Below are 222,468 nucleotides of genomic sequence, written 5' to 3' on the forward strand. Positions count from 1 at the left end.
TCATGCAACGAGAGATGTTTGGAGAATCCTCCAGCTTCCTGGAAAATACATTTACTACTCTGTCAGGTGAATATATGATTTATGATAGACCAGACCAGATCATTATTTTTCAGCTATTGTGTGCTGGCTGGGAATGTAACATTCAAGACAGGGCCTCTGGCAGTTTCTTACTCATACCAATTGAATTTTGGCTTTTATTATAGAAAAAGGAACTCAGTTGAGTAGAAATCCTAAGCATCTATTTTGAAAGTTGAAAGATCTGTTGGAATGATGTAAGCAAATATGCGGGAGCTTTTACGCAATAGGGCTATATCTTTTCATGCAGTTTCTGGGATATTCTTCGCATTTTTGAGAATGGGAAAATAATTGCTAATAAAAACATCTAAACATTCTGAATCACTGATATTAAAACAGCAATCTGAAGAGTTAAATGAAGCATATGTAACATACATCATTTCTTTTATTGTTATTTTTTAATCTTTGTAAATCATTAACAATATGTATCACAATACTAGGTGTGCATTACACAAAGAATTCAACAATACAATCTGCATATTTCTACAGTGTTAAAATTCCACTGACTGAAGTATACATCATACACATTAAATATGCTTGAAAGTTGTAATATTTGAAATTCCCAGCTATTCCTAATCTCCCCATAATGTCACACAAATGTTCTGCAAATACAATTCAGGAAAAACGGCCTCTTTTCAAATTATCACAAAGTTGGAAGAGGCCACTCAGAATATCTAGTCCAACCCTATGCCATATAGGAATACACAAAGCATTGCTGACGGATAGCCATCCAGTCTCTATTTAAAAACCCCCAAAGAAGGCAAAACTACCTCACTCCATGGCAGCATATTCCACTGCTGATCAGCTCTTACCATCCAAACATTTAAGGGGAATTTCTTTTCCTATAGATGAAATCTGTTTTTACCCGTCCTAGACTCTGGAGCAGCAGAAAACAAGTTTGCTCCCCTAGAATTTAGGGGTGCACCTACACTATAAAATTAATTGAGCTTAACACCATTTTAACCATCATGACTTAATGCTATTGGAATATGGGTTTTACAGTTTGATTAGGCACCAGCACTCTTTTGCAGGGAAGGCTAAAGACTACAACTCCCATGGTTCCATAGCAGTTAAAATTGTGTAAAATTATATTAATTCTACAATGTAAATACACCCTAGCACATGGAAGAACAGATTCAAGGAAATCTCCATCTATACTATTTATGGACTAGAAGGAAATCTGTAAATGGAATCCTGTGCTATGTGCCTGGGTCCCTTTATAATGTAGGACCTTTTCATCAACTGCTCCCAGAGAGTGGAATGACCTTCCAGAAGAGACTCAACAGCTAATTGAGCATTTAAGACTGAATGAATACATATCTTTTCCAGAAGGTCTACCAGTCAATTTAAATGGTGAATTTTAAATTTACATTCTATTTGTAGCTTGCACTATATATTTTAACATATGTATTTTGTGGTGGTGTTTTTAGATGTATGAGTTTTATGATATGTATTTTATGGTGATGTGTTTTAGCTGTGTTATACCTTGCCCCTGGTGGCACAGTGTGTTAAAACGCTGAGCTGCTGAACTTGCGGACCAAAAGGTCCCAGGTTCAAATCCCAGGAGCGGAATGAGCGCCCGCTGTTAGCCCCAGCTCCTGCCAACCTAGCAGTTCGAAAAGATGCAAATGTGAGTAGATCAATAGGCACTGCTCCGGTGGGAAGGTAACAGCGCTCCATGCAGTCATGCCGGCCACATCACCTTGGAGGTGTCTATGGACAACGCCGGCTCTTTGGCTTAGAAATGGAGATGAGCACCAACCCCCCAGAGTCGGACACAACTGGACTTAACGTCAGGGGAAACCTTTACCTTTACCCTACCTTGCTTCGAGCCAAGAGGAGAGGCAGGTGACAAACATTTGTTGTTATTATTATTATTATTATTATTATTATTATTATTATTATTATTATTATTATTATCATTATGAGGAGAAGATCCAAGTGCATATTTAACAGGTTCTCTTTTATGAATGGACCCTGCCCTACCAACATAGTGGAAAGTGGAAGAGGTTGATGTGAGTGTGTGCCCCATCCTTCTCCCATTTTTCTATCAGGAGAGAATAACTGAATAAGGTTATCGTCATCCATTTACATCATGTGAATTTGATTATTTGTGGATTTGATTTAAAATGTTCACTCCAGGAATTTCCAGCTCATCCAGCATGACTCTGGGGACAACCTCCTCCAATCATGGTGAGGGAGCTGATGATTTCAATAGAGAACACAAAAAAGAGGAATCTCTAGGTTCTCCAGCCAGGCCTGTAGCCGGAGGGGGGGGGGGGGTTTAAGGGTTCACCCCCCTCCCTCTAAAATTTTTCAAGTTAAAAAAAAAACCTGGTTTACTCATGAATTTTAACTGGTTAACCAAATCCCCATGCTAAGTCTATGAGACGCAAAAAATTAAGAGTCCCTCCAGGCATTATCTCAAGCAGATATTGACAGGTCTAAACTCAGGGGGCGGGTGGGTCTGGGGGTTCAACCCCCCCCCCCCTGAAATTTTCAAAACTCCTCCCGAAATTTTTTTCTGGAGGCCCTGTCTCCAGCAAATTCTATGTTCTGCTTCCAGACTGATGCTGGAAACCCTAGAAACTCCTGGGCAGGCATTCTGTCTGGTGATTGCTTTATTTTTGGCTTTTCACTTTCATTGGGGCCCTGTGCCCCTAACCTCAGTGAAAGTGGAGGGCTGGCTGTACTGTGCTGTCTTAATGCAGTGCAAAGTGGTGTTCGTACATATTTTAAATTGTTTTAATGATTTTGACTGCTTATTTTTAATACTTTCAGGGTTTAATCCTATTTTATTGTTTGTATGTGTCAGGTTTTAATTCACACATTGTTATGGTTTTTATTGTAAGCCGCGTTGAATCTCCTTTGGCAGAAAAAACTGCCAATACTAATAATAAAGTGTTGAGTGGGGCGAGGGAGTTTGTAATTTCAGAATAATAATAAAAAAGAAAATGTCTACATTGAAATTAACCAAACAGGTTCTGTGACCAAACAATTCATTAGAGGTAATGTCTTTTATGCAAAGAACAAAGTGAAGATGATAGTTCTGAGAATTTTCCTGGATGAGTAAAACTGCTTGTTTGCTTGTTTTCGCTTAGTATTTGAGATCAAATCCCTGTTATTGAACAGGAATGCAATCATGCCAATTTGCTTTTCTCGACAGAATATATGTGTGCTTTGAAAAGGAGCAGAGCAAACAGGGCAAGTCTTTCCATTTTTAATTTTTAATGCACAGGAAAAACTGCTATGGTGGAATTTCAGTATACGGGTTCAATTATGAAATGTAGAGTTACTTTGTCAGGAAAGCAATAGCAACCCTGTAATGACCCGTGCCTGTTTATCAGTTTAAGTGTGTAAGTGTGTGTTGTGCATGCATTTACATACACACACATACACGTGCAATTCTGGAGTAAAGGGAGAAAACTGGAATCTGAGCCTGCATATAAATACCTGGCATAGAAACGCTACGCTGCCAATACACACAAGCCTTGATAAAAATAAGAACATTACTTAACACACTTCCCGGTTTGTTGCTAAGAAACTGCTGCTTCATAGTTTCATTCTTGTCATCTGCAGAAACATTTCTGGTTGTTCTCTTGTATCCCAATGTCTACTCGATATAAAAAGTATAATTAGAATGCGTGTGAAGTCAAAGAACAGGCCATGCAATTTAATCTCTCCCCCCAAATACTTTGGAGAGAAATCAGTTGCTTCAGCTTTTCTTGTTCTGCAGCAAGTGCTCTTCCAGAGTATGACATGAAGGCAAAAAAGAGGAACAAAGGAGGAAATGCTCCTTGAGAAAAACTGTTCTACTGCTGCTATTGCAGCTGCCATATGCCCAGAGAAATATTTCAATAGGGCTTTCAGCAAAAGCAGGATGGTTAGAGTTTTGCAGCCTTGGGCTTCAATCCAATACCTATTTGCATAAGGCTACATTTGCTTAGATCAGTCCTATCCTATAGCACTTTCCATACAAAAGCTGAGAGCATTCCATCTCTACGTCAGACTTTGTATACATGTTTTCAAATGTTATTCTTCAGCAACAGCTTTCACATTATGCCAAGGACAATTCTGATTTTCTCTGTACCTGGTAAATAACTTCAGCTGCATCTACACTGTAGAATTAATGCAGTTCAACACCACCATGAACTGCCATCTCTCAATGTCATGGAATCCTGGGTTTGTAGTTTGGAGAGGAACCAGCATGCTATGGCAGAAAAAGCTAAAGACCTTGTAAAACTAAAAGTCCATGATTCCATAGCATTGAGCCATGACAGTTAAAAGTGGTATAGTTAAAGCAATAGTTTCCCCATAGTAATCTATGGATGCGAGAGCTGGACCATAAGGAAGGGTAAACGAAGGAAGATAGAAGCTTTTGAACTGTGATGTTGGAGGAAAATTCTGACATTATGGGGAAATTGGGTTCTGATCTCAAACAAGGCTTGGAAAAGTTATTATTTCAGACAACACCCACTGGCAATGCTGGCTGGGAAGTTTTGGGAATGCAGTGCTAAAAAAGTAATTTCTCCAAACCTTGACCTTAAATCATCTTTACAGTAGTCTAGTCATGTTCTGCTCTTTTCCACCCAATTTTAAAATTGTCATTCCTTTGGCAGCATCCGTCTGGATCCAAACTGCAAGAAATCAATAAACAAATTTTTTGAATAGGTCTCGTTATAACCCTGTCTATGACTATGGCTTGGGAGAAAGATCCCATAATTGACTGTATCTTCTAACAAACCATCTCCTAACCAAAGGTCTCCAAAAAGAAGATCTTTAAAATAAGACATTAAAGCACTGCAGTGTGTTCACATATATGTTACATTTATTATTAACATCTGATAATTATGACATGGTTTATAATATCACCCATGCCTTTTCATCATATGCCTTCCGTGACTGTTTGATCCAATGTATCTTGGACTTTAAAAAAATGGTTGCTGGGAATAAAAAATTACAATAAAATAATTTATCCAGGATAGAAAAATATTTGGAGCCAGAATCACAGCTATAAATATTGAAATTTCCAGCAACATTCATCTTGCCCTTGGTCGGCCATCTCTTCCTTTTTCCTTCCATTTTCCCCAGCATCATTATCTTCTCCAAGCTTTCCTGTCTTCTCATTATGTGTCCAAAGTACTTCATCTTTGCCTCTAATATCCTTCCCTCCAGTGAGCAGTCGGGCATTATTTCCTGGAGTATGGACTGGTTGGATCTTCTTGCGGTCCAAGGCACTCTCTGATTTTTTTCTCCAATACCACAGTTCAAAAGCATCTATCTTCCTTCACTCAGCCTTCCTTATGGTCCACCCAAGCCCGTAGCCAGGATTTTGATGGGGGGGGGGGGGGGGCTAAGTCTGAGTGAGAGAGGATCTACCCTAGCAAACCTTTTGTATCATTATCCCAATACCCCCAAGTATATGGGATATATTTAGCATGGTGATCAGATCATGATATGAATAAACATAACAATTTAAATAATAAATATTATTTATTTACTTTCATTAACAAAATGTTTACAATACTTTTTGGTCTGTGGTGCAGCGGCATCTTCTTTGGTGCCTGGGCTGTCGGCGCACTCCCCTTCCTCTCCCGGCACTGAAGGCTGAAACCAGGGGCACCAAAAAGGAAAGAGAGTGTGCTGAGGGCCCAGGCGCGGACAAGGATGCCACCGTGCCATGTACCACTAAGGCCTTCTTGCAGACCACCCTGAGAATTTGGGGGGGGGGGGGGGGGGCTGAAGCCCCTTAACATCCATAGGTTACTATGGTTAATACAATTGCTTTAACTATGCAGACCTTCGTTGCCAGTGTGATGTCTCTACTCTTCACTATTTTATCGAGATTGGTCATTGCTCTCCTCCCAAGAAGTAAACGTCTTCTAATTTCCTGGCTGCAGTCTGCTTCCGCAGTAATCTTTGCGCCTAGAAATACAAAGTCTATCACTGCCTGTGCTTTCTCCCTCTATTTGCCAGTTATCAATCAGTTTGGTTGCCATCATCATGTTTTCTTGTTGTTGTTCTTTAACTGCAACCACCCGTTTTTGCACGTTCTTCTTTCACCTTGGTTAGAAGGCTCCTCAGCTCCTCCTCGCTTTCAGCCATTAATGTGGTATCATCTGCATACCTAAGGTTGTTAATGTTTCTTCCAGCAATTTTAACTCCAGCCTTGAAGTTATCTGCTTTGAACTGGGTTATATGGGAGTGTGGTCTCAAATAACCCAGTTCAAAGCAGATACTGTTGATTGTTGTTGTTTATTTGTTCAGTCGCTTCGGACTCTTCATGACCTCATGGACCTGCCCATGCCAGAGCTCCCTGTCGGCAGTCGCCACTCCCAGCTCCTTCAAGGGCAACCCAGTCACTTCAAGGATTTTCTTCTAACGCCACAGTTCAAATCGTGGATGATCTGCCTTGATAGCCAGGGTTATATGGCTGTGTGGAAGGGCCCTGATTCCATATTGTCATATATCCCAGTTCAAAGCAGATCATGCGGGATTTTATTCAGCCGTGTGGAAGGGGCCTGGGTGACCTTGGGCGAAACACGCATTCAGTCTAACGGGAGAGGAAAGAGCAGGAGCCGGCTCGCCCCCACTCGGAGGCGTTAGGCTATTGGCGCGTTCGGGCGGCCCTTTTTGCCCCGCCGAGGCCGCCGTAGCGGCTCGTTACCTTGGCGACAGGCTCCGCGCGGCCACTACTCTCCCATTCCCTTCCTCTGTCTCTGTCTCTCTCTCTGCGGAGGCGAAGGCGGGCGCCGACTCCCTCGTCCCTCGCTCGGCTTCGGGGCCCTTAAGTCGCGGGGGTGTCAGGGAGGGAGGCGAGGAAGGAGGGAGTGGCCCGGCTGAGGCGCCGGCGGGAGGCTGGTTCGCTCCGTGTCCCCCGCTTTGGGCCTATGAAGCCCGCTCCCTTCTGAAGTGGGGAGCCCCCGTTGCCACGGCAACCACCGCGGGGCGCCAAGATTTGACCCTCTCTCTCTCTGCCCCCTCCCGCCTCAGAGCCTGGCCCTCCTCCTCAGCCTTCTTCCTCAAGGCAGAGCGGAGGAAGGGGATTCGCTCCAGGGGAAGGATCCAAAAAAAGAGGAAAACAATAAGGAAAAAGAAAGAAAGAAAAGAAGGAAACAAAACCCAACCACCACACTCTGTACTGAAATCATTGAAAATCTTCCCGGACCGGATCCAACCTCAGCTCTGTCCTTTCTGCTCGTTCTTTGGACTCCTTTACCTCTGCCTTTAGATTATTCTGGTCTCTGTTGAATTGCACTCCTCGCCTTAAGCCAAAACATAGCTGCCTTACACAGACCACCCTGGGAAGGAAAGGGTCAAGTCAGCCGCTCTCCTTCCTGGTTTTCACCTGCTCTTCCCTTCCTGGGACCTGAAACCTGCTTGGGCCAAAGGAAAGAAGGGACGCCTCCCAAGGACCCCCAAAACAACGAGTCTTCCAATCTGGGTGAAAAGGAAAAAAGAGAAAAGGTTGTGTTTAAAAGCCCCCAAAACACAAGTGAAAGAGTCTCTCCCCCATCCATTTCTCAAAGGAGGGCATAGGTTGTCTTTAAGAACCCTAAACTCCAAGCTAAAGGGTCTCTCCCCATCCATTTCTCAAAGGAGGGAATAGGGTGTCTTTAGGCGCCCTAAAACCCAAGCTAAAGAGTTTTTTCCCCTTCCATTTTTCAAAGGAGGGAATAGGTTGTCTTTAGGAGCCCTGAAACCCAAGTTAAAGAGCCTCCCCCCTCCCATCCATTTCTCAAAGGGGGAAGCAGGTTGTGTTTAAAAGCCCCAAAACACAAGTTAAAAGAGTTCTTTCTTCCTCTTTGTGTCTCCCCCCCCCTTCCCGGGCTCAACCCGCTTCAAAAGAGACAGGGAAGGAAGGGCGTGTGGATGGAAGAGAAGGAGGAGGGGGAAATGTTGGTGTCTGCTTCTCCCTGGAAACGCTGGAGGGACTGAGGCGAAAGTGAAGCAGCGGGGGAGAAACTTTCCTGGCCAGAGCCTGGGCTTGAGAAGCGAGGGATGCTCCTGAATCACCACCACCAGCAGCAGCATCAACAGCAGTGGAGGGCTTTGCTGGTGCCGCATTGTGTTTGCTGAGGCTCCTCCCGGGCGGTGGGGGCTCTGGAAGCGTCCTACGAGGAGGAGGAGGAGGGAGGAGGAGGAGGAAGGCGTCAAGAGCAGCGGCGGCAGCAGCAGTCTCTCTCTTCCTCGCCCACCTCTTTCTTGCCCGGCGCAGCTAGAGGGTGTTGCGTCCTCCGACTCTTCCTCTCCGGCCTGAGTGCGATGTGAAAGCTTTTGCACACATAACCCTGCTTTGCCAAGGATTGGGAGCCTCAGCCTAGTACATGCATCCGATAATCATCTTCTCCTACAAAATGGATTTTAGCCAGAACAATCTCTTTGGGTACATAGAAGACCTACAAGAACTTACTATAATCGAAAGGCCGGTCCGCAGGAGCTTAAAGGTATCTTTGCTTATTTAATTTTTTTTCCAGCCATCTCAGGGCTTCCCGATCCAACTGCAGCTATTTGGGATCGGAAGCTGTTAAGCAAAGGATCTGTTCTGAATGCTTTATTTAAATGGAAAAGATGGTTTGCTCAGATAAGGTGTTGAATTCCTCAGGGCAATGTAGCATAATGGTTTCAGAAATGGACATTTCAATGTGGAGAGAGAGGAGAAAAATCCTAGATATCAACTCTGACTTTAACAAGGTTTAATGGTTATATAATTTGGGATCTTTCTCTTCTTTGGCTGTAAAAATATGAAGTATATTTTTGTGGGGAAAAAGCTGTTGCAGATTAAAGCGAGTGCAGATTAAAATCATTTCAAATATAATATTTGAAATGTTGTGAGAGATGTCAAGGATAAAAGCCAAAGGCCTTGAGTCAAAACCATCAAACCTGGAGGAGTTCATGGACCTCCAGGAGACTGTTCCAGAGAAAGTGACTTTAAAATTATAGCCTGTCATTCTGATTCAGAAAAGGAGGAAGGGGGCAGTGGAAAAGGACTTGCTTTGCATGCACAGATTCCCAGCTTCAGTCCTTGCAATCCCCTTTAGTTAAGTCAGAAAGAAGCCTTTTATGAGGCCCTTTCCACACAGTTGAATAAAATCCCACATTATCTGCTTTGAACTGGAATATATGGCAGTGTGGACTCAGATAACCCAGTTCAAAGCAGATATTGTGGGATTTTCTGCCTTGATATTCTGGATTTTATGGCTTTGTGGAAGGGCCCTGAGATTTTAGAGAGCTGCTGCTAGTTGGTATAGAAATAGATAGTTCTGGGCTAAATGGATCAATGGTCTGACTCATATAAAGCAGCTTCCTAGCCAATTAAGCAGGAACACTTCCATTCATTTCCCATCTTTAATTTTACCTACTCTGGTTTTAACTTACTAGTCTTATGCGCTGTAATACATCAGTATCACAGTTCCAAGCACACTTACTCTGGAGCAAATTGCACTCATCCTGATGCCTAACAGTGTTATCTTACTCACTGGTTGGATCCAGATTAATCATACTTAGAATGAACCTATTGATAATAGTATGAACAATTAGTTAGAAATAACTTGATCTTTTTTCATTTAATTGGACTGATTTAAGCATGGTTAAATCTAATTTTAGCAGGTATACAGCATAATAACCTTGTGCTACGTAAATCCCTTTGAGTTCAGTATGCAAAGGGATCTTTCAAGTACCCATTCTGTCAATGAGCTCAGTAAGGCTTCCTCCTACGTAATTGTTTGGGGGAAGTGCACCCTAAATAACTTGATGATTTGAGCTGTAGAACTGTAGGGTATAGGCAATGGTAAAAATCCCAAACTTTGATTCCTAAACAATATTCATTTGTGTTTCTCACTTGACAGACACCAGAAGAAATAGAAAGACTGACAGTTGATGAAGAACTCAATGATATTGAAAGGGCCGTTTATCTGCTCAGGTATTCCTTTAGAAACTGTTGTGGAGTTGGGGTTTTTTTTTTGGGTGGGGAGTAGTATACTTTAAAATTTAAGTGTTTTCATTCCCACATTCCCACGTATTTTCATTTTTGTGTTGGAATACCAACACAGAAGGAAGACTGGAATAGTACGTGATAGTAACAGTTCTTGAAACTTTCACGCAGACCGTAGAAAAGATGTACTCTTGTACAACAACATCTGCTTGACTACATTGGCTGCTACAGTACAAATGAATGGTGGTATCAAAATCACTAATAATTAAGTAATTTCATATTCGTAATACAATTTGCACTGTGATCATTCAGTATTTGAGGTAACCTCAGGAAATATAAAGTGATAAACTATTAAGAAAATTTGTTTATTAAGACCCAAGAGATTCAAAGCTGCAGATAGCATTGACACTCAATAATGCCCAGCTTTTAAAAATCACGTACCCTTCTTCTCATTTGCTTTTTACTGCGAAGTGAAATGCTTTTACTTAGCAGATGTAGAACATTAATTATCCAATAATAGATTTTTTTATTTTCATGTAGATGTTGTCTTTGGAGGAGTTACACTGCTGAAGGATTTTGATTTAAATTTGCACTTTTATACAATGCCCATTAATTGAAGTGCCAGCTCTAAGGTTTCTTTGAATAGCTTTCAGTTTGAAAGGCTGTTTATAGAATACTTAAGATCTACATTTATCTTTTTCTTTTAAATGTAGTTTGCACTACATTTGCACTACATTTGGGTCAGCCCTGTTAGCAGATAGTTATCTTTTTAAAAGGCTATTGAACTTGCTGTAAATAAAATACAAAGCATTTAATCAAAATAATAAACTGCCCACTTGCAGGGTAGGAGCCTTCTTCCCTGTGTACATTTCTTGAGGTATGATAGGGGTATATATCTTCATTGGGGAGGTACTTTCTGCATGTAGTTAATATTTTACTGGAGTTCCCAGGTATCCCATTATCTATGGCAGTGATTCCCAAAGTGGGCGCTGCAGCGATCCAGGGGGGCAGTGATGGCACCTATTAGACACGGGGGCGGGGCCTCTTCCCAAGTGCCGGAGACAGGGCTGAGCACCTGAGGCGCCTGTTAGGACAGGGGGGGGGGCGGAGCTAGAGGAGAGGCCTCAGGAGGCATTTGTTGGGACACAGAGGGCGGAGCTAGGAAAGGGGGCGGGGCCTCCTTCCAAGAGCCTGAGACAGGATTGAGCCTCTATACCTCTCCTGAGAGGACTTTTAGGACTAAAGGGTGGGGCTAGGGGCAGGGCCACTTCCCAAAAGCGCAAGACAGGGCGGAGCCTCTGTATACCTCCCCTGAGGTGCTTGTTAGAACACGGGGGCAGGGTATAGAGGTTCAGGCACTTGGAAAGAGGCCCCGCCCCCTCCTCTAGCCCCGCCCCCTGTGTCCTGGCGGGTGCCACAGGACAAGGATAGAAGCTCAGCCCTGCCTCAGAGCTTGTAACTCCACCCATCCCAGTCTTGGCCGCCCATTTGGGGCCCCGCCCCCTCCCCCTTCCAGCCCTGCATCTTGGACTAGGGGAGAGGCTCAGCCCCGCCCTCTTGAGCAGGAGCCACGCCCACCCCCTCTAAGCCACGACCCCCTTTCCAGGAGACGCTGAGTAATATTTTTTCTGGAAAGGGGGCGGTAGGCCAAATAAGTTTGGGAACCACTGATCTATGGGATGTTCTGTGTATGTGTGTGTGTGTGTGTGTGTGTGTGGGGGGGGGGTTAGGTTCAGTCCCAAATCCTGTTTTTCTTGATTTGTTGAGAATACATATCAGCCATGTTACCAAGAGACTAATTCCTAAGCATTTGGTATTTAGCAAAATGATTTCATATCATGTTTGTCATGAGCATGACTAGAGCCTGCTTTCTGACTTCCAGTGCTAAGACTGGAGCACATGGGCCAGGCCTCTATAAGGTCTGCCTCAAGCCTCATGAAAGAAAGGCTTCTCACTAGGGTTCTGGGCTCCTGTGAGATCTCAAATCTCATGGTTACCTGGAAACCTTGTTAGATTTGAAGTGGACTTTATATAGGTCTGCTTCCAGTGTCCTAATCAATCTTGAGCTTACTAGGGAAATGGAGAAGGTTAATAAAACATTAACCTTAACTGTTACAAAAATAATGTGTAAAAATCCATTTTCGTTTTCTCATTGAGTTGTTTGCAATAAGTATTATGGCCTAAATCAGAGACTGGAGATTACAGTCTTACACATGTTGATGAACTGCAACTTCCAGTATCCCCCACTGTTGGTGGGTTAGCTAGGGCTGTTAAGAGTGGCATTCATAGCAACACCTGGTAGGTCACATTGCTCTAATCCCTTGTTTAACGCACTGTTAATCCCAGCTAGAGTAGATACAGTAAATATCTGACACATCCACATTTTTATTTATTTATTTATTTATGACATTTATATCCCGCTCTTCTGAGGGGACTCATAGCGGTTTACACGAGTGGCATTATTCCATGCCTGAACAACAACAAAAATTAAAAGCAATTATACAACAGTTTAAAACAATATTAAAACAATATATGTAAACATTAGACAACTATTGTGTATAGATCTGTTGATTCAGTTGGTCTAATCTAGTTACAGTTCAAAAACATGCAAATGGTTTTGATCAATAGGTACTGCTCTGGCGGGAAGGTAACGGTGTTCCATGCAGTCATGCTGGCCACATGACCTTGGAGGTGTCTATGGAAAACGCCGGCCCTTCAGCTTAGAAATGGAGACGAGTACCAACCCTCAGAGTCAGACACAACTAGACTTAATGTCAGGGGAAAACCTTTACCTTTACTAATCTAGTTGGAGCTACCAATTGGATTTAGGTCCCATGTAAATGAAGGATAGGTGTCACATCCTTGAAGAGCTTGTTGTGGTTGTTATCATCATTCCACATCTTCCTTGGTTTGGGACTAAGTGGCTTAGAGCATATAAAACAAACATAGTTACCAATGAACATATTAGTATTGTTCTAATTTAAATATTATTTTTATGTGCACTACCAGACCTTATCCTGTCATTAATTCATCTGTGTGTTTCAATAGACTCATTTTGTTTATGTTTTGCTGAAACCTTTTATTTTCTATTAGTTTGCCAATACCCAGTGGAACATCTGTTGTCACATATCCAGTTGAATATCACCAGCATGCTGTTGGCTTGGTTGACTCGTTCGCTTTACGATTTTATACATGTTGCACCTGGATCCTCTTACTATTTTTACATTCTTTTTGTTTTTGTAGTTATGGACTGTGTCACACTGTGGCCCCAAACACAAGTTATACTTGCAGTATATATCAAGCAGACTCAGTGGTGACATGATAGCATTCTTTAAATATCACAGTCACAGAAAAATGAGGGCAGATCTGTTCTCTGCTGCCCCAGATGGTAGACCCAGTCTAATAATCTCAGTTACAGGAGAGTAGATTTCAATTGAATATTAGAAAGAACTTCTTGACAGTAAGAGCAATTTAGCAATAGAACCAATTGCCTAGAGAGGTAGTGGAACCTTCTATTTTGGATGTCCTTAACAAGAGGCTGAACAGCTTCTTGCTGGGGTTGCTGCATTGAGCAAGGGACTGGACTAGATGCCACATCAAGCTCTTTGCAACTTTATGTTTCTACTAGCTGTGCCCGGCCATGCGTTGCTGTGGAGAAGTATGGTGGTATGGGAAATAAAGTATTGAGGAATTGTTGGTAGTTAAGGTAAAGGGTAAAGGTTTTCCCCTGACATTAAGTCTTGTCATGTCTGACTCTGGGGGTTGGTGCTTATCTCCATTTCTAAGCCGAAAAGCTGGCATTGTCCATAGACTCCTCCAAGGTCATGTGGCATGACTGCATGGAGCACCGTTATGTTCCTACCAGAGCAGTACCTATTGATATACTTATACTTGCATGTTTTCGAACTTCAGGGTTGGCAGAAGCTGGGGCTAACAGTGGGGGCTCTCTCCACTCCCCCAATTCAAACCTGCGACCTTTCGGTCCAGAAGTTCAGCAGATCAGTGCTTTAACACGCTGCGCCATCAGGGGATATTATTTGCTAAAGCTTGTGAATATACAATATTTCTGATTGTTCTTTTTTTCTTTTTGTCTGTTGGAGGCAAGTATGAATGCTGTAATTAGGCGAAATGATTAGCATGTATTGGCCTTGCAGCTTTAAAGTCTGGCTGATTCCTCCCTGAGGGAATTTTTTGTTGGGAGGTGTTAGCTGGCCCTGATTGTTTCCTTTCTGGAATTCCCTTGTTTTCAGAGTGGCGTTCTTTGCGATATTTTATGTGCTTCCACTGTCTGTGTAGATGAAGAAGTACCCATATGCAGTGCTTGAGCGCACACAGTCCCCCCCCCCCCCCCAAAAGTCTGTGGCCCTGAGAAAACAGAGGATTTGCCAGACTTTGGTGATGGGAATACTTTTTTGGGAGGTGTTAGCTGGCCCTGATTGTGTCCTGTCTGGAATTCCCCTGTTTTCAGAGTGTTGTTCTTTATTTAGTGTTCTGATTTTAGAGATTGTATTGTTCTGTTTTATTATACCACAGTAATTTTTATATATTCTGATTTTAGTGTTTTTGAATACTTGGAGCCAAATTGTATTCATTTTCACAGTTCACAGCAACACAACAACAACAATAATAATAGTAATGATAGTAATAATAGTGACTTTGGTAATACACACTGCTTCACTCTCTTCTCAGTTTCCTTTCTGGAAGAATTCTTTCTTGGGAGGTGTTAGCTGGCCCTGATTGTTTCCTTTGTGGAATTCCCAATTTCCCAGCTTTCATAGTGTTGCTCTTTATTCACTGTCCTGGTTTTAGAGATCATATTGTTCTGTATTATTATACCACAGTAATTATTTCATATTACATATTAATCTCACTTATCGAACATTCACTTATCCAGTGTTCTGGATTATCCAACGCAGTCTGCCTTTTAGTAGTCAATATTTTTGTAGTCAGTGTTTTAAATTCATTGTGATGTTTCGGTGCTAACTGTCACGCCCTGGGCAACGGAGCACTAAGAACCGAACACAGAGGCCAATAACCTTATTAAGGAAATATATAAGAATAATAAAACAAGTAGGAAATATAGTCCAACAAAAGACCTTTCAGGAAAGGTCAGAAATAGTCCAAAATTATATTGTCCAATATTTTATATTAGAGTCCAAAGTTGTAGATCCAAACCGAAACACACTCTATTTGCAAGCAATAGAGTGGGGAAACGTCCAAATTCTTTCCAAGGTTCAAAGTAAGACCACAGCAAGGGTAGAAACAAAGCTTGATGCTAGATGCAAGGTCCAAGGCTGGAAACAGGGCAAGATTTTTCTTGAATACTTGGCTAGACAAGGCAAGGCAAGGAACTGGAGTTGCGGACTTTATGAAGTCCACACTAGGCTGGAAACACGAAATCACTCCTGAAGCTGCTCTGTTGACTCCACACGGAACCTACCGTGCCAGGCACATTTAACTGGGTCTCGTTTTCCTGCAAAGCAGGTGTCCAGCGTTCTCTTTCCCTAGGGAACAGGAAACGAAACACAGCTCTCTCCAGATGTGAGACTCCCTAGATTTTCCCAGGGGAACATGGCTAATCAGTGTCTTGTTTAGCTGCAAGTCTCAAACTCCTCCGAATCTGCTCCTTCTCTCCCCTGCCCGCAGCAAAGGACTATCTCCTAGCAAAAGGGGGTGAGAGCTGCTCAAGGTCTGTTTTGATGGGTTCTTGGGCAAAAACGTCAACATCAGGCATCTGGAAAAATTCCGACTCTTGCTGAGCCAGCGAAAACCCCATGTTTTCATCTTCATCAGCCACGGTGGCACTGGGAGCAGGACTACAAGGCCCATGAGGCATTACACTAAATTTGTAAATACAGTATTTACTACATAGCATTACTGCACATTGAACTACATTTTCTGTCAAATTTGTTGTATAACATGATGTTTTGGTGCTTAATTTGTAGAATGATTACCTAATTTGATGTTTAATCGGCTTTTCCAGAATCCCTTCTTATTATCCAACATATTCACTTGTCCAGCGTTCTGCCGGCCTGTTTATGTTGGATAAGTGAGACTCTACTGTATATTGATAATCTTATATTATCTGCTTAGAACTGGATTATATGAGGCCCCTTCTACACAGCTGTATAAAATGCACACTAAAGTGGATTATATGGCAGTGTGGAGTCAAGATAATGCAGTTCAAAGCAGATAATATAAAATTATAAATGGGTTATATAGCTGCGTGGAAGGGCCTTGAGTGTACACTGCCATATAATCCAGTGCAAATTAGATAATCTGTGGAAGAGACCTAAGTGAGGCCTAACTCTGCCTGTCCCCTGGGCTGAGCGGGTTGCTAGGAGACCAAGTGGGTGGAGCTTAGCCTTCTAACTGGCAGCAATTGGATAAAAACAATTATTCCTCTCCCTCTAATTAGGACTTTATTTTTTCTTTTCTTTTTGTTGTTGGAACCTAGGGGCAAGGATGGTGAATTGTGCTGCCAAATTTCTAGGTTCTGGGGCTTGTACTTTTGTTGTTTAGCGGGAGGAACGGACACCATTACTCTTTTATATATATAGATGACTAAAATTACCTCTAAGGTGGAAGGCTACTGTGCACATGGACTGTTTAGAATGAATTCAGACTTACTCATTTATTGGTGTATGGAAGTAGGTATGGTGCATGGGAACTGTTTGCTACTTTTTCTACCTGCATATAAATCTTTCACACCTAAGACTTGCTGCTTTACTTCAAACCTATTCATGCAGAGCTTACACTGGAGTGTGCAGTGTGCTCTGTCCACCACTGTCCACCACTTTCAGACTGTGATCTGAGTGGATTGGACTCATCCAGTAGCAGAATGAGGAATTAAACAGTAGAGCTTTATTAGCAGAGACGGTTCAACCACCAGGCCAACTAGGCAGTTGCCTGTGGCGCCATCTTGTTGGGGGTGCCATTGAGGCAACTCCTGTCTCCTGCGGCCTGCCTCCACAAGGTATTGAACTGCTTTTTCTGTTGATTTGTTGTAAAACATGATGTTTTAGTGCTTAATTTGCAAAATCTTAATGTAATTTGATGTTTAATAGGCTTTTCCTTAATCCCTCCTTATTATCCAACATTTTCGCTTATCCAATGCTTTTATTTTTCAGCGTTTTTTTGGGGGGGGGGGGCGCCAAAATTCTGTTTGCCTACACTTGAAAAATACCTAGGGCCGTCTCTGTTTATTAGCAATTGTACTTATTTTTCTAGAAAAATATGATCTGACTCACTTCATGATTTATCTTTTATTTTGAAACACCAAATACTTTAGCATGAAATGTGTAAAAAATCATAATCTTTCTAAATTGCAGGGAAACATATATGTGAATGCAATATTTTATTTTGTAGCTCCCATGGGTTGCTTGATTGAATTATGTATCTTTTGTGTTCCTTCTGTTACTCTGATTAAATGTTTTTCTAAAGCTAGATAGGAATGCCATTAGTTTACTGAAAGAAAGTTTTCTAGTATTCCATTCTTGACCAAGGCTAGAAGATATCATTTTGAAAGCATTTTAATGCTGATGAGTATTATGTAGCTTTTTGATCATTTTCATATAGTCCTTTCTATTGTTATTGCAATTTATCTGTAGTTTATTTTCACAATAAAATGTTATATACAATAGCTTTCAACAATCTATTATTAATGCTTAGATATCTTATAATTAAATAACTGTAAATTAACCAGTGCTTAAAGTGAAACAAAGAGCCTGCATTGTGTAGTAGTTTGAGTGTTGGATTAGGAACCTGGGAGGCCTGCATTCAAATCTCTGCTTGACCATGGAAACCCAGTGGATGATTTTAGGTAAATCACATTCTCTCAGTCTAACAGAAAGTTAGAGGCAAACATCCTTTAAATGAATCTTGCCAAGAAAAATCTGGGATAGAGTTGTCATAAACAAGAGCTGAAGGTATTTTGCACGTTATATTGTGTTATGATTTGCTGTTTATTTTGTTATATTGTATGGTGTCTGGGCATGGCCCCATGTAAGCCGCCCCGAGTCCCCATTGGGGAGATGGTGGCGGGGTATAAATAAAGTTTTTTATTATTATTATTATTATTATTATTATTATTATTATTATTATTATTTTATTATTATTATAAGGTACACAACAGCAGAGTAAATGTAGTGTTATAAGCACCTTTTCACACTGCTACCGGTATGTTTAAAATTGTTATGTTATAAGGACCACATGTGTGACCAAAAGTGACAACTAAGTACTGCCTTCAAGGGTCTCGGTTGGCAAGGAAACTGCAAATCTTTCTCCCATTAGTAGTGTGTTTAGGGCTTTTTAGAGGGAAAGGGAGAGCAGCTTTTTACCATACAAAAGCAGATAATAAAAAGCACTGTGCACACTCGTAAAGCATTTGCAAGATGTCAATCTGAACTTTTTTCTTGAGAATTCTTATTTCAAAACTTGGCAAATTTCCCTCATTTTTCACTGTCTCTCCTCCCTGTACCTTTAAGATCATGTACTATCTTACTATATTGTGTTGTTTTAGATCCCATGTGGAGAGAAAGGGGTCCAATTAAATAAATAAGTATGCTGGCAAGGAGACAGCATAGGTAATTTCTACCCCTGAAATGAGTTCTAAGGGATGGGGAACAGCAATAAAGAACCATAGATGAACTCACCAGAAGAAAACTGTTCTCCTGCTCTGGATGATTTAAGATGACAGAATTTTGGAAATGGTAGAACATCCCTCAACTACCATTCTCCCTTCCCTTAAGTACTGTTAGTCAGTAGGCTACGGAAGTGCTGTAGCATATTAACTTTAGCTTGCAGTTTGCTCCTTAAGAATAGTAGTTGGAACTACAGCTTGTATTCCCCTATGCCATCTAACCCTTAATGAAAGCGAAGATTATAAGGTGAAATTATAATAAAAGAATGTTCTACAAACAATTTGTTAAGGCATTCTTATAGGACAAAGTACATAGTCTATGAGATTTCCTATTCTTCTGTGATTTGACTTTCATAGCTTTCACCTTGTTATTAACAGCCTGTTCCATATGTATTTTGAAGAGCCAATTTAGCTGCTCAGACCGCCTAATTGGAATACATGCCCTAATAAAGCTTTCCCTTTGGGACTTACCTGCTGATTTGGGAGAGCCTCAGTGGATTTTTTTCTTACTAAAGACAACTACCTTTTCTTCTGTTCCTCAGGCTTAAATTCAACAAAAAAGACTTCATTCTTTTAAAGTTTAAAATAACCTTCATTTGGAAAGAAGCTCTTGGGACGGATGGTTTGTCTTATTAAAGGTGGTGAACAAGAAACTGTTTACTGTTCATTTATTCTGTGAGAAGTCATTAGAAATGTCACTCAAAATAACAAGGAGGTAATCTAAAAAGGATATTTATTTATTCATTTATGACCCAGGATCATGTCATGAATATTGTGCTTCAAATAATCCATATTTATAAGCAAGCTTATCATATTTTCCCCTGCTTTGCTCTTGTAACAGGAGTGGACAATTCTTATGCATTGTGGCTTTTTAGTTCAAAAAGGGAAAGTGATTAATAGTGAAGGAGTTTACAAAGAACAAAGTATGGCAGAGAGAGTGACAAAACAATATTATTTGCTCTTTCTGACAAAGGTGTCATCTTATGAAAGGCAATATTTTTCTAACTGTGCATAAATGTAGATGAAATTCATCCAGTTTTCCACAGCTTCAAGGATTGGAGATACTGTGATTCAGTTTTACGGAGTAGAGAGATGTAGATCAGTAGAAATCCATAACTATAATGAGGCTATGTATGGTCCTTTGTCTAATTCAGTGATTCCCAAAATTTAGTCCTGCAGGTATTTTGGACTTCAGCTTATCTCAACTGACTTGGCCAATGATCAGGGATTCTAGGAACTGAAGTCCAAATTCTTGGAAGACCAGAGTTTAGGGAATACATTAAATTAGTGGTTTTCAATCTGTGCTCCAAGGAACCCTAAGGCCTCTGTGACTGCTCCAAGTAAATAAAATAAATAAAAATGGAATAAATCTAAAGAATAAGAAACAAAACGTAGAATAGAAAAAAACTAGAAATTACATTCTGAATGGAAATTTGTCAAGTTGAATTTGCCACTGTGCCAAAATAATTCAACCACAGGTGTCTCATTAAATGTTATACATTATTTTATGTTACTGTATGTCTTAATTTAGGCCTACTGTTGCACTACAGTGCACTCTAGTTCTCTTATTACACACATGATTTGATTTATTGAATTTTGCAATAATGTTTCTATATGGTGAAGTTTATCATATGTATTGGTGGTAGTTAAGAATAAATTGCTATACTATGGTAAATGTCAAAGTTTTTAAAATACAATTTAATTGCATGGATATTGCTCAATTGTTTAGATATCTCTTTACATTCCCTTACTATTGGTCCCCTCTTCCTCTCCCTGTAAGACTACTCCTAAACACCATTAATTTGTAAGACATAGGCTAGGTCTAAAGGGCTCCACCATAGAAACCTCTCTCTCTCTCTCTCTCTCTCTCTCTCTCTCTCTCTCTCTCTCTATATATATATATATATATATATATATATATATATATATATATATGATGTGCATAATTAGGACCGAGTTAACAACAAAACCACTGAGCCAAATCACACCAAATATGGCCACAATACACCAACATATCCAAGGTATGTCCTTCACTCAACGCCCCCCCCCCCCAAAAAAAACCAGATTGGACTATATCTATTTTTCAATTCCCCCCTCCCTTTTCGGCCTGAATGGTATGCTCCCCTCTTTTCCCTTCACTCTTCGCACTTGCCCTAAGGGGGGTGACTGTGTTTACAGCTGATGGGGGAGCCCAGCATGTGGAGAAGAGCAGGTAGAGACAGAGCCAGCTGCCAAGGCTGTTCTTCTTGAAGGGGCTTCCCTCCCCCCTTGCACACACAGGAACACATAGACATCCAATTAGAAAGTGTGTGTGTGTGTGGGGGGGGTGGGGGGTGGAAGGACGAGGAGTCGTTCTCCCCCTGTCTGCCAGTCAGAAGAGTAGTTCCTGCCCCCTTTAGGCCCCACCCCCTTTGTGTCATAGCAACCCCCTCAGCCACAATGACACCCAGGGGACAGGCAGGGTTCACTTAGGCCTTTTTCACACTGCATATAAAATGCTAATTATCTGATTTGAACTGGATTCAAGGCCCTTCCACACAGCTATATAACCTAGAATGCCAGGGCACATAATCCACAGTATCTGCTTTGACCTGGGTTATCTTAAGACCACACTGCTATATAGTCTAGTTCAGTGTGGATTTTACACAGCTGTGTAGAAGGGGCCTCATATAATCCAGTTCTAAGCAGATAATATAAGATTATATATATATATAATATATATAAGAATTACTGTGCTATAATAATACAGAACAATATAAAATCAGGACAGTAAATAAAGAGTGACCCTCTGAAAATAGGGAAATTCCAGAAAGGAAACAATCAGGGCCAGCTAACACCTCCCAACAAAGGATTCCCCCAGGGAGGAAGCAGACAGGCTTTGAAGCTGCAAGGCCATTAAATGCCAATCAAGGTGACTAATTGCAGCATTCATACTTGTCGTTCCAAGACTATTCATTGCTAATCAACCTGGCCAACCAAGGATTCCACAAGTTAGACAGTGGCCAGGCTTGCAAACAGCAAGGCTATTCAGTGCACGATATTCCTGCAAATAAGGTAGTAAAATGTGGGCTAGAAAATTGTGTTTTTTAGATAGATTTCTTATTAGCTGATCAGCTGAACCCAAAGGCCGACCAACAACGGCTCCTCTTTATTCTGGAATGGGGTGACTAGTGGGGTGTTGCAAGGTTCTGTCCTGGCCCCAGTCTATTCAATATCGTTGTGAATGACTTTGATAATGGGATAGAGATCATGCTTATCAAATTTGCAGAGGACACCAAATAAGGAGGGGTAGCAAATAACCCTAAAGAACAGGATCAGAATATAAAATGACAGATTAGAAAGCTGGGCCAGAAGTAGCAAAATGGATTTCAACAGAAAAAAAATGCAACGTACTATGTTTGGGCAAAAAATTAAAATTACAAATGCAGACATATAGGATGGGTGACACCTGGCTTGACAGTGGTTTGTGTGAACAGGTTTTAAGAGTCTAAGGGCTCTTCCGGATAGGCCCAAAATTCAGTACTTGTCTCGCTTTTACCTGTGGCGTTCAAATGACTTCCGTAGTCCCGGGGGGTCAATCCCCACAGTTAACCTGGTTCTTCGGACTCCTGAAGCCCGAAGGAGCAAGAGGGCACCCATCCTCTCCCCTCCAGCCCCCCCCCCCCCATTTCCCCCAAAAATCTTACCATTGGGGTTGTTGTGTGTTTTCCGGACAGTATGGCCATGTTCCATAAGTAATCGCTCCTGATGTTTTGCCCACAACTTCACAACTTCCGAGGATGCCTGCCATAGATGTGGGCGAAACGTCAGGAGAGAATACTTCTGGAACATGGCCATACTGCCCGGAAAACACACAAAAACCCTGTGATCCCGGCCATGAAAGCCTTCGAAAACACAATCTTACCAGTGCATAAAAATGGCGTGTCGGGGATGGGGGTGGGTGGGAGGAGCACCCGGTATGGCATCTAGCCACCCCTCAAGGGAAAGCCTGGGGTTTGGGTTGGGGGTAAGGACAGAAACCTGTGAGGAAGCGGTTTTGTTTTTTTTAACCAGCTTCCTCCTGGGTTTCTGCGATGTCTGGAAGGGCTCTTAGTGGACCATGAATTGAATTTGAGTCAATAATGTGATGTGAAAGCTAAAAAAGCCAAGAATACCACAGTTCAGAAAAGATATTAACAAGCTGGAACATGTCCAGAGAAGGGTGACCAAAATGATTAGAAGTTTGGCAGCCATGCTTTTTCAGGAATGGCTTAAGGAGCCTGGTATGTTTAGCCTGGAGAAGAGAGGTGTAAGAGGCAAGAGCTGTTTGACAGTGGAATATGCTGCCTTGGAGTGTTGTTGAATCTCCTACTCTGAAGGTTTTTAATTCAGTTGGGTGGCCATTTATTGGGAATGCTTTGCTTATGTTTTCCTGCATGTTAGGAGGTTGGACTGGGTCTTTTCTAGCTCTGATTTTGTGATGCCAAGGGTGTGATGAGCCTGGGACGGATTAAGATTTGAAATAGCCACTAGATAATAAAAAGGGCAATGTAAGGAAAGATATATTATATATATTGCTAGCAAAATTATAATTATCACTTTTCATCTGAAGAAAAACTAATTATCACTTCAGAATAAATACTTTTGAACTAAGCAAGGAGGAGGAGGAGTGAAGGGCTCATATGTGTATATAGTGTGCAGGCACTGAAAGTATTAGTAATGTTGTCATGCCAGCATAAAGATGAGGCAGTTGGCTTTTTAAAGAAGCTCAAAGAAGAGGCTTCTAGTACTTATGCAGCTGAGCTTTTGGATCACGAAGCTTTATACTTATGTCAAGCAATGGATGAGTCACCGGCTCAGTTGCTTGTCCTGAAATTCTACTGTAATTGTAAACAGTAGAATTCTTACAATTGTTTTGCTTAAGTATCTGTTTCAAGATTAGTGGATATACTATGTTTCTACTTCTTAGTGTGAGTGCTATTTAAAATGTATGTACACAAAAATTGATGTGTATGCATGCATGGACAAACAAATACAAAGTATGTATGCATACTTATACCCTATGCAGAGGTGTCAAACTCATTTTCACCAAGTACCACATCATTCTTATGGTTGCTTTCAAAAGGATGGCTGTAATTGTAAGACTGTATAAATGAAACTATGTTGCCCTGGCATTGAAAGCCTCGCAGGCCACATAAAATGACGTGGCGGGCTGACTAGGCCCACGGGCCTTGCATTTGACATATGTGCCTTTTTGGATCCTGTATAGGAGTCTAGCCTGCCAATCAGCTGTCTCCATTACCAGGGTACTCTATTTTATTTCTCTTGTCTCCTACCATCCAAGATTCAGTATTCTATAGCCACTGAGAATGCTTTATTTCCTGTTGGCTGCTTTTGCCCCCACTCAGTTTTTTTTTTTTTTAGTTCTGAAGACTCTAGAATATTCTCAGGCTTGATGATAATGGTCTGTTGTATATGGATAGTGCTCTTCTGGTTACATTATACAGGTTAAATATCTCTTATCTGAGGTGCTTGGAAACAGTAGTTCTTTAATTTTGTTTTAATTGTTGGAATATTTGCATAAACATAATAGGTAAAGAGGCAGTACAGGAAATGTCTAGCTACTATAAATGAATTCAGGTCTCCAAGGCAGATGAATTACACACAAAGGTATTCGAAGAACTGGTAGACATAATCTCAGAATCACTGGCAATAACGTTTGTAAATTCCTAGAGAAGTCGAACAGACTGGAGGAGGAAAAATGTTGTCTATCATTAAAAAGGGGAAAAAGAGGACTCAAACAATTACCTCCTGGTCAGCCTGACATCAATACCAGGAAAGATTCTAGAGCAGATAATTAAACAGACAGTTTATAACCACTTCAAAACAAATGCTGTCATAACAAAAAAGCAACGTGGGTTTCTCAAAAACGAGTCATGATGGACTAATCTTTTTTTGATAGAGTTATAGGCTTGGTAGATAAAAGAATGCTGTACTTGCAGCATACCTTGATTTCAGTAAGGCTTCAAGAAGTTCTTCCATGATTTATTTATTTATTTATTTATTTATAACGGAGACTACAGTTATAATGTACAAAAAACTACAAAGTTAAAAATTTGGCCTTCGTTGCACCTCAGCAGTTCACCTTGCCCTCAACACCAACCAGGAAACCAAAAGTAATAGTAAAACAGTTTATTGATTACATATATATATATATATATATATATAGAGAGAGAGAGAGAGAGAGAGAGAGAGAGAGGGAAAACAATAGGAAATAGGAAAGGCAAAATCCAAGAGATAATGAGGAAAAATAGTCATACAAAAGCAATAAGTCAGACCAAACTGGCAGGAGGAAAACAATCCAAAGGTAATAATCCAAACAGTGCAAAGCTATTTCAGGAAACAAGGTACAGAAATTTCAAAACCCAACATGAGAGTAAATCCAGAGAAACAAGGACCAAAACATGAGCATGAATCCAAAAGACAGACTATAAAAACTTCTTATACTATGCATCTAAACTCCTCAGATCTTGAATTAGGACATGAACTGTAAATAAGACTTGAGATTCTCACTTGTTCAGCGACATTGCCTGATCTGCCTTTAATGAAAACACACTTTTTATTTAAGGACTACAAGACATGAAATCATGCAGTTGGCATCTGCATTGACGCTTCAAGGTCTTTTCATGAATTTGATTTGACCTCCGGAGCTTCGCTCCCTCCCCTCTAGAATTGAGCTTCAAACTCCTACCATCACTAACAGATGTGTTCCCAGGGGAACCTTCCCTCTCATGAGAAGCTTCACTCTCTTGCAGTTCCTTATCTTGCGTTACTAAGGAACGATTAGGGCAAAGGATCTCTGTAGAGAAGTTATGTGTTAAACAAAGATTATTGATATGATTTTATTTATTTGTTTGTTAAGGGAAAAGGGAGTTATATATTAGCAAGGAAAAGCCTAACATGGAAACTAGCTGGAAGCAGCGTTTGGTAGGTTGCCATGGTAACACAGCTTCCCTTGGGAGAAAAGGGGCGTGGCTAAGATGACAGTTGGAGCACATTCCCTTTTAAAAGTTGAGTGGCTGTGAGGGTTTAAAAAGGACAGTTGCGGTTAGGTTTTGGAAAGATTAGGAGCTGTGGAAATCAGCTAAGGACGGCAGCTTATGGTCACTCAGGGGAAAGGCTGGGAATATAAGTTGACCGGGAGTTTAGTATACTGTTTTGAAGAGAAGTTATTTAAGAAATATCCATTCAAACAAGACGGCATTGTAACTTAAGATCCTGAAATGTTTATGTATTGGAACCATACGCTTATGTACAAATAAACTTGAATTTTGTTATTGTTCATAAAGATAAGTCTCCTTGCCTCTCTGTAAGCCTGTTACCTCACGTTGGTGGCAGTTACCGTACCTATCTATATAAGTTACCGTAATTTCCTATATAAGTTACCATCTCTACTCATTTAAACCCATCAGTTCTGTTATCCTTCCTTATCCCTAAATCCTCCCTGTCATACACTCACACATCCTCCATCCCTCCCTCTCACACGCGCACACATCTCCTCAATTGGAGGCAGCGGTGGGATTTAGAAAAAGGATTTCCCCTGCCCGAGTTGAGTACCACAAATTGGGTTCTCTTCCAATCTCCTTATCATCCGGCTCAGAAGCTGCTTCCCTCTATGGTCCCTTTCCACAGGCAGAATCCTGCTCTAAAATCCCCTCATTTCCCTCACTAGAAAACCCATCAGTTCTCACAACCATCCCTTCATCATCAGCATCTGGCTGAACTACAACAGCATTATAAAAAAATTCCTTTGACTATAATCTGGCCATTTCGAGTACCTCTGGTGTCGCTGTAAGAAGGTCCTCCATTGTGCATGTGGCAGGGCTGAGACTGCATTGTAGTAAGTGATCTGTGGTTTGCTCTCCTCCACACTTGCATGTCATGGACTCCACTTTGTAGACACATTTCTTAAGATTGGCTCTGCATCCCGTGGTACCATAGCACAATCTATTCAGCACCTTCCAAGTCGCCCAGTCTTCTGTGTGCCCAGGAGGGAGTTTCTCATCTGATATCAACCACTGATTGAGATTTTAGGATTTAACTGGCTACTTTTGGACTCTTGCTTGCTGAAGTGCCCCTGCAAGTATCTCTGTAGATTTTAGAACGCTATTTCATGATTTAAGGCGTTGGCATGCTGGTTGATATCCATACAGAGGATGGGCCGGAAATGTGAATGCCTTGGTCCTTTCATTGTTGGCTGCTACTTTCCAACAGATATCAGGTAGTGCAATACTGGCTGAACAGTATTATTTCTCCAGCAGTGTAGGGCGTAGACACCCTGTGATAATGCGGCATGTCTCATTAAGAGCCACATCCACTGTTTTAACGTAGTGAGATGTATCCTACACTGGGCATGCATATTCAGCAGCAGAGTAGCAATGTGCAAGGGCAGATGTCTTCACTGTATCTGGTTGTGATCCCCAGGTTGTGCCAGTCAGCTTTTGTATGATATTTTTTTTAGCACTCACATTTTGCTTGATAATCAAGCACTGCTTCTTGTAAATCAGAGCACGGTCCAGAGTGACTCCCAAGTATTTTGGTGTGCTGCAATGTTTCAGTGGGATTCCTTCCCAGGTAATACACAAGAATACCAGCCCATAGAGGCAAAGGTGAAAATCACCTCCCCCATCTACTCTCAGACATCAATCAGATCACATTTCTTTTGTGAGAGGTATAGGGCACCTGGTTCAAGATACACTCCTCCCACCAAAGATCCATAGAAAATGGGCTCCCAAAGTTATATAGTGTAGAAGCAAATGCATAAATGTGATCCTCTCCCCTCTCCACTCCTACGCTTATGAGAACTGTCGAAGATGGAACAAAGGAGAAACATCCACTTCCCTGTCCCTTCACATCTCTTCTTTAAAAATTATTTTTATTATTTTATTATATAAAACAGAAAAGAAAAAATCAGTACATTTGTAATACATTTATAATACAGTAGACACAGAGTATCTGTATTTTTAGAATATCTGTATAGGTATTTTTCAAGTGTAGGCGAACAGAATTTTGGCACCCCCCCCCCAAACCAATCACTGAAAAATAAAAGCGTTGGATAAGCGAAAATGTTGGATAATAAGGAAGGATTAAGGAAAAACCTATTAAACATCAAATTACATTAAGATTTTACAAATTAAGCACCAAAACATCATGTTTTACAAGAAATCAACAGAAAAAGCAGTCTCGACTGCGCCCCCATATGTTTTGCGCCCCAAGCGAACGCTTAATTCGCCTCATTGTTGGACCGGCTCTGATTAGACATATAATTTCCTTTAATATCTAATATAAATTTTGTTCTTGTCTATATTTCTATCATTCATCTTAGTGCCCTCCTCCCCCTGAGCCACTTTTTAAAAATCTCCTCTGTCCAAAATTTCATTTCCACTTGTGGATGTATTACTCCTAGCAGGGGGTTGGACTTGAATGTCCCTTATGGTCATTTTCAACTTTGATTCCAAACATATTTCTTACTCAGTACTACTTCTGAAGTAGTGAGCTTATATCCATTAAAGCTCATGTAAAATTTGAGTTAGATGATTAGATGAATTTGACAGGTTTTCTCTGGGAATGAAATATTCTGAGGTGATTTTACTAGTGTCTTCCTCTGAAATGTAGCCCACAGCACTAGTATTTGTAGGCAGTCTCCCAAGTACTAACAAGGTTTGACCCAGCATGTTATATTTTTGTTACATTCTTTTATAGGATCTCCATATGTCAACAACTGTATATATTTAATGCTTCTATTGTTTATGTTATGTGCTCTGGAGTGCTTTTGTGAGCTGCCTGGAGTCCCTTCGGGGAGATGGTGGTGGGTTTTAAATAAAGATTATTATTATTATTATTATTATTATTATTATTATTATTATTTATGTCAAAATTGTCTTGACTGCAATTTACAACCATTATTTCAAAAAAGGATTTACAAAACTATTTGTTTCTGGCACTTCCCACAAACTTCTGACCTCATATTGTCTCACTCCAGTTAAAACTACATCTATTTATGTCAGTGTCATCAATAGGTTTGGTTTCACCTAGTGCAGAAAAGAGTGGTTAGGAAATCAGCCCCTGCTGCTGCTCCATGAAGCCAAACTAGGAGGATGCTGACCCCCCCTGCCCTAAAACAGCCTTGTGACACGTTGGCTGGGTGCTACCAGTGCTATGTTAGCAGGAGTAAAGGCCTGAATTGAAGTACTTTCTTCACTCAGTGTCATCCCAGGTGCAGGCTGCCTCCCTTCACAGGATTTTGTTTGAAAATAACAGTGGTGTTAGGCTGGTGCCTCATCTGACACATGATGCTGTGGGAGTAAAGGAGACTATGGCTGAGGGGGTCTATGTTTGCTGAGGAGAAGAATAGGAGAGGAGGGGGACCTCCCTCACTGTGTGTTCTTGCCACCTGGAACAGTTAGAGACTGGGAGGATACTTCCTCTAGGAGAAACAGTAATTTTGGTGTACCCTTTCTGATGGTATCACCTAGTGTAGTGCATTCACCCCCTTGCGCTGTGATGACTCATGGGCCTTGTAGTCCTGTTCCTAGTACTATTGTGGCAGACGAAGAGGAAAACATGGGGTTTTCGCCGGTTCAGCAAGAGCCGGAGTCTCTTCACCTGCAGGATGTTGATGTTTGCCCTCAAGAATTCAGCCAAACAGGTCTTGGGCAGAACTCCCCCCCGTTTCCCAGGAGGGAAAATTATTCTAAAGATAGGGGAGTCAGGGAGGCTAATCGGAGAAGCCTGAGAATCGCTGCCAAACAAATGGCTGATTAGGTCTGCTTCCCTTGGGAAATTCTAAGGAGTCATGCATCTGGACAGAGTTGGGTTTCGCTTCTCGTTCTCTAGGGAAAGAGTTCTGTTGGCAGGAAAACGAGACCCAATATAGGTGTTTGGCGCGAGGGATTCTTTGCGGAGTCAATTGATCAGCTTGAGGAGAGAGATCGTGTGTGGACTTCGTAATCCCAGTTCCTTGCTTCCCGGATCAAGCTTCAAGCCTTGCCCTGTCTCACGGTTTTACCACAGACTCTGTTTCATGCTTCATGTTTGCCTCGTCTTCAGTCACGGATCTAGCCAAGAATCAAGTTTATTTCCAGCCTTGTTGTCAAGCTTCATTGGACTTTAAAGACTCTGTTATTTCCTCACACTATTGCTTGGCAAAGTGTGTGTTTCGGTCAAGTGGATTAAAACTTTGAACTCTAATATTTTATATTGGACAATACATTTCTGGACTATATTTGACCTCATCTGAAAGGTCTGCTTCTGAACTATATTCTTCACTTGTTTTTATTGATTTTATATATTTCTTTAATAAAGATATTAGATAGAGACTGGCCTCGGTGTAAGGTTATTGGTGCTCTGCAGCCAGGGTCCTGACATGCGCCCATTTAGTGATGCCACTGGTGACTGCTAAAACTTTAATAACTTATTTGACTTTGTTTAAAATTGTGCAAAGTCCTGTTAATTTCTGTTATCAAAACTGAAAAAGACATAAATTACTGTAGTAAAAGATGCAGCCAAACTTTAATTAAAACAGAGATCTTGAATTCTTAGTTTTAGAAATGATGGTTAAATGAAGGGTAACTGCTTTAGAGAGAAAACATGAGAACAATACGGATTAATATAAAATAATATGCAGAGTTGATTAAAATAAATGGTACTGTTCCATTTTCCGGGTGGAGGCCAAAGGGGGTGCTAGAGAGAAGGATAGTCCATTTTACGGGGGTGGAGGGTGGCTTGGAGGAAAACCATTTCATAGAATCATAGAGTTGGAAGAGACCTCGTGGGCCATCCAGTCCAATCTCCTGCCAAGAAGCAGGAAAATCGCATTCAAAGCACCCCCGACAGATGGTCATCCAGCTTCTGTTTAAAAGCCTCCAAAGGAGGAGCCTCCACCACACTTCGGAGCACTGCTGAACAGCTCTCACAGTTAGGAAGTTCTTTCTAATGTTCAGGTGGAATCTCTTTCCTGTAATTTGAAGCCATTGTTCCGCATCCTAGTTTATAGGGTAGCAGAAACAAACTTGGAAAAAAGTAATAGGTTACCATCGTACACTCACTTTGTCACTGTCTCAAGGCAGCCATTTCTCTGAAATACTCCATTCCTGTTGGCAGGTCTTCAGTCATAAAACAAAAGAGTAGGAAACTTGTATTGAGCAAGCTGATCTCAGTAAACATTGTTACCATGATACATAGCTACGGTAGCATGCAGACAGTTCTTGCTTTTATTTAATCATATTTAAACAACAGTGGGCTAATCTTGTTGCTTATCTAAGGGTAAATTAAACAAATCGTTGAAATGTAAGGACTCCCTTCTTTAAAACTGAAAGAGTAGGAAACCATTGTAAAACCAAGCATTAAATAATTCAGATACAAGCTTTGTAGAAGCAAAGGGCAGTTTGTAACTAGATATCTTAATGAGAACAACTGCAAGTTAAGCTCAATAAAGGGCAATTGTTTTGGTTTAGGCGACCTGAGATTCATAGTGTAAATAAAGAAGGTAAAATCAAGCATTCATAGTGAGAAGCTGACATGTTTTTATAACGATCGTGGAGAGCTTGTTGGCTTGTTTTTTTTAAAATACTTACAAATTTGAGGTTTTTAGAAGTGATATCCTTGAAAAAAAATTAAAACATTTAACACAGCACATACAGAAAGCAAATAAACAGCAGTAACTATGTTGCCATTGCCAGCAATATAAAAGCCTGAATTCCCAAAGGCAGGTAGGATAAAGCAATCTTTTCACCTGTCTTTAAAGTAGACAAGTGAGGTAGACAGATTGGTCTCCCAGGTGAAGGCATTCTACACTGCTGAGGCCACCCCAGTGAAAGGAGATTGTTTTTTTGACCTCCCTCAATGATTGCCTTGAGGCCAAGTCGAACATATGGAAATAGCAATATGATGGGGTCCTTCCCTGACAGTAGCACACCAGGCATATTATTTTTATGATAGCACTATCAGTGTACATGACATTTTGCAGGGTACCGCAAACAAATAGACAGAGTCATGCTCTTGTGTGAAACATACCCTTTAACTGAAGGAGTGACAGTAGAGTGGGGCTCAGATTTCTGTTAATGCAATTAAAAATACTAAAAATATTAAAAGCATGCTCATTACAACATAAGCTCTACTAAATGCAGCAGGACCTATATCTAAGTAAATATCCTGGATTGTTTTGATGAGCAATTTCCATAATGTGATATATTGTCACGACCCAGGCTGCAGAGCACCAATAACCATACACAGAGGCCAAAATCTATCTAATATCTTTATTGTAGGAATATATAAAGTTAATAAAAACAAGTGTAGAAAATAGTCCAGAATTAGACCTTTCAGGAAAGGTCAGAATTAGTCCAAAAAAACAATGTCCAATAAGAAATATTAAGGTCCAAAGTTGTAATCCAATAACCGAAACACTCACTTTGCCAAGCAAAGTGAGGGGAGATGACAAGGTCCTTTAGTCCATGAAACTTGAGCGAGGCTAGGAAATAACTTGATACTTGAAACAAGGCTTGAACGTGGAACAAGGTAACTAAGAACAAGAACAAGGTCCGTGGAATAACTTGATAAATCCGTGGAACAAGGCAAGGATTGATCCTGGGAAACAAGGCAAAGTCCGTAGATAAACAAAGGCTGGGAAGCAAGGCGAAGGCTGGATAGCTAGGCAAGGCTTGAGCAGGAGCGAGGCTTGAATCGGAGCGCGCTGTCCAGACACAACTCGCTCCGTAGGCTGACGAATTGACTCCGCGAAGTTACTACGCGGGTAAAACACCTAAATAGAGTCTAGCTTCCCGCCGAAGCAGTTCTCTGGGAATCAGAACCGAAAGCTAACTCTGAGACCAGATGTGAGACTCCCCAAAGATTCTCACGAGAAGCAGTCTTAATTGGCCACATTCTTAGCTGCAATCCTCGCACTCCTGCGCGAAGCTGAATCCAAACTTCTCTGTTGTTTACAAAACTCCCGGCGCAAGAATACGGGAGAAGTAGGCTCTGGGCTTGTTTGACATACTTCTGGGAGACAACTTTCTTGCAGGTGCAAGGTTCCCAGATCTGCCTGGGAAAGATCTGGCAGAGAGGAATCCAGTTCAGACTGGGAAGGTAAAAAACCCAAGTTTTCATCTTCATCAGGAATTACAATGTCCTGAGCAGGACTACAAGGCCCATGGGTCATCACACTATCCCCCTCCTCAAGGCCCCTCCCAAACTGGGGCCCTCTCCCCGAGGCGCGAGGTCGCGGTTTGGTGGGATAGGTTTGATGAAAGCGACGGGTTAGATCAGGAGCATGGACTGTGGAGGCGTCTTCCCAAGAGCGTTCCTCAGGGCCAAAACCCACCCAGTCAATGAGATATTGTAGGCGGCGGCGGTGAAAGCGAGAATCCAAAATGTCCTCAACCTCGAACTCCTCCTCCCCATTCATCAAAACAGGAGGGGGGGCCGGTTGGTCTGTATCAGGTCGCACACCATCCGCCGGAAGGAGCAGGGAACGGTGAAACACTGGGTGAATGCGCATTGAACGCGGAAGTTGGAGTTTGAAAGTCACGGGGTTTAATTGCGCCACCACTGGATAGGGACCAATGAAACGGGCATCTAACTTCCGGCAAGGGCGGTGGGAGGGCAGAAAGCGAGTGGACAGGAAAACCCGATCTCCTACCTTGATTTCGGGGCCCGGCTGGCGATGTTTGTCAGCGTGGCGTTTATAGTCCTCCTTGGCTTGGTCCAGTTGCTGGAGCAAAAGTTGTTGCACCGCTGTGAGTTCCTGCAGCCAATCCTCTGCTGCGGGAACCTCTGAAGTTTCAATGACAGGGGGAAAGAAACGTGGATGGAAGCCGTAGTTTGCAAAGAACGGCGTTTCTTTTGTAGAAGCTTGAATTCCATTGTTGTAGGCAAACTCAGACAGTGGTAACAGAGAAGCCCAATTGTCCTGTTGATAGTTTACATAACAGCGAAGATACTGCTCCAAAGTGGCATTGGTGCGCTCCGTTTGCCCATCTGTTTGGGGATGATGAGCTGAAGATAAGCGAGAGTCTATGCCCAATAGTTTTTGTAGTGCCTTCCAAAAACGAGAGGTGAATTGAGATCCACGGTCTGTGACTAAACTCTTGGGCAATCCATGTAGTCTGAAAACATGTTGAAGAAATAGATCCGCAGTTTCCTTGGCCGTGGGGAGGCCTTCGCAGGGAATGAAATGGGCTAACTTGGTGAATAGGTCCACCACCACTAAGATCGTGGTGAATCCACAGGAAGGTGGTAGGTCAGTGATGAAATCCGCGGAAATTATTTCCCATGGGCGAGATGGGGTAGGAAGGGGGTGTAAAAGCCCTGAGGGCTTCTCCCTTCGTATCTTGGAGCGCTGGCATACTGGGCAGGTGTTGACATATTTTTCCACATCCTTGCGGATCTTGGGCCACCAAAAATCCCTTAGGATCAAATGCATAGTTTTAAATAGTCCGAAGTGTCCTGCTGGTTTGCAGTCATGACACAGACGAAGCGCTTTTTCCCTGCCCGGTCCGGGTGGGATATAAACATGATTTCTATAGCAGAGCAGCCCATCTTTAAGCGAAAAGGGGAAATGCAGACCTTGGCGAAGTTGGTCCTGCGCCCAGGCATCTGCTTGCTGACTAGCCCTGATTTCTTGAGCACAGATGGGTCCTGGAGTAGGGGAAGTTGAACCAATGGGAATGGATTTGGTGTTCCCCACCGTGAGCGTGGCAAAGTTCTCAGGTTGTAGCAGTTGGGATTCAAAGGTCTCCTTGCGTCCTGCAGCGTATTCCGGTTTACGTGACAGGGCGTCTGCTTGCTTGGTTTGGGCTGGGGTCACATAATGGATCTGGAAGTTGAAACGTTCAAAGAATAAAGCCCAACGTTGCTGTCTCTGATTTAGTTTGCGGGCAGTTCTTAGATGTTCTAGATTACGATGATCAGTGTGGACTTCAATGGGAAATTTGGCCCCTTCTAGCCAATGTCTCCAAGTTTCAAAGGCTGCCTTTATGGCCAGTAGTTCTTTTTCCCAAATGGTGTAATTCCTCTCTGGTGTGGTTAGTTGACGAGAATAAAAGGCACAGGGGTGGAGGTGATCTCCCACCGGTTGTAAGAGTACAGCCCCAATTGCCACATCAGAGGCGTCCGCTTGCACCACAAAAGGGGTTCCAGGATTTGGGTGCTGTAGAATTGGCTGGGAGGTGAATAGTTTCTTTAGTTGCTGGAACCCTTTCTCTGCTTGATCAGTCCAGCGGAAAGGCTGCTTTCCACGGATGCAGCTAGTGATGGGGTCGGACCAGCGGGCAAAATCTGGAATGAACTTGCGGTAGTAGTTCGCGAACCCCAAGAAACGCTGCACCTCTTTCTTGTTAGTTGGCGCCCGCCATTCCAATACTGCTGAAACTTTGGCTGGATCCATGGAAAGCCCTAGAGGCGAGATGCGGTAACCAAGGAAATCTACCTCTTGTAGATCAAAAGCGCATTTTTCCAGCTTGGCATAAAGTCCATGATCCCGCAATCGTTGTAACACCATTTTGACGTGGTTCTCATGTTCTGATTGTGATCTGGAAAACACCAAAAAATCGTCCAGGTAGATTATCAAGAACCTGTCTAGATAGTCCTGAAAAATGTCATTGACAAAATGCTGGAACGTTGCGGGGGCTCCGCATAAACCGAAATTCATAACTCGGGACTCAAATAATCCGAATTTGGTCTGGAAGGCGGTCTTCCACTCGTCCCCTTCCCTGATGCGAACTAAGTTGTAAGCCCCCCGAAGATCCAGCTTGGTGTAAACCTTGGCTCCTCGAAGCCGATCCAGTAGATCCGAGATTAAGGGCAGGGGATAGCTGTTCCGCTTGGTGATATTGTTCAATGCTCTGTAGTCCACCACCAAGCGTAGTTCCCCTGACTTCTTCTTCACAAACATCACTGGGGAGGCGGCTGGGGATTGAGAGGGTCTGATGAATCCCTTGCGAAGGTTTGTCTCTAGGAATTCCCTGAGAGCTTCTTGCTCTGGTTCAGTCAGGGAGTAGAGATGCCCTCGCGGGATCGGGGCCCCCTCCACCAAGTCAATGGCACAGTCATAAGGTCTATGTGGGGGTAATTTTTCGGCTTCTTTCTCATTGAATACATCCCAATACTCGGAGTACTTCTTTGGCAAGGTGATGATGGGCTCGGTGTCTGTGGCATGGCATACCTTGGCTACGAGGCAATGGTTTTGGCAGTACGGTGAAGCAAACTGCAGTTCTCTGTTGGACCAGGAGATGTTAGGGTCGTGGAGAGTCAGCCATGGAATTCCCAAAATCACAGGGAAATGGGGGACCTCGGTAACAAAGAAGGAAATCTCTTCCATATGTTCCCTTATCCACATCCTGGTGGGTTCCGACCACTGACTTACGGGGCCCGTCTTGAGGGGGCGGCCGTCTATGGCTTGCACCACACGGGCATTCTTGAAATCATGATATTGTAATCCCAGAGAGTCGGCATACTCTCTATCGATGAAATTGTTGGTAGCTCCAGAGTCTATCATGGCGTGGATCATGACGGGTCCCCTTTTTGCTGACCATAATGTGACCACGAGAAGGAACAGGACCCCGGTTGGCGGCTCTTGGATGGATTTTTTGACCGGGTTGGCGAGCCTCTCTACACCCGGTCGTTGGCTTCCCCCGCCGGCTGTGTGCCAGTCGGCTCAGACGTCTTCGTCTCCGTGGAGGACGCCGCCGCAAGACGGGCGGCAGGCTTCCCTTTGGCTGGGCACTCTCTGGCGAAGTGGCCCCCGTTCCCGCAGTACCAGCAGAGGTTTAAGCGTTGACGACGGGCCTTCTCGGCGGCATCTAGTCTGGGACGCACATTGCCCAACTGCATCGGCACCTCCTCGCCTCCTCTGGGGTATGGGGTTGGCGGTGGGGGTCTCCACACCGGACGTGGCTGAACGCTGGCGGGAGCGGGGGATTTTGCCCCGGCTCTACTGCCCTGGCCTCGAACCCACTGTTTCCTGTTGGCAATCATGACTTCAGCCCGTAAACATTGATCAATGAGTGCCTCGAGGGTCTGGGGAGGATCCACCTTGGAGATTTCTTCCAGCATTTCAATGTTGAGACCCTCCCGGAATTGTCCCCTGAGGGCTACATCGTTCCAGCCGGTGTTGTGGGCCAGCACTCGGAACTCGGCTATATACTGAGACATAGGTCTGTCTCCTTGGAAAAGGCGACGGAGTTTGTGACCGGCTGCCTCCAAATTGTCCTCGATTCCCCAAGTCTCCTTGAGGTGGTCCAAGAAGTGTTGCGCTGATCTTAGGTGTGGAGAGGCTTGGTCGAACAGTGCCGTCGCCCAGCTGGCCGCTGGCCCGTCTAGAAGACTGTAAACCCATGCCACTTTGATGTCTTCTTGGGGAAACTCGGCAGCACGGGCCTCCAGATAAGCTTGACATTGGCGACGGAAGACATGAACCTTAGAAGCTTCTCCAGTAAACTTGGTTGGCAACGCCATGGCCGGAAGACGAACACCGCGTTCCTTCAAACCCCTTATTTCTCCATCCTGTGCATTGAGCTTATCACGGATTCGGTCCACCTCTTCCTTGTCGATGGTGTAGGTAATCGGCTGGCCGCTCGGCCCAGGTACGACTCCGGTAGACATTCTGGCCGAGGTTAATTGGTGCTTAGGGTGGCGGAGTCAAACTATCACGACCCAGGCTGCAGAGCACCAATAACCATACACAGAGGCCAGAATCTATCTAATATCTTTATTGTAGGAATATATAAAGTTAATAAAAACAAGTGTAGAAAATAGTCCAGAATTAGACCTTTCAGGAAAGGTCAGAATTAGTCCAAAAAAACAATGTCCAATAAGAAATATTAAGGTCCAAAGTTGTAATCCAATAACCGAAACACTCACTTTGCCAAGCAAAGTGAGGGGAGATGACAAGGTCCTTTAGTCCATGAAACTTGAGCGAGGCTAGGAAATAACTTGATACTTGAAACAAGGCTTGAACGTGGAACAAGGTAACTAAGAACAAGAACAAGGTCCGTGGAATAACTTGATAAATCCGTGGAACAAGGCAAGGATTGATCCTGGGAAACAAGGCAAAGTCCGTAGATAAACAAAGGCTGGGAAGCAAGGCGAAGGCTGGATAGCTAGGCAAGGCTTGAGCAGGAGCGAGGCTTGAATCGGAGCGCGCTGTCCAGACACAACTCGCTCCGTAGGCTGACGAATTGACTCCGCGAAGTTACTACGCGGGTAAAACACCTAAATAGAGTCTAGCTTCCCGCCGAAGCAGTTCTCTGGGAATCAGAACCGAAAGCTAACTCTGAGACCAGATGTGAGACTCCCCAAAGATTCTCACGAGAAGCAGTCTTAATTGGCCACATTCTTAGCTGCAATCCTCGCACTCCTGCGCGAAGCTGAATCCAAACTTCTCTGTTGTTTACAAAACTCCCGGCGCAAGAATACGGGAGAAGTAGGCTCTGGGCTTGTTTGACATACTTCTGGGAGACAACTTTCTTGCAGGTGCAAGGTTCCCAGATCTGCCTGGGAAAGATCTGGCAGAGAGGAATCCAGTTCAGACTGGGAAGGTAAAAAACCCAAGTTTTCATCTTCATCAGGAATTACAATGTCCTGAGCAGGACTACAAGGCCCATGGGTCATCACATATATGCAAAATTGGAAGAGCATAAATCTAGGAATTTGGACGTAAGCTCCTCACGGGTTTTAGGAAGCCTTAAAAATGAAACTATCAGTAGGTAGAATACATGAGAAGTTGTCAAGTACAGATTTTTTTTCCAGAGAAATATTAAACAATTTCATGGTTTGCAGCCACCCTCTTTCAATTGTTGCTGCTACTCCTAAAACCTGTCTAAGGACCTCATCACACTAGCTTGGATCCACTTTCAATCCACTTTTAATCCGTTTTAGGGAGGGGGCTTTAAATAGGTCAGCCAGACAGGTCCTGGGCCTCATCAAACTATAAACCCCAGAATTCTGCAGGAGGCAGAAACTGGATTAAAAGTGGATTCATGCTCTAGTGTGATGAGGCAGTAAATCTTGTTTTACCATTTTAAATTTTTTTATTTTAAAAAATGGGAGCACTGGATTGTCCTCTAAAGCAGTGCTTCTTAGCCTATCTAATATAGGGTGACGAACAGAGATCCCCCCCTTCATTGTGTGGTACTGCCTCCATATTTGTATCTATGGACTACAGATTTTCGCTTAGAAATGTCCTGTATACTGGCACAAGTAGCTTGCGGATTTGAGCCAGTCCATAGACTTTGCGTATCACTTCTCTAAATGTGTGCCCTCTCAATTTCTGAAAATGATCTTCTGGTTTCATTGGATGGTCTTGATCTGGAAAAAGGTTCCTCAGAGTTTCCTAATTCCATGTGCTATTTCTACACAATTTGATTCGCTGCCATAGGGTCACAATAATTAAGTATAGCAAAATTTGCATCCATATATATGTGCGGAGTTGTGGTAGTGGTCCATTTCCCAAAGCTTTTTGAGTTCTCAAAATGCTCCTCTCTCTCTCTCTCTCTCTCTCTCTCTCTCTCTCTCTCTCTCTCTCTCTCTCTCTCTCTCTCTCCCCCCCCCCCCCCCCCCCGGTCTTGAAAGTGTAGCCATGTTAGTTTGTAGGAGCAAAAAACAACAGAGTTTTATTGCATCTTGGAGATTTAAAATGCTAGCATTACATTCCATGTACTATAACTACACAGTGCATAAAATGTTGCTCATAATTTTTTATATGCACATTCACACTTAATGCATTTATTGTGAGGGTCAGAGTGGAACTAAATGCAGAATGTTTTGGGAGTGCTAGTCATATCATTGGCCATTTACAAATTAGTAAAGCTAACATAAACCTCCTGGCATACCATAAGAGAATTCATACAAACAGCCATAAAAATAAACCACTGTCCAGATTAAGGCTGAAGAAAGACTAGAGATGCTTTTAAATTACACAGATATAGCAGTAATTCCCACTTTAACTGCTGTGACAACATCCTGTGAAAGCCTCAGATTTGTAGTTTGATGGGGCACTAGAGTGCTCTTGAGAATTCTGTATGCCCTCCCTAAACTATAAATCCCAAGATTCCATAGGATGGAAGCAGATCCATTAGAGTAGAATATAACACTAAAATTATGTGGTATGAAAGGACTTTAGAACTTCTTGATAAATTACAAATCAACAATTTCTCACCTTAACCTCATGTTGGAGTTTATTTGTAGAAAACCCGAGGGACCTACTTAAACTTATTGAAGGAATTTCATTCAGTAATGCAAGAACAAACCTACATACAGTACAGCTGTCTTGACCAGAAGTTATGCCCTGTGATATTGCCCTCAGGCTGAAGCCAAATATGTTAAGAGAATAATATGCTTGTGGACCAATTGCATTTTTTCTTCTGTGAGAAGGCTCAAATCCTTGCTTTCTTTTTACCCCAAGGAAGCTTGACTACAGCAGCATGGATCTTTGTGTTCATTAATTAACAGAGCAGGGCTATTTTCTTCTTTCATCTAGTTAATCGGATCGGGGTTTGAAGCTCCCAGGAAGAGTTGTACTATATTAATGATGCAGGACACCCTAGGGTTGCTTCTAGTCTTAGGCTTTTGATGATGCAGAACACTCTAGGGTTGCTTTTACTCTTAGGCGAGCCTATTTAGAATCCTTGTCGAAAGCCACTTAAAAGACGGTACTGATTCTCATGCTGATTCTTGCTAGCCAAAGCAAACTGGGGCTTAGTAGGATTAGGGGGGATTGTGCATGCAAAACCAGTTATAATTGCACAAATGCCTCATGTTAGTTGGAAAATTTTTCTTTTGGTGCTTTTCTAGTTCTAGTCCTTGGTATATGTGACTAAAAAAACTAGGAAAAGACCAATTTCTAAATCTTCAGATTACCTCTATTATAGTAGACAGGATTGGACCAGATGAACCAGAGCCACTTACGTATATACACATATATGCACACAAAACACCATGTGTTTAATCTGTAGATTCCTTTCTGTGATAAATACAAGTATAATATGATGTGGGAACTATATATTCTTGACAAAATGGTAGCAATGGATTTATATAGTATATTTCTCATATAGTATCTGTTTCTGTACTCTCATTATCAATTTACTGTAAATGCCCTAAAGGTCCTAGATGCCAGGTGACCTTGGAAGTAATGGTTAGTGCTTCAATGGGAGACCACCAACAAATACCAGGTGCTGAAGGCTTAATTTCAGAGGAAAGAACTGGCAAAACCATCTCTGAGTATTTCTTGCCTGAGAAAACTCTATGAAGTTCATAGGATCATCATAACTCAAAAGGTTTTTTTGTGTCATGAGCGGTTTGAGAAACTGCAAGTCGTCCCTGTTGTGAGAGAATTGGCTGTCTGCAAGAACGTTGCCCAAGGGACGCCTGGATGTTTGATGTTTTTACTATAGGAAGGTTTTCTCATGTTCCTGCATGGGAGCTGGATCTGACAGAGGGAGCTCACCCACTCTCCTGGATTCGAAACGCTAACCTGTTGGTCAGCAGTCCTGGTGCACAAGGATTTAACTCAAAAGGTGACATGAATATACACACACACAGCCCACCTTTTATAGCCATGCCCTTAATAAAGCTGCATTGAGTGTCGTGACAGTCCAAGAGTAAGTTGAACAAATGCTAGAAATGCCAACAATGAATAAATCATCTTGTTTGCTAAAAGTGAAATCTATCAAAACATATTTAAATGATTGGGAACATTTTATGTTTCATAGGAAGGAACATTTGATGATACTGGTGTGATTTGAAGATTTATAAGAAATTATTGACATTAGATAAAGGCAAAGGTTTTCCCTCAACTTTAAGTCTAGTCAATTCTGACTCTGGGGGGTGGTACTAATCTCAATTTCTAAGTCGAAGAGCTGGCGTTATCTGTAGATATCTCCTAGGTCATGTGGCTGTCATGACTGCATGGAGCTCTAAATGAATTCAACCGCTCTAAACAAATTCAAGTCTAAACTAATTCAAGACTGCTTTAAACGAATTCAAGTCACCAGGGCCAGATCAACTACATCCAAGAGTACTGAAGGAACTAGCGAAAATTATTTCAGAAACACTGGCAATCATCTTTGAGAGTTCTTGGAGAACAGGAGAAGTCCCAACAGATTGGAGGAGGGCAAATGTGGTCCCTGTCTTCAAGAAGGGAAAAAAGGACGACCCAAACAATTACCATCCAGTCAGCCTCACGTCGATACCAGGCAAGATTCTGGAAAAGATTGCTAAGAAAGTGATCTGCAAACACTTAGAAACAAATGTGGTCATCACTAATAGTCAACACAGATTTATCAAAAACAAGTCATGCCAGACTAATCTGCTATCTTTTTTCGATAGAGTTACGAGCTGGGTAGACGCAGGGAACACTGTGGATGTAGGTTATCTAGATTTCAGTAAGGTCTTTGACAAGGTCCCTCATGACCTCTGGCAAACAAACAAGTCAAATGTGGGCTGTAATTGGCTAAGCAAACGAATCCAAAGAGTGCTCACCAATGCATCTTCTTCATCCTGGAAAGAAGTGTTGAATGGAGTGCCGCAGGGTTCTGTCCTGGGCCCAGTTCTGTTCAACATCTTTATTAATGAATTAGACGAAGGGTTAGAAGGCATGGCCATCAACTCTGCAGACGACACCAAACTGGGAGGGATAGCTAATACTCCAGAAGACAGGAGCAGAATTCAGAATGATCTTAACAGAATAGAGAGATGGTCCAAAACCAGCAAAATGAAATTCAGCAGGGACAAATGCAAGATACTCCACTTAAATATGAACTGTGTGGCTTATTTTTAGATATGGGTGGGTTTATTCAAGTGGATAAGATTTTTAATTTGGACCCAAACCATTTATGGAAGGTTTAGGAGAAATGGAGTGGTCCTCTAGACCAGTGTTTCCCAACCTTTGGTACTCCAGGTGGCTTGAACTTCAACTCCCAGAATTCCTGACAGTTGGACAAGCTGACTGAGTTTCTGGGAGTTGAAATCCAAAACACCTGGAGGATCAACGGTTGGAAACCACTGCTCTAGACATTGAACAGCACCTCCCAGTACCCTCACTAGCATAGGCAAAGGTGAAGAATGCTTGGAGTTGTAATACAATAAGATCCAAAAGGCTTCATAATTTTACACTGGCTAAGGGTGAAGTTAGAAATTTGAACTTAGCCCCCAAATTACATTGATGCAATAGTGGTGTCATGAACTGCTTTGCTTACTTTCACCATTTCTGATCATGATTTATGCTTTAAAATTCCATGGGGCTGTAGTTACGTTTGGTATAACCTCTTGATCTTGTATGGTGAACATTGTTGTTTTAAGGGCACCTGAATTAGAGTAAGTATGTGGTGAAGGAATGATCGATAATATAAATTTATGTTAGCTTGACACCCATGAGAAAACTGACTGAAAGAAATGTGAAATTTAAGTTATTCTTGCTATGTGCATTTTGCAGTCACAAGTGATTGATTTGGCAGTAAGAGATTTCATCATGTTTAATACTTTGTTCATAGGTTTGTGAATTAAATTAAATGTGAAATGCACATTAGAATTCAAAGGCATCTAGTCATCTAAAAACTGTTTTTCATCTAAGCTGCTAAATCATCATTTATAAACTTCAGTCTCAATATACTTCAGGTATTATTATTATTAAGAAGAAGAGAAAACATCCACAACTTGCTGATGTTTTAAAAGCAATCATACATTTTATCTGTACTAAATATCTAGAGAAAATATTTTTATTTAACTAGGATCTGCCTAGTTCCTTTCAGAATGTATTAAAGTCATGTAGGGCTGAACAGAATTGCTAAACAGAATATTGTTGTTCATTTCTGTCAGGTCAACATTTCTGGTGTTTCTAAGAATGAGAGACCCTGACCTACTCAGGTCTTGAAAACTCAGAGCTATGGCTTGCTTGCTTGAGTGTATCCAAGAAAAAGTGACTTAATCTTCTTATGATTGTTGTTCCTATTTCTTGCCTTTAAGGTCATAGGGATCTACATCTCAGTCTCCCTGTTGTATTCATACTCTTTACTGATAGAGATTTGGAGTGCATTCACCAATGTCATCCAAGTCACAGGTCTCCTCCCTACACTTTTTGGACTGATCCTTTTGAAATCCTTTACATTCTCCATCAATATATTCCATGCTACCTCTTTATCCTTGGGAGATCCCTTTGTTATGCCATAGAGAAGACTTAGCCTTAACATCAGTCTCAATTCTCATTTAAACTATGCTGGGAGTGTTGGCAATATTCCACTGTTCGCCATGATCTTGTGCCCACCTATTGACCACGCTGTAAAGATATGATTGTTACTGTAAAGCTAAAGCCCTTGCCAGTGCCATCACATTATATCCATATGTGTAGGCTAGCTCCGTCTGTAGGTCATGCACTGTTTTGCTTCCCATTGTTGAGGCATCCCAGATACTATTTTTTTTGCTCCCAAAGAAAATGGTCAATGGAAGAAGTTGTACTTCAGGGCATGCAAGATGGAAGTGTCTTGGGAGGACTCTTTCTTCTACAATCAGAAGACTACACATTTCTATTTTTCTGTTATTAACAGGTGTAATAGCAAAACTGCAGAATGATCATAGAATCATAGAGTTGGAAGAGACCTCGTGGGCCATCTAGTTCAAGCCCCCTGCCAAAAAGCAGGAAAATCGCATTCGAAGAACTGCATTCTGGTGGCTTTACCTGGTGTAGTTCATGCCTTTTCTTTGGATGGCAGAAAAGTGTTATTGTCACATTTCGTTTTGCCATAACTGACACAATAATATGGATGAGTCAAATACCCAGACTTCCACACATTTGTGTATCACAGCATAGTTTATTTGTCTTACTAAAGATTGCTCACTATGCACTTAACATCTTAGGGTGCTTCCAGATAGCACCTAAATCAGCACCAAAGCTGGTTTTTAAAACCCATTTTGGCACGGATTTGAGCCCCCCTCCCAAAAAAACAGGTTTTTCCAGGATGTGTGTGTGTCTACCCCAAACTCCCCCCAAAAGTCTTAATTTTTTTTAAAGAAAACTTACTGTGCCACCATTAAACTGCTCCATGTTTTAGGATACATGAGCTAACATGTATCCTAAAACACACAGATTTATACTCCACTGGGTGTGGTCCAAACTTACTTGCTGACCTAAATTAGCACCTGCACATAATGATCAACAGTATGAGTCTTTCTTTAACACATACGCGTACATCCTTAGTGTTGGTCCTTTTAGAACTTACCCCGTTTTCAGTATACCCTAACAAACATTAGGTAAAACGGTTTGGACTGGATAGCCCTTGTGATCTTTTCCAACTCTATGATTTCTTATTGAGCTTGTTTGGAAAATAATGTCTGGATGCTTTTTGGAAGGTTTCATGAAGGTTCTAAATGTTTTGCTCACTTATGGAAAAATCTTTTTGCCTTGTCCCATTTCACATATGCATATTATGAGTTTTGAATGAAAGGTTTGCTGAAATACGTTAAACTGCTCTTTTTATTTCTTTGTTTATGGTGCAGGAACCTATCCCTATTCTTTATGTACTTGTCTGCCTCTGGTACCAATTTTTTGTTAAAGAAGGCACGTCCAGGATCACAAATACTTTATCAATTAAAGTATACAGTACCTGTAGTAAATAGACCTCATTCTACCAAAAAAAGGGGATGATATTGAAGTGCCCTTCTGTCCAAAACCAGATTACAGTTTGATCTATTATGAAAGGATTCCATGTATTTTAGAAGAAGAACTGATGATTTCTCATTCAAGACAAAGTCTATTCATATGATCTGCTATAGTGGTAATAATATTCCACTGCCTGTTGTGAATAGCTGTTATTATTCCTACACTAAATAACCAAACAGTTATTTACATAGCTCTGGTGTACACCAAAGGTGAGGAGGAAACCATCTTCCACAATATTGTCACTGGAGAAAATGCGCAGAATTCCTATTTTTATATATTTATAGCCTGACATTTCTGCTTTTTATTTGAACAGTACTAAAATAAAATGTAGTTAAATCCAATTGACTAATCACTCATTATTGTGATATCTTCATTGTCAGTTGCTTTCATGATATTTAAAATTATGAAATGTATAATATTTGTAAAATCGGCTGGTGCTTTCTGAGCTCATTTGTTTCAAAATTTATTTCAGAATTTAGCATTGTACCAGAATACTTGGAAGAGAATTCTATAGAATTTAAATTAGTCTAAACCTAAGATTCATCTTATATTTTCAATTTGGCAAATCAAGGTTTTCTTGGCTATTAACTGAGAACTGTTTTTTAAATATATGCCATGACCTGGAGGGCCACAACTAATGTGCATATTTGAATATATCAGTGATTTGCATTTCCTTCTCATGAATATTTATTTGCCTGTTCTGTGGACATCTTGTACTTAGTCTACTCTTTATAGCTAGTGAAAAGCTTTTAATAACATAGAAAAATTACTCTTTTGGACATAAGCCTCACAATCATGGTGAATGTGTGCTTCCTTTTATATTCTGAACACAGTACTGGATATGTGAAAGTATGTATCTTTGGTTCTATTATTTAGGATATACAGTATTTATGGAAATACATGACTTTCAATTTTCTTTATTAATTCAAATCAGATATTTAAGAATAGGAGTCTTTGGATGCTGTTTACCAATTGAATTTTGGCATTTTGCATAAGTAATGCACAACATGGACTTACTTTCATATTCTACAACTTGTATTTAGTGCTTCTGCAACAAGTGCTAACTCCAAGCTAGCAAGAAAGCCTGCCTTTCATATTTCTTGACCATTATCTCTTTCTTCCCGAGTTGTCTTTTCACAGATAAAACAAGTTGAGTATTGTATTGTGTACTCAAGGATACAAACCTTATAGCATTGTAACAACCATTCCTCAAGTTTCAGTACACACCATATGAAGTTTAAAAACACCAGTAATCTACTACTGTCCAGTCTAAAGACAGGATATAACAGAACGCCTTTAGTGGTCACATACACCTTCTAACAAAAGCCCCATCTACACTGACCAATTAATGCAGTTTAAAGCTAGCTTCAAACTGAAGTGGCTAGACAACAAACTCCCACAAAAAGGGCATGGAAGAAAGCTCTTATGCATACCAGTACTCTGTGGGTGGTGTAATCACCATCTAGCTCTCAAACTGATTCCAGGATTTCCTGTGTAATCATCTACACAGCAAAACCACTTTCTTCCATTTTTTAAAATCTGGCTACCAAAGTTTGAAGCTAAATTTGAACTGTATTAAATAGTAAGTGTAGATGGGACCTGGGGATGTGTCTCCTCTTACACTCTCACATGCAACATTAGTGGCAAATAGAACCTCCTGTTCTCTTAAATTTAACTCCCAGCACATTCAATGGTCAGGAATACTTGAGTTGCTATCCAACCATATCTAGAAAGCTGCCTGATTTTCACCTCTGATCTATAAGGAAGCCTTATGCGGTAGGAGAAGACACCAAACAAACAAACAAACAAACAAAATAAATATTGTGTATGCTTAATGGACATGAAATACTTAGTGACCATTAGGTGAAGGTGAGAATGACTAAAGGAGAGTGGAAGTGGAAATTGTTTTGGAATGGCTGTATTCAGAAATGAATTTATTTTGGGAGCCTTTGCTTGTCCTCTATATGAATTCGAGTTAAAATTGTGATCTGTGGATCAGCGTCAATACACTAGCCATTGGTTGCTGGTCTCTGTTGAGTTTCTGGGGGAAGAAAGAAAACAATTGAGGATAATGGGAACAAATACAGTGCTAGTATCTTGTGTGTTAAAAATATAATGGGGAATTCCTTGCATTAGATAGGCCTGGAATCCCTGCTGTGCATCACAATATCCTCACTGCATAATGGTGGTTCAGAAGAGTTTCTTGGGTTTAATTTAAGGACAGGTTGTACATTACACTGAACATGCTGCAATTCCTTAAGTCAGCGGTTATCAAACCCTTAGGGCTCTGCACAGCATATTCAGGGGCTCAATGGGGCCCCTTTAGGGCTCCCCTGCTCCCCACTGCCTAGGAAGCACATGGCCCGTGGAGCCCCGCTGCTGCCGGCATGGCCTATGAGGCCTCTTAGCCGCCACCAGCTCAGCCCACGGGGCCTCCCTGCCGCCACAACCTACAGGTCCTCCCCACTGCCATGGCCTATAGGTTGTCCTCACCATAACCTATAAGGCCTCTCTGCCACCGCCTCGGTCTATGGGCCTGTCCACTGCTACCAGTATGAACTGCAGTGTCTTCCTTCCACCTCTTTGACTATGCTTTTCTTGCAAGGCAGAAGCTGATTGGACTGAGTTGCTCCTATTACTATCATTATTATCATTATTATTATTTCAAAGGATGTGTTGTCGAAGGCTTTCATGGCCAGGATCACAGGGTTGTTGTGTGTTTTCCGGGTAGTATGGCTGGAAGCATACTACCATACTGGAACATGGCCATACTGCCTGGAAAACACACAACAACCCTATTTCAAAGGATAGATGGACATTTGTTGGGGGTGCTTTTACTATCCTTTTCCTGCAAGGCAGAAGCATATTGGACTGGGTGGCCCCTGGGTTGCTCCTCCTCCTTGTCCTCCTCCTATTATTATTATTATTATTATTATTATTATTATTTCAAAGACTGGGTGGTCATCTGTTGGGGGTGCTTTGATTTGTGCTTTTACTGCATGGCAGAAACATTACTGGCATTATTATTATTATTATTATTATTGCAAGGTCTGGATGGCCCCTGAAGTCTTCCACTGAAATACTGTTAAGTTTATGTTGGTTAACATTGTTCTTCATTTTAAATGTTCTTCCCCCTCTCTCTTTTGCCCTATAAACAAGATATGCGCAGTGTGCATAGGAATTTGTTCATGTTTTTAAAAAAAATTAGTTCGCACAAACATTCTCCATCTCCCACTGGCCCGGCCCATCTGTCAAATTGTAAAATGCAATGTGACCCCTCTGTCTAAAAATTTATTGGGGCTCCACAAGAAACCTTTCTTTCAAAAAGGGATCCACATCTTTAAAGGTTTTTGAATCCCTGCCTTAAGGGAGCAACTACCTTGAAAATATTTTGGTAGTTTTACATTGGTAAAACAACCTGTCTAACCATGGCATGGTAGATCGTCTTTATTCTGAATAATTAAAGAGCAGAGGATCACAAATTCTGGTATTTCAGTAGAAATAAAAGCAGAATCTTCCATAGATGGAAAATTACAGCTGGTGTAGGTGTTGAAAAGCCTCTGCTTCACATTTTAAATAGGCAACAAACCAAGCTTTGGATCCCCTCTCCTTTAAGGAAAGGCCTTGTCCAGGGCCGGCCCAACACGGAGGCCACGTGAGGCTGCCGCCTCGGGCGCAGGCCCGGGGGGGTGCCGTTAGGCGCCCTGGCCCCGCCTCCCACGCTGCGTGAGAGGCGGGGTCAGGGTGAGCTGCACAGGAGGCTCCCGCGCAGCTCAGCCTCGCCGGCCTGGCCGTTTCCAGGGGGCCAGACTGCAGCAAAGGTCCTTGCAGGCCGCGATCGCCTGGCCCCCTGGAAAAGGCCAGAGCACGCTGGAAGGGAGGCAAGGCCCCGTCTGGGCGGAGCCTCGCCTCCCGGCCTGAGCACCCTGGCCCCGCCTCTCACGTTGCGTGAGAGGCGGGGCCAGGATGAGCTGCGAGGGAGGCACGGCCAGGGTTGGCCCCGCCTTCCTCGCAGCTCAGCCTCGCCGGCCTGGCCTTTTCCAGGGGGCCAGACTGCAGCAAAGGCCCTTGCAGGCCTGCAAGGGCCTTTGCTGCAGTCTGGCCCCCTGGAAAAGGCCAGAGCGCGCTGGAAGGGAGGCAAGGCCCCGTCTGGGCGGAGCCTCGCCTCCCGACCTGCGCGCCCTGGCCCCGCCTCTCACGTTGCGTGAGAGGCGGGGCCAGGATGAGCTGCGAGGGAGGCGCGGCCAGGGTTGGCCCCGCCTTCCTCGCAGCTCAGCCTCGCCGGCCTGGCCTTTTCCAGGGGGCCAGACTGCAGCAAAGGCCCTTGCAGGCCGCAATTGCAGCCTGCAAGGACCTTTGCTGCAGTCTGGCACCCTGGAAAAGGCCAGAGCGTGCTGGAAGGGAGGCAGGGCCCCGTCTGGGCGGAGCCTCGCCTCCCGGCCTGCGCGCCCTGGCCCCGCCTCTCACGTTGCGTGAGAGGCGGGGCCAGGATGAGCTGCGAGGGAGGCGCGGCCAGGGTTGGCCCCGCCTTCCTCGCAGCTCAGCCTCGCCGGCCTGGCCTTTTCCAGGGGGCTAGACTGCAGCAAAGGCCCTTGCAGGCCGCAATCGCAGCCTGCAAGGACCTTTGCTGCAGTCTGGCACCCTGGAAAAGGCCAGAGCGTGCTGGAAGGGAGGCAAGGCCCCGTCTGGGCGGAGCCTCGCCTCCCGGCCTGTGCGCCCTGGCCCCGCCTCTCACGTTGCGTGAGAGGCGGGGCCAGGATGAGCTGCGAGGGAGGCGCAGCCAGGGTTGGCCCCGCCTTCCTCGCAGCTCAGCCTCGCCGGCCTGGCCTTTTCCAGGGGGCCAGACTGCAGCAAAGGCCCTTGCAGGCCGCAGTCGCGGCCTGCAAGGACCTTTGCTGCAGTCTGGCCCCCTGGAAAAGGCCAGAGCGCGCTGGAAGGGAGGCAAGGCCCCGTCTGGGCGGAGCCTCGCCTCCCGGCCTGAGCGCCCTGGCCCCGCCTCTCACGCAGCGTGAGAGGCGGGGCCAGGATGAGCTGTGGGGGGGCGGGGCCAGGGTTGGCCCCGCCTCCCGCTCAGCTCAGCTTGCCAGTCTGGCCTGTTCCAGGGGGCCAGACTGCATCAAAGATCCTTGCAGGCCACGATCGCGGCCTGCAAGGATCTTTGATGCAGTCTGGCCCCCTGGAACAGGCCAGACTGGCAAGCTGAGCTGCGCGGGAGGCGGGGCCAACCCTGGCCCCGCCCCCCACGCCCTGGCCCCGCCTCTCATGCTGCGTGAGAGGCGGGGCCAGGGCGCGGGAGGCGGGGCCCGCCGACGGGGCGCAGGAGGCGGGGGGGCGCAATTTCCCCTCCCCGCTTTATATAAAAAAATATGTCCGGCTGGCCCTGGCCTTGTCTTTCGTATTCTAGACTGCTTAATCCACATCACCCGTTTTTCTTCAAGATGCTGTTTACACAAATCTTGCTTCTTCATTGTGCCAAAATAAATGACTGTTTTATCCCTCCCACTACATTTATTGGGTAAATTCAAAGAGTATTTTGGGCCTATGTGTTTTCAGTGTGGTGTACTGAGACACAGATGAGAGACTGCTCAAATTATTATTCTAATGTAAAGAAGGTGTATATTGTATAGAATTGAAAAGTGTCTATAAAGATAAAATTTGGAAGAAATTCAATATTTTGCAATGGATTCACCAATTTACATTAAGTACTTAATATTACCATCATCCTTCCTATAAATATGCATTTATGTGAATTTATTAGCAGATATACAAACATACAAAGCTGCCTTTTGCTGAACGAGATAGCTTTGTAGTCAGTGTTCCAAGGGTCTCAGATAGAGATCTTTCTTGTAAATGCTGTTTGAGTTCCTTTTCTTTGATGATGGCAGGAATGTAATATTTAATATTGTGTGTTTTGAATTATCACAGTTTCTTAATACTAAAAATATTTTCCCCTCCCTTGCTTCAACTGCATTGTGCACAAACTTCATGCGGATACATGAAACCTATTTGATCTTGCTTTACTTCTGTTTGTGGATGTACAACCTAGGCATGGAGATCCAAACATTATATTTGAACATAGGGTTGTGGTTTATGCTTTATTATATCAGACCAAACAAGATCTCAAACCACTTTCTTAAAAAGATTGTTACTGGCTTACAAGTTTTGAGCTGGGCTAGATGACCCACAATTTGGATTCTCACAAAGTTCTATCTGTCTGATTTATTTATCTGTTTGATGAACAACAAAGCAAAGCAATTTTCAGTCTCCTTTGTGGAGAGAAAAAGTGGGATATAAACGAACATCATCATCATCATCATCATCATCATCATCATCATCATCATCATCATCATCATCATCATCATCTGTGTATACTGCACCAATGTGAAGAGACGTGCAAATGCAGCTGGTGATTGCCAAGTTGACAGTTTGGTTTCTTTAATTATTTTTTATATATATCATACAGTTTTTTCACGTCTTCTGACTAAGGGTATTCTGCTGTAGATATGTTCTGCAAATACTGCAGAAAAAAATTCTATTGTGCCGGGAAGAAACTTGTGATTCCTAACTGATAGAGAAATCCTAAGAGTGTATGTGTCTGTTTATGTGTATACACTGTTTCCCCGAAAATAAGACATCTCCGAAAAATAAGACCTAGTAGAAGTTTTGCTGAATTGCTAAATATAAGGCCTCCCCCGAAAGTAAGACCTAGCAAAGTTTTTGTTTGGAAGCATGCCCAGCGCCTGTCAAACAGAACACCAGAGCATGCAGGATTGGTAAATGTACATACCAGTTGCACATGGAAATAATGGTAGTAACAAGAAATTCTTGATAGGATTCACAGTTTTTCTGGTTATGCTGGTTTGTGATGATAACTGTTGGGTTATCTAAGCAATCATGCATGCATTTTCAATGTGGGATGGTTTATGTAGTTAGTTATGTCTGTTGCTTAGTAACCTGAGCCAAGTTGCATTCCAGAGTTGATGACACCATTTAGGGGGTTTTGCATATGAAATGGGAAATGGGTGTATCCTTTCTGGGGACACACAGGAAGTTATGTACAGATGCCTCTTCCTGTCTCTTCCTCTTCGCTCCTGACCATGCCATGCTGATGTTCTTATCTGTTAAGAGATATGTAGTTTCCTGAACTGTTTTTCTTTGGAACTAAGATGTTTTTGCCTGTATGACCATCATCATACAAAATTGTGAGTAAACATATTTTTGCTATTTTATTTGATGTCTCTGATGCTTATTTTATGCGCATGACTTTTTAAAGGGAAAGGGAGGCTGGATATTTTGTCTTACTGTTTAATTTCTTTTTACCTCTGCTCACATAAACCCCTAGTCTTCTGCGTTTTTACTGCTCTGCACGAATGTTTAACCATATTGGAATCATAATCTTAACAGGTTATGAAAATATATTCCTATTAGGTTATGGGCCCAGACACAAAAAGGGGATATATTTTTAAAAGAGCAATTTTAAGAGGTAATATTTTGTTTTGACTCTTTGTTTGGAGAGAAGTTTCAGAGCTTCTACAGTAAAGAGAGCTCACACATTGAGAAGGCATTTCCTGCTTCTTTTGTTCTGGCTGAAACTTGAAGATTGCCTGAAGGCAAAGCCTTTTGTGTTTTAAATTGCCTGGCTGCATGGTCGCCATTTGAATGTTTGCAGGCCTTGCTAGCCACGAGGCTTGACTTTTAAAAGGACACATTTTTTTTCCTCCTCCTTTCTCCTGTGCATGTGCTTATCAGAGAACCATTTTGATTTTTCTTTTTGGCTCATTTTTCATTTTAAGCCAATATTTTGATATTTTGATTTTGATCTTTCACTCTTTTTGGAATTCCTATATTTTTGATTGAAGATTTTTGATTTTTGGAATTCTGTTTGAAAGATGGATGATAGAGAGAGAATGTATTTGTTGAGAGACGATTTGAACAGCCATAATTTTCATTATTGGCATGATAAAGTATTGATACTCCTTGAGTATGAGAGAGTGTTGGATTGTATTGAGAGAACATGTCCAGAGTCTAATGAGGAAGCTATTTCAGATTGGAAAGTGAAGGATGCAAAAGCCAGATATTTGATCACTTCTTCTCTGAAAACTAAGCAAATGATGTATGTAAGAGATTGTGTAACAGCCAAGGATATGCTGGATGCACTAAAACGCACATTTGGCCATATTTCAAAGCTGGCTGCTATTGGATTGTTGAAGAGACTTATGAAAACAGAACTTAATGATAAGAAAGAGTGTGATAAACATTTAGAAAATTTTACAGAAATGCTTGATAAGTTAAAGATGTCTGGTTTTAACATAAGGTTGGATTATTAATTGGCTCTTTGGGCAATATTTTTCACCCATTTTTGTCTTCAATTGAGTCAAATCCAGATATAACTTTTAATTTGGCCATTGCAAGGTTCAGAGACTTCTGCAATGATCAGCATAGAAGTTCACATGTGGATAGCCCCAAAGCAAATGAATCAAGTTACATGGCATCAAGTCGCCACCCTCATAGGGGCAGAGTTTCAAGGGACAGCCCAAAGGGGAGTACATGTTTTAATTGTGGAAAATTTGGTCACATTGCTAGATTTTGTCGCCTACCAAAGAAAGATGGTATGCCATCTGGTGGCAATAAGCAAGTAAAGCAAGAAAATAAAGTTTTTACAAACAAGCCTGCTGGAAACAGACAATCACATAAAGGCTTGATGGCTGCTCATTCTATTTTAACAATTAATGAGAACAAAGACAAAGAAGATGTTTGGATTGTTGATTCAGGTTGTACACAGCATAGCTCAAATAACTGAGAATTTTGTTGAACTGAATCAAGGAGTTAAAGGTGATTTGAGAATAGCTAATGGAGATTTATTAAAAATAAAAGGATCTGGAAAGTGTATTGTGAAATGTAGTTTGCCTGATGAGGTTGCTGTAACTGAGATTTCAGATGTTCTTTACATTGATTCACTTCAATGCAATATGCTAAGTGTTAGTTCCATGGATAAGAAGGGATTTGCAATTCATTTTGAGAATGGTCAATGTGATATTACAAAAGAAGGTGTTTTGTATGCCAAAGCTTTTGAAAAGAATGGAATGTATGAATTGTGTGTTTCATCTGAGCAAGTCAACATGGTTAAGACACATGTTGATGGAAAGAATCTTGAAATTTGGCATAGACGTTTTGGTCATAGAGATGCAAATGCAATTCTGCATTTGCAGAAGGACAATTTGGCTACAAACCTTGAGATAAGCAATACAGCTTTTGATAAATGTGTAGTCTGTGTTCAACAGAAAGCAGTGAGTCCCTCTTTTCCAGTCAACACAGAAAAGAGATCTACTAAGATTCTAGATTTAATTCACAGTGATATCTGTGGTCCCTTTAAGACTTCATTTGGAGGAAATAATTATGCAGTTATTTTCTTAGATGATTTTTCAAAGTTTTGTGTTTCTTATATTCTGAAAGACAAATCTGAAGCTCAAGACATGTTGCAGAGATATGTTGCTATGGTGAAGACTAAGTTTGGATGCACACCAAAAGCTATTCAAACTGACTGTGGTAGTGAGTACACTTCACATCGCACACAAAGGTTCCTGGGAGAGAATGGAATTCAGCATATTAAGAGTGTTCCCTATACTCCTCAGCAAAATGGAGTGGCTGAAAGGAAGCTTAGGTCTCTAGTTGAGATGACAAGGTGTATGTTAAAAGATGTAAATCTTCCAGATTGCCTCTGGGGCGAAGCTTTTGCCACTGCTACTTTTCTTCAGAATCGTGTACCAACGAAAGGTGCTACTAAAACTCCTTTTGAGTTGTGGACTGGTAATGTGCCAAGTATGAAACGCATCAAAAAGTTTGGAAGTATAGCTTATGCTTACATTCCCAAGCAGAAAAGGCACAAGTTGGACTGTAGATCTGAACAAACTATTTTAGTTGGTTATGCACCTGCAAATAAAGGCTATAGAGTCATGAACTTAATGACTGGTGGAGTATCTACACGACATGTAGTGCATTTTGATGAACAGAGCAAAGTCAATCTAAAAGGGACTGTGCTAGATTTTTCAGATGAAGAAGAGAATACTACTTTACAACTTACAGAGTCCATTGATGATGTACCAACAATTTCTTCAATTGACACACTGGAAATGTCACCGGAGTTCATCCAGAGAGGCAAGGAATGCACCACAGACGCTAGAGGCAGTACACAAACAGGAGGGCCAGAAGATGATGCTGGTGAGTTGTGTCCTGGAGTAGATGGATGTGCGGAGGTAGGTTGTCTTCCAGAACAAACTCACAGGTATTCATTGCGTCCTAACAGAGGTGTACCACCCTCGAGATTGTCTTACCTTGCAGAGTCAAAATTATCCAGTGAACCATCTACTATAGAAGAAATTGAGATGCTACCTGCCACAGAAGCTGAACAGTGGAGGAAAGCAGCACAAGAAGAGATTGATGCTCTACACAAGAATGGAACTTGGACACTAACTGAACTTCCACCTGGTAAGAAGCCAATTGGATGCAGATGGGTATTCACATTAAAGAGAGATGCAGAAGGAAGAATTGAGCGCTACAAAGCGAGACTAGTTGCTCATGGATTTTCTCAGAAGTATGGAGTTGATTATGATGAAACTTTTGCACCTGTAGTGAAACACAGCACCATAAGACTACTTCTAAGCATTGCAGCTTCTAAGAAGATGACTGTACGACATCTAGATGTTAAGACTGCATTCCTGCATGGAAAGATTACGGAAAGTCTATTTATGAAACAACCACCTGGTTTTGAGGACAAGAGAAGACCTCACCTTGTTTGTAAACTTCACAAGGGTCTATATGGACTTCGTCAATCAGCGAAAGCCTGGAATAACAAATTAGATGAAATGCTGAAGCAATTGGGATTCAGGCAAGAAGAAGCAGATCAGTGTTTGTACACTAGAACCAAAAATGGACATTGTACTTTTATTCTGACCTATGTAGATGATCTTATTGTATCAACTGAATCAGATGAAGATTACACCGAGGTTGTACAACATTTGAGCAAACAAGTTGAATTGAAAGAACTTGGAGATGCTACGTACTATCTTGGAATACAAATCAAGAGAGAGGAAGATTGTCGCGACCCAGGCTACAGAGCACCAATAACCATACGCAGAGGCCAGATTCTATCTAATATCTTTATTAAGGAAATATATAAAGTTAGTAAAAGCAAATGTAAAAGTTAGTCCAGAAGTAGACCCTTCAGGGAAGGTCAAAATTAGTCCAAAGAAACAATGTCCAATATGAAATATTAAGGTCCAAAGTTGTAATCCAATAACCGAAACACTCACTTTGCCAGGCAAAGTGAGGGGAGATGACAAGGTCCTTTAGTCCATGAACTTGAGCAAGGCTAGGAATTAACTTGATACTTGAAAGCAAGGCTTGAAACGTGGAACAAGGTAACGAGGAACAAGAACAAGGTCCGTGGAATAACTTGGTAAAATCCGTGAAACAAGGCAAGGTTTAGTCCTGGGAAAACAAGGCAAGGTCCGTTGGTAAACAAAGGCTGGGAAACAGGAGCGAAGGCTGGAAACAAGGCAAGGCTTGAGCAGGAACGAGGCTAGAAACGGAGCGCGCTGTCCAGACACAACTCGCTCCGGAGGCTGACGAATTGACTCCGCAAAGTTACTCCGCGGGTAAAACACCTATATAGAGTCTAACTTTCCCGCCGAGAGCAGTTCTCTGGGAACCAGAAACGAAAGCTAATCTCTGAGACCAGATGTTTGACTCCTTAAAGATTCTCATGGAAAGTAGGCTTAATTGGCAAATTCTTAGCAATTATTCTCGCACTCCTGCGCGAGGCTGCTTCCAAGCCTCTCTGTTGTTTACAAAACTCATGGCGAGAAAACACTGGAGATGTAGCCTCAGTATTTGTTTGACATACTTCTGGAACATAATCCTCTTGCAGGTGCAAGGTTCCCAGATCTGGCTGGGAAGAATCTGTCTGGGAAGAATCCAGTTCTGACTGGGAAGGTAAAAAACCCAAGTTTTCTTCTTCATCAGGCATCACAATGTCATGAGCAGGACTACAAGGCCCATGGGTCATCACACTATCCCCCTCCTCAAGCCCCCTCCCAAACTGGGACTCTCTCCCCGAGGCGCGAGGTCGTGGCTTGGCGGGATAGGTCTGATGGAAGCGACGGGTTAGATCAGGAGCGTGAACTGTGGAAGCGTCTTCCCAAGAGCGTTCCTCAGGGCCAAAACCCACCCAGTCAATGAGATATTGCAGGCGGCGGCGGTGAAAGCGAGAATCCAAAATGTCCTGAACCTCGAACTCGTCCTCCCCATCCACCAAAATAGGGACGGGGGCCGGCCGGTCTACATCTGGCCGCACACCATCCGCCGGAAGGAGCAGGGAGCGGTGAAACACTGGGTGAATGCGCATTGAGCGCGGAAGTTGGAGTTTGAAAGTCACGGGGTTAAGTTGCGCCACCACTGGATAGGGGCCAATGAAACGGGCATCTAACTTCCGGCAAGGGCGATGGGAGGGCAAAAAGCGAGTGGACAGAAAAACCCGATCTCCTACCTTGATTTCGGGGCCCGGCTGGCGATGTTTGTCCGCGTGACGTTTATAGTCCTCCTTGGCTTGTTCCAGTTGCTGGAGCAAAAGTTGTTGCACCGCTGTGAGTTCCTGCAGCCAATCTTCTGCTGCGGGAACTTCTGAAGTTTCAATGACAGGGGGAAAGAAACGTGGATGGAAGCCGTAGTTTGCAAAGAACGGCGTTTCTTTTGTAGAAGCCTGGACTCCATTGTTGTAGGCAAATTCCGACAGTGGTAACAGAGAAGCCCAATTGTCCTGTTGGTAGTTTACATAACAGCGAAGGTACTGTTCCAAAGTGGCATTGGTGCGCTCCGTTTGCCCATCCGTTTGGGGATGATGAGCTGAAGATAAACGAGAGTCTATGCCCAATAGTTTTTGTAGTGCCTTCCAGAAACGAGAGGTGAATTGGGATCCACGGTCTGTGACCAAACTCTTGGGCAATCCATGTAGTCTGAAAACATGTTGGAGGAATAAATCTGCAGTCTCTTGGGCTGTGGGAAGACCTTCACAGGGAATGAAATGGGCTAACTTGGTGAAAAGGTCCACCACCACTAGGATCGTGGTGAATCCACAGGAAGGTGGTAAGTCAGTGATAAAATCCGCAGAAATTATTTCCCATGGGCGAGATGGGTTAGGAAGGGGGTGTAGAAGCCCTGAGGGCTTCTCCCTTCTTATCTTGGAGCGCTGGCATACTGGGCAGGTGTTAACATATTTTTCCACATCCTTGCGGATCTTGGGCCACCAGAAATCTCTTAGGATCAAATGCATGGTTTTAAATAGTCCGAAATGCCCTGCTGGTTTGCAGTCATGACACAGACGAAGTGCTTTTTCCCTGCCCGGTCCGGGTGGGATATAAACATGATTTCTATAGCAAAGCAGTCCATCTTTAAGCGAAAAGGGAAAATGCAGACCTTGACGAAGTTGATCCTGCGCCCAGGCATCTGCTTGCTGACTAGCCCTGATTTCTTGAGCACAGATGGGCCCTGGAGTAGAGGGAGTTGAATCAATGGGAGTGGATTTGGTGTTCCCCACTGTGAGCGTGGCAAAGTTCTCGGGTTGTAGTAGTTGGGATTCAAAGGTCTCCTTGCGTCCTGCAGCGTATTCCGGTTTACGTGACAGGGCGTCTGCTTGCTTGGTTTGGGCTGGGGTCACATAATGAATCTGGAAGTTGAAACGTTCAAAGAATAAAGCCCAACGTTGCTGCCTCTGATTTAGCTTGCGGGCAGTTCTTAGATGTTCTAGATTCCGATGATCAGTGTGGACTTCAATGGGAAATTTGGCAGTACTTTTAAGCAAACTGCAATTCTCTGTTGGACCAGGAGATGTTTGGGTCGTGAAGTGTCAGCCATGGAATCCCCAAAATCACAGGGAAATGGGGAACCTCAGTAACAAAGAAGGAAATCTCTTCCATATGTTCCCTTATCCACATCCTGGTGGGTTCCGACCACTGGCTTACGGGGCCCGTCTTGAGAGGGCGGCCATCGATGGCTTGCACCACACGGGCATTCTTGAAGTCATGATATTGTAATCCCAGAGAGTCGGCATACTCTCTATCAATGAAATTGTTGGTAGCTCCTGAGTCTATCATGGCGTGGATCATGACGGGTCCCTTTTTTGCTGACCATAAGGTGACCACTAGAAGGAACAGGACCCCGGTTGGCGGCTCTTGAATGGGTTTCTTGACCGGGTTGGCGAGCCTCTCTACGCCCGGTCGTTGGCTTCCCCCGCCGGCTGTGTGCCAGCCGCCTCAGACGTCTTCGTCTCCGTGGAGGACGCCGCCGCAAGACGGGCGGCGGGCTTCCCTTTGGCTGGGCACTCTCTGGCGAAGTGGCCCCCATTCCCGCAATACCAACAGAGATTTAGGCGTTGGCGGCGGGCCTTCTCGGCGGCATCTAATCTGGGACGCACATTGCCCAACTGCATCGGCACCTCCTCGCTCCCTCTGGGGTATGGGGATGGTGGTGGGGGTCTCCACACTGGACGCGGCTGAACGCTGGCGGGAGCGGGGGGTTTTGCCCCAGCTCTACCGCTCTGGCCTCGTACCCACTGCTTCCTGTTGGCAATCATGACTTCAGCCCGTAAACATTGATCGATGAGTGCTTCCAGCGTTTGGGGAGGATCCACCTTGGAGATTTCCTCCAGCATTTCAATGTTGAGACCCTCCCGAAATTGTCCTCTGAGGGCAACATCGTTCCAGCCGGTGTTGTGGGCCAGCACTCGGAACTCGGCTATGTACTGAGACATGGGTCTGTCTCCTTGGAAGAGGCGGCGGAGTTTGTGCCCGGCTGCCTCCAAATTGTCCTCGATTCCCCAGGTCGCCTTAAGGTGGTCCAAGAAATGTTGCGCTGACCTTAGATGTGGGGAGGCTTGGTCGAACAGAGCCGTCGCCCAGTTAGCCGCTGGCCCGTCTAGGAGACTGTAAATCCACGCCACCTTGATGTCTTCCTGGGGAAACTCGGCATCACGGGCCTCTAGATAAGCTTGGCATTGGCGACGGAAAACATGAACCTTAGAAGCTTCTCCAGTAAACTTGGTTGGCAACGCCATGGCCGGAAGACGGATTCCGCGTTCCTTCAAACCCTTTATTTCTCCATCCTGTGCATTGAGCTTATCACGGATTCGGTCCACCTCATCCTTGTCGATGGTGTAGGTAATCGGCTGGCCGCTCGGCCCAGGTACGACTCCGGTAGACATTCTGGCCGAGGTTAATTGGTGCTTAGGGTGGCGGAGTCAAACTGTCGCGACCCAGGCTACAGAGCACCAATAACCATACGCAGAGGCCAGATTCTATCTAATATCTTTATTAAGGAAATATATAAAGTTAGTAAAAGCAAATGTAAAAGTTAGTCCAGAAGTAGACCCTTCAGGGAAGGTCAAAATTAGTCCAAAGAAACAATGTCCAATATGAAATATTAAGGTCCAAAGTTGTAATCCAATAACCGAAACACTCACTTTGCCAGGCAAAGTGAGGGGAGATGACAAGGTCCTTTAGTCCATGAACTTGAGCAAGGCTAGGAATTAACTTGATACTTGAAAGCAAGGCTTGAAACGTGGAACAAGGTAACGAGGAACAAGAACAAGGTCCGTGGAATAACTTGGTAAAATCCGTGAAACAAGGCAAGGTTTAGTCCTGGGAAAACAAGGCAAGGTCCGTTGGTAAACAAAGGCTGGGAAACAGGAGCGAAGGCTGGAAACAAGGCAAGGCTTGAGCAGGAACGAGGCTAGAAACGGAGCGCGCTGTCCAGACACAACTCGCTCCGGAGGCTGACGAATTGACTCCGCAAAGTTACTCCGCGGGTAAAACACCTATATAGAGTCTAACTTTCCCGCCGAGAGCAGTTCTCTGGGAACCAGAAACGAAAGCTAATCTCTGAGACCAGATGTTTGACTCCTTAAAGATTCTCACGGAAAGTAGGCTTAATTGGCAAATTCTTAGCAATTATTCTCGCACTCCTGCGCGAGGCTGCTTCCAAGCCTCTCTGTTGTTTACAAAACTCATGGCGAGAAAACACTGGAGATGTAGCCTCAGTATTTGTTTGACATACTTCTGGAACATAATCCTCTTGCAGGTGCAAGGTTCCCAGATCTGGCTGGGAAGAATCTGTCTGGGAAGAATCCAGTTCTGACTGGGAAGGTAAAAAACCCAAGTTTTCTTCTTCATCAGGCATCACAATGTCATGAGCAGGACTACAAGGCCCATGGGTCATCACAAAGATGGATCTTTTCTCTTGAGTCAGAAGCAAAAGATTATAGATTTGCTGGAAGTTACTGGACTTCAAGATGCAAAAACAGTAGCTACACCAATGACTACAGATTTCTTGAGAAACAATGAAGAAAGTGAACTTTTGCCAAACAAAACCAGTATAGAACTGCTATAGGAAAGCTCCTATATTTAGCTACCAGTACCAGACCAGATATATCGTCTGCTATTGGAATTCTAAGCAGAAAGGTCAGTGCACCTACTCAGAGAGATTGGATATCTGTCAAGAGAGTTGTAAAATACCTGAAAGGAACAATGGACTTACAATTGAAGTTACCAGCAAGTGACAAACCAAGATTGATTTGTTACTCAGATGCTGACTGGGCTAGTGATTCTTCAGATTGTGAATCAACTAGCGGATATCTGTTTATGTACGGAAATGGTCCTATCGCTTGGGCCAGCCGGAAGCAAGAATTAGTGGCTAAATCCACTACTGAAGCAGAATACATAGCCGTTTCCCTAGCATCAGATGAACTTTTGTGGCCAATATATTCCTATTAATATCTACTGTACAGTATATAATAAATGTTCATTTTTTTGTTCAACAATAAATGTGAATTCTTCTTCATGGAAAAATAAGACATCCCCTGAAAATAAGACCTAGCGCATCTTTGGGAGCAAAAATTAATATAAGACACTGTCTTATTTTTGGGGAAACACGGTATGTGTGGTCAAATTGGCAAATCTGCTACCATAACCAAAGTGAAAGGGAGCTGGAAGGTACGTGAGGATCATTGAAAATCTCCCTTCCTGACCTCAGTGAAGGAAATTAATGAGATTTATGACAACTTCAGGTTATCATAAATCAAGGTCCCGAACTGTGTCTCTCCCAAGGGAACAGAATGAATTTATACTTACTGAGTCCTAAGCTAGCTTTGAGTTCACTGTGTTTAAAGTCTGATGGTTGCAACTGTTGAAAGTTAAATAAATGGGAACAAATTTCACTTGACAAGAAGTTCTTCCCCTGATACATAGTGTACCAACCACCCCACTGCACAACAGTCTCCCTGCCTCAGCTAGCTGGGGTGGTCTCGGGCCTGGCGAGGGTGGCAAATTGTGCTGGGGGAATTCAACCTCCATGCCGAGACCAGCCTGTCAGGAGCAGCTCAGGATTTCATGGCTGCAATGACAACCATGGGGTTGTCCCAAATTATATCTGGGCCCACTCATATAGCTGGGCACATGTTGGACATGGTTTTTAATCCAGGTGTCAATCAATAACTGGTTTTTTGTGCCCCTGCTTTTCTGTTTGTTGCCTTTCTGTTCATCTGGCAAGATGTTTTTTTCTTCAAGATAGTCTTGAATTCTGTCAGCTATGATGCCAGTCAGTAGTTTAAACATGTGGTAATAATGTGGCAGACACGTTATTGGCCTGTAGTTTCCTGGTGCTGCTCCTTTTGCTGGATCCTTTTGTATCAGGTAAGTTCTTCCAGTTGTTAGCCATTCACTGATACTTCCTTTCTGCAGCATTTCATTGAATTGTTTTCCATTTTTCCATGTAAACTAATCAGATGTTTGAGCCAAAATCCATGAAGTTGATCACTACCAGGCGATGTCCAGTTCTTGACTTTTTGCACTCGTTTGCTGATCATTTCAGTTGTTATTTCCATCTGTTCCATTTTGTTCTGTGAGAATTTTCCTTCAAACTCCTTTATACACCCAGCGTTTTTGTTGTAGTTCTTATTATTTTCCCAAAGTTCTTTCCAGAACTTTGTTGTTGCAGTTTTCTCTGGCTGTATGGTTACTGTGTCTGTTGTTTGGTTCAGACTCTGGTAGAACCGTCTTTGATCTGATTGAAACAGATGATGTTGTCTGTACGGGATGATTCTGGCTTCATATCTTTCAATTTTTCTGGCTGTTTCTGTAATTTGTTCTTTCACAATTTCCAAAGCTTCTTCAATTTTTCTGGTGTTCAGCCAGTACTTTTAGATCAGGTATTGCTTGATTTTGTCATTCTTCAGTTTCTTCTCTTTCATATTTTTCAGGTTACTTGCATCTGATTTAAGCTTTTTGATTTTCAGCTCTAGCCTGACCTTCCACTTTGGTTTTCCAGTCGATTTTCTTTGGGGCTGCCTTGGTTGTAGGAGCCCAAGCTCTTCTATTACTATCACTGCTGCACTGAAGGCATACTGGTTTGTTTGTTCAATTGATGTTATTTGGACAGTGGAGTGTACTGTATTCACATCTTTCATGGGAGGCGCCAGGTGTCTCTTGGGCACTGTTTTTAGAGTTGGGAGCTGCTTTCTTATTGCATTTGCTGCAGCATGAGCCATGATCTTATCCTTGAGCTCTTGTTGTCTTGCTGTCAAGGTTCCTGGTGGTTCAACAGGTGTTTCAAGTGCTGGTTCTTCAAATTCTTGCAAAAGCTCCAAACTTTCTTCTGGTTCAATCTGTTCCACCATTCCAATTGTTGCTGGAGTCTCTGCTGCTGTCTGTGCTGTGGTCTGATGGTAATTTGCTTTGCAGATTTTCTGGATTTCTTCGAGTTCAACTTCCCTGAACACTTTGTTTCTGATTATGAATCTTCGTTGGTCAGCCAGTTGGGTTCTGTTATCTGTGAGTCAGGGTACTCTTGTTTCCACAGTTGATGCATCCTTTTTTGATAGCCACACCTTTGAGGTTCAGATTTGTAGTAGCATTTCATAATTGTGTCGTTTTCTGGCATTGTATATTTTTGCCGCTTCTGTGACTGTTCATTTGTATTTTGATTCCGTAGCTCACTTGTCGATGGATGTCCAGAATCAGCAGCATTCACCACGGTCCTTTTTATCCTGGGCAACAACCGAGCCAGTATAGACTTCATTTTGGTTTGATTTTCCAGAATGCTAATGGGTTAGGTGCACTTAGTTCCACTCCTCAACTGAGGCCCCTCTGGCTTGGTTGGACCTGCCGGTAGTTACACTACCGCCAGCACAGCCCTCAGTCATCATTGGAGTGGTTAAGCCCTCCCCCCCCCCCCACGTCAAGGTGGCACCTGCGGGGGGGGGGATTATTATTATTATTATTATTATTATTATTATTATTATTATTATTTTCAAAGGCTGGATGGGCATCCGTTGGGGGTGCTTTGTGCTTTTCCTGCCTGGCAGAAGTGGGTTGGATTGGATGGTCCCTGGGGTCTTCCAGTGAAATAGTACTGTTAAGTTTATGTTGGTTAAAATTCCCTAAAAATCAGTGGATGTGAACATTCTTTCTGAAACTTGGGGGGAATGATGCCTTAGTTATATTGTATAATTGAAAATAGAAATTCAAGGAGATATGTCTTGTAGTTCATCAAAACTTTAAAAAATTACCCAAAATCAGTGGATGTGTGAAATGTTCTGAAACTTGGGGGGGGGGGGGGGTTAACAGTGGTAAATACGTTCTACCACTGTAGCAAATTTCATCCTGATAGCTCTAAAAATGAAGGAGAAAGGAGCCCCAGAAGGTTTCCCACTTGCGCAATTACATAATGAGAAGGTAACTAAAATTTTGTTATATCTTTATAGTTATGATACGGATCCCTTATGATATTTTATAAACACTTTAGAAACGATTCGCTGCTGCCCCCTCCAATTTAGTAATGAGCATTGAAACATTTTTTTCATTGATCTCACGGGCCGAATAGTTAAGATGTGGAATTCAAAGTTATACGAAGTGGGGATGGTTAGTTACTGTCTTGGATCGCTTTGAAAAATGGTTTACGTAGATTAATCAGGGCTGCAACTCCATTGCACTATGGAATCTTCCTGTTGTCATGTTCAGTTGAACATACCAAGAACAATTTTAATATCTTTCTTCAATAGCTCTATGATAGTATCGTTTTCTTCCCATTATAGTACTATTTTTTTTTTGTAAAGGATTGTCTTGTAAAGTATTTGGAAAGCATTTGGCAAGTTACTTGCTGACATAGATGGTTGATGAAGGACACCTATCTTATTTCAAAAGCATGGATCAGTTCGTTTGACTTTAAAGATTGAGTATTGTCTTCTGTGTGATGTCTTCTGTGTAATTCTTTATTTACAGATTACAGTGATCAGTTCTCATAATGCTTGTGGTTTAGACATTGTTTCACAACATACTGTTCTAAAGGCCAGTCAAATTAGAAGTTGCTTGATTCATGATGTAAGAACATTATTTTGCTGCATGTAATTTAAAAACGAAGCCCCCAGTGGCGCAGTGGGGTTAAACTGTTGAGCTGCTGAACTTGCTGACCAAAAGGTAGGTGGTTTGAATCTGGGGAGCAGGTGAGCTCCCACTGTTAGCCCCAGCTTCAGCCAACCTAGCTGTTTGAAAACATGTAAATTTGTGTAGATCAATAATGTACCACTCTGGTGGGAAGGTAACGATGCTCCATGCAGTCTTGCCAGCCACAAGACCTTGGAGGCATCTACGGACAATGCCGGCTCTTCGGCTTAGAAATGCAGATGAGCACCAACCCCCAGAGTCAGACACCAATAGACTTAATGTCAGGGGAAAACCTTTACCTTTGCCTAATTTAAAAACACATAATTTCTTAAAACAATGATCTGAAAATGATGATGTACTGACACTGATTATTGAAAGACTGGAAGTTTCCTTCTGTAGCTGAATATTGCTTCTAAACTGAGAAATTAATTGCAAGGAGGCCTTGAAATATATTGAATGTATTTAAAACATTCCATTAGAACCATAACTGTATGTGCAATTTATTAATTATTTATGTTGCAATGTTTTTTGTATAATTATAAAATATTATTTTAATTATGTAAGGAAAAGGTTTTTGTATAGTTGTGTTTAATATCATTGTTGAAACAGATCTCATTACAAAATATTTCAATTTTTTTAAAACAAGTTCTGGTCAGGATATCCAAGGAACAAGTGTGGTTGCAAGTCTTCCAGTACTGATGCGACAGAATCCTGCAGAGACACTAAGGAGAGTCTTGCCAAAAGTTCGAGTAAGTGTAATATGGTTTTTAACTTTGGTTTTAACTTTGAATATGTTTTAATGGACTTTAACTGTGAATTTTTAAATACTGTTTACATTTAATTCTATTTTAATGTTTGCATATTTGAATATTTTAAATTGTATGCTAATGCTTTTATGTTAAGCTGCTTTGAGTCTCCTTCGGGAGAGATAAAGCGAGGTATAAATATAATAATAATAATAGCATGTCTATCTTGTTTGCTGTGTCATACAATAAAATAATAATAATAATAATAATAAGAAGAAGAAGAAGAAGAAGAAGAAGAAGATGCTTATTTGGAATGCTTTCTTTTGTCTTAAAATAATAATTGATTTGCATATCTTAGTCATCCTAATGAGAAAGCTCTCATTAATTTTAATAGCAGTGAATCAGCCTTTCAATAAGAAAGATAACAAAACAATATACTTTATTCAGGTGAACCTCACTTTCCTGTCTTTACAATTTATATACTGGAAATTTTTCATATTGAATGTGTGTGTGTGTGTGTGTGTGTGTGTGTGTGTGTGTATATATACAGTAGAGTCTCACTTATCCAACACTCGCTTATCCAACGTTCTGGATTATCCAATGCATTTTTGTAGTCAATGTTTTCAATACATCGTAATATTTTGGTGCTAAATTCGTAAATACAGTAATTACTACATAGCATTACTGCGTATTGAACTACTTTTACTGTCAAATTTGTTGTCTAACATGATGTTTTGGTGCTTAATTTGTAAAATCATAACCTAATTTGATGTTTAATAGGCTTTTCCTTAATCCCTCCTTATTATCCAACATATTCGCTTATCCAACCTTCTGCCGGCCTATTTATGTTGGATAAGTGAGACTCTACTGTATATAGGTTTATGTGATTTAACCATATAGGCCAAAGCAAAATTGTTAGTATTCCTGTTAGATACATTCGTATGTTGCATAATACAGTAATAACATTATCTGTCTGATAGTTGTCCCTAGAATATACCATATTTAATTGCATAATAGTCGCCATTGCATCATAGCTGCACTTTCTTTTTTGAGATCCTGGTTAGGGTAATTGTTGCACCGCTGCACTCATGCCTGCCCTGGGTAGCTCCTAAAGGTAGGTGCTTGCTCCAAAGGGTAGACGCTTGGGCAGATGAAGGCATGAGAGCTAAGAGGTTTCCCTCGGCTACCACCAGCTGAGGGAGGCTTCTTAGCTTTGGCTGGAAGTCACGCATGGGCAAGCGAGGTTATGGGACCCTTTTTGGCTATCAGCTGGAGGCCTCAAAAGTTTCACCTTGTAATAGTCACACACCCATTTTTAAAGCAGAAAAAGGGAAAATGTGACTATTGTGTGGTGAAATATGGTAATTTCGCCACTGTCTTATCTTTGTACATATTTAAAGCTTTCTTACCCTATTGAGAAATATTATACACACACCATTTTCATACAAAGACTAAAAGAGTAGCTGTCTGTGCAGTGATGCTGCTCAACAAAAAAGAAATTATTGGTGTCTTGCTTTTTAGGCCTTCTTCTGGGACTATTTGGAGTACTGATTCAGAAAATTGCATTGGATAGAACAGATCACCTCTAGTTTTTTTTAGATATAATTATCATGGTTTTCTATGGGCAAGCAAATGAGTGTGTTCTGTATCTCAAATCCTAGAGCTGATAGGGGAAAACGGGTGCCATTTTTGGAATCAGCAGATCAGATAAATCTAGAAACAGGGGTAATGTTTGAGGCACCAAAATGTTTGTTGGCCAATGTTATAGTCCAATGTGTGTATATGCCCACCTAGAAAACCCTTTGCCAAATAGTAATTACATAAAATTTTACCTGAACCCCTGAGATAAGGTGTTCACATTCACTGATGTCCCTAGTTCTACCTACCCCCAATGAAGCAAAAGCACTAGTTGTTAGTCAAATGCAGCATGCCATCTTTTATCATTCCCTTATAAACACCAAATGTGTATCCAGATTCAGGAACTTTTTGATTCAACTCCTTTCTCTTGCTGAGTACTCAAAAAAATGTTTTATATTATCTTAAAAAGGCAATGTGTGGGTGCTAAGTGAACTATGTGTATAGTCTTGTTGAGGTGACTACATTGAAGCATTGATTCCTTTTTGGCTGGGTGTATTTTGTTCATCAAATGTGATTATGAAGAGTATAAGGGGATGTGAAGTTTTGTTTGGAAGACGCAGGGACATTGTGGACTGTGCCACTAGTAGCACTGTGATGGTGCTCTGGGAACATGTTCCTACGTACACTGGTTCCTTTTGATACAGTTCTTGATTGGTGAGCATTTCTGGAGTTTTCAAAAAAGGCGTGAATTTTATTTTGTTTTAATTTTTTACATGTTATATTTTCTACCATAACCATTGGTGAGGAATGCTGGGAGCTACAGTTCAACAATTATAGAAGGACCGTACCAGTCTCTCTCCTCTCTCCCCTTTCAGATGTACCTTTGATTTCTTCTGTAGAGGAAGCCATAGGAGTTATGTTGATAATTTGCTCCTTTTTAATTGGCTGAATGCATGTGACATTTGAATTTCTGCTGATAGAACTTCTGGAACACTTTGGAACATTTGTTTGCTCTATAGTCCCGAGGGCACATGCGTCCCTGGCGGGGCCTAGGCCGGCACTGCTGAGGTGAGAGAGCGAGTGTGCCATCACCTCCTCCGCCTTCATGGGTGGTTTCTTCCTGGTGCTGAGCCCAAGGCTCCGCTCTGAGGTAAAAATGGGCACAACCGAAGCAACGGGTGTGAATGGGGCCGTGAGGGGAAACTACGGTTGGTGGGAGGAAGGGAGGCGTAGCAGCTAAAACAGGCATGGACCAACTTGGGTCCTCCAGGTGTTTTGGACTTCAACTCCCACAATTCCTAACAGCCTCAGCATGTCTTCCTTGGCGGAGGAGAAGGGAGCAAAGTAAGACATCCCCTGTAAATAAGACCTAGCACATCTTTGGAAGCAAAAATGAATATAAGACACTGTCTTATTTTCGGGGAGACACAATGGTAGTAGTAATGGGGGATTTAAACTATTCCTATATTTGTTGAAAAACAAACTTTGCCAGGAGTACAGTCCAACCAATTCCTCACTTGTCTTGCAGACAATTTTATTATCCAGAAGGTAGATGGAGTTTGTGGTACAAAAGAAGGGTGAAACTTAGAGAAGTCAAACATGCAATCTAGACTTTAGGAGAGCTAACTTTAGGAAATTTAAGGAACTACTAAGTGCGATTCCATGGACAAGAGAAGGGAGTTGATGATGGATGGGAGTTTTTTAAAAGTGAGATACCGAAGGCACAATTGCAAACAGTAGAAGGAAAAATAGAAGTGTAAAACAACTAGAATGGATGTCCAAAGAACTTTTAACTGAGCTAAGATTGAAAAGAGACATACACAAGAAATGAGAAAAAAGGAAAGAGGAGTTCACCAACATATGTAGGGAAAAGGTCCATAAGGCCAATGCACAAAATGAGCTCAGGCTTGCTAGGGAGATTAAAACCAATAAAAAGGGGTTCTTTGGTTATGTCAGTAGAAAAAAGAAGAAAAAGGAAAAGGTAGGGTCTCTGAATGGGAAAGGTAGTGAAATGCTAACAGGAGATAGGGAAAAGGCAAAGCAGCTCAACACCTTCTTTGATTCCTGCCTTTCTCAACCCCGAAGGAGACTTAAGACGGCTTACAGACAGGCAACAATTCAATGTCTTAAAAACAATATACAATTAAAATAACATTTAAAATTAAGATCAAAATTGAAATACATTAAGATGCTTAAAACATTACAATCACAATTTAAAACAACACTATCCACAGTCATAATCGAGGCCATTTTGGTAGTCCATTATGGCCTTACTTACTTAGGCGATCCCTCGTAGTTCGCGGATGGTTGTCTTCCATTTCTGGTGTCTTGGGCTGGGCTGAAGAGATCTATTCTTGATCTGCATGTTCTACCGCAGTGAGGACATCGGTTTCCAGGTGGAAGGCGGTCCCGGTCAGGATTGGCTTGACGGGCCTTCCTCTTGGCATGTTTCTCCCTTAAGCCCCTCCATTCATGCCTCTTCGAACTCCGCAGCACTGCTGGTCACAGCTGACCTCCAATTAGAGCGCTCTTCCATTATGGTCTACCCAGAGCTTGATCCCAGAGACATGTTTTTACTCTTTTTCTGAAGGTCAGGAGGGAGGGGGCTGCCGTTCTTGATATTTCACAAATTTGAGGAAGACATATGTTGGGGCCTATGAAGCCTCTGAGGATATGATTTTCTGGTTGAGCCTGGTGTTTTTGTGGGGGAAAGTGAAAGTGTTTTTCAAGACAATGAGAATTGTCTTGAAATTGTTTTGGGTTGATCTGTTGTCGAGGAAGCAGGCAATGATTCTCATGAGACTAGTCCAGGGATTGACTCTGAAAGGAATGTGGAGGAGACAGGAGGATTACACAAATAACCTAGTGTTTACAGTTCCTATGGGATAGTGCGAAACATAGACAAATATGGTATTCCCAGAGAATAGAAGATAAACAAAGGGAATAAAGGTGTGAGAAAGAGTGATGTGATGGGTTAGAGGGAGTATTCTTAAGGAATAGGAGTCAATGTTGGATTTTCATGTGTCAAGTTGCCTGTCTTGGGAGCTCCAAGTTAGGAGATCTGTTCTTGGATCTGTATCTTGTTTTCTTGTTTAAGTTCCATGTCTCCTGATTGGATTATAAATCTTGTTTCAAGTTTCAAGACTTTGGGATTATAGTCAAATTCAAGTACCAAGCCTTTGGATTATGGCCATGTTCATGTTTTCAAGCCTTTGGATATAATTCTAGTTTAAGTGTAACAAGTCTTGAATTACGGTGTCTTGCTTTTGCCTTAAGTGATTTTGAGATTCCTATTCAGAGTTGGTCCATGTTTTTGGTTAAGCCTTTGGAAATCTAGCTCATGGATGTATTTTGAAACTGTTTTTATATTAAATACTCTTTTCTTACTAAACTTATTATTCTTGTTCATCTGTGTGATGTTTGGGTAAAAAAGGGATCAAGCAGTCGACTGGGCTGCAACAACATACTTGTATTTACCGATCCTTTTCCTTTTGTTCATAGACTTCCTGAACTGTCTTTTCTTGCTTTGTTGACTTGAATTTTTGAAAATGTGTATACTGATTTGTTCTGGAAACTCTAGATGGTTAACAAGCAATTAATTTTATTTTTAAAATCCTGTTAAAATGGAAACCAAAATAGCTTAAAGCAATGCACATCTTGAAACCTCAGATCTTTTTATGCCTTGCTAATGCAAGTAGAACAGCGCTTTTGAAATATTCACCAGTATTTGGAGAGGAATTTTACACTATCTTGAGAAACCATAGTTTGAAATGTTGAGTTTAAATGCAGTTTCAGTCAAACATTTTAAATGTATCATAGAATTAAAAAAGTTTTTACTTTAGCCATGAATTTGTCTGACTATTGGATACTCCTGTATTTTCTTTTTCACATCAGTTAATTAGCTTGTCATCTGCTGTGTAACAACTAGGAAATGGTTCATTCTTAGGCAGCACATTTGGCATTAAAAGTTATGACTAATCGTTCTCCTATTCCTCTGTAAATAGTGCATCATTATTTTATGGCTGTAGCCCTGCTCAGTCCTGGTGTTATTGTACTGCACATCCCACTGCCTAACAGACTCCCTACCCAAGCTCATGGAACTGGTCTCAGAAATGTTGTTGGAGTCACCAAGATGTTTACTTCCGGGTGACTTCACCACAATACTGGAAGTCAGTTTGTCAGGTGCAGCTTAGGAGTTCATGGTGTTCATGACAAATGTGGGCCTATGCCAATTGATTTCTGGATCCACACATTTGGCAGGACATATGTTTGATGCGGTTTTCTGCTTGGAACATACGATTCTGTGGGTGGAGGTAATCAATACCCCCCGAGTTGTTATGGATAGATTACTTTCTGATCAGGGCTAGTATCACAGCTGCAACCCACTCCTGCAGGGGTGGAGGACCTATTAAAAGGAGCTGCCCTTGAGGCCTTAGAGAGTTCTAAGGCTGGCATCACCAACAATCCTGTTGAATACCTGGTCAATAAATGGAATCAAAATCTAACCAGGACTATTGATAGAATTGCTCCCAAACATCTTCTATGACACATTATGAATCAGGCTTCCTGGTATACAGAGATCCTTAGGGAATGAAACAGGAAGGACAATGGCTAGATTCCATTTTATGCAATAAAACACAATATAGAGGACATATTTGCTCCTATAATAATCGGTGACAAAAAGCTTTCTTCTCTGCACATACAGTAGAACCCCGGTACTCCGAGTTAAACTGGAGGACCTCAACTTGGTCAACCGGATAACTCGGATTACCAGGCGGGACGAAGGCTGGAGCGGGAGGCGCTGCAAACGCCTCCCGGTTCATTCCTCGTCCCCATGGAGAGGCCTCTCCATGGGGACGAAGGCTGGAGCGGGAGGCGCTGCAAACGCCTCCCGATCCAGCCCTCTTACCCATGGAGAGGCCTCTCCATGGGGACGAGGACTGAACCGGGAGGCGTTTGCAGCTCACTGGATTTGCTCCCGGGATTTGAACCTGCGACCTTTCAGTCTGCAAGTTCAGCAGCTCAGTGCTTTAACACACTTCGCCACCGGGGCTCCTAGTTTGTGTTGCATTAGCTAATAATTTAGAGTTTCTATTACTATCCTCAAAATACTCTCTATTTAAATAAACCAAATCTCTCTGTGCCTTTTCAATCCCTCTTTTTTCAAGTTCTTTCTTCTTTGCTATTAATTTTGCATAACTCATTCTATCTTGTTCTGTCACATATCTCTTCTCTAGTACCTTAATTTCCATCTCTAATTTTTTTCCTCTGCCTCCTGTTGCTTTTTTCAAAATACTATATTTTTTAATAAAGAGTCCCCTAGCCACTGCTTTCATTGTGTCCCACACTATTGTAACAGGAAATTGATTATTATCATTTATCTCCCAAATTTTCTTTAGTTCTTTTATTATTTTTTCTGTTATTTTTTAATCTTCTAATACTCTGTTATTGACTCTCCATCTTTTAGCTAATCTATAATTTTTTAAAATTTGTATTATAATACTAATTGGTGCATGGTCAGTGGTTTTTATAATCTCTATGTCTGTATCTAAAGTTTTAGAAATTAGGTCTTTTGAAACAAAAAAGTAGTCTATTCTTGAATAATTTTGATGCACTGAGGAATGGAAGGTAAATCTTCTCTCATTACCCTTTATCTATCAGTCCTTCCCTCATCATTACCTTATTAAGTTCTGTTATATTCCTTTCCCCCTTTTCTTATTTTGTGGGATGAGATTTATCTAGTTTTCTACCCATAATTCTGTTAAAGTCCCCTCCTATTATTACATATCCCTTTTTGATTTCTTCTAATTCTTTAAAAATCAGTTCATAAAATTCCTTCTGTTTTGTATTTGGTGCATAAACATTAACCAAAGTATAATCCTCCCCTCCCATAGACCCCTGGATCATCACATATCTTCCCAATTCATCTTTTTTGTTTGTACCATGCTAAATTCACTACTATTCTTAATTATAATTGCTACCCCTTTCAATTTCAAAGTACCCATAGCTTTTTCTTATATAATAGTCCCCTTTAATTTCAGTTCATTTAAGCCTTCTCTTGACTGATGAGTTTCTTGCAAAAAGAAAATGTCCCCTTTGGCTTTCAGAATCTCGTTGGTAATCCTCCTCTTATGGCATGATCCTAGTCTGCGACAGTTCCACAATATCAGCTTAACTCAATCCAGCATCTGTTTGCATTCTTCTGTTTCTTGGTTGGTCTCTGTAAAGAAAGTCACCCCAGTACGTTATCTTCCCCCCTCCCCCCTTTCTCCCCACTCCTTCCCCAAAGTCCCTCCCCCTCCCTTCTTTCCCAGGTATCCCCTCTCCCACTGAGCCCTGTGGCTTTTTATCCAGGGCATGGCTTAATCATAGCCTTTTGGTGGGGGAGGGTCGGATCAATTTTTCTCCTGACCAGCAGCCAAACCACAACCTCCTGAGGATTCTATATTGAATTTGTATTTTCCCCCCTCCAGTTTATTTATTTTTATCTCTAAAATATTACTTATTCAATATAAAGGGTGAACAATCTATTCATATATATGTTGCAATTTTAATTCCCCACCTTATTTATCTCCCCAACTAATCCAATTAACCTTTTATGATTGTTAATTAGGATCACTGTCCAGACAGTACTTACTTTTTTGTCTTGCTGTTTCTTCTTTTCTTCTTTTCTTTATTGCTTCTTTGCTTTATCCTTTTCTGCACTTCCTGCACCTCTTCTTCACTTCACTTCACTTCACTTTATTTCTTAATTAGTCGCTCTCCACCAGAGTGCTCCGAGCGACTTACAATTTAAAATATTATTTCATGATATAAAAACATTCAACATAAAAACATTCAACATAAAAACATTCAACCTAAAAACATTCAACAGTGACTATTTGGCAAATTAGATCTGATTTACTTAAATGCACAACCAAACAGCCAAGACTTGAGCGCTTTTCCAAAAGGTCGCAACTCCAATATTGCTCTAACATATGGAGGCAATGAGTTCCACAGAATTGGAGCATAGGCCGAAAAGGTTCTACGCCTTGTGGCTTCCAGGTGTACCTCCCTAGGGCCCGGTACGTATAGGAGATTTTCCTGGGAGGATCGAGGTGACCACTGATGGAAGAAAGGAATGAGGCGGTCCCTAAGATATAATGGTCCTTGGCCATTTCGAGCTCTAAATGTCAGGACCAGTATCTTGTAAGAGATCCGATGTTCTATTGGTAGCCAGTGCAGTTGTTTCAGAATCGGTGTAATATGGGATCTTATAGATGATCCCGCTAGCAGCCTGGCCGCCGCATTTTGGACCATTTGGATCTTATGGGTTTTTGTCTTCGGAAGGCCGGCGTATAAGGCATTACAATAATCCAACCTGATGGTGACTGTTGCATGGATTACCGTTGCCAATGCTTCTGTCGAAAGGTAGGATGCCAGTTTCCTTGCCTGGCGAAGATGAAAAAAGGCCTGCTTACTTATGGCAGTGATCTGGGCCTCCATTGTCAGCGATGAGTCCAACACAACCCCAAGGCTTTTAACAGTAGCAGACGGAACCAGAACTTCCTCATCAAAATCAGGCAGTGACTGGATTAACTCTGGTGGCTGGCCGGGCCAGAGTATCTTCCTTCTGTATTTCTCAACTTTCCATCCAGAGAGCATTGTAATTCTTCAAATAATGTTTCAAGTAGTTTCATTCCTTGTCCCACTGATGTTATGTTGTAGCTTTTCACTGCGTATTTAAATTTCAGGTAGATAGGGTACCCCCATTTATATGATACACCCTTATCGTGGAGAATTGTAGTTCAAGGGCGCATTGCCCTTCTCCAATTCACTGTCCCTGGGCATAAGTCCTGAAAAATTTGAATTTTACTTTCACAAATTCACTTATTTGTGAAGTGGATTGGTTTCTGGAAGCTTGCATAAATTGATCTTTGTAATAGTAACTTGAGAATCTTATTATAATATTCCTGGGATTAGAAGTTGTTTTCCTAGGTCCAACATGATGGATACGGTCAAACTGAAACTGCTGCCAGTCCTATTTTGTTATTTCCTGGATCCATTTTATAATTGCATCTCTTAGATTTTTAAAAGTTTCATTACGAATTTCTGAGAAGTTCAGGATCCTGACATTCAATCGGCGGTCTCTGTCTGCCATTGAAATAAAGTTTAGATCATGTCTATGAGACACAAATTGAAGCTGATGCAGCTCTTTAGTGTTGGCTACCATCTGCTGCTCAACTGTCTCCACCTTTGATCCCAGGGAATCAGTCTTTCTTTCTAAGGAAGCATTTTTCTCAGCCTGTTCAGCAACTTGTATCTCCAGATTCTTAATACTTGATGTGATTTGTAGTGTGCTTTCCACAATCATGTTTTTTAATTCATCTATTTTTAGGTCAAATTTTGCTGAGAGTTCTAGGTTTGTTGGTTCTCGGGACTCCTGAGTCTGCTTGGGGATCGCTCCCTGCTTTTCCCCCAGTTCTTTTTTTATCTCCCTTGTCATGAGGCTTCACCGCCATCATTAGTCCTTCTCCTCCTCCCTCTCCTTCCTCCCTTTCTCATTGTCTTTCTCTCTCAGAAGCCCTCCATGCCGACAATCTGTCTAAGCTTCGGTCTGAAGGTTTCGTTCTGGCTCTTAAGAAGTATTCCTTAACTTTTGTGCCAGTTAATTTGGATTTATTATCTTTATCTCTTCTAGTCGACATTAATCATTTCTGCTATTGGCTTGCCATGAGCGATCTGAACGGAGAGGTCCAAAAGTGAAAGTAGCTATTGCCGCTTTTAACTCTCACTTTTTTATCAGTTGATTAATGCTTTTCTCAGTTCATCTGGAGATGTCAATTACTCACTGTGGTCCTGTAGTATTTTGTAGTTTTTACTCATTATAATTTCCTCCCACTGGAGCCGGTGAATTTAACTGCTGTTCATCGAGACGTGGCTCCGCCCCCCACCAAAGCCAAAGGGGACATTTTCTTTTACCAAGAAACTCATCAGGGGGTGGACCATTAAGTGTCCTAACCTAGGGATGGAGGTGTGTCAATCAGTTCTGGATGGGTTACACTCCCCCTGAAATACTGTGTTTGTAGCTTGGGAGTGCTCCTGGATCTGTCTCTCCAAATGTCAGCCCAAGTTGATGTGATGGTCGACTGATATGCCAGCTATGCCCCTTCCTAGATTTGGATGACCTAAAAATATGGCAGCTAGTTTGGTTACAGGTACATCCAGGAGTAAGCATATTATACCTATCCTAAAATCACATCACTGGCCGCCAATTAGTTTCTGGGCAAAGTACAAGGTATTGGTTTGGACTTTTAAAGCCCTACATGGTTTGGGTCCAGGTTACCTATAGGATTGCCTTCTCCCATACAATCTGTCCCACACCCTTAGGTCCTTTGAGGGGGGGGGGAGTGTCTACTCCAGCCTGCCCGAACCCGACTGGTAACAGTCACCCAGATGACCTTTTCTTCAGTTGTCTCAAGACTGTGGAATGACCTGCCAAATTTGACAGCTAGATTAGCTGTCGGAATTTAAGGCACAATTGAGACCCATCTTTTCTGGCAGGCCTATCCAGTCAGTTTTAAGTTGTGAATTTCAATCTGTATTTCATCAGTGGCTTTTAACTTGTATTTTAACTCTGTGTATCTTGTATGTCTTTTAATAGTGTTTTATCTCTTGTTTTAATGATGTTGTATTCTGACTTGAGCCACGGGTCGAGGCGGGTAATAAATTAATTATTATTACCAACATCTGTCAAGTCCTCTACATGATTATTAATTAAACAAAAAACAGAATAAGTTATATAATTTATGTGAGCCGCTTTAAGTCCCCTTCGGGGTGAGCGAAAGCAAGAAATAAATATAGTAAATAAATAAATAAAATTTAAAAGTATTTGTTGACTGGCAATTAAAGATATGGTATCAGCCAAACTGTAGCAAAAAGAAAGAGCTCATTCAGCCTTTAGTCCCCATTTTGGTGTGGGAACAGGAGATAAATGATGTAACAAAACTTTTGATCAGATAAGAGTAATGATTTTTAGCCCCAGTTTTGACCCATCATTAAAAAAGCCCCTGTTATCATTGGTCATTTCCACATACTCTGTATCATTTTACAAAAATTGGAAAATGGTGCTATTTATGCCACTCTTGTTTCCTTACCATCTAGCTGAACTTTCAGAAGCAGGAAGCAGAGGGAAAATGTGGAGCAATTGCCAACTTAGAGGGACCATCTCCTAGTACTGGAGCATTAGACAGTGAGGCCATTATGGAATCAGAGTGTGGACATAATGCATTTTAAATCAGATCTGGAACACATTACTTTGAGGAAAGGGTGTAATAAGGAAGTAATCGTTTTCCGTTTCAAAATATGACTGTTAACATTGGTTTTTTTAAAAAAGGCCTTGGGGTGAGATGTGCCTTGATGGGAATTTTAAAGATTCTCCCTGCAGATTTTGGGCCATTTCCTTTTTAAGATTAATTTTTTTTTAGAGAAGGACAAGAATGAGCTAAGTAACTACAAAAAATAACTAGTGGGGTATGGGTTTGTGTTTCACATAGCAGAAAGTTCCCTTTCTTTTTTTAAAAAATACCTATTTTTGGAAAGTAAGTTTCCAAGAACTGCTTGGAACTAACCACTCAATACTCCCTTCATGGTACATGTATGGCAAATGTCATCTTTCTCTAATAGGCAAGCCAACCTTTTTATTCTGAATTCCTTAATATCGCCAGCCAGACAGCTGGCATGTGGGAGAGTATTGGAAGGACATATTTTTAGTGTGCATTAAAACAAGGACATGTAGAGGATTGTTCCCAGGATCTTGCAATTTAAACCTCAGTCTATGAGCTTGACAAAAATGACAAGTATTATGATACGAGGATTTTCAAGCAGAGAAGGAGCTCATTGGAGTATCATGGATTCCTTAATTTATAATATTGAAAGACATTCATATATTTTTTAACCTAAAATGTGTGGTTCTTTGCAAAATACAGATTTAATTTTAGGTTAGATGTATATGATTGATGCAGCAAATCTTGTAAAATACCCAAATGCTAAGGCACCATGTTGACCATAACACAACAGCTCTAGCAGGAATGTTTTCTGATCCTCTTTCCACACATTCTCAGTTCTGCCAGAGTTACTCTACTTCTCAGTTTCTCTCCATTTGCCTTGAGAGCAATACCATAAGGGATGTTCTTCTTTTGAATAGTTTTCTCTTTCCATCTTTTTTTGGACTGTTTCTTTATTGTGTTGCTGTAAGTTTTCCAGACTGTATGGGCATGTTTCAGAAACATTCTCTCCTGACATTTCACCCACATCTATGACAGGCATCCTCAGAGGTTGTGAGATCTTTTTTCTTTATTCTTTATTTATTTATTTACATCATTTCTACCCCGCCATTCTCACCCATAGGGACTCAGGGCGGCTTACAACAGTCAACAATTCCATTGCCCCAAAAACACATTCAATAAACAATGGCAGTTCAATAAAACGATAACAATACCAAAATCAATTAAAATTATATTAACTCCATTAAAACATGAATTATAAAAAATATTATATATTTATATTATATTTATCTTTTTTTCAAAGCAATCTTTTTTCATCAGGTATCCTGCTCATTTTCTTGACATGTTATGGCCTCTGAGCCCTTTTTAAATGCTGCTCTTCCTGTGGAAGGAAAACACCTCTGTCTCATGGGCACACTCAGTGCTTATTTTGCTTAGGTAAAGAATATATTATTCAGTAGTATCACATTTGCTGTAGAATTATTTCACAAGAATCAAGAGGTTTTCCTGCTTCAAGTGATACTGCCAGCATTAGTCATTAAATGTCATGATTAAGCACCTGTCATATAAGACTTCTAGAAGAATGTATTTGGATATGTTGGCTATCCCCCCCTCCCCGGTCCAGCTTTTTAGCCTCTTCTGAAACCATGTTCTTTGATCCTGATGACTGCTAAATGTACTACAGTAGGGGATCATGCGTAGCATTCTTCACCATTTTTTATAGAAACGTTGAGACCTACAGCACTGATATGAACATCCCAATCAAAGAAGATTTCAAAGGAGAAATATCCTTGCTTGGCATCTTCTTCATTGACTATCTCCAAACCAACTCCACCTCTACTACTTTCCGTGTTCATCAGTACCAACTTCTCAGCCATGCCAGGCTGTTTCTTCCCCATAGTCTAGTATTCATAAATGCTAAATTTTGTATTAAGATCCTGAATTTATAACAGTATCTGAAAAAGCAATCAGAATAAACTGTTGTCTAGGACATGGCTTCTTAAACTATGGATCCCGACACTGAAAAATATGGAAGCAGTAAAGGTTTTCTGAACATCACCTAGTGGCTGTTTGAAGACATTTACAAGAATCTGTTGTGCAGTGTTTACAGTGAACTCTGCAGAAGATGCCTCAGCTGTGCTTCATAAAAATAAAAATCGGTCTGTTTAGCAAGCCTTGTTATCAGTAAATGTTTAATTTTTAAAGCTTTTAAAATGTATCTATATACCTGAAGTCATGAGTAGAAGAGTTTAAGAAGCCCTGTTCTAGGATACACGTTCCCTCTCTATCAGTGCACTGATCTTAATTTTAGCAGTGACACTCTTCCAATAGGCTCTCATCTCAGGGCTACTCTCCATCCTGCAGCAATTGTTCTGTTTCATACAGAGAAGGTTCTGAAATATATAATAATCAACTTCATGCTACTTGAAATAAGTATTGCAAGTTGTTATATGGAGGTTCCCAATAATATAATAATCAACTTCATGATCCTTGCAATGAGTGATACATACATTATCTCTGCATCCTGCTATGATTATTGATCCCCTGAGCATTTCTGGCATGAACACTATTTGTCTTTCTATTCATATTCACCTCTCTATTGTACTAGTACCATTAACGGAACTACCACCTGTGGAGAATTGGACTTGCTCACCTCACAGATCAGAACATCTTCCTGCTCCACCTCTGAAGATTACAATGATCATGTTTAGACCTCTGTCTTCACCTCCACAGCAATGGTATCAAGGCCTCTTCAACCCTGAATATAATCTTATCTCCATCTGTAAATACATCATTGATATTCATAGCACTGATCTCAGTCTGTGCAAAGACACTCTTCCTATAGACTCACCTCTGGTCTCATCTTTGGTTCTGCTTGCTTCAGCCTTGATGACACCCTCTTTGAAGATTCAGCACTCTATGATTTTGATGATTCCAGGCATCTCAGTTTTCTCAACTGTAACATTGATGTGTGATTCAGTTCTAGACCAATCCATTGCTTTTTTCTAAATATGACTATGATTCATCACCACCATAATTTCTTTCACCCCAGACAACTTCTCTGAATCTGGTTGTTGAACATGGTTGTTGAACACTGAATTCTGTATCTGGATTTCTTCTCTAAAGGGTAGACTCAGAAGGCCCTACACCAGTGATTCTCAACCTGGGGTCCCAAGATGTTTTTGGCCTTCAACTCCCAGAAATCCTAACAGTTGGTAAACTGGCTGGGATTTCTGGGAGTTGTAGATCAAAAACACCTGGGGACCCCAGGTTGAGAACAACTGCCCTACACCATCTCCGGTTGTCACGACCCAGGCTGCAGAGCACCAATAACCATACACAGAGGCCAGAATCTATCTAATATCTTTATTGTAGGAATATATAAAGTTAATAAAAACAAGTGTAGAAAATAGTCCAGAATTAGACCTTTCAGGAAAGGTCAGAATTAGTCCAAAAAAGCAATGTCCAATAAGAAATATTAAGGTCCAAAGTTGTAATCCAATAACCGAAACACTCACTTTGCCAAGCAAAGTGAGGGGAGATGACAAGGTCCTTTAGTCCATGAAACTTGAGCGAGGCTAGGAAATAACTTGATACTTGAAACAAGGCTTGAACGTGGAACAAGGTAACTAAGAACAAGAACAAGGTCCGTGGAATAACTTGATAAATCCGTGGAACAAGGCAAGGATTGATCCTGGGAAACAAGGCAAAGTCCGTAGATAAACAAAGGCTGGGAAGCAAGGCGAAGGCTGGATAGCAAGGCAAGGCTTGAGCAGGAGCGAGGCTTGAACCGGAGCGCGCTGTCCAGACACAACTCGCTCCGTAGGCTGACGAATTGACTCCGCGAAGTTACTACGCGGGTAAAACACCTAAATAGAGTCTAGCTTCCCGCCGAAGCAGTTCTCTGGGAATCAGAACCGAAAGCTAACTCTGAGACCAGATGTGAGACTCCCCAAAGATTCTCACGAGAAGCAGTCTTAATTGGCCACATTCTTAGCTGCAATCCTCGCACTCCTGCGCGAAGCTGAATCTAAACTTCTCTGTTGTTTACAAAACTCCCGGCGCAAGAATACGGGAGAAGTAGGCTCTGGGCTTGTTTGACATACTTCTGGGAGACAACTTTCTTGCAGGTGCAAGGTTCCCAGATCTGCCTGGGAAAGATCTGGCTGAGAGGAATCCAGTTCAGACTGGGAAGGTAAAAAACCCAAGTTTTCATCTTCATCAGGAATTACAATGTCCTGAGCAGGACTACAAGGCCCATGAGTCATCACACTATCCCCCTCCTCAAGGCCCCTCCCAAACTGGGGCCCTCTCCCCGAGGCGCGAGGTCGCGGCTTGGCGGGATAGGTCTGATGAAAGCGACGGGTTAGATCAGGAGCATGGACTGTGGAGGCGTCTTCCCAAGAGCGTTCTTCAGGGCCAAAACCCACCCAGTCAATGAGATATTGTAGGCGGCGGCGGTGAAAGCGAGAATCCAAAATGTCCTCAACCTCGAACTCCTCCTCCCCATTCATCAAAACAGGAGGGGGGGCCGGTTGGTCTGTATCAGGACGCACACCATCCGCCGGAAGGAGCAGGGAACGGTGAAACACTGGGTGAATGCGCATTGAACGCGGAAGTTGGAGTTTGAAAGTCACGGGGTTTAATTGCGCCACCACTGGATAGGGGCCAATGAAACGGGCATCTAACTTCCGGCAAGGGCGGTGGGAGGGCAGAAAGCGAGTGGACAGGAAAACCCGATCTCCTACCTTGATTTCGGGACCCGGCTGGCGATGTTTGTCAGCGTGGCGTTTATAGTCCTCCTTGGCTTGGTCCAGTTGCTGGAGCAAAAGTTGTTGCACCGCTGTGAGTTCCTGCAGCCAATCCTCTGCTGCGGGAACCTCTGAAGTTTCAATGACAGGGGGAAAGAAACGTGGATGGAAGCCGTAGTTTGCAAAGAACGGCGTTTCTTTTGTAGAAGCTTGAACTCCATTGTTGTAGGCAAACTCAGACAGTGGTAACAGAGAAGCCCAATTGTCCTGTTGATAGTTTACATAACAGCGAAGATACTGCTCCAAAGTGGCATTGGTGCGCTCCGTTTGCCCATCTGTTTGGGGATGATGAGCTGAAGATAAGCGAGAGTCTATGCCCAATAGTTTTTGTAGTGCCTTCCAAAAACGAGAGGTGAATTGAGATCCACGGTCTGTGACTAAACTCTTGGGCAATCCATGTAGTCTGAAAACATGTTGAAGAAATAAATCCGCAGTTTCCTTGGCCGTGGGGAGGCCTTCGCAGGGAATGAAATGGGCTAACTTGGTGAATAGGTCCACCACCACTAAGATCGTGGTGAACCCACAGGAAGGTGGTAGGTCAGTGATGAAATCCGCGGAAATTATTTCCCATGGGCGAGATGGGGTAGGAAGGGGGTGTAAAAGCCCTGAGGGCTTCTCCCTTCGTATCTTGGAGCGCTGGCATACTGGGCAGGTGTTGACATATTTTTCCACATCCTTGCGGATCTTGGGCCACCAAAAATCCCTTAGGATCAGATGCATAGTTTTAAATAGTCCGAAGTGCCCTGCTGGTTTGCAGTCATGACACAGACGAAGCGCCTTTTCCCTGCCCGGTCCGGGTGGGATATAGACATGATTTCTATAGCAGAGCAGCCCATCTTTAAGCGAAAAGGGGAAATGCAGACCTTGGCGAAGTTGGTCCTGCGCCCAGGCATCTGCTTGCTGACTAGCCCTGATTTCTTGAGCACAGATGGGTCCTGGAGTAGGGGAAGTTGAACCAATGGGAATGGATTTGGTGTTCCCCACCGTGAGCGTGGCAAAGTTCTCAGGTTGTAGCAGTTGGGATTCAAAGGTCTCCTTGCGTCCTGCAGCGTATTCCGGTTTACGTGACAGGGCGTCTGCTTGCTTGGTTTGGGCTGGGGTCACATAATGGATCTGGAAGTTGAAACGTTCAAAGAATAAAGCCCAACGTTGCTGCCTCTGATTTAGTTTGCGGGCAGTTCTTAGATGTTCTAGATTACGATGATCAGTGTGGACTTCAATGGGAAATTTGGCCCCTTCTAGCCAATGTCTCCAAGTTTCAAAGGCTGCCTTTATGGCCAGTAGTTCTTTTTCCCAAATGGTGTAATTCCTCTCTGGTGTGGTTAGTTGACGAGAATAAAAGGCACAGGGGTGGAGGTGATCTCCCACCGGTTGTAAGAGTACAGCCCCAATTGCCACATCAGAGGCGTCCGCTTGCACCACAAAAGGGGTTCCAGGATTTGGGTGCTGTAGAATTGGCTGGGAGGTGAATAGTTTCTTTAGTTGCTGGAACCCTTTCTCTGCTTGATCAGTCCAGCGGAAAGGCTGCTTTCCACGGATGCAGCTAGTGATGGGGTCGGACCAGCGGGCAAAATCTGGAATGAACTTGCGGTAGTAGTTCGCGAACCCCAAGAAACGCTGCACCTCTTTCTTGTTAGTTGGCGCCCGCCATTCCAATACTGCTGAAACTTTGGCTGGATCCATGGAAAGCCCTAGAGGCGAGATGCGGTAACCAAGGAAATCTACCTCTTGTAGATCAAAAGCGCATTTTTCCAGCTTGGCATAAAGTCCATGATCCCGCAATCGTTGTAACACCATTTTGACGTGGTTCTCATGTTCTGATTGTGATCTGGAAAACACCAAAAAATCGTCCAGGTAGATTATCAAGAACCTGTCTAGATAGTCCTGAAAAATGTCATTGACAAAATGCTGGAACGTTGCGGGGGCTCCGCATAAACCGAAATTCATAACTCGGGACTCAAATAATCCGAATTTGGTCTGGAAGGCGGTCTTCCACTCGTCCCCTTCCCTGATGCGAATTAAGTTGTAAGCCCCCCGAAGATCCAGCTTGGTGTAAACCTTGGCTCCTCGAAGCCGATCCAGTAGATCCGAGATTAAAGGCAGGGGATAGCTGTTCCGCTTGGTGATATTGTTCAATGCTCTGTAGTCCACCACCAAGCGTAGTTCCCCTGACTTCTTCTTCACAAACATCACTGGGGAGGCGGCTGGGGATTGAGAGGGTCTGATGAATCCCTTGCGAAGGTTTGTCTCTAGGAATTCCCTGAGAGCTTCTTGCTCTGGTTCAGTCAGGGAGTAGAGATGCCCTCGCGGGATCGGGGCCCCCTCCACCAAGTCAATGGCACAGTCATAAGGTCTATGTGGGGGTAATTTTTCGGCTTCTTTCTCATTGAATACATCCCAATACTCGGAGTACTTCTTTGGCAAGGTGATGATGGGCTCGGTGTCTGTGGCATGGCATACCTTGGCTACGAGGCAATGGTTTTGGCAGTACGGTGAAGCAAACTGCAGTTCTCTGTTGGACCAGGAGATGTTACGGTCGTGGAGAGTCAGCCATGGAATTCCCAAAATCACAGGGAAATGGGGAACCTCGGTAACAAAGAAGGAAATCTCTTCCATATGTTCCCTTATCCACATCCTGGTGGGTTCCGACCACTGACTTACGGGGCCCGTCTTGAGGGGACGGCCGTCTATGGCTTGCACCACACGGGCATTCTTGAAATCATGATATTGTAATCCCAGAGAGTCGGCATACTCTCTATCGATGAAATTGTTGGTAGCTCCAGAGTCTATCATGGCGTGGATCATGACGGGTCCCCTTTTTGCTGACCATAATGTGACCACGAGAAGGAACAGGACCCCGGTTGGCGGCTCTTGGATGGATTTTTTGACCGGGTTGGCGAGCCCCTCTACACCCGGTCGTTGGCTTCCCCCGCCGGCTGTGTGCCAGTCGGCTCAGACGCCTTCGTCTCCGTGGAGGACGCCGCCGCAAGACGGGCGGCAGGCTTCCCTTTGGCTGGGCACTCTCTGGCGAAGTGGCCCCCGTTCCCGCAGTACCAGCAGAGGTTTAAGCGTTGACGACGGGCCTTCTCGGCGGCATCTAGTCTGGGACGCACATTGCCCAACTGCATCGGCACCTCCTCGCCTCCTCTGGGGTATGGGGTTGGCGGTGGGGGTCTCCACACCGGACGTGGCTGAACGCTGGCGGGAGCGGGGGGTTTTGCCCCGGCTCTACTGCCCTGGCCTCGAACCCACTGTTTCCTGTTGGCAATCATGACTTCAGCCCGTAAACATTGATCAATGAGTGCCTCGAGGGTCTGGGGAGGATCCACCTTGGAGATTTCTTCCAGCATTTCAATGTTGAGACCCTCCCGGAATTGTCCCCTGAGGGCTACATCGTTCCAGCCGGTGTTGTGGGCCAGCACTCGGAACTCGGCTATATACTGAGACATAGGTCTGTCTCCTTGGAAAAGGCGACGGAGTTTGTGACCGGCTGCCTCCAAATTGTCCTCGATTCCCCAAGTCTCCTTGAGGTGGTCCAAGAAGTGTTGCGCTGATCTTAGGTGTGGAGAGGCTTGGTCGAACAGTGCCGTCGCCCAGCTGGCCGCTGGCCCGTCTAGAAGACTGTAAACCCATGCCACTTTGATGTCTTCTTGGGGAAACTCGGCAGCACGGGCCTCCAGATAAGCTTGACATTGGCGACGGAAGACATGAACCTTAGAAGCTTCTCCAGTAAACTTGGTTGGCAACGCCATGGCCGGAAGACGAACTCCGCGTTCCTTCAAACCCCTTATTTCTCCATCCTGTGCATTGAGCTTATCACGGATTCGGTCCACCTCTTCCTTGTCGATGGTGTAGGTAATCGGCTGGCCGCTCGGCCCAGGTACGGTTCCGGTAGACATTCTGGCCGAGGTTAATTGGTGCTTAGGGTGGCGGAGTCAAACTGTCACGACCCAGGCTGCAGAGCACCAATAACCATACACAGAGGCCAGAATCTATCTAATATCTTTATTGTAGGAATATATAAAGTTAATAAAAACAAGTGTAGAAAATAGTCCAGAATTAGACCTTTCAGGAAAGGTCAGAATTAGTCCAAAAAAGCAATGTCCAATAAGAAATATTAAGGTCCAAAGTTGTAATCCAATAACCGAAACACTCACTTTGCCAAGCAAAGTGAGGGGAGATGACAAGGTCCTTTAGTCCATGAAACTTGAGCGAGGCTAGGAAATAACTTGATACTTGAAACAAGGCTTGAACGTGGAACAAGGTAACTAAGAACAAGAACAAGGTCCGTGGAATAACTTGATAAATCCGTGGAACAAGGCAAGGATTGATCCTGGGAAACAAGGCAAAGTCCGTAGATAAACAAAGGCTGGGAAGCAAGGCGAAGGCTGGATAGCAAGGCAAGGCTTGAGCAGGAGCGAGGCTTGAACCGGAGCGCGCTGTCCAGACACAACTCGCTCCGTAGGCTGACGAATTGACTCCGCGAAGTTACTACGCGGGTAAAACACCTAAATAGAGTCTAGCTTCCCGCCGAAGCAGTTCTCTGGGAATCAGAACCGAAAGCTAACTCTGAGACCAGATGTGAGACTCCCCAAAGATTCTCACGAGAAGCAGTCTTAATTGGCCACATTCTTAGCTGCAATCCTCGCACTCCTGCGCGAAGCTGAATCTAAACTTCTCTGTTGTTTACAAAACTCCCGGCGCAAGAATACGGGAGAAGTAGGCTCTGGGCTTGTTTGACATACTTCTGGGAGACAACTTTCTTGCAGGTGCAAGGTTCCCAGATCTGCCTGGGAAAGATCTGGCTGAGAGGAATCCAGTTCAGACTGGGAAGGTAAAAAACCCAAGTTTTCATCTTCATCAGGAATTACAATGTCCTGAGCAGGACTACAAGGCCCATGAGTCATCACACCGGTGCATCTGCTGCAACTTTTTATCATCATATAACAGTCATGACATAAACCAGTTGACAGTATTAACTACATTCATGATGGCCACAGTAATTCTCAGGAGTTCAGAAAATATAATTTATGCAAATTTGTCACCTACTCTAACTCAAATATAATCCTTATCAAAAATATATTCCTGTAAACTCAGAGAATGCATTTTTGTTTAAAAGAAGTACCATCACATGATTTTCCCTTGAGCATATTTTCCCCCAGAAAAAGTCCTTTTGTGACCTCCAACTTTGGTTGCTACTCTAATGCTGTTATATGACTGTGGAGGAAAATCCAGTTTATTTTAGTGTGGCTCTCTCTCCCAAGTGAATATTAAAGATGGGGAACTGATCTGGATAAGATTCAGCAGAGGACAAAGGTTTAGTGTCACGGCCTCAGAGCAAGGTGCTAATCCGGGCACCTTTCCTAAAGGAAACATCTAGAAACATGAGTTTTGGTGTGCTAATCCTTTCAATTGCAAAGTAGCCAGTATTCTTTGTTAAGAAAATATAATCATGTTGAATTTGTAAAATGGCTGCAGATCCTGTTTTTCCTGTCCCCAAAGTCAAATGATTATATGGATCACAAGATAACCCTTCTTCTTGAGGTTGTTGCAGTCCACTTACTTGCAACAGCCTCTTCTCCCACTAATTTTTCATTTTACATGGTATAATCCCAAAATATTTAATGGAATCCAGAAGCCCAGCCCCTGTAAGCATCCTTTAATGACAAGCAAAGACAGAAGGAATTATAAAGTAATTATTTTACCATTTCCTCTGGTAAGATGCTAAAGATAGTATCAAGGCATGTGGCCAGCTTGGTAAGCACACCCAAACCTTCTTTCTTAAAGGTGAATAATTGTTTTTCCTTACAGTTACATATTCATATGTGTAATTTTGGACTGACATTTTCCTATTCAGCAGTGATAGTGGTTCATCTTGCATGGAGAAAATGATGTGGGTACTTTTAATTCATACAACAGCAAAATCCTTAGCCCATTTTTTTCTTCTGTATTTCAGGTGTTTTGATTTTTTGCCAACGAAATCTACCTAGGCCTAGATCTGTCTAAATAAAATAGTTATCTAAGAATATAGAAACACGTCTTCATCTCTGCTTCTTCTTCCTCTCCCTCCCCCCTTCGTCTTCTATCTCTTTCTGTATGTTTTGAAGAGCTTTACAGCTTTATTGCTGGAGATGTCCCAGAAATAAATGCTTGCTCGGAATTTCATTAACTTACTGTTAATCATTTAAGAAGGCTGTTTTTATTTCCTTTTAAAATGGATAATTGAACAGTATATAAAAATTAGATTAACCCTAACCCTAACCTGTCAATATCTGTACTTTGTAGGGAGAAATGTAGGGGTGGTAACCTTTCCCCTTGCTTGTCCCCTCGGGCGCCCTGAGTCCCCTCGGGTGAGAAGGGCAGGGTATAAATAATTGAAATAAAATAATAATAATTGTCCTTTGTGGGTTTTTTTATTTTAAAAAAATGTTGTGATGCTGTGTCAAAGGTCAGACGCCAACTAAGAGCCAAAATATAGTTTATTAAAGTAATAGTCCAAAAATAGTTCAGTAAATTAACAGAGACTTGAAACACTTAATCTCCAGTGTTATTAGGTAGTCAAAGCAGGAAAAAACACCAAAAGCATTAATTGGCATATAATACGGATTAACCAGAGATATAATCCGGATTTAACATAGAGTACTTGAACTCAGCCCAAAAGCTCAAAACGGGCTTAAAATGGCAAAACAAACAAAAGCAAACAGTTATGAAGCCCCAAAAACTTTCCCAAAACCCAGAAGTACAACAGCGATTCCAAACTGAAACAAGAACCCAAACCGGGCTAAAAAGCTCTTTGCTGTAAGCGACAAAAACAAGCGAAACTGGAAGACACTGAAGAGTTAGCGGCAAACCGCTGCAGAGACAAACGCCGAGCTAGGAGTTAAAGGAGCAGAACGCTGTAATGTAGTCAAGCCGGTCCGAAGTTGGGATAAGGAGAACACGTCAGGGTCGGGAACAAAGCCAGTAGTCAGCAACAGTAGACAGCCACAGAGACGGGAACGATGCCAAGCTGAGTTTGGGAGCAAAGAGATAAGCCGAGTTGAGTTCCAGTCCAAGGTCCAAAGGGTGAAGTCGTCACAAGAAGGTCCACATCATGGAATGGCACAAAGAGCCAAGACAACAAAGGCGAACAGCAGATCTGTTGCAAAGTCCCACGCCAGTCTTCAGAATCACGTACAGGAAACCCAGTGGCACCTAGCAACACCTTGCTACACGCAAAGCATAGTTCCCAAACATCCCCAATTTATTTAGGTTTCCTTGGGCATCCAAACCTCTAACGCCCTAGGATAAGGTGTCCCAAACTCCTCATCAGAATCAAGATCATCCTGCCCAAACCCAACTCTATCTACACCTGTAGAACTACCCTCATTCCTCCAGGCAGACCATGTGGGATCTGCTTCTGAAGCCTCTCCAGCATTTACAGCATCCATAGACCCAGATTCCCCCCCAAGATCCTCCGGAGCCCGTGCCCAATCTATGCCAACTTCCTCCATCACCACTGGTTCCTCAGCATCCATTTCCAGCTCAAGATCCCCTCCCAAGTCCCCACATGAATCTTCCTTGGAAGACTCCTCATCAATCTCCCTGATTCTCTTTCTGTATAAATCTTCCAGGGAGCCCTCCTCGTGAGGGTTCTTTCTTCCTCTCCTGATCCCTCCATTATCACTCACAGCCTCAGAAGACTCATTCACAACATGCTGACCATCAAGGGAAGGGAAGATAAAGCCAAGATCCTATTAACATCGGTGGACTGGCAAGCCACATCACTGTAGTAATATGGAATTGGTGCTGCTTGTGTGGGTGATCCATATTCAGTGAGGTCCTGGATGGATCATTGTGCAACTAGCAAAAATATCAAACTTTTCACACTACAGTTTATTGCATGAAGGGTTGATTCAGTATTTTTATTTATTTATTTGCCATATTTATATCCCGCCTTTCTCTACCCTGTATAAGTGCCATTTGTAAGCCGGGGACTCAAAGCGGCGTACAAACGGCACTTATACAGTACCTTGGGCATAAAATGGAGACATGAAATAGAATTATAAAAATAAAAACGGACATAAAATATAATTAAAATACATTCCAATATGGGGCACATCATCCAAAGGCAAAGTCTAAAGCTGTCCCAAAATTGATTGCATGATTTCCAGGTAAACCTTTTTTTGCACTGCGCTATTTATTAAAGGCCTAGTCCCCAAGCCACATTTCACTCTCTTCCTAATGGTAAAGGAATATCACTATGGGGGGAGTTCCACAGCTGGGGGGCCACCACTGAGAAGGCCCTGTCTCTTGTCCCCACCAATTGCCCCTTCGAGAGAGGTGGAATCGAGAGCAGGGCCTCCCCAGGCGATCTTAAACTTCGAGGTGGTTCATGGGGGAGGTACGTTTGTACAGGTAGACTGGGCCGGAACCATTTAGGGCTTTATAGGCTTAGCCAGCACTTTGAATTGTGTTCGGTAGCAGACTGGCAGCCAGTGGAGCTGATGCAACAGGAGAGTTGTATGCTCCCTGTACGCTGCTCTGGTGAGCAATCTGGCTACCACCTGTTGGACCAATTGAAGCTTCCAAACAGTCTTCAAAGGCAACCCCACGTAGAGTGCATGGCAGCAGAGCCGGCCCTAGGTATTTTTCAAGTATAGGCGAACAAAATTTTGGCACCCCCCCCCCCCCAAACCAATCACTGAAAAATAAAAGCATTGGATAAGTGAAAATGTTGGATAATAAGGAGGGATTAAGGAAAAGCCTATTAAACATCAAATTACATTAAGATTTTACAAATTAAGCACTAAAACATTGTTATGGTTGAGCCTTCTGGCTCCGGTACTGGGAGACGGGGTCGTAAGACTCCTCGAGAGTCAGACTCTTTTGAGGAGCGAGAAAGGAAACGGCTCCGGGACTTATTTGCAGAACCAACAGATGAAGACTCATTTGAGGGTTTTACCGAGGGAATGGAGGAAGAACTGGTTAGCTCAGAGGAAGATGACATGGAATGGACTCGTGTGAGGGAGGATTTGGGTGCCACCGGCAATGTTAGTATGGGAGGCGATTGGCGGGTTGCAGGATCAGACCCATGGACGGGTTGGAGGGATGGAGCGGGATCCACAGCTGGGGATGCTGTGGGGCGTAGTCAAAGGTGTTTTAGCTCTGATGAGGATGATGATGATGAGGCACCTGGAATTAGGATAGCAGCTGACAGCGATGAGGAGTTATGAACTGGGATAAAATGGGGTTTAGGATCAATGGCTAATTGCGTTGGGCAAGGTAATCTGGACGAACGCTTGGGCTCTTGTTGGGGAACTTCCTGAAGACGGGTGTGATTCGTTGCTGGATACGTAAGTTACCAAGGACACTGGGTATAGACGGCGGGAGGAACTGTATGGGGTTTTTCTGTGCAACTTGTGTTTAATCTTGATAGCTTGGACCTCCGTCGTCTTTTTGACGGACATTAATTACCTACTCTGGATTGACGCTGGACTGACTGACTGACTACGACCTTGGACTATCCCTTCTGTGGCTATCGGTGGAACTCGTGGAACCTTAGACGCCCGCACCTGGCTTTCGACCTCGGACTGGACTGGGACCCTGCTGACCGCCGTGATCCTGATTAATGTGCCTGGACCCGGATTTCGCTCGTTGCACGGAGGAGTAACAGCCTGAGTTACTCATCCGTAGCTTTGTGGTAGCAGAGAGGAATCTGCTGTCAGCTTTTGATGTTCATTTTGACCTTTGTTTACCAACTTTTGTTTATTTAAACTGCCAGGCTGAAGTAAGCACTTTTGATTTAGTCCGGATTAAACTCCTGTTTAATCCGGTTTATTCCTTTGAACCGTTTTGGTTCAAACGGAGCTTTTTCTGTTATTTTTCACACTGAAGATAAGTGTTTGCCTAGTCCTTTGTTTCCTACGGGCATTTTTGTGTACTGTAACTTTAATAAACTGTGTTGTACTCTATTTGGTGGCGTTCTGTCTATGACAGATTGCCCAACGCCAGAAAAGAAAGTTTTTCTAGTGAGGTATCCACGTCAAGAAGACGATGGAGGAACTTAAGGCCCGTTTTGACCAGCTACAGGCTGCATTTTACGCTGCACAAGCAGCACAGCCAGCTAAAGGACATGTAATGACTCCTGAACGTTTTGATGGGTCTCGAAACAAATTGCCCACTTTTTTGGCACAAATTGAACTTTATTTTTCTCAGATTAGTGCACAAGCTTTTCCTATGGACACTAGCAAGGTGGCATTTATTTTGAGTCTATTGACCGGTCCTGCGGGACAATGGGCAACTAATTTGATTCTGGGAAATGACCCAGTCAAGGACAATTTAAATGATTTCAAGAAATTATTATCAGACACTTTTGGGGATCCCCTCCGTATGGAAAATGCTAGCTGGGCTCTTTATCGGTTAAAACAGGGAAAAGGGTCTGTTTTGGACTATTTAAATAAGTTTAATTCTTTTCATTATCAATTAGACTGGGGAGAGAACGCGTTTATGCTTTTGTTTACTGCTGGTTTGAATGATTATCTCCAAGATGAACTGGCGCGATTAGAGCCGGCAGAAGACTGGGACGCCTTGGTGGCTAAGGTTTTGCGTCTGGACGCCCGGTTTGAATCTCGTAAACAGTCTAGGGCTATGTATGCGCCATCTGTACCTGCGCCTAGGGCACCTGTGGCAAAGGGGGAGGAGCCTATGGAACTTGGGGTGTTTAGAAAATTGTCAACGGCGGAAAAAGACCGTAGAAGGCAATTGGGATTATGTTTGTATTGTGGGACTGCTGGGCATTTTGCTAGAGATTGTAACGTTAAGCCTTCTCAGCTTTCGGGAAAAGGTCAGCCCTAGTGCGACGTGAGTCCAACGCATTAGGGCTATTAAAGCAGTCACTTGAGGGGAAGAAACATGTTTTTGTACCCATTTCTTTATCTGTTGGGGGAAAAGAACTTGCTTCTACTCTGGCACTGCTGGACTCGGGCTACGGTCTCATATGTGGACGTTGGGTTTGCAAGGAAACATAGGCTTCCTACAGTATGCATGCGACATATGGGTGGAAGGAGCGGATGGGAAACTACTGGAGTCTGGGGTGGTTAATCGTGAAACCGCAGAAATAACGTGGGAGGTACAAGGAGTAACTGGAGAATTTGTATGGGACATTACACGGTTACCAAGATACAATGTAATCCTGGGAATGGATTGGTTAACTTTAGTAAATCCTCAGGTGGATTGGGTGAAGCGTACTATAGCTTTCAAAAGGCAGGGATGTTTTGCGTTAAATACTTCTCAAATTGACATGGAGGGCGTACCTGCTGAATATAGGGAATTTCAAGATGTGTTTTGTAAGAGGGAAGCGGATAAGTTGCTGCCTCATAGACCATACGATTGTGCGATTAGATTGGTAGAAGGCGCTAAGTTACCAGCAGGAAGGTTGTACGCTTTAACGGTACCAGAAAGACAAGCCTTGAGAGAATTTCTTGACGAGAACCTAGCCAAAGGCTTTATTCGCCCATCTAGCTCTCCAACTGCTACGCCTGTGTTCTTTGTGGCTAAAAAGACAGGGGAGCTTAGGTTAGTATGCGACTATCGGGTTCTCAACAAGCACACCATTCGTGATAGATATCCGCTACCTTTGATTTCAGAATTACTATCGAGAGTGCAAGGGGCTAAGATCTTTACTAAGCTTGACCTACGGGGGGCGTATAACTTGATTAGAATACGGGAAGGTGACGAATGGAAGACGGCATTTAACACGTGTTTCGGATGTCACGAGTTCCGTGTGATGCCTTTTGCATTATGCAATGCACCTGCTGTCTTTCAACGATTCATAAATGATGTATTTAGAGATTTAATTGATCAATTTTTGGTGGTTTATTTGGACGATATATTAATTTTCTCTAAAGATGAAAAGGAACATCAGCGGCATGTAAGGCAGGTGTTACAACGTTTACGGGATAATGGGCTTTTTGCTAAAGCCTCCAAATGTGTGTTTCACGTGTCTGAGGTTGAGTTTCTGGGACATGTAGTTTCGGGAAAGGAGCTAAAGATGGACCCGCACAAAGTTGACGCAGTCAACTCTTGGCAGGAACTCAAGTCTAGAAAAGATGTACAGCGGTTCTTTGGGTTTGCTAACTACTATCGGGAGTTTATTCCAAATTTTGCTAAACTTACTGTGCCTTTAACACAACTCTTACGTAAGAAGCAACCGTTTGTGTGGGGATGGGAGGCTCACGATGCGTTTATACAGTTGAAATCTAGTTTCCAAGCTGACAATATACTAAGACATCCAGACATTAATAAACAATTCATAGTAGAAGCAGACGCTTCTAGTTATGCGCTGGGGGCTGTATTATCTCAAAGGGATTCATCAGGGACCTTGCGTCCCTGTGGATTCTACTCCAGACAATTAACACCTTTTGAACAAAACTACACCATCTGGGAGAAAGAATTGTTGGCTATAAAGGTGGCTTTCGAGGTGTGGCGGCACTGGTTAGAGGGCGCACGTCATCAAATTGTGGTCAGATCTGACCACAAGAACTTAGAACATTTACAAACTGCCAAGAAATTGAATCAACGCCAGATTCGGTGGGCCTTGTTTTTCTCTAGGTTCAACTTTAAGGTTCAGTTTGTGGAAGGGAAGGTAAATCTACGCGCGGATGCCTTATCTCGTAAACCTGAGTTTAAAACTTGTGAGCAAGCAGTGCATCAGACAATATTGCCTACCGCTTCTTTATGCGTGGTAGATAATGAGGTTGGTTTACACACTCAAATTCTAGAGGCTCAAAAGGACGACAATTGGACTCAAAAGCAACTCATGTTGCTTTCGGTAGGGACTCGTACTGTGCTGCCTCATTTACAGGACCGGGAGGGAGTATTGGTACGTAATGGGCAAGTTTATGTACCGGCGGGTGCACTCAGGTTGGAAGTCATTAGGGCACATCATGATGAACCGATGGCTGGGCATTTCGGTAGGTTTAAGACGGTACAACTCATTACCAGAAATTATTGGTGGCCTAAAATGCGACAGGACATTCTCCGTTATTGTGATAGCTGTGCAGTATGTCAGCAGAGCAAGACGCCTGTCGGGTGCCCTAGGGGATTGTTATCTTCATTGCCTGTTCCTGAGAGACCATGGCAGATTATTTCTATGGATTTCATTTCTGACTTGCCTAGGTCAGGGGGTTATACATGTATTTGGGTGGTGGTGGATCTATTTTCTAAAATGGCTCATTTTATACCTTGTTCAACGATTCCAGCGGCTCCTACATTGGCTTTACTTTTTACCAAGCATATTTTCCGTTTGCATGGGGCTCCTGAGGTAATTATCTCTGACAGAGCTCCTCAGTTTGTGTCTCGTTTTTGGAGGCATTTCCATGAGTGTTTGGGAACCAACTTGAATGTCTCCTCTGCTTTTCATCCACAAATGGATGGACAATCTGAGAGAGTCAATGGGTTACTGGAGCAGTATTTGCGTTGTTTTTGTCTAGAACCAACCGAGTGCTTGGGTAAAATGGTTGTCGGTGGCTGAGTTTGCTTATAATAACGCTGTGCATACGTCTAGTCAACACACACCATTTGAGTTAACTTATGGCTTCCATCCGCGGGGAGGGGTGGCGCCGTCCTCCAATGTGGTTTCCTCTGATCCGGTGTACCGCTCCTCTGAAATGGCTGCTTTACATGATGTTGCTCGTCGGTTGTTATTAGAAGCTAAGGCAGCGCAGAAGACTCAAGCAGACCGCCATAGACAAGCAGGGGAGGAGTTGGACGAAGGGGATATGGTTTGGTTATCCTCTAAATATATTAAACATACTGGGGGAAAGTTTGCGCCACGGTATTTGGGACCTTTCCCTATTGTTAAGAAGATTTCTTCTGTGGCGTTTAAGTTACGCTTGCCACCTTCTTTTAAGATCCACCCTGTCTTTCATTGCTCTTTATTGAAGTTAGATACTTCTGGGCGCCGTAACGCTGTAGTCGAGGAGGTCACTGCTGTGGCCCCATCTTTGGAGGAGGAGGCCTTTGTGAGAGGGGATAGTGTTATGGTTGAGCCTTCTGGCTCCGGTACTGGGAGACGGGGTCGTAAGACTCCTCGAGAGTCAGACTCTTTTGAGGAGCGAGAAAGGAAACGGCTCCGGGACTTATTTGCAGAACCAACAGATGAAGACTCATTTGAGGGTTTTACCGAGGGAATGGAGGAAGAACTGGTTAGCTCAGAGGAAGATGACATGGAATGGACTCATGTGAGGGAGGATTTGGGTGCCACCGAAAATGTTAGTATGGGAGGCGATTGGCGGGTTGCAGGATCAGACCCATGGACGGGTTGGAGGGATGGAGCGGGATCCACAGCTGGGGATGCTGTGGGGCGTAGTCAAAGGTGTTTTAGCTCTGATGAGGATGATGATGATGAGGCACCTGGAATTAGGATAGCAGCTGACAGCGATGAGGAGTTATGAACTGGGATAAAGTGGGGTTTAGGATCAATGGCTAATTGCGTTGGGCAAGGTAATCTGGACGAACGCTTGGGCTCTTGTTGGGGAACTTCCTGAAGACGGGTGTGATTCGTTGCTGGATACGTAAGTTACCAAGGACACTGGGTATAGACGGCGGGAGGAACTGTATGGGGTTTTTCTGTGCAACTTGTGTTTAATCTTGATAGCTTGGACCTCCGTCGTCTTTTTGACGGACATTAATTACCTACTCTGGATTGACGCTGGACTGACTGACTGACTACGACCTTGGACTATCCCTTCTGTGGCCCGCACCTGGCTTTCGACCTCGGACTGGACTGGGACCCTGCTGACCGCCGTGATCCTGATTGATGTGCCTGGACCCGGATTTCGCTCGTTGCACGGAGGAGTAACAGCCTGAGTTACTCATCCGTAGCTTTGTGGTAGCAGAGAGGAATCTGCTGTCAGCTTTTGATGTTCATTTTGACCTTTGTTTACCAACTTTTGTTTATTTAAACTGCCAGGCTGAAGTAAGCACTTTTGATTTAGTCCGGATTAAACTCCTGTTTAATCCGGTTTATTCCTTTGAACCATTTTGGTTCAAACGGAGCTTTTTCTGTTATTTTTCACACTAAAGATAAGTGTTTGCCTAGTCCTTTGTTTCCTACGGGCATTTTTGTGTACTGTAACTTTAATAAACTGTGTTGTACTCTATTTGGTGGCGTTCTGTCTATGACAAACATCATGTTTTACAACAAATCAACAGAAAAAGCAGTTCAATATCTTCCAGAGGCAGGCCGCAGGAGACAGGAATTGCCTCGATGGTGCCCCCAACAAGATGGCGCCACAGGCAACTGCCTAGTTGGCCTGGTGGTTGAACCGCCTCTGCATGGCAGTAATCTATACAGGATATAACCAGAGCTTGGATAACCGTGGCCAAGTCAGGCTTGTACCAAGGTACAAAATCCATACAAGTTTTAGTTGTGCAAAAGTTCCCCTAACCACTGAAACCTGGGGTTCCGGGCTCAACGATGAGTCCAGGATCACTCCCAAGCTGTGAACTTGCAATTTCAGGGATAATGTAACCCCATCCAACACAGGCTGTATCCCTATGCCCTGTTCGGCCTTCGACTGACCATGAGGACCTAAGTCTTGCCTGGATTCCATTTCAGTTTTTTCGCTCTCATCCAGGCCGTCACAGCTGCCAAGCACCGGTAGGAGCTTGGCCATGTCTGCCAAGATCTGAAATATGCTCCCCCCTTGATCATTATATTTTTTATACATGTTATTTAACTTTCACAGACAAGTTTCAGTTCAAGCATGTCTTTTCTCTAGATGTTGCATTTGCCTCTTGTATGTGTACACCTTTAACAAACACACCATTTTCTTCCTTCCTTCCTTCCTTCCTTCCTTCCTTCCTTCCTTGGTTACACAGGAGGTCTTGCCTGTTGCAGGGGTGGAGATGCAGTTAACAGCTGCTGTTTCACTTTTAACTATTCTACAAGAGGAATCAATATCCATCCATACGTACTCCCACTCCTTCTTGCCCATCATTCTACAGAATTTGGAGCACAGAGATGCAGGTCAGAGAGATGCCATACTGCTGATTCTTTAGCTTTTGATGATTTTCTTTGTTAAGTAATCTATCATTTAAAGCATTCATGTACCAAGGAAAATAAAATAAAATGACAAAGAGTGTGCTCTTGCTAGTTTTCTATAATATAGTATGTAGCTGATTAGCTGTAATTTTCCGTCATGTTCATTAAAAATATATTAGAGCTGGGCAGGCTTTCACTGAAAGCTTTTCATTTGGAATCCCAGAAATATTGACATGGGAGTAAAGTGGAATGTACTTGATGAGTATGGGATTTTACTTGGGGGATGCAATCTTAACTCAAAGATGTGCTATCTGTAGGAAATTGAAAATCAGCAAAAGTGAGGCAGATTTAACTTTATGCTGAAATAGCCACCTTCTGTTGATCTCAGAAATGAACTTCCCTGTTGGTGAAGATTAGCTGACAGCAGACCGGGAGAAGGTATTGTAAGGAAAAAGCTGTGTTAGTTTTGAATTTTTGAATTTCAACTGTCCACAGGGCCCTTCCACACAGCTCTGTATCAAGGCTGTATCAAGAAAATCCCATATTATCTGAGTGTGGACTCAGATAGCCCAGTTCAAAACAGATATTTTGGGATTTTCTGCCTTGATATTCTGGGTTATAGAGCTGTGTGGAAGGGCCCACAAAAACACAGCCATTATACCAGCACAACATTAGACCAGGGCCTGGTTAGTTCTAAGCCATTTCCAATAACCTGCAGTAATAGCAAAGATTCAGCTGTCTGATCTAACAGATTTAACAGATTTAAACCATAGATCACATTTGTTAGAAAAATTGACTATGCCAATCCTGTATCGGAGCCAAATTTCTACCAAGAGTGGAAGTTAATATGTGACACTATTAACAAGCAAAATTATTGAGATTTTAGCTGTAAAACAGGAGTCATTGGGGTGAACGTATTTCACAAGATGAAGCATGAAAATAAGTCAAATCTAATGGATCCGTTTTTTGAAATAGTAAAATTCTGTTAACAAGCACACAACATCATTATATCAGCACATAAGTGTACGAGTGCAGCAATCATAAGTTCAGAATTACAGCTAACAACAATAAATATCATACAGCCTACATGAATAGGAGTTATTTAAATTGCTCACACAGAAGACAAGCCCATTATATTCATTTGGATTTACTACTAGATGAGTGTGAGTAGGAGTGCATACTAATTTTGACATGTTTGCTCAGAAATAAAATTCACAGAGTTTAGTGAGGCATACTCTCAATTCATATAGGATTGGGCCTTTAACTGATCTTTTCGGAGTCCCTCTCTCACATTCTAACCAACAATTTGCCATACAAAATATGTAATGGATACTGGTTATCTAAGAGCATTGCTAATTGAGGTTACAATTTTAAAATATGTTACTAATGCTTGTTACTTAAGATCATTCTTAATTGAAGTTACAGTCTAAAAATATGTTACCAAAGCTTGTTGTTATTAGCATTACTAATTGAGGTCACAATATAAAAGAGCATTATGAAACAATTACCTTGATAGAACATGCATATATATCAACTGACCATTTGTAATTCACAGGTGTCAGCAATGCCTGGCTGGAAACTCTTCTTGCTGCAATAGAAGCTTTGCCAAAAGAAACCATCAGACATGAGGTAATGATGGTTTCACTGAATATGATTTAGGCAGGAGATATATTGTACCCTATAATTTTCTGAAAACTTAGTCTAGTTATGGCTTCACTCAGGATCAAATCATAGATGATTCTTAGATTACTGCCACCATCGTTCTAGGTATGCCAGTCCCTGATTAAATGTGTTCTCACATGGTTGACGAAAAAAGATATATTCTGTCTCTTTACTGTAAAATAGTGAGATATGCAGAATTCTTTAAAATTATTTTCTTGGAGAAAATCTGTGTATTTTATGAATCATTGATTAGTTTTAGTAAAAGGTAAATCCTGGGAAATTTGATAGTTGTTACTCCATAAGAAGTGCTTTGTTGGATCAGACTAAAATCTGTCTACTTCAACATCCTGTTCAGATAGTGGTCAATCAGTTGTCTATGGGGAGCTTGCCAAAATAACATGAGTGCACTTTCCCTCCCATTGTACTCCACACCAGTTGATAGAGGCATACCATCTTTGATACTGGAGGTGACAGAGAACCAGCCTGACTAGAAGCCCAGGCTTTAGGCGCGGTCTGAGCCGCTGGAGAAGTTGTCCCAGGGTGGCCAGGGAGAAGTTGGTGGCACCGAGCCGCTGTCTGCCGGCCGGCCAACTTCTCCCCAGCTGCCCCAGAGCAACTTCTCCAGCGGCTCAGACTGCGCCTCAAGCCTGGGCCACTCTGCGCAGGTGCGGCAGCGGGCGCCTGGTTGGCTGGCCGTGTTGCCTGAAGCCCCGCCCACTGCCGCTTAACCCCTCGCCTGCCAGACCAGGCCCAGGAGACAGCCCGGCAGCGCCGCGTGGCAGGAGAAGGCCACGCCTGGGCGGAGGTGCCTCAACGGTTGCTGAAGGCTCCATCCTCTAGGGGGTGCTGTTGAGGCACCTCCACCCAGGCGTGGCCTTCCTGCGGCCGCCGCAGAGGCAGGCCAGGCCACGGAGGCAGGAGGTGCCTCAATGGCGCCCCCTAGATGATGGCACCTTAAGCAATTGCCTAATTTGCCTTGCAGTTGAACTGCCCCTGATAACAGCTGAATTTTTCTTGTTGCTTTTCGTCAATCAATTGTTACCTGGTATGGCGACATCAATAATCCAAACTTTTTTCTTTTCCACAACTGTGAGGTCTGGTATATTGTGTTCCAAAACTTTGTTAGTCTGGATTTGAAAGTCCCACAGTATTTTTGCGTGTTCATTTTCCACTACCGTTGCAGGTTTATGATTCCCCCAGTTCTTTACCATTGACAGATGGTACTTGTGATATAAATTCCAATGAATCATTTGGGCCATATAGTTGTGCCTCTGTTTGTAGTCCGTCTGTGCAATTTTCTTTCAGCAGCTGAGGATATGATCAATGTTTTCTTCAGCTTCCTTGCACAGTCTGCATTTTAGGTCATTCGCTGATTTTTCGATCTTAGCCTTAATTGCATTTGTTCTGATTGCTTGCTCCTGGGCTGCAAGAATCAGGCCTTCATCATCATCATCATCATCATCATCATCATCATCATCATCATCATCATCATCCCCCCGTTACTGAAGCCTTTTCTGTTGCTGCTGGGTGTTTTTACTGTTTCTAGAAAGGAGACCATTTACTGTCATTTGATTCCAGACAGGTGGAGGTAGCTTTTAGACCAGGTATTTGCAATCTGAAACTATCCAGTTGTGACAAGCCACAGCTGCCATTATTTTCAAACAGTAGGGATACGGGCTATTCTGGCTGGACATGATGGGAGCTATAGTTTAGCACATCTGGAGGGCACTAATATAAGGAAGATTACCTTAGATGTTTTCCCAACTGTAAATGTCTTGGTTAGCGCAGCTGTTAGCACACTTTTTGCAAACAGCATCACCTTGCAACAGTGCTGTCTCTGTGGGAAATACTTATTTAGAATAAGCTGCTCTTAAACAAAGTCTGTTGCACAGCTCAGAAAACATCTAAATGGCATCAGTTGCAAATTCCTGTCCATGTGAATGACAAGTCTAATTTTGGTTGATTGATTATTGCAAAAGAAAACTAATTATTTAAATGACTTTAGGAGTAAATCATACTCACATGGCTTTATCCCTGCACCACCAGCTCGAGGCAGAAGTCTACTTCAATACTGCATTTAAATGGTTGCATTTAAAATAAATCTAAAAGCATTGGATTCAGGAAATACAAAACAGTTCTGTCTAGTGTCCTATGATAAAATTCTACTTAGGGAAAATAATTGACTTCTTTCATTCCCTTCCTGAAACACTGTAAAACAAGATATTAACTTTCATAACTTGCTTTATGTGGAACATAATTGGTGAGATGTTTTTAGCTTTATGACAATATGGCATGTGGGCATGTTCATAATCTAATTAATTAGAATGAGTAAAGCACTCCGAAGGTTTCATTTGCTCTAAATGTCAAGTCTTTCTTTGAAGGTTCATTTCTGATTTCACACTCTTCATTCACAGGGGTTTTGCTGCATGCTACTCAGGAGAAAGATAATAAAATGGGAATAAGTAGTGTGATACATCCAGACCACTATAACCTTTTCAAATGACTTTGTTTTACACAAAATATCATAACCAGTGGTGTTTTTTTCCCTATGCAAATACTTGCATTTCATAGGAGATGTAAAATTTCTGTAATTGTTTCAGACAACAGTCTTATATTTTCCACTATTGTTTTGTGTCCTGCTAATTTATGATCAAAGGAAACCCTCTTTTTTATAAATACCAGATATGTCATCATATATGTGTGTTTTCTTAAAAGCTAGCTACTTCAGTGTCTCAGAATTGGGATGCATCACAGTTCTGCCAACGAGGAGTGAAACTGAAACATATTTATTGTGAACTATACAGATATGTATAGATATTTTGGTTTAGTGTGCAAATGCATAAATGTGATATTTATTAGCAGCCACAGTTGATGGAAGAGGATACATACAGTGATAGATACTGGTCCTGGAAAATATGGGGTATTTTATGTTTTAATTCACATACAGGTAGATAGTATAATTTAATCCCACATAGAATCTTAAAGTTGGAAGAGACCTCGTGGGCCATCAGTCCAATCCCCTGCCAAGAAACTGGAAAATCGCATTGAAAGCACCCCTGACAGATGGCCATCCAGCTTCTGTTTAAAAGCCTCCGAAGAAGGATCCTCCACCACATTCAGGGACAGAGAGTTCCATTGCTGAACAGCTCTCACAGTTCAGGTGGAATCTCCTTTCCTGTAATTTGAAGCCATTCTTCTGCGTCCTAGTCTTCAGGGCAGCAGAAAACAAGCTTGCTTCTTCCTTCCTATGATTTCCCCTCACATATTTATACATAGTCATCATGTTTCCTCTCAACCATCTCTTCTGCAGGCTAAACATGCCCAGCTCTTTAAGCCGCTCCTCATAGCGCTTGTTCTCTAGACCCTTGATCATTTTAGTCACCCTCCTCTAGACACATTACATCTTGTCAACATCTCTGCCCACCCTCCTCCTCTTCCCCCCCCCCCCCCTTCAACTTCAAAATACAGCGACTAGGGAGCTCTGTTCTTGGTACCTCCTCAACACTGAACATATTGCAATGCTCTGCTTTAGACATCCATCTAGTAGTGTGGTAAAGAAATCTATTTCTAAGACTTCTTCACTGAAGACAAACACACCAATACATTAAAGGTCTAGTGACAAGACGAGGAGCTGTGTCTTATCATGAGACTAATGTATATCCAGCTTTAATAACTGGGGTGTCAGCAACAAGGCAGAAAGGGCAAATGCAGTAAATTGTCAGTCATCCAGGGTAATTGGCAGTTACCCAGAGAGCCTGTCTGCCTTCATCACCATCTGTTTTTTAATTTACAATAGCACAGATGCCCAGGTGAGTCTCAACCCTCTTCCATAGTGGCAGGCAAAGATAAATCCCATAATTGATTCCAACTTTATCCTGCTATGTATTCCAGTTGCTATCAGATTGGGAATGGGGGAGGAGACACTAAAATCATTACCCCTTTAAAATGATAGTTTAACATCCTTTACACATTGTTAAAACACTGGTGACTGGGGCATATGTGCTAGGACTGGAAGATTGATCATCATTGTGCAGTTCTAAGGGAGCTAGAATAAAACTGACAGTGAACTGGTAAGATCTCAAGATAGGTGGAGTGTGCAGCATCTTAAGTCTTTTCATCTAAAAAGTTTATCAGACTGAAAAACAAGGTTGTTTAAATCCCTTGAAATGGATGGATCACTAAAAGGCAATACCATTTTCCTGACCAGTTGCTTTAATGGTGATCCCGTGTAATAGAGAGCCCATCAATAACCTCTTCTGTTGCACTGACACAGAGCCCAACATGCTTTGGTTGGCTCCAGAACCCAGAAAATTTTTCCAGTATTAGTAATGAGTCAGAGAGAAGCCCACTGAAATAAAGAGAGTTGGTTTGACTGCATCTTTAAACCCCTAACTTATGAAAGCGAGGAATAGAAATGCTGAGTGGTGTGTGAATGTCGGTGGGTGGGAGAGATCCTCTGTTATGAATTCCCATGGAATAACTAGTTGGAAGTGGTCTTTAGCTTATGTGTTCTTTTTACTGCCTAAATCTTTGAAAATAATGTACAACTTGTTAGTTCCAATTAGCTGACATTCAAGAACAGTGGGAGTAGCAGGCAAGAGGGTATAGAGTTGAATTCATCAAATGATATCATTTGAACTTGATGGTCCTAACGCACAGCTTCTTGGTGTACTGTGAACAGGTTTACATCCTGTAAAGGGCTGGGAAGTGCTAATTTTGTAACATAATTATAAACATATTTGACTCTTGTTCTTTGCAATTAAATAAGATACAGGAGAGCATCTCCTTTACATCTCTTGATCTGTGCCTTAGAATTCTTCACAACAGTTTTGCTAACATGAACCCCCCACAGATTTTTCTCTCTTGGAGAGTCATTTATCTGAATATGACAGCATGTTGTAACACATAATTATTTAAAGCACAATGCAAGTGTTCAATTTGCTTTGCATATTTTTACTGGAAACCTGATACACATAGGCATTTTTGCATTTTGAGTTGTTTTTAATGTGTCTTAATGCATACATTTTTGGCTTTGCTTCTTTTTGACTAACTCTAGATTTGTTTGAATTTCTTCTCTCCTTCCCACTCTCTATAGATCCTGAATCCACTTGTTTCCAAGGCACAGCTTTCCCAAACCCTTCAGTCTCGCTTGGTTAGTTGTAAAATCTTGGGAAAATTAGCTAACAAGTTTGAAGCTCATATGTGAGTAGCTACTGTTTGTTTCACATGTGCAGATGACTAAAACGTCTACATGGTGATATAAAGTGACCTGTTTTTATATCATGAGGAAAAGACAAGAACTTCTAAAGAAACAGATTGGTTGTATGTGGTATAATATGCATAAGACACGCTCAACTGCTGATATTTATCTTCCCCCACTCCATATTAACTATTGGAGAAAAATAGAGCTTCCAGAATTGCACCCCTAATAAATACTGTAATAAATGCTTTCTCACACTAAACTCATGATAGTCCTATTCTATCCTTCAAAAGGCGGTTTGCACTGATAATAAATTTCCAAGGGCATTCCAACTTAGGATCTAATTTCATCTCCATTTCTGTAATTCCCCTAATAACGGTCCTCGGTATTTGGGATTTTTTCTTTTTCTTTTTCTTTTTTTGCTATGAAATAGTTTTCAAACTCACTACCATGTCAGAGATTGTGGACTTGCATGAAATAGTAGTTTTCAATGCTATATGAAGGCTGTTTCACTCATAGAAGAAGGTATATTTTTAAATTGGGTGTACCACCTTGTTTGCTCCTCTCATGGTTTAGAATTTTGTTTTAGATACTTAAATTGTAGGTATCAAGACTTATACAGACAGTCCTTGAATTACAAACACCTGACTTACAAACGACTCATGGTTACCAATATGGGTGAGACAACAGGAAGTGAGAGAAATCTACCACTCAGAAGAGAAATTCACTCCTGGAAGAGTTATCCTGGGGAAAAGGGGTCTCCACTAAAGCTTTCTCACCAATCCTTGTTTCCACAACAAGCCAATTCTCAAAATCCAATTATCACAGGGACAGAAAGTGCGGTGAAATCTTCTGAACATGGGCACAAACAGCAAAACAAACACCACAGGCTGGCCTGTAGCCAGGAGTTTGATTTGGGTGGGGCTGGGATTTTGGTTCCGGGGGGGGGGGGCTGAGTCTGAGTGAGAGGGGATCTGCCCTAGCAAACCTTTCGTATCGTTATCCCAATACGCCCCATGCATATGGGATATATTGAGCATGGTGTTCAGATCATGATATGAATAAACATAACAGTTTAAATAATAAATGTAAGGCCTTCTCGCGGACCACCCTGAGAATTTTTGGGGGGGGGGGGGCTGAAGCCCCTCAACCCCCCCCCAGCTACATGCCTGACCACAGGGATGTTCAGCCTTTCCTATGCTATTCAAAGCTCCCTCCCTCTCCCGCTCCCCTCCTGCTCCCTCCCTCCCTCTCTATATACCACATACAGGCTGGAGTTACATTTAAAAATGCACCTGTTCTGAAATAAGATATAAATAGAGATATGTGTGTTTTGGAGCAGCAGGAACAGCAAAAACAGAAAATAAAGGAAGTTTGAAGACGCACATAGATTTTCAAAGAGATTCAATCCAACTCCAAAGATTAGAGTACGTGCAAAGAGAATTCTCTTTGAAGTTGAGAGGAATACCGGAGTCTGTACAGGAACTTGTTATGGCAATGACAGAAGTGGTGGTTGAAATCCTCGGTAAACTGGAGGAAATGGTCAAGACTCAAATTGACAGGACCTTTAGGGTCCAATCCAAACATGCAATAAGTAATAAACTTTCAAGAGATATGATTGCGTTGTTTACAAGAAAGTAACTATGAGTCCATAGTCACAAAAGATTGGAGTGAAATAGAAAATATCAGGAATGCAGTATTAAGAGAACTTCCATTTCAGACAATAAAAAGAAGAGATTACTTCTTGACAGATAAACTTAAGAAGAAAAGCTACAGATTCAGATACGAAAACCCAGAAGGACTAATGGCATCTTATAAAGGACTGGTTATCATCAGTCATAAAGGCCCAGAATTTCTATGAGAGGTTCAAAGAAACCCCCTAGATTCAAAGGAAAAATCAGAAGATAAAGGAGAAAGAGAACATCTGGGAAGGCAGAAAGAGATGGCAACTTCAGTAGACCCTGGATAAAGAAGACGTTCAACTACAGTGGCAGGCCACTCCACAAGATGAAGAAGGATTGAATTATCATCTACTATTTCGAAAGCAAGCACTTTGAGGTTTCAATAAACATGGACTTGATTCACCAGACAAGAGAAGAGCTTTTTATTATTTGCGATTACTGGAAATTAGAGGAAATTACCATTCAGGATTAAAGAATGACAAAAAAAAATGATGATATCTGGCAGAAATGGTCTAACTGGTCAGGCTTTCATGATCGCTAGACCCTCCCAAATTTAAAGAAAAAATCTAATACTTTGATAATTAGAGATGGACAGATTGGCTAGACTTGTACAATCACTAGACCCTTCCAAATTTGAAGAATACCTTTTATTGACTATTTAAAAGAAGAAAAGAAAATGAAAATATTGGGTTTTCTATAACAAGGGAAAATTAGTAGTACAGGGATGTAGGAAGAACAAGAAAGAAAAAATAGAGAAGTTAGTGACAAGAACTAAGCTAACTGCAAGTAGAATCCTAAACACATTATAAGACCATTTCTTCTTTCTAGCGAAATTAATTTTGTAGCTGCAGCTAAGCAATGCTTAAGCTAAAAAGGTGGCTGTGGGACCAAACTTTCAGTTTGCTTTTTATCAGTGAAATATGTAAACTCGGAATAGTGCAATGACAACTGGAACGACCTCAGACTATGGTATTGGATTACATGATTTTAATTACTGGCTTTAATGTTGATATGTTTTAATGGTTGTTTTTAATGTATATGTTTATTTTATTGGATGTATGTTTTTGGCATTGAATTGTTGTCTATATATGTAAGCTGCTCTGAGCCCGCTACGGAGTGAAAAGGGAGGGGTATAAATGTGATAAATATATAAAATAAATAATACGAGTTCAATGAATTCCAATAGGAACTGTCCTCATTTCCAAATAACAGGCCAAAATGCCAAACAGAGCATGGGCACACAATGGATTTTCCTTTCTTGATGGATGTGATACAATTTTCAGCCAAAGAGAATATTCTAAATTGTATATTTTGAGATCAAAACCCTTTTTTATTTATTTGCCTTTTATTTTGTGAGAGAATAATGCAAAACAGATTGAAGTGTACATTTTTTAAAAAAAACCCTCACAAAGTTTATACAAAAATTGTATGAAAAAGCCTCTAGTGACGACTTGAAAAATAATACGGTTGAAACAGATCTGTTTATGCTGTGAAATTAATATGTTCTTATCCTCTTTTAATAATCTTATCCTAAATGAGTTCTTAATTTTGTTGACTGTTAAGAACAGGTGCCTTTATGTACTGATACATTGGAAGCCGAGTGGGGATATGGAAACACCAAAGTATAGAAACTTATGATGGAGCTAAAATTACGATTGTCTGATTGACACTTACTGGTCCTAATCCTGGGAAATTGTCACCATAGTTACTATTCCATTTCCTCCATCCTGTGTGAAGTCTGAGGGAGGAAACATTGAACTAGTAATTATTTTCAAGTTGATACCAAGTAACATTGGGTTTGACTTTGACAGATATGGGTAAAGTGCAGTCCTTCGGATGTTTGACTGCAACTCCTGGCTTTTCTCAACATTGGCTAGGCTAGCTGTTGCAGGCCAACATTAACTGGAGGAGTATACTTTGTTTACTCCTAGGACTTTATCCCATGCAAGTTTCACCCAGTTTTCTCTGTTTTTGCATGATGGCAAAACGGAGTCCTACAGAGGCCATCCCATGATGCACAGCCACTTCCAGTGACTGTCCATGGGAATCCGTCTTGCCAGTGTGTGAAAACGGAGAGAAGACTTTCAGAAGTTGGGTTTTAACATCTACTAACATCAAATTCAGTTACTCCCGATTGATGAAAGGGGGGGGGGAGATTGAGGGAAAGAGGGAAGATGGGGGAATGATGTAGGATGGCTAGCCATCCCCAAAGGCGGACCTTTCCAGGGTAAGATGAGTCCCCACTCTTCCAAATGCATTCCCGCAATTCTCTCCCACCCATGGGATAACATCCTTAGTCTACATGATACCATTATGGAGCTATCTATTTATCTGTCTGTCTGTCTATCTATCTATCTATCCATCCATTGTCCTATTTTCCTTCCAATAATGGTATCCAAGGTGGCTATTAATATGCAATCAGTGCTTCTTGTCCTCACTGTAGTGTTGAGGAAAGGAATGGCAATTGAGGAGTGGTGGGCAGGGCCTTTGTAAAATTGTTCATACTTCAAGACTTCTCAAAAATGTTTCTGTTAGGAACATATGGCTGAGTCCTAATACATACTTTGACTAATTGGAAAATCCAGTGTGACTTAACAAATACTGAAGCAGATCAGTTTGTTCTAAATGAATACATCTCTGGTTCTTTTGTTCCTCTTAACTTTCAGATTATTAATTTACATTACATTTACCTTTGTGTGTGTGTGTGACAAAATAGTGACCTGTATTTCTACTTGTGTTTTCTGTTATTCATTAGTATTTTATTATTAAACATTGGTTCAAATGTAGGGGTAGCAATCTGAAAAACGTAACATGTAAAATTAACACTTGCAACAGTAACCCCTCCTTATTTGTTGTGCATATAGGCCAAAAATGTAAATATAATACTTATTTAAAACTCAAGCTCAATTGAATTTAACATCATTTGAACTAGGTGATGCAAGGATTTGTATCTGTTAATTTATAAAAAAATTTGTCCTTTTAGTGTTAAAAGAGAAATTCTTCCACTGGTAAAATCTCTCTGCCAAGATGTAGAATATGAAGTTCGTTCCTGCATGTGTCGGCAACTGGAGCTCATATCTCAAGGAATAGGGTGAGCACAGATTGTATCATTATTGTACAGATTGAATATTTTTGTAAAAATAATGTTAATTTCCATGGCAGTTACAGAGTGTAGGGCAGGAGCACAGTACGGAAAATGACTGGGCATTACTCAGGGTGGGGATACATTAAGGCAGTGGTTCTCAACCTGTGGATCCCCAGATGTTTTGTCTTACAACTGTCAGAAATCCCAACCAGTTTACCAGCTGTTAGGATTCTGGGAGCTGAAGGCCAAAACATCTGAGGACCCACAGGTTGAGAACCTTCATTAAGGGTTTGATGGCTTAGTTCTTGGAAATGAAAGGAAGCTTTCCTTGAGATCTTGACTTCTTGGCTGAATTAGGACTGATTTAGCATGACGGTGCCATGCTTCTACAGGCAAACTGGTAGGGCACAAGCAATCATGAAAATTGAACAACTGATGCTTTAACCAGCTGTTTTTATGGCTATGCATGTGCTTCAGGACTGGACCATATTATATGGGTAAGGTTACAGATTGCCAGTTTGTCAGATTCTTCCTAAATAGCTTGTTTGCACTGGAAACATGGAACTCGGGGAAGTGTGTGCATTAAACAATGAGTTACCTGTATTTCTCTGTCTGATGATGGCTTCCGATTGATTACAATACCATAGAGTACACATAAATTTTAACTGGAATAAAAGTTCATAGCCAACCTGTTACCAGTGAGCTCTTTCTGTTCCCAAGCAGCATGAATCTTTTTATCTAAATAGTCTTTCTTAAGGTGAAGATAGTCTTGATAAGATAACAGATAATGAAAATGAGCCATGTACCTTATATACTCATGTTTAAGTCTATACATTAGAGTAAAAAAGAAACCCTAAGTCAACTTATCCATGGGTCATTTTGAGCATTATACCTTAACTCTTGTCAAAAAAACGAACCATCCCTTCTCTGAGTAGAGTGGCAAAAAGCAAGAGCTTAGCCTATGACAGGAGAACCTAAAAGAATCACTGACACGTTCTACTCTCTCTTCTTTGGTGATGCTTCTACCCTTTTCGCTGTTTTTGCTAATTCCAACAGGGAAATGGCAACAGTGTCCAGGGATGGCTGTCCCCCTGAGGCAGCAGTGGTGCTTTTCCCTATCTACGGAATAACCCTCATCTTGTCCATGTGTCATATCAAAATCCATAATTTTAGCCCCAAACAAGCTGTTTCCTTATACATGAGGTCAACTTATACATTAGTATAAGTTAGCTGTGAGCTTTCTTAGTAATGGACTACTTTTTTTTAAATCTTTCTCTCTTCTTTTCAATCTTGCATACCCACTTAGGGCCACACTACAAATGATATATATCTTTTCAATATTTTTTATTTTTCTTTCCTCATTTTATTCATAGAAAATAGGCTCTCAAGGTAGACATTTTAGCAGAAGAATTTGAAGGAATGGAGAGGGTGAAACTACTTATTCCTTTCTCTCCAAGCCATTTTCCAGTTCAAAGCAGCTTCTCCAGCTGCATGTCACACCTCTATCTTTTGCACTGAGATACAAATGGTCTGGAGTGAGATATTAATAAAACAAACTAAAATAAATAGCCAAAAGGAAAAGATTATTCTTGATCTTTCCTCTGCTGAAATTAACAGCTTCAAAGGCTGCTATGATTTAAGAGAAATATGAAAATATTTTTAAGGGGTACAAATCACACTCTTCCCTTTCTTTAACCAACCATATTCATATCTTTCCACTCTTAACCACATCCACACATCTTATTTTTAGCTGAACTCTAACTGTGGCCTCTCAAATTTTCCATCTTAACCAGACTGCATGTTCTTTCATACCCCTGATTTTCTTGATTTTCTTCTTGTACTGTCTTCTTTAAGCAGACTGCCTAATTATTTTTTTCTAAACCAGTTTCTGTGCACTCTTGTTTCCATCCTTATGCCTTCTCTAAGGTCCCTTTCCTTTCCCCAAGACCCTATTCTTTAGGGAAGCATTTCCTGCTCCTGTGTAATTTCAAGGTATCTGGTTGATCTTTTCAACTGTTTTTCTTTTCTTTTTACATTTACTTTAAATAAAAATATTTTTGTCTGTGAGATTTACTTCTGAAACATGGGGAATTCATACAGTGGAAGTTTACCACTCAGAGACTCCAATGTTAAGTGATTTCCTTATGTGCACAGCCTGCACATATCAATTGGCCTAGATATTGCCTGATTACAACTTAAGCATAATATTTTCCATTGGAGATTCACCATGCATTCATTTTTTACCCTTGGATTTATTTTCTGAACCAGAATGGTGTAGTTGTTTGAAGAGAGATGAGTAACTTTTGTCCCTATTATGTTTTGAATGGTGTATTCCACAATCCCATATCATCTGCAATGATAGCAATCATAGAAGCTGAAGTCAAAAACTACTGGATAGCCAAAGGTTTCCCTATTTTGGGTTATGATAATCAGGAAGACCCAAATTCCTACTGAACCATAAATCTCCCAGAGAAACAGTGGGTCAATTCCTCCCCCCTCTGTTTTTCTCTTCACAACAGTTCTGTAGATGAGGCTGAAAATAGTATTCCAAAGGCACTTAGTAACCTTCGTGTCTGAAAGGTGATTTGAACTTTGATTTCCACAGACATGGTCTTACCATTTGGATTGTGGACTGTTACAGGTTTTAAAACAGCTGAACAAATGGTTGTGGGTGTGATGTATATGTATAAATGTGTAGGGGAAGGGAGGACACTCAGTTTTGTTCCATCTTGTCTTAAAGACAATGTTTGCATTTTCCCTTACCCATCATGAGAATTGTTAGTTCTTAATGCTGGGGAAATCATTTTCATGTTCTCAGTGCAAATTAAGGAATCATTGGTCTAGATAGAAATATATGTTACTTGAAAAATCATGTTTCCCTTCAGAGACAAAAGATGGTTCTTTATATGAAATAGTGTTTGTTTAATAATGACACCAGTGGTGTTAATTTACCTCTCTCTCTCTCTAATCTCCTTTTCTTCCTTTCCTGTGGTTATCTATAAAACACTCATGCACCCAACACATATGCACCCTTATTTCTTATCAGACCAGCCATCCAAGAGCTTTTTAATCTCCCCCCATCCCTCCCAATGTGCATTTGGAGCTCAGCTTACATTCTTCTTGTTTCCTCAAGCATTTTACTGAATTTCTCTTAACTCCATAGGGTGGGATTAAGTCATGATGATTTAGAATTGAAAATACCCTCAAGGTGACACATTTTGCTGCAAGTAGTTTATTTTTAAAAAACAAAGTCCATGCTGATAGGCAACACTAAATATGGTTTAAATAAAGCTGTGTAGAGCGAATCTAAGGGTACATTATGACCACTATATATGTATATTTCTACTGATATCAGTATTTGTTTTTAATGTAATTGTTGCTTAATCAACACTGAAACCATCCCAGAAGTTTGTTAAAGAAAGTTGTTAGAGAAAATACTCGAAAGAAGGAAGCAAATCATTTATTTACATATTTATTTATAATATACCTCCACCTTCTCAAACTATCTGGCTCAAGGCAGTTGATAATATATGGAGCAAATTATAGATTAAGTTCTGTTAAAACTAGTGGCTGTCAATAAATACACGTGAATTATGACACTGCTGAGAAAGGACACCAATGTCTCTTTTTGGGGATGGTAGAGTCACCAGTTTTAAGAACAGAAAATACCTTAATTTTAGAGTCTTCAGTACTACAACACACCAAAGGATGAGAACTCAAGCAGTGATTCATGTGTTCACTTCCTGGCAGGAGAAATGTTGAAGGTTGGTGGGAGGGTTTTTTTTTTTTGAGGTTAAAGTCATAAGTTAGTCAGAGCTCATAAGATACTGAGGTCCACCTAGAACTGTTTGAACATTTTGCGTCAAACTAACCCTTAGATTTGCATTGCAGAGTAGGAGATTTGTGCTTCTGTTGCTCTAGTAATACATTTTTGGCATTTAGGAGGAATATGGTGGTAGCATTTAAAGTGAAAATTCTTCTGGTTCCTGCACCCAGTATGTCTCTGGAAAGTAACTAACATGTCTGCTCATCTTTGTTCTTTTGTTATGGTTATTCTTCTTGTTTTTGTAGGACCGAGCTAACAAAAAATGTAGTGCTTCCTGAGCTGGTAGAATTAGCAAGAGATGAAAGCAGTAGTGTACGTCTTGCAGCTTTTGAGACCTTGGTCAATCTGCTAGAAATGTTTGATGCAGGTAAGATTAGGTTGATCCTAGGTCTAAAGCAGTTCCTCCAGCTGTCATAACTGTTTTCAGAATATTAATGTTTATGTTTTGATTAAATATTGTAAAAACATTTTTCTGTTCTCCTTTCTGATCTTTTCTTTTTTATTTCATAGATGACAGAAGTCAAACTGTCCTTCCATTAGTGAAGTCATTCTGTGAAAAATCCTTCAAAGCAGATGAATCTATTCTGGTTTCGCTATCTTACCACTTAGGGAAGCTTTGTAATGGACTATATGGTAAGACTGAGAGGTCCTTTTCTCTTTTTTTAAAAGAAAGGCTCGATTATATTTGGGTTGGAATTTTGTAAACACTGCATTCACAAGCATGCTGTATTTATATTGGCATAAACGGGAGTGGATATCCAAGAAAATATGGTTAGGAAGAATCAAAGCATTGGAAGGGGTTTATGGGCCATGGAATTCAGCTCTCTGCTCTGGCTAGCATCCCTAGCAGGTAGCTGTTCATACTCTTTTTTGCTGCTTCTTGGCAGGGGGTTGGCCTGGATGGCCCACAAGGTCTCATCCAACTCTATGATTTTATGAAGACATCAAGGAAAGAAGGCTCCACCAGCTCTCTGGGAAATTAATCCTATTACCAAACTATTCTCACTGTCAAGAGGTTAATTTTAATGGTCATAGTTTAGCCTCCTGTAACTTAAATCCATTAGAACCAGTTCTATCCTCTGAGACAGCAGTGAAAAACACTCCACCTTTTTCTGTGTGGCAACCTTTGCAGTGTTTGAAGAGTGTGAATGTCACTCCTCAATCTTCTATTCTAGATTTAATTAAATGACCCGATTAACTAATTTTCCATGCAGAGAAGAATGATACTGTGTTTAGTGATTTATCTGAATAAATGATCCATACTTTTGCCAAGATTTGAATTGCATAGCAGCAGAATGAAAAAAAAAAGATATGGCAAATATACTCTTGAGAGCCAGTGTGTGGTGTAGTGGTTTGATGTTGAACTAGGACTCTGGCAAAGCAGAGTTTGAATCCCTTTACAGCCATGGAAACAAACCCACTGGATTATCTTGAGTGCACTCTTTTGGCCTCAGAGGAAGGCAGTGAGAACCCCCCTTCTTGCCAAGGAAAGCCCATGACAGATTTGGCTTAGAGTTACCATAAGTCAGTATCATTACAGTCAGATAACTCCCCCTTCCCAGAAACCTTTTATCTGACTGCAGTGGCCAAAGAAGATGGAGGCATGTGTTATTATTTGAAGCCAGGAGCATTTTGAGATCAACCTCTGCCAGCAGAGAATATTACTCTTCTAAGCCTTAAATACAACCAATTGAACCAAAATAATTATTGAAAGCAAAGGGTGAAAGGCTTAAAGACAGTTTGTGGAGATCTCTTAAACATTTTTAGTGAAATGTAATTTGCCCTAGAAATTGGTGTGGGGAATTGGTGCACATATGCTGTCAGTAATAACTTGGTTCACACAACAGTTACTCATTGAGCAATGAATAAAGAGATCTAAAACAGAGCCAAGAGAAACCAAATGTCATAGCAAAAGTCCTGTGCCTCCCACATTTGTTTATATTGAAGTAGCACGTGATCACAGTAAAGAATGAAGTGAGATTCCAGCAGAATATAGGCAAAGATGTTCCTTATTAAAGCAATTGATTTGAAGAGGTACCACTGGGAGGGCTGATGGAAAACCCATTTCCGCATACAGGTTAAGCATCCCTCATCCATGTCTTAGATATCCCAAAATCGTTCACACACACTTTGTTCAAATCACAAAAGTATCAAAACTTACCTTCAAGCTTTGTGTATTAGATGTATATGAAACTTAAATGAATTTCATGTTTAGATTTGGCTCTCATCTCCAAGATATGTATATATATGCAAAACAGGTATTCCAAAATAAAATAAAATAAAATAAGAACTGAGCTGTAAAATAATTCTAGTTCCAAGCATTTTGGACAAGGGATGCTCAACCTTTACTAACACACCCTGAGCACTAGTTAAATGTCAGATTAATGTTATTTGATCAATGCTGTTATATATACAGATGTCATAAATACATAGGACTTCCAGAATGTGGAGAAAATGCTTAGATACAGATTTGCTTATGGCTATCCTTTATATGCTTAAGATAACGATACAAATGATTTTGCCTCAATGGTACTCCCACAATTCAAGATTAAGCAAGTGCTTTGAGATTACTGTTCTTAAGAAATTAGCTTAAGGCAGAAGTAAGGAAAGGCCATTCCTGAAAGGCCCCAAGTCTCGCAAAGTGCCCCCAAATGTCAGTCATTCTTTATTTTCCCCACCCAGGCCTAAATGTATATGTGTATTTTATGAATGTTTTAATGTAACTTAATTATAAATTGAATTGAAATGTTATTGTAATTTTTATATGTGTGCTTCATATTTGTAAACAGCCCTGAATCCCCTTATTGGGTGAGAAGGGTGAGGTAGAAATACTGAAATAAATAAATAATAAATAAATTTAACTCTGGGTATCGGGATTTTTTTCTACAATAAGAAGTTATGTCATCTTTACTTCCTAGATTAAAAAAGCTCACCTGGATCTAAAAATCCCCCCCCTCCAATTAGAATTGTTCTCAAGAAGCAAGGAATATTTTGAGTCATTTTTAAACTGAAAGGCACAGCCGGAAGCTTACCTCTCCAAAGTCTGGAGGAGGTTGTATGAATGTCTTAAACTTCCAAATACCTTGAACATAGGTATTTGCTTATTCCTGTTTTATGGGCTTAGATATAACCAAATTGTGTCCCTGCAATGCTGTATACTTTGGGCACATCCAGACTAATTGGAAAAAAATCACAGTCTCAGATTTTGTTCCTTTTTTGTTTTAATTTGGAAAGCCATATGTGTTTTGTTCATCCCATAATATTTTTGTCAGTTCCCAGTATGATCAGAAACCTTTTGTTCCAGCTCCCTACATTGGTTTATTTGAACCCGTATAAAATTGGAAAGAGCAGGAACAAAATCCGGGACTTTTCCATCAGTCCAGATGCACGTTGTTTTTTTTTGTTCAGCAACACAGCAGAATAACCTTAGAGCAGAAAGTCTGGCACTTTAAATCCACATAATCTGGAGCAGCTTTTATGATTATTGTCTAAAGAAGTGTGTAGATAAATCACACATAAAACTAATTATGCCTAGTTTGGGCGGTTTTGTTAAGATATGTTTGTAAAGTAAATTGGAGATTCCGAAAAGAGAAGTATTACTGGATATGACAAAGCTGCTCTCTAGGTTGCTTGGCTATGGCGTTTTTGTTTGCAATTTTAAAATGCAGAGATAAAAATATTATTCTTGTGGATTAGTTCTTAGTTCATTCCAATCTCTTTTGCCTCTTCACATTGAAGTACAATGGTTTCCCAAGGGGTTGTCACATGAGAATAAATGAGGGGGGCAAAACTGATTTCTGGAGCTCAGGGATTCATTTCATGTTCTGGGTTGAATATTTCAACTTCACATCAACTATGTGAAGTAGTGTAAACAGACAGAGGGTGACATAGCCAATATTGCTCAGTACGTTTCATGGGAGAGCAGTGGTTTAAATTCAGATTGCAAGAACTCCAAGTCTTACACTATCCGTTACACTAACCCAGCTCTCTTGACAGGTTATTCTTGCACCAGTTTATGAAAGTAAAATATTGAATAAGTATTTTATTTGTTTGAAGGGATTTTTACACCAGAGCAGCATTTGCGATTTTTGGAATTCTATAAGAAGCTTTGCACACTGGGATTAGAGCAGGAAAATGGGCACAATGACAACCAGGTACAGCTCCAAACCCTAGAACAGGAAAAGAAGTACATATCAGTGAGGAAGAACTGTGCTTACAATTTACCAGTGAGTGAACTGCTATTTTACTTAACTATACATTTATAATTTGTGTAGAGTCTTGTAAAATTACTCCTGGCTTTAGAGAGCTGGGACATCTTTGCCTGAATCAGAAAGAGAACCTTGAGATTATTGGGATTTTTGGGATAGCAGTGACAGAGGATGGGCTTTGAAAGAGAATCAGGGGATACAACATTCCTGTTCACATGGTGACTATTGTATGCCGCAGATGAGCAGGCAAATGGCAAATTACACTTCTCCCTCTTACTGTACAAAAACAGGTGGTAATGGGTATTTTTTGCATCCAGATTACACTACATGTCAATCAAGGAAGCCACTACAGTGGTTCTTAGGTGCTCTTAGCACCTCAGAATTGTTTCCATAAGTACTGATGGCAATTGTTCTATAGTTTCTACTTGTGCCACAAAACTAAGAGTTCTTAGGTTCCAATATCTGTTCAATGGTGGAATTGCTTTACTAATGCTTCTTTATGAACATATTGGTATTGCAAGCTTGAATACATAAGAAGGATCCCATGGTTCAGATCAAGAGTCCCAGCCAAATACCTCTGGAAAAATCACAAGGAGGTCACGTGGACAGTAATCTTCTCATGCTGTTGCTCATCTTCAACTGGTATTTGGTGCTAAACTGCCTCTTGGCATCCTGGCCTAATAATTTTCTATTAATTTGGCTAATCTTTTTTTTTTTGAAAAAAAAATCTTAAAATAGTGTGTTTTACTACATCTTGTGGGCATAATTCCATAAGTAACTATTTATCAGTGTGGTTATGACTCCCAATTTGGATGATTGTAAAGGATGATTGTACAGAGTCAAGGAGAATTGGACTATCACTGGCTACTAATTAGGATAGTTATATATAGCCTCCATTATCAAAGGCAATATACTTCATTTCTTGGGGAAAACAAGATGAAGGATGCAGTTGCACTCACACTCTGCTGGGTGGGTGTTCTAGAAGCCTTTGATTGACCATTCTCTGAACAGAATTGTAGACTAGATAGGCCTTTTGACCTGATCCAATGTGGCTCTTCTTACATTTTTATTTTATCAACCACTATTTTAGAATTGTTCTTCTTAAAGATCTAGCTGCCATTTTAAATCTCCAGTTGTATATTTAAAGCCTGAATGTGCTATTCTTCACTAAATACCACCTTTGATCATTTTGGGTAAAGGTCATGTTTTTCATTTTTCTGGATCTTTTTTCATTAAATTCGACTCCTATAACTGTATAAATATCTGTTATACCTGAGGGTTAAATTCCACTCAGGACTGCACCCAAAGAAGTGGGTTTATATACATGAAAGCTCATGCAAAAATAAAAATAAATTGATCTTAAAGGTGCTACCACATTTATTATTTTCCCCCTTCCTTCCTCCTTTAAAAATGTTATATCATTTTCTGTTCCTAGGCCATGATGGTTTTTGTGGATCCAAAAAACTTCAATTTGGAATTGTATTCTACATTCTTCTGTCTCTGCCATGACCCTGAAGTTCCAGTCAGACACACTGTGGCTATTGGCTTCTATGAAGTAAGTTGAGGAATGACGTATAGCACTGGAGAAAGAATTAGTCTTGGGATGGCACAGAGAAGTTATCAACAACTGCTGAAGCCCTTTATATACTGCCATATAAAATCCAAGTTATCTGCTTTGAACTGGATTATATGGCAATGTAATATAATTCAGTAAAAAGCAGATAATGTGGATTATCTGATCTCATAATCAGGATTATATGGATGTGTAGAAGGAGCTTGAGTTCTGTTCCACATGCCAGTTGCTAGCTGTTCAGTCTGTCATATGTTTTCCCTTCTCTGCTTAAATTGGTGTTTAAATTGCTTGCTAGATTTATTACATTCAGATAGTTGGTGCATTTTGTTAATTGCTACCCTGGTTATATAACACCCATCATTTACAATAGTAAACTATATATTCCTAATACTGGAAATATTTTGAATGGAATGCACTATGTAAAGGACTACACATTCCTCTTGCCTGTAATTGTGGCCTTTAAATAGAATGTTTTATCAAGAAACATTTTATTATTATTATTACATCATTACAAGATAAAATTTTAGTTGGTCAATCAGTCCATTTTATACTTTCAGATTGTAATGTTCAATTTCAAATGGGGATTGAACAACCATCACCCAATCTAGTACTTTGTGCCTAAAGAAAGACCTGTAACTAGACAAAAACATAATTATTTTAGGAGGTTTTCTTTAAGGATTGTCGACATAATAGGCCTTTCCAAGACTGCCAAGACCATCCCTTCAATTAGCAAAGTTTTAACTACCCCTCATGATTTGCTGGGCAATATTAGAAATGATTTTTTTTTTTAAGTGTGGAAGTCTCATTCTACAAAACCATAATATATCTGCCCACTAGCAACAGATCAGATTTATGTATTAAGCTAGTAGGAATTACACATCAGAGGAATGTTAAAATGTCTGAAAGATTTTTCAGAAAATATTTGAAGTATTAAAAAACTAGCATACTGCCATCTCAGTCCCCAAGAGCACAATTCTAAGATGCACAACTGATGAGATAGGCTTTTTTGATGCTTCTAGCAACATGTTGCTAAATTACAAGCAGTGTGGAAAGAGCATGGCCCCAGTAGCCTTTAAGAATGCTTGTTGGCATTAGAGACCTGGTATATACCTGTTTCCTGCTGGGTATTCAAGCTTTGTTGAAAAGTAAACATGATGAGATTAAAAGGACTAATGGCCATGTTGTGTTGGTGCTTTATTTTTCAGGTTGCTAAGCTTTTAAATACCGATGTGTATGTAATACATAAAGAATTGGTAGCCTTATTACAAGATGAGTCATTAGAGGTAATAACATATTTGTTGCTTACATTAATATCGTTTACAATTTTCCTAGATGATACTATAAGAAGGCATAATAAGAAGTGCTTGATGGGATGAATCATTTCAGTATGTTTCACTGTGTACTCATAATGGTAGGTGTTTAGCATAGATTCATCTGCAAGTGATGACTGAAGTCTTTTACTTCAGCACAACCCCAAGAGAGACTGAAAATGTGGAGCTAAGTGGACTAGCATACACTAGACAAACATGTTTGGAGAAGCCCCATTTAAAAAAACAGTGACTTATGGCCTGATACCAAATTGGAGATGGGTTGATTTTGGTTTATTGTCTATCAGTGTCTTTATTGGTAACTTGGGATTGACACAAAGCAAAAAAGGACTGCAAACATTTTTACAGTAGGCTAAGATACCAAGATGAAAATATTTTTTTGTTTGGGTTTCCTTTTATTACAAAAATACAATGGTAATTCAGAAAGTTTGCTGTAATGTTGTAGGAAGACAGTTATACAAGGAATGAGCTGAGCATGTTTAGAATGGGAAGGTTTACTAAGGGGACATGTTGGTGGTTTCAGAATATTCACATAATAGACAGAACAGGAATTATAGAAGCATGAAGGCTTTATGTTCCTTCTTAGTTATCTCTTTTCTAATGAAGGTTTCATAGATGTATAAATTGATATGATGAAGAGAGTCATTGTGGTGTAATGGTTTGAGCATTGGATTCTGGAGAGAAGGGTCTAAATCTTCTCTCAACTATGGAAATCACTGGCTGATCTTGGAGAAGTCATACTCAGTCTCAGAGGAAGGAAAAGGCAAACCCCCTCTGAACCATCTTGCTAAGAAAAAAAATATATTTTTGTCTTAGGGTTTCTTTAAGCTAGAAATTGTTTGAAAGAACTACACAGTAACAGTGAAGATTTAAATTGAATATTAAAAAATAAAACTCCAAAACTATGAATGCAGTCACTTAATGGAGCAAGTCACTTGGGATGGTTATTTCAGGAATGTTTTTATCCAGATCAGAATTTGTGATGAGACATTCTGCACTGCTGAATTCTGCACTGGTGATCAGAGCAAGTAAAGATAGAATGAAGGACATTTCTGCTCTTACCTGTAAGAACAGTGAAGCAAGCAGTGCCTCAGTACCAGACAAGGACACGGTTACTTAATGTTGACATTAGCACAATACTAACAGGAATTCATTTCTTTAACTAGGTGTTAGATGCATTAATAGGTCACCTTCCTGAGATCCTTGAATTGTTGTCTACTGGAGGGGAAGGCGGTGGATCAGACAGTAAGGTAAGGGATCATGGGTGCGGAACCTTATTCCTACTGGTAAGCATTTTCTTATCTCACGTCCTCTAGATAGCAACAAGTATCTTCTGCTCTTCAGGAGATACAACTATTGTATTAAATCTATAACTATTTCTGAATATGACATGAAGTTGGTTGAGATCTAAGAAACTCATGAATATGTTTGAGACATTTATGAGCAGACAGGAAGAGTTGCTGATCTTTCCTTTACAGCTGCAGCCCACAAAAATACTTTGTGTGGCAAGATTAGTAGATTTGTTTATTTACTGTGTTTATATCCCCATCCTTTTCACCCTGGAAGGGACTCAGAGCGGCTTACAGAATTGCACAATTTGATGCTGCATATACATACTTACAATAAAACAAAACAAAACATACACATTAAAACCAAAAAACTAAAACATCTCAATCTTAAAACCAATTATTAAAACCATGCAATTGTCTGTGTAAATTGAAAAGATGTGTATTTGCTATTTTCAGCTTGATCTCTTAGGATTCTTGATGTCATGGATGATGTTAGTGGCCCCATGGAACTATTCATGGCCCCTATAGTGCAGGATTTCAAATTTCGTGTTTTAGATTGTCTTTCTCTGATCAGTCGTTTTGGTGCTGCTTGTTTCATGTGAGACTCTAAATCATCCCAAATTTTTTGTGGAAATGATTGTGTTATGATTCTAAGATTCTGTCTTATAATTTTTGTATTATGGTGATCTTGAGTCCTTTGTGGAAAGAAAACTGGGATAAAATAAATAATAAGAACAATATTTTACTGTGTTCTATTTTGAATATGTATACTAACTTGTTCCCTAAAAAGTCATCTAAAAATACCTGTGTTAACTAATATATAATTAGTTTTTTCTTTTTTTTTAGTTATTAAATTTTCCAGAGTTGATTCCAGCACTAACAAGAGCAGAACAGAGAGCAGCAACTTCTTTAAAATGGAGGACTCATGAGAAGTTACTACAAAAGTATGCTTGCTTGCCTCATGTCATCTCAAGTGATCAGATTTATTACCGTTTTTTGCACAGAATGCTGACAATTATTATGACAAATGTGAGTTCATCATGATCCCCCTCTTTGTTCTTGTTTCATTCTCAAGTATCATGAGTTGGTATGCAGCCTCTCCCTCTGTCTATCTTTGACGATTGACAGACCTACTCACCACTGATGAAGTTATCCTGTATTTGGGTTCTACTATTTTCAGCTGCCAGATTTTTGTGATAGATCAATCTTCCATAGCAAGTGAAAGAAAATTCCTACACATAGGATTCTTGCTTCTACCGCGCTTCCTCCTAACTTTAGTCCCCTTTACTCCTCTTCATTTTCCCAAAGCTAGGACTCAGGGGAGCTATAAGGTGTAGTTTTCTTTGTACAAGCGATATTCCTGTAGAGTAGAGAAATAATGTGTGCTTTCATCTGTGATACAAAGTGCTACTATTCAGACAAAGGTTTTACTATTCTGAACTGGTTTTGGAACCAGTAGACAAAGGCCATTTATGTTTAATGAAAGAAGAGAAGTGTAGTAGTTCTTTGATAGTATAATGGTTCTCACCAAGTTATGCTGGGATGCAAGCTGAGATAGGCTAGGATCTTGTAATGGCAAATCATTTGTGCAGACATTTGTTATACAATGGGTTTGCACTCTATATAGATGGTTTTCTAATCCACTCATATTCTTCCTTGAATCTGAATATCCCTTGAAACCAGACATTCAAGAAATATGTGTTTTGGAGCCAGATACCATCTCTTTTCCCATGGCTACTTGGTTTTATTTTTAATCTGTTTTTTAAGTTGTCTTGTCTTCCTTTTTTCATGCAACTATCACGCATGTAGTAAACAGTCTTGACTATAGGCTGCTTCGTCATGGTGTCTGTTTTATTTAGCCCTAGTAACTAAAGGATAGAAAAGTGCACATTAAGAGATTTTTAATTTAAGATTGGACAAATTTATGGAGAATAGGTCAGGATGTTGTCCAAACTAAATGACTTTACTATTGATGTGGGCTTCTACATAAAAACAGTTTAGAACCTTACATGAGTGCAAAAGGCAGCAACTACTAGTGTCAACATACTTTACTAATTTTATGTGAATTTCACTAGCTGACTATATATTTTGGAACTCAGAATAAAGGTTTAGAAAACATTCAGTTCCTTCATGGAATGTGGAAGGTACCCTTAATTTCTAATAATGACCGTGAGACAGAAAAACATACACGGGGAGCTCCGTTTAAAGATTCACAAATATGTACATCTCTATTCTCTCTTCATCTAGAACTATGTCACATATGAGTTTAGGATTCATGATGAGTAGATTTAGAATTAATTGAATTAATTAATTAAACAAAGGTACATGTCTTATTGTGTTGGTTGTTACAGGGATATAAGTTGAAAAATCCAGAGCTTGCTTGACTCCATAGTTCGTTGCTTTCATTTCAGTGATTGGGAAAGATCAACTTTTTCTCATAAGTAACACTGCTTTTATCTCCCTTCTTCCTGACTCATTCATTAATTAGCAAAATTAAGACTTACGCCAACATAACAAAAAACCCCACTGTGATTGTCTTCGCATAGGAAAATGTCACATTTTGAGAATTTAGGCATATGTCCTATGCATAAAATAAGAGAACTAAAGCAAGTTGTAGAAAGAAAAATATAATGAGTATCTTTGAGAATTTATTTTCTGATGCCATATGCTTGTGCTTTATATTTTAAGGGTTGCTTTTCTGATTTACTTGTGGATTGTGGAGTGTCTTGGAAAGATGCCATACAAAGCCCCCCGCCCAAAGTTAGGGTATCAATGCACCGGTCACTGTTATTTTCTTTACCCAGGATTTGCTTTTCATTTAACAATATGTATCGCTCAATATCTGTAGAGAATATAGTAAATTTAAATTCATTTTTCCTCTTCCATAAAGAATGTCTTGCCAGTCCAAAAAGCCGCTGCTCGAACTCTGTGTGTCTACTTACGTTATAATCGCAAGCAAGAACAGAGACATGAAGTAATCCAGAAACTGATTGAACGTGAGTCCTGAATTTCTCCCTGTTCTAATGTTAAGGAAGGAATTTTAGTGAAAGAAAAGGCAATTGCGGGTTGGTATGCTCTTCATGCCAACAGGGGCACTGTACAGCTTTACTATCTTTTTCTGTAATGGGTTTTCTTCAGCAGAGTCAAAATGGAAGAAAGGGTGGAAAAGCAGGAAGGATCAAGTGGAGAAGGCCACTGTGTAACACTCCAGTAAAAAAATAAGTGAATGAGGCAGAATGATGGCCTGATAAGAGCCTCATACAAAACTGGTCTTATTGTAGACATCTGTAAATTGTGAAAACTCCCTATCTTTTTGATAGCACAAACACTTCATATTCATAAGTTTATTTGTATACCATTTCTCCCATGGTAAAACTTATTCTAAGCAGCATTATAGCTTCAGAAGAATTGATATAAAATAGCAACATTTCAAGATAAGTGACCCATGAATGGCAAGACATGAAAGAATATAAATAGCCATATAACCATTAGTAGGTTATTTGAAACATTCCTTATTAATAAATATATACTTGAACAGAGTTCTTGGGCTTCTTAGAGACTCATCATTTTATTATTACATTAGTTTTCATACCAAGGTTTAAGCCTGTTGATTCTTAGTAAAAATAATTCAAGACATACTGATTGCTCTGCCATCTAATAGTCAAACCACCAGTACCATTATGGTTCCTTTCATCTGAGACTCAATCTTGCAAAATATATAGCCACCATAGCTTACTTTTCCTTTGAAAATCAACTGACATCTCAGTTATTATGACTACTGTTTGGTCTTCCTTCTCAAGTTTGCACTGTTCTCTATCTCAGTTTAACTATTGCTGTTGTGTTTAATTACTAACTTTGTGTTGTCATCTTCATTGTGTACAACTTGTTGATTCCACTCTTTTCCTGTACTTAGAGGAAACACTTTGATTTGTCCTGGCTCTTTTCCAGTGTGAATTGTAATAAGCAGTACAATCTGTACTGTAACAAACAGTACATTTCTTCAATATAACACTATTGTAAGATGAGACAAAGCTGAATGAGGGGATGAGTTGTATAGCATTGGCTGCAACACGTCTTTGGCAGGCATCCTCAGAGGTTGTGAGGTCTGTTGGAAACTAGGCAAGTGAGATTTATATATCTGTGGAATGTTCATGATGGAGAAAGAACTCTAGTATGTTTGAGGCAAGTGTGAATGTTGCAATTGGCCACCTTGATTAGCATTGAATAGCCTTACAGCTTCAAACTTGGCTACTTCCTGCCTGGGAAAATACTTTGTTGGGAGGTGTTAACTGGCCTTGATTATTTCCTGTCTGGAATTCCTCTTTTTTCTGAGTGTTGTTCTTCATTTACTGTCCTGATTTTAGAGTTTTTTTTAACCCTGGTAGCTAGATTTTGTCCATTTTCATGGTTTCCTCCTTTCTGTTGAAATTGCCCACATGCGTATGGATTTCAATGGCTTCTCTGTGTAGTCTGACATGGTGGTTGTTAGAGTGGTCTCTGAGATTCTTGAAGCATAAATCCTCCTTGCACTTTGTGCCCCCATAACGATGGAAGCATGCTAAACCTGAATATTGTTCTTGTCCCTAAAAGGGCATACTTCTGAACAGAGTAATGGTGATTTATCCTCTACCCTTGAATGATTTTTTCCTTTAAAAAGAAGTGAGTCATGCTTTGTGATATTGGTAAAATCATCTAATTTTTCATTGAAAGTACAACAAAAACAACACCCCAAGTTGTTTTTTTTCTGACTCCAAGCTTAGACAAAAAAATTTGTCTTAGTGAGTCTAGAATTCACGGTTCTCTACCTCCCTCTCTCTGCAACTATCTCTATCTGCCTAACAAAGAAATTAATGCCTCATTGTGCAGCTCCTGACGAAAGAAGCCAGACTTCCACAGTTCATTCCTTTAGGACAGTTCAAATACAGAAAAACTTACAAAGGAAAACAAGACAGGGCCAAGGTCTAAAACTGGGGGTGGGGATATTATTCCATTGACAAAGCTCTAGGCAAAGTAATTGAAATTTTATAATTTGTCATTGTCACATGGCTGACTGTGGACTGAAGAATACTTGAATACTGTGATGACCCATGGGCCATGTAGTCCCGTTCCTGGCACTGTTGTGCCAGATGAAGAGGAAAACTTGGGTTTTTCACCGTTTCAGCCAGAATTGGAACTTTCCCAGCCAGATTTGGAGACCTTGCACCTGCAAGAGATTTGTCTTCCAGAAGTCTGTCAAACAAGCCCCGAGCCAAAATCTCCCCTGTTTTCTCGCCATGATTTTTGTAAACAACAGAGGGGAGTTCAACAGGCGTCTCGCAGGAGTGCTAGGATAGCTGCTAAGCATTCAGCTGATTAAGCCTGCTTTCCATGGGAAACTTTAAGGAGTCATGCATCTGGACTCAGAGAATAGCTTTCGTTTCTGGTTCTCCAGAGAACTGCTCTTTGGCGGGAAAACTAGACCCTATTTAGGTGTTTTGCCCACGAAGGGATCTTGCGGAGTCAATTCGTCAGCTACTGGAGTAGTGTGTGTGGACAGCTACTCCCGCTTCCAAGCCTTTGTTCCTGATTCCAAGCCTTCGTTTCCAGCCTTGTTTGCTCCACGGATCTTGCCTTGCCTTCCAGGACTCAGCCTTGCCTTGTTTCCCGGACCTTGCCAAGTAAATTACCACGGATCTTGTTCTTGTTCCTCGTTTTCTTGTTGCCTTGAATCAAGCCTTGTTTTCCCAAGAATCAAGTTACTTCTCAGCCTCGCTCTAGTTCATGGACTAAAGGACCTTGTCGTCTCCCTTCACTTTGCTTGGCAAAGTGAGTGTTTCGGTTATTGGATTACAACTTTGGACCTTAATATTTCATATTGGACATTGTTTCTTTGGACTAATTTTGACCTTTCCTGAAAGGTCTATTTCTGGACTATTTCATACACTTGCTTTTATTAACTTTATATATTCCTTCAATAAAGATATTAGATAGAATCTGGCCTCGGTGTATGGTTATTGGTGCTCTGCAGCCTGGGTTGTGACAGTTTGACTCCGCCACCCTAAGCACCAATTAACCTAGGCCAGAATGTCTACCGGAACCGTGCCGGGTGGCCAGCCACTCAGCTACACCATCGACAAGGACGAAGTGGACCGCATCCGTGACAAGCTCAATGCGCAGGATGGGGAAATTAGGGGTTTGAAGGAGCGCGGAATCCGTCTCCCGGCCATGGCGTTGCCAACCAAGTTTTCCGGAGAAGCTTCTAAGGTTCATGTTTTCCGTCGCCAATGCCAGGCTTATCTAGAGGCCCGTGCTGCCGAGTTTCCCCAAGAAGACATCAAGGTGCCGTGGATTTACAGTCTCCTAGACGGGCCAGCGGCCAACTGGGCGACGGCACTGTTCGACCAAGTCTCCCCACATCTAAGATCAGCGCAACACTTCTTGGACCACCTTAAGGCGACTTGGGGGATCGAGGACAATTTGGAGGCAGCCGGCCACAAACTCCGGCGCCTCTCCCAAGGAGACAGACCCTTGTCCCAGTACATAGCCGAGTTCCGAGTGCTGGCCCATAACACCGGCTGGAACGATGTAGCCCTCAGAGGACAATTTCGGGAGGGTCTCAACATCGAGATGCTGGAGGAAATCTCCAAGGTGGATCCTCCACACTCTCTTGAAGCACTCATTGATCAATGTTTACGAGCTGAAGTCATGCTTGCCAACAGAAAGCAATGGATCCGAGGCCAGAGCGGTAGGGCTGGAGCGAAACCTCCCGCTCCCACCGGCGTCCAGCCGCGTCCTGTGTGGAGACCCCCGCCACCAGCCCCATACCCCCGAGGAAGCGAGGAGGTGCCAATGCAGTTGGGCAACGTGCGTCCCAGACTAGATGCCGCCGAGAAGGCCCGCCGCCAATGCCTAAATCTCTGTTGGTACTGCGGAAACGGGGGCCACTTTGCCAGAGAGTGTCCAGCCAAAGGGAAGCCCGCCGCTCGTCTGGCGGCGGCGTCCTCCACGGAGACGAAGACATCTGAGGCGGCTGGCGCGCAGCCGGCGGGGGAAGCCAGCGACCGGGCGTAGAGAGGCTCGCCAACCCGGTCAAAAACCCCACTCAAGAGCCGCCAACCGGGGTCCTATTTCTCCTAGTGGTCACCTTGTGGTCAGTGAAAAAAGGACCCGTCATGGTCCATGCCATGATAGACTCAGGAGCCACAAACAATTTCATTGATAGAGAGTATGCCGACTCTCTGGGATTACAATATCATGACTTCAAGAACGCCCGGGTGGTGCAAGCCATCGATGGCCGCCCCCTCAAGACAGGTCCAGTAAGCCAGTGGTCGGAACCCACCAGAATGTGGATAAGGGAACACATGGAAGAGATTTCCTTCTTTGTTACCGAGGTTCCCCACTTCCCTGTGATTTTGGGAATTCCATGGCTGACACTCCACGACCCAAGCATCTCCTGGTCCAACAGAGAACTGCAGTTTGCTTCAAAATATTGCCAAAACCATTGCCTAGTAGCCAAGGTCTGCCATGCCACAGACGCTGAACCCATTATCACCTTGCCCAAGAAGTACTCAGAATATTGGGATGTATTCAATGAAAAAGAAGCCGAGAGACTACCCCCACATAGACCTTATGACTGTGCCATTGACTTGGTGGAGGGGGCCCCGATCCCGCGAGGACACCTCTACTCCCTGACTGAACCAGAGCAAGAAGCTCTCAGGGAGTTCTTAGAGACAAACCTCCGCAAGGGGTTTATTAGACCCTCTCAATCCCCAGCCGCTTCCCCAGTGATGTTCGTGAAAAAGAAGTCAGGGGACCTACGCTTGGTGGTGGACTATAGAGCATTGAACAATATCACTAAGCGAAACCGGTATCCCCTGCCTTTGATCTCGGACCTCTTAGACCGGCTTCGAGGGGCTAAGGTTTACACCAAACTGGATCTTCGAGGAGCTTATAATCTAGTTCGCATCAGGGAAGGGGACGAGTGGAAGACTGCCTTCCAGACTAAATTCGGTTTATTCGAAACCCTGGTCATGAATTTCGGTTTATGTGGAGCTCCCGCAATGTTTCAACATTTTGTCAACGATATCTTTCAGGATGATCTAGACCAGTTCTTGATCATCTACCTGGACGATTTTTTTGGTGTTTTCTAGATCGCAATCAGAACATGAGAACCACGTCAGAATGGTGTTACAACGATTGCGGGATCATGGACTTTATGCCAAGCTGGAAAAATGCGCTTTTGATCTACAAGAGGTAGATTTCCTGGGTTATCGTGTCTCGCCACTAGGGCTCACCATGGACCCGGCCAAGGTAGCAGCAGTATTGGAATGGCGGGCGCCAACCAACAAGAAAGAGGTGCAACGCTTCTTGGGGTTCGCGAACTACTACCGCAAGTTCATTCCAGACTTTGCCCGCTGGTCTGATCCAATCACCAGCTGCATCCGAGGGAAACAGCCTTTCCGCTGGACAGAGCAAGCTGAGAAAGGGTTCCAACAACTAAAGAAATTATTCACGTCACAGCCAATCCTTCAGCACCCAGATCCTGAAACCCCTTTTGTCGTACAGGCGGACGCCTCCGATGTGGCAATTGGAGCGGTACTCTTGCAACCAGTGGGAGAACATCTTCACCCTTGTGCCTTTTACTCTCGTCAACTGACTGCCCCAGAGAGAAACTACACTATTTGGGAAAAGGAACTTTTGGCCATAAAGGCAGCCTTTGAAACTTGGAGACATTGGTTAGAAGGGGCCAAATTTCCCATTGAGGTCCACACTGATCATCGGAATCTAGAACATCTAAGAACTGCTCGCAAACTAAATCAGAGACAACAACGCTGGGCTTTATTCTTTGAGCGTTTTGACTTCCAAATCCATTATGTAACCCCAGCCCAGACCAAGCAGGCAGATGCTTTGTCACGAAAACCGGAATATGCTGCAGGGCGCAAAGAGACCTTTGAGTCCCAATTGCTGCAGCCCGAGAACTTTGCCACGCTCACAGTGGGAAACACCAAATCCACCCCAATTGAATCTACTCCCTCAACTCCAGGGCCCCTTTGTGCTCAGGAAATCAGGGCCAGTCAACAAGCAGATGCCTGGGCTCAGGATCAACTTCGCCAAGGACTACATTTTCCCTTCTCACTTAAGGATGGGTTACTTTGCTATAGAAATCATGTCTACATTCCCCCAGGACCGGGCAGAGAAAAGGCACTTCGTCTGTGTCATGACTGCAAGCCAGCAGGGCATTTCGGACTATTTAAAACCATGCATTTGATCCTAAGAGATTTCTGGTGGCCTAAGATCCACAAGGATGTGGAAAAATATGTCAATACCTGCCCAGTATGTCAGCGCTCCAAGACAAGACGGGAGAAGCCCTCAGGGCTTCTGCATCCCCTTCCTACTCCATCTTGCCCATGCGAAATAATCTCTGCGGATTTTATCACTGACTTACCACCTTCCTGTGGATTCACCACGATCCTAGTGGTGGTGGACCTTTTTACCAAGTTAGCCCATTTCATTCCCTGCGATGGCCTTCCCACGGCCAAAGTGACTGCAGATTTATTCCTTCAGCACGTTTTCAGATTGCATGGGTTGCCCAAGAGTTTGGTCACAGACCGTGGGTCCCAATTCACCTCTCGTTTCTGGAGAGCACTACAAAAACTATTGGGCATAGACTCTCGTTTATCTTCGGCTCACCATCCACAAACGGATGGGCAGACAGAGCGCACCAACGCCACTCTGGAACAATATCTTCGCTGCTATGTAAACTACCAACAGGACAATTGGGCTTCCCTGTTACCGCTGTCAGAGTTTGCCTATAACAATGGTGTCCAGGCTTCAACTAAAGAAACCCCGTTCTTTGCAAACTACGGCTTCCATCCACGTTTCTTCCCTTCTGTTATTGAAACCTCAGAGGTTCCCGCAGCAGAGGACTGGCTGCAAGAACTCACAGCGGTGCAACAACTTTTGCTCCAGCAATTAGACCAAGCCAAGGAGGACTATAAACGCCACGCGGACAAACATCGCCAGTCGGGCCCCGAAATCAAGGTAGGAGATCGGGTTCTTCTGTCCACTCGCTTTTTGCCCTCCCATCGCCCTTGCCGGAAGTTAGATGTCCTTTTCATTGGCCCCTATCCAGTGGTGGCGCAACTTAACCCCGTGACTTTCAAACTCAAACTTCCGCGCTCTATGCGCATTCATCCAGTGTTTCATCGCTCCCTGCTCCTTCCGGCGGATGGTGTGCGCCCTGGTGCAGACCGGCCGGCCCCCACTCCTGTTTTGGTGGATGGGGAGGAGGAATTCGAGGTTCAGGACATTTTGGATTCTCGCTTTCACCGCCGCCGCCTGCAATATCTCATTGACTGAGTGGGTTTTGGCCCCGAAGAACGCTCTTGGGAAGACGCTTCCGCAGTCCATGCCCCCGATTTAGCCCGCCGCTTCCATCAGAACTACCCCGCCAAGCCGCGGCCCCGCACCTTGGGGAGAGAGCCCATTTTTGAGAGGGGGCTTGAGGAGGGGGATAGTGTGATGACCCATGGGCCATGTAGTCCCGTTCCTGGCACTGTTGTGCCAGATGAAGAGGAAAACTTGGGTTTTTCACCGTTTCAGCCAGAATTGGAACTTTCCCAGCCAGATTTGGAGACCTTGCACCTGCAAGAGATTTGTCTTCCAGAAGTCTGTCAAACAAGCCCCAAGCCAAAATCTCCCCCGTTTTCTCGCCATGATTTTTGTAAACAACAGAGGGGAGTTCAACAGGCGTCTCGCAGGAGTGCTAGGATAGCTGCTAAGCATTCAGCTGATTAAGCCTGCTTTCCATGGGAAACTTTAAGGAGTCATGCATCTGGACTCAGAGAATAGCTTTCGTTTCTGGTTCTCCAGAGAACTGCTCTTTGGCGGGAAAACTAGACCCTATTTAGGTGTTTTGCCCACGAAGGGATCTTGCGGAGTCAATTCGTCAGCTACTGGAGTAGTGTGTGTGGACAGCTACTCCCGCTTCCAAGCCTTTGTTCCTGATTCCAAGCCTTCGTTTCCAGCCTTGTTTGCTCCACGGATCTTGCCTTGTTTCCCGGACCTTGCCAAGTAAATTACCACGGATCTTGTTCTTGTTCCTCGTTTTCTTGTTGCCTTGAATCAAGCCTTGTTTTCCCAAGAATCAAGTTACTTCTCAGCCTCGCTCTAGTTCATGGACTAAAGGACCTTGTCGTCTCCCTTCACTTTGCTTGGCAAAGTGAGTGTTTCGGTTATTGGATTACAACTTTGGACCTTAATATTTCATATTGGACATTGTTTCTTTGGACTAATTTTGACCTTTCCTGAAAGGTCTATTTCTGGACTATTTCATACACTTGCTTTTATTAACTTTATATATTCCTTCAATAAAGATATTAGATAGAATCTGGCCTCGGTGTATGGTTATTGGTGCTCTGCAGCCTGGGTTGTGACAAATACTCATCCATTAAATGTAGCAGTCAAGTTTGTGAACATAAGCCAGTGGCTCATTTCTGCAGCAGGGATTTTTTTAAAAGGAGGAAAAATGGCTTTTCCTTTCATGTCCACCCCAGTTAACCTTTATTTATTTATTTATTTATTTATTTATTTATTTATTTAGAGTATTTATACCGTGCCCTTCAACCATACATCATTTCAGTGTATGTCCTTATCACAAGTTCAGTGTGACCTGTTAAGTGTTCCTGCTTCCAGTTTCCTTGTTTTATTTCATCAACAAATAAAACAGAACTTAAGTAAAACTAGTAATAAACCTTGGCTTAATTTCACATTTCATCACTTCTTCCAAAAATTTGCAGTGAAGGCTTCTGTTGCCACTGTTGCAACAGTGTTGGATATCTTGGTTATGACTGGCTACCAAGCTCATGTCTGATTGGTAGCATCATCTTGTTGCCACAGATGGAAATAAGATGTACCTTTCCAATTTCCGCAGCGGTCTGTGCTCACAACTGCACAACACAGCCGTTTCAGGAACTGATATTGTCCAATATATCGGGTCATGTGTTCTGTCTCCTTTTTCTCTGATATTCCTTCAACCCCCAGAACCTAGTATTTATTTTATTTATTTATTACATGCATTTATACCCCGCCCTTCTCCCCGAGGGGACTCAGAGCGGCTTACATTCTGCCTAGTAATGAAATTTATATTGTCCTCTCTTACAAAAGTAGCCAGTTAGATGGAGAGCCAACCAAAGATTATCAGAACCGCCTCTCGCCCTCAAAGAGTATAATTGATAGGGTTATTGTCTTAATCAAGGACTTACTTAGGCAGATGAATTAGTTGGCAGGGAAAAGCCCTGCCCCTCTTGGCCTCTTTGTTTGCCTGTCTATTCTCTCTTCCTATCACCTTTCATGATAGACTGATAAATCTCATGGGTATGCCTCTTTTATTGAGCACATAGCGAGCCCCTAAGGACCTTATCATATTTGCCTCTGGAATCACAAATCATGGCGAATTCGGCGATACCCATCAGGGAACCCATCACCCCACGCCCCACCTCACCCAGCTTCCCCCTTATCTCATCCCACAGGAGGAAGCGTCTGCCGCCTGGCTTCCTCCTGTTGGTCCTAATGCAACACCGGAAACCTCCTGTGTTGCCGCTGCCTCGCTGGAAGTAGATGTATGTCGTGGGATTGGAGCTGACAGGCTTCGTGGCAAAACTGGAGAGGAACCGGCATGTGCTGCTGAATTTGGCCCATCTGTTGAGGAAATAAGTGCTCTTGCTGCTTGTTGTCAGCTAATTTGGATTCTGTCTGAGACTTCATTGTTACCGTACTTTGTTTTCACATCTCACAGTGCTGCTAGAAGTGCCAGAATTCTCATCCTTTATATTATTTACATTCTTGTAAGTATTTTACAAAGTACCATTTGGTTCACAATAATACATTAATACACATTTTAATACATGTTGTCTTCTGTTTTTGATTGTATCCCAGGTTAGAACACTACTCCATAGGTTTATTCCCAGGCCACAAAATGGGGAACTGAATAACATGACCTGTAACAAGAGAATATTTGAAATAGAGAAACCAGAGAATTAAAACCTTAACAAACTCTCTTTTCTACATTCTTTTTCTGTTCTCCTAAAAAGAAGTACCTCATGAAACAAGTGTTCCTAGATAAATTATCTTGTACCTGTTAATTGAAATTTGATGTATTGATTTCTTTAAAAAGAAGCAACCATACCTTCATATTTCCTTTAGACCAGCCAAGAAATAGCTACAGTGGTCTCTTGGTATCCGCAGGGGTTTGATTCCAGGAACTCCATGGATACCAAAAATCTATGGATGTTCAAGTCCCGTTATGTATATGGTATTTCTTATTTGGGGATTTTTTTTTTGCAGGGTGGGGGGATATTTTCAAGCTATGGATGGTTGAATCCATTGATATGGAGGGCCGATGATATTGTAGTTTCATTTAAAAAGAAACAAGATATCACAAAACATCTTGCATCTACTGGTCTGAAATCTGGTTGGTTTTTAAAAGTCCTCCAAATGATCTAGTACAGTATGCTGTAAATTCATCTAAAACTAGCAAAGATTGTGAAAGTTAGGTTAAGTTTTTTGTCTTCAAATATATTCAGTGGAGAGGAAGAATATTTGAGTATGGATTTCTGTTCAAGACCATCATACAGATCTCCAAACTGGGCAAGCCAAACCCAGCTCCCTTCAGGAGCATTTGAATGGGATACAAACTGAAGGTTGTGACCCGTTATTTGGTGCTATGCCTCCCCTACCCCCTCAAACCAAAAACAAAAACATAATTAAATATGAGGGTTAGAAGCTTGGAAACCTTATCAAGAGATAATTTGATGAGTGTAAACTAGGCAAGGGCAAACTTTGGCCTCCAGTTTACCAGCTGTTAGGAATTTTGGGAGTTGGAGTCCAAAACGCCTGGAGGGCAGAAGTTTTCCCATGCCTGGTGTAAACCCTGGGTTAGTGCTGATACAGATGCAATCTTAAAACTTGTTTAGAAGGGAAAGGAATGGGGTCAAATAAAATAGGATAAAGGAGGCCCTGATCCTTCCTGAATCCCTTCGTTTTGTTCAGGATAGTAAGAGTATATTTTGATGGGAGTTGTGACTATCATATTTATAACATTGCTAAAGAGATAAAACAATCTGACTGTAATGAAATTATCGTTAAGATGATTAGTTACAAGTATGTGGTGGTTTAGTTTTCACTTCTGTACATTTCTGCTAATGAACAAACAAAAATCTGCAGATGGTGATTGTTTCCTTTATACATATTATTTTCCAGAATTGGGCCAAGGGAAAAGCTACTGGAACAGACTGCGTTTTTTAGATACCTGTGAATTCATCATAGAACTCTTTTCCAAATCATTTTTCTGTGAATACTTTTTCCTCCCTGTGCTTGAGCTTACACATGATCCAGTAGCAAATGTGAGGTAATTATATAAGTTGAACAAAAAGATTTAAGTGACTTGCTCAAATTATGTTGTGTAATTCAGGTTGTTTGGGAAGCACTGTGTTTTTAAAATGTGTATAATAGCATTTCCTGTTTATCAACATGCTATACCTTATATGCATATGCACATACAATATGATTCCCATGGAAAATTATGGATACTATTTAACAAATGACTTTTGGAGAAAACATACCCAGGGAATGCTTAAGGAGGTCTTATAGTACACACACTTACCTACATGCGTACACATGCATTTTTATATACCGTATCTACTCGAATATGAGTTGACCCGGATATAAGCCGAGGCACCTAATTTTACCACAAAAAACTGGGGAAACTTATTGACTCGAGTATAAGCTGAGAGTGGAAAATGCAGCAGCTACTGGTAAATTTCAAAATGAAAATAGATCCCAAGGAAATTATATTGAGGCATCAGTAGGGTAAAGGTTTTTCAATATTTACTGTATTTCAAAGAAAAACAGTAAACTAGCTCTGTAAGTGGAAAACAAAACAATACAAAAACAATATGGTATTAACAATAAAATAATAATAATAATAATAATAATAATAATAATAATAATAAATTCATTTGTACCCTGCCCTATCTCCCCATGAGGACTCAGGTCAGCTTCCAACATAGTAACAGGCAAACATTCAATGCTTACATAAACAATGCAGAGCTAGATATAGATCTATAATTATATATACTAATTTCACATATGCATTTCCCCCTGAAACGTTTGCAAATCCTTCCCTCCAGCAATATTTGCAAGCCCTATATGTTTATGTTTATATCTATCTAGAAATCTCTATATGTGTGTGTGTGTGTGCATTTCCCCTGCAATATTTGCAAGCCCTACATATCGATATATATAGATAATTATATTTGTATAGGATTTGCAAAGACTTGCAAACATGTGAGGTGAAAATTCATATATAAAATAATGTATACACATAGATACAGATATACATGTACGTTGAAGTTTATAGGATTTGCAAAGACTTGCAAACATATGAGGGGAAAATTCATATATAAAATTAATGAATATAGATAGATACAAAGGTACATAGGGATTACAAAGGCTTGCAGGGGGAAATGCCTATATATCTGTAGCAGAGATTAACAAATATTTCAGGAGGAAATGCTTTTATAAGATTAATGGTTATATCTGTATTCTTTTTCCTGACTTGCGAGGGCTTCTTTCTCTTTTCAAAATATTTCCTTGGTTAAGAGCGAAGGAGGCTTTGGAAAGGAAAACACTGATAAAGGAGGATAAGATGAGAGATAAATATATCATATATTGCAAACAACCTTGACCTTGACCCGATTATAAGCTGGGGGAGGCTTTTTCAGCTCATAAATAATGGCTGAAAAACTCGTCTTATCTCTGAGTATATACGGTAATCCCAAAGTTCAGTCACTGGCACATGCTACCAGAGCTATGCAGTTAAGATGAACAAACATTTTTTTGGGTGCTTCCAAGTTGATATCTCCTAGTGTTACCCATTCAAAGTAGGAACAGATTGATTCCTGAAGTAGATTCCTAATTTTTTTTTCCAGTAGAAGAAAATGCAGGATATGATGAGCCTTTGGTCCAGTGCAATAGAGCTCTTTTTGTGCTCTCAATTCAGTTTTTAGCCAGTACTGTCTAGAGTTAGCACTGGTTTTTCTGATGCATTAAGTACAGCATGTTGGAAAGCAGATGGAATTTGATGAAGAGAAATAACTTGATCCTCAGAGAAGCTGGCTGTTCTGAGTACAGTCTTTTTGATATCAGCTGGTAACATTTGTGTGATTTAAATAAAGTCAGTGTTGACTTGACAACAAATATTTACTAATATAAAAAATAAAACACAGTTGACATAATGTCTGTAGATTTAAGCCAAACTAAGAGATCTGAAAAACAGGTCCTTGCAATAAATTGAAATCTCTTTTCTAAGTGTTCTTCTAAATAAAACAAAAAGAAAACAGGAACAAATGATTTCTTGTAATTGCAAGGCACTCTGTAAAAATAATGTCAGACACAAAAAGCAAGGATTTGAGTTTGGCAATCCATTAAATTGTGAACATCATTGTTCAAGATGTTCACAAAATCACATAGGGAGAACATATCACATATGAAGAGCTGGGAGCATTAACCCAACATAGACAAATGTCCCTTTACCTGAAATATTCAGAAAGGTATTGCCTCGCCTTTTCTATTTTAGCAAACATTCAACTTTTTATTGGTAGCTTGTCTGTTTCTTTATCGCATTTCAGTGTACACCAAATAATCATTAAACAACAGGCCAGAAGAAATCGGTTCATGTTCAGTGGCAGAACAGTATAGCTCTCCAGTAGCTTATAGCAGTCATTGCTAAGCATTTCTTTATTGTACGATATTTGTCATACTGTAGGGAAATACAAAAATGTTATCGCCTTAGGGGTCTTTTGAGTGCGATACATTTGGAGGGTGTCTGCTTTCCTTGGTAAATGGTTTATCTACCGTTTACTATGGTACATTACCTATGTAAACAGATGAACATGAAACATGATGACATGACTGTATTTGAATATATGTTGAAAATAAGCTCTAGCACATCTTTTGGAGCAAAATTAAATATAAGACCCTGTCTTATTTTTGGGGAAACAGGGTAGTTGTATAAATGTAAAACTGATAAGTATGGATTGGCTTGAAAATTGTTCATCATGTTTTATATGTTTTGATTACTTTTGTGCAACCACAAACATGCATACATAAAAGGAATACTGATAAAGCTTTGATTTTCTAAATCCGTTTTCAGTTGTTTTGTTTTCATTGTTTTCATATAAATCTTACTTTCCCCATGTAGAATGAAGCTTTGCTATTTGTTGCCCAAAGTAAAGTCTACCCTCAAGGTTCCTACAAATAAACATTTAATGCAGCAGCTGGAGATGTGTGTGAGAAAGCTGCTGTGTGAAGAGAAAGACAAAGATGTATTGAGCATTGTTAAGAAAGTATGTAAAGGGTTTTTAATATGTTTTGTCACTTAGCTATTATTTTCTCATTTCATTAATATGAATGACAATATGAGTTATAGGTATCCTGAATCCTATCCTTAATCTTTGGGGAAATTAACACATGGATTACTTTTTTTCCATTTATGGTAGAGTATTGTGGATAAAATTAACTTGAACTTGAGCTTAATTTTGTTTGATCTCTTAAAATTTGAGAAGGAAAAATAATCATATGCAACTAAATATTTACTTACTTATAAGCAAATTCTGCTGTGTTCAGTGGGATATAATCCCAAGAAAGTGAACAGAGCATTATATTTATTTATTATTTTATTTCATTTTATTTATACTTTGTGTTTTCCCAATGGGCCAATTGAACTTGCCATACAAGAGAGTTCTACAGCCTGTAAAAAATGTCTAATTTCCTGCAAGGGGAAACAGTTTTTGTCTAAAGCTATTATATCTTAAGAATGGAAGGAAAATTAATTTTAGATCTTGTTTTGTGTGGAGAAAATCTATAGTTTTTGGACAGTACCAGATTGACTGATTAAGATTATGAAATTTGTATCAGTGGGGAATATTGAAGTTGGATCCAACTCAATCCAAGCAGTGCAAAAGGGTTGTGTAGTGGAATAGTACATTTGTTCTAGGTTGCAAAAATATGAAGAAGTTCATTACTGAGATACTCACAAAATACTTCATTATATTCCTTATTCTTGTGTGTTGAAGCCTGTCTGAAATGCTACACTCAAGTCCTATACTGCAGTGTGTTTTCTGATCATATGCATTGGCTTTTACTATCTGTTGTAGTCTAAATAATCTTGAAGTCTGTCAAATGAAAGACTGCTTCATCATTCCTTGGCCTTTAATTAAACCAGAGACCTTACTTATTAGAATTTGATCCATATCATGAAGAAAGACTTAACTTAACGTCAGGGGAAACCTTTACCTTTACTTTTTATAAGGTAGCAATGCTAGCAGCCTTTGGGGTAGTCAGGCAGCAACCCTTAAGCAACTCATGTTTATTTCAGGTTTGTATTTTTTAAAAACAAATCATTAAAACAACCTAAATATAATATTTATTTTTAATAGATGGTATTAGAACTGGACAGAATGGAAACCTCTCTGGATGCTGTAAGTATTTAATAAAATGGCAGTAAAGAGTAACCCGATACCTTCATCATAATCCCTGATTGTTTCATTTCACTTTTAAACAGTTTCAGAAGAGGTTTTATGAAAATGATCTGTTGGACCAGCAAAAGGAAAGAGAGGAACAACTTCTCTTTGAATTGGTATGTTTATTATCATATATTATCTGCTACTTTTATATTATAGATGATTCAGTGGTAACTAAGCAAAGAGTTTAAAATTGTTTCCCTATATAATTAGGTTAAAAAATAAAATTCCCCACATATTTCCAAATGTATATTAACCAGATATCCACTATGTCACAAGCAAAGGGAATGAGGTGGTTAGAGCCTTAGGTGTGGAATAAGGAACCTTTGATCCTACATAGGATTGGGACTTCCATTTCCAAGAAATTCCAGCCAGTAAAGCAAATGGGAAGGGGAAATTTGGGCAGTTGTAGTCAAAAACATGAAGAGGAAAAAAAAGTTCCCTACCTCTCTTTCAGTAGCTTACAGTAAAACACACATATATAAAAATATAAAATACAATACAAATCAATTAAAATAGTTAACTAATTAATTACAGCAACATTCATAAAATACAATACTAAATAGCAGATAGGCGCAATCAGATCTAAAAATACGAGTCTATCAAATTGAGTTCCAGCACACATTATAATAATGCTGTTAGTGTTGTTCGAAGGCCTGGTCCCACAACCAGGTCTTAACTTTCCTACTAAAGAATAAGAGGGTGGGAGCCTGCCTGACTTTGCTTGGGGAGGTGTTCCATAGGCGGGGGGGGGGGGGGGGGGAACCACTGAAAAGGCCCTGTCTCTCGTCCCCGCCAGCCGCACCTGTGAATTATATAAGTTCTTTTGTAAAAATTCCAAATATTTGTTATATATGTCTTGGTGAAACATTTAAGAGCGATTTTGGATGGCTTTTAAAAAGCCTTCAGATAGAAGAGCTGATCAAGCTGAAGAACTGAATGCACTAGTGACTAATATAAGTGGGAAAATTGAAATTTATATTTTCAGACTTCGTTTTATATCAGGGATGTGGACATTTATTGCATCCCCACACCATTTGAGGAGAGGGGGAGGATCGCAACCAAACTTTTTCTACGCCATATTTTAGGCTCAGGAGAAACCATTTTTTCCCAACAGGAAATGACAAGAGCTAGGCGCCATAGTGAACATCTGAGACAAAACAAATAAAAATAATTTTTAAGGTGTATGGCACTGTGGTGTAGCTGTCCTTTCAGTATGTTGTGTAGCCGTTTAACCTGTGACAGTTGATGATCCCTGCTTTATATATAAAGCAGTGGGGACTCTGTATAGTACTACAGGTGCTGTCAAAAAATAGAGTTAGTGTTTCAGCCTTCATCTTTTTTCCCTTAAAGGCAGATTGATTTATGAAAGATTTATGTGTAGAAGAACAAACTATAAATGCCAGATATGTGTTACAACTATTATTATTTCTACAACAGGAACAATTAGAGAAAGAGAAACAGCAAAATGAGGGCAGATCTACCAGTATGTCTGATAAAATGTATGAAAAGAAGCGTAAGTACTCTCTCTCTTTTGCTTCTTTTCTTCCAAAGCCTTCTTAAATTATTTTGCTGGGCAATGGAGCATGCTGGGATGGAAGTGAATGGCTTCTAAATTGAATTAATACTATGTTAGAAAGCAGTGAGGGTTGAAGTCTTAGTCAGTATGATTTTCTTGTTTCTATTCACTGATAACAAAAACATGTTTCATAGCATTATACATGCTATTAGCTTGACATTATGGAATGCTTCAGATGGAGTGGTGCAAACAATAACTTGTGTGATTGAACATCTTCCTTGGTAAACGGGTCAAATTTAGTGCTTGTCATTTGAAACTTTCAAGATTCCACATCAGATAAGAATAGAACACTTTTTGAAACTCTGAAAGCTTGCCTGTTCTTGGGATGGTTTGCAGGGACAAGTGGTAGATAAAATACCTTGAGTTGGCACCAATATATTCTCAGTGAGATCCCAGCTCTCTTTCTTACTTGTTCCACATTTAGTTTAGTGTTAATGTACTTTGATGCAAACTGTAGTGAAGAGGTAATGTGTATCTGGTACCATGCTTGGGTTCATCCATCAGCCAATAATTTTTGCTGTGCCAACAACCAATCTAGTTCAGCTGTAGAGAAAAACCAAACTTTACTAACTGCTTTAAAGCACGAAATATATGCTTGAAAGATATAATATTAGATGCTTAGCTCAATCCCTGCCTTGCAGCAGAAAAAAATCTTATCCAAAATATTAACTGCAATGTTCTTTTGCAGTCTTCTTACAAGCATGTTACTTTTCTGCTGTGATTAAATGCATGATACTAATGACTGGTGTGATAACATTTGTTCCAGGTTAGTTTATTATCCTATCTGGTTTATTTTAAAGTTTTAGTGTAGTTATGTTTACCTATAGCATCACTAACTCTTAAACTTTTCAGATAATCCGAGTGCAATGCTTAAAATAAACCTTTGTTTTAGGTAGAGACAGTAAAACAGCAGCAACTTTGGCCAAAACTATACCAATGTCTGTTTCTGGAAATTCTTCAGCTGCTTCATCAAGTAAGAAAAAAAATCTGATCTGTACATTTTAAAAAATGCTTTCTACACAATACTTAACAGAGATTACTAGGATATCCCCATAATATCCCCATTTCTGGTGCACCTTGTTGCAACCTCACACATTTCAGATAGTGTCTGCATGATAGTGCTATGGTTGCAAGTGGTTGGGAATCAATGGGCCACAATTATCCCATTCATCTGCAGCCTTTGATTTCAGATTCCTTCAATCAATTTAGTCAACTCTCAAATCTTGAGCTTCAGGAAATCATGACAGTAGATTCTTCTTACTAATACTTTCCCTTTTCACAGTTGATGTGCTCAGGCTTTGTATCCAAGCCATTGATCTACTCCGTTCATAACATTCCTATCATAAAATCATAGATTTATAGAATTGAAAGAGACTCTGAATCCATGGATCTACTCTCATTCAATTACCAACAGGATTCAAACCCCAATTGCATTTTCAGTCACTTATTTTATTGATTTTTCTTGTTTTGTTGAAGAGAAAACACCATGTTGATGTTAGTGCTATTATAACATATGTATTTCTTGCTATATGTAATTTATTTCGATTATTAGTAATGTGTGTTTCATTCTGATTTTAGGCAAAGAAGTAAAAAAATCTAAATTGGTTCGAAGTCAATCTTTCAGTAGTCAAGCATTGCACTCAAAATATAGCAACATAGACAAGTGTGCCAGGTATGTAATATTTAGTCTCTCTGTTTTTCTGCAAGAAGTTCTGTAGACAGGTTTTGTCTGCTTTTTCTGGAAACTTAAGATTCCATTTAAGGTTACACAGTAAAAGCTTGCTGATGTTCTTTGGTCAAAATGTGTGGAAATGTAAAACAATATGTTTTTTAAAAAGACATGTTATAGTCTGTATACAAATTATTCCAATGGCATTTCACCTTATTTATTTATTTATTTATTTACAGTATTTATATTCTGCCCTTCTCACCCCGAAGGGGACTCAGGGGAGATTACAATGAACACATATATGGCAAACATTCAATGCCAACAGACAAACAACATACATTAGACAGACTCAGAGGCATTTTTAACATTTTTCCAGTTTCACGATTCCGGCCACAGGGGGAGCTGTTGCTTCACTGTCCAGTAGTGGCTGTACTTCCTCATTCCTTTCCTCGTGTTTTGCTGGCAGTTTTATGGTGTTGTAAATTAGCCTCCCGCATAAAGCGTCCCTAAATTTCCCTAATTGACAGGTGCAACTGTCTTTCGGGGCTGCATAGGTCAACAGCAAGCCGGGGCTATTATTAGTCGGAGGCTTAACCCGACCCGGGCTTCGAACTCATGACCTCTCGGTCAGTAGTGATTTATAGCAGCTAGTTACTAGCCAGCTGCGCCACAGCCCGCCCCCTTAGAAGTATTTCCAGTGACACACATCAGCTTGACTACTCCATGCAATAATGAATTGGGTCCAGGAACAAAACTAGTATGAAGATATCCTCCATTTTATGTTCAAAGTGCAAATGGGAAGCATGAATTCCTGGGTAAAGTTGTGATCCCTGGAGAAAACTTGATTAGAAGAAGAGGACAGCATTTTTTGAAATGTCAGAAAGGAAATTATGGACTCAATTATGGACAGACGGACTCACAAAGACCAGACCATTTAAGGAAGATTTTGAAGAAAGTTGACTTCCTAGCCAATTTCCTGTGTAGTTTGTAAAATAAAGACATGATTTAAAGAGAAATCTAACATACCAATCCTCTTATTATGTCAAATAATATATTACATTATAAAAACGTGAAAGAACCATGAATATCTAACAGAAGTTATTTCAAAAAATGTTATCCTTCAGATCATAAATTCCAGAACACCACTTTGGCACATATAGTTCAAATTACTAGACAAAGCTTTAAATTCTTTCCTAGAGCTGCCCTCCAAGAGAGGTCATGAGAGGTTTGAATCTGTGACACAGCCCACTTTCTGGTGGCATTGGGTTAGAATTATTTCTTCTAGGAGGTACAGTTGCTTCCACATTTTGGCATTTCGCAGGTTAAGATCCCTTTGTTCTATTGCATCTTCAGTTAGTCCAGTTCCTCACTTAACTTTTGATGATGTGAAATTTTGGTTCTTTTTTCTTTTAATTAAATCTGTTCTTTCCTATTTTATTGAGCGTGGATTATACATTATGTTGCAAGTCACCCTGAGGGTCTTCAGGCAGGATACAAAACCTCATAAGCAATTTAAATGAATGAATCTCGGTGGTCGTTTTGCCGCCTGTATACATTTCAAATTAACTATATAATTTTTGTGGAAAGGCTATAGAATAGTAGAAAAGGAGCGGTGACTTGGTGCTTGGACCTTGCTATCTTTCATCTTCTGTCATCAATATTGCAGTAAGATTCAAACTTCAGATAAGAAATAATAACATGTGTTTTCCATGGTTCATGGGAAGAAAATGTAGGCTATCTGAAGATATTCTGAAATGAAATGTGCAAAGTAAGAAGATGTATTGACAGTTACTGATTATAATGTTGCCTTGTAACATTCTCACACAGTTTTGTACTCTTGCAGCAAAAGTTCTTCAGGATATTCATCAGTGTCATCAGTAGGAAAGGGTTCTATGTTCTCCTTTACAGGTGAGCAGCTTAGTTATTTTATAAAATAATGTCATTACTTATCTTCCCTTGATTCCTCACTGTGCCCAAAGACAATTAAGGCTATTTAAGGCCATTATTTTGATAAAACTCCAAGGAATAAAACAAGTAAAGTATATATCTTATTTATTTATTGACCTTTACTATTAAAGGACTGCTATATCAGAAGATCTTCAGTCACAGTACAGACAAAAACACAATTTAAATTAGTGTAACACACATAAATCAATTTAAATAGTTTTTGAAAATTTAAACAATTTAAAACCATACAGTTATGGAACACAAGCCCATATATTCAGGCCAAGTTCTTAGAAACCAAAGAATTTGGGAAAGATACACTTTTTAACTTGGAATCAAAATAAAGATACACGTATTCGTCTGTTCTTCAAGTGGAAGAATTTCCACAGTTTTGATGGCATAGCAGAGAAAACTCCTCTTCCTTGTTGGCATGTAGTGTATTGCTTCCACTAGTGGGGTACAGAAGAGGACTCCTCCACAGACAACAATATTAAAGCAAGTATTTATATAGAGAGAGATACAATCTTGAAGGTTCTAGACCTTTTGAGGCTTTATATGTCATCACCAGAACTTTGAATTTAGAACAGAAGTATATTGGCAGTCAGTTTAGTTTCTGTAAGATGTTCTTATCAGCAGTCTGCTGCCTCATATTACACTAACTGCATCTTCTGTATTGTCTTCAAAGACAATCCTCAATAATAATGTATTGCAGTAGTCTGTGTTAATAACCATGGATTTATTAACACAGAGCCTACTTAACATTATGAAGTTTGCCCATGTCTGCTGTAGATGTTGACCAACTGGAGTTCCTTCAGACACTTAATTCATTCGGTTGATATGATCTTTCAATAAGATATATAATATGCTTTTGATATATACAGCTATCAAAATGCAAACATCTAATATCAGTGCTCAACTATTGCTTGACTATCTTGTATTCCTTACATTTCAGATGATTCCTTCCGTACTCGTCCTAGCAACTCCAGTGGGGCCACTACTTTTTCTTCTACTTCCTCTTTACCATCTTCCTCTCGTAATACAAATAATTCAGTTGATCATAAGAGCAATGGGAGTAAAGAAAGCCATTCGCGGAAGGTTAGCTTGTAAGTGCTCAATTAAAGTTAGGATAGAATGAATAACTGAAATGGGAACTTTGCAGCCTCAGTTTTTTAGTTTGTTTTTATAATGAATAATAGATTAAAGGAATATTCTGTATGGACTGCCCTACTTTAAGTGTGTAATAAATAGCACTTAAGATACCTATCATATGCAAAATATTTCATTTCCATCTTCTTCAAATATGTCTGTCTACTAGGTGGCAGTTTAGAACATGTTATCAGCATTCTTAGGGGATGTTGGTAAGCACTTAGAAAGGTATGCCATGCTCACTAAAAGTCAATGTGGGCTTCTCAAAAACAAGTCATGTCAGACTAATCTTTGCTCTTTTTGGATAGGCTTCTTAGGTGAAGGAAATGCTGTAGATATAGCATACCTTGATTTCAGCAAGGCCTTCAACAAGATCCCCCACAATATTCTCACAAAGGAGGTAGTAAAATGTGGGCTAGACAATGATGCAGTTAAGTAGATTAGTAATTGGCTAACCGGCCAAACCCAGACAATGTTTACAAAATGGCTTTTCTTCATGCTGGAGAGAAGTGACTAGCGGAATGTCACAGAGTTCTATCCTGAGCCCAGTGCTATTCAACACTAGACTTGGATGATGGAATAGAGGACATGGTTATCAAATTTGCAGATGTCACCAAATTGGGAATGACAGCTAGTACTCCAGAAGACAGGATCAAAATGACCATAACAGCTGGACCAAATGAACAAACTGAATTTCAACAGGGAGAAATGCAAGATACTACACTTAGGCATAAAAAAATGAAATGCATAGATATAGATATAGCTTGAAAACATTACATGTGAAAAGAATCTAGTACAGTGGTTCTCAACCTGTGGATCCCCAGATATTTTGGCCTTTAGCTTCCAGAGATCCTAACAGCTGATAAACCGGCTGGGATTTCTGGGAGTTGTAGGCCAAAACACCTGGAGATCCACAGGTTAAGAACCACTGATCTAGTAGTCTTAGTGGACCACAAGCTGAATTTGAGTCAACAGTGTGATGTGGTGGCTAAAAAATGTCTAGTCTGCATCAATAGGTGTATTGTGTCTAGACCGAGGGAAGTACTGCATTTCTTCAATTCTAAGACACACTCTTTCCCCTATAAAAACATCTCTAAAAATGGGGTGCATCTTAGAATCACAGACGTATCTTATGTATTTTTTGGTGGCGGTGATGGTGGTACTGAAATTAGAGTGTGTCTTACAATTGATGGCATTTTACAATTGAAGAAATGCTGTAATTTCTGCTTTGGTCAGACCTTATCTGGAATACTTTGTCAAGTTCTGAGCACTGCAATCCAAGAAAGATATTGAAAAAAATGGAGCAAGTCCAGAGAGGGACAACCCAAATGGTTGAAAGTTTGGAAGCCAATCTCTATGATGAGTGGCTTGGGAGCTGGGTATGTTTAGCTTGGAAAAACGAAGGCTGAGAGGAGACATGATATCCATGTTTAAAAATTTGAAAGAATGTCACATTGATGAGGGCGCAAACTTATTTTCTGCTGCTCTAGAGACTAGGACATGCAAGAAAAGAGACTCCAGCTGAATATTATGAAAAACTTTATAGTAACAGCTGTTTGACAGTGGAATATGCTGCCTGGGAATTTGGTGGTCTACTCTGCAGGCTTTTAAACATGGCTGGGTGGTCATCTATTTGATTTGATTGCATGTTTTTGTAAGTGCTAGTTATTAATCACTTCAATAAATATATATTTATCCAGCAATTAACTGTTACTATCATAGATCCAGGACAAATGTGGGAGACGTGCTGTTGCTTTGCTTCAGTTCTTCTCCTTTCCTCTCTCTTTCTCTCTCATGTACTACAGATTAATAGGCCTACAATATGATCTTTCAATATAATTTACAGTATGATCTTGATATTTCACAGCTACCAAAAACCCCAAATCGATCAACATCAGCACTCACCTACTGCTTGACTAACTTTTTTCTCCTTATGATTTTTACTTCTTAAAGTAATACATATTGAGTGTGAGTGCATGCACATGTGCATACATATGTATACATGTACATACATGAACAATCTACTTATTGATAGTGTTTGTATTCACCAGTGGAAATTAAAACCCCTGGAAAATAAGAGGCAACCACGAGTTCACAGTTGTTTTGCTGCCAATTCAAATTAGGGTGCTCTGCTCTATTTTGGAATTTCTCATTCTGGAGTTGGTGCCTATTCTTATATTCTGTGGAAGAGAGGGACCTTCCACATAACAAAAATGATTGGCTTGTTCATAGGTATGAGAACTAGAACACTGGCAACTTGGTAGGCATGTGGATCACAAATGGCTTACAACGAAGAAGGTTTCGTATTGTGAAGTACAGTAGAAAGATTTCTATTCTGATAAAACTATTATCCTCCTCCTGACTGAATCCCAACAAGTGTAATCCTATAATAGGAGTTAAATATCTTTTCTCAGAATCCTTGTCATGGTTACCACACCATGATTTTTAGGCTTCTTTGGAAACAGTTTTGATAGATGTGTATCATGAGCATATATTCAAAATTATCCAGATCATAGTATTTTCCATTTCTATGCCTGGGTGTGAAAGTTGGACAGTAAAGAAGCTGACAGGAAGAAAATCAACATATTTAAAATGTTGTGTTGGAGAGCTGCTGTAGGCTAGTGAATTTGTAGCACATCATAGAACATGGAAAGTTTTCATCTAGGAAATGTTTCAACCCACAAGAGACCCCCTCATATTAGAGTGCTTTTGGAATAAAGCATGTTCAGACCCGTTGCTAGCAAATCAACTGGGTGAAATGAGTCATCCTAGAATAGACAGCAGATGTGAATCATAAACATTGGGAATAACAAAAGGTTCTGTTCTGCTACTATTATGCAGTCTCTGCTCATTGTAGGGAGCTTTAGAAATTTTCCTCCAACATAATAGCTTATACTTACACTCCTACATAGCCACATATTCAAATATACATCTAGAAAGGGATCAGGTGTCCTTGCTTTGTAAGATGAATAACTGCAGGGGGGTTGGGGTGGGAATGTGTGTAATAGTTTACAACCTGGGCATGCAGTGCTGATGTACGTGGCAATGTTCTAATTAATTCCAGGAAATGAACATCACCTCTCAGAAGAAAGATATCTTTAATTGGAATGCAGGGCAGATGCTCACATATACATGATAATCATGTTGCTTTTCATATAACATTGTTCAGCAGGAGAACATTTTCCTTGGGAGTTGGGAATTCTTTAATTCTTGGCTTTGCTTTCTAACATGCTTTGGCTCACTATGTTAATGGAAGCAGTCTCTGGCCAGAAAGTACCCACTTATGGTGCTGCATTTACCTGGGTAGGATAAGTACAAAATTATGTATATATGCTATGCTGGAGCCTATTGACCTGAAGTTGTCAAAGTGTGGCATGTAAGAAATGAATAAAACGGAAGGAAGATCATGATCCAGGGAACTAATTAAGGCATTCCAAGGACAGAGACAGGTTCATTGGAATTGTTGACTTAGTATAAGTAACAAAAGCCCCCCCCCCTTCCATTTCACAATCAGTTTCACTCAGAGTTTTACATGGCACTGAATGGAATTTTGAAGTATTATTTCATCTTACGCATGCATGACAGTATTATTGATCAATTATAAAATAGCTTTGCAAAGCAGAAAACGTAAGGTGCAGAGATTACATGTTAACAGATTTAGTATATTGTTCATTGCCTTATTGGAGCCCCTGGTGGCACAGTGGGTTAAAGCCTTGTGCCAGCAGGACTAATGACTTGAAGATTGGGTTGCTGACTTGAAGGTTGCTGGTTTGAATCCAACCCGGGAAGAGCGCAGATGAGCTCCCTCTATCAGCTCCAGCTCCATGCGGGGACATGAGAGAAGCCTCCCACAAGGATGGTAAAACATAAAACATCCGGGTGACCCCTGGGCAACATCCTTGCAAACAGTTAATTCTCTCAAACCAGAAGCGACTTGCAGTTTCTCAAGTCACTCCTGACATGAAAAAAAAACTTCCTTATCTCAAGCTTTTCATCAGCCTACATTGTTTTTGTATGTATGTCACTGTCCCATCCCTTGAAATGAATGAGAAAGTCCAAATATTTCACATTGGGTTTCTGAACTATAATTCAGCTACACTGAACACCTGCCTGCCCCATAGAATTAATATAGTTTAATCTTTTATATCTCTCTTGTCAAGGTATCTTGGGAATTGGTTACTTAGGAATTGTAGGTCAGTAGAGCAAACCAGAGCCTTCTAGTAGAAAATTCTAAATATCTCATCAAACTACAAATCCTAGGACTACCAATCTTATGAGTTGTGAGACTCGGGTATAAAACTAATGCAGCTTGTAGTGCAAATACAGCCATATTCTCTGCATGGTAATAGATTGACAAGTCCCTTTCAACTCAAATGATAAGTCTGCATATATTTTAGGAAGCTGCCCAGAGATTTCTGCACACCAAAGAAAACATTTGTGGTAATTGAAGTTGGATTAGAACTGGGATGGGGGGAAATCTCACAAAGTTTGGGTTAAGGATATTGATATGGTTCCCTGTTATTTTTAAGCATAGGGATGAAAAACACTCTAGGTATTTTACTTAAATGTATGCCAGATTTCAAAGAAATGGGAACTGAATGGCACCACCAACATTTTGCTGATAAATTATAGACTAGTGATATTTAGCAATCATGTTTCATCCTCTTCCAATCCATATGTGGGTTCATGAGTTTGTTTCTCTGTAGGAAAAACAGGAAGTCCAACTCCTAGAGCTGCGAAAAGAATGGATATACACCAAAGATCGCTGGGGGCAACATGGCTGAAGGCATGGCAAAAACTGGAGTGCAACCTTGAACACATTGACCAGAGAGAAGAGACTGACTACATCCCACAACGTTAACATCTTCTGTCAGTTAAATAAATTCCTCTGTTGTAAAATATCTTCATAGAAATAATGTAATATGTGCAGAATTCCAATGTTGTAAGTGAAGTGTTTAATTCAATGTTACTTTAGCAATGTGCTTAAAAATTGTTGCAGATAAAGAGACAGGATTCCCCTCCCGCCGCCTCCTCCCCCTCCCCCCCAGTTTCAATTATGCCTTTTAACAGTTCAGGTTATTCGATTTGGAATTCAAGTGCCCTGTACTTTAAAACATATTTTATGAGCTTAGGGGCACCTAATATGCCTTCGCTATGGAACTAGGACCATATAGGTGAAACTGCTCTGCATATAAGATTAACTGAACACTTGACACTTTAAATAAAAGCTTTTAAGTATCCAAGAAGCTTTAACAAGGAACCTGGAAGCATGGACAAAGAAATAAGGAGAAACATATTCATATAAAACACAGTTGTGCTATAATTCTAAATGGGATTGCTTACCTGGTGTATAAAAATCTCAAGAGGATTTCATTTCACGTTTTAACAGGTACAAATACCTCCAAAAGCATATAAATGATTTCATTAGTTTCATATTGTATTTTTTGTTGTATAAACAGTTGTTTTAATTTCCGGTACTTCAGGTTGTAGTTTCTCTTTATCCAACACTTTAAAAATGACGAATCTAGTTTTTAATTAGTTGTTATTTCAAGCTATCATGCTTTTAGCTCTGTCCACAGCATTCTGTTTGTATTCATGCTACCATTTCTATCAAAATTTGCCTGCAACATGCAGATCTATTTAAAGAGTTCTATTTATGCCAATACTTGAGAGAGACTGTATGAAGCTATTGTCAGCTTCTCTATTTCACAAATGCAATCAGCAAAACTATATTGATATCAGAAATCTGTTTTTTAAAATATATTGGTGTATGATAAAGATAATCTAATTTGTGAATGAATATTGTGTGGTTACTTTTTACAATGTGAAATAATGAATGCTTTGCACACAATAAAGTGTAGGATATTATAAAATACTTGCATGTTTTGGGTGGGAGAGATGAAATTTGTAGAAAAATAATTTTAGAGAAAGATATGGGAATACTAATATTATTTTCATTCTTAAAATCACTGTCATAAATTCACAATTTATGAGAGTGTCTAACTACCAACACATTTACTGCCATCAACACTAATTTAATAATTTCTTGAAAGGCTATAATAGTAAGGCATATGATGACTGTGTGCAGAAGGAACATGGACCTGAGTAGACATTTTGGACTGCAACCCACACAATCCATTACCATGCTGGCTATGGGTTCTAGGAGTCTGGGTGTTAAAGTGCAAAAAATGTTATTCTATAGGCAGTACTGAATTAATGAACAAAGGGCTTAATGTCACCCACCTGTCATTGCATACCAGTCATTTTTATCTATGAAGGGCATACACCAGAAAATTATGGCAACCAGTTTCTCCCATTGCAAATAGCAAAAATATCCATGAGGGTGATTAAAGCATTTATCACCTCTCATTCTTCCCCTTCTCCTAATTCTTAGGAAATAAAGTTTATTAGTAGTGGGTCAGCTTCATCCCAGATCCACTGTCTAACGATGGTACTCCTTGCATACCTTCTAGCTGTCTTGATTTGGCAGCAACAATCCTATTAATCCTTTATCAAGTATAAGGTGTACATTGTGAACCGGTTTGGCAAGATATTCCATTCATTACAAGTAAAGACAGTTAAGCACTGATTGGTATTGTGATTGCAACAAAGACAATTTCCTTGTCAGCAGGAAGGAGGGGAATTTTTAAGGAAAATTTCACTTTTACTTTTAAAATGACTGCTTCCAAGATGGCCAGGTATTTATGAGATCACCCCCATGCCCAAAACCTGGCTTTTGTTGTTTGGAATAGGGCTTAAACTTTTCCACTCGGGCCCCTTTTGGCCCAAGAAATGTTTATGTGACCCCGGGTATATAGGCATATAAAATAAGTATAAAAATCAAACATTTACTGATAAAAAATCAGCATTTTAAACAGGCAGATTTTCCTTTTTATGAAGGAAAGCTGAAACATCTTCTGCAGAGTCCGCTAGGCGCGCTGCACAATAGATTTTTGTAAACGTCTAAAAAAGCCATTAGGTGACGGTCACCTTTAAGCAAGAGCTTTTACTGTTAAATTTTTCAGGATCCCAACATTGAGCTAAGGGGATCCCATTTGGGGTCAGGACCCACAGTTTAAGAAGTAGTGGTTTAGATTGTGATAGGAGGCATCTCTTTGCCTGAAAGCTTGCTTGCAAGTCATTTATTGAGCATATATCATAAGATGACTACATCTATCCTGGATTTCATCTGTGAAATTTGGGTGGGACAGCCTTCGATGCTCCATAAACAGAGTTTAAGAAAGATGCTTTTTAAGACTACAGCATCCAGAATCTGTAAACAGCATGACCACTGCAATCTCTAGTCGCAAACATATTTCCAAATTCTGTAAGTAAGACAGGGCTTTGAAGAATGTCCTCAGATTCTTACATCCAATAACACTAACATGATTTTATTCCTGGGTTATGTCATTTCCTAATTGGTTCAATAATAAATACATGGAAAAGGTTTATTAAACTGCAAAAAACTGTTTTTGCGGGATATCCTGCAGCACATTTTGCTATAGTTTTTCAATGAATATTCTCAACCAATTCAACATAGTTTGTGGCAGCCACGAAAATGAAATTTCTGGAGTATAACAACTACAATACTTTCAAAGTAAATACTGCACATTTAAACAGGAAATAGCACTTTCAAACCAGGGAAATAACATTTTTCAAATTTTGTTACATGATGTAAACACCACCAGACTAAAAGTTCTGGTTGAACTTAATTTTTCCTTCTTGAACTCACAAAATCCTTATTTAGACATCTCATCCCACAGTCCTTTGCCATAGAACAGGTATTACATCTGATTTTCTCATACAGCTATGTTCTGATCCCAGTATAAATAGAATGAATCAAACAAACCATATATTGCATTACATGTGTACTGTGCACTCACCCAACCCCTGAAGAAGCAGACCCTGATTTCTGTCATGAATGCTGCATGCATGGGAGAGGGTTAAATCCTTTCCTCCAAAATGCATTTTCTTGCCAATAATTGCACTCTTTCCCAAGCTGCTACTCTCCGCACCTCCCATTTGCTTTTTATCTGAGAATAGCACCTTCAGAGTCAAAGAGCAGCTTGTGGGTGGGTGGGAGATTCTCAGCAGAAAAATTGTGTTCCAAAAGAACGAGTGACCCTTTTCCCACAAACTATAGTTCCAACCTGCATCAGAATCCCACACTATATATTTTTTTTCAGGGAGGGCAGAAAAACAGAATATGGTCAGTGCTAAACCCATTTTAAAAATACATTCTTGGGGTAACAGATAGTTTGGAGGAGTACCAAAATGATGAATACTACGTGGAAATGTTTGGCTTTTATTCACAGCTCAGTTGGGTTGATAACTCTTCCCATAAACAGCAAAGTATTTAATATCTCTTCATAAATCATGAAAAGGAATGGCCGATTCACACGGACTGTAGGAGGTAAGGAATATGCTAGGATTTCTGAGCCACTGACTGCTGCGGCTTCGGTCCCTCTTTCATCCACTTCAATAACAGCTCTTTGGAGAACCTATAAGGATTGGGAATACAAGAGGACTCTCAGCAAGGTGACTGTTTCTCGTCAACATTCTGGCTCTTTGCTGCTACTGATTTTTATTTAACTGATTCAAATACATAAGAACAGTCCCACCCTTCTTGTGTCACATCTGAAAAATAAGGTAAGGTAAAGGTTTTCCTCTGACATTAACCAGTCGTGTCCGACTCGGGTGGGTTGGTGGTCATCTCAATTTCTAAGCCTAAGAGCCAGCGTTGTCCGTAGACACCTTCAAGGTCATGTGGCCAGCATGACTGCATGGATCATCGTTACCTTTCCGCCGGAGTGGTACCTATCGATCTCACATTTGCATTTTTTTGAATTGCTAGGTTGGCAGAAGCTGGGGCTAATAGCGGGAGCTCAACTCGCTCCCCGGATATGAACCTGGCAACCTTTCAATTTTCTTTACAAAAGAGGAATTTACTGATGATCCACTTGAAATGAGGAGCACCTTGGGGGCTGAGTTTTCAAAGCCAAAATCTGAGACCTATGGATAGTCTTTGCTGGTGCCATTAAGCCTAATGCATGAATCATCAACCACAATTCCTCAGAGCACATTGTTCAAAGAAATAGTGCTTACCACTTGCTTGACCTGTGAAGACCAGCCTGAGATGATGGTTTGAAAGGGAGGACAGAACCATATGAACATCTGGAGTGTTTACAGGAAAGCAAGCAGTAGCATATAAGAATGCATACTTACCTGTGATATTTTCATGAATCTCTGATTTGAGAGGTGGCCTAGGTCTGCTTTGTAAGAAAAAAGATCTTTAATGCCCATATCTTGAAGCAACTCTTCCACATGGTAAGACTGGTCTAATTTGAACTTTGGAAAATATATGTCCTTTTTCCTGCAATACAAAAAAGAAAAGGAAAAGTAGATGAAATGACAAGTGCATTGTGTATACTGACTGACTAGGGATTGAAATCTGCATATTGTCCATGGGATGGAGGTGGATGTAGCACCATATGGTCCCCTCTTGGGGAGTTGCCACAGATTTGATCTTAGTAAGGAGAAGATGGTGAGAGCTGCTGAAACTAATGACCTTATCATGCTGGATGCTGAAATCGCCATGGATCATGGTGAATCCGACGGTACCTATCAGGGAGTATGAGGAACTTCTCCCGATATTTACACCCTAAACCTCTCATCCCATTCGGATCACTATACCAATTTGCATCAAAGCATTCTGTATCTGGAATCTAGCAAAGGCAAGCAGGCCATTCCTGACATGATTTGTACCTGGTTTCCATGTTTTTCAGCCAAGAATCCACAAGCTCAATTGTCAAATGGTCTTCAAGGTCCATAAAATCAGCTTCTTCTTCTGGCATGACAATCAGCATGTGCACACTCCCTTTGTAAGGAAGCTTTAGCACAACACACTGCAGGTTCTTGTCAAACGTAGAGGCAACCCGCTCTGTCTTGAACATCATTGGCACTTGGACACTCCTGTAGTTGTCTATATAGAAAGTTTCTACTTCTGTGAACTTCATAGAAAAAGGTTGTTTCCATTTCCCTGAGAATATAGATAAATACAACCATTCACTTTATAATAAGGACATTATCTATATGCCTTGTGAGAACTGATAGAGGTCATCTGGATAAAATCCAATGTACTTCAATTTAAAAATGATTTGAACTGACCTTCTGAACTCAGTGGAGCCTGCAGGGGTATAGCTTTGGCCAGCTCATATCTACACCATTAAACAGACCTACTTGAAGCTTAAGACCTGCCCCAGAGGCCCTATTTTGAGTGTTTCCCCATGGAACACTGCAGGGGGTAAAATGAGTACATTATCCCTCCCATAAGAATTCTGCCTGCAATGAAGTTTTTTCTTCTGTCCCCCACTGTTGAGGAGGATCTCTTGACCTTCTGGAGCAGATTTCATGGAAGCAGAGAACTGCAAGGAGGGGGAAATCAACTTAAGAGCCTCCCACTGAAGGAAGGCCTCCCACTGTTATCTACAGGATGCTTTCTCTTGATCCAAACTGTGTACATTTAGGCACACAGACATAAACTGAAAGCCTGGTACTTACCCATCTCATATAGCTGCAGGCTCAAACTGTGTGATCCCTCCTTAAGCAGTGGGAAACACATACTGTGTGATTTCTCAGGTCTGCATATATAGCATCCCCAATATGCACAAAAAGCGCAATCAAAATAGCACATTTCACACTCAAGCACTGTTTTCAGCCTTCCCACAGAAATGAAGTAGCAGATGATCACAATGTCTGGGCAGTGAAATATACATATGCTTGCTGTTTTGTCCCATAATCCACACAATTTTAATCCATTTATTTTATCAACCTAAGGGGCACAAAATGGCATGTGAAGAAGCTCTCGGGATCCAGGTCTTTACTCCTTACTCCTTAATTAGGATCCCTAAGTACTGCATGAACTTTCAATCATCTTCTTGGAGGCAGATTTTGGAACTCCAATGCTAGGATGGCTTCCTCCCCGCTCTCTCACAGCAAAAAAACCAGACTTGGGACAACCCTAAATCTAAAAATTAGAGCGGGAGTAAGGTAATTGACCTTGAAGGGCCAGATCTAACCTGTGGCCCTTAGTTTGGGGACCCCTGCTACAGAGGAACTCAGGTTACCTTCACAGATGTCATTCTTTTGCATCTGGTTATGGGATGTAGCTGTTCCTTTGATTCCCTCCACCCTGTTCTCTACCAGACACTGGATGGTTGATCACAGAATCTATCACAACATGACTGTGAATCCTGAGGGTGATGAGTGGGAAACTGAAGCAAAGTTCTGCCTGAAAAACTCTTCTGCTGCACTGAGCAATCTAGGATCTCAGACTATATAGCGTTGTTTTAAAATTAGTCACCTCATATCTTCCAAACTAGCTGTTTAATTGCAAAAGGGGAGCATACTGCACATTTTGAGGCTGCTTCAATTGCAGTGAAGGGATTTTAATCAGCTTCCCTGTGTTCCAGATAGCAGCGACACTTGTCCTTCCTCTTGCCTCCCCAGCATACTTTCTAGCAACTCAGCAATTAGTGGAGGACCGAGAAATCAGAACGGGAGCTAAAAATACAGAAGTGAAATTAGGGGGATATTTAATTGCAAAGTCGTTTTTGGTTGCTATGGAACCCTTTAAAAATATTCCTGACAAGCAATATCTAGCAGTGGAAATGTTCCTTTTTTGTGCCCCTTCAATTATTAAAGGGGTAGACAGATTATATGGGTAGTTGTGGGGCGAGCTAATATCCTCATTATTATGTGAAATTTAGCCATGCACAGAGACCATAAAAAGTCAGCCAGTGTCTATTTGACAGAGCCAGCTCCTACTAGAGGAAAAGATGTAATGTGTCAGCATCTAAAAGGGATGGTTTCACAGAAATAAGGGCCACCTGGTCCATACAGGAATACACAATCAAAGCACTTAAAACAGATGGCCATCCATCTTCTGTTTAAAAATCTCCAGAGAAGGAGACTATGCTCCCTGCGATGCAGGAAAAGCATGGAGAGTAGAAGTAATGCAATTATGGAATATCACATATTACCTTAGAATTGCAGATTGAAAAATTTGAAGATGTAAGTGATTTCCTTAACCAAAAGCAGAAGATAGTAGAACTGCTAAAACATGTTAACTGAATTACACTTCTATGATATCAGCTCCTGGAAGCACACCACAGAAAGTGAAGCATTACCAGTATAGCCAGTATAGAGAAGCCACTGGGAAGCTTCCGCTGTGTCTGGTGAGAAAACCAGCATCGGTTGAGATTTTGTGTGGAAGAACCAGCTTACTAACTAAATGTAAATGAAGTAGCCAAATACCTGTGTACCTGAATCTTCAATTGCAAGCAACCAGAAACCGTAAACGAACGGGAAATGTAGCAAAAGAAAACAAGCTTGCTCCATCTTCAATATGACACCCCTTTGAATATTAAAACATGGCTATCATGCGCCTCCGTTTACTTTCTCATGTCCAAGCTAAATATAGCCAGCTCCCAAAGCCACTCTTCATATGACTTGACTTCTAGGCCATTTGCTGTTTTGATCACCCTTCTCTGGGTATCTGAACCTCTCTGTAGTATACTGAAATTCTTAGCGATGTCTAAAATGAAGCTATGTTATGGGCCTCATCAGACAGGGCAATTTTAGCATCCTAGGAGGCTTCCACCCTGTCTTGGGGATGGAAACCCACTCTGGCCATCACACGATGTCATGTGATTTCTAGCGGAGGTTATGTGTTTGTAAAGTGCCAATTGTTTCATGTTTTGTTTACACTGTAAGCACTGTTAATGTATGTAAATAAAAATTAAAAACATTCTGGCTGATATATTACCTCCATCCAGGGCAGAAGCACCCTGCCCATGTTGTGTTGGTTCTAATGGAGCCAGCATGGGTCCTCGCTGGGAGGGCAATGCTTCCCACATGTGATATGGGAAGTGTCACCACGAGTGAGCAGCATGTTGGGAAACAGAATCGCTTTACTGCCTTCTCTGTTCTGTGGTGAAATGGGATACTTTGCCTGGCCTTTGTGATGAGGTTGTAGACTAGCAGCCTGAGTAACTTTCCTATCTTGGTGTGGAATTCATATAATAGAGCCTTTAGTTTGTTTCTTTGTGCCATTGGTGTTTTTACTCTTTAATTAGGATCCCTAACTACTGTGTGCACTTTCAATCATTTTCTTGGTGGCTGCTCACAGATTTTGGAACTCCCATGTTAGAGAAACTAGGACGGCTTCCTCCTCGCTCTCTCTCTGCCAGCAAGAAAAAATGTTCTTATTCTGTCATGCCTTTAGAAATTACATGTGATCAGCTGTTGTTGTTAGCATGAAATCATGGAATTTGTAGTTTTACAGGGTCTTTAGCCTTCTCTCTCTCTGCTGATGCCACATGAAGCTACAACTCCAATAATTTCATAGCATTGAGCCATGACAGATAAAGTGATGTCAAACTTCAGATGGAGCTGTAGATAGCACACTACACCTTTTTCACCATCCTTTTTCTCTCTATGTTATGTTATGCCATGCATATCTTACCAATTGTCACAGCTTTGGGGGGTCATGGATTGTGGGTCCCCTTTGGGGAAACGTATGGGGTGTGGTGTTGAGATAGCCCGGTCTTAGTGTCTGTAAGGCTATGGTAGGATTTGCACAGCTGAGCCTTTGCACATCATTCCAAGGGCTCAGCCAATGACTTTGGGATCACAGATCAACAATGGATTGGTTGATGCCTAGATCCAGTTCTATATGAGGGCCAACCTATCTATACCTGTAACCAAGTAAAGTTGTGGCTCAGTTCTTTCCAGCAAGAAATTCTGTTGGATCTGTATTTAATTTCACTACTTCACACAAAACAATGAGAATCTAAGAAAAAATAAGAAGTTACCTCTAAAGAGAAAGTAATTCACCAGAATGATTTTAGCTTGCTGATCAAATGCATCAAACAATGCTGGTATCCTCCCTCCTGTCTTTTGTTTGATGTGCTCATTGACAATGTTGGTGGCAAGAGTAGAGTTGTGGAAATCCACGGTCAAATATTCCATATCGAAATATTGCTTGGACAAATTATGAAAAGCCTCATTGATCTGGAAGTCCTTCTGGATGAAAGAGAAGCTATTCTGCAAAAGGGTGAACTCTTGATTCTTGGTGATGTTGTTTCTTAGCTGTTGGCACAATGCTGGGAGCTGGTTCTCTTTTCCATTCAGAAGGTGGAGGTTCAAAGACTGAATTATTTGGTTGTGAGTTTCCCCTTTGGAAGCCAACAAGAAGATTGACAAAACAAAGGATAATGACAACGGAGAGAAAAAGATGTTGTTGTCATGCTTCATTGCTATTTTCCTGTAGAGATTGAATCCAAAGTTGGTGTTCATTTCTGTGAAGTTGTGCATAGAGAATGCTGGTTTGGACTTTTCCCTGGATGGATCTGACACTGTATTATGTGGATATTGTTCATCGGTGTCATTTGAAAGCAAGAGGCTTGGTATGAAACTTTCCTGTGTCTCCCTCACAGGGGTTCCAGTTTTTTCATTTGAGAAACACATGGTGACACACAGTTCAAATAGGACAAGAAAAAAAGCAGTTTTCATGTTGCAATCCTGCAGTGAGCTTCTTTCTGGCTAACAAAATAGGGACAGATAGAGGAAGAGCAATTATTTGTAATAAAAAAAGCAAGACAAACCTGAAAACAGGTATTCTGGAGACATGCCAAATGACTGACCCATGTTAATGATTACTTTTTGAATACAAAACTTTTTCTAAGGTTTGTGTTAGTCTTCTTACAATCTACTCTGAGAAAGTTATGTGAGAAACTTGCCCAAAGCTACTTAGCAAATTTAATCCACTCTTTATGTGTTTGCCCCTATTTGAATATGTGGTGCATATTCAAATAGGAAAGACATGTATAGCTTCCAAAGAATGTCACTATGAAGAAATCATATTCAGTCATATGTTACAAGAAAAAAATATCAAAGCAACTTGCAAAAAAAAAGAAAAGATATGTGATGGAGCAAATTGGAGCTAATGGTTGGATTTAGATACCAGATTCCAATGAAACCGACATACATTATAAAAAGTTTTTATGATCCCCAAATTTGCAGACCTGCGTTATTTGTGGGACCACAAAGAAGTACAGAGGGAACAAAGACAATGAATACAGATATGAGAACTCTTCAGACGGGGATGGCAAATCCATCTCTGGCCCTAGAAACAAAAGGCCTTAGCTAGTTCCAGAAACTCAGGAGAAATAAGTAAGAACATGAGGCATTATTTGATATGAATAATTTAACAATCTGAGTAAGTATGACTATAGACACAACTTCCACCAAATCCTGAGCCTTTTGACTAGTCTGAGTGTTGCTATCATGGAATTCTAAAAAAATACCCTAAAGGCACCAGGTCCCATTTGATCTTGAAAGTATGAATGGTGGATCACCAATGAATGCCAGGTTCTTTAGGCTATCTTTCAGAGGAAGGAATATATGTCAGGCTATGTTCCAGAGGAAGCAATTGGCAAAACCATCTCAGAATATTCCTTGCCTAAGAAAATCTTGTGAAATTCACGAGGTTGCTATAAGTTGGCCGGTGATGCAAATGCACAAACACGCACACACAGAAATGCATATAGTATGCCCTTAGTATCAGCTGGGATTTGGTTTCAGGACCCCCCTCCCCGGATATCAAAATCCATGGATGTTTGTCTCATTATATACAGTGGTGTAGCAAAATAGCATGCCTTATACAAGGTGGCAAAATCATTTCCTTTTTGGATTTTTAAAAACATATTTTCAAGCTATGGATGATAGAATCCTTAGATACAGAATCTGTGAATATGGAGGATTGGTCGTACACAAAGATTAATTATTTTGGGAAGGTAATAATGCACATTAACAAAGGGTTTATCTTAAAGAGGGTGAGCTAATGTGTACTGCTTTAAAAAATCAAAGAGAATTATTGAACTGTTCAGTAAAGTCAAAGGAACCCAAATTTTAAAAAAGTAAAAAACAAAACAACCATAATATAAAATTGAATTTAGCAAATTAAAGTCTGAATACATGTGAAACAGACAGGTGGTATATACTGATTCATTGTTCATACAATAAACCCCATATATGAAATTTCCCACAGGACTTTTTGTTTTTCCTGAATCTTCTCACAATGACTTTCCTGAGTTGACTGTCAGTTCTTTTATTAGGGAAAGAGGAAAAAAGTAATGTTCTGTCTGCTTTCTCCACACTACATGTAATTGTAGAAACCTTTTCTCACTCTCTCTCCTAAACCTTTTTTTTAAAACAAAAGCTCTCAAAGCATTTAGCCCTTCTAAATAGAGAAGGTTAGGTATTCCAAACCTTTGATCTTCTGAAATCTTCTTCAGATATTTAATCTCTGGGGAAACTTCTCATCTTTACTTCAATTGTAGCTTGAGACAACTTTTCAAGGAGCAACACAGGATGCATTTTTCAATTTACTCAGGACAAAAACATCGCTAAAGAAAGTCCAGTGCTAAGAGGTGGTTTTTTCTCTACATCTAAGGTGGTCTCAAAGCTATTTATATAGATCTGGTAGAGGAGCGAGTTGCTGTTGGACTAAGGTATTGAGAAAATAGCAGTTCAATAAACTGGAACAGTGCATGGGGTGCAGACCCACAATTAATAAGAACATCAGCCCTGGCCGTGTCTTACTCAACTGCTGAGTACGCCTGTCCTGTTTGGCAAAAGTCTGTCCATGCGAAGCAGGTGGATGTAGCACTGAACAAAACATGCAGAATAATCACAGGATGCCTTAAACCTACACCTGTTGATAAACTCTATAAGCTAGCTGGCATTGCCCTCCCTGATGTGCAACAGGAAGTTGTTGCTAACGGTGAGAGAAATAAGGTTGAACATTGTGAAAGCCACCCACTGCATGACTATCAGCCTCCTCCCACTAGATTCAAATCAAGGAAGGGCTTCATGAGAACTACCACTCCTCTTGATGTTCCTCCAGCAACAGCAAGGGTGTCCCTCTGGGCAGCTAAACCAGGCAATTCTAACTGGGTGGCCGCCCATGAGGGTCCTCCTCCAGGGGCAAACCAAGAATGGGCAACTTGGAAGTCCCTGAACAGACTCAGAAGTGGAGTGGGCAGATCTAAAGACAACTTGGCAAGGTGGCACTACCTGGAGAAATCCTCCACCTTGTGTGACTGTGGAGCAGAACAAACAACTCCTCATATGTATGCTTGCCCACAATGCCCTGCCTCATGTACAGAGGAGGAGTTGTTTAACGCTACAGACAATGCAATTGCTGTTGCCCACCTTTGGTCTAAAACTATTTAGCTGTTTGTAATTCCTTTATTTTGTCACTTTTAAACTTATTTATTATGCAATGCTTTTTTTTTAGTGGGGTGACAGGTGTCACAGCCAGATCACCCTCACATTCTCTGGTTTGTCTTCAGTTTGTATAGCGACTCCGTGAATTTAAAATGGTTTTCTTAGATAAGGAATACTCAAAATCAATGTTCCCCTTCTATAGCTCCTGGTTTCCTCTCAGAAATCACTCCGTGTCAAGCAGCTCTTTCATACTGTTGTAGAAGTTTATTTAAATGAAAGGGTTTGTTTTCATATGGGTATTTTTCACATGATCCCTTTTTTGGTATACTTTTTTTATTAATGTATTAATTCACCATACACACAATGTTATTACAGACCACCAAAACACCTGAAACTTATATCCCACACCAGATAGCACCCCTTTCCAACACCCGTATACCCTTCATCATGACTTCTGTCACTAAAACATGGTGAAGCCTTTAAGCCAATTTATCTATCCTTGTACCTATCCTAATAATAAATTCCTAATGGGGCCTCTATATGTCACTGACGCTCCTCTGAGATATACAGTAACCAACTTCCACGTGATCACTTAAATTGGTTTTTTTTTTTTACCCCTTGTGTTTCAAATTATTTTGGTTTAATTCATTTTAATCTACTGTATGCCACCTTGGGTCCCATATTAGGAGAAAGGCAAGATAAATAAATATTGTTACATGGAACACATTCTTTTTATCCAGAATGAAACAGGGACACAACCCTCATGTTCCATCACCACCATATCATATCAACAAACCTATGCCATGTTTGCAAGCTATTGGGCCACAAATATTTTCCTAGAAGAAGTAATTATTAAATTTGTGACCTAGGTTTTCTAGCACAGGTTACATTTCACAACGATATGAATCTGTAGATACATTGTAGAAACACAGTGAAACCCTGTCACTGAATTGCAAAGATGTTGAAATTGGCATCAGTAAGATTGCTCCAGTGGACATTGGTCATCTCTGATGTGCACTGGGCACTTTTGAAACACATATGACACACTTCTGATATGTAGTGGGATATGTATTCTGCTCTGGCACTTCCTGGCTGGTGTCAAGATGTACTTTGGAGAGCACCCCAATGAGTGCCCATGGCTTATGGGTCTGTACTCACTTCAGTTTTGAGCACATCTAGTGACATTCATGCAGATGCACATCCCATGCATAATTCTAGCCTATCCTGGGAGTTCAGGGTTGAATGACCCGTGACCCACAAAATGGTGTTGCACTTCAAATCTGATCAATCCCAGCAAGCTTGGACAATGGTGAAGGTTGAGGTCATCAACATCTAGAAGGCCACCTATTCCTCTAGACTGACTTTATCTGGAACCCACCCAGAACTCCAATGCTTGCCACACATAAAAACATGTGCCAAGAATTATTAATGGCTAACAACTAATGCACAACATACTTGCAATTTATTTTTGAGAGTTTTCCCAGCTTGTGTCTTGAGAATCTCTGACATCAGGTAATGAAAACATTTTTAATTAAATCCAATTTCAGAATAGTATATCCAGCTTTATTTATTTCCTGGTCTAATGATGGGGAACTTAATTGGGAAGAATAACATGGAGGCAAAAATTAAAATCTTTTATATGCCGTTTTGAAAGTGTTTTGGGAATTGTTCTGCACATTAATACATATAGGGGTTATGAGTGCAAAATGAAATGTTGGCATATCTATTTCTTATCATGCATGCATACATACAGAAAAAATAAGCAAAAATATTGCAGAGAGACAGAAGAGAACTTCACTCTCTGCTTCTCCTTGTGCATCTGACCATCAGTTTTCTTCTCTGATAGTAGTGGATGGTTATAGAAACTTTAAAATCTGTGAGAACAAAATAATGGATTTATCTGGAATATACTATTATTATCTTTGAAAAAGAGAGCACTCATAATGACAAAATAAAGTTGATGTATTTTCTTACAGATAGCTTTTAAGGGAATTTATTTTCCTGGAGGTTACAAACCTTGGTGCTATTAATATTCCATTTCTTTAAAACATCAAGTCATTTTAAAGTCGGATATGTCTGAAAAAGAAAAATCTCAGTATTTTGAACAGAGCAATACATTAGCCAATGATTACTGTTAACCTATTTTCCTCAATTATATCTTTAAAAATGAATTTAAATATATTTATTTCTTACCAAGAGGACAGCTTCTTTTACTTTTCAGAGTCCACTGGGTGAAAAATAAAACATGTTACAATGATGTCGTTCCCAGTGAGTGGGATCTTGAGAGGTAAATATTTGCTATTCCAAAGTGTAGCTCCATACTTTTGTCTGTTGTAAATTAACCGAAGGACAAACAGAGATAGACCAGGGGTGTTTTTATGTATTGCAAATGCTTGAATAGCTGGATACCAGTAAGGACTATGATGAGTAATAAAATAAAAGTCTGTAAAGAAGTCTGAAGCAAGCCTTTTGGGAAACATAGCCTTGATTTAATTTCTCATCTATGTACTTACAAGAACCGTGTGTTTTCAGCTGGCAAACACATTTAAGTGAGGCAGCATGGTGTAGTTTTTTGAGCATTGGATTACACATCTGGAGATCAGGTTTGAATCCCTGCTTGGCCATCGAAACCAACTTGACAATCTTAGGCCAGTCTCTTACCATAAGGGAGGGCAATAGCAAGAAAGCACATGCTAGGCTTACTTTTGGGTTTCCATAAATCGGAAATAACCTGGCATCACATAACAACTACTGCATTTACAACTTTGATTCTCAAGAATGTGAAGATTTAGACTTCATAAACGGCTCTCATAGTAGATCTTTCTCAGCAATGACATCTGCATAACCAACCCAAAAAGCATTTTAGAGATACTAGTAAGAGCAGCAGTGGAACATAACGTGACTTAAATGCCATGATTCAGGATCAGTCAATCTGGTTTTCCTTAGAAAAGGGGTCACCAAACTAAGGCCCATGGGCTAGATGCAGCCCTCCAAGATCATTTACCTGACCCCCACTTTAGCCTTTGGGTCATGCTAAATCGGAAATGACTTGAAGGCATACAACAGCAATCCTAATTAACTTGACTATCCCATCAGCTAAAACCACACTTCCAATTGAAATACTGGTAAGTTCATGGCTGTTTGCACTACAAATGTGCAGTGTGTATAGGAATTTGTTCATGTTTTTTTCAAACTATATTCCCATCCCTGTCTCTCTCTCCCCCCCCCCCCAAACACACACACACACACACACCAGTCTGAGGGATCATGAACCAGCCCTCTGTTTAAAATGTTTGAGGACCCTGTCCTAGAACTTCCAGCACATGCTGACTGGTATAATAGAAGTTGTACACCCAGAACATTTAAAGGGCATCATGTAGGGGGAAAATAATAGTTACTGTATTTATTAGGATAAATTATCCTAAACACACACACAGACAGATATTTGTGTCCTATTTAAGAGTTACACCTTACCATCCCTTAGAACAGAAGTGGGAGAAACTTTGCCATCCACAACTTTCACAGGCCCTTATCATCTTTATTATTATTGTTGTTGTTATTATTATTGTTATTATTTTGTTACCTTCCTCTCCTCATAGCAATGTACAACATAGTAAAAAGACATGGATATAACAAAGGACCATAAAATACAAAAGTTTAAAATATAGAACCAAGATGAAAACACCAATATTAATTGAATTTAAAATCCATAGATTATAATTGACTGGATAGACATGTTGGAAGAGTTAGGGCTTTAATACTGTTTTAAATTCTGACAAGTCATTTAACTGTCAAAGCTCTTCTGGCAGATCATTCTCCAGTTTAGATGCAGCGGATGAAAAGGTCCAGTTGCCATTTGGGTTTTGGCTCATAGAAGTAAATGTCCCGCAGAGGATCAAAATGTCTTGGGCAGATTATATGGGAGAAGGTGATCCATAGGTAACCTGGACTCAAACCATGTAGGGCTTTCATGCCACGCCAGTTCTGACTGCAGAGAGCAGGAGATAAAGTACCTGTACATCTGCAGGCTTCTTGTTAGAAAGGAACGGATAAGGATTGACTGAAGTTGGGAAGGAACGATAATGAGAATTATGGGAGAGCTGGTTGAACTCAAAGGGAAGGGGAGAATTCCAATGGATAGAAAAATAAGTTTTGATGTGTGATTTTCATTAGCAGCTTTTCCTGAGCTGTTAGTAATTAGGCAATAAAGATGTATTTCCCAGAACCCCCTTGAGAGTGACTCTGGATTGCTTAAGCAGTTCTGCAATACACCACACTTTAAAGGAAATAACCGACACTTTGTACTTTGCCCAGAAACTAATTGGCAATCAGTGTAATGATTTTAGTGTAGGTGTAATATGACATTCCTAGATGTACCCGCTCAATGCTGGCTCAAGTAAAGTGGGTGCTATAGGTCAAAACATTTAGAAATCCAAATGCTCCTCACAACATCCTACAGAAGCTTTTAAGTCATTGCTACTCATTACTCCTATTGTATACCATGGCATAATAGTCACCATGAATAATAGTTGCACCTCCTATTAGAATCACAGAATCATAGAACCATAAACCTCATGGGCCATCCAGTCCAACCCCCTACCAAGAAGCAGGAAAATTGCATTCAAAGCATCCCCGACAGACAGAACCGGCCCGAGGTAATTCTAAGTAGTAGGCGAACCTAATTCTGGTACCCCCCCTCAAATTTTGGCGCCCACCCATCCCCCACAAATCAGAGGCCATGGTTGAAGCAGAGGCAGCTGCGGAGGCGGCTGCGGAGGTGGCTGTGGAGGTAGCTGCGGAGGCAGCTGCGGCGCATGTTGGCACGCAGGGGCAGCGGGCGCATGCTAGCGCACGCTGGCCTGGGCCCGCCTTCCGGGCGGCATGTGCACAGGAGTTCCATTGACCATTTTGGGCCCATGGGACTCGTGCGCATCCGCAAGGCTTCGATCACTTGCCCGGCACGTAAGGCATGCGAGCCGCCTGTCCCCTTTACATGCCGGGCGAGCGATCGAAGTCTTGCGCATGCACACAGGAGTCCCATCAGCCATTTTGGGCGATGGGACTCCTGTGCACATGCACAAGGCTTCGATCACTCGCCCGGTACATAAGGCACGCGAGCCGCCCATCCGCTTTACGTGCTGGGCGAGCGATCGAAGTCTTGCGCATGCGCACAGGAGTCCCATCGGCCATTTTGGGGGCCTCTCAGTGGTCACTCCCCACCTGTGGAACTCCCTTCCTAAGAAGATCAAAATGGCTTCCTCTCTTCTCTCCTTTAAAAACAGCTCAAAAGAAAGTGATTGTACAACATCTAGTAAATGTTTATAAGTAAAGGACATAAAGGAGGAGGGAGAGGAGAAAGTGGTAAAGGGAGGAGTAGAAAAAAGAAGAGAAGAGGAGGAAGAAGTAGTAACATCTTTGGTGGCTTTTGTCTATGGCAAACATAATACAACAATCAGGCATGAGTCTAGGAAAGACTGGACTTGAAACCTGCTACAAGGTTAATTCTAAGGATTAGACCACACATTTCTTGCCTTCTGGTGGGTTTATCCTTCAAAAGCTGGACCCAGCAAGCTTTAAGATTAAGTACCATTTTATTAAAAAAAGAGGCCCTTTTAGAAAACAGCTGGAAATGCAATTTAAAATGCCTCCATTTATGCCTTGTTTCTAGGGAAACTGCAGTTTTGTGGTTCTTAAAATTGCATCATGTTCAATCACACTCTACAGTTTCTTTGTAAAGGGATGCATTCAAATCCACAGACCTCTGCTGTTGCCCTCTATAGCACTTTGTGCCTCACGAAAATCAGCTGGACAAAGCTATAATTTTCTTTAGCTTTATATAATTCTGGAACATAAGCATTTAAAACTACACAGTTTTAACTCTTAACAAAGGTGCAATGTAATATAATAGCTCTTCCATTTGAATTGATGCAAACTACTTTAGAAAATGGAGCCCGTGTACTGCTACTAAAAATCCTGGGAGAAAGGCAGTATATACATTCAATAAATAAATGAATAGTAAAGCTATTGTGAATGTTGCCACTAGTAAACAATGTGGCTGATAGTGCAGTTTTGGGTTTGTTGTATGATTTTGCAAAGTAGGTTAAATTGAGAATACAGTGGTTTAATGTTTCCTTGTATTTATCCTGAATCTCCCAGTTAGGAAATGTTTATAGTTTTGAACACTTGAACCCTTTGCTGTTGTGTGTCTTCAAGTTGTTTCCAGTTTATGGAGATCCTAAGGCAACCATTCACAGGGATTTCTTGGCAAGAAGGGTTAAGAAGAGGTTTGTCATTGCCTTCCTCTGAGGCTGCGTGAGTGTGCCTTGGCCAAGATTACTCAATGGGTTTCATGGCCAAGTGTGGCTTCAAACTCAGGTCTTCAGAGTTGTAGTCCAATGTACAAATCACTACACAATGCTGGCTGCTTGTACCCTAATTGTGAGAGATCATACCGTAGGTTCTCTCACAAGCAAAGTAGTAATTATTTGAAAGCAAAGGTGAGCAACAACCAGTTCAAAATAGAAAAAAAAAGAAAAACCCTTCAGTTTCCACCAAGACAGAATCTTTTCCAGAGATAAAAAAATCCAAGTGAGTTATCAGGTTATAAGACATGGGACATTGCCACATGAAGCCATTATACTATATTTACCAGTGTCATCACTGTCCTTATTGTACTGCTGCTGGTGTTGCATGACTATGATGACCCTGCAGTTATGGGTGGGGGAAAATAACTCCATCCTACTGCTGTGTCACATCTCTTTCTAATTTTTATCTTTAAAAAAAAAAAGAAAAGAAAAAAATCAGTGAAGGGAGAAGACAGTATGATGTGCCTGAACCTCATTGCATCAGATAAATCCCAGGACTGTGGGACAATTCAGGAGCTTCTGACTTTACCCATCAATAGCCAGGGATAGCTTCTTTACATAGAGGTGGTAATACTGCAAAATGTCATGTGACAGGGACCGTCATCAAAGGCAATGGTCCTGCTTCATTCCATTTCCATGCAATGAAATCCTTAAATGAGTTTCATGATGTTATTATCCTTTAACACCTTACTTTTAGGCATTCTTTCAGGTTTTGAAATAGAAAGGACATTTGCTTTTCAGAGCCAAGTGAAGCTGCCAGGTGTCACACAGATCTCCCTTACTCCGTATTTGGCATTGCAGAGCCAGATTGATTAGATGCTCTTTTCTGGCAAGACCCAACCAGATTTTTTTTACTACTCGGAAGTGTTGAAATGATGTAACCTTTCCCAATCTGGTGTCCACTGGTTTGCTGTCTCAGGGCCCGTACTTCTTTTAATGGAGAAGCATAGGCCTTCAGAAAACAGTGATTATGGTGCCAAAATAATGAAAAATGTAACATATGATTACATAAATTCGGAAAAGAACAACCACTGAACAGGTTTTACAGCTTAAGTGGCTTTGAGGGCTAGGAGTAACTATGAACTTATAGTGATCCTCGGACTTATTTTTTAAATGATTTATGTATGACAATGAACAATAACAGCAAATCATAAATATGCTGGCATCTTGTTCAGTAATTACAATGCCATCATATTTCCCATTTCTATGTATGATTGTGAAAGCTAAACTGTAAGGAAAGCTAATAGGAAGAAAACCAACTAATTTGAAATGTGGTGCTGGGGAATAGTTCTACAGATACTCTGGACTAGCCAAACAAAAAACAAAAACCCAGATAAATGGTTCCTAGAGCAAATCAAGCCTGAACTCACACTAGAAGCCAATATAACTAAGTATGAGACTGTCATACTTTGAACATGTCATGAGAAGACATATTCATCCACTTGAAAAGAGAGTTGATGGTAGCTAGCTTGCCTTAGAAGACTCTCATTCAAAGACCTGCGATCGACTTGTTGGCAGTTAACAATAACAACAAAATGCCTGACCTACAATGTTCCAATTCACTTGTATGGTTGTTGAAAATTGATCAAAAGTGCAATCCTCCTGATACTATCATTGAAGCCTCACAGCCTCTCAAGCACAGTCATTTCTAAGACAATTGTAAGGCAGGGAATAATGACATATCCAGGCCTCTCCTGGTTGTGAGGTGCTCTGAGACAGACACCTGAGATTGTATCTTCACAAGACCTTTCAGATGTCTCTGTGGTTACCTGTCTCAAGCATGCAAAGACTGGAAAAGTGCTGAACATGTCATTACTCTTGTCCTGCTCTCCTGAACCCTAGTAATTGCTATATTTGGGGTGGGGGAGCTGCAAGACTTAAGAGGCAGGACATTGGAGGATAGCCTTAGAAAATGTTGTGCCTATGATTTTGTGACTATTAGGGTTGTGCAATTTGATCAAAAAGCATACCGTTTTGGGGTCCATTTGTGGCTAAGTTTCATTCTGTTTACCAGGAAGTTTTTTGAATTGGGAGGAGTGTTACCATTTTCATTTGGCAAAGATTCAGCCCATTGGCTGCAATGGGAAACTTTAAAGGCCCAATCCTCAGACCCATTTACAATAGCAGGCCAGCCAAGTTTCAGAACAATTCACTAATTCACTGATGAATTTAGAATTATTTTAAGATTTTACCATAACATTTTTTTAAAATAAGACAAACCACACAAGAGGTTTCTGGGAATTTTAGTCCAATCAGCCAATCAGAGCATGGACACAACCAGGCCTTTTATTGGCTGAGAAACAGTTAGAGAGAGAAACTTCAGCTTCCATCATGCTCTGAGAAAAACTCAGAGACTTTTCAATGCCCATCCCATGCAGGTGCTGCTGGGAAAGCGAGTTCCCACAGGGCTCTCCCACAGGAGAAGCCTTGGGAACATTTCCAAAAGAAATGGACACTTTGCTGCCAGAGAGGGAGAAAAGACGCTGTAGGTAATCCCAGGCCTGTAGCGAGGGTTTTTTTTTAGGGGTTCAACCTCCCCCCCCCCCTGAAATTTTTCAGGTTATAAAAAAACCTGGTTTACTCATAAATTTTAACTGGTTAACCAAATCCACATGCTAAGTCTATGAGATGCAAAACATTAAGAGTCCCTCCAGGCACTATTTCAAGCAGATATTGACAGGTTTGCAGGGGGGGGGGGGGGGTGCTAGGGTTCAACACCCCCCCCCCCAAATTTTCAAAACCCCTCCCGAATTTTTTTTCTGGCTACGGCCCTGGGTAATCCCATCTTCTCCAGGAGCTCCACAGCAGACCCCTGCCTCAGGTATATTGCAGGCTTAACTCCATCCTATCCAATAGCCGATAAATCCAGCTCTCTTGATCCGTTTTGCCCAGCTTTTCAGTTTCTCTCTCTCCCCCCCCCCCCCCCGGTTCTGTTTTTGGGGGATTACATGAAACAAACCACTGAATACTACAAATCACTTTCGGTCAAACTGATCCAGGCCCAGGCCTAGTAGCTATATCTCCCAATGCAGGAACTCAACCAGGGATTTTACATTTGGTTCTGATGACAAATTATTATATGGCATCTCTTTCATTGCATAAGGATATTAAAAAGATAAGACAAAAATATTTATTAAACATTTTATACATGAATATGATCAGTGTGTGAGAGTGGTCTGGCTATGACATCTGTTACCCTGTTGATTGTGAGAGTTGATTTGTCTAATCGAGCCATGTGGATAAGTGTCCCTTTTCTTCATGTGTGTCCTTTCCAAAGCTGTGTATTGGGTGGAAGAGGGTGATCATCTCCAGAAAAAGGGGATGACAAATTGACAAATTGGCATTGTTGCACAGATACAAAGGTGTATAATAGCGAAGGTTCTTATCCTGGTATCATTCCATATGAGACTGCCATGGAATAGCTCTTTATGTGATAAAGTCCATAATGAAAGAGATTCAGGTGCCTTTTCAAGGGGCAACAGATATAGCTGGAGCAATCCCTTCACCTATCCGTGGGTGTGCTGGTGGACACAAGCCCATTACTAGTGTTGAAGTACAATTCAATAACATTGGCCAACACACATTGTTGGACTTGTTTCTGGGTATATTTGTTAGACCTGTTTCCAGTATATTTGATCTACCAATTCCAAAAATAGCACCAGTTTCCTCCTATTAGCTCTAGTTTTTGAGATACAGAACATATGCCATCTACCACTTTTCATCCCTTCGCCCACAGAAAATCATGATAACCATATCTAAGAAATTAGAGCTGATGTAGTTTATCCAATGCAATTTTCTGATTCAGCACCCCAAATAACCCTAGGAACAAATCTAAAAAAATAAGATACCAAGATTTTTGTGTGGTTAGGCTGTGAAATCAGTCCAATCAACTGTATACAATATGCTGGTGGATTCCATTTTGGCCTTTGTCCAAGGTAGCAAAATGTCCTTGGGCTGGTCTTGGATGGCATGAATTCTGAATTATGGTTGTGTGTGGCGGATGGGATGCCTCACACTGGGCAGAATCTTTAAGTCTCTACTGGCAGCACATGTAAATGTGTGATATTTAGCGTGGGTGGTGCAACTGCAGAGCCAACAGTGTCCACCTTCTGTACAAATGGCTGTGTACTGGGAAAGCAATTGTTACAATGTGGGAGATAGAGTGGGAGGGTGTGAAGAAGAGCTAGTACAGAGAGGAAATTCGAAGAACAAATGTGATGAAGAAATGTGTTCTTCCCAGGTGGCAAGAGATGGGAATACAAGGCAGCAATTAGAGAAGAGAGAATAGAATACAAGCACTAATTGAAATGGGCTGTGAGGCTTTTGGCAGAGAAAGTACAAGTTATACTGTCTGTTGCTCATTTGTGATCTATGGTACCTGTGTCCAATGTACTGGTAGGAAAAAAGATGCATGTTGTGACTTTTGTTTAAGCACAAAGTCCATCCAAAGGACAACAGGTAGAAAGAGCAGCCCTACACTAACTACCAACAAAAGCAGTGCTAAGCAGAATTTCTGGACTTTGGATAGGGGAAGATTTCTTATCAAGATTTTGAGTTCCAGCAAGACAAAACAAAGGAAGGAACATTTTTGGAAAAGGAGTCATGGGAAGTTTGCATACTTCCAGATTTTTTTGGAAGATGGTTCTGATTGCTCTAAGATAGGCCAGTGGTCAGGGACAATGTGATGGCTCGCCTGAGCCTTTGGGGAAACTATAGTGTCTGGCTTTACTCGGGGTCTATCTGTATACCTTCTATTAAGATCAAGACCCTTAACATACTTTAGGCAAGGTGAAAAGATAACCAAAATGAGTTTACTGAAAACAAGATGAATAAAGGGTTAACTCCACCCGGGGCTATTGAAAGATAGCTTAAAACAATACATGACAAAAGGAGATTTTGCTGATTGCAGTCATCTCTCTGGAGTCTTTGAAAGCCCTGTGTCTCTGGTGTAAAGCAATGGCTCACAATCCCAGGGGCTGTCTTAATCTTCTTTCTTTTTGAAACCTAAGCTGGTCAAAGGCTTCCGCTGTCACTGGGACTGATGGTATATGAATGACCCAGGCTAACCCAGCTGTCTTTGAATTTTACCATTATGGGTCAAATAATTCATCTTTGTATCAGCTGACCTATTTATTTATACCACACATGCATTCTTCTGACCCTTACTGACAATTATTTGCTTTTTGAGCTGTGTTTTCTTGTATCTTGTTTCTTCTAATTTTTTTCTGGAAATGGTATGCTATTACCAGAACTTGCTGTGGTGTGTTTCAGCCATTTCAACAATGTCAGTGTCTTTACCTTTTGAGACATGTGAGGGTGGTCCAATATTATCCCAATTTATCTTTTGGTTGCTCCCCAAATTTCATTCTTCATCTTAAGATAGACCTCAGTATTTGATCACATAGCCAAAGTATGTCTATATAGGACTAAATTATTAGTAGGTTCTGATATTGCTAGCTCGAGCAAATCCATACAGTAATTCATCCTTAAGTGTTTATAAAGCTTGACATTCACACACTGATTTGATACTTCTTCCAAAAACTGTTAAAAATCCCAGCAATGTTTGCATCTCTCTCTCTCTCTCGGACAGTATAGATGTCCTTGTGTAATCCTACTCAACCAGATGGTTGCTAGCATGAGAAGGAGCTGACAGTCAAGGTAGCATATGTGCAGTCTCTGTAGGTGTTAATGGCAGGAAGCCCAGCTTGGAAGACTGATACGCCAGGATTTATCTGTCAGCCGTGCACCTGCCATTAAACTAATGTCGTCCCTAGAAAGTAGAGTATTATTTAAGAGTAATCCTATCCCTTTTGACATTTTAAAAATACTAAAGTGCTGTGTGAGGTGCTCACTTGTCCCCATTGAAGGATTAAACTGCATCACATGTGTTTCTTAGTTGATTCTTGGAAATGACATTACTGAAGATGTATATCCTGGCAGGCACTGCCATTTTTGAGGTTGATCTCCAGTAGAGAAGAGCATTAAAAAGCCACATCCCAATCCTATATGACCTGTTACCATACGAAACCTGAAACATACAGTACAACACATATCCCCCACATGGCTTCCAGCCATCTTAGATTTCGTGTGTATTTGCAAAACTTCAGACAATAATCTCCTATTGAAATGAAGACCCTCTGCCCCAAGAATTCCTCAGAGTTATACTGGAGGAAACTAGGAAATGCCTAGAGAGGACATATTTTGTTGATTATAGATAAATAAACCCATAGATATTGGTCCTGCAGATATGGGTTGATACTGTAGTCAGCTATGTAGCAAATACTGAATTTTGAAGATGCGCCATAGGACAATAGGAAGAGTGCCCAATGCACATTGGTACCTGAATTTTATTGGGACCAATGCAATGTGCATTGGGACAGAATCAATGTACATTGGAACTGCTGCAGTGTTAACTGGGGTTGAGAGAATGGCTTCAGGTTGCAAAGTTTTATTTATTAGCATGCTGCATTCAAAATGTATTATACTTTATTGCTTAAGACTCAGTAGGGTTTACTATTTTGCCAATAAAAAGTGTACTGTTGGTAACTTGATCATACACCAGAAACAAAAAAGGTCCATTGAATATAATGGTTGGAGGCAGAGACATGGGAATGGCTTCTACTGCAGTGGCTGCAGCAGCTTCGGTACCTATCTCATCAATAGTCAACACAGCTTTATGAGTAACCTGAGAAGAAACAAATAGATGGGTTAAAGTTCAGGAAAATGAATGGGATTACTTTGTTAAGGTCTTCTTACCCAAGGATGGTGTCCTTTTCATAATTCAGTCTGCTCAGTTTTGATTTTCGTTAATAATTACATTTGCTACATTTGCTGTGATTGCACTCTGGACATTTATAGGTTGGGAACTTGTTAGTGGCATTCATAGACCTTACACCTGCACAGCTCCTGTTTTGACTATTGTAGATCTTGGGACTAACTGGTTTGCAACAATAATCCACAGCTATTCCATGACGAATGTACAAAACAGATGTTCAGAGAAGCATCATTCATGTACTAGATGCAAAGTGATTTACATCTGATGAGAACACAGGATGACTCATAAAATTTCAGTAGGAGATGTCACCAGTTTCTTAATTTTTGGTGTGGACCATGTGTAAGCGTCAGATATTGCGTCATAAGTTGGAAAATTATGAAACTGATCCGACTTACGACAGGACACAACGTTTTTGCTAAACCCTAGTCACCAGTGTGCATCTGTCCACAGGTCATAGCCAGGTGCTTCACTGATCCCACTCACCAGGCTTGGAATGACCATTTATGGGGACCATAATAGAAAAGGTGTGAGTTTTAGGAGTCATCAGCCAAACATGAGTCAACAGTGTGATGGCAGGGCCAAATACTCAAAAAGAATATATATATATATATAGCTCAAGGGATGTAATAATACCATTTTATTTTGCTTTGGTCAGCCTCATCTGGAATACTGTGCTGAGGTCTGGGCACCATAGTTCAAAAAGGTGATTGATAAGCTGGAATGTGTCCAGATATGATCAAAAGTCTGAACGCAACACTCATCTCATATATTTATTTTATTGATTTAATATCCCATCTTTTACCCCGTGCAGGAACACAAGGCAGCTTACCATAAACTTTAACAAAGTATAGCTAAAAAACAATAAGTTATAACATGGAGTGGGGGAAACTAGGAAACAGTTAGCTACACTATTGTATTTAAACCAAGACCTTGGCTCAAATGAAATCACAGAAAGAATGGGAATTTTTATGTTAGACTTACTTTTGATACTTTCAAAGCTTGCCCAGTGATTCCAGTCAGATCCGCATTGTCAGAGAACATTTCAGCAATGCCCAGGTTGGTGAGGGGACCTTTTAGGTCACAGCTGGTGGAAATATTAAACTTTGGAAGATGTACACGTGCTGTGTCACTGAAAATCAACCAAGAGAAAAGAAAATGATCCAACAATTTTCCCCAGATAAAGGATAGCTGAATCAACATCTCACAGACTCTGCCCTGCTAAGAGTGGAGTGGATTTACACCATTGCCTGATTACTATTAACACAGTGTATGTAGAACTGCCCTTTCCAACAATTCAGATTCTTTAGCTAATGTAATTACAAGGGTTGTCATATCTCAAAGCCTGGAGCTGAGTTTACAGTGGCCATCTCCAGGTGGAAGACAAGGATGCAAATTCTCCATGGGCTCAGGAAAGGGCCACCACACCTAATAGAGCAGTAACATGCTACAGTGTGCAAGGATTTTTCAATTTGTTGTTTCAAATTGAATCAACTTTCCAGAAGGTCTATATATTAATTCCTAGGTTTCCTCCCAGTTGTTTAGGCACCAAGCTCAGCCTCTGCTCTGTATCCACTAGAAACAAGGTCACTAGATTAAATGTTTCTTACTCCATCTCCTTAGGTAGGTGAGAAAGAATAATCCATTCATTTCTCCTTTATTATGGAACAGCCCCTTTAGAGAAGATTTATGCCTTAATGTCCAAGCAGGAAAATATGCCCCCCCCCATTTCAGAATGTCAACTGTGGTCGGTATTTCATGTAGTACTTAATTAGAGTCCATTTTGTGGTTCTCAGATTTTGACCCAGAAAACTGAACTGACAACCTTAGTTGTGAATTGCCTTCAGATGAGTCTATATGGTCTAGGAGCTCATTACACCAATATACTAATGTACAATTACAAGTTCAAATCAGAAAGAAACATGGTACTGATTGTAAAAGTCTTTCTGCTATAACTATCTAGAGAAATACATTAGTAGTAACAAAAGAATTACCGGTGAACACGTGCAGACCATTTAGTCAAAACATCACGTGAAATTGCCTTCTCCAGTTCCTTCATCTTCCCAGGATCAGGTAGAACAAAAAATGCTGTAGCATTGCCATTATAGTGCATTTGTACTACTGTGCAGGAAAGCTCATGGTCAAAATAGTAGTGAAACCAACCCATTCTCTGCATCATTGGGACTTTGACAGTTGTTTTATCATCCACTATGAAGTCTCCTTCTCTTGTCATCTCTGGATCAAAAGGCTTCTCCCAGTTGCCTAAAGAGACATAAAGGATACATGCTCATATTTTGGAAGAATTATACAGCTTTTTCAACCATTGAATGGGAATGATTGCCATGTGCTTAGAGCAGACCTTAGAAGACTATCTCACAGCAAGAAAATAAATGATTTGATTTTTAGCCTACAATTCATACATTTCCTCACTATTGACCTGGGCTTCTGGAAACTAAAGTTCAAAACACAGGGGAGGGTTAAATGTAATCTCTTATAGCTTCAATCTACAGATTTGTCCTGTTATCAAAGATCATTTTTAAGCAACAAGGATTGCCCTTGCTTGACAAGGGAAGGGTGATCCATGTGCAGATGCAACCTGGAAAGATGCATGAGTATAACTGTGTTCTCCCTCCACAAGTCTGGATGTCTTGATTGTGTTTTAATTCCTTAGAGTTTCTTTGATGTAATGTTACACTGTTTTAATTGTCACAGGAACTCAGACTGCGGATACAGCCCTCCTTATTAGACCTGGACCACTTCTATGATGTTGAGAAGACTGTTGGTGTTGACACCGTGCCAAATGATTTGAAGGATTGTGTTTAGTCTTTACCTCTGATTGGTTCTGTCAAGGAGTATATCACCAACCATATGCAACTAGTGTTTAGACAAAGCAACTTTATTTCCAGGATCCCATGGATATCAATGGGGATTCATGTTTTTTAAAGTGACAAGTAAGCAATAAGATTAAACCAGATTTGATGGTGGAGATCTGAGTGGTGTCTATTATTTTTCCATTTTCCACCTTAAAAATAAGCATGGAAAGGAAATTAAACTAGACCCATAGTGAAGGGACAGCTCAGAGTTAATTGTGAAACCTGGCAAAACATAAGAACCCCCCCCCCCCCCCCCCGCCCCAGCTTTCCTCCTTTATCTTCTCTCCCCCCTTCCCCCCAAGGACATATTCTCATCTATCCATATTTCAACTTTTTCTTTCTATAAATTGTTCCACCACTTTTATTGTAACTTCAAAATCAAAATAAAATCATTAAAAAAGAAAAAGAAAATCTTCCCTACTCCAGTCCTAGTTGCTTGAATGGAAGAAAGGCTAGAAATATATCAAAGATAGATCTTAGGAACAGATCTCTCGGATGCTTATTTTTCTAGACAGGTTTTACTTCATTGTCTTTTACACTAGCATCAGCAGTGATAACTGGATGAACTGAAAACTTGTATGAGAACCTGTACAAAAACCTGTATAACCTGTGCTGGACTAAAGGATTATGTGCAAGAAATGTGTAGACATTTCTGACAGACTGTTAGAAGATTCAAAGTTCTTGTGTTTATTGAACTGGTCTTTCTACACAGGTACATGTGTTTACAGATGTAGTTTGGAGTTATCAAACTACATTCTTAATCCTGGATGATAAAACCCACTATAGTATTGATACCCAACTCTCAGGGTGCTTCCAAACAGCCCCTTTAAAGCAGGAGTTACAACATTTTAAAACGAGCCGTCCAGATGATGTCCTAGAGAAATGCAATTGCTTTTACTACAAAGCAGGAAAACCATGCTTTTTGGGAAGATAATTTATTAGTGGGTTTATTCCATGCCTTCTTGGAAATCCACTGTTACCGCTGTCTGGACTGCTCCCTCAAAAGTTATGGACTTTTGAGGGGACAGTACAGACCGCAGTGTCTGTGTTTTTCTGGCCTAAATTAGCCTGGAAAATGGTGAGAACAATAACCCTTTCCCCCCCCCCACCCCCCCCCCCCAAAACTCTTTTGAAAAATAAAATAACTTACCTGGCCTCCATTAGCTTGGTGTCGGAGCTCTCCTGGTGCATAGAAATAATGTGCCAGGAGAAAGGGGGAGAAGCGAGGTTCTGGGAGCGCATCTAGACACCAGCCCCCAAAAGCACGCACTTTCCGGAGGGTGTGTGTGTAGATTAAGACCCAGGAACATTCACGTTTTCCAAAAATGAATGTTCTTGGTTTAAAGGGCTGTTTGGAAGTGCCCACAAAGGTGGTTTCCAGTTCTCACAACCTAACTAGTCACCAGAGTCTGGGTTTGAACAGTTTAGTGTTGGAGCTGCATACATGGTAGAGCTTGGAAATATTACTCCAGGGAATTACATCTCCTATAATCATCCAGCCACCAGCAAGATCATGGGGCAACTTCATTGTGAAACTAAATCAAAGACCAGTTTGCAATAAATTGCATTATTTGCTAAGAGGAGAGATCAGATTTATCCAGTTCATTGTGGATTGGGGACTGTGTGCGTTCCCATCCTGCCTTCACTACCTAAAGAGTTCCCTCAGTTTCTTCAGTTTTAGTATGAAAGGATACCAGAAGAACTCCATGGGACCAGTCCGAAGCCCTATCTAGCCTACTGTTCTTTCTGCATAGTTGTCTGTGGAAAACCCACAAGTAGGTTAATGAGGGCCTCTTCCACAAAGCTGTATAAAATCCACATTGAACTAGATTATGTAGCAGTATGGACTCAGATAATCCAGTTCAAAGAAGATATTGAGGATTTTCTGCCTTGATATTCTGATTTATATGGTCATGTGGAAGGACCCGAATTTAACCCCAACTCCTCTGCTTCTTGCTTTTCACCTTACTTCTCTTACTGTAAAGAATATACACATCATGATTAAAATATCTTGTGTCTTTACCTGTCTTTCTCTTGCATAGACCTTCTTTTCCTTTGGGCTGCTGTGGACCATGCTTATTGCTTGACTACTGCCTGTTTGTTAATCTGAACCTAACCTCTGAAACATATGCTGACTTCAGTCTCAAGCAGCCTTTGACCTTACCTCTTCTTTGAACCTTCTCTCTCACTTGTGCTCAGTCTCTCCCTGACATCTTGTATGTAAATCATCTTTGACTTGTTTTAGATCTCAGGCTGACTTCGACATGACGCCAAATAAGAATCCTCTCACTTATATACGCACCATTATGGCAGTCCTTGCATATAGGTGAGTTGCTGCTTAGTTGACACTACCTATATTGGCAGCTATCATTACATCTTGTGATAGTGAGTTCCAAAGTTCCTAGCATTGGTTGAAGAAGTATATTATCTTACCTGTCTTGTATCTCCCACCATTTGCATTAATGGTTTGTTATTATTAGTATTACATTATTTACACACTTGTTAGACTGAACAATGCTGTCTCAGACTTTCATAATTTACCTTTAAAGAATATGTAGTTAACTAAAACTAGTACAGTGTTTTGATCGAGACCCTTGACCAGTTGTGGAATTTTCCCATGGGTTTTCTTCTCCACGTATTCATTGATTTGCTTTTCAGCTTCTGTGGGCTCCTGAAATTTTGCTGATAACACATCTGCTTCATATGAGGCATGGACATCATCCAAAAATTTCTGTAGTAGGTTTTGGCCATCTTTCACAAATAGAGCCTGACCGATATCAAGTTTGACCTTACTGTCAGGGTTAGTCAGCACAGAAAAGAGGTTATGAAACCCATCATGAATGTCTTTCTCCTGGATTTGTGTCAGATTAAAGGTGAGCCCCTCCAGAATCTGAGTGTGAGTAGTTGATCTTGCCCCCAGTGACAGGAGAGATAAGGCAGAAGAGATGATGAGGGGTGAGAAGAAAACATTCTTGCCAGGTGATGCTGAAGAAATCTGCTCCAACAGGTTCAGCCCAAACTGAGCAGTGTTGGTATATATCTTAGCAGCTGCAACACTTGTATCATCATGGCCATTGATGTGATGGCCATGGGTGATAGTGCAGAGGCCAATAGTTAACAAACACACAGAGAGCACAGATTTCATTTTTGTCTTTGGTTTGTCTGTGAATGAAGAGAAAGAATGATATTTTTTTTTTGCTGCACCATCCTGAAGTTGTAGCATGCAAGGACTCACAGTTTCTTGTTCTTGAAAGCTAACATAAAGATGGGAAAAGCACTGCAAAGCACACTGACAAATTTCAGTCAATACTTTAGCATGGGATTACTATACCTTTCATGTTCTGTTCTTAATACAGTATAGATATCAATCATTTGGTGTATGAATTTCATTTGCCACTCAATTAAACCATTTTGATACCACTTTAATTACCATTTTCCATCCTCTGGAATCCTAGGATTTGTAGTTTTGAGGTATGGAGGATTCTCACTAGAAATCTCCAGTGAGCGTCCCCCCCTCCTGATCTACAGCACTGAAACTCTCTAGCAGAGAGAATTTTCTCATTAAACCACAGATCCAAAATCTCTAGGGCTCTTCTACACAGCCATATAACCCAGAATATCGAGGCAGATAATGCACAATATCTGCTTTGAACTGGATTATCAGAAACCAGGCTGCCACATAATCCAGTCCAATACAGCTGTGTAGAAGGGGTCATAGAATAATGATTCTCAACCAGGAGTCCCCAGGTGTTTTGGCCTATAACTCCCAGAAATATCAGCCAGTTTACCAGCTGTTAGGATTTCTGGGATTTGAAGGCCAAAACATCTGGGGACCCACAGGTTGAGAACCACTGCCATAGAAGAAAAAAAATCATAGCTGTAAATCATTTGTCCTGCAATCCTGATCTTAATTCAGATATTATTTATTTGCAATGCCTTGTTTTTCAATCAATGCAAGTTACAGACGTCTAGAATAGATCAGGGTCAAAATCTGCATACTTGGGGGGTTGTCAGGATATCTCTCCCATCCCCTTGTTTGATATATTTACTTCTTAATAAGTATTAAAAGGCACACTAATAGTTTGGCTAATATAGTGTAAAACATGAGCATAAACTGCCAAGTGTTTTAATGTAAAGGTTGTGCATTAATGCATTATACAAAAAAACTGGACTGAAACAAAATGTCTGCAGTAAAGTTTTTAGTCATCCCACACATATACTACTTGGATTTTTGCTCATCTTCTACAATGAGAGAAGTTTTCAACTCTTACATTGATAGCTCACATTGATTTAGTCTCAAAGCAGTTCTGTTTCAGTTAAGCCATTGGTTCAGGTTTGAAGGTCATGAACTCTAACATGTCTTTTAGCAGGCTAATCTCAACAAACTAATCATGACATGTTGAAATTTTTGAAAAAACAAATAAGACCTATGCTCCTTACTCAAACTCACCCTTTGCTCCCTTGGGTGCAACCACAAATATTTGTTGTAGGAAACAAATATTTGACTCTGGAAAACACTTTGAAAAGCGTCTTTTATAGCATCATTTTTGGAAATGCAGCAGTGCCTTTGGATAACATGCCTGGTGCAACTGAGCTGTTTCGTACATGTGGTTGGGATGATTTAAAGTGACATGCATGCAATTATAGCAGGTGAGGAAAAAGCAAGCTTTTGTGAGCCAATTCATCATGAGAGCACCAGCCAGTCAGTTCCATGACATGAATCAGGACTGCTTAAAGGATTTGACAAACTCTATGTTTTCATTATTTCTGAAGATTATATTCAACATGACTTTGACTTTTCATTGGAAAAATCATAACTAACATTTTGCATGAATTTGTCATCAATTTGTCACCATGGTTTTGTCATTACTTTCATAGTAGTCACTACTAACTGTTTTGGCTGAATGGTGATGAAGATTCAAAAGAAATATTTTTTGTATTATAATTGTTCTGTAAAAACTTACATGGAAGTAGTCAAATTTATAGTTCTGGAGTTCCTCTCTACTTACCCATTTTTTAAATGTCTATTTCACTTTTCTCCTGATAAGGGACAAGATTAAAACAAGACGCATGAGAGTGTGCGAGGTTTATACAAATGGAAAAAGTTCAGATATTAAGGTTGAGGTATATGCAATACAGTTGAGTATCCCTTAGCTGAGAACTTGTAATGCTTCAAAATTGTCCACATGGGTGTCCACCTTTGCTTTGCTTAAGTGCACACATTTTTTCATGGAGAAAATTAAAAACATTGTGGGTAAAATGACTGTTAGGCCATGTGTATGAGTAACGTATGAAACATAAATGATTTTTGTTTTTAGACTTGGACCCACAATGGGGTCAATCCTCTTCTACACTGACCTAAGTGGTTAGTGTAGATGGGGCCTTGGAAGAAATGGTTGATGAGATTGTAATGTGGTTTAAAGTTATGACTACATAAGGATGAATATAAAACTACTCCTCCCTCCCTCCTATTTCAAGACATTTTGTGTCCTACTCTAGAACCTCAGAAATGTTGAAATTACTTCTTATTTTAGAACAAACAACAAATGATCACTATTTTAGGCATTAAGGGCATCTAGCTAGTCTGGGTGGCTCAGAATAGATCATATGGCACATACTACTCTACCTTCCAAAAGAAAGGAAAGGTTATGTACGTTGCTATAGTTGTCTCTACAATATTGATTGTCTGAGGCCCCTCCCACACAGCTGAATAAAATCCCACATTTTCTACTTTGAACTGGAATATATGGCAGTGTAGACTCAGATGACCCAGTTCAAAGTAGATATTCTAGATTATATGGCTGTGTGGAAGGGCCTGAGGCAGTTGCCTCACTCTGCCTAATGGTAGGGCCAGTCTTCAAGATCTTGCTTTCCCATTTGAGTTCCACCACAAGATTTCTCCTCTGGAATGAAGCTTATATTCTGGAAATTCTGACTCATGACCATCATCCGTTTACTTCAGTGGTTCCCAACCTTTGGGCCTCCAGATGTTTTGGATCTCAATTCCCAGGAATTCCAGCCAGCTTACCAGTCGTTGGGAATAGTGGGAGCTGAAGTACAAAACACCTAGAGACCCAAAGGTTGGAAACCACTGGTTTACTCGCTTCTCTCTAAACCATATTAACAGCAAAGCTTTGAGAAAGTTATTTGTTTGGGTTATAGCCCACAGAATCATTGATATGCAGGCTTGGAGATTGTATGAAATGCAGTACAAAAACGTAATGCATCCAAGCAGAATTTTGAGCCTAGTTAGTAGTTATGTACATCATAAGCATTATTGATATTGCTGTAATATGTGGGGTCGCTTCTATGATCTCGCTTTAAAGGCAATTTGGTTAAAAGGCTGGAAAGGAAAAAACATTATGAAAGTAATGGCATAAACCATTAAGAGAAAAAGAGGAATACTTACAGTAATGGCAAAGAAACCTCTGGCATTCAAACAGGCCTCTGATCTTGATGCTCTTCTCTTTATATTCATTAAACTGTCCTGAGGGCATGGAGTGTCCAGTTAAAGAGTAACCAGGGCTGTTCAAGGTATTTATTTTAAAGTATTGTCCAAATATGGATTGGCAAGCAAAAAAGCTTTTGCAAAATGTTGAAAAGCGATAAAATGCCCTCCCCCTCACGCACACACAAATGGCCTTGGTAGTGAAGTCTTTCACAAATACTTACTTATGAAATTACCCCCTGCCACTGAGATAAGAAGTAGGATGGGCAGTTGCACATTTCTCTGGAAGAGATAATGCATTACCCAGGTTGAGTTCAGAAGGGACATACAGTATGTTGGCCTATAATGTGAACATACTATTTTATATACATGTATACACATTTAAAAATAATCATTATAATGTGTATTGAAAGATGTATTTTTAGAGTGGAGAAACTATGAAATTAAATTAAAGCAATTTGACACCACTTGAACTGCCATGATTCAATGCAGTAGAGCCATGGAAGTTGCCGTTTTAAAAGTTCTTTCTCCTTCTCTGTCAAAAGAGTGCTGCCGCCTCAGCAAACTACTGCTTTCATGATTCCATGGCATTGATCCATAGCAGTTAAAATGGTGTCAAAATGCCTCAGTTCTACAGTACTGATGCAGTGCAGGTGACTCGTGGTGCTATTCTAGGAGAGGTCTAGTCGCTTTCAATGGAGAATGTCAAGGTCTTCTCAAATTGGGAAGAGACCTCAAAGTTCACAAAAATAAAAGCCTTTTGTGGAAAATCCAGCATTGTTCTTGCCTCCCCCCCCATTCAGAACATTATCCAAAACTATTCAAAGTAATGTATTTCTTTTAAAACATTATCTAAGTATCAATCGGCAAATCAAAGGTTTGAACAGTTCTGGTTCTTGCTTGTTGGCTCTTTGTAGCATAGCCATAGTTAAGAAAAAAGAAAGAAAGAAATCACCAAGAAATCACCATTTAGGAAAAATGTACGTAGAATAAAACAGGTTTAAGGCATTATGCCAAATTACTAGCTGAATGGACAAAGTCTAATTGTTTTCTCTTCATCGTCACTAAAGGCGGAAGATAGGGGAGAATAGACACCCAGACAAGCATGATGAAAAAGATACTAAGAAGTAAGGTGTGTTTGTCATGAAGGTAGGAGAGATACAGAATAATTGAGAGTGTTTTGTTTCCTCTCTTATTTGAAGGCAGATGAAGAAGGACATTGAAGAGAACCCCTAAAATAGGGTCTGCACTCAGGATAGCCAGCATTGGACTATGATTCTGAATTTGAATCCTGCTCAGCCATAGAAAGCAGTTGGGTGACTCTCTCAGCAAACCCCCTTTGAATATATCCTATTAGAAAACTCTGTGATTTTCTCATCGGAAATGACTTGAAGGAACACAACAACAACAACAACAACAACAACAACAACAACAAGAAACTCTGAATAGATTCTTGAAAGTTCAGACTAAATCCCAGAAGGAACTCACCATTCCAGGCAGCACTTAATGTTTATGTTTCTTAAGTAAAGAATGCCATGTTCTAGAACGTTCAGTTTGGGATGATTGGCTTATTTACTGAGCTAAACAAATACAGTATCTATAAAATAAACTGGTTCAGCCACCCACATACACTTATTGACTTGCAACAGCAAAATAAACAACAAGGCGTATGCATACCATGCTTAGATGAAACCATGTGATATGAAGCATCATTGCAAGTGGGTAATGATAGCTCCGACTGGAGTGCATGCACATTAGGCAGTTCAAAGGTAAATTAGCATAGAATTTTAGCTTTGTAGGAATATTGATATGGTGCCTGTAAACTGGGTTTACAGAAATATTTTTATGGTTATATCTAACTACATGGATATTTATTTATTTTAAAATAATACATTTCTAGTTAAAAACTGCACAATTTTTATAGGCAGCCATTTGGGTTTCACCTTTCTAATGGTGTCACCTGGTGCGGTTTGCACTCTATTGCCAGGTCGGCCCTTGCGTTGGGCACTTTCCATGACTCATCTCTTGGTATGTCTTCCCACGCTTTGATGGCTTCCGCAGTTGTCCATGAAGGTGAGCAAGAAATGGAATAACTGAACAATGGCATTGAACAGAACCCCCAAATTAGTGTCTGCATTCGGGATATCCAGCATTGGACGATGACTCTGGATTCAAATCCCTGCTTAGCCATGGAAACCCATTGGGTCACCCTGGGGGAAATCAGACTCTCTCAGCAATCGCCCTCTGAACAAATCTTTACCAGAAAACCCTGAGATAGTCTCGTCTTAGGATCATCGTAAGACAGAAATTACTTGAAGGCACAGAACAACAACAAACTCTGGCTAAATTATTTTAAAATTCAGATTAAAATCCAGAGGGAATTCACTGTCCCATTTACCCCTGAATCTCTTAAACCTCATAAGTAGTGTTTCTGAGAATAATGCTCAACTTGAGATAGCTGGATTATTTATTCAGTAGAACAAACAATGATAAAATACACTAGCTCAGCCACCCACTCACATTTATTGAGTTGCAAAATACTTAGCAACTGAGTTACAAAATACTTAGTAGGCTGTGAAAAACAAGCAATGGAAGCTCACTCGGTGGCCTTAGGCAAATTATTCTCTCTCAGCCTTAGATGAAGGCAAAGGCACACTCCTTCTGACCAAACCATGATTGCCAAGCTTAAATATTTGAAAGGATGTCATAAAGATAAAGAAGCAGGCTTGTTTTCTGCTGTCCTGGAGACTAAGACTCAGCGCAATGGGTTAAAATTACCAGAAAGGAGATTCCACCTGAACATTAGGAAGAACTTCCTGACCATAAGAGATGTTCAACAGGGGAACTCTCCACCTCAGAGTGTGGCAGAGGCTACTTCTTTTAAGGCTTTTAAACAGAGGCTGGATGGCCATCTGTGGGGGTTCTTGATTGTGCATTTCCTGCATGGCTTGTAGCATGTCCAGATGAAATCATGTGATCTGGGTTGGACTGGATGGCCCATGAGGTCTCTTCCAACTCTACTATTCTATGATTCTATGATCTGAAGTGTCATTGCAGTGGATGGTCATGACAGTTCTGACTGGAGCACATGAACATGAGAAGGTTCAATTAGTCTGTCATCATAGAGTTTTATCCTTGCAGGTATATTAATGCAGTCCATGTAAACTGGACTTACAAAAATGTTTTTGTGCCTATATCTAATAGCAGAGATACCTTTTAAAAACGAAATTTCTGCTGAAACACTACACAGAGCCTTTTACAGGCAATCATTTGGATGTCACCTCCTCTGACGGTGTCACCCAGTACACTTCGTATCCACCTTCACTTTATAATGATACATACTTTGCAACTGTTTTGTTACTTTAAGTTAGTCCATTCATGTACAGAATTGGAAGCACAAAGCTTGTAAACCTTAATATCTGTTCTGGCTCCCAAAGTGACCCATTTAAGGTGGAATCAGATGTCAAGCAGGGATGTGTTATTGCCCCCACCTTATTCTCCATCTTCATCTCTATGATACTTAACCTTGTTGATGGGAAGCTTCCCACCTGTGTGGAAATCATCTATCAGACAGATGGCAAGCTATTTAACCTCAGCAGACTGAGAGCCAAAACCAACGTCACCACAACATCTGTTATAGAACTCCAAGATGCCGATGACCACGTAGTCTGTGCGCACTCAGAAGCATACCTACAATCCACTCCAAACACCTTCGCAGAAGCATACGAGAAGCTCAGCCTCTCATTGAACATTGAGAAAACCAAAGTGCTCTTCCAACAGGCACCAGCTAATCCCTCTGCAATGCTAGGAATACAACTTAATGGTGTAACATTAGAAAATGTTGACCATTTCTGCTATCTTGGCAGCCACCTCTCCACAAAAGTCAACATCAACACTGAAATACAACACCGCCTGAGCTCTGCGAGTGCAGCATTTTTTAGAATGAAGCAGAGAGTGTTTGATGACCGGGACATCCGTAGAGATACCAAGGTGCTTGTTTACAAAGCCATTGTCCTCCCAACCCTGCTCTACGCCTGCGAAACGTGGACAGTCTACAGACATCACACCAAATTCCTGGAGCGTTTCCATCAGCGTTGCCTCAGAAAAATCTGGCAAATCTCTTGGGAAGACAGGCGGACAAATGTCAGCGTGCTTGAGGAAGCAAAGACCACCAGCATTGAAGCGATGCTCCTACGCCATCAACTCTGCTGGACTAGCCACGTTGTCCGAATGCCCGATCACCGTCTCCCAAAGCAGCTACTATATTCCCAACTCAAGAATGGGAAATGTAATGTTGGTGGGCAGGAAAAGAGATTTAAAGATGGGCTCAAAGCCAACCTTAAATATTGTGGCATAGACACTGAGAACTGGGAAGCCCTGGCTCTTGAGCGCTTTAATTGGAGGTCAGCTGTGTCCAGCAGTGCTGCGGAGTTCGAAGAGGCACGAATGGAGGGCTTAAGGGAGAAACGTGCCAAGAGGAAGGCCCGTCAAGCCAACCCTGACCGGGACCGCCTTCCACCTGGAAACCAATGTCCTCACTGTGGTAGAACATGCAGATCAGGGGCCGGGCTGTGGCGCAGCTGGCTAGTAACCAGGTGCTATAAATCACTACTGACTGAGAGGTCATGAGTTCAAAGCCCGGGTCGGGTTAAGCCTCCGACCATTAATAGCCCTGGCTTGCTGTTGACCTATGCAGCCCCGAAAGACAGTTGCATCTGTCAATTAGGGAAATTTAGGGACGCTTTATGCGGGAGGCTAATTTACAACACCATAAAACTGCCAGCAAAACACAAGGAAAGGAATGCGAAAGTACAGCCACTACTGGATGGTGAAGCAACAGCTCCCCCTGTGGCCGGAATCGTGAAGCTGGAAAAATGTTAAAAAAATGCCTCTGAGTCTGTCTAATTTATGTTGTTTGTCTGTTGGCACTGAATGTTTGCCATATATGTGTTCATTGTAATCCGCCCTGAGTCCCCTTTGGGGTGAGAAGGGCAGAATATAAATACTGTAAATAAATAAATAATAAAAAAATAAATCAAGAATAGGTCTCTTCAGCCACCTGAAGAGACACCCCCCCCCCCCAAGACACCAGAGAAGGAAGACAATCATCCTCGAACTATGAGGGATGCTAAATCTTCATGGCACATCTCCGATAGGAATCATACTAGATCTCTCAAGCAGCGAAAAAGTGCTGAATAACAATCAGTTCTATGCTCACCTCCCACATGGTCTAGTAGAAAAAGAAACACATTTTGTCTTTTTTATAAAATGTATAAAAGTAACTTTAATTACAAAAATGTGTGCATATTCAAATACATAGTTCAAAGGAGGCCAGAGACAGAATTAAAAGGGTTGCAGGTTAGTGGTGAATCAAGATAGAAGATATGAAACATCAAACAGAAAGTCACCATAATGCAAAATAGAAATTAATGAGTATTGTCTACCATCATAGACAATCTGCCGAACCCTGGTGTGTTTACTCCCCATTTGGGAGCCCTGAAGGACTCTGCCATAAGAGCAGATGTGACAATCATGCAATTTTCCAAATGTTGTTGAACTGCAGCTTCCAGTATTTGGCTATAATGGCTAAGGCTGCTAGGAGTTGAAGTCCAACATTATTTGGAGGGTCACATGAGCCCCACTCCATTGTATAGGTGTTATAGGCTTTTAACCATATACAAATAGAGAGTCAACATGGTGCAGTTTTAGACAAGGACTTTGGGATACCAGAGTTCAAATCCTCATTCAGTCATGGAAATGTACTGGGCAAATCACACTCTCTTATCTTTCTTGGAACAAATAATGCCGGGGGGGGGGGGGGGACTGTTTTCCTACTTAAACTTACACTATCCTTACTGGAATTTTGTTAATTTTTGTGCAGCTCTCCAATTTGTTAGAATCATTTTGAATCCTGACTTTGCCTGGCATCCTGTTAGTGACGTCCGCAAGCATAAGCCCAACCTATAACCGAGTATGTCTTTTTTGATCATTTTAGAGGTTGAAACTCTTCCTCCCTTGTGCAATGACCAACCCCCTCCCCCAATCGTCAATTGTCACTCTTTATCTTTTGAGGTATTAGTGCAAAGATCCGCAGCCAGACTGCAGATCGGGGCAGATTGTAGGGAACATACTGGAACTCCTTAGGGAACCCCTTCTAAAGCAGCTTCATAGGTTGCTGGTCTGCTTCCGGGCCCAAATCAAAGTGCAGGTAACTACCTACAAAGTCCTATATGGTTCAGGTCCTGCCTATTTACACGATCACATCTTCCCTTTTGAACCTGCTGGGGGTTTAGGATCAGACTGGGAGGCCTCTTGGTCCCACATCCCTCTCCAGCAAGGTTCTTAGATAATCACCCAGCCTTACAAGATTCAGGAAGGAGCTGAAAACTTGGCTGTTCAAGCAGGCTTATAATAATGGCTAAAACTACCCTATTGGACAGGATTTTAACGGTTTTATGACTATAATTTTAATCAGGACACTCTAATCATAGGAATCCGTGGTTAAATGGCACTATATATTGTTTTTATCGGGCTTCTTAGTCTTTTAAAATTGTTTGTTTACTTATACTTATATTATTGTATTATTTGGCTGTTATTAATTGATATGTGATTATCTTTGTACGTCATTTATTGTATCCATGTGTTATCGAAGGCTTTCATGGCCGGAAACATGTGGACAATTTCAACAGAAAGGAGGAAACCATGCAAATGAACAAAATCTGGCTACTAGTATTAAAAAAACTCTAAAATCAGAACAGTAAATAAGGAACAACACTCTAAAAACAGAGGAATTCCAGACATGAATGAATCAGGGGCAGCTAACGACTCTGAACAAAGGATTCCCCCAGGCAGGAAGAAGCCAAGAGATGAAGCTATTCAGTGCTAATTAAGGTGATTAATTACAACATTCACACTGGCCTCCAACTGACAAGAGTTCTCCCACCCTGGACCTTCCACAGATATATAAACCTTCCTTTCCTAGTTTTCTCATATACCTCACAACCTCTGAGGATGCCTGCCATAGATGTGGGTGAAACGTCAGGAGACAATATTTCTGGAACATGGCCATACAGCCCGGAAAACACACAACAACCCCATTTATTGTATCTGTTATTGCAGATGACTGCTACGAGCCATCGTGCTCTCAATGGCTCGTAAGCCTGGCTCACAAGGCATGGCACTTTGCTACCCAAGGCCTGAAAAATCTTTGTTTTTTCGCACTTTGGACGGAAAAGCCAATTTGTATGGATGCCTGTTTCCATAAGCTGCAGATGGAAATGGAAATGGGGCCATATGAATGGAACAAACAGAAATGGTAAGTAATTTTATACAAATGCACAAGTCTAGTGATTAGATATCCATGAGATATCTGGAGGAAGAGGCTGGAATGTAGTGCAATGTTGGCCAGAAACCAGAAAGGAGATGTGATAAACTAGTCAAGGAGATGTCTGGGGCTGTGGTGTAACTAATTTTATAATATACATAATGTGCCACCAAACTTCTGTCTTTGTTCAGCCAACTGGCATTTGTGGTTTATATTCAATGCCTGCTGTTTCTCTTTCCAACTTCTCTTTGCAGTTTTTTCTAGTTCAAAGACAGTTGTTCTGAGGTCAAAGATGCAATGCCCAGGAATACAGAAGTGATCTGCAACTAGTTTTTGTGTATTCCCATTACTAATGTCTGATTCTTGCGCGTTTGGCACAGAGGCTGGCCTATTTGTCTAGTGCAGAGTGCTGAAAGGCATTAGAGAATGGCATATATCACATTAAAGGATGAACAACTGAAAGTGCTCCTAATAGTGTGTCGACACTGTAGAATCAATGGAGCCTGTCCCCATTTTAACTGCCATGGCTCAATGTGATAGAATCATGGGATTTAGAATGGTACAATGTCTTTAGCCTTTAGTCTGCCAAAGAGTGCTGGTGCCTCAATAAACTATAAATCCCAGGATTCCATAACATTTAACCATGGCCATTAAAGCGATATCAAATTGCACTAATTCCATAGTTTAGATGAATCCTTAGTTTTAAAAAGCCTATGCTACCAATCTAGCCTCTAATGTGCTAAAAATCCCTTTGCATTCAGATATTACAGATTAACATGGTTATGTCTTTGAATTCTACCTTGTGAGAAGTTTGTTAGGGATTTCTATTTTTTTTAATAGTGATTTTTATTGTAATATATAAGTAATGTATACAGTGAAAGCGAGGAAAACATTGGTGAAAGATTAGAGAGGTTAAAGTACAAGATGAAAACCAAGGAATAAGTAAGATAGATAGTTCAACAAAATAATAATAATAATAAAAAACAGAAAAAATAAAAATAAGAAAACAAAATGACTTCCCATTGTCGTCTTGGGATCTACCATCGTAATTTTCTTTTTCGGTAGACTTTTCCAGTCTTGCCATCTTAATGTCATAGAGGTATTTCAAACATTGGATATGTCTATTATTGATGTGTATCCTTCTTTTCGAATAAAGTCTTTAAAACCTGACCAGTCTGTTGCTTCTTTTTTATCTTGTAACTTTTGTGTTAGGCTGTCCATTTGGATTATATCAAAAAGCTTTAAGATCCAATCTTCTATAGTGGGAACATTTTTTTGTTTCCAAACTCTTGCCAGAACGAGTCTTGCTGCAGTCCCTATTAAGAAGAGTAATTTGTCTTTATTTTTGTTCAACTTTGTGTTAGATATTCCCAGCAGGTATGTTTCTGGCAGTAAGGGGAGATTTTTCCCAATAATCAAAATCAAAACACACTCTACTCAAGGCTAACCATGTTATCGTGGTACTTGATGCAGACAGTTACAGCAATTCATCTCCTATAGCAGAATACTCTTCTTTCTCCTCTGAATGGCAAACAAATTGGGATCAGGACACTCCAAATTGGAGCACTGAGGCAATTGCCTAATTCTGCCTTGTAGTAGATCCATTCCTCATTCTTTGCCTCCTGTGCCTCTCCTATTCCCAATCCTATTTCAAAAACACTTATTGCAAAAGGTCTGTTATCAATAGTTCCATTATATAAAGATTTCTCATGTAAATGCATATGAGTACTTTCCCACAAGATGGCACACCTTTCCTTATACATGAGATTTCAAGGAAATCCTTCTTACAGGAAAGAAAATATCAGTCCCTCCTTTATTTTGTTTATGGGCATGAACAAAGTTGTTGTGAATCGGTCAAACAAAAAGCAAAGATGCTGCTCTCTCACCTTCTCAATTTTATGAGAATTCTGGAATTGGGGGTAAGGGATGCCCTACTTGTAATAAATAAATTCACCTTCGGACATATAGCTGTGGTATTTTTATCTTTAAAAAGGGAAGAGTGGAATTGTTTTTACATTCGACCTCATTACATAAGAATTTGGATCCACTTTAAATCCACTTTAGGGAGGGGCCTTTAAACAACTCAGCCAGACAGGTCCTGGGCCTCACCAAACTACAAACCCCAGAATTCTGCAGGAGGCAGAAATCGTATTTAAAGTGGATGAATGTTCAAGTGTGATGAGGCCATTGTTATGTTGTACAGACTTGCTCTATTATAGTAATACTCTCATAAATACAGAGCCCATACCTGTGGTTTCTTTTAACCTTTCCTAGGGGTAAATAGTAGTAATAGGCCCAGTATCTGTATCATCCATTTAATTCGTGTTTCCATTTCGTTCCATCCATTCATATGGCACAGAACGGGAAGGCCCCTCCCGGAATGAAAATAAACTCAATACAAAAGAAGGCAGGAGCGGGAACCAGCTCCAGAGCCTGCTTTTCGACATCATAGTTATATAGAGAAGAAGGATTGCACTGAGGTCTCTTCATTGGAGATCCTTGGTATGGGGCTGGTGGCTTGCCAGTTGCCAGGATTTGCCCTTCATTGCTTGGCAACCATGCATGCCCAGAAAGGCCCTGGCAGGCCCACACACTTTGGGCCTACACGTGCAGACCTGCCAGGGCCTACAGCTGAGTGCTGAGTATGGAGTGTGTGTAGGGCCTGGGCCTGCATGGTTACCGAGCGGTAGAGGGCAAGACCCGCAAACCGGCAAGCTGCCAGCCCTGCGCCAAGGATCTCTGATGAAGAGACCTCAGCAGCAGCGGTGCAAGGTAAGTTTCCCAATTGAAGGGGGAAACAGCAGCAGCCCTAAAACTATGGGGAAGGGGAGCAGTTGTATAGGATTGCCCTCCCATTACCGCCAATGGGATGAAAATATTCATTTTTTTCAGATGTGGGATGAAAAATCTCATTTGGAAAGGTGCCATTTTAGGAAGCGGTGCTCAAAAAGGAAAGTGGGGCCATACGAATGAAACAAATAAAAATGAATAGCGATCCTATACAAATGCATGAGACTAGTAAAATAGTCTCTCTAGGAATATGCTAAGTGCTCCAGACAGTTTTTTGGTATGCTTACATTACAGTCACCCCGGAGGACCTAGCAAATTCCTCACCAGGCCCGACCCAACATGGGAAGCCGACCATGCCCCCGCGTTGGGCGCCATGTTCCCGGGGGCGCTATTGGCCCCCCCAGGAGGCCCAATAGGCAGGGCCAGACCTGGCCCTGCCTCCTGTGCCCTGGCCCCGCCTCCCGTGCAGCGCGAGAGGCAGGGCCAGGGCGTGCCGCGCCCCCTGGCTGGGCCGGCCTCACCCGGCCAGCCTGGCCCAGCCAGGCTGCGGCGGGAGTCTTTCCAGGCCGTGGCGAAGGCCCAGCCAGCCTGGAAGGTCTTTTCCGCTGTGCCCTGGCCTTGCCTCCCACACAGCGTGAGAGGCGAGGCCAGGGCGTGTGGTGTGGGAGGTGGGGCCAGGGCACAGGAGGCGGGGCCAGGTCTGGCCATGCCTCCCACGTCGCATGGCCATGGCTCCCACGGTGTGTGTGTGTGTGTGTGTGTGTGGGGGGGGGGTTGCACAATTTTTTTTTTGCGCACCCTTTACAATTACCTCGAGCCGATTCTGTTCCTCACCAGTTTTTAGTGTTATTTCCATGGCTTTTCACAAGTTTTCAAAAATAAAGAGGATTAGGAGCAGTGGTTGAGAGACCTGGAAGTAAGCCAGCTGTTCTGGCCAGCCCCCGGAAAAGCTTCTCCAACAGCACACTTTTTGTGCCATGGCTGCGGCATGGGTCTTCCTCAAGACTGCTGCTCCTGGCCTTTATTTTTATAACTTGCTTCCATCTCCCTGAAGGGACTCGAGGCAGCTTACATGGGGACAGGCTCGTAGCCAGGATTTTGATTCGGAGGGGGCTGGGATTTTTATTTGGCGGGGGGGGGGGGGAAGCTGAGTCTGAGTGAGAGAGGATCTACCCTAGCAAACCTTTTGTATCGTTATCCCAATACCCCCATGCATACGAGAGCATGGTGATCAGATCATGATATGAATAAACATAACAGTTTAAATAATAAATGTAAGGCCTTCTTGCAGAACACCCTGAGAATTTTGGGGTGGGGGGCTGAAGCCCCTCAAGCTCCTTCCCCCCCCCCCCCCCCCGGCTACATGCCTGCATGGGGACCAAGTCCAAAAAACAAGATATAAAACAAGATATAAAATAAAACGCGTAACAATATAATTAAGCAATTAAACAGAAGAAAGGAGTCATAAAATCTATCAATAAGCATCAAAAGATCAAAAGTGGGATAGTAAATTGCAAGGGAATGGCAGGGCTTGTGCAAAATGCAGTAGGACCAGGAACTGGAATAAAGTGCAGGACGTCAGGACAGTAAACAATTCGGACTGGGCAGAAATAAATTATGAACTGACCTATTGTTCAAAGGTACGTTGAAACATCCATGTCTTCAAGTCTTTGCGGAATGTGGACAGGGTGGGGGCTAGTTTAATTTCCCTGGGGAGAAGAGTTCCAGAGTCAGGGGACCACCAGCGAGCAGGCCCTCTCCCTCGTCCCCACCAACCGTGCTTGAGATGGAGGCAGGAGCGAGAGAAGGGCCTCCCCGGAAGATCTAAGAGCCCGTGCCGGTTCGTAGGGAGAGACACGGTCATGAAGATAAGCAGGACCTGAACCATTAAGGGCTTTGTAGGTCATAACATGCACTTTGAATTGGGATCGGAAAATTATCCGCAGCCAGCAGAGCTGCTTCAGCAGAGGCATTGTACGCTCCCTGTAACTAGCTCCTGTTAGCAACCTGGCTGCCAACCTTTGCACCAGTTGCAGTTTCTGGGCCGTCTTCAAAGGCAGCCCAACGTAGAGTATCTGTGTTTCTCTCTCTGGAGTCAGCTCTCCATTGCTCCTGGCACACAGGGCTTCTTCCCATTTCCCCATCCTCTCTCTCCAGAAAAAGAAAAAGATGGAGTGCCTGGACTCTCTCTCTCTTTCTCTCTCTCTCTCTCTCTCTCTCTCTCTCTCTCTCTCTCTCTCTCTTTCTCTTTCTGGAGACGCAGCAAGAAGGGAATGGGAGACAGAAGAAACCCTGTGTGCCATGAGCCATGAACAGCTGCTGTCACTCCTGACTTATAGGGCTTCCTCTCATCTCTCCATTCCATTTCTCCAGAATGAGAGAGGGGAGTCAGATACAGATCTAGAGTCCAGGACCTCTAGCTGGTTTCCTCTTCTCTTTCTCTTTCTTGAAACTCCATGTGCTGGGAAGATGGAGTTGAAGGTAACAGCAGTGCTGTACTTGCTGCTTCATCCCTTTGTGAGCCATATGAACTCCTTGCGAGGGCCGCATGTGGACCTTGAGCCACATGTTGTGTAGAACTGCTCTATGGTATACTGGGAACAGAAGTAAGATCATTTGATGGTGTTTTGATCATATTTGTGGTTTGAGATTCCACATGCCTGGCTAGGTTGTTTTCAGTCTACTACCAAATAATTATTTTCTGTCAAGCAATTTCAAACACTTCCCATCACCTTTATTGTATGTATGAGCATTAAAGCATGTAATACCTATCATATCATCACAAAATTGACAACAACAATATTTTATTTGTTACATGCTTCTCCTTTTCGGCTCGATGCAGGGCACAACATAGTTAAATATTATATCTATGAAATCACATATTAAAACATAGTTAAAATGCAAATGTAAAAGCAATCATAAAAGTATAATATGTGTATTTTAAAAGCTTATACATATTAAAATATATGGGTTACAAGTTAAAACACAATAAATGTATTATACGCTTATGTCTGGATAGCTATATTGTAGTACTATATATTGTGGTATATATTGTAGGCACTCCAAAAGGTCACCACTTCTGCGCAGAGAATAATTGGTTGTCCTCTCCCATCTTTGGAAGATATATGTGTGTGTGTGTGTGTGTGTGTGTGTGTGTGTGTGTGTGTGTGGCAGACGGTCCAGGGTGACAAAGGCAAGGACAAACAGACTAAGAGGCATCTTTTATCCTGGACCTGTAACTATATTGAATTCCATGGCTTTGCACTGATGTGGCATTAGGGGCTGTGCGGTGGGATGGGAGTGTGGAGGGATGGGTGTGTTGTTTTGTGATGTGTGATGAGGAAAGCATTTAATTTCATTGTTCAAAAAAGCTCAGAACATTCTTGGGGATCCATCTCACTCGGCATATTGGTTTTTTTAAAAAAATATTACCATATGGCAGATGGTACAGGGTCACAAAGTCAAGGACAAACAGACCGAAATATAGTTTTTATCCTAGAGCTGTGACTATGTTGAATTCTGTGGTTTCGCATTGATGTGGCATTGGGGGCTGTGTGGTGGTGGTGGGGTGTAGACGAATGGATGTGTTGTTTTGTGGTGTGTGCCGAGAAAAGCATATAATTTCATTGTGCAATTGCATAATGACAAATAAAGCTATTCTATTCATTTTGTGTGCAAAATTGAGATAGTTTCAACTTTTAAATTTCAGGATAAATGAAATTAACTGAAAACTGAAAACTGAAAAATGCAGAAATTGAGAGATCTATCAATTCCAAAGTATTAGTGTGTGAAAAATCATTGCAAGCTTTGCAAAATCTCTCATTTGCTTTGGGTGGGAAAAAATGTTTTGAATATTTGCAAATACTTGTGTGAAAGAAACAGTCAGTGAAGATTTACCTCCCTGAGAAGGGGGCGGGTTGGATTATACTTTTCCAAAGTGTTTATCTTAATACAGCATGTTAAGTATTGTGAGCTGCTTTACAACCAAAGGGGGAGATTTATCTTTAATATTAAAGTATGCATTTCCATTAGCACTAACAATATTTCACCAAACGCATCTGAAACAAGATCATTGGCTCCTGTTCATTCTTCACAATTTCTTGTTCAAGATGCTAGTCTTTGTATAGTACTTAGTAATATACCAAAGAAGCGGTTAGGCCCCATAAAGGAAGAGAAGTGGGCAAGAGTCTTCCACAGATGTTAGACTACAACTCCTAGCAGCTCTTGTTCATACAGCTGTATCAAGTAATGCTAGGAGTTGCAGTTCTACAATATCTGGAGGGCCACACAATCCTTGTACCTGTGTTTATGATGACATAATAATTAAACTCCAAGATCCAAGGGCTGAATAATGTATGTATGTATGTATATATGTATGTGTATGTTTACATGTGTGTATGCAAATATGCTATTATGTGGAGCTTTTGCAGTCAATCAGTAGCTTAGATCCTATTGCTAGTCTTGACGAAATGGAGCCAATTAGGTTTGCCCACAGATTGACTAATCATTCAAGCATTCAACAATTGATTCAGTGTGCCTGCTTTAGTGGGGACTATCTAACCAGATCCAAATTGGTGTTTTGCCCATCTACAAAGAGGGTTTTTTTTAAGCTGAGAGAGCTAAGATATTTTCAGCAGAAATATGGTGTAATGGAAACATACATAGAGATGGCTTATCTTGGAATGATTGGCTGTTTGCTTTATACCAACCAACAAACAAACTTTATTACGGTCCATGACCAGCACAAAGTGTTAGCTTTATATTCATTTTTCAGTTGGGTTCACAACTTTCCCAAAGAATAGAATACTGTTTGTCATTTTATCACAAATGAGAAACAGGAAAGGTTTGTCACATTTGAAGACAGTTGGAGGAGGACTGGAAAAAGACATGCGTACAAACTGTATCACGGTAACCGCTGCTGCCTCTGTTCCAGACTCGTGAACATCCACCACAGCCTTATGGATTGCCTGGGAAGAAGGAACAGTAGAATTATTGTCTTCATACCATATGGAGAAAAGCAGAGGGACTTCTCATGAGGGACTTCTCATGATTACCCTGTGTCTTCTTGCCTTAATGTGAAGTTGTCTCACTTTAAGCAAAGTTGAGACACTCCAGAGTTTGCAGGAAATTCTGTAGTAGCAGCTATAGTCCAATCTTCTGTCCACACAAACAATGCGCCGTCACCCTTTCCCTGCACTGATCAATGCAGGGGGAAGGAATGACCCATAAAATAATAGGATCATAGAGTTGGAAGAAACCCCCAGGGGCCATCCAGCCCAACCCTTTGCCTTGTATGAATATAGAATCAAAAGACCCCCAAAAGATGGCTATCCAGCTTTGCATAAAAGCTTCCAGAGAAGGTAACTCCACCACAATCCAAGGCAGCATATTCCACTGCTGAACACCTTTTACTGTCAGGAAGTTATTTCTGATATTTAGGTGGAATTCTTATTCCTGCAATTCGAATTCATTGCTCCATGCCCTAGTCTCCAGAGCAGTAGAAAAAAAGCCTGCCCCCCTTTTCAAATATTTTAAAATGGCTATCATGTCCCCTCTCAGCTTTCTTTTCTCCAAGCTAAACACATCCAGCTCCCTAAGATAGGTTTGGTTTCCAAATCCTTGTTCATTTTGGTCACCCTTCTCTGGCCATGTTCTAGCTTGTCAATGTCCCCACATCGCTGTTTCCCTTTTGGCCATGGAGCACCAAATGAACACTTGGCCATTGCTGATGTCAAAATGAGGTGTCCATACAACCAGCAAGAATGGGGAGAGGCAATATTGCTGACCATATAGGCATCCCACTGAGACATTAGCAGATGTGAGAGGCAAGGACTGGCATTTGCATGGAGCTCTGTGCCTTGTAAGGAGCAGCGCAGTGATATGGAGCGACAGTCCAGCAGGGCCAATGCAGAGATAGGAAGAAACACTGGCAAGTGAAGATGAAATTAGGGAAGCTAAATAAGAAAGAATGAAATGTATGGACTTTGGGGGAGGAGCTGGACACTCATTGTCAGATTGGTACTTGCCTCTAATAGGTTACTTGCTTTCAGGGCTAAAAAGATTTTCAGGAAATGGTATGACAATAATGGACAATAACTCCACCTCTGAACTTACTTTAGAAACTTGCAGATTGCCTTCTTCAACAATTCCAGATAGATCAGCATTTCCATCAAAGACATGTGTCACACCCAGTCTCTGGAACAAGGCTTTGACATCATAGGATTTAGACAGGGAAAATTTTGGAATGTACAAATCTAATTGTCTGATGAAAAGAAAAACATGCAATGTTATTTAGATCTCATCCTACAGTGTAAATGAAATTCTTAATTTCTGAGTTGTATAGGTCTCATGTGCTTCTTGCTTATCTAATATTTAACTAATTCAGCCTATGATACTGAGGATGACACCATAATAACAGCAGAAATACGGAGGGTAAGGGCTGGCAAAACATTCATGTGCTGGGACCTTTGTCCCATACCCTCAATTTTTTAGGCGAGAGCTTTTAACACAATTAATTATGTGGAATTGGAGTCCATTAATAATGGAAACGCAGCACTTCCTAAACTGTCTTTAATGCTATAAGAATCAATAACATAGCAACAGCATTTCAGAACAGCATACAGAAAAGGCTTACTTGTATTCCAAGGCTTTTGCCCATTTGTACAGATGTCCTTTTACCAAACTATCCTCCACTTGCTGCATTTTCCCTTCATCTGGAAGAATGAAGAATGCTGAAGCACCTCCTTTATATGGGATTTCCACCACTGAGCAAAACAGGTCATCATCATGGAGATATTTGTAATGGCTGCTTTGGAACATCATGTTGACTTTCACTGTTGTGTCTGCATTTACAAAAAAATCTTCTTCTGTGATTGATTGAGTGTTGAAAGGGTGTTCCCAGAATCCTTAGCATGCAAAGGAAAGACAAGGGTTGTTTTTTTTTTGGGTGTTCTATGAAATCCAGTATTCAGATAAATAGATGTGGCATACGAAATCATATAAGTGCAGTAAAAAATAAGACATATTATCCTTAAAAATGAGATCTTAAGGAAACAGACTCTAGACATCAGAATTTTTACTATATCTTAACCTTTAATTTAATTCTGATAGTAAGAACGAGAAAAATACACACATTTGGTTTCCAATGCCAGTCAAAAGAGGCCTGAATTTCTGAATCCAAATTTTGATTTGAGACCTTTCACACCAAATGGGATTATAAGTAAATGGAATTTAGAAATCCGTTTTTTAACTATAGCTTCAACTGTAATCTAATTCTGATAATAAGAATAGCAAAAATATATACATTTGGTTCGCAATGCCAGCCAAGAAAGGCCTGAAGATTTAATTTCTGGATCCAGATTCTGATTTGGACCCAAGTTTGGATCAGGAATCCATTCAAGTTGAATCGTGATCCAAACCATATCTTGTTATCAGCTCATTCTCTTAATATTTATCTTTTGCTGACTGAACATTATTATTGTTTTATTTTTTCTTAGTTATCAATCTGCAGTGTACCTTTAAAGAAGATGTAGTTAAGCAGAACCATTACAGTACTTGGATCCAGTTGATCAACTGCTTGGGGTATTTTCCCGTGGGTTTTGTTCACTACATAATCATTTATCTGTTTTTTAGCAATGGTAGTGTTCCGGAAGTTGGAAGAGAAGCCTTCGGATTCATACAGGGTTTTGGCATCCTCTAAAAACTTAGGCAGAACTTTTAAGGATTCTTCTATGAACAAGGCGTTCCCTATGTTGATTTCTGCTTTGTTCTTTGGACGGTTAAGCATATGGATGAGATGCTGGAAGCCTTCATGTAGCTCCTTCTCTTCCATCTCCGACAGGTTAAAAGCAAGTCCTTTGTGAATCTGAGACTGAGTCTCTGATTTAGCACCAAGGCTGAGCATCGCAAAGGCTGTGGAAATGCTCACTGGAGAGAAAAATACATTTTTTCCAGCCCCGTCAGAAGCAATTTGTCTGTACAATGTAAATGCAAAGTCAGCATTACTAGGGGCAATCTTATGGCACTTTGCTGTCTTATTGTCTTGTTCTTCGTCCAAATGCAGATGTTGATGTTCTGCTGGATTTTCATCTGTCTCCTGGTCATTGTGATGTCCTGGGAGGTGATGGCCGTGGACAACAAGGCCAATTGACAATAAGAAGAGGTAGATGATGTGCTTCATCGTTCTTTGAAATTGTTCTGTTACAATAGATAGATAAATAGAATCACATAGAAGACTTAAGCAAGTTATCAATGTTGACCTATATAAGTCTATATAGGACTAAGAAATAATTGATTAATAGATTTATTTCAATGATACTTACTCCCAAGTAATTGAATTCTAGTCAGTGCACAACATCTGCATACGCTCATTGCTTTAGTTCAGGAGTTACACAACTCTTGTGTAATGAGATGTGTCCAAGAGTGGTGGAGTGTGGTTTAGACAATATCATCGTATGGTTTTAAATCCTACTATCAGCCCCAGTGACCCTACAGTTATTTAATTGGATTTACCCATGTGTTGATTCACGATCCACCAATTTATTTAATCTCCCCATGAAGAATATCAGCACGTGTCCAAAATGAGGAAAGGATATAATCATTAACAACTGAGGGAAGCTGTCACAAATAAGTGCATTTTTGGGTGAACAGTTTTTTTCTCAGTAAACACTTGTGATGTTTTTAGCCAATGGTATTCTGTGGTTTGTGGAATAAATTATTTAAAACCCCACTGAAGAGAACAAGGGTTTATCTGGCTTATTCAGGGAGAGCTTTGCTAGGTCTTACTTTTTTTGGACTCTGAATGCTAGTGCTAGAAATACAACAATGGTTTGGATGTTGGCATTAGTGAAAAATTAACTTTTAACACCATACACTACTACTTCACTATAGACATTCATTCAAACCTATGTTGTATTGAACAGAGACATTATGACATAGTTACATATTTAACTGAATATGATTTTAGGATAATTTTATTGGATTTTATTTTTAATTGGTTTTAGGTATATGTGTTTATAATATTATGTTTTTAATTAGTATGGATGTAAATTCCATAGATACATGTATGTAAATTTTGTGAAAAAGTATTTTTTTTCCTTTTTCTCTCTCTTGCCCCCTCTTCTGCAAGTGTTTGTATTGCACCATATTTTTGTGTATTTAGTAAAACCAGCTCTGTTGAAAACTGAAAACGGTTTCATTGATAGAAGCATAACTACATAAGATCGAATGTATTTGATGGATCCTTAATCTTTGCATCATTCTTTAGAAAAAAACCCATAATAACCTCCACATATGCAGCCTATTTTTTTCTTCCAACAACTGGAAGTTTTGCACAAATTGTATTTACTGCATACGTTGTACAATTTAAGGAAGGTACAGTAAAAAAAGTTATCATTTTTGCATCTAAATCAGTCATGGGCATACCTCGGCCCTTCAGGTGTTTTGAACTTCAACTCCCACAATTCCCAACAGCCTACCAACTGTTAGGAATTGTGGAAGTTGAAGTTCAAAACACCTGGAGGGCCGAAGTTTGCCCATGCCTGATCTAAATCTCTTGTTGTACGTTTGATGCTCATGGTGTAATCTCATGATGGCCAAATTCAAGAAGTTGTGAATCTATATCCCTAATCAGAGGTAGAATGTAGCCCAGTCATTTGAAAGCAGCCAACTAATTCAATTTCTGAACTCTTGTCATTACTTCAAGAAAGAGCATTTTTCATACATAGAAATGCCCTGATATATTAACCATCTCAACTGGTCAGGCATGAACGAAGTACAATGTATGGGCTACCAAGTCCACTTTTGCCAAATCGAGATCTTTTTCTTAAAAATACCTTGAAATGTGCTTAACCTTTCTATGCCTTGTCAGCCTTGTTTGTTTTTTCTTGAGTCCCCCCTGCTGGATCTATTGACTATAACTCCATTATATATGATTATGTTATAGTCAATGAGATCTTCTAAAGTATTTTCAGTGATTATTGGATTTCATTGTCAAATGCTAAATACCTCATTTTACCAAGGCAAATAGTTACCAGTAAATAGTTTCACCTAGGGTTTGTTTTCATTAAGGATCTCTTTTATTCCTTTAGATCAGAAGTTTAATCTGCCCTCTGCCTTGATTTAACATCAGAAGTTTCATCTGTCCTCTGACTACATGAACTATGTTTGATATCAGACTTTGCTGTTTTCTTCTGTACCATCCTTTGTACAACCTGTGAGTGACACTGAGTGCTCCACTGATGTGAGTGAACATTCCTATGCAAAAATAATCTTTGAGATTCTCCATTCCAAATTTTGTGTGATGAATAAAAGAATGGCTAGAACCCCTATTGATGAATTATGCAGCTATGGTCAAATTTACATCTTTGTAGTTCCAGTTTTGGTCATTGAGGATGTTGGAAACATTCACCAATGGCACAGCAGCCAAACCTCCTCCAAAGACCAACCTTAGCTGCCGCAATCCCTTCAAAAGTGAGTGGTCATTTTTTTTAGCTAATACAGAGCAGTAGCAAATAAATGAAATATCATCTACCCATCTTCCTATCTTTAGATACAGAACAATAATGTCATCCTCTAGGGTGTCCAGAGGAAGCCTATGGACTTATGGAGAATGCCAGTAATTGTGCATCCAGCTATAGAGACATAGCTGGATGTTTCTTTGCTTATCCTTCTCTTTCCAGCAGGTAATTTGGCTTTTTGTGATGGCTAAAAGGAATGTCTACTCACATCAGTGGCGCACTCAATAACGCTCACAGGTTGTACAAAGGACGTGGTTGTTCAACCCGTTGGATATGTTTATATGTTTTCCAATCCAGGAACCTGGTCAGTATATCTAGATAGCTCATAAAGAAAGCAATTATATTATACTTACAGAGTTTCAGCAAATTCCTATGGCTCCCAAATAGGAAATACCAGTGTGTGCATTGTCACTTAGATGCCGACTTTAAAGAGTACCCCCTATGAATCATTATAATACTTCCTATTAACCATTAAACAGAGCAAATATGGATTGCACAGGAGGGACAGAAAGTAAACCATGATGCAATGGATATGTTATCCATTGTGCTTATTTTGCATGTTTTGGTAAAAGCACAGTTTTATACCATTTGTCTCTTACGACAGTCTCTTTTGGGTCCCAGTTAAATATTTGACTCAATTTTTTTGTTCTTGGAGGAAGTCTTATTCAAACATTCATTGAGAGATTGCAAGGTTGGCATTATTATAGAAACAGGGCTCTCCCCCATAGTCATCGCATAGCAGGTATGTCTCAGAGGAATACGTGGATCAATTTATATCAACTTCTCTTAATCAGGGGATGACAGTGTTTTGGTGCACGAACGACTTCCATGGCTTGATCAGTCCCATGAAAGTTAAACTCTGCACGGTGGCTGGGTTAGCTTAATCCAGGAGAAATCTCAAATTCTGAGGCAGAACTCAGGTTGCCCTCTGAGCTAGAAGGTGTCCAGACACCTGGACTGGTGCTGAAACAGAACCACCAGCAGCTGTCTTGAAAATAATCTCATGATCTTCAGTTTCAAGTGGCCTAGGGATGCAGGTTGGCTTTGCACTCCTATACCCTCCTCTCATTATTACCAGGCAGGACACCTCAACTGTCTTTTCCAGGGTAGTCACTAGGCCTTTGCCAGGCTACAGTCTCACTAAGGAAGATGGGCAGGGGAGATGAGGGCTTTCTTTCAAGATGGCTCAGGGAGTCCCTATCAGGCCATCAAGTGGGCTTACCTCAACACACAGGACATTGGATGAAGTCCACTTCATTTATCTCTGTAGAACCACCCTAAGTAAGCAATCTAGGATTATAACATAAAATTCACACATATGATTTATGTAGAATAATTCCCATAAAACATTTCTGGATGTGTACATATTGGGTAAAACGTAAACAGAAATAAGTATTCATTTTTTTCCTCTAGCAAGGTGAAAAATATGGGGAAATTATTAAGAGATGTATCTGCAACTGTAGGCCTTCATGCACAGGATGCCTGTCACTCTGCAGCGTCAAAGCTGTGTTTGTCCTAAAAAGAATGTCATATTTTGAATGCCTACTAGCTTATTCTAGTTATCCTTCCCAGCAGTTTTCCTAACTGCATCTCTTGGGATGAATGAGAATTGTACATCCACCTATTTTCGTTGCCCCATGAGGCTTTCATTTCAAAAGAACAATCACTTTATCAGATCTAACCGTGCACCAATGAAGTAATGAACCTCCTTCATGGAAAGAAATGTTTAATAAGTCATATGGTAGTGGACAAAATCAATTTATATGATCATGATCATAACATTTTAAAATCATTCAAACAATGAGTGCTTTGAACTCATTTAAGGTCAAAACAGCTGGATTTAAATCTTATTGAGATTAAGTCCATTTTTTAATTTATGATATAGGATCATTATTTTAAAAAATGTGCCAACTGAAGATCTCTAGCTGATCAGGTGGTGATCATTTTTCAAATGGATTTAGAATTTTCCCTGCAAAGAGGATGGTATGTGTTGCTTTATTAACAATTAGCAAGAGGAAAGGGTGGTTGCATATGATGTAAGTTTCAGGAGGACAACACCTTGCTGTAATCTGTATAGCAGTGGCTGCCCCTGCCACAGTGCCACTCTCATGGATATCCACAACAGCCTTGTGAACAGCCTGTATGGAAATAAAAATATTTTATTGCTTACATATGCAGAAGACACAGGGATGTCCTGATATTTGGCACTCTATCTCTAGTGCCAGGAATAAAATATCTCTATGTTCCATGGAATTATATGTATAAAAAAGGAATCTGTCTATAATGTGGGCTACAATAGCAACCCCTGATGAATATCACCAAAGATCAATGAAGTCCAATAATGATGTGTGTGTGTGCGCCTGCGAGTGTGTGTATGTGTCTATCTATCTATCTATCTATCTATCTATCTATCTATCTATCTATCTATCTATCTATCTATCTATCTTATTTACATTATTATATATAATTATTTAAAAACTATTTTCAGGACAAATTACAAAACAAGCACCATCAGCATTTGTATTTTTATTCCATGAGGATCTCTACACTGATGAGTTTGCCTTAGTCTGGTAGAAAGAACTAGAAGATTAAAACTCTAATAATGACACTGGTGAAGACAATAATGCCAAAACACATTTCGCCTTTGTGTTATTTTTGACGTGTTTATGGTCATTTACCTTTCATAGAATCATAGAATCCTAGAATAGTAGAGTTGGAAGAGACCTCATGGGCCATCCAGTCCAACCCCCTACCAAGAAGCAGGAAATCGCATTCAAAGCACCCCCAACAGATGGCCATCCAGCCTCTGCTTAAAAGCCTCCAAAGAAGGAGCCTCCACCACAGCCCGGGGCAGAGAGTTCCACTGCCGAACAGCCCTCACTGTGAGGAAGTTCTTCCTGATGTTCAGGTGGAATCTCCTTTCCTGTAGTTTCTCTCATTAAAGATCCATGCCCAGTGAACCCTCGTATATTTTGTGTCACTGGTGTTATAAAATCATATGGACTATATCTTTCTTATAGATGGATTATTCATTGTTTGAGATATCCACTAGCAGGTGTCTTATTTGCCCAGTGATAACATGTAAATACATATTGAACATATGTGGACCTATTTCAGATAAATAACTATAGATTTGATTTATTATCGGGCACTTCTCTGGAGCAGTGTACTGCCTTCAGGGCCAATTCATGCTTTCTCACTTGGTTAAGACATTTTAGGAAATAAAATGGCTTTGGAAGTGGAACATACAGCATCTCCCCTGAACTGCCCTACAAAATGCTCTTTATATGCTATTGCTGCCATTGAAGCATGGATAGTATTCCTAAAAGGACAGCTGAAGTTTATGTATCTACAACAAGGTGTCAAGGTACATTTCCTTTTCCACTTGCAGATCTCTGCCTATTCAGGTGAAGAATGGGGTTTTTGAGATGGGAATTTTGCTGCCTGTGAGCTATAAGTCATCCTGGGGCTTTTTTTGTTGGTCCTGGGCCACTGGCAGAGTCTCTGAAATTTTTATCACCACCAATATATAGGCTTTATTTGGCAAAGCATGACAATTTCCTCCTCTGGACTTTGTATTAAAACAAGGCATATCTTCTTCTGTCCCCATGGTGCATAGTAGTTTCTGGTGAGTTGGATTCCAAGGGTTTTTTTTAAAGTTTCAATTCAACTTTGCCCTGTTTTCTGCTTCTATAGGCAAAGTCAGTGGATACTTCAGAATTTGTAAGAAACTTCAGAGTATCCTGCACCTTGGAGGCAGTCTGGACAGCAGGACTTGATCTGAGTCAGCCTAAATCTACTGTTCAAATTGGACACCAGCACCATTGCTCTTCCATGGATAATGCCCATGTCACCGTTGTCAATGCTAGCTGGCGACAGAGCTCAGTGTAAACTCCTAGCCATCAGGGGGACCTTTGCTTACGTCAAAATGGAGTCTCTCCTTCACTAACTAGTAGGAAGAGCATTGCCTGCATGAAGGAGCAGAGATTGAAAGTTCAGAATCCAGGCTTGCTCTGGGACAGATTTACACTGGGCTAAATTGTCCAGTGTACATGAGCCCTTAGATCATTTTTAAAAGGTATTGTACCTTGAAAGATTTGACATATGTCACAGACAGATTGTAACTACAGGCCTGAGCATTGTACAGTCTTGACTTAGTTCTATTTCCAGAGTTCTAGGGAACAGCAAGGTATTATATACTTGAATTGCTAGTGGACACAAACAAGTCATTTATTATTATTTCCACCTTATGACAAGGCTCTGTGATTTTTTTTATCCAAGACTGTGCCAGTAATGCCCATTCATAACTTCATAACTTACTGGGATATAGTCTATCTGAATATATGTGTAGTAATGAAAAGTTGCAGATCCTGCTCCAGATGAAACATTAGATTCCATCACATTATAACTTGCTAAGTTCTTCTTGGTGTTAGTTATACTGATAATTATTCTCAATGCCATACTTACTCTGGAAACCTTCAGATTGGGTTTTCCCGTTATTCCAGACAGGTCAGCATTTTCATTAAAGACATCAGTGATGCCCATTTTTTGCAGCAAATCTTTCACATTGTAAGATGTAGAAAGTGACAGTTTTGGAATGAATAAATGGATTTCTCTGGTTAACAAAGAAAAAACAACATTCTAAATATTAAATTTTTATGTTGTCAATACCTGAGGTTATACACAGTTGAACAGGGGTATGATTAATTGGATAAATTTGTCTCCATCTGCCTGAAATTCTTTGGTAACATCCATTGATATAACCTCTCAGTACACCAGCATACTGTACTGTTTTAGTCACTGATGTAGGAGCCACCTAGTATCTTCTTCCTCAATGAACCTCTCCCACCTAATCATGAAACCATACTTGCTGTGGATGGTGGGTTCTCCCAGCTGCACCACTGCAAACTGGATTCTACCTATCCCCCGTCCACTGATTGGCTTGACAATGGATATGTGTTGGACAAATTACCTTATCTGGACACAGATCGCTATAGGATATATATCTATAGTGGTCTGATTTCTTTGCTTGAAGAAAATGGAAACAGTAGCATGATACAATTGTGAACATTAGGCAGGATGAAATAAAGGCCAATAATTGATTAGCACAAATAACTGTGTTTTGAGAAAAATAGAAAGACAAGTAGAGGTGATGGCATTATCTATATGAAGTAAAGGTCAGGCAACAAGAAACAATTATCTATATTCTGCATTGTCGGCTTATTTAGGAATGACTAATTATGTCTTCTAGACTGAGCCCCAACAAACCTACTTTTAACAGCCAGTAGTTGTACTAAAAGGTGTAGGTCTATTTTATTTGCTATCGAACATCAGAATGGCATTTTCATCACCTCCCACCAGTGAGCAAGTAGTGATTAGTTTAATTTAATTTACTTTTAAAGATATTTTTCTAGTTGAAATCCAGTACTCAGTTGCATCCCTACATCTTGGATCCCATTGGTCTGCATGAGTTTGCACACCAATTGTAATATGTATGTATGTTTATTTGAACATCCCAAAATATTGTGGAGGAATTATTCTTGGGGGTAATTATTTTTAAAAACACGATCCTTGAACCGAAAGCATGTCCTTATGCAGAAGAAGCCCATTTTATTTTGTATAGAAAATAGTGTTTTGTTTTTTTGGCATTGAAAATCCCTATATTTTCTTCTCCACAGAATGATTCCTTCCCAAGATTTTGGGTTTCAAATGCCAAAGAAAAATTGCAAACAAACAAACAAATAAATAAGTAAATAAATAATATTATTCTTCTTCTTAACAAGGTTTCCTTGACCTGTGAATGAACAATTACAAGAATCAGTTAGCAAGTATGGATATGTAACAGAGTTACAGATCCATAACTGCTCAATTCAGTCATAACTCTGCCACTTTTGTGCCAACTGTAAATGCCTCACCAGCTTTGCCTTAATAGCCATCAGCTATATCAAGCAATGGAGGTCTGTTCATCTGGCAATTTGGGTAAAGGAGGTGGATGTTTCCAGCTTCTTCCCAGCAGCAAGTGAGGGTAAGACAATAATAAGCAAGGTCCTTGTTGCAATTCTTTGTCACATTCTCACTTGCCAGGGGCTAGAAATTTCATATTCCATACACTGCAATGGCTAGCTGAACAGATCTCTTTTTCCCAATGCAGCTGCTGGCTGTTAAGGTTGGCTGGTGGGGGGGCATGAGGCCAGGAAATATTACCGAGTTCATGAGTTATGTGTGGGGTTTTTTTGTTCTGTTTGTTTCATTTGTTGTTACACTTATTTCCTGGAATACAACGAAGACTCTTAAAAATATTTCATCACTGTATGGAAATTTATGATATTCAGAGAATATCCAGTTAACATGCAACAAAAATAGATAGAAGTTTGATTAATTAAAAACAATTGAAAAGTGCTGAAGATGTAACTTGTCAGTTGGGTGCCATACTTCCTTTAGGGACATGTTTATAAACTGTATTTGCAGTTGTGTTTTTCAGTTTACTTCTGTTTTAATAGCTGATTTTAATAGCTTTAAGTCCCCTTTGGGGTGAGAAGGGTGGGGTATACATGCAGTAAATAAATAAATTTGCTGCTTTAAGAATAGTTTTCTTATATTTAATATTGTTATTAATAATTTTGAATCTAGTTTTTGGGATGCAAAATAATCCAGCAAACAAAAGTTTAATGAATATAAAGAAAAGAGCCGCACTGAACACACTGATAAGAAGACTCACCTAAGTGTTAAGGATGTTTGCCATTTAGCCAGAGTTTCACTTGATAAGGCACTCTCGACTTGCTTCATTTTCCCTTGGTCTGGCAGAATGAAAAATGCAGAAGCATCTCCTTTATATGGGACTTCCACCACCCAGCAAGACAGATTGTGGTCGTAGAGAAAATTGAAAAAGTCTTGTCGATACATCATAAAGACTTTCACAGTGGTGTTTGCATCTGGAAAAAAGTCTGCTTCTCTAGTATTGTAAGGATCAAAAGGTTTTTCCCAGTGAGCTTTGAGGGATAGAGAAATGTCACAGGTTAGTGTGAATATTAATGATCAAAAAGGAAAATTTGTATCTATGATATTTATGAGTTTATATATGCCAGTCCAAGAAACATACAATGGTACATTATTTAAAAGAATCCCGATCTAGTAAAATGAGCTGTGGAAATTTCTTTGGAAATATAAAACAAGATGGCAACAGCACTAGTAGTTAAAACAGATGAACACTGGTTAAGACATTAATAATAATAATAATCATCATCATCATCATCATTATAATAATAACAACAACAACTTTATATATGCCGCCTCCATCTCCCCAACGGGGACTCGGAGCGGCTCACATTGGGCCAAACACAGCAAATCGCATAACATCAGAAAATCAACAGTTAAGACAACAAGCATCACATTAAAAAACTAATTAAACAGATCATATTTTAAATATATATATATTATGTATATGGGACTACAATTTACATCCTGCAAGAAACATTCCTGATATCATGGTCTTTAAAATAAATTAAATTAAAATACTGGGCACATCAACCAGCAAAGACTGAAAATTGTCTGTTCCTTCTCCTTTTAAAAATGTAAACTTTGTGATGCTACTCTTCCAATTTAATTCTGATATACAGTATTCTGTTACAAGCTGACATTCTTCCTTTCATTCATTTGGATCCTCATTGAGAGCCTGTTTACATTAGTCACATATCTCACATATCCAAAGTTATTCCTGGGCATCCAGACAACATCCAGCAACTTCTGGTCTCTAATATGAGATAAATTTGGCTATCCTAATTTTACCCCACATTAAGAAAAGCTTCAGGGTGTGTGTAAATGGCTGGGCTCATTTTGATTCCAGTTAGAGGATATCAAGACAGTTGGGCCAGTTCCTAACCAGAACCGGTGGCAGTCATTCTTCTAGGAATGCCCAGGAACATTGTAGGTGAGTGTTGCAGCTGGGACAGTTGTGACATGGGAGGTGAAGAGAGTCCTGAAGGGTGGTTGTTCAGTGGTGCCAAACCATGTTCAGTGTGGCTGGGCAATCAGGATTCCCTGCTGCTTCCGAGACAGTTCAGGGAGTCCAAATTGGGTCAACATGTGGGGCCAATCCAACGTCTGGGATACAAGATGGATTCTACATTACTAATCAGTATAGAAGGGGCCTAGATAAAGAGATCTAGAAAAACAGCTTTAATTGTCTAGATTCCTGAGTGTTTCACCAGATTCAAATAATTTATTTTGTTTTCAACGTACCTTTGAAGAAAATATAGTTTATAAGAATCATTGCAGTCAGTGCATCCAGATTTTCCACTGCCTGGGCTATTTTCCCATGAGTTTTGGTTTGCACATACTCATTTATTTGCTTTTCAGCTGCTGTGGAATTGCTGAAGTTTGAAGAAAACCCTTCAGCAGCATATAAACTTTTAATGTCCTCCAGAAACTTTGGCAGTATTTTCAGTGTTTCATTCATGAACATGGCATTCCCTATCTCCACTTGTGCTTTGTTATTTGGGTTGCTAAGCGTGTGGATAAGCTGATGGAATCCTTTGTGGATCTCATTCTTCTCAATCTCAGACAGATTAAAAGCAAGACCTTCATAAATCTGGTTTTGGGTTTCAGATCTGGCACCCAGAACTAGCATAGCGAAAGCTGTGGAGATACTGAAGGGAGAGAAGAAAATATTTTTGGCAGCTGTGTTGGATGCTATGTGCCTGTAGAATCTGAATGCAAAATCAGCATTATTGGGAGCTATCTTTTCATAATATGTAGTCTTCTTTCCTTGTTCTTCTTCCAGGGGAGAATCTTGATCTTCAAATATGATTTTATCTCCATGACCATCTGGACCAATGTTGTCTCTTGGATGGTGTTGACAACAGACTTGAAGAACAATAAGCAACCAGGAAAGGTAAATGGGCTTCATTGAGGTCTGTGAAAACAAAACAAAAAACCTTAAAGAGCAAGGTTTTATTCTCAAGTGAAGTTACAATGAAAGAGACTTACAATTATAATTAACTACAAATAAAAAGGTTCCCCTTGACATTAAGTCTAGTTGTCTCCGACTCTGGGAGGTGGTGCTCATCTCAATTTCTAAGCTGAAGAGCCGGAGTTGTCTGTAGACGCATGGGGTGCTATTACCTTCCAGAAGCAATACCTATTGATCTACTCACATTTGCATGTTTTTTGAACTGCTAGGTTGGCAGAAGCTGAGCCTAATAGCGGGAGCTCACCCTACTCCCCGGATTTGAACCACTGACCTTTCAGGCAGCAAGTTCAGCAGCTCAACAGTTTAACCCTCTGTGCCACCAGAGGGCATAGTATGAGTAATTATATTGCTGGGCCAAAGCTAACAAAATGAATTTCAACAAGGAGAAATAAAGGATACTACCCTTGGGCAGAAAAAAATGAATTGCAGAGATATTGAATGGATAACACGTGGTTTGACAACAGTACATTTGGATGGCCATTTGTCAGGGGTGCTGTGATGGTGCTTTTCCTGCGTGGCAAGGGGTTGAACTGGATGGCCCTTGTAGTTTCTTCTAACTCCATATTTTATCATTTTTATTATTCTTGCCTCTCCTCCCTATTTGAGCCCCACAGCTCACTGCAGTGGACTTTCTGTTTATTACATAGCTTTGAGTATCTACACTTATAACTGATCATAAATGTACATTATGGTGCTTGCCAAACTTAGTTAACGAATGATACTATTCAGCAAAATTGGTTGAAATAACTGAATGAACTTGCAACCACCAAATATCTTGCTTCCTGTGATAGGCAGTGCAGGTCAGCCCCTTTCTCCTCAAGAAACCCAAAGCAGTTATAAAAAAATCATCCTTAGTCCACAAAGGCAACTAGCCATTTGGGTGTTCTTTAAAACATGCTGATGCTATATGTACAGACTCTCTGCACACAAGTGGGAATCCTAACTGTCTGGAAAGTCTCCATGTGGGCAAAGGGCCCTCTCATCACACCTCTTGCTCTCTGTGTGAGCACAGTGATGGCATGAGGGATAGAGCAATCTAACCTGTTATCCTCCTCACATGTCACATCAAAAGGAACAGAAGTCTAGGATTTTTTTTTTACTAAAATAAAGAAAAAAATTAGAAAGAAACCCAATGAAGTGTAGAGCCAAAAGTATAGATACAGGGGAGGCAAAATGCAGGAAGACTGCCCACACTTGGATATTTTCTTCAGTCCACAAATTTCTAGCATTGCAGATGGTGGGACTCCAAAACTAATTAATAATTTGAATTCTTCTGTTTGTTATGTTCACATTCCCTTGATAACTTTACCTGCCCCATTTTCTTTCGCTGCTTAAACTGTATTTCTAAATATTCAGTTACTATAATGAGAGGAGTGAGAGAAATCATTAGGGAGGTGTGTTGGGGGAATGGAACGAAGTTTGCGAGGACCCAAGAAAAACTGAAACAGGTAAATAAAAACGTAGATCATACTTACAGATGCTCTAAAAGAATCTTATAGTATCGCACTGGTCTATGCTACTCCGTGCTTAGTTGTTTTTGTGTTAGACTTATATAGCACCAAATGGTTAATATTAATCATTAAGCAGAACAAATATAGGTTATCGAGGGGGACAGAGGGCACAATGTGTTGCAATGGATGTGTAACCTATCCCTGCACTCAAGGCCATCAATAGTCAAGGTAAGCAAGAAATCATTTGTATAGGATTTCAGTTTCATGATTTCAAACAGTGGGGCTCTGCCTCCAAGCATTCACAGATGAAAATAGGGTCATCCTTGTGAATGCCCAATGGACCAGGTTTATATGTATCATATTAAAAGTATCTCCAAAGAATCTAGGGAACAATGAAATAGCTGTTGTACTCATTATCAGAAAACCTAAGCCAAGGATGCGCTGAAATATTGGATAGTGTGTTTCTCCTATTTTATGGGTAGATAAGCATCATATTAGAGGAAGAGAAGAGTATATGAAACTGTAATTTCTCTGAGAGATCACTCTTTCTAACCAAAGATAAAGCTACCCAATTTGGCTCCCAACACTATATTTCTGAAATTTAAAATCTTCCCCTGACGTTCCCAAAATGTTCTGCCACTTCCAATAGGTCTTGTGTGGTAAACCAGTTTAATGATGGGTTTGATAATCACAAAAGAGGTTGGAAGGGAAGACAGTAGGTTCAGAGTGGTAGCAGCTGGCTGCTAGAAAAAAGTGAGCCTGTGCCATCCTCTGGAACATGGACCAATAGTATTCCTCATCTTGACATGTACAAGGTATTCCTCCCTACTACACAAATGGTTCATAGTCTAACAGAGCAATACAATCCAAAAGTGGATAGGATTCAGGGCTACTTGAACAAGGAATTCCTCTTAAAACATGAATGTTGTAATTTTATGTTTTGCATTTTGTTTTGTATGGCACCACTGGGTGCTATTTTGTAAGCTGCCCCAAGTCCCTGTGGGAGATGGTGAAAGGGTATAAAGAAAGATTATTATTATAATTATATTATTACTTGCTAGATTGGATGGGAAGTTATTTAGTCATAGCTCCCAGAATACCTCTCAATACTGAACAGGTCTGCTGTGAGTTACAATCCAAGAGTATTTGGAGGGCCACACAATTCCCACACTTGTGCTGGATGATTTCCCTTACATCTGTGTGCATGTGTGCAAAAATTGAAAGTGGAATGGGACATTGAAAGGCCTTTGCTATTTGAATCCATCACAAATGTGTGCTTCTAAACATGACCCACCACTTTGATGTAGTGTCTACAAAAGCAAGCGTAGTCTTTAGATGTATTACCAAAAGTAAATTGATCAGATCACAGATCTTACACTCAGTTCAACTCTATTTTCACACTGTTCAAGACTCATTTGAAATACTATGTTGACATGAGCTTTAGATTCATCATCCTGTGAAATTCTTGTAAGGAATAGTTGAAAAGATTGGGTATGTTTAGTCCGAAAAAAACAATTAAGGTGACACATGATAGCAGAAAAGGAGGTGTGTCTTCTTTTGTTTCAGTAGGCATCTCCAGAAAGAATACATGGAATACGTGGAAACTGCAGAGAAATAGACTGTCTGGATATGGGGAGAAGCAATTTCCCAGCGGATCAAACTAACTTGGGATATACTGCCAGGTGTTCCTTCCCTGAAAACTGGAAAGCCACCTGCCAAGCATACTTTTGGGGCCTACTGCACTTCATATATAGCACCATGTAGCATATTGGACTCAACTGTGTATTTCTCATTTACATATTAAATTAGCATATGTGCAACAGTCATCCCTCTATATATGCAATTTCAACTTTTGGAGATCTTATTACTATATTTATTAAAATGCAAGTTTTATTTTTTGTTAACATTTTCTTCCTTGGAATTTTAGGTCCTCTAGTGTCACTCTACAATCAACTCCCGTCAGTCATACTGGAGGACCTAGATATTTATAGAGAGAACACCTCACTAGCAACATCTAGGTCTTCCAGTGTGATTCTGTGTTCTGCTCCCAGTAGATGTTGACCATAGAGTTGTGCTAGAAGATCTGAGAATTTCAGAGAAGTGTTATCTCAGGCCAAAATAAGAGAGTAATCATTTTAACCATTTCTGTGTCCCTAACCCCAGAAAATGTAGAGGACTGACTTGTTACTGATTTTTTTCTGGCACGAATAATGTGGGAACTGATCAAGATTGGGAGCATTGAGGATCTTTGCCCTTTCTGGTGGTCCATATCAGAATGGTGAGCTCACACATAACATTTGTATTGGAAGACAAGGAATGGAAACCTTCTTTTGAGTATAACTAGCAAATGTGTTCACCCCAATTCTGTGGATATACAGAATTCCACCCCATATACATTTAAGAGGTTCGCTTTCTTTGGACATTTCAGAACTATATCTCAAATATTGTGGTAAAATATTGATTTATTGGTTTGTAAGTTTAGATTTTAGCTTGATGTCATCCTATGTGGAGATTCTGGACGAAAAAGCTTATACTTTGATGACCTATTAAAGTTCTGTGGTCCCTGAAATGAAGCATTCATTACTTTAATGTACACATTGGTTATCTTTCACAAATTACAAATCCATACAGGCAACATCACAAGTTCTGATAATACAATCTGCGTGGCACTAGTTTAGGACATATTTCATGCTATCAGTATTCGGTACTTACCTAAAGTACCTGATTTGTGCATCAAGCATTCTGTTAAGTAAATGGAAGCTATTAATTTATTCCACCAAAATAGAGCAGTGAATATTGACTTGAATGCATAAACAAAGGCAGAGCAGAACTATGTACAAGTTATGCTTGGAGGGGTCTTATATCTTTCTATTGAAGAGCCATAGACCACTCTCACCATCTAGGATGAAAGGACAGGTTAGAATATGAATGGGGAAAGTACAGCTGTTGCAGTTCTGTTTTAGAGACTCCCAAATGTCCCTTTAACCCCACTAGAATTCCCCAAAAAATGTCAGTTGAAGAATCAGCAAGTGAACACTAAAAATTGAGAAAAACACACCACAAAATACAAAAACATTGCCAAAGCTCCCATTACCCCCAACTATTCTAAGCTCTCAAAATCAGCTGTATTTAAACCACTTCCAGGGACAGGAAGTGACAGAACATCACTTCCATTGGTAGCAATGGCGAACCCCCTTGTTCTTCACAGATTGTTCATTTTAGTTAGATTGGGCAGCTTCCATGGATAAATTAGCAATGGAAGTTGACTTTTTGGCATTTTAGTTCAGCATCCCCATATGCTGTACATCAAGTCCAGGGTAGATCTTTTTCCCAGGCAGAATATTAATTGTAACCACCATCATTGGGTGCTTCCAGACAGTGCCAAAATCCACATTTTAGAACTGAATCAAAAAAATCCCAGGACCTGATAGGTCCACACACAGATCTGTCAGTCTTGGGATATGGTCCCCCGCCATCTTCACATCTTCCTTTGAAGTGGATCAAGATGGAGGGTGGATGGGGGATATCCAGCAGAAGTTTAAAAAAAAAAAAAAAGAAGTTCCCTCCATTATGCACCGGACCATATATACACTCATGGAGATATCTTAATATAAACACAAGCAGATTTGCCTGTACGCATATGAGGTCCAGTGCATAACAGTGATTTT

The 222,468-nt window shown here is 40.9% G+C and overlaps 5 protein-coding genes and 1 long non-coding RNA gene across 11 annotated transcripts; 2 read left to right on the forward strand and 4 right to left on the reverse strand.

Annotated features, from left to right (window-relative positions):
- Nucleotides 1–6,784: 6,784 nt before the first annotated feature.
- ppp4r4 (protein phosphatase 4 regulatory subunit 4) lies at nt 6,785–153,800 on the forward strand. Of its 3 annotated transcripts, none has more exons than XM_062968424.1 (25): nt 6,785–8,522; nt 9,924–9,997; nt 66,469–66,571; nt 99,087–99,234; nt 100,805–100,878; nt 106,007–106,113; nt 110,777–110,884; nt 114,950–115,071; nt 115,215–115,337; nt 118,761–118,930; nt 120,348–120,467; nt 121,691–121,768; nt 122,980–123,063; nt 123,949–124,131; nt 125,993–126,098; nt 137,341–137,488; nt 140,342–140,486; nt 141,579–141,620; nt 141,704–141,778; nt 143,103–143,178; nt 144,134–144,214; nt 144,820–144,913; nt 146,754–146,818; nt 147,807–147,949; nt 152,707–153,800. In XM_062968424.1, exons 1-25 carry the CDS (start codon nt 8,403–8,405, stop codon nt 152,782–152,784), a joined length of 2,667 nt encoding a protein of 888 aa, XP_062824494.1. In that variant the 5' UTR covers nt 6,785–8,402; the 3' UTR covers nt 152,785–153,800. The 3 variants fall into 3 exon arrangements, with proteins under 3 accessions (XP_062824494.1, XP_062824495.1, XP_008105136.2); XM_062968425.1 differs by having other exon boundaries at nt 6,787–8,522; nt 147,807–147,957; XM_008106929.2 differs by lacking the exons at nt 6,785–8,522; nt 66,469–66,571.
- Nucleotides 153,801–156,289: 2,489 nt separating this feature from the next.
- On the reverse strand, nt 156,290–167,595 carry serpina10 (serpin family A member 10). 2 transcript variants are annotated; one of them, XM_008107246.2, is made up of 5 exons: nt 167,486–167,595; nt 161,875–162,600; nt 157,766–158,039; nt 157,226–157,373; nt 156,290–156,501 (listed from the first exon to the last, which is right to left on the reverse strand). In XM_008107246.2, the coding sequence occupies exons 2-5, from the start codon at nt 162,572–162,574 to the stop codon at nt 156,310–156,312; spliced, it is 1,314 nt and encodes a 437-aa protein (XP_008105453.1). In that variant the 5' UTR covers nt 162,575–162,600; nt 167,486–167,595; the 3' UTR covers nt 156,290–156,309. The 2 variants fall into 2 exon arrangements, with proteins under 2 accessions (XP_008105453.1, XP_008105388.1); XM_008107181.2 differs by having other exon boundaries at nt 161,875–162,604; nt 167,486–167,593.
- A 10,494-nt stretch (nt 167,596–178,089) lies between these two features.
- LOC100562920 (alpha-1-antitrypsin) lies at nt 178,090–187,868 on the reverse strand. Of its 2 annotated transcripts, XM_062968427.1 has the most exons (6): nt 187,670–187,680; nt 186,312–186,342; nt 183,844–184,464; nt 180,424–180,691; nt 179,414–179,561; nt 178,090–178,342 (listed from the first exon to the last, which is right to left on the reverse strand). In XM_062968427.1, the coding sequence occupies exons 2-6, from the start codon at nt 186,313–186,315 to the stop codon at nt 178,151–178,153; spliced, it is 1,233 nt and encodes a 410-aa protein (XP_062824497.1). In that variant the 5' UTR covers nt 186,316–186,342; nt 187,670–187,680; the 3' UTR covers nt 178,090–178,150. The 2 variants fall into 2 exon arrangements, with proteins under 2 accessions (XP_062824497.1, XP_008105229.1); XM_008107022.2 differs by lacking the exons at nt 186,312–186,342; nt 187,670–187,680 and adding an exon at nt 187,712–187,868.
- Nucleotides 185,736–189,300, forward strand: LOC134295551 (uncharacterized). The gene is made up of 2 exons (XR_010002176.1): nt 185,736–185,952; nt 188,953–189,300. It is a non-coding gene; the product is annotated as an uncharacterized LOC134295551 (long non-coding RNA).
- An 11,276-nt stretch (nt 189,301–200,576) lies between these two features.
- LOC100560217 (alpha-1-antitrypsin) lies at nt 200,577–208,850 on the reverse strand. The gene is made up of 5 exons (XM_003214313.3): nt 208,735–208,850; nt 205,380–206,060; nt 204,499–204,769; nt 203,979–204,126; nt 200,577–202,831 (listed from the first exon to the last, which is right to left on the reverse strand). The coding sequence occupies exons 2-5, from the start codon at nt 206,041–206,043 to the stop codon at nt 202,628–202,630; spliced, it is 1,287 nt and encodes a 428-aa protein (XP_003214361.1). The 5' UTR covers nt 206,044–206,060; nt 208,735–208,850; the 3' UTR covers nt 200,577–202,627.
- A 1,240-nt stretch (nt 208,851–210,090) lies between these two features.
- On the reverse strand, nt 210,091–221,531 carry LOC100563314 (alpha-1-antiproteinase). Of its 2 annotated transcripts, none has more exons than XM_062968430.1 (5): nt 221,513–221,531; nt 216,620–217,292; nt 215,100–215,370; nt 212,849–212,996; nt 210,091–210,519 (listed from the first exon to the last, which is right to left on the reverse strand). In XM_062968430.1, the coding sequence occupies exons 2-5, from the start codon at nt 217,284–217,286 to the stop codon at nt 210,322–210,324; spliced, it is 1,284 nt and encodes a 427-aa protein (XP_062824500.1). In that variant the 5' UTR covers nt 217,287–217,292; nt 221,513–221,531; the 3' UTR covers nt 210,091–210,321. The 2 variants fall into 2 exon arrangements, with proteins under 2 accessions (XP_062824500.1, XP_016846236.1); XM_016990747.2 differs by lacking the exon at nt 221,513–221,531 and adding an exon at nt 218,825–218,918.
- Between the last annotated feature and the right edge of the window lie 937 nt (nt 221,532–222,468).

This window comes from Anolis carolinensis, chromosome 1 (assembly GCF_035594765.1).
Source record: "Anolis carolinensis isolate JA03-04 chromosome 1, rAnoCar3.1.pri, whole genome shotgun sequence".
NCBI classification, from domain to species: domain Eukaryota; kingdom Metazoa; phylum Chordata; class Lepidosauria; order Squamata; family Dactyloidae; genus Anolis; species Anolis carolinensis.

What these genes read in the sequence shown, in the direction of transcription:
- ppp4r4 (XM_062968424.1), top strand. Translation starts at nt 8,403, where the DNA reads ATGCATCCGATAATCATCTTCTCCTACAAAATGGATTTTAGCCAGAAC. An exon ending in CTCATATCTCAAGGAATAGG is followed by an intron (nt 110,885 to 114,949) that starts GTGAGCACAGAT and finishes TTGTTTTTGTAG; the next exon opens with GACCGAGCTAACAAAAAATG. An exon ending in AATCCAGAAACTGATTGAAC is followed by an intron (nt 126,099 to 137,340) that starts GTGAGTCCTGAA and finishes ATTATTTTCCAG; the next exon opens with AATTGGGCCAAGGGAAAAGC.
- serpina10 (XM_008107246.2), bottom strand. Translation starts at nt 162,574, where the DNA reads ATGAAAACTGCTTTTTTTCTTGTCCTATTTGAACTGTGTGTCACCATG. An exon ending in GAATTACTTTCTCTTTAGAG is followed by an intron (nt 158,040 to 161,874) that starts GTAACTTCTTAT and finishes CTATATTCTCAG; the next exon opens with GGAAATGGAAACAACCTTTT. An exon ending in CTGAAAAACATGGAAACCAG is followed by an intron (nt 157,374 to 157,765) that starts GTACAAATCATG and finishes TTTGTATTGCAG; the next exon opens with GAAAAAGGACATATATTTTC.
- LOC100562920 (XM_008107022.2), bottom strand. Translation starts at nt 187,799, where the DNA reads ATGCCCTCAGGACAGTTTAATGAATATAAAGAGAAGAGCATCAAGATC. An exon ending in TAACTACATATTCTTTAAAG is followed by an intron (nt 180,692 to 183,843) that starts GTAAATTATGAA and finishes ATGTCTCTTTAG; the next exon opens with GCAACTGGGAGAAGCCTTTT. An exon ending in AAGCTTTGAAAGTATCAAAA is followed by an intron (nt 178,343 to 179,413) that starts GTAAGTCTAACA and finishes GTTTCTTCTCAG; the next exon opens with GTTACTCATAAAGCTGTGTT.
- LOC100560217 (XM_003214313.3), bottom strand. Translation starts at nt 206,043, where the DNA reads ATGAAGCACATCATCTACCTCTTCTTATTGTCAATTGGCCTTGTTGTC. An exon ending in TAACTACATCTTCTTTAAAG is followed by an intron (nt 204,770 to 205,379) that starts GTACACTGCAGA and finishes TTGCATGCTAAG; the next exon opens with GATTCTGGGAACACCCTTTC. An exon ending in GCAATCTGCAAGTTTCTAAA is followed by an intron (nt 202,832 to 203,978) that starts GTAAGTTCAGAG and finishes CCTTCTTCCCAG; the next exon opens with GCAATCCATAAGGCTGTGGT.
- LOC100563314 (XM_062968430.1), bottom strand. Translation starts at nt 217,286, where the DNA reads ATGAAGCCCATTTACCTTTCCTGGTTGCTTATTGTTCTTCAAGTCTGT. An exon ending in AAACTATATTTTCTTCAAAG is followed by an intron (nt 215,371 to 216,619) that starts GTACGTTGAAAA and finishes TATCCCTCAAAG; the next exon opens with CTCACTGGGAAAAACCTTTT. An exon ending in CCAATCTGAAGGTTTCCAGA is followed by an intron (nt 210,520 to 212,848) that starts GTAAGTATGGCA and finishes ATTTCCATACAG; the next exon opens with GCTGTTCACAAGGCTGTTGT.